Raw genomic sequence first — 234,622 nt, forward strand, 5'->3', positions numbered from 1 at the left:
TGTGTGAAACAGTTCACCCAGTAGTTGGGAAGGACAACAGGGGTGGTCAGGAAGAGACCTTCTGTTGTCTCCAGTCCCTTACTGTGCACATTGTCTCAGGTGGGTCTCCTTTCCTCACACCACGGCCCTCAGCTTCACAACCAGAAGAGGGCAGCCCAGTACAGCTTTTGTCTAAATTTAGTTTTCATTTCATCCCCCTGGAAACCTAAAAGTGTTTTCAAATGGTGTCATGATCTCGTCCTATCTGAGACCCCCAGGCCCAATCTGAATTCTGAGAGGAAGGTACAAGGGAGTCTGGTTCTAGAGTAAATGAACGAACAAAAACAGGCTTCATGGGTTTTATTTCTATAACCTTTAAATCATGCCTCACAAATCATATTTTGTAACAACTGGACTTGGGGGAAAAATCAAGGTCACTTTTCTGAAACACTGACAAAAGAGGGAACAGTGACTTAGAAAAAATTATTCATAAAAGACGACATGAGAAAAATCCCTAAGCAAAAGTAAAATAATCATTAATTCTAGTTGAGGATTTTATTACAGTTAGCTGGTAGTGTCTTGCTTAAGTCCTAAATGTTTGTCTTCAGTGTAAGTCCCGAAGGGGTAACTGAACTGAGCATCTTCTGACATTGATAGCTACTGGCACAATCCATAGAAGAAAATTTTTAAGAACATGATGGCAACAATTATCAGCCAATCTTCTAAGACTTCCTAATTACCAAAAGCATATACAATTTTAATTTTAGTCTAGAAAAATAAGTCAATTTTATAAAATTAAGCTTTTAGATTGAAAAGCACCCCTTTAACAGGCAGATACTGAAAAGCAGTCCATTAAAAAAATCTCACTAAATCATTCATTGAAAGAAAACATGCTGTTAAATCCAGTTGGTACTGGTAGTCTTAACGGGGGGACATGGATGTCACTCAGCTGCTGGCCAGAGACTGGTGGATAGGGGGCTGGAAGCAGCGCACGTGCTCCACAGGTGTGCTTTCCCCATCTCCTGACTTCAGGTACTTGTCCAAGATACTTATAATTTCATCATTTAGAATCTGGAACTTGCGAATTCTCTCCACCATCTTCTTCAAAGGCTACAATTAAAATGTGTTAATTTAAAAATGTGTGCATTTATTGCTTGTGTTTCAAATGTCATGATTTTCATTTTCTCAGGAATAACGTAAACCAAATAGTACCGACACACCATCTCTTTAAGGCAATTATTGGGACAATAGTTTGAATATAAACAATTTTCTCTGTGGGTTTCATGCTATTAACAGACTCGTTTACATAACTTACTGATCTATTCATTCACCGAACAGGTATTAAGAACCTACTGAGTCGGAACCAACTCGACGGCACTGGTTTCTTTTTTTATGTACTAAAGGGGAGCCCTTGTGGCACAGTAATTAAGAGCTATGGTTGCTAACCAAAAGGTCTGCAGTTTGAATCCACCAGCTGCTCCCCGAAAAACCTTATGGGGCAGAGGTCTACTCTGTCACTATGAGTCGGAATTGACTCGACAGCAACGGGGTTTTTTGGTTTTGGTGTACTGAAAGCTGGGAGTACAAAGGTGAAGAGGAAAGACCTGTAAACTAATAATACAAGCCTTAGACTTTCAGTTTGGAATTATGGACAGGATGCTTTGACAGACACTCCCACCGTAATAGATCTGGGTAAAGCGCGCGCACCCCCCCCCCCCCACACACACAAAAACTTTAAAAAGCATTGCTGGGTCTGCCTGTGGAGGAGGTAAAACAAGTCAGAGCTTCCTCTAGGACAGATACCAACAGCAGCAGTGGAGTGAGACTGGGCCTGAACTGTAAGCAACCTGGAGACACCCCCATGAAGCCAGGAGCCTCTAAATTAAGCTAAAATGGTCCCAGGTTGGTAACGGCCTCTGGAGATGAGCAGAGACAAATATAAGTCTTGGAAGGAAAGCAGTCCAAATTAAGTTCAAATAAGAGCTTGGAAATAATATGAAACATTTCAGAATGGGAACAAGAGATTTAGATACCCTCAAGGCCTTCTGGAAATCGGTGCCATACCAGTCCAGGGTCGTTCATTTCTGACGCAAAGGTGTGGTGGACAGTACAGACCGTTCCGCGCACCAACTGTGCCCTGTACAAATCTCAGCTTCCCTTCCCGGCTTGGGGCAGACTCCACTGCTCCATGCAGCCCTTCTCTCATCCCCATTCACCTGGGGCTAGGTCAGCAGGTGCCCGCCCCTCCTCTGTTTCTTAGATGTAATTTTGATTCATTAAAACAATTTACAAACTGCAGGGAAAGGGCTATCTTTAGCAGAAAGAAGGATACAAACACATAGGGCAAGGTCCAGGGTAGAGACAGGAGCAAATCTGAGCCTCTGTCTGCCAAGGCCTTTCTTCACTGGCCTCACCCTGTCGCCGTGATAGGTTACATCATGCCTCCTGAGGCTGAGTCAGCACTGAGCCCCCAGGGGGTCCCTCGGGCTGGTGAGTCCCCACCCATTGGCCTGAGGGGTGGCTGTGCTCTCAGCAACCAGAACACAAAGCCACATTGTTGACTGCAAAGGGGTTCCGTGCCTTGCACCTTCAGATACTAGAATTGTAAGACAGAAAATATAAAATGTGGAAAGAAATTAAAAAATTCAGTGAAGAAAAAATTACCAATTACTACCCAGAAATGGAAGTTCTGATGGTGCAACGGTTAAGCGCTCGGCTGCTAACCAGAAGGTCAGTGCTTTGAACCCACCAGTAAGCTGCACGAGAGAAACCTGGTGATCACTCCTGGAGAGAGTTCACCACAGGAGTGGTGTCTGAGGTTTGGAAAGCTAGTGAAAGGCCATCTAAGACGCGTCAACTGGTCCCAACCCACCTGGAGCAAAGGAGAATGAAGAACACCAAACACAGAAGGAAAATAAGAGCCCGAGAGACTCCATCAGCCTGAGACCAGAAGAACTAGATGGTGCCTGGCTACCCCCAATGCCTGCCCTGAAAGGGAGCACAGCAGAGAGTCCCTGATGAGGCAGGAGTAAGTGGGGTGTGGAACTCAAATTCCAGTAAAAAGACCAGACTTTGTGGTCTGAGACTAGAGGGACCCAGGAAGACACAGGCCCCAAACTTCTGTTAGACCAAAACGAAAACCGTTCCCGAAACCAACTCTTCAGAGAAAGATTAGACTGGACTATAGGACATAAAGTGATACTTGGAAGAGTGTGCTTCTTAGCTCACGTAGACACATGAGACTAAACGGTCAGCTCCTGTCCGGAGATGAGATGAGAAGGCAGAGGGGGACAGGAGCTGGCTGAATGGACACGGGAAATCCGCGATGGAAAGGAGGAGTGCTGTCAAATTACAGGCAGAGCAACTAGTGTCACATAACAATGTGTGTATAAATTTTTGTATGAGAAACTTGAACTGTAAACTTTCACTTAAAGCACAATTAAAAAAAAAAAAAAGTTCACCCTAGGAAACCCTATGGGGCAGTTCTACTCAGTCATATAGAGTCGCTGTGATTTGGAATTGATGGCACACAACATCAACAACCCAGATCTGAAGAACCAAATCAAACTTTTAGGAAGAAACTAATGATTGTGGAAATGTGTGAAACCTCAGTAGATTAGACACAGCTGAAGTGAATGAAAGATACAGGTGGAGAATGCTGATTTCAGGCCAGAGAGCCAAGGAAATGGAAAACACAGCAGGTGAGGGAGGTGGAGTGGCCCCAGGGATGTCTGCGCCCTGATCCTTACACGGCAAAAGGGACTTTCAGATGTGATTAAGGTTATGGACCTTAAAACTGAGGACAATATCCTGGCTTATACTGGTGGATCCAATCTAATGATATTAGCAGGGAATTTTCTCCAGCTGGAGGCAGGAGAAACGGGGCAGAAGGGAAAGTCAAATGATAAGAAGCATGAGAGGGATCTGACCCTCTCATGTACCTTGAAAAGGAAAATGGACAGTAAGTATTTTAACTGCCAGACGACTTTACTTCCCAATTAGATTCATACTGGGAAGGAAAAGGAAGCTTCAGTTGGTGGTACCTTATCTACTGGGATAAAAACAATTCCCAGGAAAAATTTAATAAAAAGTATGCTTTTGGGAAACTTCCCCATCAGATTTTCTTCCACCTACCACGTTTTTTATAATCTCATCTTTGCCATCCTGCTTCTGGACTTTCAGTAGATGGTAGCAGAAGTCCAGTACGGCAAAGCGTCGCTGTTGCCCAAGAAGTACGATGATCATACAGCCAGCCCAGTGGAGCCCGTCACCGAAACACTGCCTGAAAACAAGAAGTCACGATAGGGAAATGGGAGGTCAGTAGAAAATGATGAAGTCTTTCACGAGTCTGTCTCCTGACATCACTAACCAAGTCCTGTGCGTCACTGTCTACCCACTGGCTCCCGTTCCCCAGCCAGCTGGGTGTGGGTCCTGCAGGGAGCGCTGAGTAGCAGGTGACTTTTCCCTGTTTCTGTGGACCACCCTTCTTGGGTTCATCTGGTATACTATTTCCTAACCTTTTCCAAACAGTAGTCTTTCCATGAAGAATGATGACATGAAGTTATGGACCTTCTCCCCAGAAAAATACACATCAACGCTTCCTACAGTTTTGATTTGTTCAGAGACTCCCTGAGGCCTGGTCCTGAGTCACCTTTGGCATCAAGTAGGAAACCCCACTGAAATAGCACTGAAGCAGCTGGGCCAGCCCCGTAAGTTCTGGTCCATATCCAGAGGAATGCACAGTCTTCTGTGTTTGCCTGGCACCAGCTTCCACTCCCCCCAGCCCCCAACAGCTCCTCTATCTCCACTGGCAGTTTGTCCTGCTCCAAAGGGTAAGACCAAGCACACACTTACTCAACCGTAAACTCGTGTGTTCCCACAGGAATGCAGTAGACAAACTGCATGGCACTCCAAAGCCTGTGAAACTCAACACACTCATCCACGTGCATGACCCCATTGCTAGGAAGCGGCCCACGCCAGATGGGGTCATCCAGAAAGGTCCGAACCCGAGTCAGGATGACTTCAAACATAGACAGGCCGCAGCAGAGGCGCTCCTTTGTCAGCAAGTCCCCCTCTCTTGCTATTGCAATTTGCTGCAGAAAGGAAAAGTGGAATATTATGGGTCACAGTAGGAAACTGGAGCTTTCTTTATGACTTAATGGAAAACTCCGTCAGCTTACAGAAGAGCACTAACTAAGTATGTCAGCAGTGACCTCTGTATCTTAGAAAATTACATATATTTCAGTCAAGGGACATCATACGGTCAGGTGTTCCTAACCAGGAGCAATTTTTATCCCCCAGCGGACATGGGGCAATGTCTGGAGACATTCTTGGGCATCAGAACTGTAGGAGGAAGTGCCACTGGCATCTAGTGGGTGGAGGCCAGGGAAGCTGCTCAACACCCTACAATGCATAGGACAGCCGCCTCCCACAACAAAATGCGACCATGCCGAGACTGAGGAACCCTGATCTAGCGTAAGGCGATATTCACAGAACTCTACCCTGCCACATTTCCTCCTATCTTAGAAGCACCAATGCCTGTGAAAAGGCTTCTTTAGGTGGACAATGACAACAATAACCGACATCGTGCACAGCTTAAGTACCAGGTGACGTTCTAAGCCCTTTCCACATGTTAGCTTTATTAAAACTTCACAACCACCCCATGAAGAGGTCCTATTAGGAACCCTGTTTGACACCCACAGGCACAGAGGCACAAGCAGTTTCGTTAAGCTGACTAACCTCACACAGGCTCCTGGTCAGGGTGGTCTCGCTCACAGCCTGTGCTCTGAAGCCCTCCCACCCAGCCTGGTCCTGCTGCCCACGCCGGCAACAGTGATGGCAACAGAGCACACCTACCTGAGGAGTCCCCAGCCTCTCAATCAGAGGGACAAGGTGCAGTGGGGCATACTTTGATTCAAGTCTCTTCATTTTGGCATCCAGTCTCTCTCCCTCTGCAGTGGAAAGAACTTATTATACTCTGTTCTTTTTTGTATGGAAAGATGATTGCAAAAGTTTAAATTTTTTTACAAAAAACAAGATTTTTTAAACATAGTATTGTGTTTTTGGTGAGAGTTTACACAGCCATTTAGGTTCTCATTTAACAATTTCTATACAAGTTACTCAGTGACATTGGTTACATTTTTTATAATGTGTCAATATTCTCATCAATTCCGTTCTGTCTGTCCCTATCCCAGTGATCTGGTTTCCCTGCTTCAGAGTAATTGTTGACCATGTGGTCTCATACAGATAATTTTTTCATAGTACTCACGAGTTATATTTTTTATTTTATGAACCACTCTGTTATTTAGCTAAAAGGTAACCTCAAGGGATAGTTTCTGTTCAAGGTTTAAAGAGTATCTCAGGGCAACAGTCTCAAGGAGTCCTTCAATCTTAACAGGTCCAGCAAGCCTGGACTTTTTAAGAACGTGAGTTCTGTTCCACACTTTTCCCTCATTCTTTCAGGATCTATCTATCGTGGCCCTGATCAGAGCAGCTGATAGTGCTGACCAGGCACCATCTAGTTCTGGTCTCAAGGCAGATGGTTCATGTAGCCTATTAAGTTTTGTAGACTGGTTTCCTTCTGAATCTTTGGTTTCCTTCTTTCTCTTTTGTTCTGGATAATTAGAGACCAATAGGTGTATCTCAGATGGCTGTTGTCAAGCCTTTAAGACCTCAGACACTACTCACCAAACTAGAAGGTAGAACATAAAACTTTATGAACTACATTATGCCAATTAACTGAGTTGTCCCACGAGACTGTGGTCCTAAGCTTTCCAACCCAGAAAACCAGTCCCGTGAGGTGCTTGGTTGTATCTCAGAAGTATCTGTAACTGTGCTCCTATGAATATATACGCATGCAGACACATACCTGTGTACACATGTACATGTAGATACATCTGTATGTGTATATATATGTACACACGTATAGATACCCTCACACATATATGCATATATACATACGTAACTACACACTTTTTTTTTTTGGTTCTTCATGTTGTTGCAAAATTTTATGTCTTATCCCTTACCCAAAACGCCCTTTTCTCTTGTGTATTTCTTAGCGGTACCATTTACCCTGTCAAGTTGTGTATATTTAACCCACATTTAATGCTACCTTTCTCATCACCAAAAATAACAAGTGTCTACTATTTAGAGAGTGATTCCTGCTTCCGCCTGCATGATCCCTGGTAACAACCAACGAATGCTGGTTTTATTTATATGTATATATAATAACTACCCATCTTCTTATAAAAGCGTGATCATATATTTGTCCTTTTGTGATTGACTTATTTCATTCAGCATAATGTTCTCCAGATCCATCCACATTATGTCTTGATAACTCATCACTATTCTTTATGGCTCCATACTATTCCACTGTATGTATGTACCATTTTATTTATCCATTCATTCACTGATGGGCTCTTAGGTTGTTCAATCTTTTTGTTATTATGAATAGCCCTTCAATGAACACAGGTGTGAATATATCTGTCTGTGTAAATCTCTGGGGTAGATACCTGGGAACTGGATTGCTGGATCACAAGGTTATTTCTAGTTTTGTGAGGAAGCGCCATGTCATTTTCCATGGTAGTTGTACCATTTTACAATCTCACCAGCAGTAAATAACAGTTTCAATCTCCCCACATGCTCACCAGCATCTGTTGTTTTCTGGTTTTTTTTTTTAAATCAGTGCCATTTTAGCAAGAGTGAGAGGGTCTCTCCATGCAGTTGTTTTTTTTTTTTTTTAACTTGCATCTCTTAATGGCAAATGATTGTGAGCATCTTTTCATGTATTTGTTGGCCACATGAGTGTCTCTTTGGTGAACTGTGTCCTTCACCCTTTTTTTATTGAGTTGTCTTTCTGTTGTTCAGTTGTTGAAGTTTTCTATATATGTTAGAGATTAGACCCTTATCAGATATGTCGTTAGTAAGGATTTTTTCCCAGTCTGTAGGTTGCTTTTTACTTGTTTCGTAAAGTTTTTTAATGAGCATAAGTATTTTAATTTTTATGAGGTCCCAGTTAATTTGTCTTATGCTGTTTGTACATCTGTAATTGTGCTTGATAACCTATTTTTGAAAAAAAATTAGGTCCCACAATTTTGTCCCTATGTTATCTTCCAGGAACATTACGGTTTTAGCTTTCACATTTAGGTCTTTGATCCATTTTGAGTTAGTTTTTGTGCATGACTTGAGGTATGGATCCTGTTTCATTTTTCTGCAAATGGGTATCCAGTTTTGAATGACTCGTTAAATAGCATATTTTCTTCCCCACTGAATGGACTTTGACCCCTTGTCAAAAATCAGTTGTACACAGATGAATCCATTTATTTCTGGGTTCCCAATTCTATTCCACTAGTCTATATGTCTATCGTTAAACCAATAAGAGGCCATTTTGATTTCCGTGGCTGTATAGTCAGCAAAAAAGAGGGAGACCCTTGGTGAGATGGATTGACACAGTGGCTGCAACAATGGGCTCAAGTACAGCAACAATTGTGAGGATGGCACAGGACCCAGCAGTGTTTCATTCTGTTTCGCCTAGGGTTGCTGTGAGTCAGAACTGACTCGATGGCACCTAACAACACAACAACAACAAAAAAGTATGTTTTGAGGATAGGGAGTGTAAGGCCTTCTACTTTGTTCTTCTTCAATATTGTTTTGGCTACTTGGGGCCTCTTTCTTTCCCAAATAAAACTGGGGATTAGTTCTTCCATTTCAGTAAAGAACATTGTTGGAATTTGGATTGGGATTGCATTGTATATGTAGATCACTTTAGCTAGTACTGACATTTTCAGAAAGTTAAGTCTTCCAGTCCATGAGTATGAAATGTTCTTCCATTTATAGAGGTCTCTTAGTCTCTTGTAGGCGTGTTTTATAGCTTTCATTGTATAGCTCTTTTACATCCCTGGTTAGGTTTATTCCTAGTTATTTTATCTTTTCGGGGGTTACTGTAAATGGTATTGTTTTCTTGATTTTCTTTCTGGAGTTCTCCTTGTTACTACAGAGGAACCCAACTTATTTTTGTGTGTTCCTGAATTTCTCTTTTAGGTTCAGTAGCTTTCCTGTGGAATCTCTGGGATTTCTATGTATAGGATTATGTCATCTTCAAATAGAGTTTTACTTCTTCATTTCTGATTTGGATACCTTTCCCTTTCTTGCCTTATGGCTCTGGATAGGACTTCCAGCACAATATTGACTAAGAGTAGTGATAATGGGCATTCTTGTCTCATGCCTGTTCTCAAGGGGAAAGCTCTCAGTCCTTCTCCATTGCAAACAATGTTGGTTGTTGGTTTTGCATATATGCCCTTAATTATGTTGAGTAATTTCTCTTCTATTCCCTATTTTGTTGAGAGCTTTTATCAGGAAACAGTGCTGGATTTTATCAAATGCCTTTCTACATCAATTGATTTGATCATGTGGTTCTCTTCCTTTGTTTTATTTATGTGGTGTATTACACTGATCGATTTTCTAATGTTGAAACACCCTTGCATTCCTGGTCTGAATCCCACTTGATCGTGTATGATTTTTTTGGATTGTTGTTAAATTCTGTTGGCTAGAATTTTGTTGAGAATTTTTGTGTCATTATTCATGAGGGATGTTGTTGTTGTCAGGTGCCATGGAGTCAGATCTGATCCACAGCAACCCTATGTACAACAGAACAAACGCTGCCAGGTCCTGTGCCATCCTCACAATTGTTGCTATGTTGATCCCATCATTTCAGCCACGATGACAATCTATTTCATTAAGGGAATTCCCCTTTCTCACTGACCCTCCACTTTACCAAGCGTAATGTCCTTCTCTGGGAACTGGTCCCTCCTGAAAACATGTCCAAAGTATGTGAGATGAAGTCTCACCATCCTTGCTTCTAAGGAACATTCTGGTTGTACTTCTTCTAAGACATGCATGCTAATTTTTCTGGCAGCCCGTAGTATATTCAATATTCCTTGCCAAAACCATAATTAAAGGCGTCAGTTCTTCCATCTTCCTTATTCATTGCCCAGCTTTCACATACACATTAGGCAACTGAAAATACCACGGCTTGGGTCAGGCGCACCTTAGCCCTCAAGTTGACAGCTTTGTTTTGAACATTTTAAAGAGGTCCTTCGCAGATTTGCCCAATGCAATGCGTCGCTTGATTTCTTGACTGCTGCTTCCATGGGTATTAATTGTGAATCCAAGTAAAATGAAATTCTTGACAATTTCAATCTTTTCTCCATTTATCGTGATTCTCTGTTTATCATGATGTTTATTGGTTCAGTTGTGAGGATTTTTTTCTTTATGTAGTCTTTGATCTTCATCAGTAAGTACTCCAAGTCCTCTTCACCTTCAGCAAGCAAGGTTGTGCCATCTGGATATCACAATTCGTTAATGAGTCTTCCTCCAAACTTGATGACGCATTCTTCATATAGTCCAGCTTTTTGGATTATTTGCTCAGAATACAGGTTGAGTAAGTATGGTGAAAAGATAGAGCCCTGACACACACCTTTCTTGACTTAAAACCACGCAGTATCCCTTGTTCTGTTCGAATGACTGCCTCTTAGGACATCTCAACTGGTACTCTGTCAATTCCTGGGGCTTTGTTTTTGGCCATTCCCGTCAGCGCAGCTTGGACCTCTTCCTTCAGTACTATCAGTATCTCAGTACCATATCCTACCTCCTGAAATGGTTGAATGTCAACCAATTCTTTTTGGTACAGCGTATTCCTTCCGTGTTCTTTTGATACTTCCTGCATTGTTCAATTATTTTCCCCATAGAATCCTTCAATATTGCAACTTGAAGCTTGAATTTTTCCTTCAGTTTTTTCAGCTTGAGAAATGCCAAGCGTGTTCTTCCCTTTTGGTTTTCTAAACTTCAGGTCTTTGCACATTTCATTATAATACTCTGTCTTCTCAAGCTGCCCTTTGAAATCTTCTGTTCAGCTCTTTTACTTCATCATTTTTTCCATCTGCTTTAGCTACTTTACATAAAAGGGCAAGTTACAGAGTCTTTTTTGACATCCATTTTGATCTTTCTTTCCTGTCTTTTTAATGACCTTTTGCTTTCTTCATGTATGTCCTTGATGTCATTCCACAATTCGTCTGTTCTTCAGTTATTAGTATTCAACATGTCACATCTATTCTTGATATGGTCTCTAAATTCACATGGGATATACTCAAGGTCATATTTGGGCTCCCATGGACTTGCTCTAATTTCTTCAGCTTCAACTTGAACTTGCATATGAGCAATTGATGGTCTGTTCCACGGTCAGCCCCGGCCCTGTTCTGACTGATGATATTCAGCTTTTCCATTGTCTCCTTCCACAGATGTAGTTGATTTGATTACTGTGTTTTCCACCCAGTGAGGTCCACGTGTATAGTCGCCATTTATGTTGTTGAAAAAAAGCTATCTGCAATGAATAAGTCATTAAACCAAAAACAATCAAACCCACTGTCGTCGAGTCAATTCCGACTCATAGCAACCCTATAGGACAGAGTGGAACTGCCCATAGAGTTTCCAAGGAGCGTCTGGCAGATTCGAACTGCCGACCTCTTGGTTAACAGCTGTAGCACTTAACCAGTACACCACGAGGGTTTCCAAATTTCAGACTACAGAAGTTGGTAAAAATCTTCAATTTTCTCATCTTTGGCATTAGTGGTTGGTGCGTAAATTTGAATAATAGTCATATGTTAACTCGTCTTCCATGTAGGCGTATGGGTATTGTCCTATCACTGACAACGTTGTACTTTAGGATAGATCTTGAAATGTTCTTTTTGATGATGAGTGCAATGTCATTCCTCTTCCATTTGGCACAGTAGACCATATGACCATCTGACTGAAAACTGCCCATAGAAGGCCATTTCAGCTAATGCCTGGGATATCGATCTTTATGCAGTCCATTTCATTTTTGATGACTTCCAATTTTCCTAGGTTCATACTTTGTAGCTGTTTTCTTCTCATTTTGAAGTCATGCCAAAATGAGAAGATATTCATGAGGGATATTGGACTCTAATTTTCTTTTTTTGTGACGTCTTTACTGGTTTGGTATCAAGGTAATGTTGGCTTCAAAGAATGTGTTAAGTAGCATTGCTTCCTCTTCTATGTTTTGGAAGAGTTTGAGTAGAATTGGTACCAACTCTTCTCTGAACGTTTGGTAAAATTCCCTAGTAAAGCCATCTGGTCCAGTTTTTTTGTTGTTGTTGGGAGATTTCTGATGACATCTTCTATCTCCTGTTTTGTTATGAGTCTGTTTAGATTTTCGACCTCTACTTGTGTTAGCTTAGTTAGGTAGTATGTTTTTAAGATTTTGTCAATTTCTTCTAGGTTTTCAAATTTGTTGGAGTGCAATTTTTTGTAGTATTCTGTTATGATCATCTTTATCTCAGTTAGATCTGTTGTAATGTCTCCAACTTATTTTCATTCTTTGTATCTTCTTATTTTTTTCTCTGTCAATTTAGCTAGTGGTTTGTCTATTTTATTTGTCCTTTCAAAGAACCAACTTCTAGTCCTGTTGACTCTTTCTATTATTTTTCTGTTTTCTATTTCATTTATTTCTGCTCTGATCTTTATTATTTCTTTTTTTTTCTGGTAACTTTGGGCTTCTTTTGCTCTTCCTTTTCTATTTGTTACCGTTTTCAAGTTATGTTGTTGATTTTGGATCTTTCTTCTTTTTTAATGTACGCATTTATTGCTATAAATTTCCCTCTGAGTACTGCTTTTGCAGCATCCTAAAAGTTTTGGTATGTTGTCTTTTCATTCTCGTTTGATTCTAACTATTTTTAAATTTCACTTTTGATTTCTTCTATGATCCAGTAGTTATTTTATCTTTTTGACCCAACAGTTTTCTAGCAGTGTGTTATGTAGTTTCCATTTATTTTCCTTATTCTGCTTTTGACTTCTAGTTTCCCAGTGTTATGGTCAGAGGAGATGCTCTGTATGACTTTAGTGTTTTAAAATTCATTGAGCTTTGTTTTGCAACCTAAAATATGGTCTGTTCTGGACAATGTTCCATGTGCGTTGGAAAAGAATGTATATTGTTGCATATATGCTGTTGAGTGGTGTGTTTTATATGTATCTGTGAAGTCTAGCTGGTTAATAGAATCATTCAGAATTTCTGTATCTTTATTGGTTTTATTTTTAGTTGTTTTTTTATCCATCATCGAAAGCGGTGCATTAAAGTCCTCTACTATTATTGTAGATTTGTCTATTTCTCTCTTCAATTCTGTTAGACTTTGCTTTATATATTTTACTATTCTGGCAGTAGGTATATAAAATTATGTCTTCTTGGTGCACCGACCTTTTTATCATTATGTAGTATCCTTCTTTGCCTCTTATAATGAATTTTGACTTAAAATCTATTTTGTCAGATATTAACACTGCCACTCCTACTCTCTTTTGGATTGTTTGCTTGGTATATATATTTTTCCATCTTCCGTTTTTTAAACTATTTATGTCTTTGTGTCTAAGGCATATCTCTTATAAACAGCATATTGACTGGTATTTTTTAAAATCTATTCTTCCACTTTCTGTCTCCTGACTGGTGCATTTAAACCATTTACATTCCATGTCATTATCAAGAGGTAAATATTTACTGCAGCCATTTTGTTACTTTTCAAAAAACAAGATTTTTAAGTTAATATATGTATATAGATTCTCTTTGAAAATTCTTTAGCAGAACTGCCTGATGTGATATTTTAAACATGATATATAAATAGAATTTATCTTCTGTTCAATATGTATTTTTAAAACTCGCAGAAATTTTCAAATGTAAACAAAAAGCAGAGATTAACGTGATGAGTCCACTTGCACCCATCATCACTCCAATAATTATCAGTTCATGGCCAATCTTTTTTATATACACCCAATCTCCCTTTGCCCCCATGTTACTTTGAAGGAAATGCCAAACACTCTATCATTTCAGCCATAAATACTTTGTTTACTCAGTATTTATTGAACTAGGTTATACACCCTCCTCACAGTTAACCCTGGTTCCAATTATACGGCACCAAACTCACAAACCAAACCCAGCCTTGTATCTGGCACCATACAGACTGTGGGCCACTGTTACAGTTGGTGGTGAGGTTCCTTGGGCAACAGAGGGCACACTCACCTTTCACATGAACCCTGGGCAAGATATTCTGAAAAGGGGCGGCATGCAACAGGTCACACACTTCTTCTAAAGACTTGAACACAGAGAAAGTCACATTAGGAAGTTCATTCTCTTAGCAAAGATGAATGGAGAAATATGGTCATGAAAACAACATACATCTTTGTATTTAGTGTAAAGTAAGTACTCCAGGTAGCACTGTCCAAGAGAACTCTTTGTGATGATGCAGTGCTCTATGTCTGTGTTATCTAATATTGTGGCCACAAGCCTCATGCGGCTACTAAGCCCTTGAAATGTGGCTAGTGAGCCTGAGGAACTGAATTTTAAATTTTATTTATTTCTAACTAAATATAAATGCACACAGGTAAAAGCTATCACTGAATGTGGGCTTTCTTCTCCAGGATTTACTAGTTTGGCAGCCTTCTCCCTACCCTTCCGCACCTAATCTTCTCCGCTCATGGAAACCCTGGTGGCATAGTGGTCAAGAGCTATGGCTGCTAACCAAGAGGTCAGCAGTTCAAATCCACCAGGCGCTCCTTGGAAACTGTATGGGCCAGTTCTATTCTGTCCCACAGGGTCGTTATGAGTCGGAATCGACTTGACGACAACGGGTATAGTTTTTTTTTGTTTTTTTTTTTTTTAAAAAAAAACAGGAACCAATGCTTTTAATCAGACCTCATGGACAGAAGAAGGTTTCTTCTGGAAACACCTTTGTAGGCAGAAAGAAAGGATGAATGTGAGTCACCCTGTACTGTCCACTCCTCCCCACAGAGCCTAGACAAAGTTCTGAACTGGCATTCTGAACTTTTTCGGATTGTAAACTTCTTTGAAGAGGTAATAAAAACCCTACACAAGGTCCTTTCTAAAATGCACACTTAGAGAGAAAGCTCATCTCCAATGTCACAGGGGTTGCAAAACCCCTAACGACCCACTGTGAACCCAAAGACAGCCAAGAAGAGGACAAACGCTGTTCATCATTGTAGAGGTGGAGGCTCTAGGACCCCCCTAAAAGGGCCCGTAGACCGAGGCCCCTCACCACTACAGGGGCAGGCAGAAGGCGTACTCCACTTCGTGCCTCCAGACCTCACAGGTGAATGAAAGCTTCCTAAAATCATCTTATAATTTGGTGGTAAAAAGAATCTGTTATTAAACAAAGAAATGGCAGTCAGATATGAGCCTGATGACTACCTGATGACAGTGAGTCCCTGAAGGACTGGGTCCCTGGGGATCTGATGCCCCATCACCCGATCCTGATTCTCAGTGCTCAGGCTGCCAAGAGTGTGCTCGTGTGGCCAGACCCAGCTGCCCCACTCTTCTCAGGGCATGATAAGGGGAAGGACGCATTTACCCGAGTATCTTCACTGATCAGAGTGGGAGACACAGGTGCCATCACACCTGCCCTTGCCAGGGTGTTTGGCCAAGATGAGGGCGTGTCCACTGCTGTCAAAGAAAGGGTTACCCTAGAGGGGGATTCCCATTCTTGAGAACCTACTGGAAACCACAACCCTTTATTTCCAAAAGGATTAAAGCAACACCACAAAATTGAAGTCTGTGGCTGGTCTTGGGGCAGAAGTGCCCTATTCTGACAGTCTACCTTTCCTCCACCTGTCTGATGTGGAGAGGAGAGGTGGGGAAGAGCAGGGAGGTGAGGAAGACGGGATCAGGGAAGAAGGGCAGGCAGAATGACCCAGGATTTGGAATGAAAGAAAAGTAGTGCTCATAAGACAAGTTTGCAAGTACACTTAAGAGCAACTGTTTCCCTCATGCCCAGCATTGCACTTGCCACAGGGGAGACTGAGACATGCACAGACTGTGGTCACAGTGATTCTAAGAAAGGAAAGGACACTGGGATCGACACTGGAAATGCGAGGAGTCACCTCGGTTCCCGAGACTTAACAAGACCCCTTCGTGCCTGAGATGTCTATTCCCACATGAGAAATAGGATTTGGGCAGGCAAGGATCACACTAGTCACAGATGTCTCTTTTCCTAAGTTTCTAATGAAGTCTCTGAATGGTGCTAATGGTTAATGTGCGCAGACGTTATTTCTCATCCACACAAGCCTCTGGGACAGTTTGTATTTCATAGTTGAAGAAAAGCTTTGTTCCCTGCCATTAATTCAGGCAGTTCTCTCAGGCAGCGCCCCCAGAAGTGTGCGCTGCCTGCTCTCACCAGGCCAGAGCTGTCAGAGAGTGAATGCTGGGGGAGGCATCACGAGGTTGGACACAGGCAGAGGAGAGCTTTTCTCACTTTGTGCTGTATGCTCAGGCAAGTTGCACATGAAGGACATTTTCTTAAATATTTAAAATTCATTAACAGAGATTACTATTTAAAGGAATTTTTCCTAGCTTATCTGGTTCTTAAAAAATTCACATTGATTTAGGTTAAAAAATTCAGGTTGCTCTAACATCTTCTTAGAATGTGGCTTCCCTGGACATCTGCTGCTCGGTAGGGTCAGTGCCTGCCTGTTCCTTTGGGGGCTGCTCTGCTGCACCCCTGGGAGTGATGGGCTCTCATTCTGTGCCCATCATCCCTGCTATGGTTGGGGGTGGTCGGGGGAGGTGCATGTGAGAGGCTGGTCACTCTCTTTGAGGTTGAACGTGGATGCTGGGGGAGACCTGTGTCCATGCTCTGAGTCCACTGGTGGTGGGGACAAGGAGGGCCCAGTGCTGCTGGACTCCCTCTTGCTATCACATGTAAAGGGCCTGCCTGGCGGTACAGGAAACAGAGATGAAAGACGCAGGCCCTGACAAGAAGCTGTCCACTTCTGAATGTGTCCATGGCTGATCCTGGACTCTTCCGACCCAGGAGCACTTAGCCCTGAGTGCACTGCCATCCTAATGCCCATATCCTGAGATGACAGGCACCCTGGCCCCTGTCCTTCTAAAACCCAACCTGGCCTCCACAAAGCCACCAAGGCACTGGGCGAGACACTGAGACCAAGAGACTACCATGAGAATCAGCCCCACAAAGACCTCCCCAGATAGGTCTAGAGATGCAACGTTGTTCCTAAAAGGTCGATATGCTTTTTCAATAAATTAGGCAAGTCAATTTTAAAACTTACAGGGAGAGCAAAGGTCCATAAAGAGCCAACATATCTTAAGAAGACTGAGATGGGGTGTGCCCTGTCAGCTATCAGACTCACGTGAGAGCTGTGATGTGATGATAGCGCACTCCAGCCCCCACAACAGCAACCAATGGCACGGAGTTGGAAACCCAGAGACAGACCAGCATGTCGTGGGGAACCCTGCAGACAGCAGGGAAAGGAGGACCTCTCCAGCAAATGCGGGAGGCTCAACTGATTATCCCATATGGAGAAAAAGAGCCCTGCTCATATCTAAAATTGCACACACCAATCAATTCCAGAAGGATCGTAAATTTAACCGTGAAAAGCAACACTTAAAAACCTTACAAAGAAAATATAAAAGAATATCTTCATGAACCCCTAGGTAGGGAAGAACTTCTTTAAAAAGATATAAAAAGTACTAGTCGTTATTAAAAAAAGAAGACTGAATTAAACATAAGAACATCTATTCATCAAAAATCACCATTATGAGAGTGAAAACTCAAGCCACAAACAAGGAGAAGTACCTGCAATACACATAACACATTAAGGGATTAGTATCTAGAATACACAAAGAACTTCTATGAAAAATGGGCAAAAGACACAAGTGGGCATTTGATAGAAAAGGACACAGGAAAAGCCAATCAGTAAATGAAGATGTCCGCCTCATTATGAATGTGGGAGGCAGAGGGGCCATACGAGATGACATTTCATACTCACTAGGTGTTCCAATTTTAAAAATTTGACAAACTTTTGCTTGAAATGAAACATTGGGGGCAGATCAACAGGCCAAGTGACACCATGTGGAGGTATCTAGTCAGTTTGTGGAAAGCAAGGCATCCCCCTGTGAGACTGGTAAGTCACGGTTAGGTCCACTGTGTTATCCACAAGGTACATGTAAATAGTCACATGTAAAGTAATTAAAATTCAATCAAATTTAAAACTCAGTCTCTCAGTCACACTAAGCCACGCTTTAAGTGCTCAACACACACATATGGAACATTTCTGTCACTGCATACAGCTCTCCTGGGCAGTAAAACGCTGCACCTGAGCTAGGTTAGATGGAGCATGTATTACATCACAAAACATTTTCATATACCTCACATAGAAAAACATTCTGGAAACAATGAATAATACTGCTTTTTTTCCCCCCCAATTACAGGGAACAAATTCAAATTAAAGTCTAAAAAGAATGGCGCTTTATAGCACTGGCCCCCACCCCCCACCCCCACCAAATAACCCCGTGGCCGTGGCTCACCAGGCTCTGCTCGATGAGCAGGCAGAAGAGGACAGCATTGCCCACCTCCCGCAGGTTCTGGAAGCACACGGTCTTCAGCTCTGCATATTCCACAATGTCCTTAAGCTGGTGGTGGAAGAACTCAAGGATACCTGTGGGTAGAGAGAGAGTGGTGAGGTCGAGACGGTAGAGAAAGCAGAGCCCTGAGCAGGAGGGGCTGGGAGCCACTCTCTCTACTGCCACTGCCCACTGCTACAAAGGTGGCCACCTGGGTAGACCCTCTGCAGACCCACATGGACTGTGGGGGGAGTGACGGAGCCTCTCAGTCAGCCTGGTCCTTCAGGGAGGCTGCTGTGACAGTGCTGTCACAAGAATAAGAGAGAAGGCCCACTTGGTCATCTGGTAGAGGCAGAAAGATTACTTGATAAAATTCAATATTTACTCACAGGCATAGAAGGGAATGATGTAATCTGATAACGAGCATCTACAAAACCCGGAACCAGCATTCCGGTGGCATTTGCCCACTTTCCCCCCAGGTCCAGGGCAAGACAGCATGTCTGTACCACTGTCATGTCAACCCAGTCAGCAACCACAGTCAGGTTTTTCTTGGGGGGTAGAACCAAAGCTGGAGAAGGAGGAAAACAGAAGGATGAAGTAGGGGAAAGAAAGGAGAGAAGAGGGAAATGGCTAGGTGAGGAGGGGGCAAGAGGAAGGAGGGGGAGGAGGAAAAGGAACAGGAGAGTGGGGAAGAGGAAGAGGAGGAAAAGGGACAGGAGGGTGGGGAAGAGGAGGAGGAGGAAAAGGGACAGGACGGTGGGGAAGAGGAGGAGGGGAAGGAAGAGAAGGGGAAGTTGAGGAGGTTGAGGACCACAGGGAGAGGGGAGAGCCAGCCACCACCACCCCACGGGCTGTCTTGGACTATAGCCCTGTAAGCCCCAGCATCAATGGTTGAATCCACAGGCCAGGTCCCCGCTTCCCTCTGGCTGGCAACTTTTTGGGGGAGTCCACGGAGGGCCAGTCAACCCCTCAGGGACCACTGGGCACCTAATCACCTCATGCTGGCCCCTCAGTTCCTCCTGTAAGACGGGCCCTAAACACACGTTCCCATACACCTACCCCTCCCACCATGAAGAGCAAATCTAATTGTGACAAGTAATTGGCAACCTGACTTTCGCTCACTGTGTCCAAGAGGAGCAGTTTCGCCTCCTTTCCAAAAACACGCATCATGTGCCTCACGCCCCTGGGAGGCAGCTGGCCCACCCGCCACCTACGCGCCACCCACGCACACCCTCTCACCAGGAGAGCCGTACTCGTGCCGGGGCAGGCGGCAGATGGTGGGCATCACCTCCATCAGCGTCCTCACGTACTGCAGGATGGTGCCTTGCAGCTGTGGAGGACAGGGCTGCATCAGCCACGCCCCACCTCGGGCGAGGTCAGGGCCTGCAGAGTCACTTTAGCTGGGAGTTCAATCCCACTTGTGGGAGAGGGAGCACCTCCACAGGTGTCCCCACATACTAGCTTGAATGCACGTTCCAAACCCATGCCCTTTCAGAGCACGGGCTCTGAGGGATGCCAGCAGGCAGGGAGGGCTTGGAGTGCCCATCCATCTCCCAGGTGGCTGCACGGCAACGTCTGCCACCTAACAGGCACGTGCAGCTCTGAGGAGACAACAGTGTGGCCGACAGACCTGGCAGGAGTGGGCTGGAAGAGGGGGGCAGTGGGGGCCAGGGCGAGGGTGGCCGTGGGCGCTTTGCTCAGTCAGGTGCCCCCCAGGGCGTGCACGCTAAGAGGTCTGACTGGAACAACAGCACCACAGGTCACCCGTTGCATGTGTGTCCGTGTGCGTCACACTTGCTACCATGGCACGCCCCAGCACCTCTCGGCCAACACTTGTCCACTGAGGCATGGGACAGTGAGTGGGTGCTTTCTGGATGTAGTCCATGCAGCTGAGAAACCCCATTACTAGGAATGGCTGATTAGTTAGGAAAGGGGGACACGAGGGACCCAGATGCCTGCACTGGGCAGTCACGAGAGCTCTGGAGGAAGCAGTTCTCCCAGGAGGCTCTGCATCCTCTGACGGACTCAGCGCCTCTGCAAAGATGGGCCAGGGCAACTTCGTGCTCAGCCCAAGTGAGGCCAGTCATCTTACCATCTCCCATGTTACCAGGGATGTAGGGTAGGCTCCCTGCTAGGGTAGGCTGGCAGGACCTGGAGGGGTCATGGGTTCATGGCTATACTCAGTGACCAAACCCATCTATGTTATAAATAATTTTTTATCTTGACCTATATGACTGTAAATTGTCAACTTCTTAGGTTCCTGGCCCTTTGCTTTGTGTAAGTTCACTTTAGTCTAATCTTGGCTCACTTCACGTTGCCACACAAGGTTTCCCTGGGCCAGCATGGGAATCACCGGAAAGAAAAGAAAATCTGTACTTGGCAATAAAGAATTTTTAAAATAGATGGGCTCGGACACAAAACAATTGATTTAAAAAAACTCAAGATTTTGAAGAAAAGGTGTCTCTTAGTTAACAGCAGAAATAAACTATGTACAGAAAAGAAAACCCATTATAGGTAACCCTCAATGTCGTCACCTTTCCAAAAGGTCCTGATGAGCAAGGCTCTACATATACTGGGCCTGTGCTCACCTCTGATCTCTGTGTGGGGTGTGCGTGACTTACCCAGGGACTAGGCACCCACCCATGTGCCTCTGACGCACAGACCAGCCAGGGCTGCACTTATGCTGGGCCTCTTACAGCAGCAGTACCGCCGCCTGCAACACCAGCGTGCACCACCCTCTACCGGCTGCCTGGCCAGCCAGTGCTGAGGCCCCACAAACACCAGGGTGCCTCCTCATGGCCAAGACCCACTGCTGCTATTTCCCCAAATTATTTTCCCCTAATGAACTTAAGGTGTGTGTGAAGGAGTGCAGTGCATCACGAGAAACATACCAGGCTCTTGACCACCTTCAGCAGCTCCTCCATGACCACGGCGATGCCCTGGTAACCGAGCAGCCGACAGATGACTTTAAAGTGTGGGGGACCCACGAAGTTCCTGTAACTGCCATAAATGCTGGAGTAGGCCAGGTTCAAGGCCTGGCGGGAACAAGGAACACAAGCACTTGATAAAACCTCAAGCTGTAATAACCACAGTCCTCATGCACATACTCAGATGAAGAGTCACTACGCGAAGAGGCATTAAACACACAACACCCTTGAGTTAGGATATCCAATGAATTTGCTCTTAAGACCATCCAAATAACTGGCACATATTCAACCTGTTATGAAATGCAATCTTGCTAAAATAAAAAAAAAAGGAAACAAAATCATTTCGTTTTTCAACATTTACTGAACTGGCAATTCTATAGAAGACATTTCGAGGGTCCTGGGATGAAAAATAAATCCCTCAGAGCCCCATCTCTGCCTTCACCAAGTGGACCCAAGTCTCCACAGAGAACAGTCCCCCTGCAGAGTGAAAAGGTAAGAAAGGGGGTCACGGTGGTGTCCTGTAGGAGGGGACCGCTAAGCTCTTCTGAAGGACAGTGGATGCGCAGACATGAGGGAGACACTCTCCCACCAAGAACAAGAAGCTTTGTGCAAACCGGGAGCCTTGCAGGGATCTGCCCATTTTCTTGGCCACGGTCACAACCTCAGGGCCCTCAGCTGACACTGAGCGGACAATTCAACCACTTTTTGGTGAACAGAAATATTTTCAAACATTTCCAGAACTGTGTCAATTTAAGTAGACTTTTAAATGTTCACTGGGCCTGGGTGGAAGGTGGGGATTCCTGTGACACCCCTTGATTTTGCCTCTTCTTGTATTTCTGGTATCAATTAAAAACTCAATTGTTAGGCATTAATTGATTGGCCAGGAACCTGGAGACAACAGAAGGCACTTATTCTTTTCAAATTAATATTTAATTGTGTTTTCAGTGGAAGCTTACACAGCAGGTGAGGTTCCCATTTAACAATTTCTACACAAATTGTTCAGTGACAATGGCTACATTCTTCACAGTGCCTGAACATTCTCGTTATTTCCATTCTGAAGGTTCTGCTTCCAGTAATCTAGTTTTCCTGCCCTTTTACCTTCTCATTTATTTATTTTTTTAAGTAACGGTTAACCTTTTGGTCTCACATAAATGATTTTTTAAAGGAGGACAGTATTCACAGGTGAGATTATTTTGTGAGCCAATCTGTTATATAGCTAAAAGGTGACGTCAGAATAATTTTAGTTCAAGGTTTAAAGAGTATCTCAGGGCAATAGTTTTGGCGATTCCTCAAGTCTCAATTGGTCCAATAAGTCTGTTTTTTAATTTTTTTTTAGGAATTTGAGGTTCTCATCCACATTTTTTCCCATTCTTTCAGGATCCATCTACTGTAGCTCTGATCAGAGCAGTTTGTAGTGGTAGCCAGGCACCACCTAGTTCTTTTGGTCTCAGGGTAGATGAGGGTGTTGTTTTTATAGACAATTAATCCTGTAGACTAGTTTCTTCTTTGATACTTCAGTTTCCTTCTATCCCTTTTGTTCTGGTTGAATAGAGACCAGTAGTTGTATCTTAACAGAAGTCATTTCTAGTGACTCTACTCAGACACGGCAGGAAGATGGAGGGAAAAGGAAAGTCTTGCCCAGTTTTGTCTTGTAAAAAACTGAGTCACAACCCTTACTGCAATTTTGCCATTGTTAATACGTAATTCCTATGTTTAAATAATCTTTGGACATAGCAAAGTTCCACAGTAGCAGAAGAAATAAAGTAATTCAGATAAAGTGTAATTGTGGTGGAACCCAACACCTACCACACCCAAAGGTAGGTCAAACATAAGCATATATGACATGAACTTCTTTTGATGACCCAAGGACATTTTAAAATTGTTCTAGCCATGTAGGGTGAAGTTGAATTGGCAAAAGTTGTGTGATAGATACATTTACAATACCAAAAGAAAAAAATAAAATAAAGAGTAGCTGCTGAGGCTACTTATGTACGACCAAAAACTTCATGGGATTTGGTTCCTTGATTTGGAGGTTTAGGGTCATGGTTTCCTGGGACATTCCAGTTAACTGGCCTAATAACATGTTTAGTGCTTCTGTTCTAGTTCCTAGTTTGTTGTGTAGCGCCAAGGGTCTTAAAAGCTTGCAAGCGGCCATCCAAGGCACAACAATTGGTCTCTATTCACCTGGAGCAACAGAGGAAGGAGGAGAGTCAGGAACAGGAGGAGGATACGGCAGGTGTGGCTAATGGCCTCCATGAACAGCTGCCTCTTTTGCCGTGAGACCAGAAGAACTGGATGGTGTCCAGCTACCATCACTGAACATTTTGATCGAAGATTCTATAGGAGAATCCTAATCGAAATGGGGAAAACACAGAACAGAATTTCAAATTCTCATAGACTCCAGACTTCTGGATCCATGGGTACTAGATGAACCCCTGAAACTATTGCCTTGAGACAATCTTTAAACCTTAAACCAAAAATATCCCCTGAAGTCTTCTTAAAACCAAAAATAGTTTAGCTTAACTAGTAAAAAATGTCTGCCTTGAACATTAAGCTCTTTTAAGAACTATCTATATGGGATCTAACTGATAACAGCAATATAAAAGGTCAGGTAAGAATCTTAGGGGGAAGTGAGCTTATGTTAATGAGGGAGGAACAACTCAGAAAAGGGGGGTGAGAATGGCTGCACAACTCGAAGACTGTAGTCAGTGTCACTAAATGATAAACGGAGAAACGGTGGACTGGTATATGTTTTGCTGTGTATATTCTCAACAACAAAATAAACGACATAAAAAAAGAAGTGTTCTACCCATAAATTCTGCTGGGGAGTGAGATGGCAGAAAATTGTGAAAGCCAATCACACCTGAAGAGGCCATTAACCAGGGGTTCCCGACCCAGGTAGAAGCCATCACATTCCCACTAAAGGCTGTCACTTTAAAAGGCTTGCTGGAAGCAAGGGCCGGTGTTGAAGCTTTTAGGTATAAACAATGACATGAATCTGACCATGGCTAAAAGAAAAAGATTTCATAACGAACATCTTACTTCTCAGAGCATCCCTCCTGTTAATTCTCTACCTATTAGAACTTGAGGTTGATAACCCTAAATTATAACTGGTCCCCACAAATTCACACACTTCCCTTCCAGCCCAATATACACAATGACCTTGTCTGGCCTCATTCAAGGCCTCGGCCAGCCACTCTGAACTCTTGTTTCAGGAGCTGCCACTTCACTACCCACAGCTAGAGAGAGTAGGGGGTTCTAGTTGCAGCAAGTCAGAGTGGCCTAGAGAGATGAACAGGAAAACAACGACTCACAGGTAGAAATATGAACAGGAAAACAACAACTCACAGAGATATGAACAGGAAAACAGCAACTCACAGAGATATGAACAGGAAAACGACGACTCACAGACAGAGATATGAACAGGAAAACAGCAACTCACAGATAGAGATATGAACAGGAAAACAGCAACTCACAGATAGAGATATGAACAGGAAAACAACAACTCACAGACAGAGATATGAACAGGAAAACAACAACTTGCAGACAGATATGAACAGGAAAACAACAACTCACAGAGATATGAACAGGAAAACAGTAACTCACAGAGATATGAACAAGAAAACAACAACGCACAGACAGAGATATGAACAGGAAAACAGCAACTCACAGAGATATGAACAGGAAAACGACGACGCACAGACAGATATGAACAGGAAAACAACAACTCACAGACGGAGATACGAACAGGAAAACAGCAACTCACAGATAGAGATATGAACAGGAAAACGACGACTCACAGACAGAAAGATGAACAGGAAAAGGACGACTCACAGGTAGAGAGACAAACAGGAAAACGACGACTCACAGGTAGAGAGATAAACAGGAAAACGATGACTCACAGAGATATGAACAGGAAAACAATGACTCACAGAGATATGAACAGGAAAACAGCGAATCACAGACAGAGATATGAACAGGAAAACAGTGATTCACAGATAGAGAGATGAACAGGAAAACAATGACTCATAGACAGATATGAACAGGAAAACAACAACTCACAGATAGAGATATGAACAGGAAAACAACAACTCACAGATAGAAATATGAACAGGAAAACAACTCACAGATAGAGAGATGAACAGGAAAATGATGACTCACATGATCCATATGCTGAAATTAGGAAGAAGTACTTCAATGTAACTAAGATAAATATGTTAAAGGATCTACAGAAAAAGAACGGGGGAAAAAATTAAAGAAATAATGTCTGAAAATTTTTATATTTGATCAAAAACAGAAATCCACAGGTGAGAAAGTCCAGCAAAACTCATGCAGGATAACCACAAAAAATACCTACATAGATCACAGTCAAATTGCTGAAAAGCCAAATAAAGACAAAATATTCAAAGCAACCAAGAGGGTAGGAGGGGGAACATTAAATACAATTAGACAGCTGATGTCTCATAAAAAACAACAGATATTTAGTCACTTTGAAGTGTTGAAAGGAAAAAAAAGTCAACCCAGAATTATATATCCCACAAAAGTGCCCTTCAAAAATTAAGGTGGCAGCTCTTGACAACAAAAAGGCAAACAACCCAATCAAAAAATGGACAAAGAGGAACAATAACAGAATATTACAAACACCTATACTCCAACAAAATTGGTAACTTTGATAAAATGGACAAATTCCTAGATATACATAACTTACATAAACTGACTCAAAAGGAGGTGGAAAACCACAACAGACCCATAATAAGCAAAGAGATTGATTCAGTAATAAAAAGCCTCCCAATGAAGAAAAGACAGCTTCACTGGGGAATTCTATCCAACATTTAGAGAAGAACTGCCACTGATCCTATTCAAACTCTTCCAAAAAGTAGAGGAAAAAGGAATGCTTACTCTTTCTATAAAGCCAGCATTACCCTGTTACCAAAGTCAGACAAACACACCAAAAGAAAAGAAAACTATAGACAAATATCCCTTATGCACAAAGATGCCAAAATTCTCAACAAAATACTAGCAAACAGAATCCAACAGCATATTAAAAGAATTATAGATCAAGTGGAATTTATTCCAAGAATGCATGGGTTGGTTCAACATCAGAAAATCAGTCAATGTAATACACCACATTAACAGAACAAAGGAAAAGAACCACATGATTATTTCAATAAACCCAGAAAAAGCATTTGATAAAATCCAGCACCCTTTCTTGATAAAAACTCTTAACAAGACAGGAATAAATGGCAAGTTTCTCAACATGATTAAGGGCATTTATAAAAAATCAATAACTACCATTATACTCAATGGAGAAAGATTGAAAACTTCCCTCTCGAAAATGGGAAAAAGACAAGAATGCCCACTCTCACCACTCTTACTCAATATCATACTAGAAGTCCTAGTCAGAGCAATATGGCAAGAAAAATAAATAAAAGGTATCCAAATTGGAAAAGAAAAGGTAAAACTATCTGTATTAGCAAATGATATAATCCTATATATAGAAAACCCCAAAGAATCTACTAAAAAGCTTCTAGAACTAATAGAGGAATTTAACAAAGTTGCAGAATACAAGGACAACACACAAAAATAAGCTGGGTTTCTATAAAACAGCAATGAGACACCAGAAAAGGAGATTAAAAAAAAAAAAAAAAAACTCCATTTATAATAGCATCTAAGAGAATAAATATCTAGAAATAAATTTATTCAGGGATGTGAAAGGCTTATACAATGGAAATTACAAAATGCTGCTGAAAGAGACCAAAGAAGTCCTAAACAGATGGAAAGACATTCTATGCTAATGGACTGAAAAACTTAATATAAGCCAAGATGCCAATACTGCCCAAAGTGATCTACAGATACAACCCAAACCTGATGAAAACTCCAACAGTATTCTTTACAGAAATGGAAAAACTAATCCTCAATTTTATATGGAAAGACAAGAGACCCTGAAGAGCCAAAGCAATTTTGAAGAAGAACAAAGCAGGAAGCCTCACACTTCCTGACTTCAAAACATAACAGAGCTATAATAATCAAAACAGCCTGGTAGTGGTTTAATGATAGACACAGGCCAATGAAACAGAATTGAAAAGCCAGAAATAAATCCAAACGTCTATGGTCAATTGATTTTTGACTAGGAAGTCAAATCCATTCAATGGGAAAGGTACAGTCTCTTCAACAAATGGTGCTGGCAAAACAGGGTTTCCACATACAGAAAAAGGAAACAAGATCCATACCTCACACCATACGCAACGAATAACTCAAAATGGATCAAGGTCCTAAAGGTCAAATCTAAAACCACAAAGTTCTTGGAAGAAAACAGAGGAGCAAAGCTTCAGGGCCTAACTTTTTCAATAACAGATTATCGAATACAACAATGAATACACTAGCAACAGAAAACAAAATAAGATCTTATAGAAGTTAAATATTATGCTCATAAAAAGCCTTTATCAAAAGAGTAAAGACAGGGAAAAAAATCTTAGGGAATGACATAACTAACAATGGTCTAATATCTAAAATACATGGAAAACCTCTATGGCTTAAGAACAAAAAGAAAAATAACCCACTTTGGCTGCTTCCGTACAACCCTGAGGCTGCTTATGTACAACCAAACACCTCATGGGATTTGGTTCCTTTGTCTGGAGGTTTAGGGTCATGGTTTCATGGGACATTCCAGTTAATTAGCCTAATAACGTGTTTAGTGCTTCTGTTCTACCCCTAGCTCCTTGAGTAGTGCCTGAGATCTTAAAAGCTTGCAAGTGGCCATCCAAGGCACAACAATTGGTCTCTATTTGCCTGGAGCAACAGAGGAAGAAAAGATCATCAGGCATAGGAGGAATAAGTGGAATGTGTGGCTAATTACCTTCATGAAAAACTGCCTCCTTTGTCATGAGCCCAGAAGAACTGGATGGTGCCTGGCTACCATTACTGAACATTTTGATCAAAGATTCTATAGAAGCATCCTGATCAAAAGTGGGGCAATATAGAACAGAATTTCAAATCCTTACGGACTCCAAACTTTCTGGAGTCATGTGGCTAGATGAACCCCCAAAATTACTGTCCTGAGATAATCTTTAAACCTTAAAACTTAAGCCAAAAATACTCCCAAAAGTCTTTTTTAAACCAAATAATAGTTTAGCTTAATTAGTAAAGAATGTCTGCCTTGAACATCATGCTCTTTTAAGAACTATTTATATGGGATCAAATTGACAACAGCAACTCAAACGATTGGATAAGAACCTTAGGGGGCAGTGAGTTTATGCTAATGGGAGTGGAATAATTTGTAAAAGGAGGGTGAGAGTGGTCACACAACTTGAAGAATATAATCAACATCACTGAATTGTACTTGTGGAAACTTGAATTGGTGTATGCTTTGCTGTGTATATTCTCAACGACAAAAATAAAATTATTTAAAAAAGAAGACAACCCAATCAAAAAACTGGGCAAAGGACATGAACAGATACTTCACCAAAGAGGATATTCAAATGGCCAACAGACACACAAAAAGCTGCTCAATGCCATTAGCCATCAGAAAGATGCCTATCAAAGCCACAACGAGATACCATTTCACTCCCACTAGGATAGCTAAGGTAAAGAAAAATGGAAAATAGTAAGTGTTGGAGGGGATGTGGAGAAAATGGAACCCTCATCCAATGCTGGTGGGAATGAAAATGGTCTAGCTGTTCTGGAAAACAGTCTGGCATTTGCTAAAAAAAAAAACTAGAGGTAGAGTTGCTATGAGACTCAGCAATTCCACTCCTAGGTATAACTCTAGAGATCTAATGTGAGATGAACAGACATAAGCACACCCATGTTCACCGCAGCACTGCTCACAATAGGAAACAGATGGAAACAACCTAAGTCCCCATCAGCGGATGAACAGATAAGCTGCCAGACTGAGATGCCAAGCTGACAGGGTCTTTGGCAGCCCATAGGGAGCTCTGGAGCAAGGACTGCCTGTCAGAGGAGGAGTCTTATGTCGAGCAGAAATGGCGAGGCCTTTGTACCGCTGCCTTGCTCCGTCATTGACTGAGACCCATCCCAAGAATAGCAAGACCTTGGCTCAAGGCTGAGGTGGACCAAGATGAAGCTAACCACTTGAGGCCATTAGATAATTATTCCTCACAGGTGGGCAATGAATCCTTTCTTGGAGGAGAAGCTAAGTCAAATCCAAAAAACCAAAGCCACTGGCATGAAGTTGATTCCAACTCATAGCAACCCTATAGGACAGAGCAGAAATGCCCCAGAGGGTTTCCAAGGCTGTAATCTTTATGGAAGCAGATTGTCACATCTTTCTTCTGCAGGGCAGCTGATGGGTTAGAACCACTGACTTTTCAGTTAGCAGCTGAGCACTAACCAGGGCTCCTTGGAGCTATGCCAGGGGTTGGCAAACTACAGCCCATGGACCAAGTACGGCCTACCACCTGTTTTTGTATGACCTGTAAGCTAAATATGGTTTTTACATTTTTTTTTTAATTGTACTTTAAGTAAAAGTTTACAGCTCAAGTTAATTTCTCATACAAAAATTTATACACATGTTGTTACATGACACTAGTTATAATCCCTAGAATGTGACAGCAAATTCCCCCTGTTCCATCTGAGGTTTCCCGTGTCCATCCAACCGGCTCCTGCCCCTTCCTGCCTTCTCATCCTGCCTCTGGACAGGAACTGCCCATTTAATCTCACGTATCCGCTTCAACTAAGAGGCACACTCTTCATGACTATTATTTCATGTTTTATAGTCCAGTCTAACATTTGTCTGAAGAGTGCGCTTCAGTAATGGTTTTAGTTCTGGCTTAACTGAGCGTCCGGGGGCCATGGCTTCGGGGGTTCCCTAGTCTCTGTCAGACCACTAAGTATGTTCCTTTTATATGAATTTAAGTTCTGCTCCACGCTTTTCTCCTGCTCTGTCAGGGACTCTCTGTTGTGTTCCTGTCAGGGCAGTCATTGGTGGTAGGCAGGCACCATCTAGTTTTTCTGGTCTCAGAATGATGGGGTCTCTGGTTTATGTGGCCCTTTTGCAGTTTTTACATATTTTAATGGTTACATTTTAAATGGCTATGTAAATACCTACATATTATCCTTGATTTTGCCTCTTAGCACGAAATGCTAAATATTTACTGTCTGGACCTTTACAGAAAAAATTAGCCAGTTTCTGAATTCTAAGCACAGTATCTTTGTGTCCGCACAATCCTGCAGGCCAAATGTCTTAGGCTGGGTTCTCTAGAGAAGCAAAACCAGTAAAGTGTATAAATACATATATAGAGAGAAATTATATCAAGGAAATGGTTCATGCCGTTGTAGGCTGGAACGTCCAAGTCCGTGGGTCAGGATAGAGGCTTCTCCTGATTCATGAAGCTGCAGGGGCTGGTGAACCCAAGACTGGCAGGTCAGTAAGCAGGGCTCCTGCTCACAGGATGCAAAGATCGACAAATCCCAAGATCAGCAGGCAAGACTGCAGGTAAGCTGCTAGCTCAAGTCCCAAGAGCAGGAGGTCAGACAAACAGCAGTCAGCTGTAGGATCTAGAGCAAGCAAAAGCCCACGAGCCTTGCCAGAATGTCTACTTATATCTGATGTAGTCCACACACCCAAGGAAACGCCCTTTCAACTGACTGGCTACTCACAGCAGATTCTATTATGGAAATGATCAAATCATACAACTGCCAAACCACTGAGAATCATGGCCCAGCCAAGGTGACACACAACCTTAACCATCACAGTACATAAAACCAAAAAACCAAACCCACTGCCGTCGAGTCGATTCTGACTCATAGTCACCTATACATACAATGAAATATTACTCAGCAATAAAGAAAAATGAGTTTCCAAAACATCTGGGCACATGCACGAACCTGGAGGACAAGTAAGTCAATTACAAAAAAGCAAAATTTGAATGTTGTCACTTTTATCAAATGACATGAACAGGTAAATATACAGAATCTAATGTTCATTAGTAGTTACCAGAGATGAAGGGGAGTGTGATTCACTCTCTAGATAGTAGACACTTGCTCTCTTTGGTGATGGGAAAGGTAACACCAAATGAGGGTTAAGTTGCTACAGCTAGACCAAGGTAAATGATGTCACTAAAAAGTACACAAGCAAAAAGGACCTGCTGGTAACTGCTATGGCATATATGATTTTGCAATTAACAGTAACGACTCCTCAAAAAAAAGAGTGCAGGTATATATGAACATAGGCAGACAAATATAGGGATGTATATGTGAGCATATACATGTGTGTATAGACTTACGCATACGTGTAAGTGCCCCATGCGTCTGTCAGTTTGTTGCACTGTGGGGGCTTGTGTGTTGCTGTGATGCTGGAAGCTATGCCACCAGTATTCGGATACCAGCAGGGATACCCGTGGTGGACAGGTTTCGGCTGAACTTCCAGACTTGCATGAAGAAAGCAAGAGATCATTAAAAAGGCAGGAGAGAAAGAAAAGACCTAAATGGATGTCAGAAGGGACTCTCAAAATTGCTCTTGAATGTCGAGGAGCTAAGGCAAAGGAAGAAATGATGAAGTAAAAGAGCTGAACAGAAGATTTCAAAGAGCAGCTCTAGATGACAAAGTAAAGTATTATGATGACATGTGCAGAGACCTGGAGATAGAAAACCAAAAGGGAAGAATAATCTCAGCATTTCTCAAGCTGAAAGGACCGAAGGAAAAACTCAAGCCTCGAGTTGCAACACTGAAGGTTCCTACCAGGAAAATATTAAATGATGCAGGAAGCATCAAAAGAAGATGGAAGGAATACAGAGTCATTTACCAAAAAGAACTTGTCGACGTTCAACCATTTCAGGAGGTAACATATGATCAGGAACCGATGGTACTGAGGGAAGAAGTCCAAGCTACACTGAAGGTACTGGCGAAAAACAAGGCTCCAGAAATTGACAGAATATCAACTGAGATGTTGCAACAAACGGATGCAGTGCTGGAAGTGCTCACTTGTCTATGCCAAGAAATTTGGAAGACAGCTACCTGGCCAATCGACTGGAAGAGATCCATATTTATGCCTATTCCCAAGAAAGGTGATCCAACTGAATGTGGAAATTGTCGAACAATATCATTAATATCACACGCAAGCAAAATTTTGCTGAAGATCATTCAAAAGAGGCTGCAGCAGTGTATCGACAGGGAGGTGCCAGAAATTCAGGCCGGATCTGGAAGACGACGTGGAATCGGGGGTATCATTGCCTATGTCAGACGGATCCTGGCAGAGGGTGTTTACCTGTGTTTTACTGACTGTGCTAAGGCATTTCACTGTGTGGATCATAACAAATGACAGATAACACTGTGAGAATGGGAACTCCAGAACACTTAATTGTGCTCATGAGGAATCTGTACATGGATCAAGAGGAAGTCATTTGAACAGAACAAGAGGATACTGTTCGGTTTAAAGTCAGGAAAGGTGTGCGTCAGGGTTGTATCCTTTCACCATACCTATTTAATCTGTCTGCTGAAAAATAATCCGAGAAGCTGGACCACATGAAGAAAAACGGGGCATCAGGATTGGAGGAAGACTTATTAACAACCTGCGTTATGCAGATGACACAGCCTTGCTTGCTGAAAGTGAAGAGGACTTGAAGCACTTACTAATGAAGATCAAAGACCACAGCCTTCAGTATGGATTACACCTCAACATAAAGAAAACAAAAATCCTCACAACTGGACCAATGAGCAACATCATGATAAACAGAGAAAAGATTGAGGTTGTCAAGGATTTCATTTTACTTGGATCCACAATCAACACGCATGGAAGTAGCAGTCAAGAAATCAAAAGACGCATTGCCTTGAGCAAATTGGCTGCAATAAATCTGTTTAGAGTGTTTAAAAAGGGAAGATGTCACCTTGAGGAATAAGGTGCACTTGACCCAAGTGTTTCCAATCACCTCATATGCATGAGAAAGCTGGACAACGCATGCTTGGTAAAACATCCGGTCAGCAAAAAGGAGGAAGACTTTCAGCAAGATGGAATGACAGAGTGGCTGTTAACAATGGGCTCAAGCATAACAGTGATTGTGAGGACAGTGCAGGACAGGGCAGTGTTTCGTTCTGTTGTGCATAGGGTTGCTATGAGTTGGAACTGACTCAATGGCACCTAACAACATGTATAAGTATATGCATGTATGTGACTGCATTTATACATATTTACATAATCAAGCACATAGGGGACACAGTTACAGATACTTTTTAGACATAACCAAACCTCGTGGGATTGAACTTCTGGGTTTGAGGGATTAAGATCTTAGTCTCCAGAGACATATAAGTCATTTGGCATAACATAGTTCACAAAGTCATGTTCTGCATTCTAGTTTGGTGAGCAGTATCTGAGGTCTGGCAAAGCTTGGGAGCAGCCATTTAAGATACAATTACTAGTCTCTACCCGTCCAGAGCCAAAGAGAAAGAAGGGAATCAAAGACTCAAAAAAGAAACTAGTCCACAAGACTAACAGTCTACACCTAAATCACAACCTCCTCTGCCCTGAGACCAGAAGAACTAAATGGTGCCGAGCACGACTACCAGCAGTTCCGACCACAGCCACAACAGACAGACCCTGACAGAATGACAGAAAAACGTGGAATAGAATCTCAAATTCCTTAAAAAAAAAAAAAAAAAAATGACTTACTGGACCGGTTGAGACTGTAGGACTCTCTAGACTAATGCCTTGAAATACTCTTTAAACCTTGAACTGAAACTAACCCAAGGTCACCTTGTAGCTAAATAGCCTATCAGTTCACAAAATAAAGAATATCACCTGTGAGTACCGTGCTTCTTTTAAAAAAATCACCTATATGAGACCAAACGGTCAACAATTACTTTAAAAGAAAGATGAGACTATATGGGGACAGGGAAACTAGATTAACCGAAACAGAGCAACTGAACAGAAATCCTGACAATGTTCACACATTGTTGAAGAATGCAACCAATGCTACTGAACAATTTGTGTAGAAAATAGTGAATGGGAACCTAAATTGCTATGTAAAACTTCACCGAAAACACAATAAAATACTAAGAAAAACATGGGCAAAGAATCTGAACAGACATTTCACCAAACAGGATATTCAAGCGGCCAACAAGCACATGAAAAGATGCTTAACGTCATTAGCCATTAGGGAGATGCAAACCAAAACTACAATGAGATATCACCTCACTCTCATTACAAAGGCATTGGCCAGGTTGTGGAGAAACTGAAACCCTCATCCACTGCTGGTGGGAATGTAAAACAGTATGACCACTATGGAAAGGTGTGTGGTAGTTTCACAAAGTTGAACACAAAACTACCACATGACCCTGCAATCCCAATCCTAGGTACCTACCCAGCAGAGACATAAAAAGAAACCTGTACACCACTGTTCACTGCAGCACTTTTCACAACAGCCAAAAGTTGTAACAATGGAAATGTCCATCAACAGATGAATGGGTAGACAAAATGTGGTATATATCTATACAGTGGACTATTACTGAGCGATAACGAGAAATGAACATCTATACAGTGGACTATTACTGAGTGGTAACGAGAAATGAACGTCTATACTGTGGACTATTACTGAGCAATAACGAGAAATGAACGCCTATACAGTGGACTATTACTAAGCGATAAAGAGAAATGAACGCCTATACAGTGGACTATTACTGAGCGATAAAGAGAAATGAACGTCTATACAGCGGACTATTACTGAGCGATAAGCAGAAACGAGTATCTACACAGTGGACTATTACTGAGCGATAAGGAGAAACGAGTATCTACACAGTGGACTATTACTGAGCGATAAGGAGAAACGAGTATCTACACAGTGGACTATTACTGAGCGATAAGGAGAAACGAGTATCTACACAGTGGACTATTACTGAGCGATAAGGAGAAACGAATATCTACACAGTGGACTATTACTGAGCGATAAAGAGAAACGAATATCTACACGGTGGACTATTACTGAGCGATAAGGAGAAACGAGTATCTACACGGTGGACTATTACTGAGCGATAAGCAGAAACGAATATCTACACAGTGGACTATTACTGAGCGATAAGGAGAAACGAATATCTACACAGTGGACTATTACTGAGCGATAAAGAGAAACGAATATCTACACGGTGGACTATTACTGAGCGATAAGGAGAAACGAGTATCTACACGGTGGACTATTACTGAGCGATAAGCAGAAACGAATATCTACACGGTGGACTATTACTGAGCGATAAGGAGAAACGAATATCTACACAGTGGACTATTACTGAGCGATAAAGAGAAACGAATATCTACACGGTGGACTATTACTGAGCGATAAGGAGAAACGAGTATCTACACGGTGGACTATTACTGAGCGATAAGGAGAAACGAGTATCTACACGGTGGACTATTACTGAGCGATAAGCAGAAACGAATATCTACACGGTGGACTATTACTGAGCGATAAGGAGAAACGAATATCTACACGGTGGACTATTACTGAGCGATAAAGAGAAACGAATATCTACACGGTGGACTATTACTGAGCGATAAGGAGAAACGAATATCTACACAGTGGACTATTACTGAGCGATAAAGAGAAACGAATATCTACACGGTGGACTATTACTGAGCGATAAGGAGAAACGAGTATCTACACAGTGGACTATTACTGAGCGATAAAGAGAAACGAATATCTACACGGTGGACTATTACTGAGCGATAAGGAGAAACGAGTATCTACACAGTGGACTATTACTGAGCGATAAGGAGAAACGAATATCTACACGGTGGACTATTACTGAGCGATAAGGAGAAACGAGTATCTACACGGTGGACTATTACTGAGCGATAAGCAGAAACGAATATCTACACGGTGGACTATTACTGAGCGATAAAGAGAAACGAATATCTACACGGTGGACTATTACTGAGCGATAAGGAGAAACGAGTATCTACACAGTGGACTATTACTGAGCGATAAGGAGAAACGAGTATCTACACGGTGGACTATTACTGAGCGATAAGGAGAAACGAATATCTACACAGTGGACTATTACTGAGCGATAAAGAGAAACGAATATCTACACGGTGGACTATTACTGAGCGATAAGGAGAAACGAGTATCTACACGGTGGACTATTACTGAGCGATAAGCAGAAACGAATATCTACACAGTGGACTATTACTGAGCGATAAGGAGAAACGAGTATCTACACGGTGGACTATTACTGAGCGATAAGGAGAAACGAATATCTACACGGTGGACTATTACTGAGCGATAAAGAGAAACGAATATCTACACGGTGGACTATTACTGAGCGATAAGGAGAAACGAATATCTACACGGTGGACTATTACTGAGCGATAAGGAGAAACGAGTATCTACACAGTGGACTATTACTGAGCGATAAGGAGAAACGAGTATCTACACGGTGGACTATTACTGAGCGATAAGGAGAAACGAATATCTACACAGTGGACTATTACTGAGCGATAAAGAGAAACGAATATCTACACGGTGGACTATTACTGAGCGATAAGGAGAAACGAGTATCTACACAGTGGACTATTACTGAGCGATAAGGAGAAACGAGTATCTACACGGTGGACTATTACTGAGCAATAAGGAGAAACGAATATCTACACAGTGGACTATTACTGAGCGATAAAGAGAAACGAATATCTACACGGTGGACTATTACTGAGCGATAAGGAGAAACGAGTATCTACACAGTGGACTATTACTGAGCGATAAGGAGAAACGAGTATCTACACGGTGGACTATTACTGAGCAATAAGGAGAAACGAATATCTACACAGTGGACTATTACTGAGCGATAAAGAGAAACGAATATCTACACGGTGGACTATTACTGAGCGATAAGGAGAAACGAGTATCTACACAGTGGACTATTACTGAGCGATAAGGAGAAACGAGTATCTACACGGTGGACTATTACTGAGCGATAAGCAGAAACGAATATCTACACAGTGGACTATTACTGAGCGATAAGGAGAAACGAATATCTACACAGTGGACTATTACTGAGCGATAAAGAGAAACGAATATCTACACGGTGGACTATTACTGAGCGATAAGGAGAAACGAGTATCTACACAGTGGACTATTACTGAGCGATAAGGAGAAACGAGTATCTACACAGTGGACTATTACTGAGCGATAAGCAGAAACGAATATCTACACAGTGGACTATTACTGAGCGATAAGGAGAAACGAGTATCTACACGGTGGACTATTACTGAGCGATAAAGAGAAATGAAGTCCTGATGCATGCCACAACACTGATGAACCTTGAAAACATGCTTAGCAGGAATCAACTGCAAAAAGACAAATCCTGTATGGCCTCATTTACATGAAATAAGCAAAAATACAGAAACCAAAGATTAATAGTGGCTATCGAGGTGGGAAGGAAGAGGAAGGAGGAAGTTTTTGCTTAAGGGGCACTGGGTTTATGTTAATAGTGGTGGCTAATCTGGGAAAGTACAGTCCTAATGACTGCACAACATAAAGGACATAATCAACGTCACTGAATTACACACGTAGAAACTGAATTGGCGAATGTTTTGTTGTGTATATTTTCACCACATTTAAAAAAAATTAAGGTGGCATAAAGATATTTTCAGATCAATGAAAGCTGAGAAAACCTGTTGCCAGAAGACCTGCACTACCAAAAAAAAAAAAAAGCCAAAGAATTGAAGGGAAAGATAATACAAGGAAAATAATATCAAAAAGAAACATAGAGCATTGGTTTTGAAAAAATATAGCTAGATAAATAACAAAACATTATTTTTACTTCTTTTTTATATTCTTAAAAAACAAAATTAATAATTTATTGGGGTTACAGCATATATAGAAGTGAAATACATGAACACACTAGCACAACAAACATACAGTGGTGTAAATGGAATTATATTTTTGAAAGATGTATATATTGTGTGAAGTGGTATAGTATTAATTAAAAGAATACTTGATTAACCTAAAAGAAGACAGCAAAGGAAGAAAACAGGAACAAAGGACAAGAAGAAACCAAATAACAAGAGGGTAGAATTAAACTGAATTATGTCAATAATTACATTGAATATAAACCAGCTGAACATTCCAATTAAAAGGCTAAGATGTCAGACCAGAGGAAAAAGCAAAAATCGATTGCATGTTTACAAGAGACACACTTTAAATAATAAAAGAGCTTCAAACAACATGATGCAGAAAATGTCCAAAAAAGGGGAGAGACAGACAAATCCACAATCACACTTGACGATTTTAATATGACTCTGCCAGAAACCACTAAGTAGAAATATAATAATAGAAACTTAGCCCTTGGAAAGTTCCCCATGTTGGCTGTTTTTTATACCTGAAACAACCATGTGTACAAGCTTGTGTAGGTTGTTTCTGTAAATAAAGTGATTTATGGCAGCACTTCCTTTCCTTTTGGAGGTTCTGGAGTTTTGGTAATCGTGGCTGGTCACGCTGGTGGAATGTACTCATGTGATCACGAGCCAGTGAAAGCCTTGGACACCTGGAGTTCATGTGGCCTTCTCTTCCCTGGACAGAAATGCCTCACTGAAATGCTGCGATTCACTGCTGGAAAAAGAGCACAGCCTGAGGGAAGCCTTCCCATGAGAGAAGCTTGCTCCAGCCCCTCCATTATTCCTGCTGTCTTTTCCCTACTTATCCTGCCATGTGTCCTTTTGCTGTAATAAACCACAGCTGTGAGCCTATCAGGCTTAGTCCTGTCGGTCCTTCTAGTCAATCTCTGACTATGTGGTTGGACATGGGGCACTGAAAACAGAGAATCTGGATCTATGCTGATTATTAATACAAAACTGACCACGTCGGCCAACATTAAAGAATGGAAGGCCTGCCAAGTGCCTGTCCTGTGCCCAACCCTGATAAAATCCAAAGTGTGGCACAGGGCCCTTGCTATCGGACTTGAAAAGACTTTACAGCTCATTGTTGAGACACCCTCCTCCTCCCAGCCTCTCCTCAGATGCTAGCCCTAGCCCATTATTCATTAAAACAAAAATAATTGCATTTTTAGGTTGGACTCCTTGCATATTTCACAACTATACAGCTACAAAGATTATAAAACTGTGTTGCTGCAAAACGAAGTACAACTGATATTTATAAGTGCTCTCAAATGAAATGGCTGTTTTTGAATACAATTTCACCACTGATATCATAACATTTTGGTAAACTGAGGCTAAGTACTGTCATGTCCTCCCAAAACGCAGAGCCAGTTTCCATCTTTACTAACACAGGAATGGTTGGTTTCCACCCCCCTCCCCAATGCCTTCTATTCAACACTTTGGTTTGTCCTGTTAACACGTCTGCCATTTCCATTCTGGCTCACAGGCTGGGAATTTAATTCACATACAGACTTGTAAAGCACTGTGATGTTGTGGTAAGGACATAAGAAGGGAAGGGATGGAATGGACCATTTCTGAGATGTACCATCACAATGTCATGAGCCTGGAGAACCAGGGAGAGGGGTGTGGGGCAGCTGAGGACACATCTCTTTCCTGGACTGTTGCTGGGTGCCCACTGTACACACCCATTCCCCAGAGATATGAGGCCACAGGAGGGCCCAGGACTGACAGCATTCACCGCTGAGGTGCTGACCCCAGTCCTATGCCTGTGAAGTGGCTGAAGAACCACAGAAGGCCACTAGTAATGCTCGTGGTCATCATTAACTACTTCTGAGAGCCACTGGATTCTGTATAAGATTTGTATGTCTGGGACAAGATTTAGGCCTTTAATACTCAGGCAAAAAGCAAAAGCATTAAAAAGTTCTCACGTAGCGAATATGCAGGAATTTACATGCTTTCTTCTGAAATGTGCACCAGTTCAGTGAGGTTAAGTACGAACTGATAAAACAAGCCAAAACAAAAAAATATTAGCTCTATCCAGACCATCTGCATTGTCATAAGGAGAAATAAAAGGCAGGGGTACTAAGAAAGACACAAGAAGAGAATCAGTAAGAAACAAACACACTTGTGGGTGTGGAGGTGGAGAGGAAGACAGTACCTGAATACTCACCAAGAGGGAGACAGAAGTGACATGGATCGGAGAAGAAAAGTACAGTAGTGTTTACTATTCTGTGATCAAATTAACGGTACAAACAAAAAATCAGCTAAATTAAAGAGCAAAAGTCAAGAAACACTGCCAAGGATTATGACTCACGGTCAAGACGGCAAAATCAGACCTGGGCAGTGACAGCTCATTAAGGTAAATAAGGGGAGGCACGAGCCCAGGGGGCTTGGCATTTGGGCACTGCCAGGCCAACATCATCTTCAGATTCTCTGAAGCAAGATATTCCCAGAGCTCCCTGTTTTCAGCTGGGTTAGTTCTTTCTCTAAACAAGAGCCAAAGGGGAAAACTGGCATGCTGCGATGGTCCTACGGAGAGGGCTGCAGTCACGTTCCTGGCGGCCACCAGGTGGGCGGCTCACCTGCATCTGTAAACCAGTTTGGACGGGGATGCCAACTCCCCGTGCTGTCGCAGGCCAGGCAAACCTGAAGCTGGCACTGAGGTCAGATGTGAGCTTTGTAAAACTAACTACAAAACAATGTCAGCTCACTATTTAGATAGTAGCTAAGAACTATTTTAATTGACGGGAAAGACAACACACAATACAGGAGAAGTCGGCACAACTGCACTAAACCAAAAGCAAATAAGTTTCCTGAATAAACTGACACTTTGAAGGCCAGCGTAGCAGGGTCGGGGGTTTGGGGACCATGGTTTCAGGGGACATATAAGTCAATTGGCATAATAAAATCTATTAAGAAAACATTCTGCATCCCACTTTGGAGAGTGTCATCTGGGGTCTTAAATGCTAGTAAGCGGCCATCCAAGATGCATCAATTGGTCTCAACCCACTGGGAGCAAAGGAGAATGAAGAACACCAAGGACACAAGGTAAATTATGAGCCCAAGAGACAGAAAGGGCCGCATAAACCAGAGACTACATCATCATGAGATCAGAAGAGCTAGATGGTGCCTGGCTACAACTAATGACTGTGCTGACAGGGAACACAACAGAGAACCCCTGAGGGAGCAGGAGAGCAGTGGGATGCAGACCCCAAATTCTTGTCAAAAGACCAGACTTAATGGTCCGACTGAGACTAGAAGGACCCCAGAGGTCATGGTCCCCAGATGTTCTGTTAGCCCAAGACAGGAACCATTCCCAAAGCCAACTCTTCTTCAGACAGGGATTGGACTGGACTATGTGATAGAAAATCATACTGGTGAAGAGTAAGCTCCTTGGATCAAGTAGACACATGAGACTGTGTGAGCAGCTCCTCTCTTGAGAAGAGACGAGAGGCCAGAGCGGGGCAGAAGCTGGCCAAATGGACACGAAAATAGAGAGCGGAGGGAAGGAGTGTGCTGTCTCATTAGAGGGAGAGCAACCAGGAGGATATGGCAAGGTGTGTGTAAGTTTTTGTATGAGAGACGGACTTGGTTTGTAAACTTTCACTTAAAGCACAGTGAAAATTTAAAAAAAAAAAAAAAAAGGGATAAAGACTTCTCCTGTGGAATTGAATTCAGCCTGGGTATGCTGACAAAGTAAAGCTCCTGGGACAATAAGCTTAAAGGTCAGATAATGGTAAAGTCACTAGGTTGCAGCCACCCCTTGAAGGTTCTTGGAAAAGTACCCAGCCAGGCTCCTGAAGAGCCCCCAACCTGGCTACTGACTCTGTCCTTTTCTACTGAAACTTCTCTAAAAACACCCTCTGGCAGTAATAATGCCCTTTCTTCTTCTCTGAAAGCTGAAGTAACTTTATGCATTTTTCATTGGTCTATCTTCTTTTCCGTATCTGGCCTACATTCACTGTGTTACATTTTGTAAATACCACCCAAACAACCCACATTAGTTAGTCTGCTTCTCTCACTTTTGGCAACTTCATAGTAAACCACAGCAAACTGAGAAAACAGTTCCTCATTCTGTCATTTCAGCAAGCAGGTAACTTGGGAGTCATTTTAAAATAAGTGTAAAGAACTCAAACTCAAAACGGGCTTAAAAGCAACTTGAGGACTAATTGCTTTTGCTGTTATTGCTCCCCACTCGAGGGAGGGAAAGGTCCCGACATGATTTGAAAATCTTTTTCATTCCACTCCTTGGAGCCAAATCATCTGGTCTGTGTGATGAATCCAAAATGTTCTGCTGTGTATTTTCCCCAAGGAACAAACCAGACAGAGGGAAGCTGAAAGGTCACAGCGGGTTTTAGGTGAGACCAAAGAAAAACTTCCTTGAAAAGAGGTTTGCACTCGGGGAAAGTACTGCTCTCCAGCCAGTGCCTCTGTGTCTTCTCTCTTGTGTTAAATGGCAATTGAGGTCAAATACCATTCACCTCTCTCCGTTCCTTCATGACCTGTTTCCAGCACTATTTTCTTCATTTCAGCTTTCAAGTCACTGCCCTTCAGTGGGAATGACTGTGAAAGCAAGCATAGGGAGAGGTAAACGGCCAGTTCTGGGGTTACCGGATGCTTTACCAGGCCACACCAACACTGGTCCCATTACTAACTCAGGGAACAAGCACTGTGGCCTGCGTTCCGCCTGGATTGCTCTTCCCTTGGCCCATGGTCTAACTCTTTCTTCTTCATGCCTCAGCTTTTTAGTTTTTCAGAGAGGCCGACCCTGACCATCATATCTCATGTAGCCATCATCTCCCCAGCCCAGTTACTATCTGTATCATATTCCTCTAATTTCCTTCATTGCAACTTAGCACTATTTGAAATTATCTAGTTTATTCACTTGTTTATTTTTTTTCCCCTCCTCCCTCCCCACTAGAACGTAACCTTTAGGCAGGCAGGGACCACGCCTGTCTTGTTCAGCTGCTGTATAAACCCAGTGCTTACTTAGCACAGTGCCTGGTACATTCTGAGTGATCAGGAGCTGTATGTTCAAAAAAGGAATGAATGGGGAGCAGAGAGGGCAACGCAGGACTGCCACAGTGTCCCTTCTTCTTCGAGTTTACAGCCACAAAGCAGAGAGGCTGCCAAGATTTCTTAAGCTCACTGACCTCTACCCACATCTCCTGATTCATGTGGGAACAAATGATACAATCAAAAGAGGCCAGACTGTTTCTTTAGTGATTCTAAAGTACTGCGTAAGAAACCTAAAGGCCTTGGGAGTACAGGCAGCATTCTGATTTCTTCCATATGATGAAATACAGTCACGTGCTGCATAACATCCATCTGGGCAATGTCCGACCCCATATGCATTTGTGATCCCATAAGGTTATGAGAGAGTTCAGAAATCCCGATCAGAGAACACAACTGGAGGTAGCGAACAAAACAGTTTCCCATGTATCTCATGTCTCCTGTATACACAGTGACTGCGCTGCCAGGCGTGTAATGGTATAGGACGTATATAACCTACAACACATATGTCTCGATAATCATAATAAACATCTATGTTACCAGCTTATTGAGGTATTGTACTGCACTTTCTATTGTTATTTTAACGTGAACTTCCCCTACTTACAAATAAGTTTACCACAAAAAAAAAAAAAGTTAACTCATTACAAATGCAGTTCAGACAAAGAAGTCAGTTACCCAGACTTAGCCCTCCAGAGATAGCCAGTGTTTAACATTTTGACACTCTTTTCTCTGGATGTACACAGAGAAAAGTTTTGTTCTTGTTGTTACTGTTGTTATTAGCATCATTCTGTTTGGAGTTCGGTTTTTTTAACATAATAAAATATAGACCTCACACCCTATCAATAAGATCTACATCACCACTCTTCATAATCACACTGCATTTCGTTTTACAACAAATTATTCTGATGTTACTGGTGGCCTGTGAGGTGGCTTCGATACCTTGTGCGATATTGGATGGCACCCTGTAACATAACTTATTTTGTACCTGGTCTCATGATTTCCTTAGGATTCAGTTTTCTAGAGGTAAAAACATTTAGCTACTGACAGACACTGGCAGATTGCCCTCAGAATCACAAGACCCAATGTACACACCTGCCAGCAGCACTGAAGGGTATCCCGCCCTCCTACAGGGGAAGTGGGCACGTCAACCTTTTCCAACCCTATGTCCAAAAACTTTCCGGACTGCTGTCAGCTATTCTGCTTCAATTTTGGTAAGGGTGGAGATCTCTTTTTACCTTTTGACTCTACTATTTTTATGAAGTAGCTGCTCATTTTGTCTCTTTTTTTACCACACAATGTCTTTTCCTTATTAAACTGTACAGTGCTTTAAATACTAAGACTCTTAGTCTTTCATAACATTCTTACTTGTTGAAAATCCAACCTCTTCCACTTTGGACATTTGTCGTAAGTTGTTGGTGGGTTCTGCCTGCTTGCCAAGCAGAAGTCTTACTCTTGGTTTCTGGTAGTCAGGTCCTTTCTGCCCTTCCCCTTCCCAGCTCTCTGCTCCTCGGGTCACACCTGCGTGGAAATCTCTAATGTTCCTGTGTACCCTCGAAACTCTCCATCATCTCAAACTGATTTTAGTGCCAGGATGAGGTCAGGACCCCATGCTGGCCTCATCCAATGGCTACACCACTCTATGTACAGCTAATTCCAGATAAGGGCTTCAGAGCTTTTTTCCTAGTTGGTTGGTTAGTGTGTATTTTAAATTATTGCTACTATTTAGGAAGGTGGTGAGAGAGAAGACGAAAAACATAAATTTTATACACAGCATGTTTTCAATTTTCACCTTGTGAATTTAAATCATTGCAACTAAAGTGATTTACAACAGACTTTAAAGTATGCTTCATCATGAACTTAAAAATCATTACGAACCAAAAAGAACCTACCTTTGATCCGTGCAAATACTGGGGTTGTGCATTGGGCTGTTTATCTCTTTGAAATTCCTGAGAAAACGGTAACACTGTCCGAACAAACCTAAAAGAGAAAAACAAAAAAAACTAACTGTAGTCTTTAAAAATTCAGCACTTTTTCATTACCCATTTACATTAACTCTTCTCCCAGTTAACTGATAATCACCAAATAGGAAAATTCTGGGAAAGAGTACGAATTAGACATAAACACTCTGGAATATGATACAGGTGCCCCTTGTAATCCAAATCTCAGGAAGCAAATAGCCAGGTCACCCAGCGCCCTTCCGCGCGTCCACTCTCACTGTCAGGAAGGGGGAGACGAGAAGTAAGGCTACGTGCCCCGCTGGCACTAGAACCACCTCCAACTTCGTTCAGTCCTTAGGGATGAACGGTCAGTGTCGCACTCCCAGACTTGCTGCGCTTCCGGTTACTGAAATTACCAGCCACGCGTTAACAAGGAAAAATGACCAAATTTAAGCATTTATTACCACACTCACTTAGGTGAGAGACAATGTCTTGATAGTGGATGAGTTGTTGTTTTTAGCTGCCCTTGAGTCGCTCCAGACTCGTGGTGACCCCACGCACAGTGGGACCCACAGAGTTTTTCACTGACTGATTCTTCAGGCGCAGATCTCCTTGTCTTTCTTCCTCGTCCACCTCAGTGTAGAGGCTGCACTGAGGCCTGTTCAGCATCGTAGCAACACGAGCCTCGACTGACAAATGGGCGGTGGTTGCCCTCGAGGTACACTGGCCGAAAACTGAACTTGGGTCTACCACCTGGAAGGTGAGGATTCTACCACTGAACCCCCGCTACCCCGATAATGAATTAGGGGCTATTCAAAATCAAATACTTGTCTTTTAAAACAGAAATGTGAAGTTCAGTTAATACATTTCAAATAATTTAAACATACAAAATGTTTGCAAAGAAAAAAATACGCGGGTTTGCTATTTAATTCTAATAACTGAATTAGCACAGATTACACTTTAATACATCACAAAAGCTGTAACCATCAGAGCTGTGCCAGCACACTGAACAAAACGTGGGTGTGTGGGGGCCACATCGGGCTCCTCGGCAGAGTATGCATGGGCAGGTACACATGGGCAGGTACATGGCCCGGGCCCCACCATGGACATGCCTCCTGCCTGCCCCGGCACTGTTGGTGCACCCCACAGCCAGCCGGTGTCAAGAAGAAAATCACCCAAATTCGTGCCCCAAGAGAAACTGCAAACCTCCCTCTGCGGGATTACTGTGTCGTCAGTCTGCCAACACCTCTGACGTGCCACAATGCTCTCGTTGTGTCTGCACGTGTGTGCGCACATGTCATGTGTTTCCACACGCCTGTTACATGAAGAGTGCTGGGCACTGGGCCAATGTCATGGCAGTGCTCAGAAGAGGGACTCCGCTGCCCAGCGAGTGACCAGGCACTGCTCACTCTGTGGGGACGACATCTTGCTGGTGTCACACCTGGAAAGCAACCTCCAGCCACCTCTGGGGGGAGGGACAGCAAATATGCGAAAATCAGAACACAAATCAACCAGACAGAGTCAAACACTAAACTGAAACACATTACACGTATTACCCACCACCCGGCTGTCAGTCTGTCACACTGTGGTAGCTTGCGTGTTGCTGTGATACTGGAAGCTATGCCACCAGGATTTCAAATACCAGCAGGGACACCCATGGTGGACAGGTTTCAGCAGAGCTTCCAGGCTAAGACAGGCTAGGAAGAAAGGTCTCACTAGCTACTTCCGAAAATTAGCCAGTGAAAACCCTGTGGGTCACAACAGAATACTGTCCCCTGCTGTGGGGGAAGATGAACCTTGTAGGCTGGAATGCACTCAGAACACACAGTGGCCACCACAACGGACTCCAGCATACCAAGGTCTGTGAAGATGGTGCCGGATCAGGCAAGGTTTTGATCTGCTCTATATGAGGTCGCCGTGAGGTGGGACCATCAACTGCCAACAACTACTACACTGATGAAAACGTTTTTCTAAATCTGCATAGAACAGAGTATGTTTTCACAAACTATGTTTAAAATGATCCTTAGATTTTGAAATCAGGCCTTAATCCTTTGGTAACTAGCTGAGATACGAAACTATGATATAACTGAAATACAAATTATTTCGATGTTAATGTAATTACTCCCTATAATGTTATTTATTATTAAAATTAATCAAGACACAGAACATTTCCATCACCACAGAAAGTCCCTTCTTGCCCTTTTGTGGTCAACTCCGACCCTACCTTCAAGCAACCACTGATCTTTTGTACCACTATCCATTAGTTTTGCTTGCTCTAGATTTTCATATGATAGAATTGTATAGTACATACTCTTCTGTATCTAGCCTCTTTCATTCAATGCTTTGGAGATTCATCCAGTCTTACATGTATCAGTAATTTGTTTCTTTTTATTGATGTGAGTACTATTCCAATGGACGGGTGTACCAGTTTGTTTATCCATACTCCTGTTGGTGGACATTTAATGTACGGCCATAACGGATAAAGCTATGAACATTCATATATAAGTCTTTCTGTAATCATGTTTTCATTTCTCTTGGGTGGATTTGCTTGGTTATATGCCGTTTTTTTTTTATTATTATTATTAAAAAAACTACCAAACATTTCCCTAAAATGTTGTAGCATTTTACACTCCTCATCAGGAATGTATGAGAGTTCCCAGTGTTCAACATTCTTACAACACTTGGTATTATTAGTCTTTCTAATTTTAGCCATTCCAGTTTGAACCCACTCAGAGGCGCCTCGCAATTTAATTCTGAAAGCCCACAGCCTTGAAAACCCTCTGGAGCATTTCTGTTCACACGCATGGAGTCACCACGAGTCGGAACTGACTCAACTAACGACAACAACAGCGAGTACAAACGTCTTATTATAGGTTTAATTTGCATTTCCCTGACAACTACTGATGCTGAACAACTTTTAATGTGCATACCGGCTGCTTATAAGTCTTCTTTCATGAAGTGTCTATTTAAATCTTTTGTCCATTTTAAAAATGAGATTGTCTTCTTGTTACCGAATTATAACAGTTCTTTGTGTATTCCAGATACAAGTCCTTTACGTCAGATGTATGTACTGTGGATATTTTCTCCTAAGCTGTGGCTAGCCTTTTCATTTTCTTAATATTTCAAAGAGTAGACAGTTTCAATTTTGCAGAAGTCTAATTTATTATTCTCTTTTATGATCAATAATTTCTGTGACCTAAGAAATCTTTGCCAACCCCAAATCCATGAAGATTTTCTTCTGTGTATTCTTCTCAAATATTTATACTTTCAGCCTTTACTTTATGCATTCATAGTGCATTTCAAGTTGAGTTTTGTGTACAGTATGAGGAATGTACCAAGATTTATTTTTCCGTAGAGACAGCCAAATATTTCAACATCATTTATCATTAATCGAAATAACTTTTCTTTCCTCATTAATTTACCTTGCCACCTTTGTCAAGTATTAATTAGCCCTTTATGTGTGGGTCTAATTCTGGACTCTTATTGTTTCACTGAACTATGTCTATATGTCCTTTGTTTCATTTTCCACTTTTCCTACCTTCCTCTGGATTACCTCAGTATTTTTTCGTAGTCCTTTCTAGCTCATCTCTTGGCTTATTATCTGTTTGTTCATTTGTTTCACTTCTTACTTATTTAATTGTGGAAAAATACATATTCATCTGCCATATTAACCACTTTTAAATGTATAACCAGTGACAGTAAGGGAATCCCTGGGTGGTGCCAACAATTAAGCACCTGGCTTCCACCAAAAGGTTGGTGGTTCAAATCCACCTACAGCCACCTCAGAAGAAAGGCCTGGTAGTCTACTTCTGAAAGATCACTGCCACCGAAAACTCTACGGAGCACGGTTCCATCTGAAACACATGTGGTCATCATAAGTCGGAATCGATTGGACAACTGGTTTAAACAGAAACTCAGTACCCCTTAAGTAAACATTCCCATTACCCCACCTGCCCCCCGCCCCGTTGTTGTTGTTAGGTATCGTTGAGTCGGTTCTGACTCATAGCGACCCTATGTACAACAGAATGAAACATTGCCCCGTCCTGCACCATCCTTACAATCATTGTTATGCTTGAGCTCACTGTTGCAGTCACTGTGTCAACCCACCTCATTGAGGGTCTTCCTCTTTTCCGCTGACCCTGTACTCTGCCAAGCATGATGTCCTTCTCCAGGGACTGATCCCTCCTGACAACATGTCCAAGTTATGTAAGACGCGGTCTCGCCATCCTTGCCTCTAAGGAGCATTCTGGCCGCGCTTCTTCCAAGACAGATTTGTTCGTTCTTTTGGCAGTCCATGGTATGTTCAATATTCTTCGCCAACACCACAACTCAAAGGCGTCAACTCTTCTTCGGTCTTCCCTATTCATTGTCCAGCTTTCACATGCATATGATGTGATCGAAAATACCATGGCTTGGGTCAGGCGCACCCTAGTCTTTAGGGTGACATCTTTGCTCTTCAACACTTTGAAGAGGTGCTTTGCAGCAGATTTGCCCAATGCAATGCGTCTTTTGATTTCTTGACTGCTGCTTCCATGGCTGTTGATTGTGGATCCAAGTAAAATGAAATCCTTGACAACTTCAATCTTTTCTCCATTTATCATGATGTTGCTCACTGGTCCAGTTGTGAGGATTTTGTTTTCTTTATGTTGAGGTGCAATCCATACTGAAGGCTGTGGTTTTGATCTTCATTAGTAAGTGCTTCAAGTCCTCTTCACTTTCAGCAAGCAAGGTTGTGTCATCTGCATAACACAGGTTATTAATGAACTTTCCCCCAATCCTGATGCCCCGTTCTTCTTCATATAGTCCAGCTTCTTGGATTATTTGCTCAGCATACAGATTGAATAGGTATGGTGAAAGAATACAACCCTGACGCACACCTTTCCTGACTTTAAACCAATCAGTATCCCCTTGTTCTGTACGAACAACCCCCTCTTGATCTATATAAAGGTTCCTCATGAGCACAATTAAGTGTTCTGGAATTCCCATTCTTCAGAGTGTTATCCATAATTTGTTATGATCCACACAGTCGAATGCCTTGGCGTGGTCAATAAAACACAGGTAAACGTCCTGGTATTCTCTGCTTTCAGCCAGGATCCATCTGACATCACCAATGATATCCCTGGTTCCACATCCTCTTCTGAAACTGGACTGAATTTCTGGCAGTTCCCTGTCGATACCCTGCTGCAGCCGTTTTGAATGATCTTCAGTAAAATTTTGCTTGCATGTGATATTAAGGATATTGTTCTATAATTTCCACATTCGGTTGGATCACATTTCTTGGGAATAGGCATAAATATGGATCTCTTCCAGTCAGTTGGCCAGGAAGCTGTCTTCCATATTTCTTGGCATAGATGAGTGAGCACCTCCAGCACTGCATCTGTTTGTTGAAATATCTCAATAGATATTCCATCAATTCTTGGAGCTTTGTTTTTCACCCGTGCCTTCAGAGCAGCTTGGATTTCTTCCTTCACTACCATCGGTTCCTGATCATATGCCACCTCTTGAAATGGTTGAACATTGACTATTTCTTTTTGGTATAATGACTCTGTGTATTCCTTCCATCTTCTTTTGATGCTTCCTGCGTCATTTAATATTTTCCCCATGGAATCCTTCACTATTGTAACTGGAGGCTGAATTTTTTCTTCAGTTCTTTCAGCTTGAGAAACACCAAGCGTGTTCTTCCCTTTTTGTTGTCATCTCCAGCTCTTTGCACATGTCATTATAATACTTTGCTTTGTCTTCTCGAGACGCCCTTTGAAATCTTCTGTTCAGTTCTTTTACTTCCTCAATTCTTCTTTTTGCTTTAGCGGCTCGACGCTCAAGAGCAAGTTTCAGAGTCTCCTCTGACATCCAACTTGGTCTTTTCTTTCTTTCCTGTCTTTTCATTGACCTCTTGCTTTCTGCCTGCCCCTAGGGACCACTAATAGGCTTTTGTCTCTATACATGTGCCTATTTTAAGTATTTCATGCAAGTAGGGTCATACGGTGTTTTTTCGTTTGTGTCCGATTTACATTGCTCAGCGTCAAGTTTTCAAGGTTCATCCATGTCATAGCATGTATCAGAATTCATTTCTCTTCATGGCTTAATAATATTTCATCGTGTGGATAGACTACGTTCTGTTTATCCATTCATCTGTCGATGGTCACTTGGGTTGTTTCTACCATCTGGCTATTGAAAATAATGCTGCAACAGACATTGGTGTCATCCCTGTTTGAGTCTCCACTTTCAGGTCTTTTGGTTTTACACCTAAGAGCGGTATCGCTGGATCGTATGGTAATCCTATGTTTAATGTTTTGATAAAGTGTTTGTTCTTTTTAAGTCATTATTCTGGGGTTTATAATATGCATTTTTAACTTATCACAGTCTATCTTCAAATAATATACCATTTCACATACAAGAAACTTAAAATAGTGTACTTCCATTTCCCCCTCTCCTCCTTTGTCTACTATTACCACACTTTCTTCTAAATATTGTTATAAACCCCAGGAACAGCAAATAATCAGGTCAGTGTGACAGCCCTCTGTCCCCTTCCTCCCTGGGCTTCCCATTTCCATTCACCCATCCTTCCTGCCCTTCCTGCCTTTTGAACTTTGTTTTTGGGCAAATGCTGTCCTTCTGGTGTCACATGAGCAGCACATTCCTCAAGGGTGTTACTGTTTACTTTATACGCCCGTCTGTTGTTGGCTGAAAAGTGATCTCCGGGAAGTGGATTCTGCTCCAGGTTGTAAGGGTATTTAAGGGCCACAGTCTCGGGGTTCCACCAGTCTCTATCAGACCAGTAAGTCTGGTCTTTTTTATGATTTTGAAATTTGTTCTACATTTTTCTCCACTCTATCCAGTACCTTCTGTTGTGGCCCTTATCAGTGCAGTTGCTAGCGGTAGCCAGGCATCATCTAGTTCTTCTGGTCTCAAGCAAGTGGAGACTGAGTCTTTGATTTTCTTTCTTCTTCTTTGCTCCAGACAAGAAGAGATCAATACTTCTATCTTAGATGGCCACTCGCAAGCTTTTAAGACCCCTGACACTACTCACCAAAGTAGGACATAGAACATTTTCTTTATGGGTTATGTTATACCAATTGACCTGGATGCTCCCCAATACTATGGTCCTAAGACCTCAAACAGAGTGAGCCAGTTCCTCAAGGTATTTGGTTATGGCTGAGAAGTTTTCATACCTTTGCTGCCTGGGTGCTCTACTATATACAACACATACAAACATGGATGTAGAAATATCCTCTGCCAAACATACATATGCTCATGCGTGTACTCCCATACTCCATCCCACACCTGTTCAGCTCATAAATTACTGTTTGTTAGTACTGTTATTACAGTATTGTGTAAATAATACTAAGTATACTAAGTAACAGTATTACTGTTGTTTCCTTTTACTCGTGCGTTCTTTCCAGTGTCTTCCTTTGCCTTGGTCATGTGCTGACATCCCCCTTACTGTGTATTGCCTTTCTCTTCACCCAAGTCAATGTGTCTACCATCTAGTTAGTGATTTTCTCTCCCTTTCCCTCCTATCCCTGGTAATCATCAAAGAATGCTTCTTTCTGTGTGTTTACCTTTTCTTAACTTTTTATAGTAGTGGTCTCATACAGTATTTGTTCTTTTGTGGTCGACTTATTTCATTTAGGATAGTGTCCTCCAGGTTTATCCATGTCGTGAGATGTTTCGCGGGTTTGTTATTCTTTAATGTTGCGTAGCACTCCATTGTGTGTATGTACTATAATTTGTTTATCCAGTCATCCACTGAAGGGCACCAAGGTTGTTTTCAACTTTTTGCTGTTGTGAATAATGCTGCAATGAACATGTCACAGCTCTTACCTCTTTAGGATACGTACCTAGTGGTGGGATTACTGGATCACATGGTATCTCTATTTCTCACTTTTTTTTTTTATTAACTTTTATTAAGCTTCAAGTGAACGTTTACAAATCCAATCAGTCTGTCACAAATATGTTTACATACATCTCACTCCCTACTCCCACTTGCTCTCCCCTTCTTGAGTCAGCCCTTTCAGTCTCTCCTTTCGTGACAATTTTGCCGGCTTCTCTCTCTCTCTATCCTCCCATCCCCCCTCCAGACAAGAGTTGCCAACACAATCTCAAATGTCCACCTGATATAATTAGCTCACTCTTCATCAGCGTCTCTCTCCCGCCCACTGACCAGTCCCTTTCATGTCTGATGAGTTGTCTTCGGGGATGGTTCCTGTCCTCTGCCAACAGAAGGTCTGGGGACCATGGCTTCCGGGATTCCTCTAGTCTCAGTCAGACCATTAAGTTTGGTCTTTTTATGAGAATTTGGGATCTGTATCCCACTGATCTCCTGCTCCCTCAGGGGTCCTCTGCTGTGCTCCCTGTCAGGGCAGTCATCGATTGTGGCCGGGCACCAACTAGTTCTTCTGGTCTCAGGATGATGTCGGTCTCTGGTTCATGTGGCCCTTTCTGTATTTCTCACTTTTTAAGGAAGCACCATACCATGTTCTACAGTGGTTGTACCATTTTACAATCATACCAGCAGTATACGAGAGCTCCAAGTTCCCTACAACCTCAACAGCATTTGTTGTTTTCTGGGGTTTTTTTTTTGATCAGTGTTATTATTGCCAGGGTGAGATGGTATCTCATTGTTTTGATTTGCATCTCTTCTGGCTAATGCAGCCCTGGTGGTGCAATGGTTAAGCGTTCGGCAGCTAACCAAAAGGTTGGCAGTATGAATCCACTAGCTGCTCCTTGGAAACACTGTGGGGCAGTTCTTCTCTGTCCTGTAGGGTCACTATGAGTCAGAATCGACTCAGTGGCAATGGGTTTTGTTTGTTTCTTTTTTTGTTTAATGGCTAATGGTCATGAGCATCTTTTCATGTATTTGCTGGCTGCCTGAATGTCCTTCTTTGGTGAAGTGTCTGTTCATGTCCTTTTCCAACTTTTTAACTGGATTGTTTGTCTTTTTGTTGTTGAGGTGTTGAAGTTTTCTATAGAGATTACTCACCTGTCAGATATGTCACTGCCAATTTTTTTTCCCAGTCTGTAGGATCTCTTTTTACTCTTCCGGAGAAGTCTTCTGATGCACATGAGTGTTTAATTTTTAGGAAGCCTCAGTTATCTAGTTTATCTTTTGCTGTTTGTGCATCTTTAGTTATGTTTGACAGATAACTTATGCCACAAATTAGAGCCCCTGGTTTGCCCCTATTTTTTCTTCCATGATCTTTATAATATTTAGGTTTTACATTTAGGTGTTTGATCCATCTTGAGTTAGTTTTTGTATATGGTATGAGGCACAGACCCTGCTTCATTTTGCTGCAAATGGATATCCAGTTGTGCCAGCACCATTTGTTAAAAACATTATCTCTTGCCCATACAATGGACTGCTACTCTTTATCGAGGATCAGCCGTCCACAGGTGGATGGATTTACTTCCGGGTTCTCAATTCTGTTCCACTGGTCTCTGTGTCTGCTACTGCACCAGCACCACGGGGTTTTGACTATCGTGGCTGTATAGCGAGTTCTGATATCAGGAGGCCTCCTACACTGTTCTTTTTCAGTAGTGCTTTGCTTATAAGGGTCTCTTTCCTCTCCATAGAAAGTTGACCATTTTTTCCATCTCTTTAAAAGATGTTGATGGAATCTGGATCAGGATTTCATTATATCTATAGATTGCTTTGGGCAGTATTGACATTTTTCACAATGTTAAGTGTTCCTATCCATGATCATGGTATATTTTTCCATTTATGTAGGTCTCTTTTTTTCTCTTGGTTTCTTGCAGTAGTGTTTTGTAGTTTTCTCTGTATAAGACTTTTACATCCCTGGTTAGATTTATTCCTAAGTATTTTATCTTTTGGGAGGCTATTTTAGATGGTATTGTTTTCCTGATGTCCTCTCCAGAGTTCTCTTTGTTAGTATAGAGGAATTCAAAGGATTTTCATATCTTGTACCCTGCCACTTTGTTGAATCCTTCTATAGTTCCAGTAGCTTTCTTGTAGAATATCTGGAATTTTCTATATATAGATCATATCATATGCAAATAGGCATAGTTTTACTTCTTCCTTACCAATTTGGATACCTTTTATTTCTCCTTCTTGCCTTATTGCTCTGGCTAGGACTTCCAGTACAATACTGAATGGTGATAAAGGGCACCTTTGTCTGGTTCCCATTCTCAAAGGGAACGTCTTCAGTCTTTTTTCCATTAGGAATAATGATGGCTGTTGGTTTTGTATTTATTCCCTTAGCTACACTACGGAATTTCCCTTCTATTCCTATTTTGCTGAGAGTTTTTATGAGGAATAAGTGCTGGATTTTATCAAACGCCTTTTCTGCATCAACTAATATGATTGTGTGGTTCTTTTCCTTTGTTTTATTTATGTGGTAGGTTAGGTTGATTGATCTTCTACTGCTGAACCAACCTTGCATAGCTCATATGAACCCTGTTAGGTCATGATGTATTATTTTTTTTCATAAGGTGTTAGATGATATTGGCTAGGATTTTGCTGAGAATTTTTGCATCTATGTTCATGAGGGATATTGGTCCATGATTTTCTTTTTTAGTGGTGATTTCGCCCGGCTTTGGTATCAGGGTTATGCTGGTTTCATAGAATGAATTCGGAAGTATTCTTTCCTTTTCTATGTTCTGGAATAGTTTGAGTAGGGCTGGTGTCATCTCTTCTCTGACTGTCTGGTGGAACTCTCCAGTGAAGCCCTCTGGGCCAGGGCTTTCTTTGTTGGGAGCTTTTTAATGACCTCTTCAATTTCTTCTTTTGTTATGGGTCTGTTTGAATTTATTACCTCAGTTTGTGTTAGTTTAGGTAGGTAGTGTGTTTCTAGAAATTTGTCCATTTCTTCTAGGTTTTCAAATTTGTTGGGAGTACACTTCTTCACAGTATTCTTTTTTTATATATAATTTTTATTGTGCTTTAAGTAAAAGTTTAAAAATCAAGTCAGTCTCTCACACAAAAACTTATATACACCTTGCTACATACTCCCAATTACTCTCTCCCTAATGTCTTCATAGTATTCTGATATTATCTTTTTTATTTCCACTGGCTCTGCTGTAACATCATCTGTCTCATTTTTCACTTGTGTTAGTTGCACCTTCTCCTTCTTTTCCTTTGTCAATTTTATTAATCCTTTCAAAGAACCAAACTTCTAGCCTTGTTGATTCTTTCCATTGTTTTTCTGTTTTCTGCTCCATTTATTTCTGCTCTAGTCTTTATTATTACCTTTCTTCTGGTGACTGTGGGCTGCTCCTCATTTGCTTGAGTTTTAGGGTTAAGGTGTTGATTTTGGCTCTGTCTTCCTTTTTGATGTGTGTTTGTTGCTACAGAAGGCGTCTAGTGGTGCAGTGGTTTGGTTTTGAAAGGTTTTGGCATGTTGTGTTTTCACTCTCGTTTGATTCTAGTTTTTTTAATTCATTTATTATTTCTTCTATTACCCAGTGGTTTTTAAGCAGGGTGTTATTCTATTTCCATGTATTTTTTTCCTTGTTCTTCCTGTTACTGATTTCTAACTTTATAACATTGTGATCCGAGAAGATGCTTTGTATTATTTCGATTTTTTTTTTTTTTTAATTGAGGCTTGCTCTGTGGCCTAACATACAGTCTATTCCAGAGAATGATCTACATACACTGGGAAAGAATGTGTGCTGTGCTGTTGCTGGGTGAAGTGTTCTGCGTGTGTCTATGAGATTAAGTTGGTTGTGTTCTTTAGATCTTCTGTATCTTTGCTGAGTCTTTCTGTTTGTTCTGTCGTTCATCAGAAGTTGTGTATTGAAGTCTCCTACTATTATTGTGGAATTGTCTCTATTTCTTGTCTCAATTCTGTTAAAGTTTATGTATTTTGGAGGTCTTTCATTGGATGTGTAGATACGCATGGTTATGATCTCTTGTTGGATTGACCCTTTAATCATTATGTCTCTTATGCTGGTTTTTGCCTTAAAGTCTATTTTATCAGAGATTAATATCGCCACTTCTGCCTTTTTGGTTGTCGTTTTTTTTTTTTTTTAATCTTTGTGTCTACGGTGTGTCTCTTGTACGCTGCATATATTGACCCATCATATAGGTCAATTTCTTTCCCATTCTGCCTCCCTCTGTCTCTTGACTGGTGATTTTAATTGATTTATATTTAGTATAATTATTGGTAGATGTTAATTTACCACTGTCATTTTGTTGTGCTTCGTTCTGTGGTGCTGATGATTTCTCTATTCCATATACTTTTCTGTGCTGAATTCTTTTTGTTTATGGGTTTTCTTTTCATTTCCTTCACTGCTGTTGATTTTGTGTTTACTGAGTCTTTGTTTTGTTTTGCTTTTTTTGGTGAGAAACTTTCTTAATTTTCTTTATAGTTACTCTGAAACTTAATTTTATCTTCTTAAGTTCACAACAGTCTGTTCTTTCTTGATATCACCTTGACTTCCTCTCCACATGGAAGCTCTGTAACTATTCATCATCTATTCCCTGTTTATGTTTTGAAGGTGTCATCGTTTAAAGACTGACGTCTCTGATTCCCTATTTTCAGTCTTACATCTTTATTTTATTTTTGAAAATTCTTTATCTGGTTTGTTTCCATATAATGTCATCATGTTATCTTCATCTCAGGTTTCTGTCTGACATTGTTGGTTCTTTGCGCAAAGGGACTCTTTTTTGTATTTATCGTTGGTCTGCTTTTTACAAATTCCCTTAATTTCTGTTTATCTAGAAACATCCTAATTTTGCCACCATATTTTAGGGACAAGTTTGCTGGATATATAATTCTTGGTTAGTAATTTTTTTCTTTCAGGATTTTATATAGATCACCCCATTGCCTCCTGGAGTAGCCCTGGTGGTGCAGAGGTTAAGAGCTCAGCTGCTAACCAAAGGTTAAGAGCTCAGCTGCTAACCTTTCCAAGGTTGACACAGTTCAAATCTACCAGCCAGTCCTTGGAAACGCTGTGGGGCAGTTCTACTCTGTCCTATAGGGTTGTTAGGCGTCAGAACTAACTCGACGGTACCTAACAGCAACAACATTGCCTTCTTGCCTGAATGGTTTCTGAAAAATCAGTGCTTAGCCTAATTGGTTTCCCTTTGTAGGTAGCTTTTCATTTTTCCCAAGCTGCTCTCAGGACTTCTTACTTGTCTTTGGTTTTGGTGAGTGTGATCATGGTATGTCTGCGGGATTTTCGTTTGAGGTCTACCCTATTTGGGATTTGTTGAGCTTCTTGGGTGGATATCTTTTCATCTTTCATGATGTTAGGGACGTTTTCTGCCTGCAAATCTTCAACAGTTTTCTCCTTTTTCTCTTCCTATTCTGGAATTCCGATCACACGTAAATTACTCCTCCTCACAGTGTCCCACATAAATCTTAGGCTTTCTACATTTTCCTTCACTCTTTTATCTGATTGTTCCCCTAACAGATCTGCATCAAGCGATTTGTTATTTTACTGATTCTGTCTTTCATTGATTCAATTCCACTCCTTTGTCCTTCCAATGAGTTATCTAGTTCTAAAATTCCAGTGTTAATCTTCCAGACTTCTAGTTGCCATTTTTGTGTGGTTTCTGGCTATTTTGCTTTTATTTTTTATTGTTTTCCTGAATTCTTCCAGAGTTTTGTCTATGTTTTCCTTGATTCTGTCTGTGTTTCCCTTTGACCCATTTCTTGATCTCTTGGAAGGCTCTATATAAGTCTTTTGAATTTCTTACCAGGTAGTTCCGTTACCAGTTCCTCCGCAGAGAGGTTTCCTAGCTCTTTATTTTGGTTACTTGCTACAGCCATCCTGTCCTGCTTCTTTAGGTGATTTGATATTGTCTGTTGTTTCTGAGGCATTGAGGTGTTACTATAACGATTAATTGTATGTTTTCTGCATCCTGACTTTTTGTTATGCTTTGTTTTGGTGTATTTCAGCAGGTGCAACAGGCATGCTGCTCTAGTCACTGGTCTGGTCACACTGGAGCACTTGTCACCTGTCTCCAGGTGGGTGGGGTAGCAGGTGGGTGTCTGAGCATGAGTGTCTGTTCGCTGGTCTTGTGTGGCTGAAAGCAGGTTGGGTGGGCACTGGTCACTGTCTGTCATCAGTCCAGCGGTGCAGGAGTGGGCAGTGACACTTGTCAAGTGGTTGGGGCGGCACGTGTGGCTGGCTAGTGGGGGCGCTGTTGCCGCCTCCCATCAGATGGGGGGATGAGTGGTGGGTGCACACATGCACAGTTGTGCCGCTGCTGTCTCTCACACAGTGGGAGGTGTATGGGTGGGGGGCCAGCATGCATGTAGTCATGTACTCACTGCCCCTTGCCAGGTGGGGGGTATAGGGCAAAGGCAGCAGCCGAAAGTGTGTATGAGGTCACCCTGCTATCACCTCTTGCCGGGTGAGGGAGAGGGGGCGGTAGGTGGGCACGCTCATGGTCATGCTGCCACGCATGCAGTCGCTGCCCCTTGCCAGGTTGGGGGGAAGCGGAAGGGGGCAGGTGGCAGTTGGGTGGTGTGTGCAAAGTTGCATCATCTCCAACTCTCACTGGGCAGTGGGGGAAGGATGGCAAGCGATGCACTTGCAGTCACGCTGCCACCGCCTCTCAGTGGAGAGGAGAGAGGAGGAGGGTGGGAGTCTGACCGGGTCAGCGGGCGGGGGAAGGGGCAAGCAGCCAGCACCACTTGGCTGGGCTGGCACATGGGAGCGGTGGGGAAGTACGCATGGGGTTATGCTGCCACCGCCTTTCACCAGGCAGGAGAGGGGGTACGGAGAAGCAGGCAGGTGCGCAAGATCACACCACTGCTGCCTCTGTCCGGGCAGGGGAAGGGAGCAGCGAGTGGGTACACACAAGATCGTGCTGCTGCCGCCTCTTGACAGGCTGCGGGGGGGGGCACGGGCTGCAGGCAGGCACATGTGTGCTTAGCTGGGTCGGCAAGAGGAAGGCGTGGGGCAAGCGGCCAGCATTGGTCTGCACAGTCATCATGTGGTGGGGTTGGCAGCTGGAGCAAGAGAGGGTAGCAGGTGGGGATGGGTGAGGGGAATGCAGGGGTTGTACCTTGTTCCCTGCTGGTTGGGGCTGCAGGGGTGGCCAGGAGGGGGTTTGTGCCACTAATTACCAGAAGGGGGGAGAGCGGGACATGTGCTCCTCTCACCGGGCAAGGCTGCCCAGGCTCTTCCTGTTGTCTTCAGCCAGCAATGGGGGTCTTATTACACTTTGGGTGTTATCTATGCAGTTAGTGTCCTGTCAGGAAATTCCATGCCACTGCCTGCTACATTCCTCACATGGGATTGCTACTCTTTGCGTCAAGATGGCCACGCTGTGCCAGGCGGGCTGTCAGGGCCCCTCCATGCCATCCATTCATTGTTTCCAGTCAGTTTTTTCTTCTAATCAGTGTTCAATCTATTTCTTTATCCTTTCATCTGATGCTCAGGGTTCCAGGACTGTCGCCTGTATGTGTTTCACTTGGTTTCTTGAGTCCCTGCTGTACAGGGACAGCGTGGTGTGTCTAGGTCACCATGTTGGACACAAATCCCTTTTAAGACTTTTTAATCATTGCTTTTCAACTATTTGATTATGAGGTGCTTTGGTGCGGCTTTCCTTTGTGTTTATCCTGCTCTAGGGTTTACTGAGCCTTTTGGGTCTGTAGTTTTGTCATTTCCATCAAATTTGGAATATTTCAGACAGTTAGTTTTTCAAATATTCTTTTCTGCTCACTCCACCCCTTTCTTAGGACTCCAATCACAAACATATTTGAATACTTGATATTGTCCCACAGTTCAATGACGCTCTGCTCACTTTTTCCATCTTTTTTTTTTCCTTTTCCGTGATTGAGTTAATTTATATTGTTATATTCTCAAATTTATTTATTGTATTCATTTCCTAAGGCTGTCAGAAAAATGTACCACCAACTGGGTAGCTTAAAACAACAGAAATTTATTGTCTCACAATTCTGGAGACTACAAGTATGTCTAGATTTTGTTGTTATCTTTTAAAAAGCACTGAATTTTGTTTTGACAGTTATTTGCAAATCAGCGCATTTGTCCACACTCAAACAAGACACTCACTCACATACGCTCACCTAGCACACAAGACATTTGCGCCAAGCTCACACCACACACATGCTCACTGACAAACTGACAAACTCATGGTCACACACTCACATTCATGCACTTCAACTCACATGCTTAAACACCACACACGTGCTCACTCGGATGCTCATTTCCTCATACATCACACACTACCACACACACCCTAAAACATTCACAGAGGACTCACATGATTATGCACATGCTCACACCCCACACATGTTCATACACTCACTTGAACGCTCACACTCATACACCACACATGCTCACACTCATCACTCACCTGTTAACACACACCACACAGAAACACTCATACACACAACATACTTGCCTGACACACAGTCGCTCACTCACACATTTACACACATGCCCAGACTCACAATCATGCTCATACATTCGTATGCTCACACTTACAGGCTCACATCACCCACATGTTCACACCACACACTCACGCACACTCATGTACACCAAATACACACACATTCTCACTCATACACACCACACACATATACTCATTCTCACATGCACTCATACACAACTCTCACACAGAAACACACCATATACTCATATACGCCACACACACTGACACAAACACTGACACACACATACACTCACACTTCTGTCTTCAGGGTTTGGCCCTGTTTGTTGCCCCTGTTTCCATCCTGGGGTGCTGGTGTCTGTAGCAGGCCAGGGGGATGTCATACATCACTCCGTGTCTCTGTCATGTGCTGACAAAGACAGGAGGCCATGATCAGAGCAGAGAATGAACTTCAGCCACACAACTCATCGCCCGGTGTGCAGCGGCCACAGCAGGGCCATCCTGGGACTCAGGACCCCATAAAACTGTCAGTGCTCAGCTGTTTTCATCCATAAAATTGGCAATTTCATGTAGTTCAACAAAATAGTAAAATGGTATGTGGGTGGGAAGATGGTTAATGAATGGATCCACCCCCATCCCCAACCTTTCAATATGGTAACAGGCAAAGTAAAGAGTTATCCAGCAGGTTCTCATGTCAGGTACACTTAGAACTGTGGAGAGGTGTGAAGGCTGCAGCCCAAAGACAGGAACTGTGGCTCCACCTGCCCAGGCTCCAAATCCAGCCTGATTACTCAATCTTTCGTGCAACGCCACGGCCATGTAACTCCAGGGCTGGCCAGAAGAGTCCACGAGCACCCGAGTAACCCAGACAGGAGAAATACAAGGAGACAGAGGAAGAAGGGGAGACAGTGGCCTGGTGGACATGGGGAAGAGTCCATGAGCACCCGAGTAACCCAGACAGGAGAAATAATAGGGGACAGAGGGAGAAGGGGAGACAGTGGCCTGGTGGACACAGGGAAGAGTCCACGAGCACCTGAGTAACCCAGACAGGAGAAATACAAGGAGACGGAGGAAGAAGGGGAGACAGTGGCCTGGTGGACACGGGGAAGCCCGTGGACAAAGCTCCCTGAGATCTTCCTTTGATATACTCCTGGCAAGGGCATCCAGAACCTTTCATAAGCCATCCAGACGAGACGATGAAAGAAGCTACACTCACCGGTTTGTGGAGCCATTGTAGCAATAATTGGGCAAGAAGTCATAGTTGAGCTCCCAGAAGACGTGGAGAGTGATTCTCCCATAGGGGGCTGACACATTGTGGTTGGCTTCACGGAACATGGCATCAAAGCTGTCCAGTGTCAGGTACTTGCTCAGCAACTTGTGGGTCATGCGGTTTATTTCTAAGAGGCCATCCAACTCCTAAAGAGCCATAGGAGACATAGCGTGAGAACAGAGCTGAGGCTGAGGATGGGAGGAGGCACTGCCAAGGTCCAACAGGACAGCCCCAACCTCCTACACAGGCAGACCTGATGCCCACAGGGAGCACAGTGAGGACCCAGCCAGACGCCGGCTGTGGATGGGGGCCGGCACTGAGAAGCCTAACGATGGAAGTGGTTTGTCTGTGAGCCTTGCCAACTGCACAGGACAGGCTTACATGAGGCGACACTAGCTTACTTCTTACACCTGATTCACCACACCTCCCTGGCAACCCTTCACTATACCCATCTGCCCGCCCTACAATTGCCTCATCTGGGCTGTCGTCCTTTCTGCACAGCAGCCACCCTGTACTGCCTGTCACCCTCCCAGAGGTGAGAAATCCACTCCAACAAAGCAGCCTCACAGGCTGCCCCTCATACCACCCCCCTCACCTTATAACACACTCCAAACCATCGCAGCGCCCCCTTCCCCACTGTGCCTACCATCCTAGCTCCTCTCAACACCCCTGCCCTGGCCCCACTCTTCCTCTGGGAGGCCTGCTGTGTGGCCTGCCTCATCCTGCTCCGCTTCTCCTCGCAGCACTGAGGCACCAACGCAGTTACTCATACCAGTCTCTGAATCGTACCAGCCTGCTCCCCCAGAGCTTACGCACCCTGTCTTTTGCCCCCTTTATCACCGTAGCCCCTATGCAGGGTGACTCAATAAACAGTTCTGCGGTACAATGAGTTCTTTAACGTGGCCATTTGCCTGAGTTCTTTGGAAAATCAACTTGGGAGATTTTTTCCTCTAAACCCTGAGAAGTGGTTACCCTTACCCTAGTTCTTTAGAAAAGCAACCTGGGGAGCCTCCCAGGTTGCTTTCTACCCCAGAGGGCTTACCGCTTTTGCTCAGGGAAGGAGCTGGTCTCTGCCTGCAGAAAATATTACTTTTGGGAGTGGAGTGTGTTCTTTGGGACATGGAGGCCCCACCCAGGCCTGGTATAAAAAGCTGCAGCTGAGAGAGTTGTGAGCTAAGACCTGGGCTGGTACAGAAGCAAGCCACATAGGACCTGAGTGGTCCTATGCTCTACACTGGCTATGCGATGGGTCGGTTAGCCACAGAGAGGCTGAAGGCAGAGAGAACGGACAGGGAGAAGCCCCAAAAGTAGAGACCTCTCTGACGTCTTGATCAAGAACTGCACTGGCAGGGAGCATTTTTGCTCCAAGGACTATCCTGCAAGAAAGCTGTCCTGACTGACAAATTGCATCCTGTCTTCCTGAGTTGTTCCTGTTACTTCTTGTGGATCCTGATCCCAAGTGGTAGCTTGTCATTTCTCTAATAAACCACAGAACTGTTGAATGTGGTCTGTGAGTTCTGTGTGGCCACTGTAATGAATTATCAAGCCCAGCAGAGAAGTAGACAGTGGTGCCGACTCATGGTGACCATGCACAGTGGAACAAGATGCTGCCCAGTCCCGCACTGATCCAATAATTGGCTTTGGATTCGACCGTTGTGATCCATGGGATTGTCATTAGCTGATTTTCAGAAGTAGGTCACCAGGTCTCTCTTCCTGGTCTGCCTTAGTCTGGAGGCTCTGCTGAGACCTCTTCAGCATCGTAGCAGCGTGCCATCCCCCCGAAGGCAGACGGTGGCTGTGCATGAGGTGCCTTGTCTGGGCACCAAGCCTGGTCTCCCACATGGAAGATGAGAATTCTACCAGTGAATACCCACCGCCCTCAGACCTATTTTTTTTCAGACCTAACATAGAATGTGTTAATTTAGAGGCCACCTAGTTCAGTGTTCATCAGCAGCTAACAGCAACAACGATAGGTTTTGTAAGTTTGTCATGAAAACATGCTGCCTGAAATACATTTTCTCCAACTAAGTAAGCCATAACAGACATTTAATATTTTACTATTTCAAAAATTAAGAGTAAATATTTTTTAAAAAACTGAAATTGCTCTTAAATAGTAGGGATTTCTATAAAGGCTTCAAATTTTATTGTGACTTCAGAGGTCTTTTCAAATTAAGAAAGAGAAATGAATAACCCTATAACATAACCATTCTTAGGTAACAAAATCTAAAGTCATATTCATCCAGGTTGCTTTTCTCTCTATTTAGAGTATTATTAGGCCTTTGGATTTTAATTTAAGGACAGAAAAAATTGTATTTGACTGCACAAGGTTGAGAGCAAAAAAAAGTTAAATTTTTGTATTGTATCTGAGCTAAGTCAGCTTTCTTTAGTAAGAAGGGTGTGCCTGCAGGCACTTAAAACCATGAGCTGTGTGGAAGAGTTGCAAGCAAATCTCAGGTGTCATTTAAAAGTTTTATTTATTGTTCATAAAACTTGACTCCACCTGTACCGTCTAGTACAGCAGTCACTGAGCCCAAGGACTGTGGCTGGGCAGAGCTAAAGCGTGCTGTAAAATATCCACCAGGTTTCGAAGACTCAGCATGAAGAAAAATAATGTCAAGTATCTCGGTAATATTTTATATTGATTACTTGTTGAAGAGATAATATTTGGATATACTGGGTTAAATAAAATATATTAAAATTAATTTTACATATTTCTTTTTACTTTTTTAACATGACTACGAGTAAATTAAAGATTACAAATCTGACTTGCAGTTTTGGTTTGCATTATATTTCCACTGGACAGCACTGCTCTAGGTCAAAGTTGTAACCAATAATTTTAATCAAAACCATGCATGTGGAATGACTCAGAGTACCAGTGCCTGGACCAAATTATGCTAATTATGCTTGTAAAGAGAGCGCTGTGTGTCTCTGGGTATCAAGGCAGCCTGCCTGATTCTGATTCTGAGGGACAGCTGGGGAGTACCGCTCACTGACACCCAGGCTCTCAGGCAGGCCAGTCTTAGGACACCTCATGTTTTGTCCCTTAAAAGTGACTTGATCATTTTGCTTGGATCCTGAAAGGAATTTTTATTCTCCATTAAAGTCTAATATTTCCTGGTGTTGGTAGCTTTGAGTCAGTTTTCCCAGGTATACAATGTATGTTTTTAATAAACACTTTTAAGCTGTCTTTTATTTGATCAACATTTTCTTAAAATAGTTTTTCATTTGTTCCTGCATGATGAGGAACTCCCTTCCAGTAAACAATTTGGCCTCTGGCCCTGGTTCCTGAGAGCTGGACCACACCTGAGGCCAACGAGTAGGGCTGTCCAGCCCTAGAGGGACCACCAGTGCTGACTAAGCTTCAGCAGGCGTGATGTAATCCTACAGGCCACGTGGTGAGGCCAATAAAGGCCTTGGAAGTCAGAGCCTCAGCGGAGCCTTCTGGGTGAAAGAGCAAACATCTGTTCTCGGACGGAAGCTCTGCACTGAGAACTCTCCCACAACCTGCCCTATGTGTTCGTATTCTTTTTCCGCCAGATTAAAGATAGCCCTTTCCCAGCAGTTTGAGAGTCATTCCAATGAATTACTGAACCTCAGAAACAAAGTAAGGGCAGGCACCTGCTGACCTGGCCCCAGGTGAACGGGGATGAGAAAGAAGAGATGCGTGGAGCAGTGGAGCCTGGACTGACCAGGGAAGGGAAGCTGAGATTTACACAGGATGCAGTCAGCGTGTGGAATAGATTTACTAACCACTACACATGTGGTGTCAGAGCCTCCCTGAACTGGTCTGACACAATGGGCACAGCGAGCAGGGTAGCCGGAGGAGACCCTGAGACTTCAGTTCCTTCCATTCCACTGGTTCAGTTTTCCTCCTCAAGAACTCGGTGACATGTAATACACAGGTTGGAACTTCCATACGATTTTCTCTCAAACTCTTAATTCTGAGTTGTGTTGTTCTTTCATAGCAACTATGACTTTTTAAATTTCTTTTAGCTCATTTTGAAAGATTAGGCTACAGTTTAAGCTTCATAGGTGTCTTTCTAATATGTTTTCCTTGTCTGTACTGTTCACCTATTCTTTTACTATAACTAATTTAAATGGAACCTTATCCTTATGTGTGGCTAAATTGTTAAGTTAGATCAGTTTTCCTATATTTTAAATGAGGCAGGGGTTGGCCATTACCCTGCATGATGCGGAACTCCCTTGCAGTAAACAATCTGGCCTCTGGCCCTGGTTCCTGAGAGCTGGACCACACCTGAGGCCAATAAGTAGGGCTGGCCAGCCCTAGAGGGACCACCAAACTAGGCTCCCAGGGTTCAGTGGGTGTGGGGGGATCCCAGAGTACAAGCAGCAGAGCCAAAGCAGTATTCAGGATGTCTGATGTGCCCAGATATCTTAGCAATAGCTAAGGAGCCATGGTACCTCCGAGCTGACAGAGATGGCAGCCTTCTAAAGTCTAAATCGATCCAGGTCTACTGAACAAAAGTCTGACTTGAATCACCATAAAAGAATACCAATTCCTAGAGCCACAGCCCCTTGAAGGAAGGGGAGGAAGGGCATGTGACACCAACAAAAATGCACAATATAAGTCTTAGTCCTAGCTTTTCCCAGTGGAAACAGCCATGGGGCCATTTATCACAATGATCATGCACTGGAGAATGGGGAATGACAAGACTTTCAGGGGCTTACTGGACATTGGCTACAAATGGTCACTAATTCCTAAGGACCTGATACCACTCCAGTTTAAGCACCCTATTCTGTTCCACGGAAACCCTGGTGTCATAGCGGTTAAGAGCTACAGCTGCTAACCAAAAGGTCGGCAATTTGAATCTACCAGGCGCTCCCTGGAAACCCTATGGGGCAGTTCTACTCTGTCCTATAGGGCCGCTGGGAGTCAGAATTGACTGGATGGCAGTGGGTTTTTTGGGTTTACTCTGTTCTGCCACTCCACAGTTTTGCTTTTGAAGAAAAGACCACACTGTTTCACTCAGTACTCATATACCACATATCCCAGTATCTGATAGGGCAAGTCCTCCTTTCTGATCCTTTTCAAAATCACAGTAGCCCTAGATAATCTTGACAGTTTATTTTACCAAGAAACTTTAAAATTTTTTCATTAAAGTCTATCAAGTACTTAAATTCTAGTGGTGATTACATTAAATCCAGGGATTAACTGGGGACTTATCTTTACTAAGTATCATCCTTCATCTGTAACAAAATGTTTTGCACAATTTACGTCATCTTCACTCGCACTGAAGTTAATAGGTTTCTTTATCAGACCAGTTTTATTACACCAGGTTCACTTCTAAAAATGTATCTTTCTGTGATTAAGACTTAAAAATTTTTATCTACTAGAAAATGTTATTGAATTAATTAAGTAGCTATCTTTTGCCATAGTTATGTATAATTCTTTGAAATCAATTTAGAATTGTGAATATTGAGTGGATGTTAAAAAAAAAAAAAATACCCAGGATATGCCAATCTTTTTATTTTTATACAAGAATTGGACCTATCATTTGTTCAATTTATCAATAATGACAAGAGCAAAATTAGTTCCAGTCTGTCCGTCTAGCACAAAATCTGCAGAGTGAGTACTTACAACAATTGACGTCAGGTCTTCACTTTCAAATCTGCCTATGGCCAGCTCCAAAGACTTACACATAGCTGCCGAGACACGCTGTGTAATCAGACGGTTGAGGTCTATTGACCTGCCAAGGAGCTGGAGGAGGGACGAGGATACCACGGAGAGAACATGAGAATCTTAAGAACAATAAAACATCAGTGAAGAAGAATTCCCTCCATAAATCTATTTCAAAAAACCAAAAATTGTGTTTATGGAAGGTGTAATGAGTTCAATGGTGTTCCCCCAACAGGTACATCTATGTCCTGGCCCCAGTGCCTGTGATGTGACCTTACTTAGGGTAGGATCTTTGCAGATTAATTAAGGATCTCCAGGTGAGATCACTCTCGGTCTAGGGTGAGCCCTAAGTCCAATGAACCTTGTATGAGTGAGACAGAGGGAGGTTTGACACAGAGAAGAAGCCCATGAGAAGACTGGAATTATCCTGCCACAGGCCAAAGAATGCCAGGAGCCACCAGAGGCTGGAAAAGGCAAGGAAGGATTCTCCCCCAGGGCCTTCAGGGATTCTTCTTATTGGCTCTGCCAACATCTTGATTTTGAGCTTCTGGTTGGCAGAACTGTGAAAGAACAAAGTTCTGTGGTTTTAAGCCACCCAGTTTGTGGTACTTTGTCACAGAAATTCTAGAAAACTAATATAAATTTTGGTACTGGGACATGGGATACTGCTATAACAAATACCTAAAAATGTCGAAGTGCCTGGGGAATTGGGGAATGAGTGGAAGCTGAAAGAATTTTGAGAAGCACAACAGAAAAAGCCTAGATTGCCTTGAACAGACTATTGACAGAATCATATATGTTAAAGGTGTTACTGGTGAGGCCTTAGAAGAAAATGAGGAATACATTATGGGACACAAGAGAAAAAAGTGATTCTTGCTATACAGTGGCTGACATGAGTTCTACAGTTGTGTAAAAAGCAAAGCAAGTAAGCAATGAACTTAGATATTTACCTAAGAAGATTTTCAAGCAAAGTGTGGAAGGTACAGCCTAGTTTCTCCTTGCTGCTTATAGTAAAATGAGAGCAGAAAGAGATAAACTGAGGAAGGAACTGTGCAAAAATGAAACAGGACTTGCGGATTTTGAAAATTTTCAAGTCTATCCAGATTGCAAACGATTCTAAAGCATGCTTTAAAGAAAGGGCCAAGAGTGTGGCTGTATAACCTTTTGCTGAAGAGATTAGGCATGTGGCTTACAGATCTAATCAACCAACAGCAGAATTCAAGAATACAGATGAGGTTATCCTAGAAAGATCCTTGGAAAATCCTCCATGGCATTGTTGTTGCTGTCATTGTTTGTTGCAATTCATGGTGTGATTCATGGTGACCCCATGTGTGCAGTGTAGAACTGCTTCACAGGGTTTTCAAGGCTGTGACCTCTCGGAAGCAGATCACCAGGCCTGTCTTCTGTGGCATGTCTAGGTGGGTTTGAACCACCAACCTTTCAGTTAGTAGTCCATCACTCAACCATTTGTGCCACCCAGGGATTCCTGATGGTACAAAAAAAAAAAAAAAAAAAAAAAACAGGGCCCTATAAATTGCAAGGAAGCTGACAAGATTTTTCAGAGTGTTATATTGGTAGAAACGCTGCCAGCCCAGACTGAAAGGGTGAGAGACAGGATAAAATGAAGGAAAATTGTATTTCCAAAATTCTACAGGCAGTGCAAACAGACTGATTAAGCCACTAGCCTACAAACATACGCTATCCTTCAAGAAAAAGGAGGAACAACTCCAGGGCTGTGGACGCAGTGGCAGAGGCCAGAGACGCTGACCCAGAGGCAGGGGCCAACTGGGCCTCCATGGGCCCAGAGAGTAGATCAAGGGCAGAGGATTATTCTCAGGTCTTGACGCCTGATAGAATTTTCTCTGATAGGTTTTGAACTTGCTCAAGACCAGTGACCCTTTTATTTCTTCCTTTCAGAAAGGAATTCTGGAAGCAGGTAACTTATTTTCCAAGTCCACAGATGGATAAGAGTTTTGTAGTTTTGTCCCAAGACAGATCATACCTGGAGTCTTGCTATACCTGATTTAGACAACCAGGTTTGGGACTTTGTGAGTTGACATTTAGATGAGATTTTGGATTTAGAGTTGAGACTGAAATGAGTTAAGACTTCTGGGGGTGTTGGAATGGGCTGAATGTACTTCCTGCATGTGCAACAGATGTGAATTTTGGGAGGCCAGAGGGCAGACTATAGTGGATTGAATCCAATGTCTCCTTATAATAGACAGGAGATTTGACACCAACAGGGGCGAATGTCAGGCGAAGATGTAGGCAAAGATTAGAGTTGTACCGTCACAAACCAAGGAATACCAGGAACCACCGGAAGTTGGAAGAGGTGGGGATTCTCTCCTAGAGGCTTCAAAGGGAGTGCGAGCCTGTAGACACCTTGATTTTATATTTTTGGCCTCCAGAATTGTGAAAGAATAAATTTCTATTGTCTTAAGCTACCAAGTTTATGGCAATCTGTCGCGGCTGCCCTGGAAAACTAATACAGAATGATACAGTAGAAATGTAAACGTTTTAGATGAATTCATGTATACAAGTGTCATGACCAAACGTCTACTTTCCTAGAGCTGTGATTGTGGGAGTCACAGCCTTAACGAAGACCCTTTTACAGCGTCTTCTGCATTAAATTTACACTTCAATCACGGCAGAGACCCCAGGATTCACCAAAGCCCTGGAGAATCGGGGTCTGTTAGTCATCACATCCCTCATCCCTGGGTCCATGACCATCTCCCTGACACGAAGAGGCTTACAGAGTCCTGAGCTTCACAGATGCTACTATGACAAATAAATAAAATCACTCCGTCTCTGTTTCAGAGTCCTAACAACACATCTGTATTGCAATATCATTTCAACAACGCAAATATATGGATGGAGAAAGCACCGGTAAAAAATGTCCCAGATGTAAATGGTGGTAATCTTTAGATGGTAAGATTATATGGAATTTTCCCTCTCTTCCTAATTTTTTCTACTGTATATATACATACACACACACACATATATATATATTTTTTTTAATAGCAAAAAACAAGCACTGTGTATTTTTAAATTCTCAGTGTTGGCCACGAGAAGGCTGTCTGTGACACCACCTTAGCTGATGCGTGTTTCTCACCATTACAGTTTTAAAGCTTCTGGCATGTGGACTCAGGGAGAGGAGCTGCCCATGCTGCAGGACCAGTAGGGCAGGAGTCAGCGACACGAGCAAATCTCTCCATGTCTTCCTTTATGTTTGTTTCAATGGGAATTGTTTTTTTCTTTAAAATTTTAACACTTTCTAAGCATGTTCACATAGACACATAATGCACTGATGTTTATTAAAACCTAGTAAGCTATATGCAAGCGGCAGTACAGGGCACAACAATTGGTCTCTATTCACCTGGAGCAACAGAGGAAAAAGGAGAGTCAGGACTAGGAGAGGGAAGTGGAAGGTGTGGCTACCCGCCTCCATGAACAGCAACAGAGGAAGAAGGAGGGTCAGGACTAGGAGGAGGATGTGGAAGGTGTGGCTACCTGCCTCCATGAATAGCAACAGAGGAAGAAGGAGGGTCAGGACTAGGAGGAGGATGTGGAAGGTGTGGCTACCTGCCTCCATGAACAGCAACAGAGCAAGAAGGAGAGTTAGGACTAGGAGGAGGATGTGGAAGGTGTGGCTACCTGCCTCCATGAACAGCAACAGAGGAAGAAGGAGGGTCAGGACTAGGAGAGGGATGTGCAAGGTGTGGCTACCTGCCTCCATGAACAGCAACAGAGGAAGAAGGAGGGTCAGGACTAGGAGGAGGATGTGGAAGGTGTGGCTACCTGCCTCCATGAACAGCAACAGAGCAAGAAGGAGAGTTAGGACTAGGAGGAGGATGTGGAAGGTGTGGCTACCTGCCTCCATGAACAGCAACAGAGGAAGAAGGAGGGTCAGGACTAGGAGAGGGATGTGCAAGGTGTGGCTACCTGCCTCCATGAACAGCTGCCTCCTTCACCGTGAGACCAGAACTGGATGGTGCGCAGCTACCGTTACTGAACATTTCAGTCTAAAATTCCATACAAGAATTCTGATCAAAATGGGGAAAATACAGAAGAGAATTTCAAATTCTCATGGACTCCAGACTTCCTAGAGCCATAAAAGTTAGATGAACCCCTGAAACTATTGCCCTGAGATAATCTTGAAACCTGAAACCAAAAAAACTCCCTGAAGTCTTCTTTAATCCAAAATACAGTTTAGCTTAACTAGTAAAAAAAAAAAAAAGTCTGCTTGGAGTACTATGCTGTTTTAAGAAATATTTATAGGGGATCAAAACTGACAACAGCAACTCTAAAGACTGGACAGAAACCGCAGGGGGCAGTGAATTTATGTTAATGGGGAGGAAAAACTCAAAAAAGGAAGGTGAGAATGGCGCACGACTTGAAGAGTGTAATCAATCTCACTAAATGATATATGTGGGAACTGCTGAATTGGTGTATGTTTGCTGTATATGTCCTCAACAACAAAATAAATAAAATTAAAAAAACAAAAACCTAGTTAGCTATAAAAAGGTCCAATATTTTCAAAATAAAACCAAAATACACCAAACCCATTGCCATCAAGTTGATTCTGACTCATAGCCACCCTACAGGTCAGAGTAGAACTGCCCCAATACGGTTTCCAAGGAGTGTCCGGTGGATTCGAACTGCCAGCTTTTTGGTTAGCAGCCGTACTCTTAACCACTACGCCACCATTTCCAACATATGCTATTCTTTCTCACTATGGCTCAGGAAACACCTTCACTCACCTGCACGTGCCTCTGTTTGAGCAGTGTCTCGTAACGGTTAGACGGTGGCAGATGGATCGTTGCTCCTTGATTCTTGCATTCTGATCGTAACCGTTTATCAAGAAGCAAACTAATGAAGACAGGAAACTTTTTAAGCACTCTGAGTTTTAATGATAATGTCAAATCAAGTGATCAAAGATTCTGTATCAAAATCACAAACCATTTAAGCTAAACAATATTTTAGATAAATACAGAATATTTGCCTTAAGTGTTGCACCCTTTTTAAAGAATCATCTCTGTGAGACCAAATTCCCAAGAGTAATTCTAAAGCACAGAGGAGGCCTTTAAGGGGCAGAGTCTAAGCTGGCAGTGGTGAAACAAGATGGGCAGAGACAGCGAGGACGACAACACACCGCGGGGCGCCGAACCGGCGCCAGTGACACGATGACACACCACGGGGCGCCGAACCGGCGCCAGTGACACGATGACACACCACGGGGCGCCGAACCGGCGCCAGTGACACGATGACACACCGCGGGGCGCCGAACCGGCGCCAGTGACACGATGACACACCGCGGGGCGCCGAACCGGCGCCAGTGACACGATGACACACCGCGGGGCGCCGAACCGGCGCCAGTGACACGATGACACACCGCGGGGCGCCGAACCGGCGCCAGTGACACGATGACACACCGTGGAGCGCCTAACCGGCGCCAGTGACACGATGACACACCGTGGGGTGCCTAACCGGTGCCAGTGAACTACACATGTAAACACTGTTGAACATATGGTTTTTGTGCATATTTACACCAAAAAAATAATAATAACAAACCAGACACTCACCTTCCTGCCATAACCTTGTAATATGCAAATATCTGGTCTGCTAGCTTATAAACAAACTGATCAAAACACAGATTCACCTGAATAAAAAGAAAGCACATTTTAGATTTTGATTTTCTAAATCAAGGCCAAATAACACAAACTACAAAAAAAAAAAACTTTTGTTAAGGCAACTAACTGAGACTCTTTTAAGAGAAACTAGAAACAATCTAACTGTCCAACAACAACAAATTAAATAAGTTATCTGTGTGACCACTGTACAGCCACTGAATGTTAGGGACTAGGGTTCCTCTTACTGAGAGGAAATGTTCCCATCCTCTTGAGTACAAGGGAATATGAAGAAGTCCTTCGTCATCATGTGCTCCAGGAAGGCAGGGGGTTTAATCTGCATTGCTGTGGGGGCTCCCCACTCTGGGGACCAGTCTGCCGCCGGCCCCTCCTTCACAGGAACCCTGCCCGTGGACATCTCCTCAGCCTGCTCTGGGGGCCGGGGGCAGCAGCTGCACTGGGCACGGAGGTCAGTCAGTAGACACCGGAGCGCATTTACCCCGGAACACATATCCTCACTTGCATAGGGAGCTAGCACCCGTCCCTAGAGCTGTGAACAGGATGCAGTGAGCAGAACCCTGCCCTAGCAGGCTCAGAGGCCCTGGGAGAGAGGAGCTGGGAAGGACAGATCTCCACATGTCAACCACCCTGCAGAGGCCTAGGGGCCCATAATATTTTCCCTGAAAAATCGCTTTCAGGTGCTCCTTGTGAGAAGTCAGAGGAAGAAGCCCAGAAGCGTAAGGCCCACAAAGTTCAAATGCAATCTGTTGAGGTTAAATTCTCTTAAGATACAACTAGAAAATACGATTCACCTCCTTACTGCATGTATACTGATCTAATAATGTCATTTGTTGGAATTTGTCCCGAAGATCCAAATGCGAATAAAAATCATGTGCAAGGAAGTTCACCCAAGTATTATTTATAATAACCAAAAATATAATAACCAAATAACCAAAAAATAAAACTAAAGAAATAAAATAGTGATTGGTTCAATCCATTCCGCTAAATAAAAAACCTGTTTTGTGGTGTGTTTGTAAGTTAAATAGATAAGGTTATGAGGAAATGCTTACAACCTGTTGTCTGGTGAGGAAGCATATCGTAAAGCAGCAAGCCTTCCTACGTGTAAATACACAGAAGAGTGGAGTACTCACATCAAAATGTGTACCTCACAACTTCATTCTTTTGTTTAAACTTCCTTGCACTAAAAAATGATAAGCTTAATTTGTCTAATAATTAGAGAAAAGACATTCAGTCCACTGTTCTGAAATGAGGGCCTCACCTCAGCCTCGATCTCATCGTAGAGGAACTGCTTGGTGAACCTGGTGAGGGCGTAGTGTGCGCTGTCGTTGTACAAGTCCAGGGAGTAGAGCACGTACCTGCGGGAAAAGATTTAACTCTTTTATTCTTTCTTCTCTCATGTGAGGAAAAAACAGTTCTTGTTTCAAGCAACAAATTCTGCACTCTTTCAAGAATGGCCATGGTAGCACCAGGAGGCCTCCCACCACTGCGCCTGAGGCGGACTTCATGTGCCCCATGCACCTGGAGAATAGGGTCACAGCACCAAGGTGGGCCGAAGAGTCACTCATCTGTTTAGGCTATGCACAGAGCACCTGCCAGGTACACCAGGGCTCACCTAAAACTATGCTCACTTCGGTTTTTCACCACAGATACGCAGAATTTTTATAGTAACAAAACCTAGTATTTTCTCATTTTAAAGAATGAAATGTATGACTTAAAAGGGAAAATGTATAGCAGTCCCAGGCCCCACCACCACCACGGGCATGGTCTAGCACTGGCCCATAGCCAAGAGCCCCTCTTCCCTTCACCCTGTCAGGAGAAAAGATGGCCGTGTGGCCCTCCCTCTGGGAGCCTCCACCAAGCAGGAGGCCCCAACTTCAGGCTCCTTTGAGGGGGCGGCAGGTCCCTCCCATTTTACAGGGGAGAGCCCGTTTGAGCCAGGCAGGATCAAGCAGAATCAAAACTCCAACCATGGAGACTGGTACAGCCACATGTGGTCTCTATGGTCATGCAGAATGGGGCCTTGGGAGGACGCATTACCAGGGACAGATGACTGCTGACACACATGACCCATGCCTGGAGCAAGGCACTGCTCTTCTCGCTGCTGCAAGACCAGCCCCTTGGCTCCCTAGTCTGTTTACCACAGGACACCCCACTTTTGAATACTTTTCATTTCATGTGCTTCATATTTTGAAAGACTCTATCCCTTCCCACAAAGAAAAGCTGTTCTTCCCCAACTCATCTGGGTCAGAGGTTCTGGCCCATTAGAGGCCAGGCCACATGGGGAGCGGGCACTTGGACACCCCTGTAACCTGGTACTGCTGCATGCAGGCCCGTGCTGACCCGGAGAAGGCCCAGCACCCAGATCTCGCTCCCTTGTCCTGCCTGGGTTCCCAGGGCCTTGCACAGTGCCCGCACATAGTAGGAGCTTTATAAACCCTACAACCTGGATTCCTGGTTTCAGTCTGAAGCCAAGAAACTTGCTACTTTTATTACTCTCCAAAGTCTTATCTTTCAAATGAAATCCTGACAACAACCCAGTCCCCTTCTCCACCTCCCAGTTTCCAGGTGCCCTGAATGAAGCTCCCCGAGTCACCACAAGCACACGACAGGCCCCCAGGATGCTCACTCCATCATTGATGCCTCTTTGGTCTCCAAGATGTGGTCTGTCAGGATCCAGGGCATTGACATCTCAATGGGGAACTGGATTCTCCTGCCCATTGTCAGCTCCAAGAAGAACTCTCTGAACCACAGTTGCGAGAGGTCACAACACTGCTGCAGCGTCTCTTTACGGAGTCAAACAACACCATGTCAGTCTTCCAAGGCAGACAAACTCAGGGAAGGTGGGTGCCCCAAACATGCAGCAGAGTCATGAGCAGGGGGGTGGTTGCCACACGCCTACGCCAGGGGCACAAACCACCACAGATGCGTGCGCGCACAGCAGCCACCCTCACCCACACAGGCACGCTCGTGGACAGTTGGCATCCAGACCCAGAGGGGGCCCGCCGTACCACAAAGGCACTGGCCACGCAGCCCTGTGTGCCCATGACAGGGACCTCGTCAATGCCACCAGGCCCTCGACAGGACCATGAGAAAAAATTCCATGTTTAACATGAGAGAAAAAAAATACTGGATTATTTTTATTTTATTTAAGATAAGACACGATGTCTAGGGTGTGCTATCACATGCTCAACCAGTAGCGGTATCTAACCCAAAAACACAGGCAGTTTCCAAAAAAAAGTCTCAACACTTTCAGAGTTAAAAAACAAATACGTTACTCTCTGCCGCAGTGTCGCAGCGTGCCCATGGACACCACGGGGGAGCTGCGTCACAGACGGGGAGGCTTCCTGCTGAGAGGAAGGTGAGTGGGCGCAGGTTTGGACGTGGGTGTAGTGATGACGCAGGCAGACACCTACGGGTGGTGAGCGCAGCCCTGCACAGGTCGACATGGCCGGGCGGCCCAGGGGGCAGGACCTGCCACCTCCACGTCTCGTCAGGTCAGTCCCACCAGCGCTGGAGGTGTAGTTTCTGGGCTTTCTATCTCTGTCTGCCTCTAGGCACAGACAATAGGTTACATGTGTCTGTGTCTGCGGCGCCCTCCCGGCCCTGTGGCCTGTTCTTCTAACAGCCACACTGCACACGTGATGCTGGCGAGGGTGCACACACCACACAGCCGGAATCCTCTGCCCACCACGTGCACATGCCCAGGGCAGGGCCCTCACAGGCCAACAGCCACACTGCACACGTGATGCTGGCGAGGGTGCACACACCACACAGCCGGAATCCTCTGCCCACCACGTGCACATGCCCAGGGCACTGCACACGTGATGCTGGCGAGGGTGCACACACCACACAGCCGGAATCCTCTGCCCACCACGTGCACATGCCCAGGGCAGGGCCCTCACAGGCGGCCAAGCAGTGGAAGCGTTCTGACGGTGTTAGTGGTGTTAGAGCATGCGGCTGGGTGCCGGCCATCAGTATCTCTTACCACTGAAATTTATCAAGTGAGTGTAGAAGAATGACTCTCGATGAAATTTTTCTATGTCCAATATGGTGGGCCCCTCAAGGCTACTTCTCAAGGTTTTCTTGGAACCACTTTTGTCTGCAATGAGGGACTCTAGCATGGTTCTCACCATGTAAAGCTGCATCATCCAAGAAAACATTTGTGGGGGAGAAAATACACGGTACATTAGTCAGGCCAAACTCTGAGAAACCCCCAGAGAAGGACTGCTCCGCTACAACCTGCCCAGTGCCTGAGTGGGGTGGGAGGGAGCTGTACAAGACAGCATGCAGGCCAGCCAGACTGGCTCCTCCTCCAGGGACCAGCACCCACCAGCTTGTAGCGAAACAGTTCGCCTCTGTGCTGTGAACGTCAACAACAACCAAAAAAAACAAATGAAGTCATGTCTTACCACCAAAGGTTAAAAGAGGCGGATAGATGTAGGACTGCCTCAGAAACGCGTTTACCACATGCAAGAGCCTTTCCATCCCCAAAGACTTGAGCTGCCGCAACAGCTCAGCAGAGCTCAAGGACTCTGCCATGGTGCGCACCATGTAGAGCTAGACACCAACAGACAGGGAGAGGCGGGAGAGAGCCGTTAGTGACAACACACACACTCACGAGGGCAGACACAGACAGGGGTCGGGGGGGCAGTGCAGCTGACAGACCCCAAGAGGGGTGCCTCCAACAGGGTGCCAACACCCTCCTTTCAGGCTTTTGAGAGGTTTCATGTATAGACAGACAGCAATGCTCTTTGCTGGTACTTTTCTAAAAGATTCATGGACAACATTATAAGCACACAGAAAAGATGAGTAAGAAGTACCAGGTCCCAAAAGAGGAGGAGAAAGGCAGCTTATTAAATGGGGCTGTGAAAGTCAGGGAGAAATGCTCAGAAAACAGAAGAGCGCTGGTGGTCTCAGACTAATCACACACGAAAGCAACGCTTTTCATTTCCAATCTTACGGATTAACATTTGTAGGCCAATGTAAAAATTTTCATTACACACTTGAACACAGTATAAATATGTACACATAAGACTCTGACCCACATTTTTGGGACTGGAGTTGACATGGAGTCAAAGAACCACAAGTGTGCCTAGGTTTTGTTTCAGGGAATAGTCCCCAGGACTGGGGGCACGTTGCGTGAGACCCAGGCCTACACACTTGCTCTTTATACGTGCTCGTTTTGTGAAGACGGCACTTACAGAAAAGCAGCAGGATGCGCTGCTCCAACCTGCCTGGACACACACAGCAGATCACCCCTGCCCTGACCAGCTTACACGCAAACCCCCAGACTGAGAATCACCACGTTCATAGCAGGGGACGGGGTAGGGGGAGAACCTGCGTGCTGGAAGGTCCCACGGCGCGCCTAGGCACTTTGATGTCAAACCCGCTCTTGGGGTCCTTCTCTCCCCTCAGAGCCGGGTCGTTGAAGGGCTCGTGCCCAGCCTCCCAGTCGCACACCGTCTTCCTGATGGCCTGCAGGACACTGAACACAACCCAGAGTCACACCACCAAGACACACGGCACCAAAATGCTCCAAGAACTTACACAGTGCTCTCGAAACAGAAATTCTCTTTGGGAGCAAGGATGGATGTGAGAAATGACAAGTTCAACGTGAATTTTTAAAAATAGTGTTTTCATGGAAACATTAACACTCCTAGAAGATCTAACTTAGTTGTAATGTGTACAAATGAGCCTGGAGTAATTTTCTCAGTTCCTGAACACACACCACAGCAAGCTGGCAAGTCAGCTTCATGGCAGGCGAGAGCCAGGCCCATGTGCCAAACAGGCACCGTGTTTTCCAACAAGACATAACATCAGCAACACAGCTGGGAAGCACAGCCCATGTCCCTGAGGCACTGGGAGCATGACCCTGTCACCAGCGCCAGGGCATGTGACCCCATCATTGCCAGAGCTCCCCAACACCGTATGCATGGCCTACATACCCATGCTCTCTGCCTCAATACTTCAGGAGAGAGAGACCAGCTGAAGGTTGAATCATTTTTAGACTACACATTTGATAGGCTTTGCAGCTGGAGGTGGATGACTCGAGTTTGTTCCTTGTTAGTGGCAAGCACTTCCCTCCTACATTTGGTGTGCCTCAAACATATCCTATGTGTACAAATGACCACTCTGCGTTCATACCAAGCCCTGGATGCACATATACGAACAACATCAGGGCGCCTTTCCCTATGGCAAGTAGTGCACATCTGGACGCATGACAGAACGGGCACCTCAATTAAGTCCTCAGGGGAGGGCAAATAAACCAGTAAGCATCATAGTTTACAAGTTCTAGTAATACTATAATCATACCATGACAGAGACAAATACATAAACCACAAGACAATGAAATCAACACATTTGTGAACTTTGTACGCTTAATTTTACATACATATTTTTGAAAGACAACTTTATCAAAAAAGCTAAGTATGAAGAAAAAATAAACTTAAGATTGCCACTGAATTTCTGCAATATGTCGGTAGCTTTTGCCCAGTTTGTAACACAGCACAAAAACAAATAAGGGCAAAACTACGGAAAACTACACACTTGAGGCAGAAGGCAGAATGCTGGGTAGTGTGTCCCAACACATCTGGTGGTAAGACTTGTCGGGCAGATTTTGAGACATCTCCAACACCTAGAAAAATACACTATTTTCCCTGAGTCTCCAGACTTTTTAGACACTCTGTAGTTGATTTATTACAAGTTTTTCAGGTTAATAATTCAGGGCACCTGCATCACACTTAGAGGTAACTCGCTCAACAAGATGTCTGGAAGTTAAAAAAAAAAAAGGATTGAGCATGTTACGAAAATGTGGCAACCAGACTGAGTGTGAGAACACCCTACAACTCCTGGGCCCTGAGTGCCCGTGGCAGGGTGTTGTGAAGCTAACCTCTGGATGACGTTCTTCTTCTTTTTGATGGCCTGTCTGAGCGGCTCCCTGAGGGTCACCTGTGAGAAGTCCTGCAGTGCGGCATAGACGGTGTGCCGGATGGCGTGGTTGAACACGCTTTCCATCCTGCCCATCAGCACCTGTAGGCCTTTGATCATGGCGATCACCTGTAGGGGAAAGGCTTTTCTCAACACACCAGAGGGTGACAAGAGAGGGCTCCTTCTCAGGGACAGCACCAAGCCTCAGTGGCTGATGTGTACAGGAGGCTGCCCCCTTCTCATCCACAGCACTTCCTCATGAGCCTCTTGCACCCCTGCCCTGCAGCCGCCCTGCTCCAGATAGCCATCTCCTAAGCAGTTCTCAGCATGCAGCCACTGCCAGAGCCGGACCCTGCCAGGCTGGGAGCACCTGGGTGCTGTGATGGACTTCAAATGATAGAAGAGAAAAAAGATTCCGAAAAGCAAATACACTATTAGAAAAGAAAAAAAGCCACAGAGTGTGCCGACCAAATTCCATTAGTTATACAATAATGGCACGCTGAATTAACATGCACAGAGAAGGCCTGGAAGAAAACACACAGAACTGCTTAAATGTCATATCTGTGCTGGTACCACAGGCACTACAATTTCTTAATTTCACATTTATGTTTTCTATTTGTTTACTTCGGGGATTCATTTGATGGTTCTGTGTTGCTTTGCTAATCAGAAAAAAGTGGGGGAAATTTCTATTTAAAAAGAAAGGGTAAAACTCATTTGAAGAAAAATGAAAATACTCCATATTCAAACTTCAGGGATGCAGAAAAAGATTTGCTTAAAAGTAAATTTATAGTTTTAAATGTAAATATTAGAAAATAAAACAAATTTAAAAATTGTAATAATCTAATATTCATCATAAATTTATAAGAACTACCCTAAAAAGAAAGAAAATACATATCTAAAAGCAGAAATTAATGAAGCAGAAATCATATAATACAGAAGATCGATGAAGCCAAAGCCTATTTTAAAAATTAAAATAAATAATAAAATTGATAAAGGTCCAGCAAAAATGATCAAGGAAAAAGAGACAAGGTATGAATCATCAGCGTTAGGAATGAAAAAAAGGACATAACCACACAGTTTAAGGGATTCTGTGCATATCCTGGCACAAGGATAGACATGCTGATCGGTGGAATAGAGCTGAGAGGCTGGAAGTAAACCCTCGCATTTACAGTCAACTGAGTTTCAACATGGATGTCAAGACAATTCAATGGGCAACGAATATCTTTCCAACAAATAGTACTGGGACAGCTGGACATCCATATGCAAAAGAATAAAGTTGGACCCCTGTGCAGGAAAAGGTTAGCTCAGCAGGCCTGGGCTGCCAAAATTCTGCACATTTCAGAGAAAGGCCTGGTGTGAGAACTGGCACTTGGCTGGCTCCTAGGAACGAAGCTTGGAGACTCTGGAATGCTGTCTCAGAAGAACGTTTTTGGGCCACCCTGCTTGTACCCGTCTGGCCTGTAGTTTAAGCTAACAACGTGCTTTATGGTGAATCCCTGCTTTTGCTCTGGAGTCTGTAGTCTGACTGGCTGAGGTCAGTCAGACTGTGTATGATGTTAGATACATCACTGCTGGGAAGAAAATGAAGCATATCTTGTACAACTACAGTAGAAGGGGACACGTGGAAGGTTCTGGACTTTACCCCAAGTGTCTTTTCCTTTTGATGATTTTAATCTGTACGCTTTTGCTGTAGTAAAGAGTAAATGTGAGTTTAACAGCTACTGAGTTCTGTGAGTCCTTCCAGTGAATCACTGACGTGGTCTTGGAGACCCCCGACACAACCCCTACCTCACGCCATATACAAGAGTTAATCCAAAATGGACCACAGGTTTAAATGTAAGAACAAAAACTATAAAACTTCTAAAAGAAAACATAGGAGTAAATCTTTGTGACTTGGGGTTAGGCAACAGTTTCTTAGGTATGATGCCAAAAGCACGAGCAACAGAAGAAAAAATAAACTGGACATTATCAAAATTAAAGACTTTTGTGCTTCAAGTGACCAGAGTCAATCTAGGAACAGAAAGTAGACAAATCTCACCTCTACCAGGGCAAATTTCTCCTCGCTGGTGTAATTATAGCGTGTCGCTCGCTCATACTCTTCAGCATTGTCAGGGCAGTCCTTATTGGAGTACTTGTCCGTTGGATGCACGAGTTTCCATGAATACTGGTGTGGTCAGAAAGAGAAGAAGCATTCCACGCTGAGCACAAAACGCTTCACTTTGTTCTGATTTGCATGGCCACTGCCAAAGCTACTACAAGATCTGGCCACGTGACTTCAGCTTCAAGACAACAGGTAAGATGCCTAGATATTTTGTGTTGACTATTTAAGACCTAGGCATATCAATAATACCTGGAAAGAGGATCTGCCTTTCAAATGACCATGTACTCATCTAATCTAATAATTTTCATTTGACCAAAATAAACCATAAAAGGGAAAAACTTTATGACTTACAGGTATCTGAATCTTTATATGATTTCAGAAATAATTTTAGTAATGTTAAACAAAAGACACTGATAGCTGGAACTTCAAAGAAAAATGTTAAAAATATGACAATGAAAAACGATCATAAAGGTAAAAATTTAATTCTACCAATATATGTTAAAAGATGAGACCCTTTATTTATAACACAAAGATGAAATATACTTTGAGAAATCTTAGAAACATTTTACATCAACACAAATTCTTATTTCTGTGAGTCGGAACCAACTCGACCAACAGACCAACTCACTGGGTTTGGTCTGGCTTTTGGTTTATGCCCAAAGATAAAAAGCCAATTCATTCTTAGCCCAAAGACCAAAGTCAATGACAAAAAAGAATCATTTACTCAATTTCTTGGCAAGTTCAAGAAAAAAAAAGCACTTCTCCCTAACCATCGGGTATAGGCTGTCTTAATCCCATGAATTTCAAAATTAAACCGACTGCAGAGCACGTACCACTTCCATCACATGTGCGCTCCACTGCGACAGGAGCTGCAGGCCCTGCAGAGCCAGGTCGAAGAGCTTGCGGTACTCCGCGTCTGTCTTCTGTGCCTCCTGGCGGCCAGACCCCGTAACAACCTAGGGCACAGGTCAATATTAGCATTAAAAAGTCAACCTCTGTCTAGAAAAACCACATGTGCTTACCCTTTGGCCTAAACCCATCCTAGAAATCTATCACGAAGTTATACTCTCAAGCATGTGAAATGATGTGAGCACCAGACCATTCACTGCAGCAAACACTGGCAACCAGAAAAGCCACCTGGTGGGTGCCCATGACTCTCAAGAGAAGAGAAAGGTCACTACCAAGACACTGGAGAGGTCTCCAGGACAGAGTGGTTGGATCTAGCCAATAAAGAAAAACAGACATATGTGTATTTGCTTATATCAAAAAAAAAGAAAATTTAAAGGAGAGGGTGGAAGGGGAGGTAGCATCCTTTGAATACACTTCCTTTTGTAGACTTGACTTCTGCTGCTGTTGTTAACTGCCGCTGAGTCTATTCCAACTCAAGGCAACTACACATGTACAGACTAGAGCTGCTCCATATTTTACATAATTGTGACTAAAAATTAAGTTAGGGAAAAGAAGCCATTCCTGAAGATCAAAAGCAAAATAAAACAATGAACTGAACTGTGTATCAACTTGGCATCATGACCGCAGAGTAAGGAATCACTTCAAGGCACTTTTAAACATCATGATTTGATTCAACATCCCTAGAAGGAGAAACCTTAGTGATAAAATTAACAGCAAAACAATTCTTAAATAACTTTTTATTATGATGATGATTAGTAGCGCTGGTATTGTATTTTAAGACTATTAAGTGTTTTTTTTAAGTGTACATGGTAACATAAATCAAATTTATGCTGCAGTAGTTAAGAACCAGAAATTTCATCATGGGAAAAAAAAGAAAAAGAAAAAAAGGTTGATCCAGGAACATGCTGTCCTACTAGAAAGTACGGTAGCGTCAAAGACTACACAAGAGCTGTGTTAGAAAAACATGGGAACCAAGTTGAAGAGGCTTTCACAAACTGAATTTGAGCAGAAATAATGGTAACAAGTGGACTGAGTTCAAAATAGTACTAAAAAAAATCGATTTGTTACCTTAGATGATGCTAAGGAACAAATTCTTTTAAAAGCTGATAAATACGGAAAAGGGATCAACTTATTATTCTCTCTCTTTTGTAAGAACTATACCTAAGAGCAAGGTGCAGCTACCATACAGAGTTGAGAAGGAATGATGGAGTTACAATGTTACCATTTTGCACCCTAATGAATTAATGAATCTAGGCCGTGAACAATGGCTGTCATGTAAGAGTAAAGGACAGCGGGACATTGTACCACCCGCAGCCTACAGAACTACCAACGAGGGTCAAGAGAGCTGAGATAATATAAGCTGAATCTGGTCCAGCCTCTGGAGCTAATGCCAATGTACGGGAAAAACAGGGGACAGAAGATCAAGGTCAATGGCACCACCAAGGGTGAAAGAAAAGGACGGAGAGAGGGACTAAACCTTAAAAAAGACAAATCAGCCATCTGAGTTTATGAAACTTACTTGGATCCTGATGCAAATAAGCTTGAAAAAATTAACCATTTATAAGTCAGTTGGGGAAATCTGAACAATGACTAGATAGTCAACATTAAGGAATACCAAAAGCAAAACAAAACCCATTGTCGTTGAGATGACTGCTACTCACAGCGACCCTGGAGGACAAGGACAGAGAACTGCCCCGTAGGGTTTCCAAGGAGCAGCTGATAGATTCGAACTGCCAACCTTCTGGTTAGCAGCCAAGCTCTTAACCACTACACCACCAGGGTTTCTATTAAGGAATATGTGCTGATTTTTTTTAACATGATAATGGTATTATGGTGATGTTTAAAAAAGACATAGAAACATAAAATTAAAAACTTCTAACTAACCCAGGTCAAGGTGCACTGCTGTGAAAAGTATGGATGAAATGAGAATGGTGATGAAGCTGAGTGATGATACATGAGAGATCAAGACTGCTTTCTTCTTTCATATGCTTGAAAATTTACATAATAAGTTTAAAAAAGAAAAAAAAAAACCCATACACACAAAACATTGCCCGGAGTGCGGTGCTGGTCAATGTTAGAAGATGACCATATCTAGGGACTCTCAGGGACCTCAGCAGCCTGTTCGGGCAGCACTCTGCATTGCTGACATTTGCTGAATGACTCAAATCCAACTGCTATCCTGACTTAAAATAAATCTAGTCCAAAAAAAAAACCGAGCTACAATAGCATCAAAAAGAATAAAACACTTAAGGAATAAATTTAACAATAAAACAAGAAACTTTAAAACTACGAAAGATTGCTGAAAGACATTAAAGAAGATCTAAATAAATGGAAAGATATCCCATGCTCATGAATTAGAAGGATTAATGCTGTTAATATGACAGTTCTCTCCAAAGCAACCTACGGATTCAATACAATCTGTATCATAATCCCAGCTGCCTATTTTGTAGGAATTGACAATCAGATCCAAAAATTAATATGGTAATGCAAAGGATCCAAAATAGCCAAAACAATCTTGAAATAAGAACTAAGTTGGAGGACTCATGTATTGCAATTTCAAAGTTTACTACAAAGCTACAGTAACAAAACACTGTAGTACTGGCATAAGAATAAACAGAGAGATCAACAGAATAAAACTGAGAGTCCAGAGATAGACCTTCATGTTTATAGTCAGTTGGTTTTCAACAAGGGTGCCAAAGCCATTCAGTGAGAGAAAGAACAGTCACTTCAACAAATGGTGCATTGCTAACTGGATGACCACATGCAAGAGAATGAAGTTGGACCATTAATTCATCATAGACCTAATGTAAGCGTTGTTAGGGCAGACCCAACTTGGCACTACAGACAGCAGCACCATGCCGTCCCTCTGCAGCAAAGACCTGAAAAACTGAGTAAAACAGATACAAACAACAATCCTGGAATTCTAAGCATTAAACTAAGGGATAAAGACTCGATCAACCACCAAATTGAATAAGAAACTGACAGAGAAGAGAGAATGAGGAAAGCTACAGGGTGGAGGTCTCCTACTAGCTAACATGGCACTGATCATCATCTTGGACCTCAGCCACCGAAAACAGAGGACATGGAGTACGGGAAGACAACTTCACAGAGCTCCCAACCAGAGACAGAGCAGCTGCTCCACATGTCAAATCCTCTCACTTCCCTCCTGCCTATCTGCCCCAGGCGCTGAGCACCACGTTCCCAAGCGGCACCGGCGTAGATCACTGGACCTCGCCCTGCACTGCATCCCAGCCTCACCACACCAGCCCTAGCACAGGCCACAAACCAGTCCTAGCACAGGCCACAAACGATTCATCCCTGCCCCTTCTGCCCTCCAATGGACCTGCCCTGCTGCACCATAGCTGAGTGATGGTTCCTCCCCAGCTGAACAGAGTGGTGAGAAGTATCGGGACCACAGACGAGGCAGCAACAAGCTTGCCCAGCCCGCCTACCCAGACATAACCAAATAAAAAGCAAAACAAAACAATCAATAAATGAAGAAAATAATTCCTGAATGACCCAAAGACAGCAGACAATACAAAAACACACAAACAGGTCAGGATGGCTCCAGAAAGCAACCAAAATAAAATACCAGATGACTTTCCGGTAGAAAAGAAGGCACTGGAATTACCTGATAAAGAATTCAAAACTCTAGCATTCATGGCTCTTTAAGAGATGAAGGAAAATGCAGACAAAAATAAGGTAAAAATAGACAAAATCATGGGAAATACAGACAAAATCAGGCAAAAGAGACAAATCAGTGGAAGAATTCAGGAAAATAATACAGGAACAAAATGTCCAAATAAACAAGCAACTAGAAATCATACAAAAATAGCAATTAGAAATCCAGAAGATAAAAAGATTTCAGAAACAGGCAGTGTAATAGAAGGTTTTAGGAACAAATTTGAAACAACAGAAGAGAGGATCACCAAAATTGAACACAAATGCTTATATGCCACTTTGAGAAAAAATCAGGAAAAACTATGAAGAAACACTGAGAACAATGTGAGATATAATCAAAAGCAAAAATTTGCATGTGATAGAAGTTCCAGAACAGGGGAAAAAACAGAAAACACAGAGAGGATCATAACAGATTTGCTGACAGAAAACTTCCCTAACATCATGAAAAATCAAAAGCTGATCATCCAAGACTCTGTGAACCCTATATAGGACAGATCATGAAAGAAAAAAAAACCAAGATGTATAACGATCACACTCACTAAAACCAAAGACAAACAAAGAATCCTGAGAGAAGCTCAAGAAAAATGAAAAGTCACATACAAAGTGGGAACAGTAAGGCTAAGCTCTACTTACTCAGCAGAAACCATGCAGGCAAGAAGGCAATGGGGTGACATATGCAAAACATTGAAAGAAAAAAATTGCCAATCAATAATAACATATCCTGCAAAACTTCCGCTCGAATGTGACATTTCCAGATAAACGGAAATTAAGGGAATATGTAAGAACCAAACCAAACTTACAAGATTTATTAAAGGAAGTCCTTCAGTTAGAGAAACAACAACATCAGAGAACAACCTGTATCTAGGACACAGGACAGCATCAGCCAGATATCAACCAAGGTAATAAATTCTCAAGGATAAAACAAAACTAAAAGATTTACAACAGGGAACTAGAGAGATCAATCTGTAAATGACAACAATGTCAGAACAGTAAAAGAGAGAATATACGGTATAGGTATAGAACTTTCTAACGGAGAGGAAGGCAAGGAGACATCAAGTAATAAACAACTGATTTACACTTTGGAAGACGGGTAAATTTCAAACTAACCACAAAGAAAGTTAACAAACCTACTCATTAAAATAAAAAAGAAAAACGAAGTCTCAGTAAACACAAAATCTATAAAAACGAAAGAAAGAAAAAAAAGTCCACAAAGAAGAGGAACTCAGCAGAGGAGAGTAAGAGGAACAAAGAAAACAGCAGCACCACAAAAAAAAAAAAAAAAGGCACTGCAAAATGACAGGACTAAACTCACACCCATCAATAATCACACTGAATGTAAATGGCTTAAACACATCCATAAAGAAACACAGAGTGACAGAATGGATAAAAACACAAAACAAATCAATACGCTGTCTACAAGAGACACATCTTAGAAACAAAGACATAAACATATTAATGATCAAAGGATGGAAAAAAATTAAGCAAAAATAAATCAAAGGATATAAAAATCAAAATATATCAACAAAACAGCCAGCTACCAAAAAAGAGCAAGTGTGGCAATACTAATCCAGATAAAATAGACTTTAAGACAAAACCCAGCATAAAACACAAAGGGCACTATATAATGATTAAAGGGATGATCCATCATGAAGACATAACCATAATAAATATCTAGGCACCCAATGAGAGGGTTCCAAAATACACAAAACAAACTCTAAGAGCGCTGAAAAGAGAAAATGACAATTCCACAATAATAGTAGGAGACTTCAACACACCACTGTCAGAAAATGACAGAACATCTAGAAAGAAACGCGACAAAGATACACAACATCTAAGGGCCACAATAAGCCAGCTTGACCTCATAAACATATATAGAACACTCTAACCAACAGCTCTAAAGTACACATTCTTTTCCAACATATATGTAACACTCTCCAGAACAGACCACATCCTAGGCCACAAAGCAACCCTCAAGAAAATCCACAACACTGAGATAATATAAAGTATTTTCTCTGACCACAACAGCCTCGTACTAGAAATTAACAGGAAGAGCAAGGAAAAAAAATCAATTACATGGAAACTGAATAAAACCCTGACTAAAAATCTCTGAGTAATAGAAAAAATCAAACATGGAATAAAAAAAACTCCTAAAATCAAATGAGAATGAAAACACATCATACCAAAACCTTTAGGACACAGCAAAGGCAGTGCTCAGAGGTCAATTTACATCAATAAACGCGCACATCCAAAGAGAAGGAAGGGGAAAATCAAAACATTTGCCACACAACTCGAACAAATAGAAAGGGAACAGGAAAAGAAGCCCAGAGGTACTAGAACAAAGGAAATAAAAAATATCACAGCAGATATAAATGAAATAGAGAATAGAAAAACAACAGAAAGAATCAACAAAACCAAAAGTTGGTTCTTGGAAAGGATCAACAAAATTGACACCACTGGTCAAACTGACAAAAGAAAAACAGGAGAGGAAGCAAGTTACCTGAATAAGAACTGAGATGGGCAACATCACAACAGACTCAACTGAAATTAAAAGAACACTAACAGAATACTATGAAAAATAGTACTCCAACAAATTTGAAAACCTAGAGGAAATGGACAAATTTCTAGAAACACACTACCTACATAAACTATCACAAAATCATGTTGAAAATATGGACAGATCCATAACGAGAAGAGACTGAAAAGGTAATTTTAAAAATTCCTAAAAAAAAAAAAAGCTGTGGCCCAGATGGTTTTACTGCAGAATCCTACCAAACATTCAGAGAACAGCTTGCACCAGTACTACTCAAACTATTTCAGAACAACGAAAAAAAAGGAACACTTCCAAATGCATTCTATGAAGCCTGCATAACCCTGATATCAGAGCCAGGAAAAGACATCACGAAAAAAAGAAAATTACAGAAAAATATCCCTCATGAATATAGAAGCAAAAATTCTCAACAAAATTCTAGCCAATAGAATTCAGCATCACATCAAAAAAATAATACACCATGACCAAGTCAAACTCATACCAGGTACAATTCACCGTTACCAAATCAATCAACATAATCCACCACATAAATAAAAGAATCACATGATTATCTAAATCAACGCAGAAAAGGCATTCAACAAAGTCCAATACCCATTCCTGATAAAAACTCTCAATAAAATAGGCAGAGAAGGGAAATTCCTCAATGTAATAAAGGGCATCTAAGTGAAAAAACCAACAGCCAACATCATTCTTAAAACCAACAGCCAACATCATTCTTAAAGGAGAGAGGCTGGAAACATTTCCCTTGAGGACAGGAACATGAAAACGAAGCCCTTAATCACCACTCCTATTTAACATTGTGCTGGAAGTTCTAGCTAGACCAATTAGGAAAGAAAAAAGATAAAAAGGACTTCCAAATTGGTAATGAAGAAGTAAAACTGTCCCTATTTGTGGACGCTATGATACTATACGGAAACCCTGGTGGCATAGTGGTTAAGCTCTATGGCTGCTAACCAAAGGGTGGCAGTTCAAATCCGCCAGGAGCTCCTTGGAAACTCTATGGGGCAGTTCTAATCTGTCCTATAGGGTCGCTATGAGTCGGAATTGACTCGACGGGACCGGGTTTGTTTTTTGTTTTTGTTTGATGATACTATACATAGAAAACTCAAAAGAATCCATGAGAAAATTACTGGAACTAAGAGAAAGATTCAGCAGAGTTGCTAGATACAAGATAAACATACAAAAATCAGTTGGACTACTATACACCAATAAAGAGAACAACGAAAAGGAATCAGGAAACAAAACAATTCATAATAAAAACCCGTTGCCATCAAGTTGACCCACAGGATAGAGTAGAACCAATCCATAGGGTTTCCTAGGAGTGGCTGGTGGATTCGAACTACCGATCTTTTTTGGTTAGCAGCTGTGGCTCTTAACCACTGTGCCAACAGGACTCCCCCCCCAAAAAAAAATATATATATATACACATATATACATAAAATGCTAATGAATAAATCTAACCAGGGGTGTAAAAGACCTATACAAAGAAAACTACAAAACACTACTGTAAGAAACCAAAAGAGATCTACATAAACGGAAAAACACAGCATATGCATGGATAGGTAGACTCAATATTGTGAAAATGACAACTCTACCCAAAACAATCTACAAATACAATGCAATCTTGATACAAATACCAATGACATTCTTCAAAGAGATGGAAAAACTAATCATTAACTTTACAAGGAAAGGGAAGAGCCCTCAGATGAGAAAAGAGCTATTGATGAAGAATAATAAAGTAGGAGGACTCCCACCACTTGAACTCAGAACCAACTATACAGCTACAGTAGTCAAAACAGCCTGGTACAGGTACAACTACAGATACACTGACCAAAGGAACAGAATTGAGAACCCAGAAGTAACCTGATCTTCGAAAAAGGCCTAAAGTCCATCAAATGGGGAAAAGACAGTCTCTTTAAGAAAAGGTGCTGGCAAAACTGGAGGTACCACTGCAAAAAAATGAAACAAGACCCACACCTCACATCATGCACAAAAACTAACACCAAATGGGCCAAATACCTCACTATAAAGCCTTTCAATGATAAAGATCATGGAAGAAAAAATAGGGACAATGCTAGGAGCCCTACTACTTGGCATAAACAGCATAGAAAACATTACTAACAATGCACAAAAACCAGAGGAGAAACTAGGTTAACTGGGACATCCTAAAAATCAAACACTTAACGCTCATCAAAAGACTTCACCAAAACAATAAAAAGACAACCTACTGACTGGGAAAAAATTTTTGGCTACAACAGATCCAGTGGGGGTCTAATCTCTAAAATCTGTGAGATACTGCAAAACCTCAACAACAAAAAGATTAAAAACCTCATTAAAAAATGGGTAAAGGATACGAACAGTCACTTCACCAAAGAAGACATTCAGGCACCTAGCAGATAAATGAGGGAATGCTCACGATCATTAGCTATTAGAGAAATGCAAATGAAAACTACAAAGAGATGCTAGCATTCATCCAAAAAACACAAAATAATATATGTTGGAGAGGTTGTGGAGAGACTGGAATACTTACACACTGCTGGCGGGAATGTAAAATGGTACAACCGCTCTGGAAATCGATTTGGCGCACCTAGAAATAGAACTATTATAGGATCTGGCAATACTGCTCCTTGGAATATATCTTAGAGAAATAAGAGCCCTCACATATGCACACCCATGTTCATTGCAGCACTGTTCCCAATAGCAAAAAGACGGAATCAACCTAGATGCCCATCAATAGACGAATGGATAAACAAATGATGGTATATTCACACAGTGGAATACTATGCAACAATAAAGAACAGCTGCAAAAACACAAATATTGCATGAGACCACTATTATAAGAACTCGAGAAAAGGTTTAAACAGTAGAAAACATTCTTTGGTGGTTACAAGGGCAGGGAGGGAGAAAGAGGGGTATTCACTAACTAGATAAAACCAAAACCAAGCCCACTGCCATCGAGTCAATTCCGACTCATAGTGACCCTACAGAACAGAGTAGAACTGCCACATAGAGTTTCCAAGGAGCGCCTGGTGGATTCGAACTGCTGACCTCTTGGTTAACAGCCGTAGCACTTAACCACTACGCCACAAGGGTTTCCACTAACTAGATAGTAGATGAGAATTATCTTAGGTGAAGGGAATGACAACACACAATACAGGAGAAGTCAGCACAACTGGACTAAAGCAAAAGTTAAGAAGTTCCCTGAACACAACCAAACACTCGGAAGGACAGAGTAGCAGGGGCGACGGCCTGGGGATAATGGTTGCATGGGACATCTAGGTCAACTGGCATAACTAAGTTTATTAAGAAAATGTTTTGCACCCCATTTTGGTGAGTGGCGTCTGGGGTCTTAAAAGCTAGCGAGTGGCCATCTAATAAGCATCAATTGGTCCCAACTCACCTGCAGCAAAGGAGAATGAAGAACACCAAAGACAGAAGGAAAATATTAGCCCATGAGACAAAAGGGACACATAAACCAGAGACTCCATCAGCCTGAGACCAGAAGAACTAGATGGTACCCATCTACCACCAATGACCGCCCTGACAGGGAACACAACAGAGAGTCCCTGATGGAGCACGAGAGAAGTAGGGTGCAGAACTCAAATTCCAGTAAATAGACCAGACTTAATGGTCTGACTGAGACAGAGAGACCCCGGAAGATATGACCCCCAGACTCTCTTTTAGCCCAGAACTGAAACCATTCCCAAAGCCAACTCTTCAGACAAAGATTAGACTGGACTATAAGACACAAAATGATAAACGTGAAGACAGTGCTTCTTAGCTCAAGTAGATACATGAGAGTAAACGGGCAGCTCCTGTCTGGATGTGAGATGAAAAGCCAAAAAGGGACAGGAGCTGGTTGAATGGACACGGAAAATTCAGGCGGAAAGGAGGAGTGTGCTATCACATTTTAGGGAGAGTAATTAGGGTCACATAACAATGTGCATATAAATTTTTGTATGAGAAACTAACCTAAACTGTAAACTTTCACTTAAACCCTCCAAAAAAAAGAAGGGCAAAGGAAGTAAATAGACACTTCATCAAAGAAGACTCAAGTAGCTATCAGACGCATGAGGAAATGCTCAAGATCACTAGTCATTAGAGAAATGAAAATCAAAACCACAATGAGATACCATCTCACCCCGGCATCACCACCACAAATCAAAAAAATAGAAAATAAGAAATGTTGGAGAGTTTGCAGGGAGACTGGAATTCTTATGCACTGTTGGTGGGAATGCAAAATGGTACAACCATTTTGGAAAATGATATGGTGCTTCCTTAGAAAACCAGGAACACAACTATCAAATGATAAAACAATTCCACTCCTAGGAATATATCCTAGAGAAATTAAGAGCCACCACACAAATAGACATATGCACACCCATGTTCACTGCAGCACTGTTCACAATATCAAAAAGATGGAAACAACCTAGATGCTCATCAACAGATGAATGGATAAACTATGGTACATACACACAATGAACTATGCAACGATAAAGAACAGTGATGAATCTGCAAAGCATCTCACAACATGGATGAATGTGGAGGGCATTATTCTGAGTGAAATAAGTCAGTCACGAAAGGACAAATATTGTATGAGACACTACTGTAACAACTCATGAAAAGGATAACACACAAAAAGAAACAATCTTTTCACATTGAGGTAGCTAAGAGAAACACGAGGACGTGCTCACGATCATTAGCCATTAGAGGAATGCAAGTCAAAACTACAATGAGATTCCATCTCACTCCAGCAAGGCTGGCATTAATCCAAAAAACACAAAATAATAAATGTTGGAGAGGCTGTGGAGAGGATGGAACACATCACTGCTGCTGGGAATGTAAAATGGTACAACCACTTTGGAAATCGATTCGGCACTTCCTTAAAAAGCTAAAAATAGAAATACCATATGATCCAGCAATCCAGAGCCTTCAGATTAACAGATATATGCACACCCATGTTCACTGCAGCACTGTTTACAAGAGCAAAAAGAAGGAAGCAACCGAGGTGCCCATCAACAGATGAATGAATAAATAAATTATGGTATATTCACACAGTGGAATACTATGCATTGATAAAGAACAACGATGAATCAGTGCAACATTTCATAACATGGAGAAATCTGGAAGGCATTATGCTGAGTGAAATTAGTCAGTTGGAAAAGGACAAATATTGTATGAGACCACTATTATAAGAACTTGAGAAACAGTTTAAACAGAGAAGAAAATATTCTTTGATGGTTACGAGAGTGGGGAGGGAGGGAGGGAGTGGGTATTCACTAATTAGATAGTAGCAAGAACTATTTTAGGTGAAGGGAAAGACAACACACAATACAGGAGATCAGCACACCTGGACTAAACCAAAAGCAAAGAACTTTCCTGAATAAACCAAACACTTCGAAGGCCAGTGTAGCAGGGGCGGGGGTTTGGGGACCATGGTTTCAGGGGATATCTGGGTCAACTGGCATAATAAAATCTATTAAGAAAACATTCTGCATCCCACTTTGAGAGTGGCCTCTGGGGTCTTAAACGCTAGCAAGCAGCTGTCTAATATGCATCAATCGGTCTCAACCCACCTGGAGAAAGAAGAATGAAGAACACCAAAGACACAAAGTAATAATGAGCCCAAGAGACAGAAAGGGCCACATAAATCAGAGACTACATCAGCCTGAGACCAGAAGAACTAGCTGGTGCCCAGCTACAACCAGTGACTGCCTTGATAGAGAACACAACAGAGAACCCCCGAAGGAGCAAGAGAGCAGTGGAACGTAGAACCTCAAACGCTCGTAAAAAGACCTGAGGCTAGAAGGACCCAAGAGGTCATGGTCCCCAGACCTTCTGTTAGCCCAAGACAGGAACCATTCCCAAAGGCAACTCTTCAGACAGGGGTTGGACTAGACTATAAGATACAAAATGATACTGGTGAGGAGTGAGCTTCTTGGCTCAAGGAGATACATGAGACTATGTGGGCAGCTCCTGTCTTGAGGGGAGATAAGAAGGCAGAGGGGGTGAGAAGCTGGCTGAATGGACACAAAAATAGAGGGCGGGGAGAAGGAGTGTGCTGTCTCATTAGGGGGAGAGCAACTAGGAGTATATAGCAAGGTGTATTTTTGTATGAGACTGACTTGATTTGTAAACTTTCACTTAAAGTACAATTAAAAAAAAAATCTTTGATAGTTACCAGGGAGTTAAGGGGTGGAAGGGAAAAACACTAAACAGACAATAGATAAGTGCTAACTCTGGTGAAGGGTAAGACAGTACACAATACTGAGGAATCCAGTACAACTTGTACAAGGGAAGGTCATAGAAGCTCCACAGACATATCCAAACTCCCTGAGGGTCCAAATTAATGGGCTGAGGGTTGTGGGGACCATGATCTTGGGAAACATCTATAGAGCCCAATTGGCATAACATAGTTTATAAAGAAAATGTTCACTTTGGTGAGTAGTGTCTGGGGTCTTAAAAGTCTGTGAGCAGCCATCTAAGATATTCCACTGGTCTCACCCCATTGGGTAGGAGAATGAAGACAACTAAAGACACAAGGGAAACATTAGTCCAAAAGACTAATGGACCACAACTACCATGGCCTCCAGCAGACTGTGTACAGTACAACTAGATGGTACCCGGCTATCATCACTGACTGCTCTGATAAGGATCAAGACAGAGAGTCCAGGATAGACCTGGAGAAAAATGTAGAACAAAATTCTAACTTACAAAAAAAAAACCCAGACGTACTGGTCTGACAGAGACGGGAGAATCCCGGAGACTATGGCCCCTGGATACCCTTTTAGCTCACTAATGAAGTCACTCCTGAGGTTCACCCTTTGGCCAAAGATTAGGCAGGCCCATGAAACAAAACAAGACTGAAGAGGCACACCAGCCTAGGGACAATGACTACAACACAGGAAGGAACAGGAAAGCTGGTAATAGGGAACCCAAAGTCAAGAAGGGAGAGTGTTGACAGGTCGTGGGGCTGTTAACCAATGTCGTAAAACAATATGTAGACAATATGTAAAATATCTAAAAAATATGTAAATATGTAAATGTCGTAAAACAATATGAAACAAGCTAGTTTGTTTCATAAACCTTCTAGAGTAAAATTAAAAAAAATAAAAGGCAAACAAGGAAACGGCAAAAACATCAACCGAAAGAAAAGGAGGGTGAAATGGTTGCACAACTTGAAAAATGTAATTGATGTCACTATATTGTACATGCAGAAATTGCTGAATTGGTATATGCTCTGCTGTGTATATAGAAACCCTGGTGGTGCAGTGGCTAAGTGCTATGGCTGCTAACCAAAGGGTCTGCAGTTCAAATCCACCAGGCGCTCCTTGGAAACTCTATCGGGCAGTTCTACCCTGTCCTATAGGGTCGCTATGAATCGGAATCGACTTGATGGCAGTGGGTTTGGGTTTTGGGGCTGTGTATACACGCACCAACAAGAAAAAAAAAACTGCTGAACTTAATTGCACTGTGTGATAAATAATATGCTGTGATTTCAGGAAACTTTACAGAAAAAACAAAAAACTAAAAAAACCCTTTGTGGTTGGGAAAGTAGTATAAATATTCCAAATACCAGATACTCCCCAAATCATGCATTGAATCAGCAAGTTATTTTGTTTTGCTTAATTTACTTTAATGGGAAACAAGTACTGAGGAGTTGTGAAATGAGGTGGCTCAGTTTTAAAAATTATTTCATAGTATTGTCATCAATAAATGTCTGATTATTGGCTTATATTTTTATGATTCTGTACCCATCAGAACAGCAGGAAAGGTAGCTTATAAGTATTAGAGATAATAAATGTGAGTTTTAAAAATATCAAAGTTGGACCAGGAAACTACTGGTTTATAAAGGTGGATACAGGAGCTAGCACAAATTATTTTATGTAGACTAACTCTGTTTTACAAAGCCCTGGTGGTGAAATGATTGAACGCTCGGCTGCTAACTGAAAGGTTTTCAGTTCAAACCCACCCAGTGGCTCCAATGGAGAAAGACCTGATGATCTGTTCCCATAAAGACTGTAACTTAGAAACTCTTTGGGGTAGCTCTACTCTGTCACACGGAGTCACTGTAAGTTAGAATGGACTTGACAGCACCCAACGACAACAACGATTGTTACATCAGGCTTCTAAGAGAGTTGTTTTGGTTTAGATAAAGATGTGAGTTTGGATCAGTAAAAAAATGTTCTACTTTTCAAATCTATTCAACAGGTTTTCTATGTAGGCTTTATTTTGCTTCCCAGCTGACTGAATAAGTGATTTTTTAACCTCCCCCCCACAAAAAAAAAATCAAATACATGGAAACTGAGTAATACCGTGCTTAAAAATCACTGGGAAATGGAAAAAATCAAAGATGGAATAAGAAAATTCCTAGAATCAAACGAGAATGGAAGCACATCACACCAAAATCTTTGGGACACAGCAAAGGCAGTGTTCAGAGGTCAATTTATAGCAACAGATGCACACATCAAGAAAGAAGAAAGGGACTAAATCAAAACATTAGCTATGTAACTTGAATAAAAAGAAAGGGAACAGTAAAAGAAGTCCTTAGCCACGAGAAGAGAGGAAATAATAAACATCAGAGCAGAAATAAACGAAATAGAGAATAGAAAAACAATAGAAAGAATCAAGAAAACCAAAAGTTGGTTCTTTAAAAGGATCAACAAAACCAAGAAGCCACTGGCCAAACTGACAAAAGAAAAACAGGAGAGGACTCACATAACCTAAATAAGAAATGAAATAGGGGCTATTACAACAGACCCAACCGAAATAAACAGACAGAATACTATGAAAAACTATACTCCAGCAAATGTGAACACGTAGAGGAAACCGACTAATTTCTACCTAAACTAACACAAACTGAGGTTGAAAATCTGAACAGACCCATAACAAGAGAAGAGACTGAAAAAGGTAATAAAAAAAACTCTCACAAACAAAAAGCCCTGGCCCAGATTACAGCACCGGAGAACTCCACCAAACAATCAGAGAATGGCTTGCACCAGTACTACTCAAACTATTTCAGAACATAGAAAAGAAAGGGATACTTCCAAATGCATTCTATGCAGCCTGCATAACCCTGCTACCAAAACCAGGCAAAGACACCACAAAAAAAAAAGTTACAGACCAATACCTCTCACGAATACAGAAGCAAAAATTTTCAACAAAACTCTAGCCAACAGAATTCAGCATCATATCAAAAAAATAATACACCCTGACCAAAAGGGATTCATACCAAGTATGCAAGGATGATTCAACATTAGAAAATCAATCAATGTTATTGATCACATAAATTAAAGAACCACATGATCATCTCAATTGATGCAAAAAAAAAAAAAAAGCATTTGATAAAGTCCAACACCCATTCCTGATAATAACTCTCAATAAGATAAGTACAGAAGGGAAATTTCTCAACACAATAAAGGGCATCTATACAAAACCAACAGCCAACATCATTCTTAACGGAGAGAGGCTGAAAATATTCCCCCTGAGAACAGGAACAAGACAAGAATGCCTTTTGTCATCACTCCTATTTAACATTGTACTGGAAGTCCTAGCTAGAGCAGTAAGTCAAGAAAAAGCAATAAAAGGCATCCGAATCGGTAAGAAGGAAGTGAAACTGCCCATATTTGTGGATAATATGATACTATACATAGAGAACCCAAAAGACTCCACAAGAAAACTTACTAGAACTAATAAAAAGATTCAACAGATATAAGATAAACATATAAAAATCAGTTGGATTCTTATATACCAGTAAAGAGATCTACGAAAAGGAAATCAGGAAAGCAATAGCATATATAATAGTCCCTAAAAAAATAAAATATTTAGGGATAAATCTAATCAGGGAGGTAAAAGGCTTATACAAAGAAAACTACAAAACACTACTGCAAGAAACCAAAAAAGAACTACATAAATGGAAAAACACACCATGCTTATGGATAAGTAGACTCAACATTGGGAAAATGTCAATTCTACCCAAAGCAATCTACAAATACAGTGCAATCTCGATCCAAATACCAATAGCATTCTTTAACGGGATGGAGAAACTACTCATTAACTCTAAACGAAAAGGAAAGAGGCCCTGGATAAGCAATACTGAAGAATAATAATAAAGTAGCCAGACTCGCACTACCTAACCTCAGAACCTATTATACAGCTACAGTACTCAAAACCTTGACCAATGGAACATAACTGAAAACGCAGATGTAAATCCATCCACCTATGGTCACCCGATCTTCAACAAAGGCTCAAAGTCCATTAAATGGGGAAAAGAGAGTCTCTCTTTTTTTTTTTATTAACTTTTATTGAGCTTCAAGTGAACGTTTATAATTCAAGTCAGTCTGTCACATATAAGTTTACATACATCTTACTCCGTACTCCCACTTGCTCTCCCCCTAATGAGTCAGCCCTTCCAGTCTCTCCTTTCGTGACAATTTTGCCAGCTTCCCGCTCTCTCTATCCTCCCATCCCCCCTCCAGACAGGAGATGCCAACACAGCACCTAACAACAAAGCTGCTAAAAAACATAAATTGAGCAAAACATTCAAAGGTAGATGTTTCTTCTATTTAAAAACATCATCTTAATCACAATGGTACTACGACAGAAGCCTGAAGGAAGACAAACAAAACGTATGCTGTCAAATGCTCTGATCAGCAGGGGTGCAAACCAGCTCTACATGTTCTCTGAGAGCTTCCCAAGAACTTAATTTGTAATTACATCCCAAATCCCCCGGGTCTGGTCCACTGATTCCCGCAGCAGGCTGGCCCTTGACAGTGGTCTGGAGAGGTGCTCCTCCTCACGGGAGGGGTTTGCAAACATCCTGGAGTACCAGGGCCATTGCTGCCAGGCACCTGTAATATGTCACTGTGGTGACCTGATAGCTACTGTTCAGCAGGTGAGGGTGCTCATCCTCTTGCAATGAGTGGGACCAACAGCACACAAGAGTTGTTCCATCCAAATACTAGTCAGTCCTCTTGACAACCCTGAGGTACCAAATACCAACCACTTGTGAAGCCCAGTCTTGTGTATGCCCCACTAAGACCCCATGTTCTTCTGGGCTGTTTGCCACCCCATCCCCAAATCACCACCTCACTTTGTCCTAACTTTCCTGCCTTGCTTCTGCCCCTCTCTGTGGTCAGACCTGCCCTTGTGGCTGTTACCAGCCACCTCACCCCACCCAACAATCCAACAGTGTGGGGAGTGTGAAAATAGCCAAAATGATGATACGGCAAACCCAGGAGAAACCAGGAAGTAATTAAAAAGGCCTTGGTTGCCAACCCCAAGCCTGCTTCCTGTACACAGATTCCACTGCCCTGAGGACACCCTCTGTCATCGACTCAGAGGCTCCTGTACCCATCTCTGGCTTTGGGATCTTCTTCCCTTCTACACTTTGAGCTGCCTTGGACCTAAAAGGGGCCAAAGTCAAGAATTGCCCTTTCTTTCCCAACGCCCTCCCTTCCTTCCATCCCTCTTCTAGCTGCTGGGATTCAAGGTACTAGCTTAGGAAATGCCACTTAATGGTATCTCCTCACCCATTTCTTCTGGGGTTCCTATTACAATTTTCTGAAAAAAAAAAATCTTTTTGTACAGCTGAACAAATAGAAGCAATGCTAATGTCACTGCATGTCAATTATAATGGGTGCTTTTTAAGTATCTGGTACTAAATTATGTGTTTCAAAGTACTTAAAATTAGTATTTGGGAGCAAACAATAAAAGGATCCCTGCAGTCCCCATGCAGAGCTCAGGCTCCCTGGCATGGGCAACCTGGGTGTGGGTGGGGCTCACTTCACTGTTGCTGTAGCGTGCCAGCTCTGAGATGAAACGCATGTGGTCCTCTCGGGTCTGGGTCATCTGCTCACAGATGTTGTACTGCGGGCTGCTGCTCGAAGACGTGCATGTCCATCTGGTTTGGAGAAAAATGGCATTATCTGAAGAGTGCCCCAGAACCCTTACAAATCACAACAGCTGGAGGAGACAGTGGCAAGGTGGCAAATTAGAGGGCTGTCCCCCTCCTGTCCACAACAGCCCTGTGTGTGGCCCCACATGAAGCTTAGGTGGGGCCCATGAGTGCCCCATGTGTACCTTGTGCGCTGCTCGTGTGTAGCCTACGTGCGACCCATGTGTATCCTGTGTGCCGCCCGTGTGCAGCCCGTGTGTACCTTGTGTGCCGCTCGTGTGCAGCCCATGCGTACCTTGTGTGCTGCTCGTGTGTAGCCTACGTGCGACACGTGTACCCTGTGTGCTGCTCGTGTAGCGTACGTGCGACACATGTGTACCCTGTGTGCCGCCCACGTGCAGCCCGTGTGTATCCTGTGTGCCACCCGTGTGCAGCCCACGTGTACCGTGTGCAGCCCATGTGTACCCCATGTGCCGCTCGTGTGCAGCCCGTGTGTACCTCGTGTGCCGCTCGCGTGCAGCCTATGTACCCCGTGTGCCGCTCATGTGCAGCCCGTGTGTACCTTGTGTGCTGCTCGTGTGCAGCCCATGTGTGCCCCATATGTACTCTGTGTGTCGCTCGTGTGCAGCCCATGTGTGCCTCATATGTACTCTGTGTGTCGCTCACGTGTAGCCCAGAAGTGCCCCATGTGTACCCTGTGTGCCGCTCATGTGTAGCCCATGTGCAGCCCTGTGTGCTAAATGCAATTAAAAAAAAAAAAAACCATTGCCATAGAGTTGATTCCAACTCATGGCGACCCTACAGGGCAGAGGAGAACTGCTCCACAGGGTTTCCAAGGAGGGCTGGTAGATTCGAACTGCTGTCCTTTTGGTTAGCAGCCAAGCTCTTAACCACTGCGCAACCAGGACCCCAAATGTGACAGATTTACAATTAAATAAATTCTCTTAAAAAGAAAGGAAATGAGTGCTCAACACTCATCGTTTCCCAATTATTTTACTAATTTTACTGTTCTCTATAACCCTGACATTATTTACATCTATTGTATTTGTTATGGTAGAAACACTATGTAATTGTATGCTACTGGCTGTGTCAATTTAATGAATGTAACTTATACGAGGATGAGAAATAGTCTAAAGTAGATCACATATCAGATTTAACAACAGATTTACTGGAGATATGTTAGCATAGAGGTTGGCAAACTGTAGCTCAGAGACCAGCTTTCATACAGCCCTGGTGGCACAACAGTTAAGCATAAACCTACCCAATGGTTCCAGGAGAGAAAGACCTGTAATCTATCTGCTCCCTTAAAGATTACAGCCAAGAAAACTCTATGGAGCAGTTCTACTCTGTCATATGGGGTCACCATGAGTCGGAATCGACTTGGCAGCACCTGATAACAAAATGGTTTTGACATTTTCAAAGGGTTATTAAAAAAAAACAAATAAAAAAGGAAAAATATGCAACAGAGACCACATGTGGCCCGCAAGGCCTGAGATATTTACTACGGTCTTTACGGGAAAAGTTTGTTGACACCTGAGTAAGCAGACTGGGATGCAACACCACTTGTCAAAATTATGGCTGAGCTGCCACCACAGCTGCTATGGATACAACCATTCAATAAAGTCAACAAAAGCATTCTATGAGACTCAATTAGCTATGTGAAATTCACAATAGAGTATTCTATATTTATCATTTATGGCAAGAGTCAGCCAATTTTTGCTGTAAAGGGCCAAGAGAGTAAATATTGTATGATGTGTGGACCACCTGTCTCCATCCTATCACCTCTTCTTCTCCTCTTTTAAAAAAAAAGAAAAAAAAAAAAAAACACTCTGTAAATATGTACAGACCATTGTCAGCTCCAAAGGCCTTACAAACGCAGGCCGGGGCTAGATTTGGCCCTCAGATGACAGTTTCGTAAACTCTATAATGGACATGCATACATCCCCGCCCCTTACCAGTGCACCACTGAGCCTAGAGAATTCTTTAATACTTCTATATTCTGAACCAGCACTGTCCAATAGAACCCTCTGGGATAATGGAAATATTCTCTATCTGTGTGGTCCAATATGGTAGCCATGAGCGACTGAGCATGTGAAACATGGCAGTGCTGAGGAAATTAACTTTTTGTTTTATTTTTTAATGAATTTAAATTTAACATCCATAGGTAATGAGGTATTAGACAGTCAAGTTCCACACAGTTGAGAATGTCAAAGGTTATATCTCTAGATCAGTAAAAAGGGTGCAATAAAAAGCTTTAACCCTACCGAGATTTATTTTCCTCATAGTGGGCACTGGTCTTTATGTATCTTGCCAGTTCTATCTGCATGTCCCCGAACAGTGGAACCACCTGGAGCTGCTGTATTCAAAGAAGAACAAAATAAAATAGGGTCATTATGTACGCTTCGTCACCAAACACATCATCACAGCAGTGGTCAATGTTGATTATTATTCTGGGCTGAATACTACTCTTGCAGATCATTTACTACCTTAAAAAAGTATAAATAACTCTGCATTCCTTACGAGAAAAATTATTAAACGTTAAAATTAACCTACAGTGTTGCTATATCCAAGGTCATAAGAAAAACAAGTCCATTTCTCTATACAAACAACAAAAAATAAAAATCTTAAAAGACAAATTCATAACAGCATAAAATATATACAGAGATATACATATCCATGAGTAATTCTAACAAAAGATATGTAAGACTTCTAAACAAAAATGACACAAAAATTTTAGAGAAATTTTTTAAATTCTTAATGAATGGAGAAATACGCCACATTAATGTGTTGTAAGACTCGGTATTTTGAAAACATCCTTTCTCTCTAAGTTGATCTACAGGTCCAATGCAATCTCAATCGGTATTCCAGGAGGACAAATGCTTTTGGGGTGTGTGTGTGTGAAAGTTCCTAGGCAGTGCAAACGGTTAACAAACTCAACTGCTAATCGAAAGGCTGGAAACGTGTATCCACCCAGAAGTACCTCAGAAAAAAGTACTAGCCATCGATGTCCAAAAATCAGCCATTGAAAGCCCTATAGAGTACCATTCTACTCTGATTCACATGGGGTCACAATGAGTTGAAACCAACTCAATGGTAACTTCTGTGTGTGTGTGTGTGTGTGTGTGTGTGTGTGTGTGGAAATCAGCTAGCCAAATCTAGTATGTATTTAAAAAGGTGAAAAGACAATATCCAAGACGATTCTGAAAAATAAAAGTGGAAGACTCATACTTTCAAACAAGCAGACCTACTATAAAAGCCACCACGATTCAAGCAGTACCGATGAAGGCTAGTGCAACAGAACAGGTAATCTACAGCAAAGGCACACACTTACACTTGATTTTTGACCCGAGTAACATTGCAGAGCAGTGGGGAAAAAGATGGTCTTAATAACAAATAGGCAGGGTCAACGGGATATCAACACTGGGGGGAAAACCAAGAATGTCAACCTCTCACCTCACCCCATACACAGAAGTCAATTCCAGAGGGACTAAATAGTAACATTTCCAGAAAGTTAACACTGAAAGAAAACTCTCATAACCCCAGTGTATATATAGAGATTTTTTTTTAGGTTGACTGTTAAATAAGGATTGAAAGGAGCCCTGGTAGTGCTGTGGTTAAACATTTGGCTGCTAACCGAAAGGTAGGCGGTTCAAACCCACCAGTCTCTCCACGGGAGAAGGATGTGCTAGTCAGCTTCCGTAAAGATTTACAGCCTTGGAAGCCCTCAGAGGGTTGTTATGAGTCAGAATCGACTCAACACCAAACAGTTTGGGTTTTTTTTTTTGGTTAGAAATTGAATTGTGTTCCCCAAAAAGATATGCTAAAGTCCCAAGCCCTGGTGCCTGTGAATACAGCCTTGTTTGAAAATAGAGTCTCTGAAGATATTATCAGTTAACGTGAGATTACTAAGTAGGGTGAGTCCTAAACCAATGTGAGTGGCGTCCTATATAAGAGAACAACAGAAAGACGGAGGCAAGGTGGCCATGTGACGAGGGACTTATGCCGCAGCTGCAAGCCATGGGACTACAGAAGCTGGGACAGACAAGAAAGGGTCATCCCATGGAGTCTTCAGAGAGACCACAGCCCTGCTCACACCCTGAATTTTGACTTCCGGCCTGCAGAACTATGAGACTGTAAATTTCTGTTGTTTTAAGCCATTTACATTGTGGTACTGTGTTACAGCAACCCTAGGAGACAAATATATGGACATAAAGGAACTGACTGATATATTGGGCTACATTAAAACTAAGAATTTCTGTCCATCAAATGACACCAGTAAGTAAATGAACAGATGAGTCACACTGGGGAGGATACCTGCATTTTGGAATACGTGTATCCAGAATGAATAACCTGAACCAAACCCACTGCCATGCAGTTGATTCCAACTCATAGTGCCCCTACAGGACAGAGGAGAACTGCCCCACAGGGTTTCCAAGGCTGTAATCTTTATGCAAGTAGACTGCCTCATCTCTCTCTTGCGGAGTGGCTGGTGGGTTCGAACCGCCAACCTTACAGTTAGCAGCCAAGCGCTTAACCACTGCACAACCTGCGCTTCTTCCAGGGTGTATAAAGAGCTAGAAATCAATAGGGGAAAAAGGAGCAAAATACTGGAAGAAGTGCTTCACAAAAGAGAATATGTAAAAGGCTAGTAACATGAAAAGCTATCTGAGAAACATAAACTAAACCACAGTGAAAAGAGCAGCCAATAAAAATCACAATGACACACACACCTTTCAGAACGGCCAAAGTTAAAAAAGAGAGCGAGAGAGAGAGGAATGGTGCTGGGTGCTGGCAAAGACGTGGAGCAAAAGGAACTCTCATTCACTGCTGAAGAAAGCACACATGAGTACAACCATGTGGGAAACTGCTGGTGATACCTGTTAATGCTGAAAATACGTCCCTGTGACCCAAAATTCCACTGCTAGGGATTATCCAGCAGACATGTGCACAAGAGAACATTACCTACACATAAGGAATTTCAGAACATCACTGTACTAGCCAAAAACCAGAAACAACCCACGTCCACCAAGAATAAAAAAAAAAACAAAACAAGCCCGCTGCCATCGAGTGGATTCCAACTCACAGCGACCCTATAAGACAGCGTAGAACTGCCCCACAGGGTTTCCAAAGAGCGCCTGGTGGATTTGAACTGCTGACCCTTTGGTTAGCAGCCATAGCTCTTAACCACTACACCGCTGGGGTTTCCCCATCAAGAATAGAATGGATAAATAAATTGCAGTATAATCATAAAATGGAATATTATGCCACATTGAAAACCAAAGAACTACAGCTGCAGGCTACAGCAGGGATAAAGCTCACAAGCACAAGGTTTTGTGAAAACAGCAAAACAGTACAAACAATGGCATGATTCCATTTATATAAAGCTCAAACTCAGGCAGAACTAACGAAGGGTAAAAGAAGACGGATTGTAGTCAACTTGGAGAGCGAGGGGGAGAGAGACTGGGGGAGCAGGGGTTATGGGGCTGCCAACAGTGGCCCCCCTTTCCCCCTATTATTTCCTAATATGGGTCACAGTCACACAAGGTGCTTATTTCTCAAAAATTCAAGCTGTCACTTAGACTGTCCACGCTCTCTAAGTATGCTATACTTCAATTTAAAAAAAGTTTATTTAAAAAAGATTTAACCCACCTTGAAGTACTTGTCAATTTTAGTTAAGTTGATTCTCTTCTTGGCATCCAATTTATAGATATTACTGACACTTCCATCCATCAAGTACAGACCAAAGCCCATGACCTGGAAATCCACAGAATGTTACAATAAAACTTAGAACTGCAAATTTAATTACCCATAAGCACTTATACTTTTATAGTTGATAATTCTGAAACAACTGACACTTTTTTCAAAAAGCACTTTGTAAAACTTCTAGGAAACAGAGCTATGCCTTCTTATAAAGCTATTCTGACACTGTATATCCCCTCTGTGGCCATTTCAACTTCCTCCTACCTCCTCCTAACTCTTGGAAAGAGCAGTGTAACACTATACATTTGCACTTACCACAAGAATTAAGGGAGGGCCCCCAAATACTTTTATCAGTTCTTAAATCAGCCACCACTTTTAACATTAACTTCACACCAGCCAAACCAGGGGCTGAGATAAAACGCTGTCCCTGGAGTGCAATTAATATGAATGGCCAAAAGTACAATCTGTTCAGCACACTGAACAAGCAATAGGATTCAACATCAGATAGAACAGTGACCTCACGGAGGCTGAAACTGGGGCAGGGGAATTCTTGAGTTGTATGAAAGGCTTTGCTCCAGTTCAAGACTCCCTATCCCCAAACATGTTTTTCCCACTGAAACCATGCTGTGAAGGATGGCTGGGCTTCCAGACCAGCTGATAAAAGCTGAAAAGACAAATCCTCTGGCCTAACGGAGCAGCAGGGGAACTCTACAACTGTACAGTTCAATGCAGTAGCCACGTGAGACTACCTAAATCTAAAAAAAAAAAAAAAAAATGCGTGTTAAATAAACTTCTTAACGTGGCACTCATCACAGTTCAGGTGCTGCACAGTCACCTGTGGCCAGTGGCTCCTGCCTGAGACGGCAGAGATACAGACACCGCCACCCTCACAGGAGAGCTGTTCAAGCCCTGACTGCCTTTGCAGTGTTCTTCCAAGCTCCCCCAACGCCCCCCACCACAGCAGGAGGCCAGAGGTCGTGCTGCTGGGCCTGCTCCTGCAGGAGGGTGTGGGACAGTGGGGATACCCAGCAAAGGCACCCTGAGGGCTGCCCTTTGCCAAGGGAGTGGCAGAATTTCCTTCTCATCTTTCCAACGAGCTACGTAGTAGAAAACCTCCCCAATGTGAAACAGAATAATGATAAAGAATATGGCGAACAGCCGTATCTCTTGACCAACAAGTCAACTTTAATATATTTAATTCCAGGAATCACATCATTGAAAGTAAAATCCTGCGTAACTTCTGCTCTGGATGTTTAAGGACGCTGCACCCCCTCGCCCCAGGACCCCCTCGCCCCAGGACCCCCTGCCCCCAGTGGCAGCACAATCTCCAGGACTGAGTGTGATCCTCCAGTACCACGGCCCACCACAGGCTGCGCGTCAGGGTTGGAAATGCTGTGCACACACCACGCAAGCACAAGAGCGAGACGAAGTCGGTGAGAGGATTCTAGACAAAGCTTAGCCGTGGTTCCTGGCAATGCCAGCCGCCTCCACACGTACCTTGAGGAGCATGTGTTTCTCATTCGGTGTCAAGTACATTTTATTCTCATAGTAATCCACACACAAGTTCACAATGTCTGCAAGGAGTTCTTCGTACCCAGAGATCACCTCCAGCTGCTGCTGCAGAGACTGAAGCACAAAAGAGAGACGTGTCCCTCGATCTCCTGGCCTGAGTGTGCTAACCGGGGCGCTGTGTGGGGCAGGGCCCTTACCTGCGTGATTTTGTTGTGGTTGGCTAGGAACATGGACAGATTCTGTGATTCCTGGATGGACTGTGGATCTGCCATCTTCCGTAAAAACTGAGCAGCCCTTTGAAAGCAACGAATAGAGTTAATCCCAAAATGCACCAACGTACTTAATGACTTAAAAAAAAAAAAGGCCTGGGAAAATGAGGATCACGTTATTCTCTCTAGTTATCTGTAGGAATGTCGACATTGAAGACTGGTTACAATTTTAGCTTTTTCAGGTTTCTCCAGCCCAGGACTCCCAGTCAGTCTTTTGCCCAGTTAGACTTGTCTTACATAGCCCTGGATGGGCACAACCCTGTGTATCCACAGCTGATGTTCTTTAGGGATAGCGCGCACCACAGACCAGCTTAGCAGGCTCCATCTGGGCCACCATGCCTCTTGACAAGGAGCGCATGTCCCTGGAGATGCTGCCTCAGGAACCACACACAGTTTTGGTACCAAAAGTCCCAAGACAAAGTCCCGGTTCTACCATCAGCTTGTAGCTCCATCTTGGGCAAACCTCCTTTAACGTTCCTAAGCCCCAGTTATGGCTTCTGTAAACAAACAACACGCGACAGGACTGATGTGAGAACAATCTAAGGGGGACAGTGTATGTGAAAGCACCTGTGCACTAAGGTCTGATAGAAACGCGGGGTCCACACAGTGAGTCTGTGTGGCCTTGGAAGACATGGAGCTGGCTTTAAGGAGTGGCCTGGGAAGACGTGGAATTAGCTATGAGGACTCGGCATCTCAGGCTGCCCCCACAATGTTCACTGGAAACTGTCCCCATGAAGGTATGTCTGTGCAATCTAGAGCCTTGAGGGTTTAACTAAAATAAAGTTCCCACTGCAAAGACTGATAACCTACCCAACAGCCATTCCTCCCCTCCACCACTTTAAGAAACTTCGAGTTTACATACTACAGCAATGTGTCCAGCTAAAAAACTGCGTTTCCTTGCAGCTAGCTGTGGCCACATGACTAAGGGCTTGACCATGAGACACTACACCAAACAATACATGGTACTAGAGGGTCTACTTCTAAGGGAGAGCTGGGGCCCTTGTCAGCTCCTTCCTCCCTACTGACTGGAATCAGAAATAACACAATAAAACAGCGCAGCAGCAGACAAGCAGGCTCCCTGGATCCCTGAACGCTGTGGAGCAACCACACCAGATGCAGACCACCTACATCAGGACTTTTAAGGAGAGAGAAAAACAAACTGCCATCTAGTTTAAAGCCACCGATATTTCTGTGGGCTTTTAAAGATTATATAGTTAAACCCAATATTAACAATATGGTAACATTCCTTGCTATTTCAAATGTATTCACTTTATTGAACTGAACAGTTCTTTCTGGGGATGAGGGATCAAGGATGCTGTTTTCTATTTTCCCTAAGCCTCACCATAACCATATAGGTTATCATGGAATTTATACTCAGAATGGGTTATGCTACCAGTTGGGTGCAATGTGGGGATGTGAGGGCTTAGGAGGAGTGGAGATAACTGTCCAGGATGGTGCCCAAAAGGGGGTCCAAACAGAGGTTCCAGAAAGTGGCAGGGGGAAAGGTTGTGTGTGTTGTGCTCAGGGGACCTAGGGGAGAACACTGCTGGCGGCTCCTGAAAGGGAGCCCAGCCCTCACCACAGCCTTCCATCTCTAAACTGTTCCACAGACCAGATTTGGAAAAAAGGTGCTACTGCTACCAGAAAACACCTTTTCTATTTTGATGTAAAGGACTGTTAGTCTCCTTTCTGATTACCTTAATATTTACCCCTACCTCTCTAAGTTTAAACCAAACTTTTATCTATTTATATCGCTTTGACATCCTCTCCATACGAAAGATCTATTACTACGTTTTTTTATTACCTTTATTGTTTTAATGTTGTCATCTTCTACATAATGACATTTCAGCTTCCCACTTTTGAACGTCTTTATCGTGGTTTAGCTTTGTGATTTCCCTATCTGAGTTGACATGTGGTTGCTCTGTCCTGTGTTCTAGTCTTTGGTTGATATCTGACGTTACTGATCTTCTAACAAGAGGACTCCCTTTAGTGTTTCTGTTAGTTTTGGTTTGGTTTTTGTAAATTTGCTAAAATTCTGTTTAATTGGAAATGTCCTAATTTCACCTTCATATTTGAGTGACAGTTTTACTGGATACATCATTCTTGGCTGGCAATTTTTTTCCTTCAAGGCTTTATATATGTCATCCCATTGCCTTCTTGCCTTCACGGTTTCTGCCGAGTCGTCTGAGCTAATTCTTGTCAACTCTCCTTTGTAGGTGACTTTTCGTTTATCCCTAGCCATGCTTAAAATTCTCTCTTTAGAAGAGGCAGAGCCAAGATGGAGGAATAGACAGACGCTTCTGGTGAGCCCTCTTACAACAAAGGCCCAAAAAAACAAGTGAAATGAGCATATTTATGACAAGCTAGGAGCCCTGAATATCAAAACTTAGAAAACGAACTCAGGGGCAGAGGGAGGAAGAGATGGTTTAGAAGCAGAGAGGAGTTACCAGACCTGAATCATGGGGAGCCCTCAGGCACCACTCCTGGGAGTGGTGGCGGAGAGCTGGTACTAGTGTTCTGCCGAAGGTTTCTCAGGGAGAAGCAGACAGCCACACAGCCTACTCACACCTCCGGAACCAGAGAAGAATGGCGCTCTTGGCAAAAACTAAGTACTTGCATATATTTCACCACGCACCCCCACCCCCACTCCCAAGCCAGCTTCAGCGGCTGACTTCCCTGGCCCTGAGATAGGCCGTGTTGAGCGCCTAGAGCCATTGTCCCAGCCTTGGAGAAGGAATAAATTCACAACTGGGGGAAAAGATAGTCTGCCAGCTCCACTAACCGGGGGAGCTCAGGACAAAAGCGGCTCCTGTCCATGCATAAAGTTTGTGGACTTTCAGAGCCTTTCCCCTCTGCATGAACCTAAGTGGGCCTATCTCAGGAGAACAGGCCCTTGTTGGCAGACTCCAACCATTTCACCTGTGCGGTGGAAAAGTGGGTGTTTGATGTTTCACACTGCTTTGCCTACTAAACAGGGTCCTCACCTACCCACATCAGGGGCCTAAGGACTAGCAGCTCCACTCAGGTCACCCAACCATCCGCGACAGAGGTCCAAGTATAACTGCTACCTCCCAGTAGTTAAAACCAAAAACACTGGATGCCCACGGTCTTTCTGCAGAACCCACCCACCTGTACATTCTAGGGAACAGGGACACGCTTTCCTCGGAGGCATGTAGGGGATGATTCTCAGCTCCTGCCTTATTCAGAGTGTGACCCTCTGTTGCAACCAGATACCGATACCTACACCAATCACCCCTGCCCCTCTAAGACTGTAGGACAGAGCCTGTACCACACACTTGATAATCAGCTACCTGGACACCTGAGCTGAATCCATACTAGAAAAGTGAATGGACTCCTAGACTGATATACCGGAAAACAGCTCTAGCCATCTGGGCACAGGACGTCAGAGCTCCAAAGCCAAAAATAATCAAGCCAGCTCACTCAAGCAACCCATTTGGGGATATCAAAACAAAATAAAGCAAGAAGCTAAGACACAGTAAGCAAACATAAAATAAACTAATAGAACAACTTATAGACGGCTCGGAGACAATAGTCAACATCAAGTCACATAAAGAAAAAGACCATGATCACCTGAATAAGCTCTCAGAATAAAGAATCAAGGGATCTTCTGAATGAAAGTACATTTCTGGAATTACCAGAGGCAGAATACAAAAGATTAATATACAGAACCCTTCAAGACCTCAGAAAGGAAACGAGGCAATACACAGAACAAGCTAAGGAACACAAAGATAAAGCAACTGAAGAAATTAAAAAGATTATTCAGGAACATAATGAAAAATTTAATAAGCTGAAAAAATCTATAGATGGCAATCAGAAATTCAAAAGATTAACAATAAATTTATGGACGAAGACAACTCATTTAAAGTCAGAGGAGCAGAACTGAGCAAGTGGAAGGAAGAATTTGTGAACCTGAAGATAAAGCGCTTGGCACTAATATATTTGAAGAAAAATCAGAAAAAAGAATTTAAAACAGTGAAGAAACCTTAAGAATCATGTGGGACTCTATCAAGAGAAACAACCTACGAGTGATTGGAGTACCAGAACAGAGAGGTATAACAGCAAATACAGAGAATTGTTGAAGATTTATTGGCAGAAAACTTCCCTGGTATCATGAAAGATGAGAAGATAGATATCCAAGATGCTCATCGAACTCCACATAACGTAGATTTTAAAAGAAACTCACCAAGACATATTATAATCAAATTTGACAAAACCAAAGATAAAGAGAGAATGTTAAGTACAGCTAGGGATAAACGAAAAGTCACCTACAAAGGAGAGTCAATAAGTATAAGCTCAGACTACTCCGCAGAAACCATGCAGCCAAGAACGCAACAGGATGGCTTATATAAAAAACTGAAGGAAAAAAATTGCCAGCCAAGCATCATATATCCAGCAAAACTGTCTCTCAAATATGAAGGTGAAATTAGGACGTTTCCAAATAAACAAAAGTTTAGGCAATTCGTAAAAACCAAACCAAAACTACAAGAAATACTAAAGGGAATTCCTTGGTTAGAAGATCAACAATATCACGTATCGATAGAAGACTAGAACACTGGGCAGAGCAACCAGAAGTCAACCCAGACAGGAAAATCACAAAAATAAATCAAGATAAAAAACGCTCAAAACAGAGAAACAGCGATGTTATTATGCACAAAAAGACAACAATAAAAAGGGATTAAGATATGTATTTAGTCACAGATCTTCCATATGGAGAGGAACGAGGCAATACAAAGAAATAAAACCTAGCTTTTAATTTAGAAAAAAAGGGGTGCATAAGGTAAACACAAAGGAGACAAAATATCCTACACAATAAAATAAAATACAAGAAAAAAATAGAGACTCAGCAGAAACAAGATCAACAACAATAAATATGAGGAAAGGAAAATATGTAAAGATAATCTAATCAGCACATAAAGTGGGAAAAAGAAACTGTCAACAACACACAAAAAAAGACATCAAAATAATACCACTAAATTCATACCTATCCTTAATTACGATGAATGTAACTGGACTAAAGGGCAAAATGGATTAAAAAACACGATCCATCTACATGCTGCCTACAGGAGGCACACCTTAGAGACAAAAACACACTAAAACTCAGAGAATGGAAAAAATATATATCAAGCAAACAGCAATCAAAGAGCAGGAATGGCAATATTAATCTCTGACAAAACAGACTTGAAAGTTAAATCCATCAAAAAGGATAAGGAAGGACACTATATAATGATTAAAGGGACAATACACCAAGAAGATATAACCATATTAAATATTTATGCACCCAATGACAGGGCTGGAAGATACATAAAACAAACTCTATCAGCATTGAAAAGTGAGATAGACAGCTCCACAATTATAGTAGGAGACTTCAACACACCACTTTTGGTGAAGGATAGGACATCCAGAAAGAAGCTTAATAAAGACACGGAAGATCTAAGTGCCACAATAACCCAACTCAGCCTCACAGGCATATACAGAACACTCCACCCAACAGCAGCCAAGTATACTTTCTTTTCTAGTGCACATGGAACATTCTCTAGAATAGACCACATATTAGGTCATAAAGCAAGCCTTAGCAGAATTCAAAACACTGAAATATTACAAAGCATCTTCTCTGACCATAAGGCCATAAAAGTGGAAATCAATAACAGAAAAAGCTGGGAAAAGAAATCCAACACTTGGAAACTGAATAATACCCTGCTCAAAAAGACTGGATTATAGAAGACATTAAGGATGGAATAAAGAAATTCATAGAATCCAATGAGAATGAAAACACTTTCGAACAGAATATTTGGGACACAGCCAAAGCAGTGCTAGAGGTCAATTTATATCAATAAATGCACACATCCAAAAAGAAGACGGGGGCAAAATCAAAGAATTATCCCTACAACTCGAACAAACAGAAAGAGCGCAACCAAAGAAACCCTCAGGAACCGGAAGAAAACAAATAATAAAAATTAGAGCAGAACTAAATGAAATAGAAAACAGAAAAACAATTGAAAGAATTACCAAGACCAAAAGCTGGTTCTTTGAAAAAAATCAACGAAATTGATAAACCATTGGCCAAACTGACAAAAGAAAAACAGGAGAGGAAGCAAATAACCTGAATAAGAAATGAGATGTGTGATATTACAACAGACCCAACTGAAATTATAAGAAACATACCTGATTACTATGAAAAATTGTACTCTAACAAATTGGAAAATCTAGAGGAAACAGATGAATTCCTAGAAATACACTACCTAACTAAACTAACACAAACAGAGGTAGAACAACTAAATAGACCCATAACAAAAGAAGAGATTGAAAAGGTAATCAAAAAACTCCCAACAAAAAAAAGCCCTGGCCAGGAGAGCTTCACTGCAGAGTTCTACCAAACTTTCAGAGAAGAGGTAACACCACTACTACTAAAGGTATTTCAGAGCACAGAGAAGGACGGAATACTCCCAAACTTATTTTACGAAGCCAGCATATCCCTGATACCAAAACCAGGTAAAGACACCAAAAAAAAAGAAAATTACACACCTATATCCCTCATGAACTTAGATGCAAAAATCCTCAACAAAATTCTAGCCAAAAGAATTCAACAACATATCAAAAAAATCATTCACCATGATCAAGTGGGATTCATACCAGGTATGCAAGAATGGTTCAACATTAGAAAAACAATTAATGTAATTCATCATATAAATAAAACAAAAGACAAGAATCACATGATTTTATCAATTGATGCAGAAAAGGCATTTGACAAAGTTCAACACCCATACATGATAAAAACTCTCAGCAAAATAGGAACAGAAGGAAAATTCTTCACCATAATAAAGGGCATTTATACAAAGCCAATAGCCAACATCATCCTAAATGCAGAAAGCCTGAAAGCATTCCCCTTGAGATTGGGAACCAGGCAAGGATGCCCTCTATCACCACTGTTATTCAACACTGTGCTGGAGGTCCTAGCCAGAACAATCAAGCTAGATAAAGAAATTAAGGGCATCCAGATTGGCAAGGAAGAAGTAAAAGGATCTCTGTTTGCAGATGATATGATCTTATACACAGAAAACCCTAAGGAATCCTCAAGAAAACTACTGAAAATAGCAGAAGAGTTCAGCAGAACACCGGGATACAAGATAAACATACAAAAATCAGTTGGATTCCTGTACACCAACAAAAAGAACATCAAAGAGGAAGCTATAGCCCCCAGGAAGATAAAATACTTAGGAATAAATCTTACCAGAGATGTAAAAGACTTATACAAAGAAAACTACAAAACACTTCTGCAAGAAACCAAAAGAGACCTACATAAGTGGAAAAACATACCTTGCTCATGGAGAGGAAGACTTAATATTATAAAAATGTCTATTCTAACAAATGCGATCTATAGATTTAATGCAATACCGATCCGAATTCCAACGATATTTTTCATGAAATGGAGAAACAAATCACAAATCTCATATGGAAGGGAAAGAGGCCCCGGATAAGTAAAGCATTACTGAAAAAGAAGAACAAAGTAGGAGGCCTTACTCTACCTGATTTTAGAACCTATTATACCACCACAGTAGTCAAAACAGCCTGGTACTGGTACAACAACACATACAAAGACCAGTGGAACAGAATTCAGAATCCAGACATAAATCCATCCACATATGAGCAGGTGATATTTGACAGAGGACCTAAAGCACTTAAATGGGGAAAAGATAGTCTTTTTAACTATTTTAACAAATAGTGTTGGCATAACTGGATATCTATCTGCAAAAAAATGCAACGAGACCCATACCTCACACCATGAACAAAATCAACCTCAAAATGGATCAAAGACCTAAATATCAAATCTAAAACAATAAAGATCATGGAAGAAAAAATAGGGACAATGTTAGGAGCCCTAATACATGGCATAAACAGTATACAAAACATTATTAAAAATGCAGAAGAAAAAGTAGATAACTGGGAGCTCCTAAAAATCAAACACTTATGCTCATCCAAAGACTTCACCAAAAGAGTAAAAAGGTTACCTACAGACTGGGAAAAAGTTTTTAGCTATGACATTTCCAATAAGCACCTGATCTCTAAAATCTACATGATACTGCAAAAACTCAACTACAAAAAGACAAATAACCCAATTAAAAAATGGGCTAAGGATATGAACAGGCACTTCAGTAGACATTCAGGTAGCGAACAGATATATGAGGAAATGTTAATGATCATTAGCCATTAGAGAAGTGCAAATGAAAACTACAATGAGATTCCATCTCACTCCAAAAAGGCTGGCATTAATCCAAAAAAACAAAATAATAAAAGTTGGAGAGTTGTGGAGAGACTAGAACACTTATACACTGCTGGTGGGAACGTAAAATGGTACAACCACTTTAGAAATCGATTTGTCACTTCCTTAAAAAGCTAGAAATAGAACTACCATCTGATCCAGCAACCCCACTCCTTGGAATATATCCTAGAGAAATATCCTTGGAATATATCCTAGAGAAATAAGAGCCTTTACATGAACAGATACATGCACACCCATGTTCACTGCAGCACTGTTTACAATAGCAAAAAGATAGAAGCAACCAAAGTGCCCATCAACGGGAAGAATGGATTAATAAATTATGGTATATTCACACAATGGAATTAGTATGGAGCAATAAAGAACAGTGATGAATCTGTGAAACATTTCATAAAATGGAGAAATGTGGAAGGCATTAGGCTGAGTGAAATTAGTCAGCTGCAAAAGGACAAATATTGTATAAGACCACTACTATAAGAACTCAAGAAATAGTTTAAACAGAGAAGAAAACATTCTTTGATGGTTACGAGAAGGGGGAGGGAGGGAGGATGGGAAAGAAGTATTCAATAAGTAGATAGCAGATAAGAACTACTTTAGGTGAGTGGAAAGACAACGCACAGGCAAGGTCAGCACAACTGGACTAAACTAAAAGCAAAGAAGTTTCCTGCATAAACTGAATGCTTCGAAGGCCAGCGTAGCAGGGGCGGGGGCTTGGGTAGCATGGTTTCAGGGGACATCTAAGTCAATCAGCATAACAAGATCTATTAAGAAAACATTCTGCATCCCACTTTGAGAGTGGCCTCTGGGGTCTTAAATGCTAGCAAGTGGCCATCTAAGATGCATCAATTGGTCTGAACCCACCTGGACCAAAGGAGAATGAAGAACACCAAGGACACAAGGTAATCACGAGCCCAAGAGACAGAAAGGGCCACATAAACCAGAGGCTACATCAGCCTGAGACCAGAAGAACTAGATGGTGCCCAGCTACGACCGATGACTGCCCTGACAGGGAACACAACAGAGAACCCCTGAGGGAGCAGGAGAGCAGTGGGATGCAGACCCCAAATTTTCGTATAAAGACCAGACTTAACGGTCTGACTGAGACTAGAAGGGCCCCAGTGGTCATGGCCCCCAGACCTCCTGTTGGCCCAGGACAGGAACCATTTCCAAAGCCAACTGTTCAGACAGGGATTGGACCGGACAATGAGTTGGAGAGGGATGCTGGTGAGGAGTGAGCTTCTTGGATCAGGTGGACACTTGAGACTCTGCTGGTATCTCCTGTCTAGAGGGGAGATGAGAGGGTAGAGGGGGTCAGAAGCTGGCAAAATGGACACGAAAAGAGAGAGTGGAGAGAGGGAGCGGGCTGCCTCATTAGGGGGAGAGTATTTGGGAGTACGTAGTAAGGTATATAGAAGTTTTTGTGTGAGATACTGACTTGATTTGTAAACTTTCACTTAAAGCAGAATAAAAATTTTAAAAAAGAAACGAAAAAGGAGTGTTTCAGGGTGGTGGAGGCAAAAAAGTATGGACCAGTGTCAAACCAGGTGTGTCTGACAAACTAACAACCACCACCACCACCCAACTCTAATGTCTTAAAAAATAAGGAAATTCACCGGAAATACAGAGATAGAGGAGACCACTGTCATGGATTGAATTATGTCCCCCCAAAAATGTGTTTATCAATATGGCTAGGCTGTGATTCCCAGTATTGTGTGGTTGTCCTCCATTTTGTGACTGTAATTTTATGTTAAAGAGAATTAGGATGGGATTCTAACATCCTTACAAAGGTCACTTCCCTGATCCAACGTAAAGGGAGTTTCCCTGGAGTGTCGCCTGCATCACTTTTTAACTTTCAAGACATAAAAAAGGAAAGGAAAGCAAGCAAGAAAGCAGTGCCAGAAGCACAGCATGTCCTTTGGACCTGAGGCTCCCAGACCAAGGGAAGACTGACGCATCACAAGGACAGAGAGAAAACCTTCCCTGGAGCTGATGCTCTGAATTCGAACTTCTAGCCTATGATAAATTGTTGAAAACTAAGAGCATGCACCAGGAGAGATGGATTTACAAGAAAAGAGAGTAGGATTTCTTCCCTATATTCCTTCAATGTGCAAAATCTACATCAGAGTTGCTAAACCAATGCTCACTGCAGCACTATTCACAATCCCCAAAGGGTGGAAACAACCTAAACGCCCATCAGAAGATGACTGGAAAAACAAAATGTGGCATATACATACAATGGAACACTTCTCAGCCAGCTGGAGAAATTAAGTCTTGATACATGTTACAGTACAGATGGCGCCTGAAGACATTACGCTGAGTGAAGTAAGCCAATTACAAAAGGACAAATATTGTATGATCTCACTTACATAAAAAGATAAGAAAAGGTAAATGTATAGAGACCAAAGTGTATTAGTGGTTACTGGGGTGGAAAGGAGGGGGAAAAAGGGGTTAATAGTGATAGAAAAATTACATTGATTAATGGTAAAGCTGTACACTTGATTATTGTAATTGCTGTCAGTAAGTTGTACACCTGTGAAAAGTTGAACTGGCAAAAGTGTGATAGATAAATTTATAATGACAAAATAAATAAATAAAAGAATAGCTCCTGAGGCTGCTATATACAAACAAAAAAAAATCCTCTCTTCATCTTCACTTTTGGCAAGTTTGATTACGATATGTCTTGGTGACTTTCTTTTGGGATCTACCTTGTGTGGGGTTCCACAAGCATCTTGGATAGATACCGTCTCATCTTTCACAATGTCAGGGAACTTTTCTGCCAACAAATCTTCAACAATTCTCTCTGTATTTTCTGTTCTCCCTCCTTGTTCTGCTACTCCAATCACTCATAGGTTATTTCTATGATTTTTAGGGTTTCTTCATTTTTTAAATTTTATCTGATTTTTCTTCGAATATATTGGTGCCAAGTGTTTTATCATCAATATCACTAATTCTTACTTCCATTTCCTCAATTCTGCTCCTCTGAGTTTCTACTGAGTTGTCTAATTCTGAAATTTTATTGTTAATCCTCTGAATTTGTTTTCTGTCTCTCTATGGATTCTTGTGGCCTATTAAATTTGTCATTATGCTCTTGAATAACTTTCTTAATTTCTTCGACTGCTTTATTTGCGTGTTCCTTGGCTTCTTCTGCATTTTGCCTGATCTCTTGAAGAGTTCTGTATATTAATCTTTTGTATTCTACCTCTGGTAATTTCAGGAATATCTCTTTGTCTTGACGATTAACTGATTGTGTTTTGGGAGCTTGCTGAAGTGCCCATGGTCTGCTTCTTTATGTAATTTGATATTGACTGTTGTCTCCAAGCCATCTATAAGGTATTGTATTAACTTCTGTTTGCTTACCGTGTCCTAGCTTCTTTCTTTGTTTTGTTTTGATATGCCCAAATAGGCTGCTCAAGTGATCAGGCTTGATTCCTGGCACCTTTGAAGCTCTAATGTCCTGTCACCAGACAGCTGGAACTGTTACCAGGTATATAAGTCCAGGAGTCCATTCGCTTTTCTTGTATGGGTTCAGCTCAGGTGTCCAAGTAGTCAGTCACCAAGGATGTAGTGCAGGGTCTCACCTATAGTCTTAGAGGGGCAAGAGTGACTGGTGTAGGCACAGTTATCTGGTTGCAGCAGGGGGTCTTGCTCTGAGTAAGGCAACGAACGGGTTGACAACCATCCCCCGAGTGTCTGTGAGGAAAGCGCGTCCCTGTTCCCTAGAGCGCACAGGCAGGTGGGTTCTGCAGCCAGACCGTGGGCACCCAATACTTTCGGGTGTAAGGACTGGGAGGCACTACTTATCCTTGGACCCCTGTTGCTGGTGATTACATGGCATGGGTGGAGCCACCAGTCCACAGGTAGGTAAGGACCTTGCTTAATAAGCAAAGTGGTGTCAAACTTTAAAAACCCACCTCTCCACCTCACAGCTGAAACAGCTGAAGTCAGGTCTCAGGCACATATACCATTGCACTGTGCCAACAAGGGCGTAAGCTGCTGAAATGGGCCAACATAGGTCAATGCAGCAGTGAAAAGTATTCAAAGTCTGCAGACTGCCTGTGCTTGTGCCAGGCAAAGCTGCTGCTCCTGCCCTGGGTTCCCAGCTTAGGGGAGCCGGCAGATTATTTTTGCCCCATTTGGCAATTTGTTTCTTCTCCAAGGCCTAGGGCATGCGGCAGGACCTATCTCAGGCCCAGGGAAAGCGACTGCCACTGAAGCTGGCTCAGGGGCTGGGGCAAAAGGAGGTGGGATCAGATAAATGGGAATAAGTTCTTTCGAAAGAGGTGCTTTTTGGTCTGTGTGGTAAATCAGACTGACGTACTTATCTTTTTCTTAGAGTGCTGCTCTTCGCTGATTCCAGGGGTATGAGTAGATTCTCTGTCGCTCATTCTCTCTCGCTGTGGACAACACATCCTGAACGCTACCACAAGTCCCACCATGGTCATGCCAGGGGATCGGGCCTGCAGGGTGCCAATTCTTGCCAAGTCAGTTCCATCAACTCCTCATTGCTTCTGAACCGTCTCTCCTTCTCCCTTCCTCTCAGTTCAATTTCTTAACTTTACCTTTGATGTTCAGGGCTCCTAGCTTGTCAGATATACATAATCGATTCACTTGTTCTTTTGGGTTTTTGTTGTAAGAGGGACCACAGGAGGTGTGTCCCTACTCCGCCATCTTGGCCCTGCCTCCAAAAAACACCTTTTTAAAACTGAAAGCCACTGCTGCTGCCCACCTCCCCCACTGCACCAGCCCACTACTGACAAAGCCAAAAAGGCTAAGGAAGCTGCTCAGAGGTGTGCCATGGACACACAATGCAGCCAGGTCAGCTCCACCTATGACTCAGACAGATGCAACATGTATTCAGATACAAAGCACCATCTCCTCCAATTCAATTTTACAACTGTTGGGCTCACCTGGATTTGCCTGGTTTCTCCAGGCCCACAGACACCTAGAGATAGCCCTGGCATACTGGTACCCTAACTTCCATGTGTTGAAGACTGAATATCTTTAAAGTCTCCCCTATGTCAGAATATAACCTCCATGGTTCTAGTGATAACTTCTGTTTGCTCACTGCCACATGTCACTCTGAGCGAGCTTTATAAAGGCACGGCATACGTACACTATATCAACATATCACGCTGACCTACCTATATAAAGGGGCGATACACCTACAATACCACAATGCTGTCACTCTGATCTAACTTTATGAAGGCAAAGTACACATACACGACCACATGTCACCCTGATCTAATTTTATAAAGGTGTAGTACACATACACGACCACAACATGTCACCCTGATCTAACTTTATAAAGGTGTAGTATACATACACTACCACTGTGTCACCCTGATCTAGCTTTATGAAGACGTAGTACACAGACACGACCACAAAATGTCACCATCATGTAACTCTGTAAAGGCGTAGTACACACACTACCACACCGTGTCACCCTGATCTAACTTTATGAAGGTGAAGTATACATACACTAACACACCGTGTCACCCTGATCTAACTTTATAAAGACGTAGTATACATACTACGTCTTTATAAAGCTCGCTCAGAGTGACCACACCGTGTCACCCTGATCTAACTTTAAAAAGGGGCAGTGTATGTCCAATACCATGTGTCACACTGATCTTGCTTTATAAGGGCACAACCTGCGTATACTACCACAAACAGTCACCCTGATCTAGCCTTATAAATACACAGTGATATACACTACCACAACGTGTCACTCTGATATAGCTGCATAAAGGTGCACTATACACACACTACCACAATATGTCACCCTGATGTGCTTTATAAAAGCACAGTAATGTATACTCACAACTTGCCACCATGATCTAGCTTCATAAAGGCACAGTAATTTACATTACCACAGCTTCTCAGCCTGATCTAGCTTTATAAAGGCACAATGATGTACACTCCCCCACATGTCTTTCAGTTTGTCATACTGTAGAAGCTTGGGGGTTGCTTTGATGCTGGAGGCTATGCCACGAACATGGTCACCCATGGTAGGAGGTTTCAGCTGAGCTTCTAGACTAAGAAAGACTAGGAAGAAAGAAGTGGCAGTTTACTTTTGAAAAAAATTAGCCACATTATAAATAGCAGTGGAACACTGATATAGTGCTGGAACATGAGCCCCTCATGTTGGAAAGCACTCAAAATATGACTGAGGAAAAGCTGTCATCTCAAAGTAGAGTCAACCTTAATGATGTGGATGGAGTCAAGCTTTCAGGACCTTCATTTGCTGATGTGGCACAACTCAAAATGAGAAGAAAGCTGCAAACATCCATTATTAATAGAAATGTGGAATGTATGAAGCATGAGTCTAGGAAAAATCGTCAAAAATGAAATGGAATGCATAAACGTCAACATCTTAGGCATTAGTGAGCTGAAATGGACTGGTACTGGCCATTTTGAATCTTACAATCATATGGTCTACGATGCTGGCAATGACAAATTGAAGAAGAACGGCACTGGGTTCAGCGTCAAAAAGAACATTTCAAGATCTATCCTGAAGTACAAGGCTGTCAGTGATAGGATAATATCCACATGCCTACAAGGAAGACCACTTAACCACGAGTATTCTTCAAATTCATGCACCACCACTAACGCCAAGGATGAAGAAACTGAAGATTTTTACCAACTTCTGCAGTCTGAAATTGAACAAACACAAAATTAGGATGCACTGATAATTACTGGTGATTAGCATGCTAAAGTTGGAAACAAACAAGAAGAATGAGTAGTCTGTGACAGAAACAATGCCGGAAATCACAAACACGTTTTTTCAACAATGTAAACGGCGACTATACACATGAACATGGCCAGATGGAATATACCGGAATCAAATCGACTACATCTATGGAAAGAGATGATGGAGAAGTTCAATATCATCAGTCAGAACAAGGCTGGGGGCCAACTGCAGAACAGACCATCAGTTGCTCATATGCAAGTTCAAACTGTAGTTGATGAAAATTAGAACAAGTCCATGAGAGCCAAGGTATGACCTTGAGTGTATCCCACCTGAATTTAGAGACCATTTCAAGAATAGATTTGATGCATTAAACACTAATGACCAAAGACCAGATGAGTTATGGAATGACATCAAGGGCGTCATACATGAAGAAAGCAAAACGTCATTAAAAAGACAGGGAAAAAAGAAAAGACCAAAACAGATGTCAGAAGAGACTCTGAACGTTGCTCTTGAATGTTGAGTAGCTAAGGTAAACAGAAGAAAATGATGAAGAGAGCTGAAGAGATTTCAAAGGATGACTTGAGAAAACAAAGTATTTTATACTGAACTGTGCAAAGGCCTGGAATTAGAAAACCAAAAGAGCAGAACTCGCTTGGCATTTCTCATGCTGGAGGAACTAAAGAAAAAATCCAAGCCTTGGGTTACAATACTGAAGGATTTTATGTGCAAAAACTTGAGTAACACAGGAAGTAGCAAAAGAAGATGGAAAAAATACACAGAGTCACTGTACCAAAGAGAACTGATCAATGTTCACTCATTTCAGAAGGCAGCATATGATGAAGCACTGATGGTACTCACGGAAGAAGTACAAGCTGCACTGAAAGCCTCGGTGGAAAAAAACAAGGCTCCAGGAACTGACGAAATACCAATCGAGGTATTTCAACAAACGGATGCAGCCCTGGAAGTACTCACTTGGGTACGAAGAAATCTGGAAGACAGCTACCTGGTCAACCGACTGGAAGAGATCTACATTTATGCCTATTCTAAAGAAAGGTGATCCAGCCAAAAACCTGTACATACATCAAAGGCAGTTGTTTGAACAGAACAAGGGGATACTGTGTAACAGCAAGAAAGGAGTACATCAGGATGGTATCCTTTCACCAAACTTCTTCCATCTGTTCGCTGAGCAAATAATCTGAGAAACTGGACTATATGAAGAAGAACGCGGCATCAGGATTGGAGGAAGACTCATTAATGACCTGTGTTATGCAGACGACACAACCTTGCTTGCTGAAAGTGAAGAGGACTTGAAGCACTTACGAATGAAGACCAAAGACCACAGCCTTCAGTATGGATTACACCTCAACATAAAGAAAACAAAAATCCTCACAATTGGACCAATGAGCAACACCATGATATACGGAGAAAAGATCGAAGTTGTCAAGCATTTCATTTTACTTGGATCCACAATCAATGCCCATGGAAGCAGCAGTCAAGAAATCAAAAGACACATTGCAGTGGGCAAATCTGCTGCAAAGGACCTCTTTAAAGTGTTGAAAAGCAAAGACGTCAGTTTAAGGACTTAGATGTGCCTGACCCAAGCCATTGTGTTTTCTATCGCCTCATACGCATACAAAAGCTGGGCAACGAATAAGAAGACCGAAGAAGAAACACCTTTAAATTATGACAAGAAACACCTTTAAATTATGACGTTAGCAAAGGATATTGAATATACCACGGACTGCCAGAAGAATGAACAAATGTGTCCTGGAAGAAGTACAGCCAGGATAATTCTTAGAAGCAAGAATCGCAAGTCATCATCTCACATACTATCAGGAGGGATCAGTTCCTGGAGAAGGACATCATGCTTGGTAAAGTAGAGGGCCAGGGAAAAAGAGGAAGACCCTCAACAGGATGGACTGACACAGCAGCTGGCTGCAACAATGGGCTCAAACGTAACGACGATCATGAGGCTGGCGCAGAGCCGGGCCGTGGTCTGTTCTCTTGTATACAGGGTCGCTATGAGTTGAAACCGACTAGACAGCACTTAACAACAACAATGTACACTACCACACCCTGTCACCTTGATCTAGCCTTATAAAGGCACAGTAACATACACTATCACAATCTCTCACCCTGAGCTAGCTTTATAAAGGTGTGGTCCATGCACACTACTACAACCTGTCACGATATAGCTTTACAGAGGCACAGCATAGACACTACCATACATCTCAACCTGATCTAGCTTGATAAAGGCGCAGTATACGTACACTGGGAAACTCTGCTGACAGAGTGGTTAAGAGCTGTGGCTGCTAATCAAAAGGTCAGCAGTTCAAATCCACCAGGTGCTCCCTGCAAACCCTAAGGGGCAGTTCTACTCTGTCCTATAGGGTCGCTATGAGTTGGCAATGGGTTTGGTTTGGTTTTGGTTTTATACATACAATACCACATGTATCATCCTGATCTAGATTTGTAAAGGCAAAGTAAGGAATGCTACCACAATGTTTCATGTTGATCTAGCTTTATAAAGGCCCAGTCATGTACACTTCTACAACGTGTACCCTGATCCAGATTTACAAAGGCACAGTAATGAATGCTACCACAATGTGTCCACTGATCTGGCTTTATAGATGTGCAGTATGCATATACTACCACAACCTGTCACTCTGGTCTAGTTTCCTAATGTACACTAACACAACCTCTCACCCTGATCTGGCTTTATAAAGACATATAATGTACACTACCACAATGTTACACCCTGATCTAGCTGTGTAAAAGGCACAATATACATACGCTAGCACGTTTTACCCTGATCTAGCTTTAAAAAGGCACAGTAATGTACACTACCACAACCTATCACCATGATCTAGCTTTAAGAAGGCATATATACGTAAATAACCACGTGTCACCCTGATCTAGCTTTATTAAGGTACAGTATACATATACTACCACAAAGTGTCACTCTGATTGTCCTAGTTACCTAGTTCTGCTATAACAGGAATACCACAAGTGGATGGATTTAACAAAAAGAGGTTTATTTTCTCACAGTAAAGTAGCTAAGAGTCCAAATTCAGGGCGTTGGCTCCAAAGGACGGCTCTTTCTCTGTCGGCTCTGGACAAAGATTCCTTGTCCTCAAATTTCCCCTGGTCGAGGAGCGTCTCAGGAGCAGGGACCTCAGGTCCAAAGGACGCGTGCTCTGTTCCTGGTACTGCTTTCTTGGTAGTATGAGGTCCCCCACTTTCTGTTTGCTTCCCTTTCCTTTTATCTCTTGAGAGATAAAAGGTGGTGCAGACCACACCACAGGGAAACTCCATTTACCTTGGATCAGGGAGGTGACCTGAATAAGGATGGTGTTACAATCCCACCCTAATCCTCTCAACATAAAAATTATAATCACAAAACAGAGGACAACCACACAATACTGGAATCAGGCCCTAACCAAGTTGACACATATTTTGGAGGGGACACAATTCAATCCATGACACTGATCTAGTTTTATAAAGGCACAGTAATGTACACTACCACAACGCGTCACCCTGACCTCTTTATAGAGGCGCAGTGTACATATGCTACCACAACTATCACCCCGCTCTAGCTGTATAAAGGCCCAGTAATGTACACTACCACAACGCGTCACCCTGACCTCTTTATAGAGGCGCAGTGTACATACGCTACCACAACTATCACCCCGCTCTAGCTGTATAAAGGCCCAGTAATGTACACTACCACAACGCGTCACCCTGACCTCTTTAGAGAGGCGCAGTGTACATACGCTACCACAACATATCACCCCGCTCTAGCTGTATAAAGACCCAGTAATGTACACTACCACAACGCATCACCCTGACCTCTTTAGAGAGGCGCAGTGTACATATGCTACCACAACTATCACCCCGCTCTAGCTGTATAAAGGCCCAGTAATGTACACTACCACAACGCGTCACCCTGACCTCTTTAGAGGCGCAGTGTACATACGCTACCACAACATATCACCCCGCTCTAGCTGTATAAAGGCCCAGTAATGTACACTACCACAACGCGTCACCCTGACCTCTTTATAGAGGTGCATTGTACATACGCTACCACAACTATCACCCCGCTCTAGCTGTATAAAGGCCCAGTAATGTACACTACCACAACGCGTCACCCTGACCTCTTTATAGAGGCGCAGTGGACATACGCTACCACAACTATCACCCCGCTCTAGCTGTATAAAGGCCCAGTATTCGCACAGTCCATTTATATTCTGTCAGTTCCTGGAGACTTGTTTTTCACCAATGCTTTCTGTGCAGCTCGGACCACTTCTTTCAGTACCACTGGTTCTGAATTATACGCTACTTTCTGAAACTGCTGACTGTCAATGAACTCTTTTTGGTACAGTGACTCTGCGTATTCCTTACGACTTCTTCTGACGCTTCGTATGTTATTTAGTATTTTCCAACTTGAGGCTTGAATTTTTCTTCAGTTCTTTCAGCTTGAGAAACGCCGAGCGTGTTCTTTCCTTTTGGTTTCCTATCTCCAGGTCTTCCCTTATTTCACTATAATACTTTATTTTCTCTTGCCAATTCACACTTTGAAATCCTCTGTTCAGCTCTCTTACTTCATCATTTCTTCTGTTCACTTTAGCTACTCAACATTCAAGAGCAACGTTCAGAGTCTCTTCTGATATGTATTTTGCTCTTTTCTTTTTTCCCTGACTTTTTAATGACGTTTTGCTTTCTTCATGTATGACGCCCTTGATGTCATTCCATAACTCATCTGGTCTTTGGTCATTAGTGTTTAATGCATCAAATCTATTCTTGAAATGGTCTCTAAATTCAGGTGGGATACACTCAGGTCATACTTTGGCTCTCATGGACTTGTTGTAATTTTCTTTGAACTTCCATATGAGCAACTGATGGTCTGTTCTGCAGTTGGCCCCCAGCCTTGTTCTGACTGCTGATACTGAGCTTCTCCATCATCTCTTTCCAAAGATGAGGTCCATCTGATTCCTGTAAATTCCATCTGGCAATGTCCACATGTATAGTCATCGTTCACATTGTTGAAAACTGGTATTTGCAGTGGAGAAGGGGTTGGTCTTGCAAAAATTCCATCATGTGATCTCCGGCATTATTTCTATCACCAAGGCCGTATTTTCCAACTACTAATTCTTGTTTGTTTCCAACTTTAGCATTCCAATTACCAGTAATTATCAATGCATCCTGATTTTGTGTTTGTTCAATTTCAGACTGCAGAAGTTGGTAAAAATCTTCAGTTTCTTCATCTTTGGCATTAGTGGTGGTGCATGAATTTGAAGAATACTCGTGGTTAAGTGGTCTTCCTTGTAGGCATGTGGATATTATCCTATCACTGACAGCCTTGTACTTCAGGATAGATCTTGAAATGTTCTTTTTGACGATGAACCCAGTGCCGTTCTTCTTCAATTTGTCATTGCCAGCATCGTAGACCATATGATTGTAAGATTCAAAATGGCCAGTACCAGTCCAGTTCAGCTCACTAATACCTAGGATATCGATGTTATGTGTTCCATTTCATTTTTCACGACTTCCAGTTTTCCTAGACTCATACCTCATACATTCCACATTCCTATTATTAATGGATGTTTGCAGCTGCTTCTTCTCATTTTGAGTCATACTGTATCAGCAAATGAAGGACCCAGAAGTAACATCATGATACAGAGAAAGACTGAAGTCCTCAAGGACTTCATTTTACTTTGATCTACTATCAACGCCCACGAAAGCAGCAATCAGAAATCAAATAACTCATTGCATTGGGCAAATCTGTTGCAAAAGATCTCTTTAAAGTGTTAAAAAAGCAAAGATGTCACTTTAAGGACTAAAGTGCACCTGACCCAAGCCATGGTGTTTTGAATCGTGAGAAAGCAGGACAATGAACAAAGAAGACTAAAGAAGAATCGATGCCTTTGAATTATGGTGGTGGTAAATGATATTAAATATATCACGGGCTGCCAGAAGAATGAACAAATCTGTCTAGAAAGATGTACAGCCAGAATACTCCTTAGAAGGAAGGATGGTGAGACTTCGCCTCACATACTTTGGACATGTTATCAGGAGGAACCAGTCCCTGGAGAAGCGCATCATGCTTGGTAAAGTAGACAGTCAGTGAAAAAGAGGACGACCATCAATGAAAGATGGACTGACTCAGTGGCTGCAGCAATGGGCTCAAGCACAACAACAACTGTGAGGATGGCACAGGACCAGGCAGTGTTTTGTTCTGCTGTACACAGGGTCGCTATGAGTCGAATTTCGACCCAACGACACCTAACAACTATAATATATGTACACTACCACAATGTGTCACCCTGATTCAGCTTTATAAAGGCATAGTAATGTACACTTCCACAACGTATCTCCCTGATCACGCTGTATAAAGGTGCAGTATACATACACCACCACAAAGCATCACCCTGATCAAGCTTCATAAATCTGCAGTACACGTACACTACCACAGCCTCTCGCCCTGGTCAGGTTTTATAAAGGCACAGTTATGTACACTACCACAACCTGTCACCCTGATCTAATTTTATCAGTGCTGTATACGTACATTACCACAACCTGTCACACTGATCTAGCTTTATAAAGGCACAGAAATGTACATACCACAAGGAGTCACCCTGTGCTCCTGCAATCTTAACTTGTCTCTCACCCCCTCCTGCATCTTATACCTAGGAACAAGTCCTAAGACCTAAAAAAAATAACTATTGCCAACCTGCAGCAATGATCCCAAGCTCACCGGAGCACACAGTACCAGCGAGCCAGGCCTCTGTCTCATGAACACCCCCAGGGCCTGGACTGCAGGATCTGGTGTGTAAGGCCTGGCGTGGGAGGCCTGGCATGTATGCAGGCAGCTCACCTCTTGTAGGCTGAGTGATCGTTCTTCACACTGCATTTCATGTTTTTCAGCTCATCCAGCACGGCGAACATGTTGATGAACTTGCCTAGGGTAAGTAGGTACGCCTCGGACACGAAGTCCTTCCTTCTCTCTGCATGGCACAGGCGCCGCACCTCCCCGCAGAAGCGCTCGATGGCATTTCTCTAGCACACGAGAGAAAGGCAAAGCGCCGTGCATCAGTGCCAGGTCACCCTCAGTGCAGGCAGGCTGACCACCCCTTAAAGAGTTTGCCACTTTTGTGGACCCACCAAGTCTGCGGAACTCAGCAGACTCACTTTAGAGTAGTTTCCAGACGTATTTGCTCTGTAACAGTAATTATTTATTTTATGTCCCTAAAGTAAAAAATTTTGTTAACTATTCTAGCAAAGATGTTTACAATAAAAGGTCTATAAAACAGATGGTTTAAGCCTCAGAAATAAAATAAGAGATTTTTCCCTTTTGACAATTTTTCAGTTAAGACAAAATCTCATCCCCTAGTAAGTTCTACCTTTTCCTTTGGCTGAAGGAGTCTATAATGAAAGTCTTCAAACATTTCCAAAGTGCTTCTTAAAAAGCCAGCAAGTCCTTCCCTATGGCCACCCTTTCCCTAACCAATGGGCTCAAGGCAGGGCAAGGTTAAGAAGAACAAAAATTCCTGAAAAACCAGATGAATTCAAAGGACAAGTGGGCAGAAAGATAAAACTTAGTAGTTGGTACTATCAGAAAGCACAGCCCGCACGGTAGAAATGAGCAGTCACTCTCAGTTTGGGAAGAGATGTGCCTGCCCTGAGAGCATATACGCTGTGACCAGCAAGGCCGCGTCCCTCCTGTCTCAGACCCTGGTGGCTGCTTTGCCTGTTGGGTGCCGTGTTCAATAAGCTCATGCTTTGAAAAAGGAAAGTCGTGGTGAGGGTAATGGTGGAACATCTCAGCCCTCCACACTAAACCCTTTGGAGTATTTTGCTCTTTTTACCTGGAAGTACATAAAATTCATTAGTTTTGTGACCTCTGGCTCAAGGACCTCCACAGTTTTCTCATAAATTTCCACTCTATTAGGCTGCTCGTTGCATTTCACCTGGAAATAAGCAAACAAGTACAACATAAAGGGTCAAAGAGGTTTCAAACCAGACAGAAGTGGCCGCTGGAGTTGGCAGCCTGCTTGGGGGAAAGGGGGCATAGATGGGAGGAAGGGATTGGAGATGGGAGAGGAGACAGAAGAAGAGGTGACGATGGGGGTGGGAAGGGAGAGGGGAGTGAGAATATGGTGAGGATGGAGTGAGGAGGGCCATGGATGGGGAGGGGAGTGGAGACAGGGGTGCGGGGGGGTGTGGATGGGGAGAGGAGAGGAGGTGGGGGGTGGAAAGGGGGCGTGGATGGGGAGGGGAGGGGGTGTGGGTGGGGAGGGGAGTGAGACTAGGGTGGGGAGTGGGTATAAATGGGGAGGGGAGGGAACGTGGGGGTGGGGAGGAAAGGGAGTGGAGGTGGGGGTGGACATGGGGGAGGCGGCAGAGATGCAGCAGGGAGGGGAGAGGGGATGGAGAGGGAATAAAGATGGCGGTGGGGGCAGGAAGAAGGGTGGAGGAGGGAGCAGGAACGAAATGGAGATGGGGGTGGAGCTGGGGTCCGGCAGCACCTGCGGGATGGCCCTGGAGCAGCTCCTCCAGGTGTACAGCATGACTGCGTACTCTTGACCCTCCTCCAGCATCTCGTTCTGCAAGGGAACACAGGCCAAGTCACATGCAGATGGATGGAAGAGTCAAGGGAAGCAGGGGAACGGTCATCGAAATGATACCAAATGCTAAAATCCAGATGAAGAGGCATAAACTCTCTCAGCTCTCCCCTTGAGATGGACACACTTGAAAACTCTGACCTGCCTGCCCAGAGGAAGCTGGTGGTACTGCGAGCAGGGCAGTGGGTCTCAGGGGCACGGAGGCACCCGTGCTGGGGCTGCCACAGTCACACGCTCTTGGCTGCAATCAACCTAGACAACCTGCTGGTGACTGCAGCCTGAGCATGGGTGCAATGCCCACAGAGCCCTCCAGGCCTCCGCACTAAGCCATGCGAGCCACCTGGGTCACAGAGAAAACTCAGAGGTGTGCAAAGAAAAGCTAGAAGTGTTTCTGCAGAACTTACAGGGAGAGTTTCCATGGGAAAAGGAATGCCGTAACTTTTAAAACCCACTTTAGTGTTCTATTCTTTCCGTCATGATTTTCCTTTGGTAAAAATAGTAAAAATTACATTGATGCCTGTTAAAATGTCAACTGCAAATTGGTAATTCTTTTAAGATGCTTTAAAATGGCCTTCCTTAAAGGCTATCATTTAAAAATGTTCGCTACAATTTTTAACCCTACAATTTCGCTTCTATAAATCAAGCCAAGTGGAATAATAAAGTATTTAGAAAGCTACTCACCACAAAATTTTTTTATAATAAAAGGGAAACTATGTAAACACAATAATTAAATAAATTGTGAGCATTTACAAAACGGATTATAAGACCCATTGCCATCAAGTCAATTCTGACTTATAGCAACCCTACAGGACAGAACAGAGCTGCCCCGAGGTTTCCAAGGAGCAGCTGGTGTATTTGAACTGCTGATCTTTTGGTTAGCAGCCAAGCTCTTAACCACTGCACGACCAGGGCTCCAATCATAGCCATTGAAAATTGCTTTTTCTAGCACATCTCAATGACATGTGAAAATGTTCATGAAATCACTAAGATGTCTCATCATCATAATAATATAATTCATTTTTAAAATCTACATTACGTATGTGTGTACCCGGCACGTGACTCTAGGTTTGTAAGAAGGAGAGCCAATGGGGGGAAGGGGCCCTCAGGGCGCTGACAAAGGTTTTCTCTGGGCCACAGATCCAAAATATTTTTAAGAGTACATACTGTTTTTATAATAAAAAACAAAGGTTTCTTAAAAAAATAAGGCCTTTCATTTATGTTCTTCTCTTTTTCCTCACTGTATATCATACCAGGATAATACCAAAAAGGCCCCTATCCTCAGCCATGCCGCCCTCCAGGAACACAGGTGTGGGGACAGAATTACCATGCTAGAATGTACGGTGGCCTGCTCGATGTATCTTGCAATGCCAGTGACAAATGCATTTCTGTCTTCAAAGTTAGTGTTGAAATTTGGCTAGAAGAAAGAGAAAAAGCATGTAGACGCTGGAGTTGCTGCCCTGTGCCCCAGTGGCTGCACTTGGGGGTTTGGGGTGGGGCACACCTGGTAGAGCAGTGAGGAAGGTGGGGGCTCGATGCAGGGCTGCTGGTCAGGCAGGGGCAGCTCCTCCAGGAGATCCACATTGGACAGCGCGTCCTCCAGCGTCACCTGGGCTGCCATGCCGGCACTGGAACACAGACACAAAGCCACATTTCCTGTAAGGAAGGGCAGGCACCCCAACCATCTTCCCGAGGCCAGGGTTGTCAGGCCATGAGTCCCAGGATCCCGCTTCCTATTACCCTCTCCTGAGGGCCATCTGGGGACCTCTCGGCAGGAAGGCTCACCCACTCTGGGAGTCACCACCCAGCCTCTCTTTCCTTGCACAGCAGTGGAATCGTACTCTCCTGGCCTCCAGGGGTGACATGGTGCACAGAACACAAGCTGCTGCGTAGGCAATCGTTTCCTCCTACTACTGCCCCCTCGGGCGTCGCTGTCCCCCTTGGCCATAATGAGGGGCATGCCCGCGAACTGCCTCCAACACCACACTGCTCCAAGGGCCACACGCCATGCCAGGCCGGCAAAGCTGCAGAGGACCCAACAATCCTTTCCCGCACACAGATACTTCCCAAGCAGTCCCTCCAAACACGATCACATACTGGGGACTGAGACAAGAGGACAGGGGCCTGGTGCCCACAGTCTAGTTGGACGGACAAGACAGGATCACCAGGAATGCCCGTGCACCCCGTGGGGAGTACCGCCAGAGAGCACAGAGCTCAGAAGGTGAGATGAGGGAGATGTGGTTAGCAGAAGGCAGACAGTAGCTGCCTGTGCTGGCATCAAGAGCAGCAAGAGAGGAATGAGGAAGACACACAGTTAGGAGAAAGCCACATGACCACAGGGAGCCACCAGCACAGGAGGCAGCACCAGAGGCTAGAAGAGACATGAAAGGATCCTCCCTAGAACTTTTGGAAGTGGCCCTGTTGACAACCCGATTTCAGACTTCTGTCCTCCAAAGCTGTGAGAGGATAAATTTCTGTTTTTTAAGCCATCAAGTTTGTGGTAATTTATCACAAAGCTATGGGAAACTCAGTACTAATCTGCTTCAGTCCCGGGTGAGGAGACACCAGCACATCTAGCTCAGCACTGCTCTAAACACAGCTCCACGGGCCTCTGAGACTGAAGGGCAAAAGGACGTGGTACTCTTCCAGCCAGAGATGGACGGAGAAGAAAAAGAGAAGCCCCAAGGCAGTGCGGAGAGGAAGAAACTGGGAGAAGCAAAGTCATTTGTTTGTGGACTTCTGGGCCCCTCGGACTGAAAAGCAGACCCGACCCCATCCCATGCACCGGAGACTGAGGACTGGATGGCAGGGAGACCAGCACTACAGATACAAAAACAGACTTGATAATGAAACCCCCACCGTCATAAGGCACATCAGAACTTCCAGCCTAAATCTAACCAGGTTGTTTGCCTATAAAATAAAAATATCAACATTCTCATAGGATTTAAATACGGCCCAGAGTTTTTTGTTTTTTGTTTTTTTTCAGAGTTTCATAATATTCAAAATGTCCAGAAGCAATCCAATTTACTCAGCACACAAAGAACCAGGAATACCTCAACGCCTAAGGGCAAAGAGGAAACCCTGGTGGCGTAGTGGTTAAGTGCTACCGCTGCTAACCAAAGGGTCGGCAGCTTGAGTGGTTAAGTGCTACCGCTGCTAACCAAAGGGTCGGCAGCTTGAATCCACCAGGTGCTCCTCGGAAACTCTGTGGGGCAGTTCTACTCTGTCCCATAGGGTCGCTATAAGTCGAAATCGACTCGACGGCACGGGTTTTTTTTTTTTTTTAAAGGGCAAAGACAATCAACAGACTCCAATGCTAAAAAATAACACAGATGCTGCAATAATCCAGCAAAGTCTATTTAAAGTAACTACTATAAAAATCTCTAACAAGCAGTTAAACACTCCTGAATTGAATTGAAAAAGGGAAAGTCTTAGCAAAAAAAAAAAAGTATATATATACATAAACCCAACCAACCCAGTGCTGTCGAGTCGATTCCGACTCATAGCGACCCTATATATATATGTATATATATATAAAGAACTAAGTGAAAATTTTACAGCTAAAAAATACAATAAATGAAATAAATTCTGACATGAGCTCAGTAACAGAATGAAGTAGAGAGGAGTCAGTGAACTTGAAGATAAATCTGTTGCCGTTGAGTCAATTCCAACTCATAGCAACCCGCGTGTTACAAAATAGAACTGCTCTATAGACTTTTCTTGGTTGTGCTCTTTTTGGAAGTAGACCTTCAGGCCTCTCTTCCATGCTGCCAATGCGTGGGTCCGAACCATAAACTTTTCAGTTAATAGTCAAACACAAACCATTTGCACCACCCAAAGACTCTCAACTTGAAGACAGAGCAACAGAAGTTCTCCAGCCTGAAAATGGAGTCCCTGAGGGGCAGACACAGTTAAGTCCTTGGCTGTTAATCAAAAAGTTGGAGGTTCAAGTCCACCCAGAGGTGTCTCATGAGAAAAGTCTGAAAAAGTAATTCCGAAAAATCAGCCACTGAAAGTTTTATGTTTTAGGATGACTAAGATTGAAAAAACAGAAAATAACAAATGTTGGTGAGGATGTGGGGAAATTGGGATCTTTACCCATTGCTGGTGGGAATGAAAAATGGTACAGTCACAGAAAACAGTGTGGCAGTTACTCAAAAAACCAAAAATAGAACTACTATATGACCTAGCAATTCCACTCCAAGGTATATATCCAAAAGACATGAAAGCAGAGACTCAAAAAGAGACTTGTACACCAATGTGCACTGCAGCACTATTCACAATGGCCAAAAGGTAGAAACACCCTAAAAATGCCCATCAACAGATGAATGTATAAACAAAAAGTGGTACATACATACAATGGAATACCACAAGCCAATCGCAATACTGAAGGATTCTACAGAGAAAATATTGTACAACACAGGACGCACCAAAAGAAGATGGAAGGAATATACAGAGCCATTGTAGAATTGGTTGACATTCAAAAACGTCAGGAGGGAGCGTATCATCAAGAACCAACTGTACTGAGGAAGAAGTTCAAGCTGCACTGAAGGCATCAGTGAAAAACAAAGGTCTAGGAATTGACAGAATACCAATTAAAAGGTTCCCACAAACAGAGCTGGAGGCGCTCATTCTTCTACCCCAAGAAATATGGAAGACAGCTACCTGGCCAACCAACTGAAAGAGATTCATATTAGTGCCCGTCCCAAAGAAAGGTGATCTAACGGAATGAGGAAATTATTGAACAATATCATTTGTGTTATGCACAAGTAAAATTTTGCTGAAGAGAATTCAAAAATGGTTACAACAGTACATCGACAGGGCACTGCCAGAAATTCAATCAAGATTCAGAAGAGGATGTGGAACAAGAGGTACCACTGCTCATGCCAGATGGATTCTTGGCTGAAAGCAGAGAATACCAGAAAGATGTTCACCTGTGTTTTATTGACTCTGCAAAGACATACGACTGTGTGGATCATAACAAATTATGGTAACACTGCAAAGAACAAGAATTTCAGAACACTGAGTTGTGCTCGTGCAGAACCTGTACACAAACCAAGATGCAGCCATTCAAATAGAACAAGGGGATATTGAATGGTTTAAATCAAGAAGGGTGTGGTCAGGGTTGTATCCTTTCACCATACTTACTCAATCAGCGTGCTGAGCAAATAATCCGAGAAGCTGGACTGTATGAAGAACGTGGCATCAGGATTGGGGGAAGACTCATTAACAGCCTGCGATATGCAGATAACACAACACTGCTTGCTAAAGGTGAAGAGGACTCAAACCACTTACAGATGAAGATCAAAGACCTCAGCCTTCAGTATGAATTACACTTCAATATAATGGTGTTGGTAAAGAATATTGAATATACAACGGACTGCAAAAATAATGAATAAATCTGTCTTAAAAGAAGTACAGCCAGAATGTCCCATGGAAGCGAGGATGGTGAGACTTCATCTCACATACTTTGGACATGTTAATCAAGAGGTACCAGTCCCTGGAGGAGGACATCATGTTTCATAAAGTAGAGGGTAAGTGAAAAGTACGAAGACTTTAAATGAGATGCACTGACACAGTGGCTGTACCAATGGGCTCAAGCATAGCAATGATCATAAGGATGGTGCAGGACTTGGCAGTGTTTCATTCTGTTGTACACAGGGTTGCTATGAGTTGGAACCAACTCAATGGCACCTAACAACAACAGTAGGAGAAATGAAGTCTTAATACAGGCTACAAATATGGATGGAGCTGGAAGACATCATTCTAAGTGAAATAAGTCAATCATAAAAGGGCAAATATTGTAGACCTCACTTATATAAAAAGACAAGAAAAGGCAAATGTATAGAGAACAAAGTTTATTAGTGACTACCAGGGGTGGAAAAACCGTGTTTCATTCTGTTGTACACAGGTTCACGATGAGTCCCAAACAACTCAACCACACCTAATAACAACAACAACTAGGTGTGGGAGTGAGGGGAAAAAGGGGGCTAAGGCGATGGAAATATCGCACTGATTAAAGGTAGAATCACACAGCCAATTATTGTAATTGCTGTCAATAAGTTGGACACCTATAAGAACTTGAATTGGCAAAAGTTGTGTGACAGATATACAACGATGACAAGAGAGAAAAAAAAATAGTAGTTGCTGCAGCTGCTTATGTACAACCAAAAACATCCTGGGATTTGGTTTCTTGGTTTGGAGGTTTAGGGTCATGGTTTCACGGGACATTCCAGTTAACTGGCCTAATAACACGCTTACTATTTCTGTTCTACCTCCTAGTTCACTGCGTAGTGCCTGGGGTCTTAAAAGCTGTTCAAGGCACAACAATTGGTCTCTATTCACCTGGAACAACAGAGGAAGAAGGAGAATCAGGAATAGGAGGCGGATATGGAATGTGTGGCTAATTGCCTCCATGAACAACTGCCTCTTTTACCATGAGACCAAAAGAGCTGGATGGTGCCTGGCTACCATTACTGAACATTTTGATCAAAGATTCCACAGAAGAATCCTGATCAAGAGGGGGAATATGCAGAAGAGAATTGCAAATTCTCATGGACTCCAGCGTTCTGGAGCCATGAAAGTTGGATGAATCTCTGAAACTACTGCCCTGAGATAATCTTTAAATCTTAAACCAAAAATGTTTCCTGAAGTCTTCTTAAAATCAAATAACAGTTTAGCCTCACTAGTAAAAAATATCTGCCTTGAGCATTATGCTCTTTTAAGAACTATCTATATGGGATCAAACTGACAACAGCAACTTGAAAAGATTAGAATTTATCTTAGGGGCAGTGAATTTATGTTAATGAGGGAAGAACAACTCAGAAACTGAGAGTGCAAATGGTTGTATAACTCAAAGAAGCTGATCAGTATCACTAAATGGTACATATAAAAACTGTTGAACTGGTCTATGTTTTGCTGTGCAAATTCTCAACAGGAGTAACAAATTTAAAAAATCTAGGAAGTACAGTTCTACTACGACAAACATGGGTCACCATGAGTCAGGGACGACTCAACGGCAACTGGACTAAACCAGATGAAAAAAATGAAGAGCCACAGGGACCTGCGGGACAGAAGAAAAGGCCTAACGTTCACGTCCTCAGAGCCCGAGAAAGAAAAGGAAGGGCTGAAAAAAAATTGAAAAATAAATGACAGAAAACTTCCAAACTGGGCCCTAGAAAAAAGATAAACCCTAAAGAAGTCCATACCCACATCCATCATAATCAAACTGCTGAACACAATAAAGATTCAAAAAAAAAAAAAAATCCACCTGGAGCAAAGGAGAATGAAGAACACCAAGGACATAAGGTACTTATGAGCCCAGGAGACAGAAAGGGTCACATAAACCAGAGACTTCATCAGCCTGAGACCAGAAGAACTAGGTGATGCCTGGCTACAACCGAGGACTGCCCTGACAGGGAACACAACACAGAACCCCCCTGAGAGAGCAGGAGAGCAGTGGGATGCAGACCTCAAACTCTGGTAAAAAGACCAGACTTAATGTTCTGACTGAGACTAGAAGGACCCCAGAGGTCATGGCCCCCAGACCTTCTGTTAGCCCAAGATATGAACCATTCCCAAAGCAAACTCTTCAGACAGGGACTGGACTAGACTATGGGATAGAAAATGATACTGATGAGGAGTGAGCTTCTCGAATCAAGTAGACACATGAGACTATGTGGGCATCTCCTATCTAGAGGGGAGATGAGAGGGCAGAGGGGGTCAGAAGCTGGCCGAATGGACACAAAAATAAAGAGAGAAGAGAAGGAGTGTGCAGTCTCATTAGGAGGAGAGCAACTAGCAGTACATAGCAAGGTGTACATAAATTTTTGTATGAGAGACTGACTTGATTTGTAAACTTTCACTTAGAGCACAATAAAAATTAAAAAAAAAAAATCTTGAAAACAGTCAGAGAAAAATGACAAATTACCCGTAAGGGAACAACTGTAGACATCTCATCAGAAACCACTGAGGCCAGAAGGAAGTGGCACAACTTTTTTTAAATGCTGAAAGAAGTGTCAACCCAGAATTCTCCATCTAGTGAAAATACCCTTCAAGAAGGAAGGTGAAATAAGAACATTCTCAGATGAAGGAAATGAAAACTAACAGAATTCATTAACAGTGGTTCTTTAGACAGAAGGGAAATGATACCAGAAGAAAACTTAGAATATGAAGAATGAAGGAAGAACAACAGAAATAGTAAACAATTGAGCAACGGACTACGTATTTTCCTCTAAAGTTCTTTAAAAGATGTTTGGTGGTTGAAAGCAAAAATTAAAATATCGTCCGATGGCGTTTCGGGTATATGTAAACGTAAAATATAAAACAACTTCAAGAAAAGCGGAAGAGTAAAGGCACCGATGGTATGCGGTGGTGAGATTTCTACATTCCACTTGAAGTTAGAAAATACTGATTCAAAGTAGACTGTCAAGATAAAAATGTACACTGTAACCCCTGGAGCAACCACTAAAAAACTATACAAAGCAATATAACCCAAAAACCTGCAGCTGTTGAGTTGATTCTGACTCATAGTGATCCTATACAACAGAGTAGAGCTGCCCCACAGGCTTTCCAAGGAGTTGCTGGTGGATATGAACTACCAACCTTTTGGTTAGCAGCTGTAACTCAACCACTGCACCACCAGGGCTCCATACAAAGCAATATAAGTAATTTATAAATAGATCATTCAAAATAAAATGAAATACTACAAATGTTCAAAAAACTGTGAAACAGAAAAATAATGAAATACTAAAAATGTTCAAAAAATCTTTGAAACAGAAAAATAATGGAATACTACAAATGTTCAAAAAACCTTTGAAACAAACAAAAAAAAAAAAAGGCAGAGCAATGAAAAAAGAGGAATCTGACAGGAAATAAATAATAAAATGGTAAACCTATACCCAAACATATCAATAATTACATTATCACAAACTTTAAACACATCGGTTAAAAGAATGGGTAAAAAAGATTATGACCCAGCTACACATTCTCCCCTCCACGTGTCTGTCAGTTTGTTGTACTGTGGGGGCTTGTGTGTTGCTGTGATGCTGGAAGCTATGCCACCCGTATTCAGATACCAGCAGGGTCACCCATGGAGGACAGGTTTCAGCTGAGCTTCCAGAATAAGACAGACTAGGAAGAAGGACCCGGCAGTCTACTTCTGAAAAGCATTAGCCAATGAAAACCTTATGAATAGTAGTAGAACATTGTCTGATATACTGCTGGAAGATGAGCCCCCCAGGTCAGAAGGCACTCAAAAGATGACTGGGGAAGAGCTGCCTCCTCAAAGTAGAGTCGACCTTAATGACGTGGATGGAGTAAAGCTTTCGGGACCTTCATTTGCTGACATGGCACGACTCAAAATGAGAAGAAACAGCTGCAAACATCCATTAATAATCGGAACCTGAAATGTACGAAGTATGAATCTAGGAAAATTGGGAAGGGTCAAAAATGAAATGGAACGCATAAACATCGATATCCTAGGCATTAGTGAGCTGAAATGGACTAGTATTGGCCATTTTGAATCGGACAATCATATAGTCTACTATGCTGGGAATGACAACTCGAAGAGGAATGGTGTTGCATTCATCATCAAAAAGAACGTTTCAAGATCTATCCTGAAGAACAACGCTGTCGGTGATAGGATAATATCCATACAGCTACAAGAAAGACCACTTAATACGACTATTATTCAAATTTAAGCACCAACCACTTGTGCCAAAGATGAAGAAACAGAAGATTTTTATCAGCTGCTGCAGTCTGAAATTGATCAAACATGCAATCAAGATGCATTGATAATTACTGGCAATTGGAATGCAAAAGTTGGAAACAAAGAAAAAGGATCAGTAGTTGGAAAATATGCCCTTGGTGACAGAAACAAGGCTGCAGATTGAATGATAGAATTTTGCAAGACCAATGACTTCTTCATTGCAAATACCTTCGTTCACCAACATAAACAGCGACTATACACATGGACCTTGCCAGATGGAACACACAGAAATCAAACTGACTACATCTGTGGAAAGAGATGATGGAAAAGCTCAACATTATCAGTCAGAACAAGGCCAGGGGCCGACTACAGAACAGACCATCAATTGCTCATATGCAAGTTCAAGCTGAAACTGAAGAAAATCAGAGCAAGTCCACGAGAGCCAAAATATGACCTTGAGTATATCCCACCTGAATTTAGAGACCATCTGGAGAACAGATTAGACGCACTGAACACTAGTGACCGAAGACCAGATGAGTTGTGGAATGACATCAAGGACATCATCCATGAAGAAAGTAAGGGGTCACTGAAAAGAAAGAAAAGACCAAGATGGATGTCAGAGGAGACTCTGAAACTTGCTCTTGAGCGTCGAGGAGCTAAAGCAAAAGGAAGAATTGAGGAAGTAAAAGAACTGAAGATTTCAAAGGGCCTCTCAAGAAGACAAAGTAAAGTATTGTAATTACATGTGCAAAGAGCTGGAGATGGAAAACCAAAAGGGAAGAACACACTCGGTGTTTCTCAAGCTAAAAGAACTCAAGAAAAAATTCAAGCCTCGAGTTGCAATAGTGAAGGATTCCATGGGGAAAATACTAAACGACGCAGAAAGCATCAAAAGAAGATGGAAGGAATACACAGAGTCACTATACCAAAAAGAATTAGTCGACAGTCAAATCATTTCAAGAGGTGGCATATGATCAGGAACCGATGGTACGGAAGGAGGAAGTCCAAGCTGCTCTGAAGGCATTGGTGAAAAACAAGGCTCCAGGAATTGATGGAATATCAATTCAGATGTTTCAACAAACAGGCGCAGCGCTGGAGGTGCTCACTCATCTATGCCAAGAAATATGGAAGACAGCTTCCTGGCCAACTGACTGGAAGAGATCCATATTTATGCCTATTCCCAGGAAAGATGATCCAACCGAATGGAAATTATAGAACAATATCATTAATATCACATGAAAGCAAAATTTTGCTGAAGATCATTCAAAAACAGCTGCAGCAGTATATCCACACGGAACTGGCAGAAATTCAGGCCAGTTTCAGAAGAGGACGTGGAACCAGAGATATCATTGGTGATGTCAGATGGATCCTGGCTGAAAGCAGAGAATACCAGAAGGATGTTTACCTGTGTTTTATTGACTATGCAAAGGCATTCGACTGTGTGGATCATAACAAATTATGGACGACACTCTGAAGAATGGGAATTCCAGGACACTTAATTGTGCTCATGAGGAACCTTTACATAGATCAAGAGGCAGCTGTTCGGATAGAACAAGGGGACAATGATTGGTTTAAAGTCAGGAAAGGTGTGCGTCAGGGTTGTATTCTTTCACCATACCTATTCGATCTGTATGCTGAGCAAATAATACGAGAAGCTGGACTATATGAAGAAGAACAGGGCATCAGGATTGGAGGAAGACTCGTTAACAACCTGCGTTATGCAGATGACACAACCCTGCTTGCTGAATGTGAAAAGGACTTGAAGCACTTACTAATGAAGATCAAAGACCACAGCCTTCAGTATGGACTGCACCTGCACCTCAACATAAAGAAAACAAAAATCCTCACAACTGGACCAATGAGCAACATCATGATAAACAGAGAAAAGATTGAAGTTGTCAAGGATTTCATTTTACTTGGATCCACAATCAACAGCCATGGAAGTAGCAGTCAAGAACTAAAAAGACGCATTGCATTGGGTAAATCTGCTGCAAAGGACCTCTTTAAAGTGTTGAAGAGCAAAGATATCAGCCTGAAGACTTAAGGTGCGCCTGACCCAAACCATGGTATTTTCGATCACATCATACGCATGTGAAAGCTGGACAATGAATAAGGAAGACCGAAGAGTTGCCGCCTTTGAATTGTGGTGCCGGCGAAGAATATCAAATATACCATGGACTGCCAAAAGAACAAACAAATCTGTCTTGGAAGAAGTGCAGCCAGAATGCTCCTTAGAAGCAAGGATGGCGAGACTGCATCTTACATACTTTGGACATGTTGTCAGGAGGGATCAGTCCCTGGAAAAGGACATCATGCTTGGCAGAGTACAGGGTCAGCAGAAAAGAGGAAGACCCTCAATGAGGTGGATTGACACAGTGGCTGCAACAATGAGCTCAAGCATAACAATGATTGTAAGGATGGCGCAGGACTGGGCAGTGTTTCGTTCTGTTGTGCATAGGGTCGCTATGAGTCGGAACCAACTCGACGGCACCTAACAACAACAACAACACATTCTCCACAAGAAACTCAGTTCAAATATAATGATATAGGTAGGCTGAAAATAAACGGGTGGAGTAAGGTTAAACCACGTAAGCACCAGTCGAAAAAAGCTGGAATGGCTCTATTAATATCGGACAAAGCCAACTTCACAGCAAGAAAATTACCAGGGATAAAGAGGAGCATTCCATAATGATAGAGGGGTCAATTTACCAAGAAGACAGAACAATCCTAAATATGTGCTCCTAATAACACAGCTACAAAATACAGGGAGCCAAAACTGTCAGAACCTAAATGAAAAATAGGCAAATCTACAGTTGTAGTTGGAGACATCAGTAATTGACAGGAAATCAACAAGGGTTCAACCAACTGGATCTAACTGACATTTACAGGACACACCTCCCAACAACTGCAGAGTATTTATTCTGCATGTTCACAACCATAAAATGCAAAAGAAAATTTCAAAACAACAGAGTCTTTTTCTTTCAACTATAACTTCCATCATCACAGCTTCCTGTCTCACACATCCACCAAAGCAGAAGCCCCAGCAGGGCCTTCTTCCCCAGCGAGAGCACAACGGAGTACCTCAGCCACCACCCTCCAGAGCCCAACCAGCACTGTGTCCCTGCCCAGTCCTGGCCCAGTCCCACAGAGACTGCTGGGGGCCTGCAAGTCCCACCGTCTGCCCTTTTCATTGCCTGGGCCCAGACTACAAGGAAAGTCCTTGAGGGTGGTCCATCCCTCTGTGCCTCCCCAAATGGTCGATGAGAAAATTAACAGGGCAGCCACACAGCTCAAGTGACCAACAGGCCCCAGCCTCCAACAGTGTTGTTCCCTCCCACCGGAGCCCACAGGGCCCCCTTCCTCCACCTGCTCAAGGTGAGACTACATCCCAGTGGCAGGAAGACATGTGGGGAAATGGACGAGGATCACAGAGGTTCAGTAAGCACTGGTAACTTTTCAACTGTAACTCATGTTAGTGACAAAAACTGCAATGCTAGATTCTTACATCCAAGGAAGTGTCAAACACTCGACTTACTTTAAATCAGGGTTTATGGACATTTTCCCTTGTATAAAAATAGTAATATTTATTGCAGATAAATCAGAAGATATGGAAAAGGAAAAAGAAACAAATATCACTCATAATCCCAACATCCTCCACAACAAAAAGATAAGCTGTCTCTTTCTTCCACCTTATTGTTTTGTAAAAATTTTCAAGTTGTTAAACATTCTTTAACAGCATTTTTGACTACCACCTAGCAGTGCTACGTGTAGACTCTTAGCTAAGTCCCTGTCGTTGGACACTGTTCTTTTATATTTTCCATATTTCCATATTCCATGTTTTTCACAGTTACAAACACCTCCCTTTCCCTGCAAACTGAACACCTTTGGGTGGGAAGCCATGAGGCTGTCCTGCACACGGTAGACCATTCCAGGGCTCTGCTTTCAGCGGTACCATAGGCACTTCCTATCTCTTCATCCTGTGTATCTTTCAGATAGAAGGGTATCTGTACAACCTTTTGCTTCATCTTAGGAAGTACACTTGGAATAATAAGCTGTGATCCAATTCTTGTTCTTTGGTACCTCAGGATTCTACCTCCAAGATTTCTCTAAAATCAGTCTTCTTGGTCAGCACAACTGGACTAAACCAAAAGTAAAGAAGTTTCCTGAATAAACTAAACACTTCGAAGGTCAGTGTAGCAGGGGTGGGGGTTTGGGGACCATGGTTTCAGGGGACATCTAGGTCAACTGGCATAATAAAATCTATTAAGAAGACATTCTGCATCCCACTTTGGAGAGCGGCATCTAGGGTCTTATATGCTAGCAAGCGGCCATCTAAGATGCATCAATTGGTCTCAACCCACCTGGAGCAAAGAAGAATGAAGAACACCAAAGTCAGAAGGTAATTATGAGCCCAAGACAGAAAGGGCCACCTAAATCAGACACTACATTAACCTGAGACCAGAAGAACTAGATGGTGCCCAGCTACAACCAACTGCCCTGACAGGGAACACAACGGAGAATCCCTGATGGAGCAGGAGAGCAGTGGGATGCAGACCTCAAATTTTCATAAAATCACCGTATCTAATGGTCTGACTGAGACTAGAAGGACCCTGGAGGTCATGGTCCCCAGACCTTCTGTTAGCCCAAGACAGGAACCATTCCCAATGCGAGCTCTTCAGATAGGGACTGGACTGGACTATAGGATGGAAAATGATACTGGTGAGGAGTGAGCTTCTTGGCTCAAGTGGACACATGAGGCTATGTGAGCAGCTCCTGTCCAGAGGGGAGATGAGAAGGACAAGGAGGACAGGAGCTGGCTGAATGGATACAGGAATACCAGGTGGAGAGGAAGAGTGTGCTGTCTCATTAGGGGCAGAGCAACTAGGAGTACATAGCAAGGTGTATATAAATTTCTGTATGAGAGACTGACTTGATTTGTAACCTTTCACTTAAAGTACAGTAAAAAAATTTTTTTTAAAAATCCATCTTCTTTTCTCCATCTCTAACTGCTAGTAAGCGTCCCACTGCTCTGGAAAGAAAGTCCACCTGGGCCCCCGAGTGTCTGCCACCTGAAGGTGCCCTCCTCTAGCCTCTCTCTCCTAAGCTCAGCCAGTCACCTCCTGAGAACAATGTCCTAGCCCTGATAACGACTGCATAGCTTCTCAATAAACTGCTGACTTGCTTATTGTTCACATCGCTATAAACCCCCACCACTAAATCTACATTCTGGGGGCAAGATCACCTTGTCTGTCCTGGCCTCTGTCTACATTCTGGGGGCAAGATCACCTTGTCTGTCCTGGCCCCTGGGACACAGCCTCAACTGCACCTGAAGGACCAACCAATCTTCAGAAAGCCTTCATGCCAGTCCATCAGCACAACTGTGTTGAGCGTCCAACAGAACAATTGAAAGTACAACTCAGAATGCTACTGAAGCACTTCAGTGCTACCCACGAGCCATTTACAGTCAAGCCTTTTGATCCCATCTGTATCAACGTGTTCAGCTTGTACCAACGTGTACAAGTATGTGAAATGTGTGGGGCCTGGTCACAACAGATAGCATGTGAACCACAGGCAACAGGGAGCCAAGACTGGGTTTTAGTAAAATTGCACTGGCAGGACCCAGGTGCTCTTGCACTAAGAGGTTTTTAAAAACTAATATGTGCTGCTCTTTTTGTTATCATGAAACAATACATGCTCAAAGCAGAAAAAATAAATACTATGGGAGTAAACCGAAGTCAACTAGACCTACTTAAGCTTCAGTCACACAAGTGCTACCAGTCGGCACCTTCAGTCTATGTGTTTGCCCTCCCGCCATGGATGAAGCTACCCACAAACAACCACGTTTTCCCTTGACTAACAGCATAAAGCAATGACTGATATTCTGTCATCGACAGCTCCCAACCTTCAAGTTTGTTCCTCAATCCTACACCTTGTCAAGCTACAAAGTGAATTTAAATATGTTGGAGAACTGCTACTTTAATAAGCCAGCAACTAATTTATTTTGTAAATTTAAGATTTTTTTTAAATAAAGATTTCAAAGGAGGACATACTGGTTTTACTCTGCTGTTCTTCAAGGGATTTTTCAAGTGCTCCTCAGCCAATCGCGCAGTGTCTTCCTGGTGCGGGAAGGCCTCTGCTCTGTGCCATCCTGACTAGCCTCTGAGCATTTGCACAAGGTAAACTGTAAAATGTGGCTGATGAGAGTGGGGCTGGCTAATCTGAGCTCAGTAAGTATTGCACACCCTGCAGCAAACCTCCCCCAGGCTCCCTTTTCACTCAGCACATGTGTAAATAGTGCCTGCTCAATAGTCCTGAGGGGGCAGGAGAAAGGCAGTGAGCAGACCCCAGACAGTTAACTGTGCAGGGCACTGAGCCAGGGAGCCAGGAACAAGAATCCAAACCACTTTCCTGCTCCATTGCCCTTGGCCAAGTAAAGAGGATACTGGAGGGTGGGAAGGGAGGAGAAAAGCAGGCTGGGAAGTGAAGTGACACCTGAAAGCATTTATACCATACAAGACTCACCAGTCCCTCTCCACCCAGGCTCTCGCTCCTTGCTTCATCCAAGGTGCCTCGCACAGCCCTTGGGAGTCCCAAATCCTGCTGAACCCCCGCTCTGTGAAAACCCATGGGCTTAGAGGTCATTTGGGTGACATCTCCCTATGCTGCCCCGACATCCAAAGGGGTACATAACCTCACTTCATGCAGTGAGGTGTCAAAGGGAAAAGACAGACCATTTCTGTAAAACCTAACAGTCACCACATGCTTCGAAACAAAGACTTTTTTTTAATAAAAATCATTTGATCGTGTTCCCTGTTCCCGGGCAACATGAGAACAGGTTGCTAGGAAGAAAGTGATGCCTCTCACATTCAACCGGTGGTTCAGTTAAAAAGTAGTAACAGACAATAAGCCTTTATAAAAGAGTCTTTACAAAAGGGAGGAAATAGCACTCACACTGCAAAGAATCAAAACCAAAGCAGCAAGGCTGACCATAAATTTGGTAGCATGGATGGTGCCAAGAGATTAAAAGGAGAGAAAATGCATGTGTGAATGCTTGTTTCTATGTTCAATAAACAAAGCACCCTGGGAGCACACTGCAGAGGAGTCTTCCCAGGCAGGTGGCAAAGCAGCCGCAGAAACCAGACACGTGAAAAGGGAGAAGATGGGGACCAGGCACCTCTGGAGGCAGCCACCTCAAGTGCAAGAACGAGGGGAGCACTGGGCCCGGGGAAAAAAGGGGACACCATCGGCACCCCGGTCTCCATTTCTGCCCCAGAGCTAAGGTGCCCAGGCTCAGATCTCGACTGTACTCCAGGTACCCTAGCAGATTTTGCCTCTGTGAAATCAGGCCATCAGGAGCAGAGACAAGGGCTAGCTCTGGTCATGCAGAAAGCAGTGTGTCGTGTCAGCAGTGTTACTGCCGTCCCAAGTGCTGCCAACATCCCTACAGACCTAAGCCCTTCTCTCCCAATTCCCCTGCCTGGCAGCTTCAGCATGGGCCTCTAGGCCCGGCACAGGTCTGGAACAGGACCCTGGTAGGGACGCCCTGCCCCATGCAGTAGGCAGGTGAATTTTACCACATTACAGGGAACATCGCTGAGGATTGCCAACGCAGTCAGACAAAACTGAACTTCCTACCCACGAGCTGGAGCTCTCACAGGGACTGAAAGTAGTAATTTTTTTATCTGTTGAAAATAGAAACTGCCGAGCCAGCTCAACACTAAGGTTGCAAAACATGATAAATAACCACAAAGCAGGAAAATGCAGAACTTAGGATTTTCATAGCCCGTTAAGTTGTCCTTAAGTCATCTGTGCGGCACACAGTTACAGGACAGCATACATGTGGGGTATTAAATCAACATGACCTGTGCCAAGAGGTTTCTTTTTTTTTTTTTTTGCTAGAAAGTAGATCTTTCCACCATTTCCAAACTTGTAATTTTTTATTTTACAACCTGAAAATATTTCATTTATCAAACAACATGGATCAAGCCCTGCAGTTCTTCAGAGCAGGCCTAACGTAATCATGATCAAAAGGAAGATAAACTATGAGATGTTTCTGCCATCTGGTACAAAATGTAAACTGGATTTTCTTCCTTTAATATATGCAAATAATGGGATTTTCCAGAAAAGCAGAAATTTCCAATATTTCGTGAATCTATTTGTATGTAAAATAAATGATCTAAGGAAAAAAATCATAGCTCACGTGTCTGGGTCACCAAGTGGACGGCTTTAACAAGGAGAAGTTTATCCTCTCACAGTCCAGAAGTCTGAATTCAGGCTCCAGCTCCAGGGGAAGGCTTTCCTCCTCTGTCGGCTCCAGAGAAAAGTTCTTGTCATCAGTCTTCCCCTGCTTAGGAGCTTCTTAGTGCAGGGACCCTGGGTCCAAAGGAAGCCCTATTCTCCTGGCTCTCGTTTCTTGGTGGTGTGGGGTCCCCATGTCTCTCTGCCGGCTTCTCTCTTTTATATCTCAAAAGAGACTGGTTTAAGACACAGCCTAATCATGTGCCTCATTAATATCATAAGGTAGGATTTACAACCCACAGAAAATCACATCAGGTGACGAGTGAATGAGTGAATCGTGGCCTAGCCAAGGTGACACATACTTTGGGGACACAGTTCAACCCATGACATTACCTTTCAAAAGAGCACACTTTTCTGTATTGCCAACTGTGGAACAGTGTCAGCATGAATTTGTGACAAAGACTTGGCGACAGAACGCTTACAGCACTGGGGGCTACCAGTGTGATTAGCCAGGCAAAAAGTCACCAATTAAAAACCGAAGGGACATCTTCCTAGTCTAGCTTTACTACTGAAAGAATTCAATTTTTTATAATGCACAAAAAATTAAATTCAAATTCTATTCTCAAGTCAGCCTTGGTCTCTTTCGCAATCAACTCAAAAGAACTACTTTATCAACAGGAAGGAAAAAATCAAGTTAGCTTTAAAAAGACACTAGATGGTACTGAAGTCTGAAGCTGGTCTTGCTGAGGAACCTTAGAGTCCACATACCATGGTGGCTCATCTCCTCCTGCACCCACACCAAGCTCCCAGAAAGGCTGAACCCTCAGCTTGCCTCCTCCCTCCCCTCCCTCTGCAGACCCTGCAGTCTCCCAGTGCCCCTCCTCCCCAATAACCACCACCATGGCTCAGCCCAGCCTGGCTCCTCACCAGCCTGGACCCCTCAACCTCTGCGCTCTGCTTTTTCATTCTTTTTTACTGTGCACAGCACGGCTCCAGTGATGCCACTCTCCTGCTTAAGTTTTCACTGGCTCCCTGTAGTTTTCAAACTCTGTTCGATGGAACCCCTGGGTGCCTCAAGATGACAAGGGAGAGCAGCCCGGCTTTTATATTGGGACTCCAAACAGAGATTATACGAAAACACTATTTTGATACTAAAAAAGGGGAGAAAGGTCCAGTATTCCATAGAATAAGGTATCCTACTCAAGGGCCCTCCTCACCACTTTCCTCCCCCTACACAGCATGGCCAAACTTCTAAGCATACAGATAAACTCCACTAGAACCTAACTTAACTGCCCAGTCTGACAAATGCTTGGATTAGGTAAGATTCCCATTGGTGGGGTGGTTGTTTTTCTCCATGATCTGGGATCCAAAGACAAAGCATGATTTTCTGATTACTGAATATCTTCATCATCGTGGCTTTCTGTCAACATTCACACAGAATCCAAGGTACCTTTAGGAGTCACAAATGGAAGATAACGTATTTTCAGCTCCCTTGATTCTAATCGAACAGACTCCACTGAGGCAGACTCTGGAGCCCAGAAGAAGGCTGTTGCCATTGGCATAGTATAGGGGCATTACCAAGACCCCAGTTAGACTTGGGCGAAGCTCCTCAACAACAGTAACAACTTGCCCCCAGGCAAAGACGGAGACTTATCCACACATAATAGCTAAATGTACTGTAGGCCTACCATGCTCCACCAGCAAGGTTCTCTGCATGTATGTTGTCAATGAGCTTCCTGACCAAGCCAGGAGAAGATACATGATCCTCCTCACTCCACAGAGGAAGAAGCCAAGCCTGGAGGGGCAAAGAGGCTGGCTACAGGCCCCATGGGTACCCCTTGTGGTGTGCCTCTCCCACCACCCACTATGAGAATATCACTCCTGCCCACCCACCACAACCGTGGAGCTCACTAGTATACAGGCATACCTCGTTTCATTGTGCTTTGCTTTACCGCGCTTTGCAGGCAGTGCACTTTTTACAAATTGAAGGTTTGTGGCCACCGTGCATTGAGCAAGTCTATCAGCACCATTTTTCCAACAGTATGTGCTCACTTCCTGTCTCTCTGTCACATTTTGGTAATTCTCACAGTATCTCAAATTTTTTCATTACCATTTTATTTGTTATGGTGATCTTTGATCAGTGATCTTTGAGGTTTCTATTGTCGTTATTCTGGGGTGTCACGAACCACACCCATTTAAAACAGCAAACAATCGATAAATGTTGTACGTGTTCTGACTACCCCACGGACCAGCCATTCCCCCATCTCTCTCCCTCTCCTCGGGCCTGACTATTCCCTGAGACAAGATAATACTGAAATTAGGCCAATTAATAACCCTACAATGGCCTTTAAGTGTCCAAGTGAAAGGAAGAGTCACACATCTCATTTTAAATCAAAAGCTAGAAATGATTAAGCTTAGTGAGGAAGGCATGTTGAAAGCCAAGACAGGCCAAAAGCAAGGCCTCTTGGGCCAAACCGTTGTGAATGTGAAGGAAATTAAGAGTACTACTCCGGTGAGCACATGAATGATAAGAAAGCAAAACAGCCTTATTGCTGATATAGAGAAAATTTTAGTGGTCTGGACAGAAGATCAAACCAACCACAACAATCCCTTAAGCCAAAGCCTAATCCAGAGCAGGGCCCTAACTCTCTTCAGTTCTGTGAAGGCTGAGAGACATTAGGAAGCTGCAGAAGAAAAGCCTGAAGCCAGCAGAGGTTGGTTCACGAGGTTTAAGGCAAGAAGCCGTCTCCGTAACACGAGCGTGCAAGGTGAAGCAGCACGTGCTGATGCGGCAGCTGCAGCAAGTCGTCCAGAAGATCTAAGTAACTGATAAAGGTGCCTGCACTAAACAGCAGATTTTCAGTGTAGATAAAAGGCCTTACATTGGAAGAAGATGCCATCTAGGATCTTCACAGCTAGAGAGAAGTCAACGCCTGACTTTCAAAGGACAGGCTGGCTCTCGTTAGGGGCTAATGCAGCTGGTGACTTCACGTTGAAGCCAATGCTCGTTTACCATTCCAAAAATCCTAGGGCCCTTAAGAATTACGCTAAACCTACTCTGCCTGTGCTCTGTAAATGGAACAACAAAGCCTGGATGACAGCACACCTGTCTACAACATGGTTTACTGAATATTTTAAGCCCACTGTTGAGGACTACTGCTCAGAAAAAAACATTCCTTTCAAAATATTACTGCTCCTTGACAAGGCAACTGGTCACCCAAGAAATGTGACGGAGATGTACAGGGAGATCAACGTCCTCACGCCTGCTATTTTAGTAATACAACATCCATTCTGCAGCCCACAGATCAAGGAGTAATTTCAACTTTCAAGTCTTATTATTATTAAGAAACGCATTTCGTAAGGCTATAGCTGCCGTAGATACTGACTCCTCTGATGGATCTGGGCAAAGTAAACTGAAAACCTTCTGGAAAGGGTTCACCATTCTGGATGCCATTAAGAACATTCATGATTCATGGAAGGAGGTCAAAACATCACATTAACTGGAGTGTGGAAGAAGTTGATTCCAACCCTCATGGATGACTTTGAAGGGTTCAAGGCTTCAGTGGAGAAAGTAACTGCAAATATGGTGGAAACAGCAAGAGAGCTAGAATTAGTGGGGCCTGAAGATGTGACTGAATTGCTGCAATCTCATAATAAAACTTTAACAGATGAGGAACTGCGTCTTATGGACGGGCAAAGAAAGTGGTTTATTGAGATAGAATCTACTCCTGGTGAAAATGCAGTGAACACTGTTGAAATGACAACAAAGGACTTAGAATACTACATAAACTTAGTTGATAAAACAGCGGAAGGATCTGAGAGGACTGACTCCAATTTTGAAAGAAGTTCTACTGTGGGTAAAATGCTATCAAACAGCATCGCAGACTACAAAGAAATCTTTCGTGAAAGGAAGAGTCAATCAATGCAGCAAACTTCATTATCGTCTTATTTTAAGAAATTGCCACAGCCACCTCAACCTTCAGCAACCGCTACCCTTATCAGTCAGCAGCCATCAACATCAAGGCAAGACCCTTCACCAGCAAAAAGATTACAACTCGCTGAAGACTCAGGTGATGGTTAGCACTTTCTGGCAATAAAGAATTTTTTAATTAAGGTATGTAAATTATATTTTTAGACATAATGCTATTGCACACTTAACAGACTACCCATAAACCCAAAACCCATTGCCATCGAGTATAGTGTAAATCAAATTTTATATGCACTGGGAAACCAAAATATTCGTGTGACTCGCTTTATTGCGATATTTGCTTTATTGTGATGGCCTGGAACTGAACCTGCAATATCTCCAAGGTATGCCTGTATAGTGGTCCAGCCTGAGCAATGATGCCGTATGGACGGAATCATTACGGCAGCTGCTAATGTTGGCAACCAAGCATTAAAGAGGGCACAGGCATGATTTTCAGCACAAGATCCAACTCCACTGCTCATCATTCCAGTCTAGAGGATCTCAGCCTTTTGAGAATCTCTGCTGCTTGGAAGGGTAGGGGCCTGGTTTTGTCATCCCCTACATCACGTGGTGTGTGTTTTCAGTAGAACTTTAAACCCTAGGGGAATTTGTCAGACTCCTGCAGGATTTTGTGCTTATCTCCGCCCTGGCTCAGGAAGCTCAGGAGTCCTTGGTGGCGGGCACCTGTGTTGGGTTCTGGTGCCTCTACCAGATGGTAAAGCACTGCCCTACCCCACCTCTTGGGGGTGTCACTGTCCTGGGCCAGAGCCCCACCCATGTTATCCCTGAGCACTTTAAACTCGTCCAGTCTGAGATCAAGTCCACGAACTTGGCCACCACTCACCCTACACCCAGCCTCCCGAGTTCTACCAAGGTGCAGCCATTCAAGCCACTCTAGCTGAAAATGTTGACACAGCTTTGCCATCCTCCCTACTAAGTTTATGGAGAAACTCCCTGAAGCTGGACTTGCCCCTGTCACTGTCACTGTATCCTGGGGGCAGCCTTTGTCCTCAGGGGGCAATGAAGTCCCACAAGAGCTGACAAGGCATCAGGACAGCACAAGGAGGCTCCCTGTAAAGATGGCCCGATGCCGCTATTGGGCCCACATGCCCCAACAACTTTTCAGACCAGGAGGGAACTAAAGAGGCAGAGAGTCTCTCAAGTGAACGAGAATCACGATTCTCACAACCTGACTTCTTTTCGATCCTCTTCTCAAGAACTGAGGGAAAAGTTTACCAGGCCAATTAGCCCATCAGTTAATTGGCTCTTAGCCTCAAAAGGACAAAAGCAGCAGTTCTTCACCAAGTTTATGCTTATTTTTTCCAACATTAAAGTAGTGCACGCACACTGAAGAACATTTGAAAATGGAAATCACACTGGCCCATGGCCCAGCCCATAGAGACCCACTACCGGTGCTTCAGCAACCTCATTCCACTGTGTCCCCAGCCCAGCCCCTTCACAGAACTGGAATTGTACTGCATATAGCCTCTTCCGTCTTGATGTTTTCTTCACTTAGGCTTTATCATGAAGATTCTTTCATGCTGGGATATCGCCTTCATCTGCATCTTACCATAAATGTTCTTCAAGCGCAGAAACCCAGTACTCTTTAAGTCTTCCCTTGGTGTTAACCATTTAAGCAGCGGTTAACAATTTTTCTATTTTAGAGAAAAGTCTAAGATTATTATCTCTTAGCAGAAAAGCTTAGTATGCTTCATCAGATTACTTCCTGGCACTGCATTCCAGGAGGGAATTCTTACGTGGAAGACTATCTTTAAGACTGCAGATGGTTTGGGGCAAGATATCCCCACGAAGGGTCCCATCAGTGAGTCGAATCCTGACACAGGCATGGTGCTTCACCCCAGTTGCCAAAGAACCCATTCTCATTCTTTACAATGCAATAAGTAAAAGGGTATCTAAATGTTCTTTTAATTTGCATCTTTTATTACCGCAGTTGGTAACCAAGCATTAAAGAGCGCATAGGCATGTGTGGATTGAAATCTTTATATTTTCCTCATCAATTGATAAAGGCACTTCTACTATTGACACCGAAGATATTAAAAATTTAGTTGCTACAAAATTTCCAAAGTCAGGCAACTTGCATTTTTATTTCACTTAATTTTTTCTTTAAAACCTAAGCTTTCAATTTTTACCATATCAAACTATTTAGCTTTTGCCTTTTCGAATTTCCTCTTTCACTTCTAAATTTACCAAGCATAAAGAAGTTGGCTGGCCCAGGCCCAGGGCAAAAAGTTGTTTCTAAACAATAGCCCCAATCTCAGCAAAACTGCTGTCATCGCTATCAGAGCTCAGAAAATTGCCCACCTAAGAAATAATTTTAAGGCAACATTTATCTCAAAAAATTAATCTGAAAGTAATATTGGGATTCATAAAAAGTTCAGTAAACTGATGACAGTAATTTTTTTACTGGACCTCAGATGCACAGCAATCCTTAGACTTGGACGTGCTCTTATCTTAATGAGTTCTGTTTAATGTCATGAAGACATGTGATCTTAATATCCACAACCAAAGCTGGGCCCTGCCCACAACTGGCATCTAATCCTGATGCCCCAATGACATGCTACCCATCCCATACCAAGCACCATCTTGAGGCCCACAGCTATTACTCCCTACTTTCTTTTTTATAAGTTGTACACTCACTTCTCACTTATTGACATGGTTAGGTTCCAAAGACCAAGTCATTATGGAAAATGGAAATCATGCAAAATTGGAGGATGGCCATATCAGATCACAAAAAGCAGGATAACCTTCATCACTACATAACTGCCAAACTATATCATTATGTAACTGCCAAACCACTGAGAATCATGGCTCAGCCTTGTTGACACACATAACCTTAACCACCACAGCCAGCAATACTCTCCTCGCACCTCGGTGTTTGTTACTGTCAGATGTACATCATTAATCCGCAAAACAGATTTTTTACTACTGTCATAAATGTAAAATGTCAGTGTTATGGACTGAATTGTGTCCTCCAAAAATGTGTGTCAGCTTGGGTAGGCCTTGATTCTCAGTGTTTGTAGGTGTCCACCATTTTGTGATCTGATGTGATTTTCCTGTGTATTATAAATCCTAGACTCTATGATGTTAATGAAGCAGGATTACAGGCAATTATGTTAATGAGGCAGGACTCAATCTACAGGATTAAGTCCTATCTTGAGTTGATCTCTTTTGAGACATGAAAGAGAGAAGCAAGCAGAAAGGAGAGGGATCTCCTACCGCCAGGAAAGAGCAGCTGGGAGCAGGGTGAACCCTTTGGACCCAGGGTCCCTGCACTGAGAAACTCCTAGGCCCAGGGTAAGACTGATGACAAGGACCTTCCCCCAGAGCCAAAAGAGAAAGAAAGCCCTCCCCTGAAGCTAGTGCCCTGAATTTGGGCTTTTAACCTCCTACACCATAAAAGAATAAATTTGTTTGTTAAAGCCACCCACTTGTGGCACTTCTGTTAAAGTAGCACTAGATAACTAAGACAGTCAGATGATGATATTCAGTAAGTGAGGAGTAGGTGTATTTCACCTGGAGGTATTCTTAAAAAACCCTTTTAAAACTTAGTCTTCAACTTTATAAAAAGGGATAAAATGCTATGTTTAATTGCTAGATTTACTTTTTCCACTGAAGACTGTACTCTGCATTACTAGGATTTCAACTCATTACATGCCACTCCAGAAGCTTCACGTGGACTGGGGCAGAACACTGCCCTGTGCAACACCCGCAGGAGATGTGCCAGCCTCCCACTGACAGCACTGAGGTGGTACACAGGGTCTTTGCTGCAATGAATAGTGAGGAAAATTCTTGTATATTAATACACTGCAAGATGTGCAAAATATATTCTCAAAGGTAGGACAGCATACTTTTTCTGTAAAGGGCCAGAATTTGGCTTACTGTCCTGTGGGCACATAGGAAAATAGCCTTAGTCTTAGGAAATACACTGAGGTATTTGGGGGTAAAGCACCTCAAATTAATGGGAAAAAAAAATTTTAACTGTGTATGGCTCTTTGTACCATTTTTATTTTTATAATGTTTTGTAAATTTGACATTATTTAAAGAGTGAAAATGAAATATTCCTCTGAATTTTTATTTTTGTGAAAAGAAGAGAAAAGGAATATTAAAAGTTCAAAACGGATTTATCACAATTCCTTGAAGTATTTTTTAAATTGCTCCACATTGCTATAACCTATGACAAGTTACAGAAACCTGCATTTTCTGTGAAGTAAAAGGAGATATATATAATCAGAGGATGTAATCTGGAAACCCCTGAATCTGTCCATAATAAGGTTTTACCCAGAGAGGCTTATCTTCCCATGAAGACAGCTTCCAATAGACCCTGACCTTTCAACCAAGCTGGGCCAGGGACACCAAGATTTCTTTTTTTTTTTAATTGGGCTTTTAGGTGAAATCTTTATAGCTCAATTTAATTTCTCATTCAAAAACTGACACACATATTGTTTGGTTACATTGGTTACAATCCCCACAATGTGACAGCATGCTCCCACTTACCATCCCGGGTTCCCGATGTCCATTCGTCCAGCCAGTTCCTGTCCCTTCCTGCTTCTCATTCTGGCTTTGGACAGGAGCTGCCCATTTGGTCTTGTATATTGGACTGAACTAAGAATCACATTCCTCACATCTGTTATTTTTTCTGTTATATGCCTGTCTGTCTGATCTTTGTCTGAAAAGTGGGCTTCAGGCATGGTTTTAGTTCTGGGTGAGCAGAGCATCTGGGGGCCACACTTGCGGGGGTTCCTCCAGTGTCTGTCAGACTAGTAAGCCTGCTCTTTGTACATGAATTTGAATTCTGTTCTACATTTTTCTCCTGCTCTGTCCAGAATTCTCTGTTGTGAGCCCTGTCAGGGTGGTCGTTGGTGGTAGCCGGGCACCATCTAGTTTTTTTGGCCTCAAGCTGCTGGAGTCTCTGGTACATGTGGTCCTTTAGTACTTTTGGCTAATATTTTCATTGTCTTCTGTTTTCTTCATTCTGCTTTGCCTTGGGAGGTGAAGGGATGGTGCCAATAGGTGCATCGTAGATGGCTACTCGCAGGCTTTTAGGACCCCAGAAGCTACTTACCAAAGTGGGACACATTTTTTTTTATAAACTTTGTTACACCAATTGACTTAGATGTCCCTTGATATTTTGGTCCCCAGTCCTCAGCCCCAGCTACTCAGTCCCTCAAAGTGTTTAGATGTATCTAGGAAACTTTCATGCTTTTGTTTTGGTCTAGCTGTGCTGACTTCCCCTATATTGTGTGCTGTCCTTCCCTTCATCAACGTTGACACCTGTCTACTATCTAGTTAGTGATTTCCTTCCCCTTCCCACCCCACCCTTGTAATCGTCAAAGAATGCCTTTTACTGTGTAAATGTTTTTTTGAATTCTTCTAATAGTGGTTTCATACAATATTTGTCCCTTTTTGACTGGCTTATTTCACTCAGCATAATGCCCTCCAGATTTATCCAAGCTGTGAAGTGTTTCATGGATTCATCACCGTTCTTTATCGTTGTTTAGTGTTCCACTGTGTGTATGCACCTCAAGGTGTTCATCCATTTATCTGTTGATGGTCACTTAGGTTGTTTCCATCTGTCTGCTATTGTGAATACTGCTGCAATGAACATGAGTGTGCCTATGTCTATTCACATGCCAGCTCTTGTGTCTCTAAGGTATATTCCTAGCAATGGGATTGCTGGATCATATGGTGTTTCTATTTCTAGCTTTTTAAGGAAGCGCCATATCGTTTTACAAAGTGTTTATACCATTTTACATTCCCACCAGCAGTGCCTAAGAGTTCCAACCTCCCAACAACCTTTCCAATACTTGTTGCTTTGGATTAGTGCCAGTATGGTCAGGGTGAGATGGTATCTAAATGTAGTTTTGATTTGCATTTCTTTAATGGCTAATAACCGAGATCATTTCCTCACGTGTCTGCTAGCCACCTGATTGTCTTCTTTGGTGAAGTGTGTGTTCATATTCTTGGCTCATTTTTTAATTGGATTATTTGTCTTTTTGTTATTGAGGTGCTGCAATGTCTTGCAGATTTTAGAGATTAGATCCTTACAATATATCACAGCCAAAATCTTTTTCCCAATCTGTAGGTACCTTTTTTTACGCTTTTGATGAAGTTTCTCTTCTGGTACTTGTACAGTGTTAGCTACAGATTGTATACTATTTATGCCATGTATTAGGGACCTCAATATTGTCCATATTTTTTCTTCCATGATCTCTATCATTTTAGATTTCATATTTAGGCCTTTGATTCATTTTGAGTTAGTTTTTGTGTATGGTGTTAGGTAGGGTCCTATTTCATTTTTTAAAAGCACCATTTGTTAAAGAGACTGTCTTTCCCTCATTTAACGGTCTTTGGCCCTTTGTCAAATATCAGCTGCTCACAGACGGATGGCTTTAAGCCTGAGTTCTCCATTCTGTTCCACTGATCTATGCATCTGTTGCACCGGTACCAGGCTGTTTTGACTACCATGGCTGTATAATAAATAGGTTCTAAAATCAGGTAGTATGAGGCCTCCCACTTTGTTCTTCTTCAGTAATGCTTTACTTATCTGGGGCCTCTTCCCTTTCCGTATAAAGTTGGTGATTTCTTTCTCCATTTTGTTAAAAAATGTCACTAGAATTTGGATTGGGATTGCATTGTACCTGTATACCACTTCGGGGAGAATCGACATTTTCACAATGTTGCGTCTTCCTATCCATGAACATGGTGTGCTTTTCCACTGATATAGGTCTATTTTGGTTTCTTGCAGTAGCATTTTGTAGTTTCCTTTGTATAGGTCCTTTAAATGCCGTTAGATTTATTCCTAAGGACTTTATCTTCTTGGGGGCTACTATAAATGGTATTGATTTGGTGATTTTCTTTCAGAATTCTTTGTTGGTGTAGAGGAATCCTATTGGTTTTTGTTGTAACCTGCAACTTTGCTGAAATATTCTATTAGTTTCAGAAGCTTTCTTCTGAATTCCTTGGGATTTTGTGTATAAGATCATATCTGCAAATAATTTTACCTCTTCCTTACTAATTTGGATGCTTTTTCTTTCTTTTTCTTGGCTTAGTGATCTAGCTAAGACCTCCAGCACAATGTTGACCAAGAGTGGTGATAAAAGGCATTCTTGTCTGTTTCCTGTTCTCAAGGGGAATGTTTTCAGTCTGTCTCCATTTAGAATGATGTTGGCCACTGGCTTTGTATAAACACCGTTTATTATGTCAAGGAATTTCCCTTCTATTTCTATTTGGCTGAGAGTTTTTATCAGGAACAGGTGTTAGACTTTGTCAAATGCCTTTTATGCATCAATTGATAAGATTATTTGGTTCTTTCATTTTAATTACGTAGTGGATTACGTTGATTAATTTTCTAATGCTGAACCATCCCTGCATACCTGGTATGAATCCCATTTGGTTGTGTGTATTATTATTATTTGCTATGCTGTTGAATTCTATTGGCAAGAATTTTGTTGAAGATTTTTGCATCCAAGTTCATAAGGGATGTTGGTCTGTAGTTTGTTTTTTTTTTTTTTTTGTGGGATCTTTGCTTAGGTCTGATATCAGGGTTATGCTGGCTTCATAGAATGAATTCAGGAGTATTACTTTTTTTTCTATGCTTTGTAATAATTTGAGTTGTACTGGTGTGAACTCTTCTTTGAAAGTTTGGTAGAATTCTCCAGTGAAGCTGTCCAGGCCAGGGCTTCTTTTTGTTGGGAGTTTTTTGTTTTTTTTTTTAATTACCTCTTTAGTCTCTTCTTTTGTTATGAGTTTGTCTAGTTTTTTTTTTTTTTTAATCTCAGTTTGTGTTAGTTTAGGTAGGTGGTAAGTTTCTAGAAATTTATTTCCTGTAGGTTTTGAAATTTGTTAAGAGTACAATTTCTCATAGTATTCTGTTATGATTCTTTTTATTCAAGTTGGGTCTGTTGTGATATCACTCATCTCATTGATTATTCAGGTTATTTGCTTCCTCTCCTGTTTTGTTTTTTGTCACTTTGGCCAATGGTTTCATCAATTTTATTGATCTTTTCAAAGAACCAACTTTTGGTCTTGTTGATTCTTTTTTTGTTTTTCTCTTTCCTATTTCATTTATTCCTGCTCTAATCTTTATTATTTCCTTTCTTCTGATGCCTGATGGCTTCTTTTGCTGCTCTCTTTCTATGTGTTCCAGTTGTAGCATTCATGCTTTGATTTTGGCCCTTTCTTCTTTTTGATGTATGCATTTTTTGCTATTTTAAATTGACCTCTAAGCACCACTTTGAAAAGCAAAGATGTCACCTTGAAGAGTAAAGTGCATCTGACCCAAGCCATGGTATTTTCAATCGCATCATATGCATGTGTAAGCTGCACAATAAGGAAGACCAAAGAAGAACTGATGCCTTTGAATTGTGGTGTTGGCAAAGAATACTGAATATACCATGGACTGCCAAAAGAACCAAAAAAATCTGTCTTGGAAGAAGTACAACCAGAATGCTCCTTAGAAGCAAGGATGGTGAGACTGCGACTTACATACTTTGGGCATGTTGTCAAGAGGAATCAGTCCCTGGAGAAGGACATCATGCTTGGTAAAGTACAGGGTCAATGGAAAAGAGGAAGACCCTCAATGAGATGGATTAACACAGTGGCTGCAACAATGAGCTCCAGCATAACATCGATGGTAAAGATGGCACAGGACTGGGCAGTCTTTCTTTCTATGGTACATAAGGTCACTATGAGTCAGAACCAACTTGACAGCACCTGGCAACAACAACAACAAGCACCGCTTTTGCTGTGTCCCAAAGGTTTTGGTAAATATGTTTTCATTCTCATTTGATTCTATGTATTTCTTTATTCCACCCTTGATATCTTCTATAATCCAGTAGCTTTTAAGCGAGGTATTGTTCAGTTTCAATATATTCAATTTTGTTCCTTGTCATTTCTATTACTTATTTCTACTTTTATGCCATTATGATCAGAGAAGATGTTTTGTATTATTTCAGTGTTTTGGATTCTGTTAAAGCTTATTTTGTGGCCTAAAATATGGTCTATTCTGTAGAATGTTTCCCAGGTATTGGAAAAGAATGTATGCTTAGCAGTCACGGGGTGGAATGTTCTGTATATGACTACGATTGTGGCATTTAGATCTTCTCTATCTTTACTGAGTTTCTTTCCAGATATTCTGTCTTTCACCAAAAGTGGTGTGTTGACGTCTCCTACTATTATTGTGGAGCTATTACTTTTTCAATGCTGCCAGAGTTGGATTTATGTAAATTTGGAGTCCTGTCTCTAGATGCGTACGTATTTATTGTGGTTATGTCCTCCTGATGTACCGACCCTTTAATCGTTATATAGTGTCCTTCTTTATCCTTTATGGTGGATTTTGTTTTAAAGTCTATCTTATCAGAAATTAGTATTGACACTTCTGCTCTTTTTTTGGTTGTTGTTTGCTTGACATATTTTTTCCATCCCTTGAGTTTTAGTTTATGTCTTTGTGTCTAAGGTATGTCCACTGTAAACAGTATATAGACAGACTGTGTTTTATTCATTTTGCCACACTCTGTCTCTTTACTGGTGTATTTAGGCCATTTGCATTCAGTGTAATTACTGACAGTTTATTGAGTCTACTGATGTCATTTTGCTGTTTGTGTGTGGGGAGGGGGTATTCAGTTTCTTTGTTCTGCTTAATTTTCTGTGCTGCATCCTTTTTGTTTATGTATTTTCACCTCTTTCATTACTGTTGATTTCGTGTTTGCTGAGTCTTTATGATTTTCTTTTCATGGGTAGGTTTATACCTATGCATTTTTACCTTTGCAAAAACCAAAGACAAAGAATCCTGAAAGGTATTTTAGTTATCTAGTGCTTCATGTGAGAAAAAATTTTGCTGGATATATAATTCTTGGCTGGCAATCTTTTTTTTTTTTTTTTCCTTCAAGGCTTTATGTATGTCATTCCATTGCCTTTTTGCCTGCATGGTTTCTGCTAAGTAGTCCAAGCTTAGCCTTATTGGTTCTTCTTTGTAAATGACTTTTGGTCTATCCCTAGCCACTCTTGTTATGGATTGAATTGTGTCCCCCAAAATGTCTGTCAATTTGGCTAGGCCATGATTCCCAGTACTGTGTGTCTGTCCACCATTTTGTCATCTGATGTGATTTTCCTATGTGTTTTAAATCCTGCCTCTATGATGTTAAAAAGGCAGGACTCATCTGCAAGATTGTGTCTTAGGTCATTCTCTTTTTAGATATAAAAGAAAGAAGTGAGCAGAGACTTCTCATACCACCAAGAAAGAAGCACCAGGCACACAGCATGTCCTCTGGACCCGGGATCCCTGCACCAGCAGATCCTCGGCCAGGGGAAGATTGATGACAAAGACCTTCCCCCAGAACTGACAGAGAGAAAAAGCCTTCCCCTGAAGCTGGCACCCTGAATTCAGACTTCTAGCCTCCTAGACTGTAAAAGAATAAATTTCTCTTTGTTGAAGCCATCCACTTGTGGTATTTCTGTTACAACGGCACTAGATAACTAAGACAGCTCTCAGGATTCTTTGTCTTTGGCTTTCACAAATTTAATTATGATATGTCTTGGTGGCTTTCTTTTGGGTCTACCCTGTATGGGGCTTGTTGAGTTTCTTGGACAGATATCTTCTTGCCTCTGATGATATTAGGGAAGTTGTCTGTCAGCAAATCTTCAAACAATTCTCTCTGTATTTTTGCTTATTGCCCCCATCCCATTCTGGTACTCTGATGACTCATAGGTTTTTCCTCTTGATAGTATCCCACATAATTTTTAAGCTGTCTTCTTTCTTTTTTCTGATTTTTCCTCAAACTAACTGGTGTCAAGGGATTTATCTTCAATCTCACTAATTCTGACTTCCATTATCTCAATTCTGCTCCCATGACCTTCTATTGAGTTGTCTAATTTTGAAATTTTATTGTTAATCTTTTGGATTTCTAGTTGCTATCTCTGTATGGTTTCTAATAGCCTGTTTATTCTTTCATTTTGTTCTTGTGTCATTTTCCTGAATTATTCTATTGCTTTATCTGTGTGTTCCTTGGCTTGTCCTGAGTTTTGCCTGATCTCCTTCCTGATCTTTTGCAGAACTCTGTATATAAGTCTTTTGACTTCTTTCTCAGGTAGTTTCATTGCCTTATCTTCTTACGGAGGTTTTCTGGTTCTTTATTTTCGTTGCTTGCTGGAGCGATCTTGTTCTGCTTCTCCATGTAATTTGATATTGACTGTTGTCTCTTAGGGGCCCTGGTGGTACAGTGGTTAAGAGTTTGCCTACTAACCAAAAAGTCAGCAGTTCAAATCCACCACCCGTTCCTTGGAAACCCCATGGGCAGCTCTACTCCATCCTACAGGGTTGCTATGAGTCGGAATCAACTCAACGGCAATGGGTTTGGTTTTTGATTTGTTGTCTCTTAAGCATTAATGTTATTATATTTACTTATGTATTGTATTTTTGTTTACTGTGTCCTGTATTTTTGTTTTGTTTTGATATGCCCAAGTGGGCTGGGCATGTGAGCTATCTACTTTGGTTGTTGGCATCGTTGAAGCTCTCACATCCTGTCTCCAAGTGGTCAGAGTAGCTACTAGGTGTGTGAGCCCAGGAGTATGTTCACTGTTCTTTCAGGGGTGTGGTTATTCAGGACACAGATGTCTGGGTCAATGATCACCAAGTGTGTGGTACAGACTCTCCCTGACAGTCCTAGGTGTGTGTGGCTGTGTGGGGGTGTTCAGAACAGGCACAGGTCTCTGGTCACAATGGGGGAGTGATGTGTGGGGCAAGATAGGCTGTCAGCTGCCCTTGGGTGCCTGGATGGAGGGCGTGTCCTCATCCCCTAGGATGCATAGGGAAGGGGTAGTACAGCCGGTCCTTGGGTACCCAGGACCACTAATTCTCAGACTCCTGTCATGGGCAGGTGATGGAGTGGGTGGTACTACCAGCCCTCAGGTGTGGTGGGTGAAGCCCCTTCTTAGGGAGTGGGGCAGTGTCAACTTTCACAAATCTGTAGCTTCCCCTTGAGTGCTGCAAGTGAAAATGGGCCTCAGGAATACGCCCTGCTGTTTTATGTTAACGAGGGCGCACAGTGTTGAATCCGCCCACAAAGGACTGGGCAGGGTGAGCGGTGCTGCGAGTCCATGGATCCTGTATGCCAGTGGCTGGGTGAAGGGGCAGAGCCTCCTGACTGGCCCTGAGTTCCTGGCTTAAGGGGCGTAGTGCTGTTGAATGCCAGAGGACTGGTGTCAGAGCAGGCTGGGGGGTGTGTGAGGAGAAGGAAGTTCTCTGCTGTGAAGCTCTGGTGGGGAGGAGTTATTTTGCCAGCGCACACGGTAGGCTGAGAGCTTGCACTTAACTTCCACAGGTCTAGTGTCACTTCTGCTTGGTTCTGGAGGTGCGTGAAGGTTCACTGCTACGTGGCTGCACCAGGTGTGGTGGGCCTCCGCTTGGGATGTTGCTGCTTGCCTCAGCCCACGTGTGCAGTGCAGACTCGGGCAGCAGGGCACCAGCGAATCCACAGTCTGTGGTTCTGTTTCTGCTGCTTTTGCACTGTCTCTCCTTCCACCTGCTGCTTAGTCCTATTCTTCAGCTTTATCTTTGACTCGACTCACTTGTTCATTTGGGTTTTTGTTTTAAGAGGGAATTACAGGAAGCATCCGACTGTCCCACTATCTTGGCTCCCCCTCCAAGGCGTCTCAGAAAGGCCATTTGTAGACAGCTTCTCTAGGCTGCCAGCCCTCGGGTGATGCCAGCCCCCGGGTGATGCCAGCCCCCGGGTGATGCCAGCCCCCGGGTGATGCCAGCCCCCGGGTGATGCCAGCCCCCGGGTGATGCCAGCCCCCGGGTGATGCCAGCCCTCGGGTGATGCCAGCCCTCGGGTGATGCAGTAGTGTCAGTATTATAATCGGAATGCTTCAGACCACTGTAAAACTACTGACTTTTGCTCAAAAATTTACTTCAAATTTTTAGCTCCAGTATCAAAAATTTTATATTTCCCAGGTCTTTAGGATCTGAAAGAAAGCAGCTGGAAGAAAACATTGAGCGATGTTAAAAAAGCAAAACTATTTCCACTTCTGACCTATAAAAAAGCAGTAAAACTCCAACACCATTTATGTTTTTAAAAAAGAACTCATAGGCTGCTTATGTACAACCAAACACCTCATAGGAATTGGTTCCTTGGTTTTGAGGTTTAGGGTCATGGTTTCATGGGACATCCTAGTTAACTAGTCTACTAACATGTTTAGTGCTTCTGTTCTACCTCAGTTCGTTTTGTAGTGCCTGGGATCTTAAAAGCTTGCAAGTGGCCATCCAAGGCACAACGATTGGCCTCCATTCACCTGGAGCAACAGGAGAAGGGTATGGAATGCATGGCTAATTGCCTCCATGAACAACTGCCTCCTTTGCCATGAGACCAGAAGAACTGGATGGTGCCCGGATACCATTACTGAACATTTTGATCGAAGAGTCCATAGAAGACATACACATCACCAAAGAAGACATTGAGGCAGCTAACAGATACATGAGGAAATGCTCACGACCATTAGCCATTAGACAAATGCAAATCAAAACTACAATGAGATACCACCTCACCTCAACAAGGCTGGCACTAATCCAAAAAACACAAAATAATAAATGTTGGCGAGGTTTTGGAGAGACTGGAACACTTACACTGCTGGTGGAAATGTAAAAGGGTACAACCAATTTGGAAATCGATTTGGTGCTTCCTTTAAAAGCTAGAAATAGAAGTTTCATACGATCCAGCAGTCCCACTCATTGGAATATATCCTAGAGAGACAAGAGCTGTCACACAAATAGATATATGCACACTCATGTTCACTGCAGCACTGTTCATAATAGCAAAAAGATGGAAACAACCTAGGTGCCCATCAAAAGACAAATGCATAACCAAATTATGATACATACACACAAAGGAATACTATGCAACAATGAAGAACAATGATGAATCTGCGAAATATCTCACAACATGGAGGAATCTGGAAGACATTATGCTGAGTGAAATTAGTCACAGAAGGACAAATATTGCATGAGACCACTATTACAAGAACTCAAGAAAAGATTTAAACATGATGGTTAAAAGGGTGGGGAGGAAAAGAAAGGGGAATTCACTAACTAGATAGTAGACAAGAATTATCTTAGGTGAAGGGAAGGATGATGCACAGTACCGGGGAACTCAGTACAACTGGACTAAATCAAAAGCTAAGAAGTTTCCTAAATACAACCTAACACTTCGAGGGACAGAGTAGTGGGGCAGTGGCGGGGGAGGGTCTGGGAACCATGGTTTCAGGAGACATCTAGGTCAACTCATATAACAAAGTGTATTAAGAAAATGTTTTGCATCCCATTTTGCTCAGTGGCATCTGAAGTCTTAGAAGCTAGCAAGCGGCCATCTAAGATATATCAATTGGTCCCAACCCACCTGGAACACAGAAGAATGAAGAACACCAAAGATACAAGGAAAATATTAGCCCAAGAGACAGAAAGGACCACATCAGCCTGAGGCCAGAAGAACTAGATGGTGCCCAGCTACCACCGATGACCGCCCTGACAGGGAACACAACAGAGAGTCCCTGACAGATCAGGAGAGAAGTGTGGTGCAGAACTCAAATTCATGTGAAATATCAGACTTAATGGTCTGAATGAGACTGGAGGAACCCTCGAAGCCATGGCCCCCGGATGCTCTGTTAACCCAGAACTGAAGCCATTCCCAAAGCCGACTCCTCAGACAAAAATTAGACTGGACTATAAAACATAAAATAATACTTGGGAAGAGTGTGCTTCTTAGTACAAACAGATACACGAGACTAAATGGGTGGCTCCCGTCTGGAGGCAGAATGAGAAGGCAGAAAGAGACAGGAGCTGGATGGAAGGACACAGGAAACCTGGGTGGAACGGGGGGGGTGTGTTGTCACATTATAGGGATTACAGCTAGTGTCACATAACAATGTGTATAAACTTTTGTATGAGAAATTAATTTGAGCTGTAAACTTTCACCTAAAGCACAATTTAAAAAAAAAAAAAAAAAGATAGAAGAATCCTGATCAAAAGGGAGACACTGCAGCACAGAATTTCAAATTCTCATAGAATACAGCCTTCCTGGAGCCATGAAGAGTGGATGGACCTCTGAAACTACTGCCCTGAGATAATCTTTAAAACTTAAACTAAAAATATCCCCTGAAGTCATCTTAAAACCAAAAATATTTTAGCTTAACTAGTAAAAAATGTCTGCCTTGAGCGTTATGTTCTTTTAAGAACTATCTATGTGGGATCAAAGTGACAACAGCAACTCAAAAGATCAGATAGCAACTTTAGGGGCCTGTCAGTTTACGTTAATGAGGAACAACTCAGTAAAGGAGGGTGAGAATGGCTGCACAACTCCAAGAATGTAATTAATGTCATTAAACTGTACATGTAGAAATTTTTGAACTGGTGTACATTCTGCTATGTATAGGTTCAACAACAACAAAATAAGTAAAATTTAGGGGACAAGAAAGAACTATCTTTTAGAGATATAAACTAAAGTATTTATGAATGAAATGAAATGCTGTACCTGGCATTTGTTTCAAAATCATACAGTGTACGGAAGGGGTTATAGTTGAAAGATCATTGCTGACGGTGTATTACAACACTGGCTATACTTCTGTATATTCTGAAATTTTGTTTATTTTTAAATTCTCTCTATATATGTGTGTATGCACGTATGTACTATTAGAGTTCAACTCCCAGAGTGAATTTAAATGCCGTGTTACCATCCTCATGTCATGCAGGATGATGCAGGAGCTCCAAAGCCAAGGGCAGTCAGCAAGCAGATGGCTCACACTTATTTAGAATTCATAGGGTCTTTCTGGTTAGTTTCGCCCCTCTATATTTCCCCCCTCTGGTAATTAAAACGCTTTCAAGAGGTAAGAATGTTTTGCAAAGAAGTGTTTTCAACCTATTTTGCAAGGCTGATAAGGTCATTATTGACTTTTGCTACACTATTAAAAGAAAAAGTAAGAACGGTTGCTCTCAAGTCCACTTTAACTCAAAGCAACCCCATGGGTACGGAGTAGAGCTATGCTCCACACGGTTTTCAAGGACGCAGGTCACTGGGCCTTTCTTCCAACGCACTTGTGGGTGGGATTCAACTGCCAAACTGTCAGTCCGGCACTAACTGAATGCACCACCTTGGAACTCCTACATTATTAAGAGAACCGTATGTATGTATGTTCTCAAAAACAAAAAAAGCCAAACCCACTGCCGTCGAGTCGATTCCAATTCATAGCGACCCTACGGGACAAAGTAGAACTGCTCCATAGAGTTTCCAAGGAGCATCTGGCGGATTTGAACTGCAGACCTCCTGGTTAGCAGCCGTAGCACTTAACCACTACGCCACCAGGGTCTCCGTATATATTCTCAAAGACAAAAATATAATAAATTATAAAATAAAATCTGAGAGTTGCAGAGACCTCAGAAGGGTCCTGCACAGTGCTAGGGCCTCTACCAGAGCTCCAGGGCTCCTCAGGCCAGTCTTCCCAAAGCTACTCCTAGGAGGAAAGCCAGGCTGATGTGAACTGATTCAAATACCACTCCACTCAGTACCCCCAGATCCTGATTTATGAATCCCCAGGGAGCTGGGGTATGAGCTGGTTGTAAATAAACACTGCAGAAAAAAATCATCAGGGAGGCGTAGTGATAAAGGAAAGATTGTCAAAACTTAACCCCAGTCCAAGCCTCAATTCAGTAGAGCTGGAGTGGGCAGGACCTACATTTTTAACAACCCTACCCTTGTAGACAGGTACACACACTCCTGATTCTGAAGTAGGAATCTCTGGCTTTGAGAATCTGTTTCAGAGCAGTGGTCTCTAATGTGGGATGTATCATATAATCCCTTGGAATAAAGAAGAAAATACTGATCTGTATTTTTACCTAACAAGGACAAAAAATTCAGTTTTCCTAATAGTTAATACATCAACCTCCTCCCTCAGTTTACTATGTCCTGAAGGAGATACATGAGTCCAAAGGGTCTCCCTCCAGCCCACAGTCCCCATCAAAGAAGGCCCAGCCAAGGGTATCAAGAGATGATAACACTGAGTTTAAATTAAACTAACCCTTACAAACATTCCCACAAAACACTGCAGATGTAGGAGAACATGAGTAACACCAGCGACAGCCAACCAAAAGACAATGAAAAGTCAACGCCATCCTGAAAATGTCTGACATAAGAATCCGTATCCAGGAGGATTCTGGGAAGATGGCAGCATAAACAGATCACTGTTCCCACCATCAGTCCAAAAACAATAAGACAACCAGAAAAACAGTGCTCAGCCTTAAGGGACTCTGCCTCAGGGAGCAGCAAAGAACTGCAAACAGGCAAGAATCAAGGACTAGGTTGGAAAATCGCTTCTCACAGTGACCCTGCCCCTCTCCTTCCTCAGCCATGAGGACTGCCAGCTGTTGTAAACCAGGGAACCAATCCCTACCAAAGTCAGCTTCCCTAAGTACCACATCCCCCGCCTTTGCAAAGAGACAGAACCCCAAGTTTCTGCTCTAAAATCAACAAGGCAGACCTCCCCAGGGGTCTGAATGTTCAGAAAGCGCCAGCAACTCCCCAACCTGGTAGCTATTGCTGCAGTAGAGTTGGTTCCCAGAGACAGCACTCTGCCTCCCTGCCTTTCTGCACACCAAATAGCTCTGGCCTCAGAAATTAACGGGACAGATCACCCTGGCGGTCAGTTCAGGTCTGACTGCCCCACTCTGGTCAGCGCTGAGGACTGCAGACTGAGGCTGCTGTGCGCTAGGAAGCAGGCATCTTGGGCTGAGTCTGTACTAACAGCCAACATATCACTCAGGGGGCTCTGACAGTAACAAGGCAGGCCTTCTTGGGGTGTGTTCAGAGCATGACAACTGTGAGTTGCCAGGGTGCTACTAATTGCTCCAGAAGGCCCCTTACAGTGGAATTTGCTCCCATGGCCAGCACTCTGCCAGCCTATACACGCTATAGCTTAAGCTTCCAATATAAATAGGACAGGTCTCCCTGGGGGTCAGTTCTGGTCTGTCTGCCACCCTTCCAGCTGGCACTGAGGACTGCTGACTGAGGGTGCTGAGTGCTAGGAAGCAGGCACCTTGAGTGGAGCCTATATACACACCCAATGTACCCCAAGGGGGGCTCTGATAGCAATAAGGCAGACGTCCCTGGGCAACCGCTTGGAGCATGACAGCCCCCTCCCCCCAACCCAGGAACTGCTGGCTTCCAGACAACGTTGCTACAAAAGGACCCTGTAATGGAGCTTGCTCCTATAGTCAGCACTCTACCTGCCCACACACCCAATAGCCCAGGTCTCCAAAATCAGTAAGACAGATCTCCCTGTGGGTGAATTCAGGTCCGTCTGCACCCCGCTTCTGGTCAGCACTAAGGACTGCTGACTGAGGCTACTGTGTGCTAGGAAGGTGTCTGCACCCGCTCCCAACATACTATTGGTGGGGCTCTGATAGTAACAAGGCAGACCTCCCTGGAGGTCCATTTGGAGCATGCCAGCCCCCTTCCCACCAGGTAATAACTGCCTACTGTTGGACTGATACATATTCCTATAGAAGGTCTCCTGCAGGGAAACCAAGAGGTGGTTCAGCTGTTAGAAATTGTTCCCCCAACTACAACAGCACTGCTAGGGCTCTGAAATCAAGAAGACAGATGTCTCAGAGGTCCTTCCGGAGAGTGCCAGTCCTTCCTTCACCTGATATGAAGTAAAGTCAGCCTGTGCTTCCCCTGAATGCTAGCTCAGATATAAGCAGCCACCATAGAGCAGGTAAGGAAGCCTCAGGCAAAACCAGGGGGCAACACCCAGCACCACAGAGGGCTCACTAAGTGTAAGCTTTCCTACTAAAAACTTGATTGCAGAAACAGAGCAGGGGAGGGAATAATAACCAGAGAGAGAGGTCTGCGCCCCCATGGATAGACTGATGAGTGTGCCGTATTGCACTTTAGTGGCAGTGCCATCTCATGGCAAGATTCATGGCCTGTTCTCTGGTATATTTACGAGACACTGAAAATTGAAAACCGAGATCTAGAACTTTCAAATCCTAATTAAATCAGGGAGGGAGAAGGAGCTATCACAGGGTCAGAGATCAAGCGGTAAGCAAAGGCTCTTTCTTGCAGAAAATAATGCAGCCCAAACCAAATAATATTGGTGAGAACTGAGAAAGGTAACACCCTCAATAACTCCAGTGCTCCAGCAAAAAAATCACAGGTCACATAAAGACGAGAGAAACGCTGGTATACCCAAACGAACATGACGAAGCGAGTGAAACCGCATGTGTGGAAGCCCAAAGATGAACAGAGTAGAAGAATATAATACAAGGTTAAACATAATCAAAGAAGTACGAGAAAACACAGAGATCAAAAAGAAATGAGGAAAATAATGCACTAAAAAAACAAGGATTTTTTAAAAAGAAGAAAAACAAACCAAACAAAAACACTGCAACTGAAAGAAACAAACACTGAAATGAGAACCATAACGGAAGGATTTAACAATGGATTAAATCAGGCAGAACAAAGAATCAACAAACTAGAGGACATGATAGTGAAAATTATGGAGGCTGAAGAACAAAAAGAATGGGGACTGCCGTACACTGGGTTCTCTAGAGAAGCAAAACCGATAAAACATATGACTATATAGAGAGAGATTTAGATCAAAGAAATGGCTCACGCAGTTGTAATGGCTGGAACATTCTAAGATTAGACAGAGGCTTTTCCCAATTTATGTAGCCACAGGGGCTAGAGAACCCAAGATTGGCAGGTCAGAATGCAGGGCTCTTGCTCACAGGCTGTGAGTATCGACCAATCCCAAGACTGGCAGGCAAGACCACAAGGCTTCTCCTGATTCACATAGGTGCAGGGACTGGTGAACTCAAGATCAGCAGGTCAGAGAGCAGGGCTCCGCTCACAGGCTATGAAGATCGAGACAACCCAAGATCAGCAGACAAGCTGATAGCTCAAGTCCCAAGAACCAGAGGTCACACAAACAGGAGGGAGCCGTAGGATCCAGAGCAAGCAAAAAGCTACAATGTTTGCTTATATTCAGATGCAGCCCACACCCCCAAAGAGACTCTCTTTCAACCGACTGGCTACTACAGCAGAACCCATCATGGGAGCAATCACATATAAACACTGGGATTCATGGGCCAGCCAAGCTGACACACAATCTTAACCACCACAGAGACTTAAGACTGCGGAACACAGCTTAGTAAAATTATGGAACACCATCAAAGATCCGGGGCAGTTCTGCTCTGTCCTACAGGGTCGCTATGAGTTGGAATTGACTCAATGACAATGAGTTTGTTTTTGGTGTCAAGAGATCTAATCATGGGAATTCCAGAACGAGATGAGACAGAAAAATGGACAGAAAAAATATCTGAAGAAGAAATGACAGAAAATATCTGACAAAGAACATGAATGTACAAATCCAAGAAACCCAAAGAAATTCAAGCAGGAAAACAAAAAGTTCTACACTGAATTCTTAGAAGAAACTGCAGGGACAATGTTGTTGGGCCTACCTTTTAACAATGGATTATCTAACATAATAACAACAGCACAAACGGCAGAAGACAAAATAAACAGGACTTCACAAAAATTAAAAAGTATTGTTCACAAAAAGACTTCACCAAAAAAAGTGAAAAGATAAGCTACCAACTCGGAGAATATCTTCAGAAACCATATAACCAATACGAATCCAATAACCAATATATGTATAAAACTTCAAAAACTTAACAAAAAGACAACCCCATCAAAAAATGGGCAAAAGACTTGAACAGACATTTCACCAAAGAATATATACCTATGGCCACCAAACACATAAAGGTGCTCAACATCAAAGAGACGCAAATCAAAACCACAATGAGATTAACATTTCATGGCCCCTAGGATGGCCTCCTTCAAAAGACAGAAATAGAAATATCATACGATCCAGCATCCCCCCCACAAGGAATACATCCTAGAGAAATAAGAGCCGTCACATGAAAAGACATATGCACCAAAAAACCAACAAAACCCGCTGCTGTTGAGTCAGTTTTCACAATAGCATAAAGATGAAAACAACCTAAATGCCCATCAAAAGATGAATGGATAAACAAATTATGGTACATACATACAATGGAATACTACACAACGATAAAGAACGACGATAGATCCGCGAAGTATCTCACAACATGAATGAATCTGGATGTCCTTATGCTGAATGAAGTAAGTCAATCACAAAAAGACAAATACTGTATGAGGCCACTATTATAAAAACTCAAGGAAAGGTTTACAGACAGAAAAAAAAAATCTTTGATGGTTACGAGGAAGGGGAGGGAAAATCATTAACCAGTGAGTAGAGAAGTTTTAACTCTGGTGAAGGGAAAGACAACACACAATATAGGTGAAGTCAGTACAACTTGTCCAAGATATATATCCTGATATCTTGAGGGACCAAGGTACTGGGGCTAAGGGCTGGACCCCATGATCTTGGTGGACATCCAGGTCAACTGACATAACACAGTTCATAAAGAAGATGTTCTACATCCTACTGTGGTGAGTAGCAAGTGAGGTCTTAAAAGCTTGCGAGGAGCCATCTAAAATACATCCGTTGGTCCCATCTTGTCTGGAGCAAAGGAGAATGAAAAAAAAAAAAAAATGCGAGGAAAATATCACTCCAAAGGACTAATGGACCACATGAACCACAGCCTCCACCAGCCCCAGCACAGAAGAACTAGATGGTGTCTGGTTGCCACCACTGACATCTCTGACAGGGATCACAACAGAGGGTCCCTGACAGAGCAGGAGAAAAATGTAGAATAAAATTCAAATTCACAAAAAAGACCAGGCTTACGGGTCTGACAGAGACTGGAAGAACCTCTGAGACTATGGCTCCCAGACACCCTGTGAACTCAGAGCAGAAGCCACTCCTGAAGTCCACCTTTCGGCCAAAGATTAAACAGGCTTATTAAATAACACATGTGATGAATGTGCTTCGCAATCCAATCAAGTATACGAGACAAAATGATAGACACCTACCCAAAAGCAAAGATGAGAATTTCTGACAGGAAAATGGGACAAATGGAAACTGGGAACCCTCGGTGGAAAGGGGAAAAAGTGCTGACCGTTGCGGGGATTGCAATCAAAGTCACAAAACAATCTGTGTATCATTATTTTACTGAGAAACTAATTTGCATCGTAAACTTTCACCTGAAGCGTACACAGAAAAAAAGAAAAATAACATACTTTGGCAAGAATGTAGGGAAACTGGAACCCTTACCATATCGCAGCAATTCCAATGCTAGGGATATATTCACTATATAAAACAGCGACACAAACATATGTACACCAATGTTAATTGCAGCATTATTCACAAGAGCCAAGAGGTGGAAACAACCTAAATGCCCAGCAATGGATAAATGGATCAACAAAACACAGTACATATACACAATGCCATACCACTCAGCCAGAAAGAGAACTGAAGTCCTGATACACTTTACAACATGGATAGAGCTTGAAGACATTATGCTGAGTGTAATAAGTCAATCGAAAAAGGACAAATAATGTATGATCTCATTTACATAAAAAGTAAGAAAAGGCAAATGTTAGAAACCAAAGCTTATTAGTGATTACCACAGAAGAGCGGAAGGGGGAAAGGGGATCGGGGTGTCACTGCTTATGCAGCACTGAGCCTCTGTACACGATGATGGAAAAATTACTGTGATTAAGGGTAAGGGCTGCACAGCCAATTAATGTAACTGCTGTCAGTAAGTTGTACACCTGTTAAAAGCTGAATTGGCAAAAATTGTGTCACAGATATATTTACAACAACCACAAAAACGCTGAGACTGCTTGCGTACAAACAATCTGATGTCTTCGTTTGGAAGTCTGGGGTCATGGTTTCATGGCATATCCCAGTAAATTGGACTAATATCATGTTTAGAGCTTCTGTTCTATGTCCTAGTTCACTGCATAGTGCCTGGGGTCTTAAAAGCCTGCAAGCAGCCATCCAAATTACAACTGGCCTCTATTCACCCACAGCAACAGCATCAGGAATAAAATGAAGACAGGTAAAGTGTGGTTAATTACCTCCATGAACAACTGCCTCCTTTGCCATGAGACCAGGAGAACCGGATGATGCCCGGCTACCATTACTAAACATTTTGATTAAAGACTCCATAGAAGAATCCTGACCAAAAGGGAGAAAATACAAAACATAATTTCAAACTCTGAAGGACTCCTGACTTTCTGGAGCCATGGAGTCTAGACGAATCCCTTAAACTACTGCCCTGAGATAAACCTTAAAACTTAAACCAAAAATATCCCCATGAGTCTTCTTTAAACCAAACAATAAACCCAAACCCACTGCCATCGAGTCGATTCCGACTCATAGCGATCCCGTAGGACAGAGTAGAACTGCCCCATAGAGTTTCCAAGGAACACCTGGTAGATATGAACCACCAACCTTTTGGTTAGCAGCTATAGCACTTCACCACTACGCCACCAGGGTTACGGGCTCAAAGTGAAGACAGCAACGTGCAAGAGTAGATAGGAAATTCAGGGGTCAGTTAGTTTATATTAATGGGGGAGAAATAATTTGGTAAAGAAGGATGAGAATGGTAGCACAACTTGAGGAATGTAATCAATATCACCTAATTTTACATGTAGAAACTTTTGAATTGGTATATGCTCTGCTGTGTATACTTTCAACAACAAATTAAATAAAAAAGAAGAATCTGCATTCAGCACAGTAACCATGAACCTCACCCTAAGTATGCTGTGCACTGGGATGTCCTAGGAACGGCCGCTAGAAGCCAGCAGATCAGCAAGGCAAACAGCCTGGCTTACTGCATCCTGAGCTCAACTTGTAAAAAATGTCATCTATCATGCATACTTTATGACATACTCAACATGCTACACTGAAGATACTGTTTCCATTTATAGATAAATACCCAGATTTGGGAACATGTTCAGAAACGTGGTAGAAATGAAGTGAGTAATCAAAAAGGACCAGGCACTCATAAGTATGAAGTGAAATATCGTGTTTCTCAAAGCTTTTGTCGTTAGGTGCTGTACAGTCGGTTCTGACTCACAGTGGCCCTATGTACAACAAAATGAAACGCTGCCGGATCCTGTGCCATCCTCAAAATCGTTCCTATGGTTGAGCCCACTGTTGAGGGTCCTCGTCTTTTTCACTGACCCTCTACTTTCCCAAATATGATGTCCTTCTCCCAGGACTGGTCCCTCCTTATACCTTGACTGGTCTCAAGGTAATTGAGACAAAGTCTCGCCATCTTCACTTCTAAGGAGCATTCTGGCTGTACTTCTTCCAAGGCAGGATTTGTTCATTCTTCTGGCAGTCCATGGTGTACTCAATACTCTTTACCAAAACCATACTTCAAATGCACTAATTCTTCTTCAGTTTTTCTTATTCATTGCCCAGTTTTCACATGCATATGCAGCGACTGAACACACCATGGCTTGGGTTAGGAGGACCTTAGTCCTCAAAGTGACATCTTTGCTTTTGAAAACTTTAAAAAGATCTTTTGCAGCACATTTGCCCAATGCAGTATGTCATGTCATTTCTTGACTGCTCCTCCCATGGGTGTTGACTGTGGATCCAGGCAAAATCCTTGAGAATTTCAATATTTTCTCCATAAGCTTATTTATTCTTTTTATTTTTTATTGTACTTTAGATGAAGGTTTACAGAACAAACTAGCTTCTCATTAAATACTTAGTACACATACTTTACTATGACATTGGTTTACAACCCCACGACACGTCAACACTCTCCCTTTTCCACCCTGGGTTCCCTATTACCAGCTTTCCTGTTCCCTCCTGAATTCCAGTCCCTGCCCCAGGGCTGCTGTGCCCCTTATTCTGGTTTTATTCCATGGGCCCGTTCAACAACTTTGGCATCTAAGTTCAGGAGGGATATAGGTCTGTAATTTTCTTTTCTTGTGATGTCTTTACCTGGTTTTGGTATCAGGGATACGCTGGCTTCATAGAATGAGTTTGGGAGTATTCCACCCTTTTCTATGCTCTGAAATACCTTTAGTAATAGTGGTGTTAACTCTTCTCTGAAAGTTTGGTAGAACTCTGCTGTGAAGCTGTCCAGGCCAGGGCTTTTTTTAGGTGGGGAGTTTTTTGATTACCTTTTCAATCTCTTCTTCTGTTATGGGTCTATTTAGTTGTTCTACCTCTGTTTGTGTTAGTTTAGGTAGGTAGTGTGTTTCTAGGAATTCATCCATTTCTTCTGGGTTTTCAAATTTGTTAGAGCATAACTTTTCATAGTAATCTGATATGACTCTTTTAATTTCAGTTGGGTCTGTTGCAATATCGCCCGTCTCATTTCTTATTCAGGTTATTTGCTTCCTCTCCTGTTTTTCTTTTGTCTGTTTGGGCAATGGTTCATCAATTTTGCTAATTTTTTCAAAGAATCAGCTTTTGATCTTCTAATTCTTTCAATTATTTTTGTATTTTCTATTTAGTTCTGCTCTAATTCTTACTATTTGCTTTCTTCTAGTGCCTGAGGGTTTCTTTCATTGTTCTCTTACTATTTGTTCAAGTTGTAGGGATAATTCTTTGATTTTGGCTCTTTCTTCTTTATGTATGTGTGCATATATCGATATAAACTGACCTCTGAGCACTACTTTCGCTGTGTCCCAAACGTTCTGACAGGAAGTGTTTTCATTCTCATTGGTTTCTATGATTTTCTTTATTCCATCCTTAATGTCCTCTATAACCCAGTCGTTTTTGAGCCGCGTACTGTTCAGTTTCCAAGTGTTTCATTTCTTTTCCCTGCTTTTTCTGTTACTGATTGCTACGTTTATGGCCTTATGGTCAGAGAAGATGCTTTATAATACTTCAATGTTTTGGATTCTGCTAAGGCTTGCTTTATGACCTAATATGTGGTCTATCCTAGAGAATGTTCCATGTGCACTAGAAAAGAAAGTATACTTGGCTGCTGTTGGGTGGAGTGTTCTGCATATGTCTATGAGGTCAAGTTGGTTGACTGTGGCATTTAGATCTTCCGTGTCTTTATTGAGTTTCTTTCTGGATGTCCTGTCCCTCACTGAAATTGGTGTGCTAAAGTCTCCTACTATTATTGTGGAGCTGTCTGTCTCACTTTTCAATGCTGATGGAGTTTGTTTTATGTACCTTGCAGCCCTGTCATTGGGTGCAAAAATATTTAATATGGTTATATCCTCCTGGTATACTGTCCCTTTAATCATTATATAGTATCCTCATTGTTTGTGGTGGATTTAACTTTAAAGTCTATTTTGTCAGAAATTAATATTGTCACTCCTGCTCTTTTTGATTGTTGTTTGTGTATTTTTTTCCATCCTTTGAGTTTTAGTTTGTTTGTGTCTCTAAGGTATGTCTCTTGTAGGTAGCATATAGACAGATCATGTTTTTTAATCCATTCTGCCCCTCTCTCATCTCTTTATTGATGCATTTAGTCCATTTACATTCAGCGTAATTATGGATAGGTATGAATTTAGTGCTATCATCTTGATTTTTTTTCTGTATGTTGTTGACTATTTCTTGTTTCCACTTAGTTTTTTGTGCTGAGTAGTTTATTTTTATATATTGCCTTTTCCTCATGTTCGTTGTTGACTTTATTCCTGCTGAGTCTCTTTTTTTCTTGTGTTTTATTTTGATGTGCAGGATAGTTTGACTCCTTTGTGGTTACCTTAATATTTACCTCTATTTTTCTAAATTTACACCTAGCTATTATTTCTTTGTATCGCCTTGTCTTCCTTTCCATATGAAAGATCTATGACTACCTTTCTTAGTCCCTCTTTATTTTAATGTTGTCTTCTTTTACATAATAACATTGCTGTTTCCCTTTCTTGAGCATTTTTTTCTCTTATTTTTGTGATTTCCCTCTCTGGGTTGACATCTGATTGTTCTGTGCAGCGTTCTAGTCTTGGGTTGAAACCTGGTATTATTGATCTTCTAACCAAAGAACTCCCTTTAGCATTTCTTGTAGTTTTGATTTGGTTTTTACAAATTCCATAAACGTCTGTTTATCTGCAAATGTCCTAATTTCACCTTCGTATTTGAGAGACAGTTTCGCTGGATATTTGATTCTTGACGGGCAATGTTTTTTCACCAATATTTTATAGAAGTCATCCCACTGCCTTCTTGCCTGCATGTTTTCTGCTGAGTAATATTCTCAATGACTCTCTTTTGTAGGTGACTTTTCATTTATCCCTCGCTGCTGTTAAAACTCTCTTTATCTTTCATTTTGACAAGTTTGATTATATCTTGGTGACTTTCTTCTAAAATCTACCTTATGTGGAGTTCGATGAACATCTTGGGTAGATATCGTCTCATCTTTCACGATATCAGGTAAGTTTTCTGCCAATAAATCTTCAACAATTCTCTCTATTTTCTGTTATCCCTCTCTGTTCTGGTACTCCAATCATTCGTAGGTTATTTCTCTTGATAGAGTCCCACATGATTCTTAAGGTTTCTTCTTTTTTTTTAATTCTTTTTTCTGATTTTTCTTCAAATATATTGGTGCTAAGTGCTTTATCTTCAAGTTCACAAATTCTGCCTTCCACTTGCTCAATTCTGCTCCTCTGACTTTCTACTGAGTTGTCTAATTCTGTAATTTTACCGTTAATGTTCTGAATTTCTGATTGCTATCTGTCTATGGATTTTTCCTGCTTATTAAATTTTTCATTCTGTTCTTGAATAACCTTTTTAATTTCTTCAACTGCTTTATCTGTGTGTTCCTTGGCTTGTTCTGCATATTGCCTCATTTCCTTCCTGATGTCTTGAAGGGTTCTGTATATTAATCCTTTGTATTCTGCATCCAGTAATTCCAGGAAAGCACTTTGATCTAGAAGATCCCTTGATTCTTTGTTTTGAGAGCTTGTTGAGGAGATCATCATCTGTTTCTTTATGTGACTTGATATTGACTGTTGTCTCCGAGCCACCTATAAGTTATTGTTTTAAATTATTTTACGTTTGTTTACTGTATCACAGCTTCTTGCTGTTTTGTTTTGATATGCCCAAATGGGTTGCTTGAGTGAGCTAGCTTGATTATTTTTGCCTTTGGAGCTCTGACATCCTATCCCCAGATGGCTAGAGCTGTTATCAGGTATATCAGTCTAGGAGTCCATTCACTTTTCTTATATGAGTTCAGCTCAGGTGTCCAGGTAGCTGATAATCAAGTGTGTGGTACAGGCCCTGTCCTACAGTCTTGGAGGGACAGGGGTGATTGGCGTAGGTACGGTTATCTGGTTGCAGCAGGGGGTCATGCTTTGAAAGAGGCAGGGGGCTGAGAATCATCCCCCAAGTTTCTCTGAGGAAAGCATGTCCCTCTTCCCTAGAACGTACAGGTGGGTGGGTTCCGCAGAGGGACCATGGGCACGCACTGTTTTTGATTGTAAGGACTGGGAGGTGCCAGATATCCCTGGACCCCTGTCGCAGGTGGCTGGGTGATCTGAATGGAGCCACCAGTCCTTAGGCCCCTGATGTGGGTAGGTGAGGACCCTGTTTAACAGGCAAAATGGTGTCAAACATCAAACACCCACCTCTCCACTGCACAGTTGAAACCATTGTAGTCTGCTAACAAGGGCCTATTCTCCTGAAATAGGCCCACGCAGGTCCATGCAGGGGGAAATGTACTCAAAGTCCCCGAACTGTTTATGCCTGGACAGGAGCCGCTTCTGTCCTGAGCTCCCCCAGTTAGTGGAGCTGGCAAATTATCTTTTCCCCCTACTTGCGAATTTATTCCTTCTCCAAGGCCAGGAGGATTGCTCTAGGCATTCAACAGGGCCTATCTCAGGGCCAGGAAAATCCACAGCTGCCGAAGCCGGCTTGGGGGAAGGGAAAAGTGCAGTAAAGTATACCCAAATACTTAGCTTTTGCTGAGAGCACCATTCTTCTCTGGTTCCAAAGGTGTGAGTAGGCTGTGTGGCTGGCTGCTTCTCCCTGAGGAATCTGCGACTGAACGCTAGTACCAGCCTGCTGCAGCCACTCTTGAAAATGGTGCCTGAGGGATCCCGGCGATTCAGGTTCTGTAACTCCTCTCTACTTCTGAACCGTTTCTCCCTCCCCCTTCTGCTCAGTTCATTTTCTAACTTTGCCTTTGATGTTCAGGGCTCCTGGCTTGTCATAAATATACTCGTTTCACTTGTTTTTCGGGTCTTTGTCGTAAGAGGGCTCACCAGAAGCATCTGTCCATTCCACCATCTCAGCCCTACCTCCTCTCCATTTATGTTTGATGTTGCTTATTAGGTCAGTTGTAAGGATTTTTGTTTCTTTATGTTGAGATGCAATTCATATTAAAGGCCGAAGCCTCTGATCTTCATCAGTAAGTGCTTCAAGTCCTCTTCCCTATCAGCAAGCAGAGTTGTGTCATCTGGGTATCACAGATTGATAATGAGTCTTCCTCCAATCCGATGCCACGTTCTTCTTCACAAAGCCCAGCTTCTCTGATTATGTGCTCAGCATACAGATTGAATGGGTATGGTGAAATAGTACATCTATGACTCACACCTTTTCTGATTTTAAACCATGCAATATCCCCTCATTTCAAATGATTGCCTCTTGGTCTATGTACAAGTTCCAAAGGAGCACAATTAAGTCCTTCCGTTCTTTGCAAAGTTATCCATAACTTTTTAAGATCCACACAACTAACAGCTTTGAACAGTCAATAAAACACAGGGAAATCTCTTTCTGGTATTCTCTGCTTTCCGCCAAGATCCATTTGACATCAGCAATGATATCCCTTATTTCACATCCTCTTCTGGATCCAGTTTGAATTTCTGGCAACTCCCTGTTGACGTACTGCTGCCACTGTCTGAATTACCTTCAGCAAAATTTTACTTGCGTGTGATATTAACATTGTTCGATAATTTCTGCTTTCTGTTGGATCACCTTTCTTTGGAATGGGCACAAATATGGATCTATTCCAGTCAGTTGGCCAGGCAGCTGTCTTTCAAATTTCGTAGCATAGACAAGTTAGCACTTCTAGTGCTGCATCCGTTTATTGAAACGTTTCGGTTGTTATTCCATCAATTCCTGGAGCCTTGTTTTTTGCCAATGCCTTCAGTGCAGCTTGGGCTTCTTCCTCCAGTACTATTGGTTCTTGAGCATATGCTACTTCATGAAATGGCTGAACGTCCACCAACTGTTTTTGGTACGGTGACTCTGTTTTTTCCTTCCATCTTCTATTGATGCTTCCGGCATTATTCAATTTTTTATACATTTAATCCTTCAGTATTGCAACTTGAGGCTTGAATTTCCTCTTCAGTTCTTTCTGCTTTGCCAAGAGAGTTCTTCCCTTTTGGTTTTTCTAATCCCAGGTCTTTGCACATTTCATTATAATACTTCACTTTGTCTTAAGTTACCATTTGAAATCTTCTGTTCAGCTCTTTTACGTCATCATTTCTTCCATTTGCTTTAGTTATTCTCTCTGTTCAAGAGGAAGTTTTGGAATCTCTTCTGACATCCATTTTGGTCTTTTCTTTCTTTCCTGTCTTCTTATGACCTTTTGCTTTCTTTGTGTATGATGTCCATGATATCATACCACAACTTACCTGGTCTTTGGACAATTACTGTTCACAGCATCAAATCTATTCTTAAGACAATCTCCAAATTTAGGCGGCATATACTCAAGGTCATATTTGGCTCTCATGGACTTGTTTTTAATTTTCTTCAACTTCGACTTGAATTTCCACGTGAGTAACTGATGGTCTGTTCTGCGGTTGTTCCCTGGCCTTGTTCTGATTGATGATATTGAGCTTCTCCATTGTCTTTTTCCACAGATGTAGTCAATGTGATTCCTAGTGAGGTCCAAGTGTATGTTGTTGTTGTTGTTGTTAGATGCCGTCGAGTTGATTTTGACTCATAGCGACCCTATGCACAACAGAACTAAATGCTGCCCGGTCCTGAGACATCCTTACAATCATTGTTATGTTTGAGCTCATCGTTGCAGCCACTATCAATCCACCTCGTTGAGGGTCTTCCTCTTTTCCGCTGACCCTGTACTCTGCCAAGCATGATGTCCTTCCCCTGACAACATGTCCAAAGTATGTAAGACACGGTCTCACCAACCTTGCCTCTAAGGGGCATTCTGGCTGTACCTCTTCTAAGACAGATTTGTTCATTCTTTTGGCAGTCCGTAGTATCTTCAATATTCTTCACCAACACCGCAAATCAAAGGCATCAACTCTTCTTCAGTCTTCCTTATTCATTGTCCAGCTTTCACAGGCATGTGATATGACTGAAAATACCATGGCTTGGGTCAGGCGTACCTTAGTCTTCAAGGTGACATCTTTGTTCTTCAACACTTTACAGAGGACCTTTGCAGCAGATTTACCCAGCAGTATATCAACAGGGAACTGCCAGAAATTCAGGCCCGTTTCAGAAGAGGATGTGGAACCAGGGATATCATTGCTGATGTCAGATGGATCCTGGCTGAAAGCAGTATATTGACAGGGAACTGCCAGAAATTCAGGCCGGTTTCAGAAGAGGACGTGGAACCAGGGATATCATTGCTAATGTCAGACGGATCCTGACTGAAAGCAGAGAATACCATAAGGATGTTTACCTGTGTTTTATTGACTATGCAAAGGCATTTGACTGTGTGGATCATAACAAATTTGGGATAACACTGTGAAGAATGGGAATTTCAGAACACTTAATTGTGCTCATGAGGAGCCTTTACATAGATCAAGAGGCAGCTGTTCGGATAGAACAAGTGGATACTGATCGGTTTAAAGTCAGGAAACGTGTGTGTCAGGGTTGTATTCTTTCACCATACCCATTCGATCTGTAAGCTGAGCAAATAATACGAGAAGCTGGAATATATGAAGAACGGGGCATCAGGATTGGAGGAAGATTCGATAACAACCTGCATTATGCAGATGACACAACCTTGCTTGCTGAAAGTGAAGAGGACTTGAAGCACTTACTAATGAATGAAGATCAAAGATCACAGCCTTCAGTATGGGTTGCACCTCAGCATAAAGAAAACAAAAGTCCTCACAACTGGACCAATGAGCAACATCATGATAATTAGAGAAAAGACTGAAGTTGTCAAGGATTTCATTTTACTTGGATCCACAATCAACAGCCATGGAAGCAGCAGTCAAGAAATCAAAAACGCATTGCATTGGGTAAATCTGCTGCAAAGGACCTCTTTAAAGGACCTCTAAGTGTATAGTCATCGTTTACGTCATTGAAAAAAGGTATTTCTGATGAATAAGTCATTGGTCTTGTAAATTTCTACCATGCAATCCTGGCATTTTTTCTATTACCAAGGCCATATTTCCCAACTACTGATCCTTTTTTGTTTCCACCTCTCACATTCCAATCACCGGTAATTATCAATTCATCTTAATTGCACATGTGGTCCATTTCAGGCTCCAGAAGTTGGTAAAATCTTCAATTTCCTCATCTTTAGCATCAGTGGTTGGTGTGGATATTTGAGTAACAGTTGTTAACTGGGTCTCCTTTGTAGTCATATGGATATTATCCGGACAGCATTTACTTCAGGACAGATCTTGAAATGCTCTTTTTGACAATGAATGTGATGCTACTCCTCTTCGTTGTGTCACTCCTGGCATAGTAGACCATATGACTGTCCGATTCAAAATGTCCAACATCATTCCATTTCAGCTCACTAACACCTGGAATATCGATCTTTATGCAATCCATTTAATTTGTGATGATTTTTAATTTTCCTGGAGTCGTATTTCATTCCAATTGTTAATGTATGTTTGCAGCTGTATCTTCCCATTTTAAGTTGTGCTACATCAGCAAACAAAGTTCCAGAAAGCTTTACTTCATCCATGTTATTAAGATCAACTCTGCTGTGAGGAGGCAGCACTCTCATATTGAGTGCCTTTCAGCCTGAGGGACTCATGTTCCACCACTATATCAGACAACGTTCCACTGCCATCCATAAGGTTTTCACTGGCCAATCTTTTTTTTTGAAGTAGACTGCCAGATCCTTCTTGCTAGTCTTAGTCTGGAAGCTGCTCCGAAACCTGTCCAGTAGAGTGACCCTGCTGGTATTTGAAATCCTGGTAGCACAGCTTCCAGCACACAAGCCACCATAGTACAACAAACTGACAGACAAGAGGTGGCTTCCCAAAGCACTTCTGCTGTATTTGTAGAAAATAAAACCCATTTGCCCATGAGTCAATTCCAACTTATAGCAACCCTATAGCATAGAGTAGAACTGTGCTAATAAGGCTTCCAAGGAGCCTTTGGTAGATTCAAACTGCTGGTGACCCGGTTAGCAACCAAGCTCTTAACCACTGTGCCACCAGCAGAACCCCAGTAGGAGAGGTAATAAAATAGCTGATAAAAGATGAAAGGGTAAGTAATAAAATAGCTGATAAAAGATGAAAGGGTAAGTATTGAGTTTAAATAATTATTTAAACTTCTTCAAGAAACCTAAGGCCCTTGGAAGCATTAACTCTGGCATCTGTGTGAGGACACGGGCCCTGTTAGACAAAGGAAGGGACAGCACTCCCCTGTCAAATCTCATCCCAGGAGCTACCGGTACGACCGGCAGAAGGTCATAACTGTGCCTGGTGCAGAAATCAGCAGTGGCCAGTCAATCAATTCCAGAGTTGGGAGGCCTCTGCACTAAAAGGAAGATCACGTGCACAAACTCCTGCTAGCCGAGGGACTTCAGACAGACAGTTTGGAGTCCTTGGGTGGCAGCACGGTGGTTAAGAGTTCGGCTCCTAATCAAAATGTCAGCAGTTTGAATCCACCAGGCACTCCTTGGAAACCCTACGGAACAGGTCTACTCTGTCCTATAGGGTCGCTATGGGCCGGAATTGACTTGACGGCAATGAGCTGTTTTTGTTTTTTTGGCTGGTACGAACAGTTAAGCGCTAAGCTACTAACCAAAAGGCTAGTGGTTTCAATCCACCTACAAGCACCTCAGAAAAGATCTGGTGACCTATTTCCAAACAGTTCTAATCTGACACACACGGCATTTCCATGAGTCAGAACCAATTCGATGGCAACTTTTGTTTTTTTTCTTTGCCTTCAAGTCTGCATTTCCTCATCTGGGTAACATGATGATGACACTGTCTTCTGACCAGAACCATGGTGAGAGTTAACTCAGGGTGTTCAGGAGCACCCAACCCCACACCCTGAGTCTGTGGCAGGTGTCCACCTTAGAGTGTGCTCCCCTCAATTGTTTCAAATAAAGTTAATGAGGCCCCTTGAAGCACAGTACCTTAAGTAGACTTTCAAATAAATATGCAATCTTGACCAACTACAGGTATGCACCTGACATATGTAAAAAGGAGGAATTCAAAGGACACTTGAGCCTTTCCCATTCAGAGTAGACAGAGGAAGGATGCGCTCATGGTGCCCTCTTTATTCACATCTCCAAGGCCCACGGGGTGGCAATGCCTAGGACTGCACAGGCTGTGCCAGAACCCAGAGGCCTAATAATACAGCAAATCTTCCCTCCTGCCCCGACCTGCAGAATCAGGACACCTGGGAGCACCAGAAGTTTCTCTAGAACCCTTCACAGGATCACAATCAATTCTGTGCAACCTGTGAGATAAGCCTGAAATGTGCTACTGATATCCAAATGATACACAGTGAGCTTGGGTACAATTATCCACACAGCTCCCCACCACCATGACCCACCTGCAGAGGCATCCCAGGAGTGGGCTCACCAGCGCTTTTCACCTTTGATGTATGTGATGCTGTAATGCTGACATCAAAAGGGTTTACAGCTTCTCACAAGCTTGTGTACCACAGTTTGAGATGCATGTGAAAAGGACCTTTTCTTTTTCCTGATAAAGGATGGTTGGCAGTGTTTATTACCCTTGGTCAGCTGGCAGTTCCAGGGAGCAAGGACCCCACCTCTCATCTTTGCACAGGGACTACTGTGCAGTGCACACAGTAAATTATCTAAAATGCAAATTATTAAGAGTAAAAACTACCCCACCCCAATGAAAAAAACACAACTTATGTATACAAAAACCTTATCAACGTGGTCTCCAGAGCAGGAGGAGTAAGACTGTTTCCACATGGAACCCTCTGGACTCATCGAAATCACTGTACATGTGTACAAGTCTGTTCAATTTAACACATTTACTAACACCATGATATCTGAGGGCCAGCTGGCCCAACTAGCCAAGAGTTCAGATGGTTTATAAAACTCAGTTTTGTGAAGACTAGTTCTTCTAGGCAGTGTTTCAGAAAAAAAATTAAATTCTTTAAAATTGAACAGCTAGAGGAATTCGAGCTTTGGACAGGCATTAAAATACAATGCAAATCTTCATCCCCATTTCTGATTTAGGGATATGTGTTTCTTCAGAGCAAAGCATGACTCCTTCTGTGACTATATTCAAGGACTTATCAATACTTACCCTCGTCAGGACAACACTGGCACCAGGAAGGACCACACAGCTCTCAGCATAAAATTCCAGCTATGGAATCGCATTCCAAGATGGAACCACACTGCTGTCAGAACATCAGTTTTCTCCCGTGTGGAGCACAGTCCCTCTGCGCGGGGCAGGGTCCCTCCCTCCGTGAGGGGCAGGGTCCCTCTGCGCAGGGCAGGGTCCCTCCGTGTGGGGCAGGGTCCCTCCGCGCGGGGCAAGGTCCCTCCTTGTGGGGCAGGGTCCCTCCACACGGGGCAGGGTCCCTCCACACGGGGAAGGGTCCCTCCCTCCGCTCGGGGCAGAATCCCTCCATGCAGAGCTGCCCTGAGAGACAGGGAAGAACAGAGCCTGAAAAGTTCAGGGATGGCAAGTAAGAGCTGTGGCTATGACTATTACAGCATTAATGAGGTTCTATAAAGCCTGCAAAACAGCATACACCCCACATCTGTTAGGAGCCTCCTCCTCCTAAGAGAATGGCGTAAGGGTTCAGATTCAATTCACTGTCCATCTGTCTTATCTACAACTAAGAAATCTGAAAGTTACAGTTCAAGGCCTACTGCTGTCCCTACACCCATACACGCCAGGGTAGGCAGTCATGCAGAAGCTGAGTGAGGCAGGAATCAGAAAAACGAATGCTCCGTGCGCTTCTGCCAAACAGCACAAATTCACAGCAGGCTCAAAACCAACACAGACATAACACATTCTTACTTTCTTGAGTAATGCATTTTAGCTGTTATCTGAAAGGCTGGAGGATAAGTCTGCTCAGAGGTACCTGGAAGAAAGGCCTGGCAATCTACTTCCAAAAAAAAAAAAAACAACCAATGAAAATGCTATGGAGCACAGTTCTCCCTGACACACAAGGGGTCACACGAGTTGAAGTCGACTTAGCAGCAACTGGCTGATTTTCCTGAGCCCACGTCCAAGCACAGGCCGCCCCCGGGTCACAAACGCCTGACTCACACACAGCCCCCCGTCACGAACCAACCCCAGTAAAGTCTATGATATTAAAAAGTCAAGCTACATACAATGGTTCATGATAACAAACGGGCGCTACTTTGTAACACGCGTCAAAACATTATTATTATTATTATTATTATTATTATTATTACTACTACTACTACTGTATTATTATGTTGAAGCTGTTTTTGTGTATCTGGAAGTGTTTTTTATACATAGGAAGGTACACAATCTATGACAAACATCGGACTAACTGACGTTAGATACAAACTATACATAACTGTTCTAACTTACAAATTCAACTTAAAGACAGACATAGGGACAGAATTCATTCATAATCCAGTACTAGAAAAGCAAACCTTGTATCTGCAATGCTCTGAAACTTTCCACTAAGATCATCTGAAATCAGGCCAGAGCTGCTGTGTTCATAGTCCCAGGTTCTCCACTAGCTCCTGTAGAGCTGCCGTGTTCAAGCCCCCAATCTCAGCCCTAAGTTCCCTAGACATGAGACATAAAGAAAGTAAACAACAAAATGGCAGATGTAAATTCTATCGTAACATTATTTACACTAAATGTAAATGGACTAAGCTTTCCAATCACGAGGCAGAGGTTAACAGACTGGATTAAAAAAAAAAACATGATCCAACCGTATGCTGTCTACAAGAGGCATTAGCTTCAAAGACACTAACAGGGTGAAACTGAAAGGATGATCTACTTCTAAAAGCCGGTTAATGAAAACTCTATGGATTACAAAGGCCTGATCTGCAAGTGATGACAGGAATTTCAGGTCTGGGGAGTATTTCATTCTGTAGTGCATGAAGTCACCATAAGTCAGGGGCCAACTCGACAGACACTAACAACAACATATGAAAAAAGACAGAGCTTTCTTCTTAAGGTCAGGAACAAGACAAGGATGACTGCTCTCATTAGTGTTATAGCATATTGTACTGAAAGTCCTACCCAGAGCAACTGGGCAAAAAAGAAATAAAAAATACCCAAACCAGGAAGTAACAAGTAAAACAATCACTTTTCACAGATGACATGATCCTATACATAGAAAACCTAAGACGCCACAATAAAGCTGCTGTTGTTAGGTTCCACCAAGTCTGTTCCAGCTCATAGTGACCCTATGTGAAAGAGAACAAAACACTGCACAGTCCTGCACCATCCTCATAATCATTGTTATGCTTGAGCCCACAGCTGCAGACACTGTGTCAATGCATCTCATTGAGGGTCTTCCACTTTTTCACTGACCCTCCACTTTACCAAGCATGATGTCCTTCTCCAGGGACTGGTCCCTCCTGTTACATGTCCAAAGTATGTGAGACGAAGTCTCATCATTCTTGCCTCTAATGAGAATTCTGGGTGTACTTCTTCTAAGACAGATTTGTTCATTCTTCTGGCGGTCCATAGTATATTCGATATCCTTCGCCAACACCATAATTCAAAGGCATTAATTCTTATTTCATCTTCCTTATTCATTGTCCAGCTTTCACATGCATATGAGGCAATTGAAAACACCATGGCTTGGGTTAGGTGCACCTTAGTCCTTAAAGTGACATCTTTACTTTTTCAACACTCTAAAGAGGTCTTTTGCAGCATGTTTGCCCAATGCAATACATCGTTTGATTTCTTGACTGCTGCTTACAAGGGTCCCAAGTAAAATGAAACCCTTTACAACTTCAGTATTTTCTCCATTTATCATGATGTTGCTTATTGGTCCATTACAAGGATTTTGGTTTTATGTTGAGGTATAATCCATACTGAAGGTGTGGTCTTTGATCTTCACCAGTAAGTGCTTCAGGTCCTCTTCACTTTCAGCAAGTAAGGCTGTATTACCTGCATAACACAGGTTAATGAGTCTTCCTCCAGTCCTGATGCCCCATTCTTCTTCATACAGTCCAGCTTCTTGGATTATCTGCTCAGCATACAGGTTGAATAGGTATGGTGAAAGGATACAACCGAGACTCATACCTGACGTTAAATCACAGTTTCCCCTTGCTCTATTCGAATGACTGCCTCTTGATCTAAGTACAGGTCCCTCTTGAGCACAATTAAGTGTTCTGGAATTCCCATTCTTCACAATGTTGTCTATAATTTGTCGTGATTCACAGAGTCGAATGCCTTTCCATAGTCAACAAAACACAAGTAAACATCCTTCTAGTATTCTCTGCTTTCAGCCATTGTCATGGATTGAACTGTGTCCCTCAAAAAATCTGTCAACCTGGATAGGCCATGATTCCCAGTATTTTGTAATTGTTCACCACTTTGTCATCTGATGTGATTTTCCTATGTGCTGTAAATCCTATCCCTACGATGTTGAGACAGGATTAGTGGCAGTTATGTTGACGGGGCAAGACTCAATCTACAAGATTAGATTGTGTTTTAAGTCCATCTCTTTTGAGATATAAAAGAGAGAAGCAAGCAGAGAGACAGGGGACCTCATACCACCAAGGAACAAGAGCCAGGAGAAGAGCGCGTCCTTTGGATCCTGGGTCCCTGCACTGAGAAGCTCCTAAGCAGGGGAAGATTGATGACCTTCCCCCAGAGTCAAGAGAGAAAGTCTTCCCCAGGAACTGGCACCCTAAATTCAGACTTCTAGCCTCCCAGACGGTGAGAGAATAAACTTCTCTTTGTTAAAGCCATCCACTTCTGGTATTTCTGTTATAGCAACACTAGATAACTAAGAGAGCCATGATCCATCTGACATCAGCATATCCTTTGTTCCACAAACTCTTCTGAAGCCGGCTGGAATTTCTGGCAATCATCATTCCTGAATGATCTACAGTAGAATTTTACCTGTGTGTGGTATCAATGATATTGTTCAATAATTTCTGAATTCTGTTGGATGACTTTCTTTCGCATCATACAAGTATAGATCTCTTCCAGTCGGCTGGTCAGGTAACTATCTTCTAAATTTCTTGGCATAGACAAGTGAGAGCTTCCAACACTGCATCCATTTGTTGAAACATCTCAATTGGAATTCCGTCAATTCCCGGAACCTTGTTTTTCGCCAATGCCTTCAGCACAGCGCAGACCTCTTCCTTCAGTATCATCGGTTCTTGATCATATGCTATCTTCTGAAATGGCTGAACGTCAACCAATTATTTTTTGTACAATGATTCTGTGTGTTCCTTATATTCTCTTTTGATAACTTCCTGCATCATTTAATATTTTCCCCATAGAATCCTTCAGTATTACAACTCGAGGCTTGAAGTTTTTCTTCAGTTCTTTCAGCTTGAGAAATGCTGAGCATGTTCTTTCCTTTTGGTTTTCTATCTTCAGGTCTTTGCACATTTCATCACATTTCATCCTTTGTCTTCTCAAGCCACCCTTTGAAAACTTATGTTCAGCTTTCTTACTTCATCATCTCTTCCATTTGCTTTAGCTACTCGGCATTCAAAAGCAACTTACAGAGTCTCTTTTGACATCCATTTTGGTCTTTTCTTTCTTTCCTGTCTTTTTAATGACCTCTTGTTTTCATCATGTATGATGTCCTTGATGTCATTCCACAAATCATCTGGTCTTCAGTGATTAGTGTTCAGTGTGTCAAATCTATTCCCGAGATGGTCTCTAAATTCAGGTGGGATACCCTCAACGTCATACTTTGGCTCTCGTGGACTTATTCTAGTTTTTTTCCAACTTCAACTTGCATATGAGCAACTGATGGTCTGTTCCTCATTCAACCCCTGACCTTGTTCTAACTGCTGATGCTGAACTTTTCCATCATGTTTCCACAGATGTAGTCAATTTGACTCCTGTGTATTCCATCTGTGAGGTCTACACGTATAGTCACTGTTCATGTTGTTGAAAAAAGGTATTTGCAATGAAGAAGGCATTGGTCTTGCAAAATTCTATCATGCTATCTTCAACGTCGTTTATATCACCCAGGCCATATTTTCCAAACACCAATCCTTCTTCATATCCGGCTTACACATGCCAATCGCCAGTAATTATCAGTGTATCTCGGCTGCATGTTTGATCAATTTCAGACTGGAGAAGTTGGTAAAAATCTTCAATTTCTTCATCTTTGGCATTAGTGGTTGGTGCATGAATTTGAAGAATATGTTAACTGGTTTTCCTTGGAGGCATATGGGTATTATCCTATCATAGACAGGCTTGTACTTCAGGATAGATCTTAAACTGTTCTTTTTGACGATGAATGTGATGCCATCCCTCTTCAATTTGTCATTCCCAGCATGATAGACCATATGACTGTCTGGTTCAAAAAGCCCAATACCAGTCCATTTCAGCTCGCTAATGCTTAGGACATCAATGTTTTTGTGTTCCATTTCATTTTTGACAACTTCCAATTTTCCTAGATTCATACTTCGTACATTTCACGCTCCTATTATTTATGGATGTTTGCATCTGTTCCTTCTCATTTTGAGTCGTGCCACATCAGCAGATGAAGGTCCCAAAAGCTTGACTCCATGCATGTCATTAAGGTCAACTCAACTTTGAGAAGGCAGCTCTTCCCCAGTTATATCTTTAGTGCCTTCCAACCTGAGGGGTTCATCTTCCAGCACTATATCAGACAATGCTCTGCTGCTATTCCTGTTTTTCACTGGCCAATTTTTTCAGAAGCAGACTGCCAGGTCCTTCTTCCTAGTCTTTCTGAGTCTGTAAGTTCCGCTGAAACCTGTTCAGCACGGGTGTCCCTGCTGGTATTTGAAATACCGGTGGCAAAGCTTCCAGTATCACAGCAACATGCAAATTTACCTTATAACCCAACAATTACACTCCTAGATTTCTACCCAAGAGAAATGAAAACACACGGCCATATAAAGACTTGTAAAGGATTGTGTATAGCACCATTATTCATAACAGCCAAAAAAAGTATAAACAATCAAATATTCACCAACTGGTGAATGGATGAACAACATGTGGTCTACCCATACCATGAAATGAAATACTATTTAGCAATAAAAAAAAGAAACACTGATACATGCTATAACATGAATAAACTTCAAAAATATAAGGTTAAGTAAAACAAGCCACACATTAAAAACCCCTTAATTAAATGTCCAGAAAAGGCAAATCTATAGAGACAAAAAGTGGATTAGTGATCACTTGGGGTGGGAGTTTTGAATGAGGATTAACTGTAAATGGCCATGAGGAATCTTATTGGGGTAATGAAAATGTTCTAAACTGGAGTATGATGATGACTGGACAACTCAGTAAATCTACAAAAAAATCATTGTATATTTAGTTACTTAACACTGCACACTACGAAACGTTTTCCAACAGAAGATTTAATACCACTTAACACTAATAGTAACTTACCCTTATACAGCACATTTCCTACACAGTCTCATTTGATCTTCATAACCATCTAATAGGTATTTCTACCATGTTATGGAAGAAAGAATACAGGCTATAGTAGGCCAAGCAACTGGCCCACCCAGGCTCAAGTGATCATTATTGGAGCGGATGTCAACCAGAAGTCACCTGCTGGAGAAGTCTCTGTCCTTCCTCTTCACTGACCAACTGGGCAGTCTAAGTCACAGGTGTGGCCTCTGTAAGCCCATGCTAGTGAAACACAGATCAAAAGGCTGGGTACAGACAGAACACATACATGAGACTGATTGAGAGAACACAAGTCCACCTGGGGAGTCAGGAGGACTCAAAAGCAAACAAATAAAAACCTCTGGGGATAAAATTTCTTTGTGTGACTTGTTAGTACCCAAATGTGTATTAAACACAGGAAATGGTTTCCACCACAATTCCATGTTTGTCTGTCACCCTGGAGACCATACCACAGAGGGAAGCAGGCAGTAGGGACTCTTAGAGCCTTAGCACCATCTCCCCACTGAATTCCTTCCTACAAAGTCACACCTGCCCAGGGCACGCGTTTATTTACAGGTATGATTTACATGGAAAACCAGTACCAAACTGCAGGGTAAGGGACAGCCGTGCAGACTCCTAACCAGCATAAGTGCAGGGCACTGGGCACGCACCCTCCAGGCCACAGCCTCCAGACGGCGAGCCCAGGGTAACGATTTTCTAGGACAATCACCAAACTGCTGGAAGTCTGTCAGGTACTGCAATCTGCGCTACAGTATCATTTCTGCTTCAATCTCAATCAGTTGAGGAACTGTATCAGAAAATGGCAAGAAATACCACTGGGCTCGCGAGGCAGCGAGACTGTCAAGAGTACTCTACCACGAGAAAGGACAAGTCAAGTCCTAGTCGCCCAGATAAGCACCAATTACACAGAGTTTAGTAAACCATCATTACCCATATCGTTACCCTATAACACTAGAGTTGACATCGTACGACAGCCTCTCTGGGGTTAAGAAGCTCTGCTTAAACCTCACTTCCAAATTATTCCCACAGCCCCCTCGTGACATCCACTCTGGGCTGCAAACCGAGCGCACACACCGCAGGCCTCGAATCCACACCCCCTCAGGGCTGCGCCGAGCAGCCGCACCCACAGTAACCATCTTGGCTCCCTCGCAGAGCCCAGAATTCCGCTCCCAGACTCTGCACAGCGGTTTCGGTTCTCGAGTCGCCGGTTCAGGCCCCAGGGCTTCCCCTCGGTGCCGGACTAACAGGCGGCCCGCCCCTTCCTTCCCGACGATCCACGCAGGACACCGGCGAACTCCAGCCCCAGAGCAGCTCTGCCGCGCGCCGGGGACGTGGGGCCCGGGGTTCAAGGGTCAGGGGCTGGGGGTCGGGGTCCGGGGTTCAAGGGTCAGGGGCTGGGGGTCTGGGAGACCAGGGATCCCGGGTCCCAGGGTCCAGGGGCCGGAAAACCGGGGCTCAAGGGTCCCGGGTGGTTTCGGGGGGCCCCGCCGGAGAGGCCGAGACGATGAGGGACACGACCGGCCGGGCCGCGAGGCCCCGAACCGTCACCGCCGCCGCCCTGTAGGGTCCCAGGCCCCCCCGGTGGCCATGGGGCGCGGGTGGAGGCAGCAAATTCCTGACCTGGGTCCGCGGCGGCTCGGGGGTGCGCGGCGGCTCGGGGGTCCCGGGCGGGCACTGGGAGTTTCCTGCCAGCGTGAGTCACTCGGGCGGGCCGGGAATGCGCCAGGAAGCGCCGGGCCTCCGCCCCTTCCTCCCGGGGCGGGGCTCTCCCGGCTCCGCCCCTTCCTCCCGGACACACACTCTCCCGGCTCCGCCCCTTCTTCCCGGGACGGGGGCTCTCCCGGCTCCGCCCCTTCCTCCCGGACACGGATTCTCCCGGCTCCGCCCCTTCTTCCCGGGACGGGGGCTCTCCCGGCTCCGCCCCTTCCTCCCGGACACGGATTCTCCCGGCTCCGCCCCTTCTTCGCGGGGCGGGGCTCTCCCGGCTCCGCCCCCCCAGCTCCCGCTCTCCTGGCCCCAATCCCGCTGGCTGACCCCGCCCCTCCCCAGCCCCCTGCTCTCCCGGCCCCTCCCCAGCCCCCGCTCTCCCGGCCCCGCCCCACTGGCTGACCCCGCCCCCCAGCCCTCCTGCTCTCCCGGCCCCGCCCCCAGCCCCCCGCCCCGCTGTTTGACCCCGCCCCCAGCCCCCCGCTCTCCCGGCCCCGCCCCGCTGGCTGACCCCGCCCCCCAGCCCCCCGCTCTCCCGGCCCCGCCCCGCTGTTTGACCCCGCCCCCAGCCCCCCGCTCTCCCGGCCCCGCCCCGCGGCTGACCCCGCCCCACTGGCTGACCCCGCCCCCCAGCCCCCTGCTCTCCCGGCCCCGCCCCGCGGCTGACCCCGCCCCACTGGCTGACCCCGCCCCCCAGCCCCCTGCTCTCCCGGCCCCGCCCCCAGCCCCCCGCTCTCCCGGCCCCGCCCCGCTGGCTGACCCCGCCCCGCTGGCTGACCCCGCCCCGCTGGCTGACCCCGCCCCCCAGCCCCCTGCTCTCCCGGCCCCGCCCCCAGCCCCCCGCCCCGCTGGCTGACCCCGGCCGCTGCCTGCTCCCTCGCTTTCCGGGACGCGCACACCTGCCCTCGCGGTGGGAAGGAGTCGAGCGGCCCTCGCCGCGCTCCCGGCGCTCCCCGCGGGCCACCGAAGCTGCTGTCCCGGACAGAGAGCCCAGGGGCCACCTGGCGGCTCACTCAGCCTCAGCTCTCCGCGGAGGGGAGGGACGGGCCGGCGCGGCGTGCACCGCGGGCGGCGTGCACCGAGCCGACCAGGAGAAGGCGACCACGACGGGCCCTGCGCGGTCACGTCCGCACTCGGAACCAGGAGCGGACGCGTGCGCACACCTGTGCGAATGGCAGAAGAGAGCCTGCTGGACCTAGTCCCCAAAACAAGACGTAAACTGGTTAAGAAGCACCTCTTCTGGAAACGCCGGCTGGAGCCAGCTTATCACAGGCCGATATGCTTGGGAAAAACTTGTCCCGCGCTCGCCACTCAGCCCATGACCGTTCTCAAAGAGAACAAAAACGATGGGCACCAGTCAGCTCCCTCCGACCACTGGGTTATGAAAACCAAAAGAGGTTCGTATCCGCCCTGGCTGGGCTTTAGGTAATGCAAAAAGTTCAAGCAAATGGGTCCTGACCAGACTAGATTCTGTCAATTGTCGAACTATTCAGAAAACACTCTCTCTAGAAGCTCCTGGAAGTCCCTCACATTTCTGCAGATACGGACTTTGCATGACTTTATGGTTTCCAGCCCACACACTTTCAGTCAACAAATTGCTGCTTAATTTTAATTGAGTTAATTTCCAAGGTTTTTGCAAGTGTAGGTGAAGTTACAGAAGACAAATTCAGAAGGTAAAATATTGTAACCTCTAAAAATCCAAGAGACTAAATAAAACACAGTACTAAAAAGAAGGTAGTAAAGAAGGAACAAAAACCAGATGATAGGACGAACAAAAACCAGATAGAACAAAAACAAGCAAACTTAGACAAAGAAGGTTTAAGACACACAAAACAAATAACAGAATGGCAGATAGTAACAATGGATCTAAGTGGACTAAATTCTCCAATCAAAAGACAGTGGCAGAATGGATTTAAAAAACACATGATTCAACCCTATGCTTTTTGTAACAGACAAACCATAGACCCAAGGACAAATAGGTTGAAAGTGAAAGAAAGACTCCACGCAAATAATAACCAAAAGAGAGTTGGGGTGGCAATCTCAATATTAGAAACAGTAGACTTTAAGACAAAATCTGTTAAAAAAGATAAAGATGAACATTACATAGTGATAAAAGGCCAATTAATCAGAAAGATTTAACAATCACATATGCACCAAACATCAAATCACCTAAATGTAAAGCAAACAGTGATAGAACTGAAAGGAAAAACAGATGGTACTACAATAATAGTTGGAGACTCCAATAAACCACTTTCAATATCGGACAGAACATCTAGAAAAAAGATCAATAAGGAAACAGAATTTGAATGACACTGTAAGGCAACTACAGTTGATGGACATGTATAGAACACTCCACACAATGACAATATACATTCCACACCAGTGCACATGATGATTCTCCAGGTTAGACCACATGTAAGGTCACAAAATGTCTTGATAAATTTTAAAAGATTGAAATCATACAAAGTATTTTCTCTGACCACAATGGAGTGAAACTAGAAATCAATAACAGAAAAAGAAAAAAACTGAAAAATACACAAAAATGTGAAAATTAAACGGTACACAAATGGGTCAAGGAAGAAATCACGAATGTCTTAGATTCGAAAGCACAACATACCAAAACTTATGGGATGCAGAGAAGGTAACCCCTGGAGGGAAACTTGTAGCAATAAATGCCTATATGAAAAAAGAAGAAAGATCTCAAATCAACGGCTTAACTCAACAACTCCAGGAACTAGAAAGAGAAGAGCAAACTAAGCCTAAACATATCTGCAGAAAGAAAATAAGCAAGATCACAGCAGAAACAAATGAAATTGAAAACAAAAGAAAAATAAAACCAGAAGTTGTTTCTTTGAAAAGATCGATAAAATTGGCAAACATTTCACTAAGCTAACAAAGAAGAAAAAAGATGCAAATAGCCAAAACAAAAGAAAAATGAAAGAGGGGACATTACAACTAACCCAATAGAAATAATTATAATTATGAACAACTGTATAGCAACAAACTGGATAACCTAGATGAAACAAATTCTCAGAAGCACCCAAACTGACTCAAGAAGAAATAGACCCATAACAAGTGAAGAGGTCAAATCGGTGCTCAAAAACCTCCCAAGAAAAAAACAGTCCGTGACTGGATGGCTTGACTGGGGAATTCTACCAAACAGAGAAGAATTGGCACCAGTATTGTTTAAACTCTTCCAAAAGATAGAGAAGGAGGGAACACTTCATTTTATGAAACAAACATAAAACCACAATGCCCGAACCAGACAAAGATGTCACAAGAAAAACTACAGGTCAATATCTCTTACAAATATGGATGCAAATATCCTGAACAAAATGCTATTAAACAGAATCCAACAGCTATTAAGAGTCATGCACCATGACCAAGTGGTATTTATACCAGGAATGTAGAAATGACTCTATATTAGAAGTCAATCAGTGTAATACATCACGTCAATAGAACCGAGGGAAATAACCTCGTGATCATACCTATGGATGCAGAAAGAACATTTAACAAAATCCAACACCACTTCTTAATGAAACCCCTAAAGAAGATTGGAAGGGAAGGGAAATTCCTCAACAGGATTCAAGACATATGTGAAAAGCCAACAGCCAATGTGATACTTAATGGAGAAGGACTGAGAGCTTTCCCCTTCAAATCAGAAACAAAACAAGGGTGCCCACTCTCACCACTTCTGTTCAATATTGTATTAGAAGTCCTAGCCAGAGAAATAAGATAAAAAGAATTACAAAGCGTCCAGATTGGAAAAGGAGAAGTAAAATTATCTCTATTTGTGGGTAATATGATCCTATATATAAAAAATCCCAAAGAGCTCGCAAGAAAACGTCTAGAGCTTATAGAGGAAGTTAGCAAAGTTGCGAGGTACGAGGTCAGCAAACAAAAATCAGTTGGATTTCTACACAACAGCAATGAGAAATCTGAAAGGGAAATTAGGGAAAGAATTCTATTTATGATAGCATCTAAGAGAACAAAATACCAAGGAATAAATTTAACCAGGGATGTTAAGAACTTAAACAATGAAAATTACAAAGCACTGTTAAAAGAAATTTAAAGTGACTTAAATAAATAAGAAGATGTTCCATGTTCATAGATTAACCCAAAATCACCCAGTGCCCTCGAGTCGATTCCGACTCATAGCAACCCTATAGGATGGAGTAGAACTGCCCCATAGAGATTCCAAGGAGCACCTGTCAGATTCGAACTGCTGACCCTTTGGTTAGCAGCTGTAGCACTTAACCACTACGCCACCAGAGTTTCTGACGTTCATAGAACATCTAAAAAAAAAGGAAAGTTTATAGATGAGAAGACTTAATACAGTTAAAATGTCAATACTACCCAAAACAATGTATAGATTCAAAGCAATCCTCATCAAAATCCAACGGCCTTCTTTACAGAAACTGAAAAACTAACCCTCAACTTTGTATGGAATGGCAAGAGGCCCTGAATACCTAAAGCAATGTTGAAAGAAAAGAAAAAAGTAGGAAGACTGGCATTTCCTGATCTCAAAACATATTATAAACCTACAGTAATCAAAACAGCCTCGTGCTGGTATAAAAATAGACACATAGACCAATGGAATACAATTGAGAGTACAGAAATAAACCACACGTCTCTGGTCAACTGATTTCTGACAAGGGTGCTAAGTCTATTCAATGGGGAAAGAAGAGTTCTTCAATAAACAGTGTTGAGAAAATTGGATTTCCTTGTGAACAAAAATGAAAGAGGATACATCCCTGAAACCATACACAAAAAGAAATTCAGAATGAAATAAGGAACTGAATGTGAAAACTGAAACCATAAAATTTCCAGAAGAAAATGCAGGGGCAGCACTGTTGGGCCTAGCTTTTAACTGACATAACTGGATTATCTGACATAATGATGAAAGCAAGAACAGCAAAAAATCATAAATGGGACCTCCTAAAAAAAATCTTTTGTTCTTTAAGAGATGATCAAAAAAGTAAAAGGCAACCTACCAATTGGGAGAATATATTTGATAACCATATATCCAATAAGAATCTGATAACCAAAATATATATGAAACTTGCACAAGGAAACAAAAGACAGCCCAACCAAAAAATGGGCAAGGAACTTGAATTGACATTTCACTAAGAAGGTATTTAAATGGCCACCAAACACATGAAAGATGCTCAATGTCCTTAGGTATCAGAGAGAAACAAATCAAAACCGTAATGAGATACCATTTCACTCCTACTAGGATGGCTAAGATTGAAAAAAGAAAATAACATGTTGACGATGTTGGAACTCTTATCTATTGCTAGTGGGGACATAAAATGGTACAGTCATTGTGGAAAATAGTGTGGCAGTTCCTCAAAAAGCTAAAAATAGAACTACATACGACCCAACAATTCTACTGCTAGTAAAAAGTTGAATTGGCAAATGTTGTTGTGATTAATATTTTTCAAAAAAAAAAAAAAAGAGCAGCTGCTGAGGCTGTTCATGTAGAAATACATCATCAGATTTGGTTTCTTGCTATGGAGGTTTAGGGTCATATTTTCATGGGACATCCCAGGTAATTGGCCTAATAATCATGTTTAGTGTGTCTCTGTTCTACCTCCTAGTTTGCTGTTACATGCCTAGGGTCTTAAAAGCTTGCAAGCAGCCATCCAAGGCACAAAAATTGGTCTCTATTCACTTGGATCAACAGAGTAAGAAGGAGAGTCAGGAACAGGAGGAGGAAGTGGAAAGCATTACTGATCGTTTCCATGAACATCTACCTCCTTTTCCATGAGACAATAGAAACTGAGTGATGCCAGCTACCATTACCAAACATTTTGATCAAGGATGCTATAGAAGAATCCTTGATCAAAAGGGGGAAAAATATAGAACAGAATTTCAAATTCTCATAGAATCCAGACTCTCTAGAGCTATTGAGGCTGGATGAACCCCTGAAAGTATTGCTCTGAGACAATCTTTAAACTTGAAACCAAAAATATCTCCTGAAGTGTTCTTTGACCAAACAACGTTGTTGTTAGGTGCTGTTGAGTCAGCTCCAACTCATAGCTACCCTAAGCACAACAGAACGAAACACTGCTTCTGCACCACCCTCACAATCGTTGCTATGCTTGAGCCCACTGTTGAAGCCACTGTGTCAATCCATCTCATTGAGGGCTTCCTCTTTTTCATTGATCTTCTACTTTACCAAGCATGATGTCTTTCTCCAGGGACTGGTCCCTCCTGATCACATGTCCGAGTAAGTGAGATGAAGTCTCGCCTTCCTCTCTTCTAAGGAGCATTCTGGCTACACATTCTCCCAGTTTTTTTCTTTCTTCTGGCAGTCCCTGGTATCGTCAATATTCTTCACCAACACCATAATTCAAAGGCATCAATTCTTCAGTCTTCCATATTCGTTGTCCAGCTTTTGCATGCACACTTAGTCTTAGCCATATCAGCGGCACCAGCCTCCCATCACCAGGTGCTCCTCCTAGATTGCCCTCTCTCGACCCCAACATCTAGTCCATTAGCATAATACAGGCCCTTCTACCTCTCCAACCCAGTCTTCTACCACACACCTTCTTCTCTATACTCTAGCCTTTCTAGTCTGCCTTGGACACATCATGTTTGTTCCTCCATTCCCCATGCCTGCTATGCCCTCTCTAACATTTTTACGTGTCTGAAATAACATGACATTTAAATGTAACCTTCTAAAGAAAGCTATTCCTGATCACATTATCTAGAAAAAACATTGCCAAGTTGGAGTCATATTTTATACTTCACCTCAGGAAAAATTCTAGATGGATCAAATATGTAAACATAAAATACTGAACCTCAAAAGAAGTATAGGAAATAATCAAAGATTAAAAAAAAATCTTGGAGTGGGGAGGGCCGTTCTTAAATTGTTTTAGCTTTTTTTTTTTCAAAGGAAATGTACTGGATACTCTCCTAGTTCTCACCTAATTCTTAAATTATGATGATAATATTTTGGAATAAAAAAAAATCTTGTGTAGAAACAAAAGTAGAAAGATAAAGAAGAGCATGTTCATAGAATATAACCAGATTGTGGCTTAGTTATTGCTCCCATATCTGGGAGGCCTGTTTCTAGGGTAATTTGCTTACTTTACAGGGAAAACTGTTTCTGGTAGGTTTTTTCAGAACAAATTTTCTGTTGAAAGCAACTAAAAGTGCTGGTTGAAATATGTTTTAAGAACCTTAAAAGTTTAATGACAGCTGAAAAAAAAGTAAGGAATTATCATGCCAATAGCTAAAAGAAAGCAAGAACCTTGATAAAGGCAAAGGAATGAACTAGAAGCAGCTTTTGCTCTTAAGATATTTGTCAATAAGGTGAAATAAAGCCTTGGGCAAGAGTAAAAATGGAAGTTTTCAAAGGTAAGAAAGTTAACAAACTTTTAAAGTTAACAAGTTAAACTACTCAAGTATGTTCTATCCTCTTACTTTGGCAATTATATCTTTGTAACAACAAAATTGAAAGTGAGCAAAATGTCTAAGATTGACTTTAATTTTCACTACATACTGGGAGTTCTGTTGATTGGCAAGCAGTGCTGAGATAAGTTATAAAATAAATCCATAAATACTTTATAAATTCATATATTTATCCTTTTCATTTATTTTTCCGTTCATTTCAGCAACTTGCTTATGTTCTTATAATAAAATTTTTTAACATAATTTGCATTCAGTTGACATTAATGTCAACTTTTCTTGAGTTACTGTAATTCTCATCCTTTTAAAAAAATCAACTAATTTGCTCTGTGGAGATAGCAGCAAGTAGAATTGACAATAAAATTCTTAAAGAACACTTATTTGGAAACTAACTGTAACTGGATATCAGCAAAAATGGTGCAATAAGGAACTCTGAAAATTCTCTCTTCCATAAAAGAAAGAAAAATTGGCAAAAACAGTCAGAATCAACCTTCTACATAACTGTGGAAGTTGACCAGACTGACAGTAACCCAGGGAACATTTATGTAATAAAAGCAGTTGAATCTTTGTAAGACCAGAAAGGTTTGTGTCATTTGAATTTTGCCCTAGTTCCATCTCCCACTCTCCAGCTATGCAGTAGCCTTGAAAAATAACAGCCCACATTCTTGGTGCAGTCTGGCAGACTGGTATGGATACAACAGAGCTGGAGCTCTTTCAAAGCTTCGATTTCAAGGATTGTTATTATTTGAAGTGGCTGGTGGTTCCCTGGAAGACCCTATTTGAAAGGCTGTTTGTATTTGACATGACAGGGAGCTACCCACTGAGTAAAGCCTTTCTCCATGGGACATTTGTCAAATGTAAAACCAGTTGCCATCCAGTCAATTCCAACTCATACTAATCACAGATAAATGTTTAAATTTCACAGCTGCCTGTGGCAGCAGATAACAGTTGAAACAAACAAGAGACTATCCAAATCACCTAAAAAAAAAAAAAAATTGGGGAATGAAAAGTCCATAAACCCAAAAACCAAACCCATTGCCATCAAGTTGAATTCCGACTCATGGTGACCCTATAGGACAGAGTAGAGCTGCCCCTTGAGTTTCCACAGTTGTACATCTCTGCAGAAGCAGACCGTTGCATCTTTCTCCTGCAGAGTGGCTGGTGGGTTTGAACTGCCGACCTTTTCGTTAGCAGACAAATGCTTAGCCACTGCACAATGAATAAAAATGGCCCCTGAGGAAGCCCATATGTGGGGCTTATTAGTCAAAGACTTCCGATAAGCTATTTAAATAAGTTGAAGAACTAAAGGAAACCTTGCCTACCTAACTAAAGGAGCATATGAGAACAACGTTTCACCAAATCAAGAATAACTAATAAAGGCATAACCCGCTGAAACCAAACCCACTGCCGTCGAGCCGATTCCGACTCATAGTGACCCTATAGGACAGAGTAGAACTGTCCTATAGAGTTTCCAAAGAGCACCTGGTGGATTTGAACTGCCAACCTTTGGTTAGCAGCTGTAGCACTTAACCACTACGCCACCAGGGTTTCCAATAAAGTCATAGAACTTACAAAAGTAATCAAATAGAAATTCTGAAGTTGAAAGTACAATAACGGAAGTAAAAAACGCATTAGAGGGGATCAACAGCAGATTTTAGCAGACAGAAAAAAAGAATCAGTGAACTTGAAATGTGTCAATTGATATTATCTAGTCTGAGGAACAAAAAAGAAGAAAAATGAATAGAGCCTCAGAGCCTTGTGGGCCATAATCAAGCACAATCAGTCATGCCAACATACTTATAATGGAAGTCTCAGAAGATGGAAGAAGGGGGCAGAAAGAATATTTTGAGAAATAATGGCCACAAACTTTCCAAACTCAAGGTTTTATTTATTTTGTTGTTGTTGTTGAGAATACACAGAGCAAAACATACACCAGTTCAACTGTTTCTGCATGTACCGTTCAGCGACACTGATGACATTCTTTGAGGTGTGCAACCATTCTCGCCCTCCTTTTCTGAATTGTTACTTCCACATTAAAATACACTCACTGCTCCCTGAGGTTCCTACCTAAACTTTCGAGTTGCTGTTGTCACCTTTATCCCATACAGATAGTTCTTAAAACAGCATACCACTCAAGGAAGACATTTTTTACTAGTGAAGCCAGGCTATTGTTTGGTTTTAAGAAGACTTCAGGGGATATTTTTAGTTTAAGGTTTAAAAATTATCTCAGGGCAATAGTTTCAGGGGTTCATCCAAACTTAATGGCTCCAGGAATTCTAGATTCCATGAGAATTTGAAATTCTGTTTGCATTTTCTCCCTTTTGATCAGGATTCTGCTACAGAATCTTTGATCGAATGTTCAGTAACTGTAGCTGGGTACTATCCAGTTCTTCCGATCTCATGACAAAGGAGGCAGTTTTTCATAGAGGCAATTAGCCACATATTCTGTATCTCCCTCCCATTCCTAATTTTCCCTCTTCCTCTGTTGCTTCAGGCAAACAGAAACCAATCGTTGTGCTTTGAATGGCCACTTGCAAGCTTTTAAGACCCCAGGCACCACACAATCAACTAGGAAGTAGAACAGAAGCACTAAACATGTTATTAGGGCAATTAACTGGAATATCCCGTAAACATGATCCTAAACCTCCGAACCAAGGAACTAAATCTCATGAGGATTTTGATTGTACGTAAGCAGCCTTACCTGCTATTTGATTTTGTTTTTGATTGTTGTAAATGTATCTATTACAAGCTTTATTGTCAATTCAAGTTTTTACAGGTGTAAAACTTATTGACAGCAATTACGATAATCTGCTGTGCAACCCTACCTTTACTGAGTGTAATTTTTCCTTCACTGCTAACCTCCCCATTGCTGTCGAGTCAATTTTAACTCATATTAACCCTATAGGACAGAGCAGAACTGCACCACAGGATTTCCAAGGAGCAGCTGGTAGATTCAAACTGCTGACTTTTTGGGTTTTTGGGTTAGCAGCTGAGTTCTTAACCACTGCACCACCAGGGCTCCCTTCAAGAAGCCTGTGGCCCAAAAGGGATCGAACCCATGATCTTGACGTTAGTAGCACCATGCTCTCAACCAGCTGAACTAACTGCCCACCTAAATATGGACTGTCTTCCCTGTTGGGTAATCGAACCCTGGTCTCCCGGGTGACAGGCAGGGATACTCACCACTATACTAATGAGGATACACCCCTAGAAGCCCTGGTGGCATAGGGGTTAAGAGCTATGGCTGCTAACCAAAAGGTCGGCAGTTCAAATCCACCAGGCACTTCTTGGAAACCTTATGGGGCAGTTCTACTCTGTTCTATAGGGTATTAATGAGTGGGAATTGACTGGACAGCAATGGGTTTTTTTCCTTTTTTTTTTGTTTATAAGGCAATATTATGAACAATTGTATGTTAACAAATTAGATAATCTATATGACATGGATGAATTCCTAGAAAGACCTAAACTCCTGAAATGGATCTAAGAATGAATTCCTAGAAAGACCTAAACTCCTGAAATGGATCCAAGAATAGTTTAAAAATCTGAATCTGAATATACCTACAAGTAAAGACATTGAATTATTAGTCAATAAACTTCCCACAAACACAAGCCCAGAAGTTGATTTCTTTTTTTTTATAATTAATTTTTATTAAGCTTCAAGTGAACATTTATAATTCCAATCAGTCTGTCACATGTAGGTTTACATACATCTTACTCCCTTCTCCCACTTGCTCTCCCCCTATTGAGTCAGCCCTTACAGTCTCTCGTTTAGTGCCAATTTTGCCATCTTCCCTCTCTCTCTATCTTCCCATCCCCCCTCCAGTCAAGAGTTGCCAACACACTCTCCAGTGTCCACCTGATTTAATTAGCTCACTCTTCATCAGCATCTCTCTCCCCCCCACTGACCAGTGCTTTTCATGCCTGATGATTTGTCTTCGGGGATGGTTCCTGTCCTGTGCCATCAGAAGTTCTGGGGAGCATTGTCTCTGGGATTCCTCTAGTCGCAATCATACCATTAGGTATGGTCTTTTCATGAGAATTTGGGGTCTGTATCCCATTGGTCTCCTGCTCCCTCAGGAGTTGTCTGTTGTGCTCCCTGACAGGGCAGACATCGATTGTGGCCGGGCACCAACTAGTTCTTCTGGTCTCAGGATAATGTAGGTCTCTGGATCATGTGGCCCTTTCTGTCTCTTGGGTTCTTAGTTGTCGTGTGACCTTGGTGTTCTTCCTTTGCCTTTGCTCCAGGTGGGTTGAGACCAATTGATGTATCTTAGATGGCCGCTTGTTGGCATTTAGGACCCCAGGCGCCACAATTCAAATTGGGATGCAGAATGTTTTCATAATAGAATTATTTTGCCCATTGACTTAGAAGTCCCCTCAAACCATGTTCCTCAGACCCCAGCCCCTGCTCCGCTGACCTTTGGAGCTTTCATTTTATCCCGGAAACCTCTTTGCTTTTAGTCCAGTCCAATTAGGCTGACCTTCCTTGTATTGAGTGTTGTCTTTCCCTTCACCCAAAGCAGTTCCCATCTACAGATTGATCAATAAAAAGCCCTCTCCCTCCCTCCCTCCCTACCCCCTTTGTAACCACAAAAGTATGTGTTGTTCTCCATTTTTTCTATTTCTCAAGATCTTATAATAGTGGTCGTATACAATATTTGTCCTTTTGCAACTGACTCATTTCGCTCAGCATAATGCCTTCCAGATTCCTCCATGTTATGAAATGTTTCAGAGATTCGTCACTGTTCTTTATCGATGCGTAGTATTCCATTGTGTGAATATACCACAATTTATTTACCCATTCATCCATTGACGGACATCTTGGTTGCTTCCAGCTTTTTGCTATTGTAAACAGAGCTGCAATAAACATTGGTGTGCATATATCTGTTTGTGTGAAGGCTCTTGTATCTCTAGGGTATATTCCAAGGAGTGGGATTTCTGGGTTGTATGGAAGTTGATTTCTTTATTGGTGAATTTTGTTAAATGTTTTTAAAGCAGCAGGAATACTACCCAACTCATTTAATTAGGCTAGTATTATCCTAATATCAAAATGAGACAGACTACATAAGAAAATCATGAAACAACATGGCTTATGGCTATAGGTGCAAATGTCCTGAACAAAATTTTGCAAACCGATTCCAGCAGCATATAATATAGACTAAGCAGCACAACCTACTGGGATTTATTGCAGGATTGCAAGATTTGGTTCAGCATACTAAACTCAATCAATGTAATACACTGTATTAGTAGAATAAAGGGGGAAAAATAAACTAAGATAATCTCAATAGATGCAGGAAAAGCATTTGACATAATTCACACCCTTTCATCATAAAAACCCTCAACAAAGTAGGAATAGAACTTGCTCAGTCTGATGAAGGATATATTAAAAAAAAAAAAAAAAAACCCAAGCCCATTGCTATTGAGTTGATCCCAACTCATAGCAACCCTATAGGATAGAGTAGAACTGCCCCATAGAGTTTCCAAGGGGAGGTTGGTGGATTTGAACTTCTGGCCTTTTGGTTAGCAGCCAAACTCTTAACCACTGCACAACCAGGGCCCCAGAGGGACAGATATGAAGATAATAAACTTATCTCAAAATCCTTTTTCACTTTTCTACCACTTCTGACATCTGCACATGCAGCACTTTTTCCTTTGACCCTTTCCGCCTACAGCTACGTCAGATTTCACAAGTTAAAGGACACAGTCCTCCAGAATCCCAAGTCTGCTCGAGACTTTAGATGCCAGACACAAGCTTGGGAGTCCACACAACACCCTTGCTTCTGACCTGCTGACTTCCACTACTCCCTTGGGTTCAATAATCCTCTAGAACAACTCACAGATCTCAAGGAAAGCGCTATACTTATGATTATAGTTTTATTATAAAGGGTACAAATCAGGACCTGCGCAAAGAAGAGACACGTAGGGTGAGGTCTGGGAGGGTTCCCAATTTGGAGCTTCCATGTCCCAAAGAGGACAACCTCCTGAAAGCATGTCTTTCGCCAACCTGAAAGTTCATGGAGATGCAGTGTCCAGAGCTTTAATTGAGGATTTTTACCATATCATCATTAGGTGGTCATTATGTGATAACATCACCAGGTAGGTCCTCCTAGCCTGGCTAGACCCAACCCAAGTCACCTCACTACCATAACCTGTCAGGTCTGGAGCCCTCTTAGATAACAAAGACACTACAATCACTGGGGAAGTTCCAAAGTTTTAGAGGTTATCGCTCAGAAAACAAGGACAAAGGCCAAATTCTTTGGAGAAAGCTAATGTAAACCCCACAGCATCTATGAAAAACTCACACCAAACATCATACTTAATGGTAGAAGATTAAAAGCTTAAGGTCAAGAATAAAACAATATATCCACTCTTGATAGTTCTATTCATCATTATACTGGAACTCCTGGTCAAAGCAATTAGGCAAGATAATGAAATAAGTCATTTGGATTGGAAGGAAAGAAGTAAAACTACTTGCAGATGATATGATCTTGTATTCCATCTGGCAAGACACATGTGTATAGATGCTGTTTATGTTGTTGAAAAAAGATGTTTGCAATGAAGAAGTCATTGGTTTTGCAAAATTCTATCACATGAACTCTAGTGTTGTTTCTGTCACCAAGGCCATATTTTCAAACTACTGAACCTTCTTCTTTGTTTCCAACTTTTGCATTCCAATCGCTGGTAATTATCAATGCATCTTGATTGCATGTTTGGTCAATTTCAGACAGCAGAAGTTGGTAAAAAATCTTCAATTTCCTCACCTTTGGCCTTACTAGTTTATGCATAAATTTGAATAATAGTTGTATTAACTGGTCTTCCTTGTAGGAGTATGGATGTTATCCTATCACTGACAGTGTTGTACTTCAGGATAGATCTTGAAAATTTTTTTTTCTGCAAAAGACCTCTTTATTATTATTAATCTTATTTATTTCTTATTGTATTTTAGATGAAGGTTTACAGAGCAAACTAGCTTTACATTAAACAATTAAAGCATATATTGTTTTGTGACATTGGTTCCCAACCCCACAACATGTCAACACTCTCCCCTTTTCACTTTAGGTTCCGCATTACCAGCTTTCCTGTCCCCTCCTGCCTTCTCTTCCTTGCCCCTGGTCTAGTGTGTTCATTTAGTCTTGTTTTGTTTTATGGGCCTAATCTTTGGCTGAAAGGTAAACCTCAGGAGTGACTTCATTTCTGAGCTAAAAGTGTGTCCAGGGGCCATACTCTTGGATGTCTTCAGTGTCTGTTGGGTCAGTAAGTCTGGTCTTTTTTTGTGAGTTAGAATTTTGTTCTACACTTTTCTCCAGCCCTGTCCGGGACCTTCTATTGGGATCCCTGTCTGAGTGGTCGATGGTGGTAGCCGGGCACCATCTAGTTGTGCTGGGTTCAGTCTGGTGGAGGTGGTGGTAGTTGTGGTTCCTTCGTCCTTTGGACTAATCTTTCCGTTGTATCTTTGGTTTACTTCTTGAAATGTTCTTTTTGGCCATGAATGCGACACCATTCCTCTCCAATTTGTCATTCCTGGCAAGGTTGAAATTGAAGAAAATTAGAACAAGTCCATGAGAAATTATGACCTTGAGTATATCCCACCTGAATTTACAGACCGTCTCAAAGAATAGATTTGATGCATTGAGCACTAATGACCGAAGACCAGGCTGGAATGGCAGCAAGGACATCATACGTGAAGAAAACAACGGGCCATGAAAAAGGAAAGAAAGAAAAGACCAAAATGGATGTAAGAAGAGAGTCTGAGTGTTTCTCTCGAATGTTGAGTAGCTAAAGGAAATGGAAGAAATGATGAAGTAAAACAGCTGAATGTAAGATTTCAAAGGGTGGCTTGAGAAGATAAAGTTTTATAATGAAATGTACAAAGACCTGTAGATAGAAAACCAAAAAGGAAGAACATGCTCACTTGGCATTTCTTAAACTGAAAGAGTTGATGAAAAAAAATTCGAGCTTTGAGTTGCAATATTGAAGGCTTCTATGGGGAAAATATTAAATGACATAGGAACCATCAAAAGAAGATGGAATACACAAAGTCACTGTACCAAACAGAATTCGACAATATTCAGCCATTTCAGGAGGTAGCATATGATCAAGAGCCGATGGTTCTGAAGGAAGAGGTCCAAGTTGCACTGAAGGCATTGGAGAAAAACAAGGCTCCAAAAATTGACCGAATACCAACTGAGATGCTTCAACAAACAGATGAAGCCCTGGAAATTCTCACTTGCCTGTGCCAAGAAATTTGAAAGATAGCTACCTGGCCAACCAAGTGGAAGAGATCCATATTTGTGCTCATCCCAAAGAAAGGTGATGCAACAGAATACAGAAATTATCAAACAATATGATTAATACCACACATGAGTAAAGGTTTTTTTTTTTTTCCTTATATGGTGAGTGAAACTGTGCAAATATCTTATGTGTAAGAGCCCTTTGTAGTCTTTTCCTGTGAACTGTCTATCCATGTGTTTTGTCAAATTTTCTATTTGGCCTCATAAGAATTTGTAGGAGCTCTTTGTGGAAATTGGCCCATTAAATACGTTAAAATTAATTTGTTCTAGTATTATTTGTTTTTGTTTTTTTCAAATAAATATTTTTTAAAATTGTATGTACTAAGATTTATCAGGTTTTTTTTTTTCCTTTTAGGAGCATCTGCATTTTGTACTATACTGTGTAAATTAGGCTGTCTTCGTCACCTAGTGCTGCTACAACAGAAGTACCACAGTGGGTGGCTTTAACAAAGAGAAATTTATTTCCTCACTGTAAAGTAGGCTAGAATTCCAAATTCAAGGTGTCAGCTCCAGGGGCAGGCTTTCTCTCTCTCTGGCGGCTCTGGAGGAAGGTCCTTGTCATCAATCCTCCCTTGGGTCTTGGTCTCTGTGCAGAAACCTCAGGTCCAGAGGACGGGCTCTGCTCCTGGTTCTGCTTTCTTGGTGGTATGAGGTTCCCCTGTCTCTCTGCTTGCTTCTGTCTTTTATATCTCAAAGAAATTGGCTTAAGACAATATCTAATCTTGTATATCTCATCAACATAACTGCCACCAATCCATCTCACTTCATCATAGTGATAGGATTTACAACACACCGGGAAATCACATAAAATGGTAGATAATCACACGATACTGGGACTCATGGCCCAGCTAAGTTGACAGAGATTATTGGAGGACACAATTCAATCCATGACATAGGCCTTACTCAAAAAAAAAAATTCTTTCGTGTTTTCTTTTCTGTTTTTAAGATTTTGATTTTTGTTTTAATCTCTGGTTCATCTGGAATTTGGGTAAGGAGTGAGGTACAGATTTAATTTCATTTTTTCCAGAATAATCTCTTTTCAACCATTAATATGTAATGCACTCATTAGCATGTGCTATATCCTGACGTGTATCTGGATCTATTTTGAATGGTATTCTATTCCATAGATCTGTCTACGTATTCAAGCACCAACACCATATTATTTTATTTACTATAGTTCAAAACATGTTTCAAAATTTGGTTAGGCTAGATGCTGCTCATCAGTTTTTGAGAATTTTCCTGGCTACTTTTCTTTTTTTTTTCAATTGTGCTTTAGGTGAAGGTTTACAGCTCAAGACAATTTCTCATACAAAAATTCATGCAGGTATTGTTATGTGACCCTAGTTGCAATAGCTATAATGTGATAGCACACTCCCCATTTCCACCCTAGGTTTCACATGACATTTCAACTAGCTCCGATCCCTGTCTGCCTTCTCATCCTACCTCCGGACAGGAAATGCCAATTTAGTCTTGTGTATCTACTTAATCTAAGAAGCACACTCTTCACAAGTATTATCTTATGTTTTATAGTCCATTCTAATCTTTGTCTGAAGAGTTGGCTTCATGACTGGTTTTAGTTCTGGGCTGAGAGAGACTCCGGGGGCCATGTCTTCGGGAGTTCCTCCAGTCTCAGTCAGACCACCAAGCCTAGTCGTTTCACGTGAACCTGAGTTCTGCACCACACTTTTTACCTGCTCCGTCAAGGACTCTTTGTTGTGTTCCCTGTCAGAGCAGTCATTGGTGGTAGCTGGGCACCATCTAGTTCTTCTGGTCTCAGGTTGATGGAGTCTCTGGTTATGTGGCCCTTTTTGTCTCTTGGGCTAATAGTTTCCTATTGGGAACAGTGGTGCAACGAACATGGGTGTGCATATATCTGTGTGATGGCTTTTATTTCTTTAGGGTATATTCCAAGAAGTGGTATTGCTGGATCCAATGATACTTCTATTTCTTTTAAAGGAAGTGCCAAACCAATTTCCAAAGTGGTTGTACCATTTTACGTTCCCACCAGCAGTGTATTTGTGTTCCAGTCTCTCCACAACCACTCCAACATTTATTATTTTGTGTTTTTTGGATTAATGCTAGCCTTGTTGGGGTGAGATGGCATCTCATTGTAGTTTTGATTCGTGTTTTTCTAACGGCTAATGATCATGGGCATTTCCTCATGTATCTATTAGCCACCTGAATGTTGTCTTCGTTGAAGTGTCTGTTCATATTCTTTCCCCATTTTTTAATTGGGTTATTTGTCTTTTCGTTGCTGAGGTTTTGCAGTATTTTTTTTTTTTTTTATAGATTTTAGGGATTACACTCTGATCTGATATGTTATAGCGAAAAATTCTTTCCCAGTCTGTAGGTTATCTTTTCACTCTTCTGGTGAAGTCTTTGGATGAGCATAAGTGTTTGGTTTTTAGAAGCTCCAGTTATCTAGTTTCTCTTCTGGTGTTTGTGCACTCTTAGTTATGTTTTGTATTCTGTTTATACCATGTATCAGGGTTCCTAGCATAGTCCCTATTTTTTCTTCCATGATTTTTATTGTTTTAGATTTTATATTTAGGTCTTTGATCTATTTTGAGTTAGTTTTTGTACATGCTGTGAGGTATGTCTTGTTTCATTTTTTTGCAGATGGATATCCAGTTATGCCGGCACTATCTGTTAAAGAGGTTGTCTTCTCCCCAATTAATGGACTTTAAGCCTTTGTCAAACATCAGCTGCTCATAGGTGCATGAATTTTCATCTGGATTCTTAATTCTGTTCCATTGGCCTATGTATCTGTTGTAGTAAAAGTACCAGGCTGTTTTGACAACTGTGGCTGTAAAATAGGTTCTAAAATCAGGTAGTGTGAGGCCTCTCACTTTGTTCTTCTTCAGTAATGCTTTACTTATCTGGAGCCTCTTCCCTTTCCAAATAAAGTTGATTTTTTTTTTCTCCATCTCGTTAAAAAATGCCATTAGAATTTGGATTGGGATTGCGTTGTATCTGTAGATTCACAATGTTGAATCTTCCTATCCATGAGCAAGTGTATGTTTTTCCACTTACGTAGGTCTCTTCTAGTTTCTTGCAGTAGTCTTGTAGTTCTTTTTGTATAGGTCTTTTACGTATCTGGTTAGATTTATTCACAAGTATTTTATCTTTTGGGGGCTATTGCAAATGGTATTGATTAGGTGATTTCCTTTTTGAAGTTCTCTTTGGTGGTGTAGAAGACTCTAACTGATTTTTGTATGTTTATCTTGTATCCTGACACATTGCTGAAATCTTCTATTAGTTCCAGTAGTTTTCTTGTGAATTCTTTGGTGTTTTCTGTGTATAAGATCATATCATCTGCAAATAGGGATACTTTCACTTCTTCCTTACTAATTTGGATGCCCTTTTTTTCTTCCTCTTGCCTTATTGCTAGGACCTCCAGCACAATGTTGAATAAGAGCGGTGATAAAAGGAATCCTTGTCTGTTTCCTTTTCTCAAAGGGAATGCTTTGAAACTCTCTCCATTTAGGATGATGTTGGCTGTTGGTTGTGTATAAATGCCCTTTATTATGTTGAAGAATTTCTCTTCTATTTCTATTTTGCTAAGAGTTTTTATCATGAATGGGTGTTGGACTTTGTCAAATGCCTTTTCTGCATTGATTGATAAGATCATGTGGTTCTTATCTTTTGTTTTAATTCTTTGTTTATTGGACTTTAAGCAAAAGTTTACAAATCAGTCTCTCATACAAAAACTTACAGAGACCTTGCTATGTACTCCTAGCTGCTCTCCCCCTCACTAGACAGCACACTCCTCCTTTCCACTCTGTATTTCCTGTGTCCATTCAACCACCTCCTGTCCCACTCTGCCTTCTCATCTTGCCTCCAGACAGGAGCTGCCCACAAAGTCTCATGTGTCTCCTTGAGCCAAGAAGCTCCCTCCTCAGCAGTATCATTTTCAGTCTTATAGTCCAGTACAACCCCTGTCTGAAGAGTTGGATTTGGGAACGGTTCCAGTCATGGGCTAACAGGGGATCTGGACAGCATGACCTCCGGGGTCCCTCTAGTCTCAGTCAAACTATTAAGCCTGGTCTTTTCATTAGAATTTGAGGTCTGCATTTCACTGTTCTCCTGCTCCATCAGGAATTCTCTGTTGTGTTCCCTGTAAGGGCAGTCATCAGTGGTAGCCAGGCCCCATCTAGTTCTTCTGGGCTCAGGCTGATGTAGTCTCTGGTTTATGTGGTCCTTTCTGTCTCTTGGGTTCACATTTACCTTGTGTCTTTGGTGTCCTACATTCTCCTTTGCTCCAGGTGGGTTGAGACCAAAAGATACATCTTACATGGCTGCTTGCTAGTGTTAAAGACCCCTGATGCCACTCACCAAAGTGGGATGCAGAATGTTTTCTTAATTCATTTTGTTATGTCAATTGACCTAGATGTACCCTGAAACCATGGTCCCCAGGCACCCAACCCTGCTACTCTGGCCTTCAAAGTGTTTGGTTGTATTCAGGAAACTTCTTTGCTTTTGTTTAGTCCAGTTGTGCTGACCTCCCCAGTATTGGGTGTGGCCTTTCCCTTCACTTAAAATAGTTCTTGTCTACTGTCTAATTAGTGAATAACCTTCTCCTTCCCCCTGCCCCACCCTCTTAACCATCAAAGAATGTTTTCTTCTGTATTTAAACTTTTTCTTGAGTTCTTATAACCGTGGTCTCATACAATATTTGTCCTTTTGCAACTGACTAGTTTCAGTCAGCATAACGGCTTCCAGATTCCTCCATGTTATGTTTCATGGATTCATATTTGTTCTTAACTGTTGGGTAGCATTCCATTTTTTTTTAAGTGACTATACCATAATTTATTTATTCATTCATTTGTTGATGGGCACCTTGTTGCTTCTGTCTTTTTGTTATTGTAAACAGTGCTGCAATGAACATGGCTGTGCATATATCTGTTTGTGTGAAGGCTCTTACTTCTCTAGGGTATATTCCAAGGAGTGGGATTGCTGGATTGTATTGTAGTTTTTTTTTTCCTAGCTTTTTAAGGAAGCGCCAAATCGATTTCCAAAGTGGTTGTACCATTTTACATTCCCACCAGCAGTGTGTAAGTGTTCCAGTCTCTCCACAACCTCTCCAACATTTATTATTTTGTGTTTTTTGGATTAATGCCAGCCTTGTCAGAGTGAGATGGAATCTCATTGTAGTTTCGATTTGCATTTCTCTAATAGCTGATGATTGAGAGCATTTCCTCATATATCTGTTAGCAGCCTGGATGTATTCTTTGGTGAAGTGCCTGTTCACATCCTTTGCCCATTTTTTAATTGGGTTATTTGTTTCTTTTGTTGTTGCGTTTTTGCAGTATCATGTAGATTTTAGAGATCAGACGCTGATTGGATTTTTCGTAGCCAAAAACTTTTTCCCAGTCTGTAGGTAGTCTTTTTACTCTTTTGGTGAAGTCTTTGGATGAGCATAAGTTTTTGATTTTTAGGAGCTCCCAGTTATCTAGTTTCTATTCTGGTGTTTGTGCATTGTTAGTAATGTTTCGTATACTGTTAATGCCACATATTAGGGCTCCTAGCATTGAATTGTAGTGTTGGCAAAGAATATTGAATATACCATGGACTGCGAAAAGAATGAACAAATCTGTCTTAGAAGAAGAACAATTAGAATGGTCCTTAGAAGCAAGGATGGTGAGACTGCCTCTTATATACTTCGGACATGTTGTCAGGAGGGATCAGTCCCTGGAGAAGGACATCATGCTTGGCAAAGCACAGGGCCAGCGGAAAAGAGGAAGACCTTCAACGAGGTGGATTGACACAGTGGCTGCAACAATGAGCTCAAGCATAACAACAATTGTGAGGATGGCGCAGGACCAGGCAGTGTTTCATTCTGTTGTGCATAGGGTCGCTATGAGTCGGAACCAACTTGACGGCACCAACAACAACAAGCGTTGTCCTTATTTTTTCTTCCATGATCTTTATTGTTTTAGATTTTATATTTAGGTCTTTGATCCATTTTGAGTTAGTTTTTGTGTATGGTGCGAGGTATAGGTCTCATTTTCTTTTTTTGCAGATGGATATCCAGTTATGCCAGCACCAGTTGTTAAAAAGACTGTCTTTTCCCCATTTTAACTGACTTTGTGCCTTTGTCAAATATCAGATGCTCATATGAGGTTGGATTTATGTCCGGATTCTCAATTCTGTTCCATTGGTCTATGTATCTGTTGTTGTACCAGTACTAGGCTGTTTTGACTACTGTGGCGGTATAATAGGTTCTAGAATCAGGTAGGGTAAGACCTCTCACTTTGTTCTTCTTTTTCGGTAATGCTTTGCTTATCTGGGGCCTCTTTCCCCTTCATATGAAGTTGGTGATTTTTTCTTCCATCTCATTAAAAAATGTCATTGGAATTTAGATCAGGATTGCAGTGTGTGCATGTATTACTTTGGGTAGAACAGGTATTTTTACAATGTTGAGTTTTCCTATTCATGAGCAAGGTTTGTTTTCTGCTTATGTAGGTCTCTTTTGGCTTCTTACAGTAGTGTCTTATAGTTTTCTTTGCATAAGCCTTTTACATCTCTGGTTAAATTTATTCCTAAGTATTTTATCCTCTTGGGGGCTATTGTAAATTGTATTGATTTGGTGATTTCCTCTTTGACGTTCTCTGTTGGTGTAGAGTAATCCAATTGATTTTTGTATGTTTAACTTGTATCTTGATACTCTGTTGAACTCTTCTATTAATTTCAGTAGTTCTCTTGAGGGTTCTTTAGGGTTTTCTGTGTATAAGATCATGTCATCTGCAAATTGAGATACTTTTACTTCTTCCTTACCAATTTGAATGCCCTTTATTTCTTTATCTAGCCTAATTGCTTTGGCTAGGACCTCCAGCACAATGCTGAATAAGAGTGGTGGTAAAAGGAATCTTTCTCTGGTTCCCATTCTCAAGGGGAATGCTTTCAGACTCTCTCCATTTAGGATGATGTTGGCCGTTGCCTTTGTATAAACACCTTTTATTATGTTGTGGAATTTTCCTTCTATTCCTATTTCGCCGAGAGTTTTTATCATGAATAGGTGTTGGACTTTGTCAGATGCCTTTTCTGCATCAGTTGGTAAAATCATTTGGTTCTTGCCTTTTGTTTTACCTATATGATAATAAAAAATATATATATATGATAGATTACATTAATTGTTTTTCTAATCTTCTACCATCCCTGCATACCTGGTATGACTCCCACTTGGTCACGGTGAATTATTTTTTCATATGTTGTTGAATTCTATTGGCTAGAATTTTGTTGAGGATTTTTGCATCTAAGTTCATGAGGGATATAGGTCTATAATTTTCTTTTCTTTTCTTTTTGTGGCGTCTTTACCTGGTTTGGTATCAGGGGTATGCTGGCTTCATAGAAGGAGTTTGGGAGTATTCCATTTTTCTATGCTCTGAAATACCTTTAGTAGTAGTGGCGTTAACTCTTCTCTGAAAGTTTGGTAGAATTCTCCAGCGAAGTTATCAGGGCCAGGGCTTTTGTTGTTGTTGTTGTTGTTGGGAGTTTTTCAATTACGTTTTCAATCTCTTCTTTTGTTATGGATTTATTTAGTTGTTCTACCTCTGTTTGTGTTAGTTTAGGTTGGTAGTATGTTTCTAGAAATATGTCAATGTCTTCCACATTTTCAAATTTGTTACGCTACAATTTTTCATAGTAATCTCAGATGATTCTTTTAATTTCAGTTGGATCTGTTGTGATCACCCATCTCATTTCTTATTTGGGTTATTTACTTCCTCTCTTGTTTTTCTTTTGTCAGTTTGGACAAAGGTTTATCAATTTTGCTAATGTTTTCAAAGAACCAGCTTTTGGTCTTGTTAAATCTTTGAATTGTTTTTCTGTTCCCTATTTCATTTATTTCTGCTCTAATTTTTATCATTTGTTTTCTCCTGGTGCCCGAGGATTTCTTTTGTTGCTCTCTATTTGTTCAAGTTGTAAGGATAATTCTTTGACTTTAGCCCTTTCTTCTTTTTGGACGTGTGCTATAAATTGACTTCTGAGCACTACTTTAGCTGTGTCCCAAAGGTTCTGATAGGAAGTGTTTTCATTCTCAGTGGCTTCTTGAATTTCTTTATTCTGTCCTTAATTTCTTCTATAACCCAGTAGTTTTTGAGCAAGGTGTTGCTCACTTTCCATGTGTTTATTTTTTTTTCCTGCTTTTTCTGTTATTGATTTCTATTTTTATGGCTTTATGGTCAGAGGAGATGTTTTGCTATATTTCAATGTTTTGGATTCTGCTAAGGCTTGCTTTATGACCTAATATGTGGTCTATTCTAGAGAATGTTCCATGTGGGTTGGAAAAGAAAGTATACTTGTCTGCTGTTGGGTGGAGTGTTCTGTATATGTCTATGAGGTCAAGTTGGTTGATTGTGGCATTAGATCTTCCATGTGTTTATTGAGCTTCTTTCTGGATGTTCTGTCCTTCACCAAAAGTGGTGTGTTGAAGTCTCCTACTATTATTGTGGAGCTGTCTATTTCGCTTTTCAATGCAGTTAGAGTTTGTTTTATGTATCTTGAAGTCCTGTCATTGGGTGCATAACTGTTTATTATGGTCATATCCTCCTGGTGTATTGTCCCTTTAATCATTATATAGTGTCCTTCATTATCCTCTGAAGTGGATTTAACTTAAAAGTCTATTTTTTCAGAAATTTATATTGCCACTCCTGCTCTTTTTTGACTGTTGTTTGCTTGATATATATTTTTCCACCCTTTGAATTTTAGTTTGTTTGTGTCTTTAAGTCTAAGGTGTGTCTTTTATAGGCAGCATATAGATGGATCATGTTTTTTATCCATTCTGCCCTTCTCTGTCACTTTATTGGTGCATTTAGTCCATTTACATTCAGAGTAATTATGCATAGGTATGAGTTTAGTGCTGCCATTTTGATGTTTTCTTTTGTGTGTTGTTGACAGCTTCTTTTTTCCACTTAATTTTTTGTGCTGAGTAGTTTTTCTTTATATGTTGTCTTTTAATCTGTTTCATTGTTGTTGATTTTATTTCTGTTGAGTCTTTATGTTTTTCTTGTATTTTATTTTGATGTGTAGGATTGTTAGTGGTTACCTTAATATTCACCCCTATTTTTCTAAGTTTAAACCAAACTTTTATCTCTTTATATCATCTTGACTTCCTCTCTGTATGAAAGATCTATGGCTACATTTTTTTAGTCCATCTTTATTGATTTAATGTTGTCATCTTTTACATAATGACATTGCTGTTTCCCTGTTTTGAGTGTTTTTTTTAATCTTCAATTATTTTTGTGATTTCCCTTTCTGGGTTGATATCTGGTCACTCTGTCCTGATTTCTAGTCTTGGGTTGTTATCTGATGTTATTGGTTTTCTAAACAGAGAACTCTCTTTAGTATTTCTTGTAGTTTTGGTTTGGCTTTTGCAAACTTCCTAAACTTCTGTTTATCTGGAAATGTCTTCATTTCTCCTTCATATTTGAGAGACAGTACTGCTGGATATATGATTCTTGGTTGGCAATTTTTTTCCTTCAAGGCTTTGTGTATGTCATCCCATTACCTTCTTGCCTGTGTGGTTTCTGCTAAGTAGTCCGAGCTTATTCTTATTAGCTCTCCTTTGTAGGTGACTATTTGTTTATCCCTACCCCCCCGCCCCCACCAAAAAAAACCCAGTGTTTATCCCTAGCCACTCTTAAAATTCTCTGTCTTTGGTTTTGGCAAGTTTGATTATAGCGTGTCTCTAGTGACTTTCTTTTGGGATCTACCTTGTGTGGGGTTCGATCAGCATCTTGGATAGATATCTTCTTGTCTTTCATGATATAAGGGAAGCTTTCTGCCAACAAATCTTCAACAATTCTCTCTGTATTTTCTGTTATCCTCTCCCCCCGCCCACCCCTCCCCCCCCCCCCCGTTATGGTATTCCAATCACTCTTAGGTTATTTCTCTTGATAGAATCCAACATGATTCTCAGGGTTTCTTCATTTTTTTAAATCTTTTTATCTGTTTTTTTTTTCAGATATATTGGTGCCAAGTCTTTTATCTTCATTCTCTCTAATTCTGACTTCCATTTCCTCAGCTTTCTGTTGAGTTGTCTAATTTGAGATTTTATTATTAATCTCCTGAATTTCTGTTTGCTGTCTACGGATTCTTGCAGCCTATTAAATTTGTCATTATGCCCTTGAATAACCTTCTTAAATTCCTTGACTTCTTTATCTTGTGTCTGATCTTCTTCCTGATCTCTTGAAGAGTTCGCATTCTACCTCTGGTAATTCCAGGATGACATTTTTGTCTGGAAGATTCCTAGATTCTTGGTTTTAGGAGGTTGTTGAAGCAATCCTGGTCTGCTTTTTCATGTGATTTGATATTGACTGTGGTCTCTGAGCCATCTATAAGTTATTGTATTAATTTATTTTATGTTTGTTTACCGCATCCTAGTATATTTTGTTTTGTTTTGATATGCCCAAATAGGCTGCTCAAGTGAGCTAGCTTGATTATTGGCACCTCTGAAGCTCTGATGTCTTGTCACCAGTTGGCTAGAGCTGTTACCAGGTATATGAGCTCAGGAGTCCATTCACTTTTCTTGTATAGTTTCGGCTCAGGTGTACATGTATTCGGTCACCAAGTGCGTGGCACAGGCTCTGTCCTACAGTCTTAGAGGAGCAGGGGTGATTGGTGTAGGCACAATTATCTGGCTGCAGCAGGGGTCATGCTCTGAGCAAGGCAGGGGCTGACAACCATCCCCCCAGTGTCTGTCAAGAAAGCATTTCCCTGTTCCCTAGAGTGCACAGGTGGGTAAGCTCTGCAGTCAGACGATGGGCACCCAATGCTTTTGGCTATAAGGACTGGGAGGCACCAGTTATCCTTGGACCCCTGTCACACATGGCTAGGTGGCAAGGGTGGTGCCACCAGTCCTCAGACCCCTGATGTGGGTAGGTGAGGACCTTTCTTAATAGGCATAATGGTGTCAAATGTCAAAAACCTACCTCTTCACCACACAACTGAGAGAGTTGATGTCGGACATCAGGCACATACAGTGTTGCACTGTGCCAACAAGGGCTTAAGCTGCTGAAATGGGCCCACACACAAGTCCATGCAGAGGTGAGAGGCACTCAAAGTCTGTGGACCACTTGTGGCTGGACAGGAGCTGCTTCTGCCCTGAGTTGCCAGCTTAGGGGGGCCAGCGGGTTACCCCATTTGTTAATTTGTTCCTTCGCCATGTCCAGGAGAATGGCTCAGGATGCGCAGCAGGACCTATCTCAGGCCCAGGGAAATTGACTGCCACTGAAGCCGCTTGGGGCCTGGGATAGAGGGAGGAGGAATCAGATAAATGAAGAGAGTTCTTTCAAAAGGTCTGCTTTTTTATTTGTGCAGTAAATTAGACACAAGTGCTTATCTTTTGCCGAGAGCGCTGTTCTTCACTGATTCCTGAGGCGTGAGGAGACTCTGTGCTGCTCCCTCTCTCTCACTGTGGAAAATGGGTCCCGAATACTACCACCAGCCCTGCCATGGTCACACCAAGGGATCGGGCCTGTGGGGTGCCGGTTCCTGCCATGGCAGGTCCAGCAAATTCTTTCTGTATTTTCTATTATCCCCCCCGTTCTGGTATTCCAATTACTCATAGGTTATTCCTCTTGATAGAGTCCCACATAATTCTTAGGTTTTCTTCATTTATTTTAATTATTTTATCCGATTTTCCATCACATAAATTGGTGTGAAGTTCTTTATCTTTAATCTCAGTAATTCTGACTTCCATTGCCTCAATTCTGTTCCTATGACTTTCTATTGAATTGTCTAATTCTGAAATTTTATTGTTAATCTTTTTTATTTCTATTTGCTGTCTCTCTATAAATTCTTGCAGTATGTTATATTTGTCATTATGCTCTTGTATAACCTTATAGGTTCCTCTATTGCTTTGTGCGTTCCTTGGCTTGGTCTGCTTTTTGCCTGATCTCCTTCCTGGTCCCTTGAAGAGCTCTGAATATCAATCTTTTGAATTCTTGTTCTGTAATTCCAAGACCTTCTCTTCCTCTGAGAGGTTTCTTTTTTTTTTTTTTAATTTTTTTGTTGTGCTTTAAGTGAAAGTTTACAGCTCAAGTTAGTTTCTCATACAACAAATTTACACACACATTGTTATGGGGCTCTAGTTACTCTCTCTATAATGTGACAGCACACTCCTCTGTTCCACCTAAGATTTCCTGTGTCCATTCAACCAGCTTATGTCCCTTTCTGCCTTCTCATCTCACCTCCAGACAGGAGGTGTCCATGTAGTCTCATGTATCTACTTGAACTAAGAAGTACACTCTTCACGAGTATCATTTTGTGTCTTACAGTCCAGTCTAATCTCTGTCTTAAGAGTTGCCTTTGGGAATGGTTTTAGTTCTGGGTTAATAGAGAGTCTGGAGGCCGTGTCTTCTGGAGTTTCTCCAGTCTCAGTCGGACCATAAAGTCTGGACTTTTTTACTAGAATTTGAGTTCTGCACCCCACTTTTCTGCTTCATCAGGGATTCTCTGTTGTATTCCTTGTATTGATGGTCTTTGATGGTAGCCAGGCGTTATCTAGTTCTTCTGGTCTCAGGCTGATGGAGTCTTTGGCTTATGTGGCCCTTTCTGTCTCTTGGGCTAATATTTTCCTAGTGTTTTTTTTGTTCTTCATTCTCCTTTGCTCCACGTGGGCTGGGAACAATTGATGCATCTTAGATGGCTGCTTGCTAGCTTTCGAGATCCCAGATGCCACTCACCAAAATGGAATGCAGAACATTTTCTCAACACAATTTTTTATGCCAATTGACCAAGATATCCCTTGAACCCATGCCCCCAGGCCCCTACCCCTGCTACTCTGTCCCTCGAAGTTTGGTTGTATTCAGAAAACTTCTCACTTTTCTAAGATGTACAAACAGAAACCTGGGGGAATATGTGTAGGACTGGCTACTAAGGGTGTGGGATAATGGTGCAAGGATTGTAAAGATGGATCAGTCTGATTTTATTGATATCAGCCCACTAAGCACAGATTTTTAAAAAAATTTTTTTATTGTGCTTTAAGTGAAAGTTTACAAATCAAGTCAGTGTATCACACAAAAATTTATATACACCTTGCTATGTACTCCTAGTTGCTCTTCCCCAATGAGACAGCACACTCCTTCCAATACATTCCCTGTGTCCATTTAGACAGTTTCTATTCCCCTCTTCCTTCTCATCTCCCCTCCAGAAAGGAGCTGCCCACATAGTCTCATGTGTCTACTTGAGCCAAGAAGCTCACTCCTCACCAGTATCATTTTCTATCCTATAGTCCAGTCCAATCCCTGTCTGAAGAGTTGGCTTTGAGAATGGTTCCTGTCTTGGGCTAACAGAAGGTCTGAGGACCGTGACCTCTGGGGTCCTTCTAGTCTCAGTAGACCTTTAAGTCTGGTGTTTTAATGAGAATTTGAGGCCTGCATCCCACTGCTCTCCTGTTCCATCAGGGATTCTCTGCTGTGTTCCCTGTCAGGGCAATCATTGGTTGTAGCCAGGCACCATCTAGTTCTTCTGGTCTCAGGCTGATGTAGTCTCTGGTTTATGTGGCCCTTTCTGTCTCTTGGGCTCATAATTACCTTGTGTCTTTGGTGTTCTTCACTCTCCTTTGCTCCAGGTGGATTGGGACCAATTGATGCATCTTAGATGGCCCCTTACTAATGTTTAAGACCTCAGACGGCGCTCACCAAAGTGGGATGCAGAATGTTTTCTTAATAGATTTTATTATGCCAATTTACCTAGATGTTCCCTGAAACCATGGTCCCCAGATTCCCACCCCTGCTACTCTGGCATTTGAAGTGTTCAGTTTATTCAGGAAACTTCTTAGCTTTTGGTTTAGTCCAGTTGTAAGCACAGATTCTTCATTCAGTGTTTCAGCTTGAGGAGTTAGGAAAGGATCTAATAGTTTATTTGGCTGGGTTGCCTAAGCATGGGTTATGTGGTGGCCTACACTAAATCAAGTTCAGGTACCAAAACTGCCTTGGTATACTGTAGAAGAAGGTATCCAAAGGCTTAAGGAAATTGGCATGCTAGAGTGGATTCATCAGGTTAGACCCACAGACCCACACATGGAGTGCTCAGAGGACACACTCTTTACCACGCTGTGCGGAACAAATTTGTGAAGGGAGCCCCAGCATCCTTGAAGACTGCTGTGATTTCTATTTTATGCAAGTCCTATTTGATGGTGTGAACTGTCCTAACTGAATTAAGACATGTAACTCCAACGGGGCCAAGTGGCACTCAATTGACAAAGACGAGATGGGTGAGATTACCTTAATGGACAGAGGAGTCAAAGCGGTAATCAGAATAGCCTTGTATGGGCTCATGGTGTTCGCTACTTAGTCATGGTTTCCCCAGGAGCGAAATAGACAGAAAATCTACCTGGTATTTACTTGATCTGTATGAGTAGATGAATTCTAGGTCAAGTGAACAGCTGTCTAACTCATATCACCAGAACAGACAGTCACGGCCCTTCAATCAATTTCTAGACATGCGTCAGTTTAAAGACACACAATGCCTTGAATTAAGGGGAGGCCAGGTCCCCTTGAGGAAGGACTCCTCTACACTGTCAGAAGTTTATGCTGTTAATCTTTCTCCCAGCTTTCCCCAAACGGATCTACGGCCTTTTACAAGTGACTGTTCACTGGGGAAAAGGAAATAATCAGACTTTTCAGGGATTACTGGATACTGGCTCTGAACTGGCACTAATTCCAGGAGACCCAAAATGTCACTGTGGCCCAGCATTCAAGAGTATGGGAATATGGGGGTCAGGTTATTAATGGAGTCTTAACTCATGTCCATCTCACAGTAGGTCCAGTGAGCCCCCAAACCCATCCTGTAGTCATTTTCTCAGTTCCAGGATGCATAATTGGAATAGATATACTCAGCAACTGGCAGAACCCCCACAGTGGATCCCTGACAAATGGAATAATGACTATTATGACAGGAAAAGCCCAATGAAGCTGTTAGAACTGTCCTTACCTGGGAAATAGAAAACCAAAGGCAATACCTCGTTCCTGGAGGAACTGCAGTGATTACTGCCATCATCAAGGACTTGAAGAATGCAGGGGTGGTGATTCCCATCATATTCCCATTCAATAAGCCTGTTTAACCTGTGCAAAAACCAGATAGATCTTGGAGAATGATGGTGGATTATTGAAAACTTAACCAGGTGGTGGCTCCAATTGCAGCTGCTGTTCCAGATGTAGTTTCATTGCTTAAGCAAATTAATAAGTCTCCTGGTACCTGGTATACAGTTAATTATCTGGCTAATGCCTTTTTCTCCATATCTGTTTCAAAGGACCATCAGAAGCAGCTTTCCTTTAGCAGGCAATGCCAGCAATATACCTTCAGTTGCCTACCTCAGAACTACATCAGCTCTCCAGCCCTACGTCAAAATTCAGTCCGCAGGGAACTTGATTGCCTTTCCCCTCTACGAGACATCACACTGGTCTATTACATTAATGACATTATGTTGATTGGACCTACTAAGGAAGAAGTGTCAATGATTCTAGACTTAGTGGTAAAACATTTGCATGCTAGAGGGTGAGAAATTAATCCCACAAAAATTCAGGTGCCTTCCATGTCAGTGATATTTCTAGGGGTTCAGTGTCTAGGAGTATGTTGAGATATTCCTTCTAAAGTGAAAGATAAGTTATTGTATCTGGCTCCTCTCACAACTAAAAAGGAAGCACAATGCCCACTGGGCCTCTTTGGATTTTGGAGGCAACATAGCCCTCATTTGGGTGTGCTGCTCCAGCTGCTCAAAGGTGCTAGTTTTGAGTGGGGCCCAGAACAAGAGAAGGCTCTGCAACAGGTTTAGGCTGGTGTGCAAGCCACTGTGCCACTTGGGCCATATGATCTGGCTGATCCAAATGATGCTTGAAGTGTCAGTGGCAGATAGAGATGCTGTTTGGAGTCTTTGGCAGGCCCCCACTGGTGAATCACAGAGCAGACCCTTAGGATTTTGGAGCAAAGCCCTGCCATCCTCTGCAGATAACTACTCTCCTTTTGAGAAACAGCTTTTGGCTTGTTACTGGGCCTTAGTAAAGACTGCATGCTGAACCATGGGCCACCAAGTCACCACGCGGGCTGAGCTGTCCATCACGGACTGGTCCGACCCACAGAGTCATAAAGTTGGACAGCACTCCATCATTGAATGGAAGTTGTAGATACAAGACTAGGCCCAAGCGAAGACCTGAAGGCACAACAAAGTTGCATGAACAAGTGGCCCAAATGCCCATGGTCTCCACTCTTTGTCACGTTACCTTCCATCTCCCAGCCTGCACCTGTGATCTCATGGGGAGTTCTCTGTGATCATTTGACGGAGGAAGAGAAAATTCATGCCTGGTTAACAGACAGGTCTGCAAGATGTGCAGGCAGCACTCAAAAGTGGACAGCAGCAGTACTACAGCCTTTCTAGGACCTCCTTGAAGGACAGGGGTGAAGGGAAATCCTCCCAATGGGCAGAACTTCGGGCAGTGCACCTGGTTTTTCCCTTTCCTTGGAAGGAGAAATGGCCAGATGTGCGACTGTATACTGATTCACAGGCTGTGGCCAATGGTTTGGCTGGATGTTCAGGGACTTGAAAGGAACATGATTGGAAAACTGGAGACAAGGAAGTATGAGGAAGAGGTATACAGATAGACTTCTCTATAGGGGCCAAAGAAGTGAAGATATTTGTGTCCCATGTGAATGCTCACCAAAGGATGACCTCTGTAGAGGAGGATTTTAACAACCAAGTGGATAGGATGATGCATTCTGTGGAAACTGGTCATCTTCCTTCCCCAGCTACTCCTGTCATTGTTCAATGGGCCCATGAATTATGTGGTCACAGTGGCAGGGATGGAGATTATGTATGGGCTCAGCAACATGGTCTTCTACTCACCAAGGCTGACTTGGCTACAGCCACTGCTGAGTGCCCAATCTGCTAGCTGGAGAGACCAACACTGAGTCCCTGATACGGCACCATCACTTGAGGTGATCAGCCAGCAACCTGGTGGCAAGTTAATTACACTGGACCACTTCCATCATGGAAAAGGCAGCTTTTTGTTCTTACTGGAAAAGACACTTACTCGGGATATGGATTTGCCTTCCCTGCATGCAATGCTTCTGCCAAAACTACCATCTGTGGACTTATAGAATGCCTTATCCACCATCATGGTATCCCACACAGCATTGCCTTGGATCAAGAGACTCACTTCACAGCAAATGAAGTGCGGCAATGTGTCCACGCTCATGGAATTCACTGGTCTTACCACGTTCTCCAACATCCTGAAGCAGCTTGTTTGACAGAACAATGAAATGGCCTTCTAAAGACACCATTATGGCGCCAGGTAGGTGGCAACACCTTGCAGGGTTGAGGCAATGTTTTCCAGGAGGCTGTATATGCTCTAAACCAGTGTCCAATATATCATGCTATTTCTCCTGCAGCCAGGATACATGTGTCCAGGAATTAAGGAGTTGAAATGGGAGTGGTAACACGTACTATTACCCCTAGTGACCTACTCGCAAGATTTCTGCTTCCTGTCCCTGTGGCCTTATGCTCTGTGGGTCTAAAGGTCTTTGTTCCAATGGGAGGAATGCTCCCACCTGGATACACATCACTGATTTCATTGAACTAGAAACTACCTGGCCACTTTGGGCTCTTCATGCCTCTGAATCAACAGGCAAAGAAGGGAGTTACCATATTGGCTGGTGTGATTGATCCTGATTACCAAGAGGAAATCAGACTGATATTACATAATAGAGGTAAAGAAGAGTATGTCTGGAATGCAGGAGATCCCTTAGGGCATCTCTTAGTATTACCACACCCTGTGATTTAAAGTCAATGGAAAACTATAGCAACCCAATTCTGAAACGACTACTAATCGCTCAGACCCTTCAGGAATGAAGGTTTTGGTCACCCCACCAGGCAAAGAACCATGAACAGCTGAGGTGCTTGCTGAGGGCAAAGGGAATAAGAAATGGATGGTGGAAGAAGGTAGTTCTAAATACCAGTTACAACCACATGACCACCGGCAGAAACAAGGACTGTAGTTGTTATTTCTGATTTAGATGTATGCATTAAATATTTTTATAAAATGTAAGATGTAAACAGGACCAGTGCTATTTTCTGTTTTATGTGTGTTTGTTGTATCATGTTAGGCTGAAGTATGACTTTATAATTGTCTTTATTCAGAGATTATGTATGGTTTATGATGTGTACAGGTGCCAAGTTGACAAGGGGTGGATTGTAATGGTTAAGGTTGTGTGTCAGCTTGGCTGGGCCATGATTCTCAGTGGTTTGGGAGTCGTTCTGATGTTGTGACCACCTCTATGATTGGATTTGCTCTGAGTAGCCAGGTGAGTTTCCTTGGGTGTGTGACCTGCATTGAGTATAGGTGGACATTCTGGCAAGGCTGGTGGGCTTCTTGCTCACACTGGGTCCTGCACCTTGCTCCTGTTCCCCTGACCTCCGGTTCTCAGGACTTGTGCTAGCAGCTTACCTGCGCTCTTGCCTGCCAATTTGGGGATTTATCAACCATTGCGGCTTTTGAGCAAGAGCCCTGCTCTCCGACCTGCTGATCTTGGGTTTGCCAGCCCCTGTGGTAACATGAATCAGGAGAAGCTTCTATCCTGACCCACAGACTTGGGATTCCACAACCACAGGAGCCATTTCCTTGATGTAAATCTCTCTATATATGTATTTATATGCTTCACTGGTTTTGCCTGTCTAGAGAACCCAACCTAAGCAACATCATGATAAAAAGAGAAAAGACTGAAGTTGTCAAGGATTTCATTTTACTTGGATTCACAATCAATCAATGCCCACGGAAGCAGCAGTCAAGAAATCAAATGACACATTGCACTGGGCAAATCTGCTGCAAAAAACCTCTTTAAAGCAAAGATGTCACTTAAGGACTAAGGTGCGCCTGACCCAAGCCATAGTGTTTTCAATCGCCTCGTATGCATGTGAAAGCTAGACAACGATTAAGGAAGATGGAAGAAGAATTGATGCCTTTCAACTGTGGTGTTGGTGAAGAGTATTGAATATACCACGGACTGCCAGAAGGAAGAACAGATCTGTCTTGGAAGAAGTACAGCCACAGTGCTCATTAGAAGCAAGGATGGTGAGACTTCATCTCACATACTTTGAACATGTTATCAGGAGAGACCAATCCCTGGGAAAGGACATCATGCTTAGTAGAGGGTCAGTGAAAAAGAGGAAGAACCTCAACGAGATGGATTGACAGTGGCTGCAACAATGGGCTCAAGCATGACAATTGTGAAGATGGCGCAGGCCTGCGCACTGTTTTGTTCTGTTGTACATAGGATTGCTATGAGTTAGAACCAACTCAAGGCCACCTAACAACAACAGTGATCTTGTATACAGAAAATCCTAAGGAACAAACACACACGCACACATGCATGTGTGCACACACATAACTGGTGCTAATGAACAAGTTTAGCAACGTTGCAGGATACAATATTAAAAAACCAGTTGTGTTTCTATATTCTAGCAATGAAGAATCCAAAAATAAAATTAAGAAAACAAATTCATTGATAATTACTTCAAGAATAAAATATCTCGAAATAAATTGAGCAAAAGAAATGCAAGCCTATACAGTGAAAAATGCAAAGCTCTGGTGAAAGGTGTTAACAATGACCAAAACAAAGAATGAAGACATCCTGAGTTAACGGATTAGAAGATTCAATAGTGTTAAAATGAAAGTACTTCCCAAATTGATCTTCAAATCCAATGTAATCCCTATTGAAATTCCAACTGCCTTTTTTGTAGAAATTGATCCTAAGATGTATATAAAAATGCAAGGAACTCAGGATAGCCCAAAACAATGTTTTGAAAAATACAAGTTGGAGGACTCACACTTTCTGATTGAAAACTTACTAAAAAGCTACAGTAATCAAGACAGTGTAGTATTGGTGTAAGGACAGGTATATAGATGAATGGATTAGAAATGACAGTTCAGAAATAATACCATACATGTACAGTTAACTGATTTTCAACAAAGGTATCAAAACAATGCAATGGTGAAAGAGTAGTCTCTTCAACAAATCATGCTGGGACAATATCTATACGCAAGAGAGTGATTTTGGACCCTTACTTCACACCGTATACAGAAATTAACTCAAAACAGATCAAAGGCATGAGGATTTTTGTTACATATAAAGAACTTTACCAAAAGAGCCAGTGCACCATTGTTTAAAAGATGACTTCTTCATCGCGACGGTAGGTACAGTTACTTCATCAATTTCTATATGATTTTGACTTATAGGGCCAGATCTCAGATGCTTCACCTATCAAATAGTTGTTGGGCTATACAGCAGTTATTTTCTTGAGACCTGGAAGTACCTATCCATCCTCTGGTGTTTCAATGCCTTCCTGGTAACTTATTCTGAGAATTCAGAGTAAAGACCAGGTTCTGGGTGGGATTCCAGGAGGGCTCTGTTCTCACACTTTGCCTTCTGCATGTAGAAATGCTAATGTTGCAAGGTGGTCAAGATTGTGTCCACAGACAAAGGGGCCATGGTGGTAAGCTCT

The 234,622-nt window shown here is 42.4% G+C and overlaps 1 protein-coding gene across 1 annotated transcript; it reads right to left on the reverse strand.

Annotated features, from left to right (window-relative positions):
* Positions 1 to 344: 344 nt before the first annotated feature.
* CYFIP1 (cytoplasmic FMR1 interacting protein 1) lies at positions 345 to 198,477 on the reverse strand. Its single transcript, XM_049852609.1, has 31 exons — positions 198,332 to 198,477; positions 134,660 to 134,783; positions 134,483 to 134,572; positions 133,063 to 133,140; positions 132,403 to 132,504; positions 131,412 to 131,593; positions 109,479 to 109,575; positions 109,267 to 109,395; positions 107,719 to 107,823; positions 104,334 to 104,425; positions 101,958 to 102,075; positions 83,869 to 83,991; positions 82,973 to 83,098; positions 80,897 to 81,063; positions 79,345 to 79,492; positions 77,993 to 78,146; positions 76,634 to 76,790; positions 75,266 to 75,362; positions 73,942 to 74,018; positions 73,120 to 73,228; positions 68,321 to 68,440; positions 62,668 to 62,867; positions 45,077 to 45,164; positions 21,301 to 21,444; positions 19,649 to 19,739; positions 18,374 to 18,504; positions 14,057 to 14,129; positions 5,836 to 5,930; positions 4,834 to 5,072; positions 4,114 to 4,261; positions 345 to 1,089 (listed from the first exon to the last, which is right to left on the reverse strand). The coding sequence occupies exons 2-31, from the start codon at positions 134,774 to 134,776 to the stop codon at positions 925 to 927; spliced, it is 3,762 nt and encodes a 1,253-aa protein (XP_049708566.1). The 5' UTR covers positions 134,777 to 134,783; positions 198,332 to 198,477; the 3' UTR covers positions 345 to 924.
* Between the last annotated feature and the right edge of the window lie 36,145 nt (positions 198,478 to 234,622).

Source organism: Elephas maximus, chromosome 13, assembly GCF_024166365.1.
Source record: "Elephas maximus indicus isolate mEleMax1 chromosome 13, mEleMax1 primary haplotype, whole genome shotgun sequence".
NCBI lineage: Eukaryota > Metazoa > Chordata > Mammalia > Proboscidea > Elephantidae > Elephas > Elephas maximus.

Bases quoted from the DNA above. Each gene is read 5' to 3' on its own strand.
- CYFIP1 (XM_049852609.1), bottom strand. From the start codon at position 134,776: ATGGCAGCCCAGGTGACGCTGGAGGACGCGCTGTCCAATGTGGATCTC. The intron at 81,064-82,972 runs GTGAGATTTGTC...TTTCCCCTACAG, and splicing joins AGAAATTTGCCCTGGTAGAG to GTGATCGCCATGATCAAAGG. The intron at 21,445-45,076 runs GTAGGTTCTTTT...TGTTCCCGCCAG, and splicing joins AGTATTTGCACGGATCAAAG to GCCTTGAACCTGGCCTACTC.